The sequence below is a fragment of the Schistocerca gregaria genome, chromosome X (assembly GCF_023897955.1).
Source record: "Schistocerca gregaria isolate iqSchGreg1 chromosome X, iqSchGreg1.2, whole genome shotgun sequence".
In the NCBI taxonomy this organism is placed as follows: domain Eukaryota; kingdom Metazoa; phylum Arthropoda; class Insecta; order Orthoptera; family Acrididae; genus Schistocerca; species Schistocerca gregaria.
Genome location: NC_064931.1, coordinates 531,608,862 through 531,897,219, shown reverse-complemented (window position 1 = coordinate 531,897,219; position 288,358 = coordinate 531,608,862). Strand labels below are relative to the sequence as shown.

General features: G+C 41.5%; 1 protein-coding gene across 7 annotated transcripts; it reads right to left on the bottom strand.

Annotated features, from left to right (window-relative positions):
- Positions 1 to 47,237: 47,237 nt before the first annotated feature.
- Positions 47,238 to 269,791, bottom strand: LOC126298999 (uncharacterized). 7 transcript variants are annotated; one of them, XM_049990628.1, is made up of 13 exons: positions 269,560 to 269,791; positions 269,385 to 269,438; positions 215,169 to 215,357; positions 214,981 to 215,078; positions 214,274 to 214,891; positions 168,204 to 169,071; positions 167,793 to 168,091; positions 134,235 to 134,390; positions 126,166 to 126,402; positions 87,499 to 87,729; positions 77,288 to 78,060; positions 57,054 to 57,249; positions 47,239 to 47,689 (listed from the first exon to the last, which is right to left on the bottom strand). In XM_049990628.1, exons 3-13 carry the CDS (start codon positions 215,260 to 215,262, stop codon positions 47,558 to 47,560), a joined length of 3,702 nt encoding a protein of 1,233 aa, XP_049846585.1. In that variant the 5' UTR covers positions 215,263 to 215,357; positions 269,385 to 269,438; positions 269,560 to 269,791; the 3' UTR covers positions 47,239 to 47,557. The 7 variants fall into 7 exon arrangements, with proteins under 7 accessions (XP_049846586.1, XP_049846587.1, XP_049846588.1 ...); XM_049990627.1 differs by lacking the exon at positions 269,385 to 269,438 and adding an exon at positions 260,795 to 260,916 and having other exon boundaries at positions 269,560 to 269,732; XM_049990629.1 differs by lacking the exon at positions 269,385 to 269,438 and having other exon boundaries at positions 47,238 to 47,689; positions 87,499 to 87,726; positions 269,560 to 269,732.
- Between the last annotated feature and the right edge of the window lie 18,567 nt (positions 269,792 to 288,358).

Here is a 288,358-nt window from a genome sequence, read left to right as displayed (position 1 = left end):
GAATAATAGATACCTGCAACTGTCAGAAGAATTACAACAACACTTCACTTGCAGAAGACGTGTGTTCTTCAATTTATGGCGCTATCAGAACTTTAATACAAACCTCTGCAGACATCTATGCATCATGTTTCTCTTGTCGTTTACAAAGAAGAAGCATGCTATATAAGGAGGAGCTTTAAACATTCCATCAGTTGAGGTTCAGACGCAATGTCGTTTACGTTGACTTTAGAAGAACGATCATCTGTATTGTGTGCAAATTACTTCCCGCCAACTGATATGAGCATTGGTAAATAAAGTATTACATTGACTGGACTGGAGACGAACAACAGCGTCCGGAATATCACCGGGATTAACCATAAACTGCATCTGGATATTAATGATGAAAAAGATACTGTGGAAATAGAACTGGATGCATACGATGTCGACGATTTTAACGAAGCCTTAAAACAGTCTGGTATAGGTATTGAGCTACGTGGAAACATCAATACACTTAAATCTGAAATATGAACTGTGAATGCAACGATTGGCTTTAGCCAGGAAGATTCAATAGGGCGCCTACTGGGTTTCACAAAAGGGCAGGTTTTGAAGAAGGATCCTAGTAAATTTTACAATTCAGATCAGACTTCCAGCAGAATCTGAGTCGAGTGAACATTTCAAGTCCTATCTAACCGACAGTCTGATTGATACTCCTTAACGGATTCTTCCCCTCAGCTGCAACAGTACAAGATTGTTGAGACTCCTACCAATTCAATATACCCTCCAGTGACAGTTCAGACATTGGTCTATTTGGGGTTGCGTATTGTAAACCAATCAATTTGTTGACTATCGTGGTGGGACTATGGTATAAAACGAGCACAACCAATTCACAGCACATCACTTTGCTGCCGAACACCAAAGTGATAACACATGCACACTAAAAGTTTCTTAAATCGATTGGCTTGAAACCTCACAAAGACGTCCTCACTAAATATAACCAGTTCACTACAGTATGATGAGCAAATTATACATCAGCAATACTTCTCACATAAACCTTAAGCTTCAACCACATTTAACAAGAATGATGAAATTAGGATTGTCATCCAGCATGAAGACATGAAGACATGCTGATGCTTCCATACAAGAGTTTCATATATTTGGAGGGATCATTCAAGAAAACTGATGGCAGTGACAGTGGGATCCAAGCTTACACATAACGCTTTTGCATTCCTGTTTCAAGAGATACACTATGAACTCAGTGAGTTTGAGATTGACCATACATGCAATGGTGGCATAACAGCAACCTTTAGCATATACATCTCTGCCCATGGATACATCTTGGCCCATGGATCTGAATGGTTTAGAAAATGTAGGATGGTCCACAGACGATCTGATGGACAGATCAGTTGCAGAGTACTGCATACATACCTCTAAAAAATGCTTATGGGCTACTTTGAAGACATCAGGAAGATAATTGTGAACGCTAAACAGGAACTCATTCCAGTACAGAGTATGATGGATAATAATAACTCATACATTCAAGGAGCTCAAGAAGAGAATATGACCACAATCAGAAAGGTAATATCGAAAATGCCTCACATCAGTGTATCAGACAAGGAGCATTTGAAGCTTTAAAAGTCCTGAATTCCTGTAAATTTCAGTCACTACATTTTGCTCGTGGGAGCTTTTCGAGTACCCAATATTACTGACTGCGAACAGACAAACATGGGCTATTGAAACCTCGTCGCAGCTAAAGATGCCTAGTCATCATACGTGTGTTTCAGACTGATAGAAGAGGGAATATAGCAAATGATACCACTGTGTTGGACAACTGCAAGTTACTTAATGCCAAAGTCTACCTGAATTCAGAATTCTACCCATATGACAATTTACAGCTGCAGTGGAATGAAAATGTATACAGTCTAGAATATGACATGTATGCAAGGTTTCATGCTTCTTACTATGAAAGTGCTGAAGAAGGACGGTGTCTACTCAGTCCACATAAGTTGTAAGAGCTATCACCGATCATCATAATAGACTGCTCGAAAAAGAACTAGATAAGTCTGGACCTATAGATGTGCGATTTGAATTAGAATCTTCGACAGATTTCCCAGAACTCACTGTCGCGTATGCTCTAGTGCTACATGACTGTATGATCAACTTCTGCCCGCTCACCAGTGTTGTGCAACGAGCTGTATAAATGTACAGGTTCTGTGCCATACCTAGAACATTTCACAATGGCATCTCAGGATGTGAATATCATTGCAGACGATCAAGGTTTCTATAATGGTGAGCATAGTTCATATTTAAAAATATTGCATTTGTAGTGTACACAGAAATGCAGAAATAATAGATACCTTCTCAGCAAACATTGCATCACCGAGGTCTTCAAGGATGTGAAGTGTGCTAAGAAATGGAAGAGCGCAAAATGGTTAACACATTTCTAACATGGAATTCACTGGGATGATCCTGGCATACCCTATACAGACGTCGCTTCATTTATTCGACCATACAGAGACAGTCATCTGTGTAAAGGGGAAGGAGAAGATTTCATGGGCGCATGGGATCAAGTTTTTTTGCTATTGAAGACATGGATTTCTATGGGTCTCGTATTCTCCATCGACTGTGGAGCAAAAATGTGTGAGAAATAGTTTTGCTGTGTCTACTTACAAAAATGTAAAATTACTTTTAAGATGGATGAGAAATAAATGAACTTTTACCTCACAGCCTCTGTGTTCTTCTTTCTCAACACCATTCTCGCTGTGACAGTGTACAATCTTTTAACCACATACTATGTCTGTGCTTTTCTTCTAGCACAGGAGATATAATTTTAGACATATCTGCTATATATCTTTGGAAGTGGACATGGTCACGTGCCTCCTGCTCCCATAACCCAATTCATATTGCACAATATTCATAATTCCATGCAACCATTCTACATATTTTGTTGCCTTCAATCTTAAACTTGACCTCCTTAATAGCACTTATCTTCAGAGAAAACTAATGTCATTTGTGACTTGCACAGCCCACAAGGAATATTTTTTGTTGTAAACAATAACAAAGACGTTTGTTAACGAATTTTCGTTTATTCAGTTCACACAAATACATTTCACTGCTTGAGATTACAATTCAGTTGTTGAGTTGCAATATAATATTCTTGAGGTGCAAATTCACTATGCTATTCCAATGCAGAGAAACTTTTATCTTACACACTACAACAGCAACACCAGTCAAGAATACTTTTTTTGCAAATTTTTTCGGAGTAGCACTGGATTTTTTCCTATAAATCTATGCTAAAAACTAATGCAGAGAGAAGTTTCTTTACTACAACTAAATACGACAGTCGCAGTAGCATAGCTTTTACTATAATTCTGATGTATTTTGATAACACATGCATGCGCGCACACCGAAGGGAGAACTCGAAACTCTGACAGGGGTAGCCATGTGAACTGTGGCAAGATATAGTCACCAGCTCGGCAGTGAAAACCCTGCAGCCATTGGGTGCGGAATGCTGTTCAATATGTCCTCCATGGACATACGTGGAGTCAACATGAGCATCAGCCATCGAGCTGTCTGTATAAACCACTTTGTGGCCTCGGTACTTGTCAAGAATCAAGAGGAAGTGGCAGCGGACAGCTACAGGGTTAACTGAGTCCTTAGGGCCGTGTGAAAGGTCCAGGCGAAGCCGCGGCCTGGTGTACGTGAATGGACCTCAAGTATAGGTGGTAAAGGCAAGGATTCCAGTTCAGAACGAAGGGATCGGACACGAATTGCAATTGGAAGCCCTGACCCGGGCCACCAATGTGGGTGATGAACCGCCATGGGTGAGAAAAGGGGACGGTTATTTGGATGTGCAGGAGAACTATGAACATTGTGATGACCTCAATCCGCAGGAAAAATAATTATCAAAATCTGAACTGTGAAGTCATCCAAAATTCTAGTTTCAAAACCACACTCTTGTTATACTTCTCAATTGGTCACGATCCCACTTTGTTTATGAACTGAAAACTCTAATATTCACGAGAAACTGCTCTGAAATGAACCTGAACCGACAAAATTGTGTATATATTCTCTGAAACTTCAAAGGAATTAGAAAAATTGACAAAATTTCGTGAATCACACACAAAACTGTTAACAATCGCATGAACACTGGGGTGTTTCACCATACATCTACCCACTTCTGAGCATAACCAGTGTCTCTTAATAGTGCGACTCATAGCAATACAATTTCAAAAAACTTTTATTACGGGGTAAAGAGTCACTACGTGATTTGACAGCTGACACTTACAATTCCCGCTCACGTCAGGAAAAGCACCAATACGGGAATAGCAGCTTTTACATTATTGGTCAGAACGCGAGCAATTTGGCAGTCGCCGTAATTTTCGCGCGAAGCCATATTTCGCGACAAAATACTCTTATTAGTTACTGTCATATATCTAGTCTCATAACTATACATAAAACTACATAAAATAACTACAATAATTTTGACATGCAAGGAGAATTAGTCCTAATGAGAGGAAGAAGTTTATATTTACTGATGTTTCAACAATGACTACCAGACAACTTTTAATTCACTGATTGTAATTTTATTTTCGTTAGCAGAAAGCAAACAAACTAAACAAAGAATTTAATTAAACAGAGTCTTTAATTCTTATACTTTTAATAGAGAAAGAACGTTTCTAGGTCAGGGGATAGCCTTCAGTGAAATCCCTTAACTTTTTGTTGCATACGAAGCGTTGCGTTAGGCAGCACGATGTCGGCGGGTTACGATGATGAGAGCAGGATACAGACAGTTCCGCTGGTTAATCTTCCCCGTCGAAACGCAAATAAAGTTCCGGCACAGCTGTATCATTAACCCTGTGGTGATTACCAAACCACAAGACGCCAGTATACGAACGTTGTTGACATGTCCTCTCTTTCAAAGTACATGACGTAGACATCGCTCGTTTTTACACTTTATGCACTGTCCGTGACGCTATCGTCCATAATTACACGGTTCGTCACATTCATATAGCCTTACCCACAAATACACAGTTCATAGAATTGTTCATGTACGTGAAGCACACCGAATACAATGCCCACTCTGTTCTCGCATTTCAAACTTCGACGTCACTGAAAGCCATTTATATTACACAGTTAATTAGTCTTCATTTTCATGCCTTGATAGAATGTGATATACAACAGTTCCACCACCCAAAACCAATACCAGCAAAGTTCATTCGAATAAAGCCACAGTTCGTGTCGGCCACAGCAAAGTAATGTTAGCGGCACTTTCACAGTCCGGTTTATTTGCTCTTAAAGTTCGCTGGCGATGGCATTGCTTACCGCAGTGGTAAAGAGAATTAACAATCTGATAGTTCGGTATCACTGTCCATACAATTACGTATGCTTTTCATGGAACACAGTACTATTTTTCCCCCGCACGCTTCACAGACACGCCATCCACCATCCCCTCTACTATGCAACAACCTTTCAACTCTCGATATCACTATCGCTGTCCCCTGTCTATAGATGTTATATCGTTATCGTAAATTACATAAACCTTTATAAATGTTATTGACTGCATTTTTCACAATTAATAATATTCCAAAAGAGAACTTTAGGAACTTTACCACAGGTACAAAGCAAGAAACATATTTAACCATTGGCAAGCGAAGTAATTACAATTACATCTTTACATTTAAAAACCACAGTAGAATGTTACACAATCACAATTAGAAATGCCCATATAAACAAAAGAAAAAGAATAGAAATATAAAGAAAATCACGAAAAAAATTTTATTTGCGTAATTAGCAATGACTTCACAACATGTGTAACATAACTGGCCAGCAGTTGTGCACGCCTAACCTGCAGTGGAGGGACTCCGGCCTCCGCCAGGGCGCTGGTCACCAGACTCGTCCTAAAAGTTCCTGTCACAGTGGTGGACTGAGTCGAGTAAACACAAGGCTGAGGGCGCCGCCGAACCATAAACCACACTCCCAGTCAAGGCTGGATTGAACAAGGGCTCTAAAGAGCTGCAGCAGCGTAGACCGATCTGCAACCCTGTTGGTGTTGCTCAGGCAACGAAGGGCATTGAGGTGCTGCCAGCACTTCCACTTAAGTTGATGAAGGTGAGAAAGCCAAGTCAATCGGTCGTCGAAAACCAGGCCTAAGAAGTGACATGTCTCCACTACAGAGTTTGGATCGTCATTAAGGTAAAGTTCTGGTTCTGGATGAATGGTATGATGCTGGCAGAAGTGCATAACACACGACTTTGCGGCCGAAAACTGGAAAGTGTTGGCTAGAGCCCATGACTGCACCTTGTGGATGGCTCTCTGTAGGCGCCGCTCAGCATCACCAGTACTGGTGCAGCAGTACAAAATTCAGAAGTCGTCTGCATACAGAAAAGGCGAGATGGAGGGCCCTACAGCTGCTGCTAGACCATTAATGGCCGCTAAAAACACACACTCAATACAGGGCCCTGCAGGACCCCATTCTCCTGGAACTATGGGAGGTACCAACTTAGACATGGAAAGTACAAAGCAACAGGAAATTCTGGATAAGACAGGCCTCAGAGACCACACTGATATAATGTGGCAAGGATATGATGTCGCCAGATCACCATACACGCTTTTCGTAAATCCAAAAAGACGGCAACCAGGTGTTGGCGTCTGGAAAAGGCTGTTCAGACGGCAGACTCCAGGGACACCAGATTATCAATGGTAGAAGGTCCCTGACGGAAGTGGCCCTGACACAGAGCCAGTAGGCCATGTGACTCCAAGACCCAACCCAACCGCCGACACACCATACGTTCCAGCATCTTACAATGAACGTTGGTGAGGCTGATGGGCCAATAACTATCCACATCAGGCGGGTTTTTAGCGGGTTTGAGCACCGGAATGATGGTGCTCTCATGCCATTGCGATAGAAAGACGCCATCGCACAAGATCTGGTTGAAGATGATGAGATGTTGCTTGTAGTCAGATGAGAGATGTTTAATCAGCTGACTGTGGATCCGATCTGGCCCAGGAGCTGTGTTGGGGCAATGTGCAAGGGCACTGAGGAGCTCCTACTCTGTAAATGGGGCATTGTAGGACTCACTGTGGAATGTAGTGAATGAGAGGACTTTCCCTTCCAGCTGACATTTGACAGTGCGAATGACTGGGGGGGGGGGGAGGGGGGTAATTCTCTGACAGAGAGGCTCAAGCATAGTGCTCAGCAAAGTGCTTGGCAATCACGTTTCTTTTATGGTAACAGCTGTTGGAACTGGTACCCGAAAACATATTTAATATTTGCCCATGCTTGGTAGGGTGACATATGGCACCCAACGGTCAAGATATATGTTTTCCAACACTCCTGCTTCTGTCGTTTGATAAGTTGTCGAACACAGGCATGGAGCTGTTTAAAGGTTATGAGGTGTTCCAGTGACGGGTGCCACTTATGTAGCTGAAGAGCTCGCTGACGCTCCTTAATTACTTCAGCGACTTCCAGCAACCACCATGGGACTGCCTTTCACCAGGGGCACCCTAAAGAGCGAGGGATCGTGTTTTCTGCCACAGAAACGATTTTTATAATCACCTGCTCAACTATCACATTGATGTTCCCGTGTGGGGGATTCAACCATGATAGCAGAGGTGAAAGTTTCCCAGCCGACCTTGTTTAAAGTCCATCTGGGGAGGTGCCCGTAGGCATGACGCCGGGGCAATAACAGGATGATGAGGAAGTTGTCTCTAGCGCACAGGTCGTCATGTGCTATCCAGTGGATGGATGGTAGAAGTCTTGGGCTGCAAACTGATAAATTAATGGCCAAGTACATCTATATCCATACTCCGCAAGCCACCTGATGGTGTGTGGCGGAGGGTACCCTGAGTACCTCTATCGGCTACAAAGAGCCACACTGAAATGTGTGGCGGCCCCAGTATTTAAGAGGCAGAGGTCTAACTGAGACAGCAAAGTTTCGACATCTCTGCTTCGGCCAGTAAGCACAGTGCCATCCCACGAGGGGTTATGGGTGCTAAAATCTCCCAAAAGTAGCAAAGGTTCAGGGAATTTATCAGTCAGTGTAATTAATACATTCAGGGGTACTGCACCATCTGGAGGAAGATATACATTGCAGACAGTTATTTCCTACGCTGTCATTGTTCTGACAGCCACAGCTCCAAGAAGGGTTTGAAGGGGCACAATTTCACTACAGACTGAGCTTAGGACATGAACGCAAATTCCACCTGACAGTCGATTATAATCGTTACAGTCCCTGTAGTAACCCTTATAGCAGCGAAAGGCAGGGGTCTGCATAGCTGGTAACCACGTTTCTAGGAGGGCAATGCAAATACCTGCGTTTGCTCAGCCAGGTGGTGGGAAAAAACCGCCACAATTTCACTGGAGGATGAAGTCAACGTGAGACTGGGAAGGCATGGAACATTCAATGAGGCAGTTTACACGTCAGGGTGACCTGCTGCCACCGACCTTTTGCCTGAGCAATCTATATCTATTGTGTCTGAGGTTCCAGCGAGATCTAGGTCCTCAGCAGATGCCAGAATCTCCACCTCATCCACAGATGCAGAGCTTGTAGGCAGCAGTGGTGTGGGTGCCACCTCAATGCCTCTGATCTTGGGGACCTTCTTTTTCGATTTCTCTCGCTGCTCCTTGGGTTTGCCAAGCTGTGACGACTTCACTGATTTAGTCTCCAGGACTGAGGATGACCGTGAACCCCTATGACGAGCTGCTTTTGGGCTCTGCAGCCAATGGTGGGTGTCGTCTTTCCCACTAGCAGAAAACAGGGGAGGGAATGACCCAAGGGACCCTTTCCTTGCGAGAGGAGCCGAAGAACACTTACGCTTCTCCAGCTTAAAAGTGAGGACTGATATCCCCAATGGTTGGGCGGTGTTGCTCCTGAAGTAATAGACTTTGCCTTTGTAACTTCTAGTACCTGTTAGCTTCGGTACATAAACGGCTTCACACATACGTGCTCATCTGTACAAAAAGTTAAGTAATGTGTTGTATATGTTTATACACCAGTAAAGGTGCTTTAACTTTACTTGCAGTACTGAAGTACTTCACCTTTTCCTGCTCCTACTCGCGTCCTTCACTCTCGGCCTATTTTGTAGAAGCAGTCCACAGGAGCAGATCCACACGCCACCTATCCATGTGGGATACAAAAAACAGGGTACATGGCTACCCTACCACAATGGACTGGGTACCATGCTGGATATCAGCTGCCAAGAATTTCACAGTCATCATCGGCGCAGAAAACGACACTGCAAAGTGGGTGGAGGAAAAAGCACATAGGAAGGTATCCTCGCCCAAGAGAGGGAGGATGAGCAGAACTTCAATGCCACGACGAGAAAGTGGGCTAAACATCTCTATGCACGATGGACATGATGCACTATGTAAGGCGCTCTTACCCAGTTGGCTTGCTCCTTGGAAAAATTTTGAAAAATGGATGTCAAACCCTACAGGGGACCATCACATAAAGGTCGATAAGCATGACTCCTTTTAGTCACCTCTTACGACAGGCAGGAATACCTCGGGCCTAGTCTAACCCCTGGGCCCACAGGGGGCTCTGTTTGGATGTCCAGGTGAAGTTTTTGGTTGAATGCTTCAACTGACCCTCTGACTTCCATCTCGGAAAAGTGGCCCAGTAGAGCACACAAGATGGATTAACGAAACCACTCGGCGATTGAAGTGCTTCATGTTATCATGCCATTTCCCCCCCAAACATAATGAAGAGTTGTCTCTTCAACACCAGAACCAACTGTGGGGGGCTGCGACAGTTTGATGCAGAGCAACACACTGCATTTAATGGCAGGATACCATCGACCATTGACTATTTCGAGGAGTTCCATTTCAATGCCAGAAGGCACGGCTTTAGAAAACTAACATGGTCGCAGTAGCCTCCTGTCAGGTTCTCGATTCCCGTGAATGAGGTTCGCTCCTCAAAGGCTTCTGCAATTACCAAGTATTCTAACTGCAGTATGGTGTCGCTGACCTGAAGTCCTTCACTACAAGGACAGGAGAGTGAACTGCCACTAGCCACAGGATCTTCTCTGTTACTAATACTGTAACTAGAGCCAGTCCATAGAGTTGTAGAGGTGGACAGGTATATGTGCTGCACCTCGCGCCGCGCGGGTTTAGCCGAGCGGTCTCAGGCGCTGCAGTCATGGGCTGTGCGATTGGTCCCGGCGGAGATTCGAGTCCTCCCTCAGACATGGGTGTGTTCGTCCTTAGGATAATTTAGGTTAAATAGTGTGTAAGCTTAGGGACTGATGACCTTATTAGTTAAGTCCCATAAGATTTCACACACATACTGTTGCTGTACCTCACGTGATTGGTGAGGACATGGCGGCGGCGGCGGCGGCGGCGGAGGAGGAGGAGGAAGAGGCAGCACTGTGGATTTGGACCACTGCGTGCAGCCTGGCTGCTGCAACCCTGACCCGATAGTCTGAGGGAGGGAGGCCTGTGAATGCCAGAGCGGTGCTGTGATGGCTTGCTGCCAGGGAGATGGGGATGGGGGACAGCGACGGGATCAGCGGCGGCGACTAGTTGCGCTCTTGCCGGCGAAGCACACTACAGAGGACCTCATTTAGATGTTGTAGGCTTCACCACCCCTGGTACCCAGGTCATAGTGTATTGCAGGAATTGTTCCCCCGACACAGCTGCTGCAGAGTAATGAAAAAAGGTACAACATTCTACACATTTCCTGCTGTCGTTGCTGCTGCACATTCTCCTCCTTGCCCCCTTCTTCATCTGACGGGAAACCATCTGCAACAACGAAAAATATACACCATATTACATATACGATGAAATTTAATAATGTATACAGAGTACAATGGATATATATACGCAAAAAAATACGAATTTCTTAGTGAAATGAAAAAAGAAATAACGTTTATCCATTTTGATCCTCCAAAAGCATCTATAGCAACAACAACATATCACATAAACGATGAAAAATATATATACTACATATGATGATGTTGCTGTTGGACGTCTGCCTTCAGCTCTTTCGTGATTTGGTAGCTGTATGCTGAAACAACAAGAAAAAAAAAATATCTCCTGAATCTAAACCTGATACTGCAAAACTTTTTACGAAAATTTACACTGCAAAATCAGACCTATGAAATCAATTATACACTTACCTGGTACTTCCCACTGCCTCGGGCGTTTGCTGCCACTGATGCTACCAACGGTGCTTGATGCTGCTGTTGAATGTTTCATCATCATAAAAAAAAGAACAAACTTATTCGTACAGGCAAGAATACAGTCGAGCTGATCCCGCCACAGACGATAGCAAAATGAGAGCGACTGCACCATGACGAGGGTTTATATAACCTCTGACCCCTCCACTCACCGTGTCGTCCAGGGAGCTAATAAGAGTGCGACATTCTACGCCACGTGCATATGAATGCTGGTCCTAACTCACATGACGAGTTGGTGCTGGTCTGGTTGCTAGCGGTTTTGCGCGCTAGTGGATCTGGTTGGGAAAAAGCAGGATTGTCTTCAGACTTTCGAAGCTGTGTATTTTCGCTCATTTATTTTAGCGATGTTTTTTAGTGTATTTTACCGTAATATATTTCCGTTCCATGTGCACCTGGGAGGAGACAGCAGTGTTTTGTGTGCAAGTGTACTTGAAACAAATTGTTTAAAGCAACATTTGCAAATGTATTGAGGTGTTAAACACTTTACCTAATTTGTTTATGCACGCAAATACTCCGGAGTAGTGGAGGAAGACAGAGGTTTCACAAGTGTGTCGCAATCTTTTTCTTAGAGTCTGTAGCGGTATACATCGATCTTGAAAGTGCCTTTAGAGACATATTCAGTTGGATTTAATAACTCCTGAAGCAACTCATGCTCGAAGACGAGGGTATTACCCACAAAAGCGGGCCAAGTGTCTCTGGGACGGTTTCACTACTGTGTCGCCATCTTTTTCTGTTAGAGTTCGTGTTCGAGTGTGGAGATGGCGGTATTCCTAGGAATAAATGAAATGTTCTCGCGTCATCTGCAAAGCTCTCTCTCTCTCTCTCTCTCTCTCTCTCTCTCTCTCTCCCTCTCTCGCTCGCTCGCTCTCTCCCCCCCCCCCCCCCCTTCTCTGTCTGTCTGTGCAGTTAGTTGGCGTGATCCTTCAAGTCTTCAAGTTATGAATGTAACAATATTCTGTAACATCAGATGTAATAACTCCTGAAGCAGTTCGTGAAATAAAACACAAGAAAGTGCACCAGGAGGACTGGGGCAGTTTAACGTCCATGGCGGAATCGATTCTCAAACAGGCATTTATGGAAGGACAGAGTTCTTGTTTACGTCGGTATTCCGAATCAGGTTTAGAGGGTAAACGCTGTTTCGTTTGCACTTCAGTCCGACTGCGACCGAATGCGCGTGCATACCCAGCAGGACACTAGGAGAAACAGAGAAATAGCATGGGTTTCGACAGGAGTTTCTTACGGGTCAAGTATGAAAGGCATGCTGCCGCATGATGCTTTTGTTAAAGGATTAATGTCACATTCAGTCTGTCAGTCACAGCACCCGAACAGACACCTACGTGTGGCTCGGCAGCTAATGGCCGCATGGAGGGTTTACCAGAGGTGAAAGGGATAATTAACTGATCAATTTAATTAAGTAGTCAATCTAATTGATAAGAGTGCGAGGGGTGGTTTAGAGGTTTCATGAGGGGTTGGGAGGAGGAAGAGTGGGGGGGAGGGGGGGAATAGTAGGTTAAGAACCTGTCAATCAAAAGGAAGGACTATCCCCAGGGGTCTTAATCCTATGAGCACAACAATAGTTTAATGACCTGTCAATCATAAGACAACAGTAGGTTTGCCCCTGAGTGCATATTTGCCTCTGATGTTGGCAACCCACACTAACAAATTGTCTTCGTGCCAGCCTTGTCGCCATACTCCCACAATGCCTCAGCTTAGTGGTTCGGAATATGAACCACCACACTAGAGAAGATGCAAATATGAACTTTTGATTAATTCAAAAAAAATAATCTCTCCACATCCAGGGTACAGTCACAGTGCAACTGACATTGGTCATCAGATTATTTTCGACAGATGTCGACCGATATCGTCGGTCGATTGGGTGGTCACAGTGCTTCCGATCATATTGGTCTATTACATGGGTTTCTGTATGTTTACTTCGCATCCGTGAATGTGGTCTACAAAATGGACAACTCAACACTTTTTTGCAAGTTTTACACTAAAATACAGATTAATAAACGCAAGTTATTCTTACTGCAACAAAAAGCAGAAAATCGTGTGCACTATTTCAACTTCTCTAAAATTACAAACTGCTTTTGGGGATTTAAAAAGTTAATTTATTATTATTACTTATATCAAATTTTTTTACTTTCATTTCTTTTCTGGACTGCCCATTATGCCAGCATGTCTTGCGAATTCATTGTTCATCCAAACGTCTCACAAACAGCAGCCAACGATGTTGAAAAAATACATTTGTTTATATATATATATATATATATATATATATATATATATATATATATATATATCAAGGAGCAATAAAAAGTAAATCTGGATGTATAGAGAAAAAAGTTTTTATTTTCTAAATTAGTACAATACACCATTTTACATTCATTTAGTTCTGAAAATAATGTCCTCAAGATGGTGGCCGTTAGCATTAATACATTGTTGTAGATGATCCCTGAAGTTTCAGCAGATCTTGCACACATGCGACGGGGTATGGCATTCACTTTTAACTCTGGTAGGGTGTGAGGGCGGCTTTTGAAAACTTTTTCATTCAGATATCGCTAAAGAAAGTAGTCACAAATGCTAAAATCTGGTGACTGTCCAGACCACCCGACATCACCCATCAAAGTGAGCCGGCCAGAGTGGCTACAGTCTGGATCCGCACGATCGCAGGTTCGAATCCTGCCTCGGGCATGGATGTGTTTGATGTCCTTAGGTTAGTTAGGTTTAAGTAGTTCTAAGTTCTAGGGGACTGATTAGCTCAGAAGTTAAGTCCCATAGTGGTCAGAGCCATTTGAACCATCAAAGTGACCAGGCATCCTGGAAACATTTCTCTCAAAACAACAAGTGATATTCGAGCTGTGTGAGCAGTAACTCCATCCTGTTGGAACCACAAGTCCATGTTCTTCATCAATCTCGTCCATTCTGGGCTGCAGAAAATTTTGCAACATTGAAACATAACGTGTGGAGTTCACTGTCATAGTCACTCCTTCCTCAAAAACGTAAGGGCCTACTACGCCAAATTATGATATAGCACTCCACACTGTCACTTTAGGAGAATGTTGCTGTATTTCATGAATAATTCAGGGGTTATTTCCAGCCCAGAAAATAAAGTTTCGCTTATGCACGCACCCACTAAGGTGAAAATGTGCCTCGTCACTACTGAAGAAAGTGACATTCGGAGGGATGTGAGCATTGGCGTACTCTGCTGGCCGTAATTCTTGAGCAATCGTTATTTTGGAAGGATAGAACTTAGTGTCCTACCAGTTTCCTCCAACTGCCGAACTCAGGACCGAATTTTGTTTGCATTAGGAACGGCACTGTTGCATGGAATGAACTGTCGCTGCAAAGCTCGTTGTATAGCGATCACAGATCTGTTGTTTTCACAATAAGCGCGAACGTCAAAACCACGATGTGCACCGGTCCGAACCATGTTAGCTACTGAAATTGGGTCTATGACTGAACAAAGGCAGACCATGTGCAACTGCCAGCCCCCACCACGGCCCTAGCAGTAATCGATTGAAACTGCTTAGTCGGTTCTGCCGCACCCTGACCGATGTAACTGAATAAAAAATTGTAAGATCCGAGCACCTACTGTCTTTCACATGTAAGTTTGTAAAAATAAAGAAAACTGAACTTCATATTTTGGTTCTTCACTTACATAGAGCAGTAGAATACGCAACACAACACTCGTATTTGTCAAGTACAAGCCCTCTTCTAATCAATTAAATGCTCTTTGATTTAAAATTAAGTATTTTTCGTTATTTTGCTGGTGACTTCTCGTGTTAGACTTACAACTCTTCATTCCTAAAGAGAATAATGGCATAAGATCCTAACCTTCCAATACATAAATGCATGAAGAATATTTTGAGCAACCCGTACATAAAAATGCATTTATTTTTAGAAATTAAATAGAATATACTGCCTACTGACGTTCGCAGAACAGTGATTAACATATGTTGCAATAAAACGAAAATTGTGATTCCAAAGCGAGGTTCAAATCGTTGTTTCTTTAGTGTCAAGGTGAAGAGCAAGACATAAATATATCCGACCTTAAATTGAAAGACAACTAACTGAGAAAGTGTAAATATAAATGAGCAACAGTGGAGTTCTTGTGTGTCAGTGCGTGCCCCTCTGTGTGTGATATGACCAGTGAATATCTATTGGAACAACGAGCACTGGCTGCGCGAAAAGTCGTAGCGTTTAGAATACTGATCAGTGTACTTTCTGGTAGAGATTAGCCAGAGTCCATTTAGAGATTAGTTTCATTGAAAATAAAAAGTTAAGTCGGCCAAAGTACCTGCATAATTTAACGTTATCCCAGAGCGAGGAACGACCGCTGGCCATGCGAAAAATCGGATCAGTATAAATCCTAATATGTAGTTCTTTCTGTGATTTGTAGATATACTGGGCGCATTATAAATTACTTTAGGCATGATTCTTTAGTAGTAAATTATGCCATGTATGTCGTTGCTCCTATGAGATTTGTTTCTAAAAAATTCCAGAACGAAGACTCACACAGTCTTTCAAATATTGTTCCTTCTTTGCCATTGTTGTCGGCAACAAGCAAATATGAAACATAGTAAATCCTGTTGACACGCAATTATTCAATGAGTGAGATACTGAACACCATGTAAATAATTATTTTAATACTCAGAACGGATATAATAATTAACAAGTCAATCGCAGTTGCTACATGTCCACTGGGCACTGAAGTGTGCACACTGCAAATAGCGATTGTCGGCAACAGTGCCTAGAGCTACAGAACATTCTGGATTCTGCCGGCGAGCTTTGAGAAGAACTTGGGCAACTCAGGGCACCAGAAAACCTTTACAAGGTATACTGACACTTGTCCACTTGTCCCTAAAACGATAACATGAAGAACAGATATTTCAAAAAATAAATAACGCTTGAAGTACTGTTAAGAAGAAAATAACGTACTAAAAATTGTAGAAAAATGCATGTTTTTAGTGCTTTTCACAAACTTTATCTTATCTTTTGTCAGATAATCTAATTCACGTGCGAACTTGTATTTACTGGCGACAGCGCCTGACAAACGCAACGCAGTGTGCGCCAAGTATGTGAAAGCTTCGCGAGGGTTGGAGTTTAATTGTCGCGTGTCTACGAAGCATATACAGTTCTAACATTTACTTCAATTTCGGTGCTTGCTACTTTGGCATATTTTGGCCGAAGCTAACGCCAAATGTTCGGTCGAACACTACATACTGCTCATACGCAACTCAAATATACATGTTAATTGCGCAAATTATGTGTTTTGGGCCACTTAATGGCTCAAACGAATGTGAATATTTATGTCTTCATGCTCATCGGATGCAGTTTTTTTTATTATGAAATACTGTCTAGTCTTCATCCTAAAGCCTATGACACATTTTTCTGTTGCCAGATGTTTGTGTGTGCACTTATTTTGTTGATGTAAATGGCATATTTCCTTTGCAACTTAAGTTTCATTTTTTTCCTCTCGTTTATGTTTTGTTGCTGCAGTAGGGGGATACAGTAAAATTTTTTCTTAGAGTATCAGTTCCTACCAGTCAAAATTACAAAAATGTAACTGATAACTAGAACAATGAAAAATTTCTGGAATCCTAAAAAATACTTAAACATTCTCTTAATGCCATTTGTGCCATACTTTGCCATATATTTAATGAATCCCACCAACGAGGTATCATCCCAGACAGAACAACATATGCAGACATGAAACCACTAAACCACCTGATTTCCCTTTTAACAAGCTTCTCCAAAGTTCTTGAGAAACTTATACATAAGAGAATTATGGAGCATCTGAACGTCCACAAGGCTCTTAGCCATTGTCAATTCGGATTCTGAGCAGGCCTATCAACTGATGCTGCATTTTGATTTACCAATAATGTTTTAGAAGCACTGAACAATAGATTAGCTTCAGTTGGCGTATTTTGTGATTTAACAGCGGCCTTCGACTGTGTAAAGCATGAAAGGTGTTTTTATGGTTTAAGTGGCACAATGAGAATGTGGCTTCGATCATGCCTAACTGATAGATAGCACAGGGTATCGCTTAGTCATGGAGATAGCACAATAGTCTCATCTTGTCCGGGAACAGTAAGTACATGAGTGCCACAAGGTTCTGTGCTAGGCCCCTCGCTCTTTCCTATTTTGATTAATGACCTTCCATCCTGTACAAAAGCTACTACCAAATTTACTCTTTCTGCAGATGATACATCTCTTTTAGTTGAAAAGACCTGACTTGCATTCATTTCCATGCGACTCAAAGTGCAAGAGGACATAAATCTAAGCTGTAATGATCACGATATACATAAAGAATATTCTTTTAAACTTTTAGGCCTCCACATCAACAATAAAGTACCTGTCACTCAGAAAAGAACAATCTGAATCCTAAGCGGAGTGAGTAGAAATCATTCACGCAGAATCATTTTAAAATGCACAAAATATTAACAATGACCTCACAATATACCCCATCCTCTGCGTCCTTTTCAGTTAAGAACCTACCCATGCACTAAACCAAAAGTGACTAACATAACAATGACACAAGCTCAAAACATGACTTGCATGTGGATGGGAAAAACTTGAGTCTAATACAAAAAAGGTGTACACAACTCAAGTAAAAATGTGTTTAATGCACTTACTATGGACATAAAAAATCTTACTAGTGTAATACCTCAATTAAAAGTAAATTAAAAGAATATCTTGTGGAACAATTTTTTTACTATCTTCACGAGTTCTTTGACATAAAATATCGTAGTGTTTATGTCAGATATAGAATATTGACTCGTAATATTTGCTGTTACCACTTTGTAACTGAACATGATGACCTATTTCAGAATGACAATGTACTTAATTTCTAGAAAAGTTGTAACTTAATAACGGAATAATTGTAATTTATTATTGTGTTGTTTCATACCTCTGTTTTACTTTAGGGAAAGCCTAAGTTGGTATTTGTTAAGGTACACTATGTGACCAAAAGTATCCGGACACCTGACTGAAAATGACTTACAGATTTGTGGCGTCCTCCATTGGCAATGCTGGAATTCAATATGGTGTTGGCCCAACCTTAGCCTTGGTGACATCTTTCACTCTCGCAGGCATATATTCAATCGGGGAATGGCAGCCCATTCTTAACAGAGTGCTGCATTGAGGTGAGGTATCAATGTAGGTCGGTGAGGCTTGACACAAAGTCAGTGTTCCAAAACATCCCAAAGGTTTTCTACACGATTCAAGTCAGGACTCTGTGCAGGCCAGTCCATTACAGGGATGTTATTGTTGAGTAACCACTCCGCCACAGGCTGTGCATTATGAACAGGCGTTCGATCATGTTGAAAGATTCAATCGCCATCACTGGATTGTTCTTCAACAGTGGGAAGCAAGAAGGTGCTTAAAACATCAATGTAGGGCTGTGCTGTGATAGTGCCATGCAAAATAAGGGGTGCAAGCATCCTCCATGATAAACACAACCACACCGTAACAATACCACCTCCGAATTTTACTGTTGTCACTGTTCACCGAGCATTCGCCATACCCACACCCTGCCATCGGATAGCCACATTGTGTACCACGTTTCGTCACTCCACACAACATTTTTCCATTGTTCAATCGTCCAATGTTTACACTCCTTACACCAAGTGAGGCATCGTTTGGCAGTTACCGGCATGGTATGTGGCTTATGAGCAGCCGCTCAACCATGAAATCCAAGTTTCCCCACCTCCCGCCTAACTGATATAGTACTTGCAGTGAATCCTGATGTAATTTGGAATTCCTGTGAGATGGTCTGGATGGATGTCTGCCTATTACACATTACGACTCTCTTCAACTGTCAGCGGTCACTGTCAATCAAGAGACGAGGTCGGCCTGTACGCTTTTGTGCTGTACATGTCCCTTCACATTTCCACTTCACTATTACATCGGAAACAGTGGGCCTAGGGATGTTTAGGAGTGTGGATATCACGCGTACAGACATGTGACACAAGTGACGCCCAATCACCTGATCACGTTTGAAGTCCGTGGGTTCCACGGAACGCCCCATTCTGTTCTCTCGCAATGTCTAATGACTACTGAGGTCACTGATATGGTGTACCTGGCAGCACAATGCACCTAAAATTAAAAACGTATGTTTTTGGAGGTGTCCAGATACTTTTGATCACATAGTGTATTTTGTTCCTTTACACATATTGTAATTTGTATCTATTAGCATCTATAATTAGGGTACAGTTATCGTGTGTAATTATGACTTGTTCCATATCTATACAATTCTCTTGTACACTGGATCTACAGAACACAATGAATAAATGAAAACTGCAGCCAATGTAAACCTTGCCTCTTCTCAGAATAATGCCGATTTGGATGACTAAATATTCTTGTATTAAGAACACTAGCCAGTTGTGATACTAACCTTTTATGAAAGCCTCAAACTACCTGTATTACTTCTGGATTACACAATAAATTGTTAAAGACTTCTTTCACATAGGATAATTTTTTTGAAACGGGTCTCCTTGCACGTGAATACTTTGCACTCGCTGCACTGGTATATAGTGTTTCTTGCAGTCTTTCCTGTTTGCCTACAGCAAATAAAAAATAGTATTTCATGGTTCAGGAAATGAGGAAACAGCAGAAAACAATGTTTCACGAAATCAAAACGAGAAATACTCACTTGAAGCTCCACACAATTGTTCCTGCACAGTGAGGATCATCAAGCCATTCGTCAATATCATCATCCTCACTGTCATTCTCAACAAAATCTTGCTCCGATTCACAAAACCTTCGTTGACCATAAGAGACATGAAGCCGTGTCCTTTGTTTCTTTTCATATTGAACGAATAGCCGCCGCCCTCCAGCAGCTTAACTTTATAAAAACAAATGACTGTTTTGAAGCTGTAAGTCCCTCACAACACAGTGAAGACCGATCAAGCTCGTCAACATACATTGTTTCACATTTAAAGCAGGAGAAATTGTACACCGTCACTTGTAGGAATCAGCAGTCTTCCGAAACTTTCGCGTCCCATCAGTTGATGGGATTGGCAATGAAAATGTACATTTCAATGCATTATGCAATATGGGACATATCAAAAACATTTATTAAATGTCTTGAATGCCATTTTTGTTCTACTCATTCCATTGTATTACCAAAACCCAATTATAATTTCATATTGCTTGCTATAAATACGGTATGTACCGCATTTGAAGATGACCATCTCTATAAAGTGCACTCGCAACTCCATGTAACTTCCATTTGAAATTTAAACCATAAGAGCTAACTGGTACAAGACAGATACGATGATGAGTTGTCAGAACTGGAAGACAAACAGGAAAACATTCCTCCTCTCACAAACTCTGCTCCACATTGGCCGCGGTACTTACCCCTCTACTCCTGATGTAAACAGCTAACTTTACTTAGCTTACGGCCGAATACACCAAAGTTAGTTAAAATTAGCAAATCTTAAAATATTACGTTCTATGTAAGTATGTTTGATTGTTACTGACCAGAAAACAACACTCTTAAGAAGCTCTTAATGTTTGTTTAGTTCGGCTGTTAGTTGCTATATGCATATTATTAGAAAATACGGCTGTGAACCGCGGGCCTCATGAATACTCGATTTGCGCAGCACAGGGCCCACTGTGTGAAGTCCACTGATCTAATGACTTTATTGCATTCTCTTCGGGACATTCCAGCACTTATGCAACTTTGTGTCAACAACAATAACTGTAGACAAGATGGCAGACGAAAGTATTGTTGGTTTTCTGTACTGCTAACACTGAAGTGGAGAGGGTGTGAACTTCCTTTGATGGTCTGCTGAAGAACTGAAAACCAGCAGAACATGCAACTGTGAATACGAATCACACACGACCAAATTATGTTTTCACACGCATGGCTACCATTTACTCCGAAGAGAATTCTTGTTCGCTGTCAAATGTTTGCTTTGGTGTAAATGGGACTTAATGGATTTCACACAGTGCTACAAGAAAGTGCTGTGTTTGCCTGATGTATTGCAAGCAACACTCACAAGGGATCCTATACACATCACGTATTTACTCGCTGTTTGTTCTTTACCAAGCCAAGCATATCTTTTTTGTGGTGGCCAAAAGATGGCTTTGATAGTTTTTTTCTTTTTTTATTCCTTCAAGGATTTTCGCAATACCACTGCGCCAAATGATGGCAGCTCTTTGCATGTAGGATGCAGAATTGTGTGGCCCTTCTTTTAGTGCACTGCATGTCTTAACATACCGTCTGCTTTTCTTTTAATTAGAATGTCTGAAGGTGGAACACATCCATTGTGTTCTAGCTCCATTGTGAACTGCGTGTTTTTTGGATGCTGTTCAGGTGAGAAGCAGTTTTTTGTGCAATCTTCCTAAAGTACTCCATATAGAGATTGGAAATTCCAACGACAAATGGAAAGCCCATGGCTACTCCACCAACTTGTCCACGTAACTCCCCACCACATGTGAAGTAGGTTGCAGTAAGTACATGTTCAATGAATCTGGGGCTCAAAATGTTCTAAGAGCACCAAAGCATCAAGTTCTCCTGTGGACTAAATGACTGTCAAAGCTTGCAAGGCAGTCGCCTTACTGTAGGTGCATCCCTTTCAGTTTGGTCATAATTCGGCAACCTTCTGGGTTTGTGATGTGAGATACTTTGCCACTCCGTATATGGGTGCTTTAATGTTATTGACTATTGACCACAGAGGTGCACCTTCTTTGTGACTTTTAGGCAATCCAGACAAATGTATTGGTGCTGGAGCCTCTGGGGCGACCTAGGGTATTCCATATCTCCTTTCATCAGAGGTGACTCATGGAGCAGAGCTATTGTTTTTCTTGTAATCTTTGGTGCTGGATCCTAATTTAGATTCCTGTAGGATCTTTGGTGTTGGGTCCTCCTTTAGCTTCCTGTAGTACAGTGCTCATTTTCTAGTGGTAGTCATCAGTACACAATAAAACTATTGTGTCCTCATCTCTTCGCAGTTTTAGTGCCCTACATTCTGCTTTAGTCATATGTGGTTTCAGAAGTTAGTATTTTTCATGGAATCCGGCATGTTCTCCATCTAATTTCTTGCATCTTTTGCACTGGCAGTCCATACATATTGCTTCTTCAACACCACTAATACAGTGTACAGTCATATAAATGTGCCTACCATCTATGTTCAATGACAACGTAGTATAACCACTGACAGACAGCAAGTGGCAGCACTAGCAGTGTGTCAGGGAGATGTGGAAAGCAGTGCAGTCATTGTAATGCAGAAATGGAGCAATTGATCTGACATTTAGAAGAGCATGATCATTGACTTTTTGGCCAAGAGTGGAAGCGTTTCCAAAATGGCTAAGTCTGTGAACTGTTTGCATTCAACTATGGTTAAAGTTTACTGTGGATGACACAATGGTGCTATCAAACACCGGCAACAAGGTAACTGTGGCGCACTATGAACCATACATGAAAGAGGTGAATGGTGGCTGCCTACATGTGTACAGACGAATGGACATGTATCTAATGAGCACCCAAATTGACAAAGGGGGTATCAACAGTGTCTCCACAATAACTGTTCAATCAACATTGCTGTGTATGTGCCTCTGAAGTAGGCGGCTAGTTCATGCACCCATGCTGACTGCCGTTAATCGGTGATGAAAATTAGAATTTGCACACCAGTACCACAACTAGATGTCCACTACCAAGGTGGCCTTTTCAGATGAATCATGTTTTATACTTGATCGGACCTTGCAACAATGGAGGAGGGAGCCTTATAGCCTGGGTAACGTTTTCATGGCATTCCCTGTGTGATATCATTCTGGAGGGCACAGTGGATCAACGTAAGTTGCATCTATCCTTGGGAACCATGTCCACCACTACATGTACTTTGTTTTCTCTCATCACTGTGGCATCTACCAGAAGACCAGTGCAACATGTCACACAGCTCGCACTGTATATGTGTGGTTCAGAGAGCATTAGGATGAATTTACCATACGCCCCTGGCCATCAGATTTCCAGGTTTTAAACCGAACTGAGAATCTGTGGGACCATCTCGATCAGGCTATTTGTGCCATGGATTCTCAGCTGAGAAACCTAGCGTGGCTGGCCATGGTACTAAAGAGTGAGGTGGCACAGTGGTTAGCACACTGGACTCACATTCTGGACGACAGTTCAAACCCGCATCCGACCATCCTGATTTAGGTTTCCCGGGATTTCCCTACATCGCTTCAGGCAAATGCCAGGATGGTTCCTTTGACAAGGCATAGTCGATTTCCTTCCCCATCCTTCCCTAATCCGATGGAACTGATGACCTTGCTATTTGGTCCCATCCCCCAAATCAGCTAGCCATGGTAATGGAGTCGGAAAGGCTCCACATCTTTGTTGGTACCTTCCAGAACTTCATTGATGCACTTCCTGCACACATCACAGCAGTCCACACTGCAAAAGGTGGTTATTCAGGCATTTGACAGATGGTCACAGTAATGTGATGTACAGTGAATATCCTGTTTTGGTATTGTGTTTAGAACAGGAGAAAAAGTTCATCTCTCTGTAGGAGAGTGCTGATGGCATCATCTTCTTCATTCATCAAGTTCACAATATCGTCCTGGTATCATCGACACTCTGGATCTTCATCCGAGCTCCCACTAACCTCTTGTATTTTGCTGTTAACTTATGAACTGCTATCTGCCCATTCCCAGAAATTTAGTGTACCAGTGATTTGTACATGGCTTGTGAGTTGAGTCCATGCAATGGTGCCCAGTTCTCTTTGTGTGTAGCAAATGTGTTCCTCACTGTGGAATGGCTGACTCGTCACAGAATCTGTGTTACATTTGATTTTACTAGTTGCCATAGTTGCGCAAAGTGTAGTAGACTATCCTTGTCCCGACACCATTGGAAAAAGGCTCATATGATAAATAGCTCTGCCTGCCTGAAGCATTTTTTCTGTAACTATTTTAACCTGCAGTCACATGTAGGTAAGTTACAATTTTTCAACTGTAAATTTTGTGTACTTACACTTCTGGAAGGGCCAGTACAAAACAATCTGTATCTTAAAATAGAGGAATTACGACCATGAAAACTGGTACAGCTTCATTAAATTATGCAATATATGTGATAATGAAATTTCTGGCTTAGAAGTTTATCAACCCCTTTGGTTTCCCTGTAATCTTCCACTGTTTTTATATCACAAACACACATTTTACTTAATATCTTGAAAAATACTGAAAATAATTAAACATGATTTTCAGGATGATGATGCCTTACTCAAATACACATGTTAAAATTTCAGGATTGTAGCGTCTATATTTTGATGGAACTCAAAATTAAGAAAAAACTCATCATTTTGTAAATATTTTAGTCTTCAAACTTCAGAATACTTTACTTTGATATACATCCAAATATGCTACACTGTTTTATATATTTTGACAATTTGTATGGTTTATTGTGCAACTTAACACTAGCCTGAGCTACATTCACACACTGGCTACAGTGACAAGGAGGAGGGGATCGTCGATCTCTCTCAGCACGTAAGATGAATCTGCATGTCGCTAGTGTACGAGAAGCACTTGTTTCCCCACAAGTTACACTGTCAAAAGTGTGCATCACATAACTAAGTTAATCACAAATTAGGGTTATGTGCTCTGCTGTAATGATGCACATACATTACTTTTATGGTCCTGCCACCAGGATATTTTAGACAATTGCCCCCATAATAAAACTTGGTACCAGTAGTTGCCAAACAACTTTGTATGCTGTGGCTGTCAAGATATACAGGGCGGTCCATTCGTAGTGACTGGGCCAAATATCTCACGAAATAAGCACCAAACAAAAAAACTACAAAGAACGAAACCCGTCTAGCTTCAAGGGGGAAACCAGATGGCGCTATGGTTGGTCTGCTAGATGGCACTGCCATACGTCACATGAATATCAACTGCAATTTTTTAAATAGGAGCCCCCATTTTTATTACATTTTCGAGTAGTACCTAAAGAAATATGAATGTTTTAGTTGGACCACTTTTTTCGCTTTGTGATAGATGGCACTGTAATAGTCACAAACGTGGAAGTACGTGGTATCACGTAACATTCCGCCAGGGCAGACGGTATTTGCTTCGTGATACATTACCCGTGTTAAAATGGACTGTTTACCAATTGCGGAAAAGGTCGATATCGTGTTGATGTATGGCTATTGTGATCAAAATGCCCACCGGGTGTGTGCTATGTTGCTATGTATGCTACTCAGTATCCTGGATGACGTCATCCAAGTGTCCGCACCGTTTGCCGGATAGTTACATTATTTAAGGAAGCAGGAAATGTTCAGATACATGTGAAAGGTCAGATATGACCTGCAACAAATGATGATGCCCAAGTAGGTGTTTTAGCTGCTGTCGTGGCTAATCCGCACATCAGTAGCAGACAAATTGGGCGAGAGTCGGGAATGTCAAAAACGTCGGTGTTGAGAATGCTACATCATCATTGATTGCACCCGTACCATATTTCTATGGACCAGGAATTGCACGGTGTCGACTTAAAACGTTGTATACAGTTCTGCCACTGGGCACAAGAGAAATTGCAGGACAATGACAGATTTTTTGCATACGTTCTATTTAGTGATGAAGCGTCATTCATCAACAGCGGTAACGTGAACCGGCATAATATGCACTATTGGCCAACGAAAAATCCACGATGGCTGCGACAAGTGGAACATCAGCGACCTTGGCAGGTTAATGTATGGTGCGGCATTATGGGAGGAATGATAATTGTCCCCCATTTTATCGATGGCAATCTAAATGGTGCAATGTATGCTGATTTCCTACGTAATGTTCTATCGATGTACTACAAGACATTTCACTGCATGACAGGATAGCTATGTACTTCCAACATGATGGATGTCTGGCACATAGCTTGCACGCGGTTGAAGTGGTATTGAATAGCATATTTCATGACAGGTGGATTGGTCATCGAAGCATCATACCATGGCCCGCACGAATCTGACGTCTCCAGATTTCTTTCTGTGGGGAAAGTTGAAGGATATTTGCTATTGTGATTCACCGACAACGCCTGACAACATGCGCCAGCGCATTGTCAATGCATGTGCGAACATTACGGAAGGCGAACTACTCGCTGTTGAGAGGAATGTCGTTACACGTATTGCCAAATGCATTGAGGTTGATGGACATCATTTTGAGCATTTATTGCATTAATGCGGTATTTACAGGTAATCATGCTGTAACAGCATGCGTTCTCAGAAATGATAAGTTCACAAAGGTACATGTATCACATTGGAACAACCGAAATAAAATGTTCAAACGTACCTACATTCTGTATTTCAATTTAAAAAATCTACCTGCTACCAACTGTTCGTCTGAAATTGTGAGCCAGATGTTTGTGACTATTACAGTGCATCTATCGCAAAGCGAAAAAAAGCGTTCCAACAAAAACATTCATATTCCTTTACGAACTACACGAGTATGCAATAAAAAAATGTGGGATTAAAAAAAAAAAAAAAAACAAAACACACACAGTTGATATCCGTTTGATCTATGGCAGCGCCATCTAGCAGGACAACCATAGCGCTATCTGGTTTCCCCCTTCAAGCTAGACAAGTTTCGTTCTTTGTAGTTTTTTCATTTGACGCTTATTTTGTGAGATATTTGGCCTGTTCACGATCAATGGACCACTCTGTAGAACTATCTTCATAGATCCAAGGTGATTTAGGATCCACTAGAATGGCGATCACCAAATTATTGTATTACCAATGACACTTGAATTTGCTTGATAAAAATCTATGGAAGATGAGACGTTGTAATACAATTTATATATTATGCTTGGAATACTAGATCATCACAGTGCAGGGACCTCCTGGTTTGCTGTGTGTCTTAAATTTACTATGTTTGTTTTAAATTGATGTATATAGATTTTTTGTTTATTGTCATTTTACTTATTTTGAACTGTCCCAACATTTTAATTATGTTTATAATTCAGTGTCTCATGTATTGATGCTGTTCACTTCACCCTTTATTGTGGACGAAAAGTGGACATCAAGTGTCACGATTTCAAGGATGAATGGGGAGAAAGGTACATCTTTATGGAAATGAAGGGCCAGGAAACAATTTGCAAAATATGCAGTGGAAGTGTTCCCATTTCCCTCGATTCAATGCAGTGATACAAAACCAAATATTTTATAATACACTCCTGGAAATTGAAATAAGAACACCGTGAATTCATTGTCCCAGGAAGGGGAAACTTTATTGACACATTCCTGGGGGTCAGATACATCACATGATCACACTGAGAGAACCACAGGCACATAGACACAGGCAACAGAGCATGCACAATGTCGGCACTAGTACAGTGTATATCCACCTTTCGCAGCAATGCAGGCTGCTATTCTCCCATGGAGACGATCGTAGAGATGCTGGATGTAGTCCTGTGGAATGGCTTGCCATGCCATTTCCACCTGGCGCCTCAGTTGGACCAGCGTTCGTGCTGAACGTGCAGACCGCGTGAGACAACGCTTCATCCAGTCCCAAACATGCTCAATGGGGGACAGATCCGGAGATCTTGCTGGCCAGGGTAGTTGACTTACACCTTCTAGAGCACATTGGGTGGCTCAGGATACATGCAGACGTGCATTGTCCTGTTGGAACAGCAAGTTCCCTTGCCGGTCTAGGAATGGTAGAACGATGGGTTCAATGACAGTTTGGATGTACCGTGCACTATTCAGTGTCCCCTCGACGATCCCCAGAGGTGTACGGCCAGTGTAGGAGATAGCTCCCCACACCACGATGCCAGGTGTTGGCCCTGTGTGCCTCGGTCGTATGCAGTTCTGATTGTGGCGCTCACCTGCACGGCGCCAAACACGCATACGACCATCATTGGCACCAAGGCAGAAGCGACTCTCATCGCTGAAGATGACACGTCTCCATTCGTCCCTCCATTCATGCCTGTCGCGACACCACTGGAGGCGGGCTGCACGATGTTGGGGCGTGAGCGGAAGACGGCCTAACGGTGTGCGGGACCGTAGCCCAGCTTCATGGAGACAGTTGCGAATGGTCCTCGCCGATACCCCAGGAGCAACAGTGTCCCTAATTTGCTGGGAAGTGGCGGTGCGGTCCCCTACGGCACTGCTGCGTAGGATCATACGGTCTTGGCGTGCATCCGTGCGTCGCTGCGGTCCGGTCCCAGGTCGATGGGCACGTGCACCTTCCGCCGACCACTGGCGACAACATCGATGTACTGTGGAGACCTCACGCCCCACGTGTTGAGCAATTCGGCGGTACGTCCATCCGGCTTCCCACATGCCCACTATACGCCCTCGCTCAAAGTCCGTCAACTGCACACACGGTTCACGTCCACGCTGTTGCGTCATGCTACCAGTGTTAAAGACTGCGATGGAGCTCCGTATGCCACGGCAAACTGGCTGACACTGACGGCGGCGGTGCACAAATGCTGCGCAGCTAGCGCCATTCGACGGCCAACACCGCGGTTCCTGGTGTGTCCGCTGTGCTGTGCGTGTGATCATTGCTTGTACAGCCCTCTCGCAGGGTCCGGAGCAAGTATGGTGGGTCTGACACACCGGTGTCAATGTGTTCTTTTTTCCATTTCCAGGAGTGTATTTTGAAAGCCACATGTCAGGTTCACAAATCTCACTAACATTTTTGCTGCTTGTGATATTCCAGTATATGCACAAAAGGCCTGATGTAATCTGAATTATTGAAGTTTCTTTCACTCAGGCAACTACCACTGCCTGCTGACTTCTTTGGGAACATGATGGTGCATTAGTAGCATTCCCGCTGAAGCAATTAATTCTATTACTCACTGTACTATCTCATAATCCACAGTTCAAAAAAGTATTTGCTCTGACGTAATCGGCAGTGTTGAAGACTTGGTTGCTGATCTATTGTCTCACGATCTGTTGGAATGCTAACGGCAGGGAAGGTAGTAAGGTGTTAAGTGGTTGAATGTCTAAGTTATCATTTACTGCACCTGCACTAATTTTACAACATGCGCCATGCTGACTCTCATGCTGCTCTGTGATCTAGTGTCCTTCATGTCTGCCAAATGTGCTCTGCTGCATTTTTGTGGAGCAGACACAGTCACCAGACTTTTGATTTTACACAGATATGTTGCATATGAACCATTGCCACTCAGTTCATGTATCAGACTGCCCAACAAGTTTAACAACCTCATTCTTAGGAAAAAAAACACACACTGGATCCAGTAAATAACTTTATTGAGAAGATATGCAAATCATTGGATCAGAGGAGTAAAGTCGCAGGTATCTTCTGCGATCTATCAAAAGCATTTGACTCGGTGAACCACGTCTTGCTTATTTACAAATTAAACAAATAAGGGATTAAGGACAAAGCTCTGAAATGGCTCACATCATACATACACAAGAGAAAGCAAAGGGTAAGTGTCACATCAAATGCAGTGAATTATTATTCTAAATGGAGTACAGTATCTCAAGGTGTGCCTCAAGGCACCATTCTGGGGCCAATCCTGTTCCTATTCTATGTAAATGACTTGCCCATAAATATAAATTCCCCATCAGTTCTGTTTGCGGATGATACTTCTGTTTTAATTGAAGATGATGCAGAAAAAATTCAGAGCTCCATTGTGAGCACAATGGGTACTCTAAAAAAAACTGGTTCCAGTTAAATGGCTTGAAACTGAACACTGCAAAAACCAATTTAGTACATTTCAAAACCAAACATTTGAAATGTGTGGATCTTAAAATACATCATCACAATCATCCTATGGAAGAAGTTAATCCAGTCAAATTCCTAGGACTAAATGTGGACAACAACTTAAACTGGAGTACACATATTGGGTTCCTATCAAATAAACTAAGCAGATTTGCATTTGCAATGCAAAAACTAGCAAACTCTACTGACAGAAGTACACGAAAAATAGTATATCATAGTTATTTTGAATCTGTCATTAGGTATGGTATCATTTTCTGCGCAAATGCATGTAGTGCATCTCGAATACTGAAACTGCAAAAGAAAATTATAAGATACATGTGTTGTGCACAACAAACAGAATATTGTCCCCCATTATTTCAAAACCTGCAAATCCTAAGAGTTCCCTCCATATACATTTATGAAAATATAATCTTTGTACACAGTAGACAAAAATTATTTGAGGAAAATCATTTTAACCACACATATAACAAAAGAAATACAAATAATTTTACGTTACCCACACACCGTTTGAAATTAATGCACGAACTGCACAACATATGGGGATGACAATATATAACAAGCTAATGGGCAAAAATATATTTAATATGAAGCCAGAGTCTAAAAATAAGGCTACAACAGATTGTGTGGGGGAAATGCTACTATTCAGAAGAAGAATTCAGAGGATGACATGATAATTTGAGCAAGGGGCAATTAATTGTTAGTCTTTTATTGTATGTGTAACAAAATTGTATTATTATTATGATACCATTTGTTAAAATCAGTTGTTTTTAATTGTTAGTTTTTTATTGTATGTGTATTTTTATATTGTATTATTGTTATGGTACCATTTGTTAAAATCAGGTGTTGTATGTATATAGTAAAACTTTACCAAAATTTTGACACGTCTCCTGTACCTGAATCAAATGATTTAGATTACGTACATTATTAGACTAATAAACCACAATTCACAAATGCTAGGGAGACTACCTTACATTTTCCTGCCTTTGACAGAAGTTTCCCATTGATTTTGTTTTGGTATCGACAGGAATATTGGTGATCATATCTTCTTATTTCCTTTTATGTAAGATATACCTGAGGGAACAATTTGTAGGTTAGTTTTCATGACTTAATCATTCCACCTTTGTTCTCCATTATTCTTCTTTAAGTGTCATTTAACATGTATGTGTCGTGTGCTTCATACCTTCCATAACCAAGTGAAGTGGCATAGTGATACGACACTTCACTCTTATGTAGTAGGGCAACTGTTCAAATGCCTGCCTTGCCATCCAGGTTCAGGTTTAGGTTTTCCATTTCCAACAGGACATTAAAACCTGATCATCGTCCTTTACGATTTCCACAAGGCTTAGTCCAGGCAGGAGGTACTACTCTAGAAGGGTCTCTCATGTATTAATGCTCATTGTTCTGTGTGTGGTCTCTATCAACTATCTAGCTTCCAAATCTGCATTGTTATCCAGCGATATGGCTTCCTTGACAATGAAACACTTGTCATTTTTTTCCAGTTAGCCATATTAATGTTGTATTTGACTTCTGTGCCTGTTTATTTGTGGTTGCTATGTTTTCCTTCCCAATGATGAAACTGTGGATCACTTGCTGCCATTCCATTCTCAACTATTCAAACAGGTTGAAGTTCCTATGTTTGAAGTTGCTCCAACTTCCTCTTCGTTGGTTTACAAGGTGTATCCTTTACCTCTAGATTGAGTTCATAATTGTTCCTTATGGATGCCATTTGCAGTTGTCAATCAGGTGGCTATGCCACAACACAAATTTTGTGTTTGCACACAACAGAGGCTCTGTCCATCATAAATGATTAATATTCTGTAGCCTAAGAAATCATCAATAACATAGGTGAATTGCAAATACATGGAAATCAGGATGTAGCTCTCCTTTCTGGTTAATATTTCCACTCAACAGTGTCGATATTTTTGTAACTGGAACTGGCTTATTAGGTACTACTATTGCTGGCATAGATTTGCCCTTGAGTGAATAACTGAGCAATCACTGATATACTAGTGATAATTTTTGGCTTAAAATAAAGGTTCTTGGAGATATATTACAGCAAAAATCAGCTCTTCTGCTACTTTTCAGACCTTGTGCAATATGCATGCACTTTGGCTTGGTCATGTGTCATCACAAAGTACTTATATGAAGTGCCGTATACTGGGATGACTTTGTGCCACTGTTTCGGTAACATCTTCTGAACACATGCCTTATCCAACAGACACAGGTCTTATTTCCTGGAGTGCATCTTTGGACCAAAAACACGCATGAACATTTCTGTCAAAGTGGTCCATTGCTACACCAATTTGTACATAATGTATGGAGGTACTAGTGTCCCTTCTACACTGCCGACCATTACTAGTAATATCTAAACGTTTGATAAGTAGGAAAGTATTCCAGAATGCTTAGCATTATGGCTGGTGATGATAACTTCTCATTTCTTCATCTACCAGGTTCATTTCATTGTAGTTTCACACGTGTCATGGAGATATTCCTATCATCTTCCTTGACAAATGATCAAAGACTGCACTGAATGTATCTGCATCAGCAGCTGCTCCATTTCCTGTGATATTTTGGGCAAACCTGTTGCTAATCTGTCGACTGTATCAGGTCAGAAATGATTTAGGCTAATCTGTGTCTGGCAAATTATTTTTGAAGGCTGTACTCTGAATCCTATCAGTTAATATATAATTTTACAATAAACCACATATCCAGCAGTGAAACTGGGAAACTGAAGTCAGTATTTGCATCAGGATGTGCAGCAAACGTACACCCTCATCTTTTTACGTAAATGGTGTTTGTTTGCCCTGTGGTACATTTTCCCCAACATTTACTTCAGACTTTCTCCTCACTAATTTTTTTGTAACACTGCTACCATATCATCAGAATAGCTCATGTAGGGATGAGAACTTTTGACTTTTTTGTTTATCCGTGGCACCTTCTGAAACAATATTGTAATGTCAGAAACCACAACGGAGTCCAAATCTGAAGGCAGGATATCAATGAAGTACAACACTTGCAAGTGAAAGCACATTTATTATTGACACCAGTGTACAGTCATTTATAAAAACATTACATATTCCATACACAAACATATGATATTTGAAGAAGATTTCAGAAATAATTGGTGGTGGTCAGGTTTATAAGGTTGATGCTATATCAACAATGTACTCCTTTCTTATAGCCAAGTTCACCTTTCCTCTGGAGGGAGCATTGTCTTGCTGTATGTTAACAATGCCTCAGTGATAATGGTCACTTGCTGTTTAGGCTTGTACAAGATGGACTTCCACATGGAGTGACACATAGCCATGTCACAAACAAACAGTATTATTAATTTGCTAGAAAGTATAATGATGAGTTAAAAGTGTTAAGTCAGTTTGTATTGTGTTTGTGAATTAGCAATGTTTTTGGAGGAACATACTAGTAGTAGAACGTAAATGAAAAGGTTTCCATGATCAGTGATTACCTGTTTAATTAGTGAGGAAATGCAATGTAGCAATGGTTACTTTGGTGTGGATGTGAAACAAGTACTGGATAAGTTTAGGCACTGTTAGGGAAGTGTGTTACGTGCCAAAGGGACAATAAAACAAATTATTTTGACTTGAATTGTTATTGTTTGAAAGTGACATTTTCCATTTTTTTAGTGAATAACTTTTCAAATATTAAAGTATAAGAGAAAACTATTACACACATGGTCATGTTTATTTTGTAATGACTTGTGTTCTCTATGTAACACTCCCACACTAGAGTTCAAAAGAGAAAATGTTAATATAAAATAACCAAAGACTAGAGCTTTATGGATTTGAACCGGTGACTCGAAGCAAGCCAGCTAGCAACACTAACTACTACACGACACCAATGGCTCCAGAGGTCTGAAGAAATAGTGACCCTGCTGTTTCAGAAGTCCTCATAGGAGCTGAATACAGCACCATGGAGATAGAGCTTTTTCAATGGTCCTCTTATGGCAGTGCTGGCAGGTCCTTGTTTTCTGGCCATGTTGTTACATCCTCTTCACTATGACAAGCTTTGAAGTAGCCCCTCTTGTCAACGCTTCATGATCCTTGATTGAATATGCACGTTCCTTGAACCCCCCATTGCCAATCTAGGCCTTTAGGGACCAGTAAGGCTTCATATGGAAGACATGGATGGCGTCTTTGAAGAAAAGTCATAATCTTCTTTCAGAGACAATAGATACAATATGACTCAAAGTAGCACTTTAGAAACTTTTCACATAGTCCTACTTTCTGTACAGGCATAAAAATCCAAACCAAATCTCCTGGGCAGTAACCTTTGGTTGGTGCTTGGCATTATAGCACTCTTAGTCCATTTCCTGGATGTTCAGGGTTTATATGCACACGATCTGACTTGTTTCTTTGGTCCTTGTGACCAGGTGTTCTGCATAGTCATCCTGAGTATTGTACAGTTTTAACAGAAACAGTGTATCCATTGTCTGTAGTGTATTGCTTAATTGTGTTATATACAAATGTCTCTATGGGCAGCACTTTATCCAAATCTGTCAGTTCAGAATCAACATACATCGACTGCAAATCTGCCAGCATCTTATTACAGCGTTCCCAGAGGCCATTCATCTGTGGATGTAAGTGGTTGTCATCTTGCGCGTTTTGCAATGTGAAATAGCTCTGATACTACTATTGCCTGGTAAACTTTTCCACAGCCAGAGATCATTACATGGGGTGCTCCGCGCTGCAAAATAATGTCTTCTACAAGGAACTTTGCAATTTCTAGCACTTCAGCAGTTGGCACAGTTTTAGTAACAGCATAACAGTGGAGACTATTACCTATCAATTCCCATTTATCAACTTTGGCAACCTACCCAGAGATTGATTCCATTTCGGTGTAATGGCGTTGGAGCAGGCAACAAGGGGACCATCTATGCAGGAGGTAATTGCTGCACGTGCTTTCTGTGTTTGCATTAATTAGTGACTCTCATAGTTTGTAATGTGACCAGTACAGCCCTGGGCAGTGATAACTGTGTCCGATTCTGTCTAGTCTTAACAAATCTCAGGTGATCAGTTGCTGGAGACAACCAAATCTGCTCCATTGAATGATAGTTCCTCTTACACAACGGTTTGATAATCAATTGGTATTTTCTTTGTTTGGTTCCTCCTCCCTTTGAGGCTTTGTGATTTTCAGCAGTACTGCATCTTGCCTCTGTTCAGCAGCAGTGTTATTTAATACAGTGATGACTGAGATTTCAGCCACATTGTTGTTTTCAGCCAAATGATTTCTTGAAAGACAGTCACCATCTTCGTGTCTGTGTGCACTTTTGTATACCACTGTGAGATATTTCTGAAGTCTTGGTACCCATATCGTCAATCAACCCGATGGATCCTTCAGGCTGTTCAGAAAATGGTATTCATCAAAACAGTGAATAATTTGCCACATAAATAGGGTCAGAACCTGTTGATGGCCCAAAAAAGTAAAGGCACTCTTTCTCAGTTGTAGAGCATTTCACCTCAGCTGATGCTTCTTGAGTACCCTCTACCACCTTTTTCAGCACCTTCCTGAATTTATACTACAACTGCCCCTACTCCAAAATCTCTAGCATCGGCACAAAGTTCTGTTTCTGTGTTCTCGTCACACAATGCTAGAACTGGAGATGATGATATACCTCTGTGAGGGCAAGGAATGATCTTGCCCACTGATCTGAGAAAATTTGGCGTTTTTCCTGTCATAGTTCTTGCAAATGACATGCCTTGGTACAGAAGTCTTTCATGAATCACCAGTTGTATGAGCGCATTCTAAGGAAACTTCTCACAACGAGAATGTGCCAAGGATCTGTGAGGGCTTACATTTTCAGATCAGTATGGCCTCCATTGCTATTCACTAGTTGTCCCAAAATTTTTATTTTTCTGGCAGTGAAGAGGCAAATTTTTGGATTTGAGTGGAGGCCTGCAGTCTGAACACTCTTCAACATAGTTGTCAGGCAGCTCACATGTACTTCAAAGGTGTTAAAATAGTAGTGTCATCCAGATAACAAATACATGTCCATTTAAGGTATCAAAGGACATTGTCCATAATATGTTCAAGGGTGGCTGGAGCGTTACACAGTCCAACTGACATTTCTTTGAACTCAAATTGACATTTATTTGAACTCAGAGGCCTTCAGAAGCTACGAAGGAGTCTTCTCCCTAGTCAGACTCATCAGCATCAATTTGCCAGGAGCCTCAATGTCCACAGTTGTGAAATATTTTGCTCCTTCCAAGCAGTCTAGGATGTCATCAATGCAAGGCGATGGGTAGAATTTTGTTCAGGCGTTGGTAGTTAATGCAGAAATGCCATGTGCCATTCTTTACAAGTACTACAGGAGAGGTCGAATGTTCAATGATGTAATCTTGCAGTATCTTCTCCACTTCCTCTGGGACTATCCATCTTTCAGCTGACAACACACTGTACAAGTGCTGTCTAGTTGCTAGAAAATCTCTTGAGTTGATAGGTGTTTTACTATGGGCTGCAGTAACACAGAGTGTGTCCACAGTGGTGTGCTGTCCTCTGTGCTCCAAACATCTGTTCTACTCGACGTAGAAACTGATTGTGCCTGTAGCAGTTGTTTGATCGCTGTACCAATTAGTCCAAGTTGACAGTTCATTCTTCATGGTGCATTTGACTAGTGACGGAGATTGGAGCCAAAGGTTTATACATTTCTTTGACATTCGTACCTGCTGTCTCTTGTGTACTCACTCCATTTGACATTTATGGCTGCATTACACAGCTGTATATCTTCCCTTACCGTCTTGTGTGTAGAGGGAGGCAAGCTCATGATGCCCTTCTACACCTGCTATAGGGTCCACATGTGGCAGCCGATTATACCTCTTTTGTTAGACGCTTCTCGGTTGCATTTCCTCGATTCACTGGCAACACTTGAGAAATTACTCTGTCACTGTCATTCCCTTGACCAGAACTGGTACACGTCCCCTGCAATTCCTTTCATGAAGTGAGACATTTAGTTGGCTTGTAATATTCAGAATTACGATGTAGCATGGAGACAAAACATTCCGAACGTGCGATGTTGTTTCCCTATGATGTGGGACCCTGTCCTACATAATTCTATAAATGCATAGAAGTAAATATTTGAAGAAACACATTTTTAAAATGTCGTACTGAAATGCTAATTACATAAACTAGATAATTTAACATTTACACTGCTTTTGTAGCTATAAATGCAACTGTGTCTTCCTCTGTTCCAAACTTTTCATTGTTTCTATCAGAGTAGAGGGACAAAACTTTCAAAAGTCAATAAATGCATGGATGGAAGTTAAAATGATTTTAATATGCACATTCAAAGTCCTTTTTCTGTTTATATTTCATCTTTAACATTAAGTACAAAGAAAGCTTCTCTAATGTTTATTTTGCATAGAAACACATTGATGTTAAATTCATAAGCGAAATTACTAAATAGCAACAAGCAGTCCAACAATACTAAACAAGAAATCTGTTGAGCACTTTCAAAAACATCCTTACAAAAATCCTCTGCTCCTTCTGATACATTACACTGTCTTATAAGTTCTAAGACATCGTGTTCTTTTCTTTGCTGACCATGTTGTCTTTTCCAAGGGGCTGCTTTGCTCACTTACCGGATTTCCATACCTCAACTTCTACAGGACTTTCATTATAAGTGCCCAACATGTTGCCAAGGTTGTTTAAATTACACACTAAAAGTTTTGCTGGAAAGCCCTTGCACATCCTCCATGCAGTATGCTATCACTCCCCATACAATTTCCGTATTTTTGAAGCCCTGAAGAAAGGTATTCCTGGCTGTAGATTTACTTTGGACAAAGAGATGTGCACCTATATGCAATGATAATTCTGTACGCAACCAAAAACATTTTTCCAAGAAGGCATTGACTGTCTTGTCTCGCAATAGGATAAATGTATTAACAGTTATTGTGATTACTTTTGAAATAATGAACAGTTTGTTTACATTTTTCCATTTGACTGCCCCTTATATTTACACGATGACGAAAAGGTGCGATATCATCCGAATTCAGATCAACTGTTCCCTACGACTTTTGGGTTCACTGGTAGCCCATGTGAACAGGCATTTTCTTGTTGAATTTCTTGGATGCTTTCACTCTTTAACTGGATTTCCTTCCACCTGAGCACTCAGCTACATGTATACCAGTTTCTGAATCACTTGTATTAATTTCCATTTTATAGTTTGCCAGTCTACTCTCTTACTGTGAGCTTTTCCCTGAGTAATTATCAGGAGTTAATTTTGTTGTGGAAACCACTAACTCCTGCTGTTGGTTCTGGTGGCAAGTGCATGTCTATATTTCAGGAAACACTCTCACACTAACATTGACATTTACATTGTTATTCTCCCTTCAGGTCTCTTAGAAGTAGAGCACAGTTATGATTTATCAACTTTTTCTTTAACTGGCAAAGATCAGATAAAAGGTTTGCAAAAACTCTTTAGTTTGCAACTGCAAATATTAGATTTTGACAAACCATTTCATCAGGTCATGGAGGCTACCAAGCTTGATTTCATGATTTGAAACTGCAAAAATCTGGATTATGGAAAAAACATTCCTCCTGTGTTGTTCTGTTAAGAGGACTTGCTGCTGACTGTTGCCAAATGTTTTGTTCAGTTTGACCTGGAATTTGTCCCAGTTATCAAGCTTCTCTTTGTTGTTCTTGAACTATTGCTGGGTTTTTCCAAGTATACATGGGCCAAATGTGGCATCTTACCTGTTGTGACACCAATGTACAGTCAGAGAATAAATAACACCCTGAGTGGAGAGTGCTGCTATTCAGTGACCCGCAGCGCGCCAGCCAGTGACATTGACCATTACACTACACTGATGGCACCACAGCTCACACAAAAGCTATATCAATGAAAAATTAGTATTTTGAATACCAGTACAGGACAAATTTAATCAGTTTTTTGGTAATTTGCAACATTAATGCTATTTCGTCTTCATATTAGTAACCACAGTAATGACTTCCTCTTCATTGTTATTTAATGACAGCATAAGAGCATCATAAAATACACTGATGATATGGCAGAAGTAACCAAAGGAGGACGTGAATGATGAATACAGTTGTAGATAGCACCACTATCTGGCCAACTTTAACACCTTGACTGCCACACACTTAGCTATGGATGTTTCACCACCAGGCCAGGAATGGTGCACCCACACAACAGTAAAACATGTTAAGGCACTTCATTACTTGTGGTGGAAGTAATACAAACTGCCAGTAGATATTTGTTTAGAAGACACTGCAGATTCTGCAAAGCCACACAGTTTTATAGTATCCATGGAAGACATTTCTTCTGGCAAAAAGTTAATTAATTAATTTTGAAGTGTTTACCAGCTTATCTGCATCCACAGATAAGATATCTAAAAGCTATTAGAAGCAAATGCCATGCTAAAAATTGTTCAGGCTCTTTGACAATATTGTACAAGTTGCAAATAAAAATGAGTAGTTACACTGAACTGGTATATTTACAACAAACACAGGCAGATTCCATTTTCCACATTTATTCAATGACAGTTGTAAATTAGTCTCACTGCAGGTTGGTTTCATTGGTACTCATAAGAGAAACGGTACATAAAGTCTTAACCAGTTATATAGTCAAACTTCAGTTTATGCATTATTGTTGTCAATTAAACGAAGTTGAGAAATCTTAGCATCATCCTGGGGTAGTCTAAGTTTTCTATTCCATACCTGGTGAAGGCTGGCAATGGAGCTTTTGCAATTACCCTAACAATTGTTGTTGTGGTCTTCGGTCCTAAAACTGGTTAGATGCAGCATCTTTATCACATTTGCTTCTTTACTGCAACCCACACTGACTTCAATCCATTTCCTGTCATGAAACATTGATTTCTAAAATTTTTTGCCCCCGCCCCCTCCCTATCTTCTCTCTCAGCACGTACACAACTTTAATTTGAATACTCTTTTACATTAATTGATATTCATCTTAAAAATCTTTTGAGACTATTCATTCTGTTCAACTGCTCTTCTAAATTTTTGGTTGTCTGACAGAATTACAAGGGGCATTCAATAACTAATGCAACACATTTTCCCCCTACTCGGCCATTTTCTGTCGAAAAAATTCAGAATTTGATGTGGGACTTCGTGAAATATTCCCACTTCAGTTTCTATAGTTACATGTAGTTCCGATACATGGTGGCACAATACGTAGCCTTTAAAATGGCTTCTGTAACTGAGGAATGTTTTAAGCAGAGAGCTGTCACTGAGTTTCTTTTGGTGGAAAACCAAAGCATCATAGATATTCACGGGCACTTGCAGAAAGTCTACAGAGACCTGGCAGTGAACAAAAGCATGGTTAGTCATTGGGTGAGTCGTCTGTCATCATCACAACATTGTAGTGCAAACTTGTCCACTATGCTGGCCAGCCACACGCAGCTTTGACTCCTGCAATGTTGGAATGTGTGGACACATTCATTTGAGGTGATCTACAGATCACAATCAAACACCTTGCTGCACAACTGGATGTTTCTGTTGGTTGTGCTGACATGCTCATCCACCAGCTGCGGTACACAAAAGCTGCATGACTGCTGGGTTTCTCACTACCTAACTGAACACCATGAAGTGCGATGAAGGACCATCTGTGCAGAACTGCCTGTGCATTACGAGGCTGATCGTAAACGTCATCACCGGCAATGAAACGTGGGTTCATCACTTTGAACTGGAACGGAAACAGCAATCTATGGGGTAGCACAACATGAACTCTCCTCTGAAGTAGAAGTCCAAAGCCATGCCCTCAGCTGGTAAAGTCATGGGAATGGTCTTCTGGGGCTCTGAGGTTGTTATTCATCCACGAGAAGCTCACAAAACTTAATGGGATTGTTCTTTGCTCACTCACCTTACAGCCCAGATCTCCAGACTTACATCTGTTTGGCCCTATAAAGGATGGACTTCATGTAAAGGAGTATATGGAGTACATGGGTGATGGGGAGGTTTATTGACGCAACAAGACATTGGCTCCGACTTTGGCCAGTAGAGTAGAATAATGTGGGTATACAGACCCTCCCAGTAAGGTTGCACGAGAGACCATTGCCTTGAACAGAGATTAGGTTGAAAAATAAGACTGTGTAGCCAAAAGAGTGTGGAATATTGTGTATTGAAATCATGAAAAAAACCAATATGCTTTTAGAAAGAGTGTGTTGCATTAATTATTGAATGCCTCTAATACAATGTAATATGAAAACCTCAAAATTTTTATTTCTTCTTTTTGCACTTTACTGCTTGCTCATCAGGGATAGGATTCAACTCTGTCTCACTCCCTTCCATGCTCGTCAACCCTGATATGTACAGGCTAGTTTCTGTACCATTTGCTTCCTGTAATTTACCCCTGCTACTTCCAGAATCTAAAAGTGTGTATTCCAGGCAGCACTGCCAAATGATTTCTCTGAATCCCGAATGCTATATAGATATGTTTATCTTTTTTTTTTTACCTATTTCCTAAGATAAGTCATAGGGTCCATTGTGCCTTGCATCTACATCTACATCTACATATACACTCTGCTAGTCACCAAGAGAGGCAGAGGGTACAATTCGTGCCAAAGTCATATTCCCCCCCCCCCCCCCCCTCTGTTCTACTTGCGGATTGCACGAGGGGAAAACGACTGTCTGAATGCCTCAGTAAGAACTCTTTATTTCCCTTATCTTTGAATGATGATCATTATGAAAGTTGTGGTAATAATATATGCTCTACATCCTCGGTGAAAATTGGATTTCGGAATTTAGTGAGCAGCCCCTTCTGTTTAGCGTGTCGTCTATCTGCAAGTGTGTCCCACTTCAAACTTTCTATGAGATCTGTAACACTCTCATGATGGTAAATGTACCAGTCACAAATCTTGCCACTCTTCTTTGGACCTTCTCAATCTCTCGAATCAGACCCAACTGGTAAGGCTCCCATACAGACACACAATACTCTAAGACTGGACGAACTAACGTATTGTAAGCTATTTCCTTTGTTGAAGGACTGCATCGCTTCAGAATTCTACCAATAAACCGAAATCTAGAGGTAGCCTTACCCGTTACTTGTATAATCTGATCATTCCATTTGAGATCATTTCGAATAGTCACACCCAGATACTCGACTGATGTTACTGCTTCCAAAGACTGATCATTTATTTTGTACTCCTACATTAATGGGAATTTTTGCAGTAGGTTACACTTACTAATACTGAGAGATAACTGCCAGTCATTACACCACACATTTATTTTCTGCAAATCCTCATTAATTTGTTCACAACTTTCGTGTGATACTACTTTCCTGCAAACTACAGCATCATCGGCAAACAGTCTAATGCCACTGTCAATACCATCAACCAGGTCATTTATGTAAATCGTAAAACGCAGAGGACCTATTATGCTGCCCTGGGGCACACCTGAAGTTACTCTTGTTTCTGTTGAAGTTACCCCGTTCAGGACGACATACTGCTCCCTGTCTGTTAGAAAACTTTCTATCCAACTGCATGTCACTGGATAGACCGTAAGTGCGCACTTTTTGTAGCAAGTGACAGTGCGGAACTGAGTCGAACGCCTTTTGAAACTCGAGAAATATGGCATCAACCTGTTTTATATCATGCACAAAGAGGGCCAGCTGTGTCTCGCATGACCACTGTTTCCTAAAACCGTGCTGGTTTTTGTAGACGAGCTTCTCAGAGTCTAGAAAGGTCATTATGTCTGAAGACAAAATATGTTCCATGATTCTACAACAAATCGATGTCAGTGAAATTGGCCGGTAATTATGTGCATCTGATTTTCTACCCTTTATATAGATAGCTATGACCTGGGGATTCTTCCAGTCCCGTGGAACTTTCTGCCATTCCAATGATCTCTGATAGATGACGGATAAGAATGGTGCTATATTTGTAGCATAGTCAACATGAATCTTACGGGGATACCGTCTGGGCCAGATGCTTTTCTGGCATCTAAGGATCTTAACTGTTTTTCAATCCCAGATACACTAAACACTATGTCAGCCATCCTTTCGTTTGTCCGATAATTGAAAGGGGGGATGGTGCTGCAGTCCTCTATCCTAAACGAGTTTTTGAAAGCTAGGTTTAGAATTTTGGCCTTCTGTTTATCATCATCAGTTACATTACCGATACTGTCAGCAAGAAAAGGTATTGAATTATTTGTAGCATTCATGGATTTTACATACAACCAAAATTTTTTGGGGTTATTTTTAGAATCTGCAGATAAAGTATTGCTTTAAAATTCGTTAAAAGAGTCTCTCATTGTCCTTCTGACAGCGGCTTTCATTTCAAATTATTTCTGTTTGTCAGCAGGGCAGTGACTACATTTAAAATGGCTGTGCAAAATTCTCTGCTTTCTCAGCAACTTCCTAATATGTTTGCAGTACCAAGGTGGATCATTTCCCTCCCCTATACTTCTGCTAGGCACATACTTCTCTAGCACATGGTGGACAATACCCTTAAATTCCAACCAAAGATGCTCAATATCTTTGTGTCCCACGGTGAATGCTTGGAGCTGCTGACTATGAAGATATTCACTAATGACATTTTTATTTGCTTTCCCAAACAAGAAAATTCTACACTGTTATTTTTTTTTGCAACTTCCACTGACATAGAAGCCACAACGACTTTATGGTCACTAATACCTTCTTCTAGATTAACTTCCTCAAAAAGATCAGGTCTGTTTGCCGTCAAGATATCTAATATGTTCCCATCTCGAGTTGGTTTTCTAACCAATTGCTAAAGGTTGTATGTTGAGAGCGCTCCTAGAATAACTTCACACGAATCTTTGCTTCTGCTGCCTGTGATAAAAATGTAATTTTCCCAGTAAATGGATGATAGATTAAAGTTTCCACCTATAACTAATAGATAATTTGGACATTTACTTCCTATATACTCAAGACTTTCCGTGAAATGTTCTGCAACATTTGTTGTGGATGCTGGTGGTCTATAAAAACATCCTAATACAATGGTCAATCCTTGTCTGATTAACAGCTTTATCCAGACTATTTCACAGTCCCACATAATATCGATCTCAACTGCGTTTAAACAGCTTTTTACTGCAATGAAAACACCACCTTCCATGGCATCAGTCCTATCCTTCCTAAACATTGTCCAATCAAGAGTTCAAAATTACACTGCTTTTTATGTCTGGTTTCAACCAGCTTTCGGTACCTAATACAATATTGGCACTGCTACTGTTTATTTCGGAGATTAACTCAGGGATCTTGTTACAGACAATTCAACAATTTACTAACATGAGATTAAGCATATTTAAATCCTTTGGAATGACCTGTTTAGGTGAACTAACAATTTTTACAGTTGGCACACCCACATCAGTGCCATGAACTGGTAATTTTTCGGGCCAGCGGTTTGTTTCCCATGGGGAGGAACCTAATCCAAAAAACACCCATGTGCATGCCACAAGTACTGTGATACCCATGTAGCTGCTTCCTGTGTGTAGTGCACCCCTGATCTATCGAGGGGCATCCTACAACCTCCCACCCCATAGCATAGGTCGAGTAATCTACAACCATTTTCGTCACAGAGTCGATGTAGCCTCTGGTTTAGATTCTCCAGTCAACTCGAAACCAGAGGACCCTGGTATACCCTGGGTATGATGCTGCAGATCGTCAGCTTGGCTTCCACTTCGAGAGATGGAGGCTGCCTTCACTAATTTAGCAAGCCGCCGAAAGGACCCAAGGGTTTCCTCGGAACCCCGACGACAGGCATCGTTGATGCCGACATGTGCAGAAATCTGCAGCTGGCTGCACCCCGCACGCTTGATAGCTGCTGGAAGAACGTCTTCCACATCCTGGTCAAGGCCCCCCGGCACGCACACCAAATGAACGTTGGACTTCTTCCCTGCCCTAGCTGCTATGTTCCCGAGGGGCTCCATGACCTGCCTAACATTGGAGCTCCCAATAACTAACAAACCCCTACCCCCACGTGCCTGTCCAGACCTTGCTGGAGCAGCCACTATCCTGGCAGAGTGTGCAGTCTGATCCGGCTCAGTCTCTCTCCCCCCCCCCCCCCCCCCCCCTCCCCCAGCATCAGATAGCACACTGAATCTATTAACAAAGTGCATGGGATTTGGCAGGAGCCTACTTCCCCCATGCAGCCTTCGCCTTGAGGCTCAAGACCTCGTCACAGTCTGCCACCAACACTGAGGTGAGAGTGGGCCAGCCGGCTCAGCCACACCTGAGGTCGGATCAGTGACAGATAGCTGAGACATCCCCCCCTGCACATGTAGTACAGCAGAGGCTGCCCCAGGCATCCCATCCCCAACGCACCTCAAGATGGCACTCTGGAGCTTGTTGACTGTGGCCAACAAAGCTTCCAGCTGCGTTTGGACTTTGGCCAACTCCTCCTGCATCTGCACACAACAGACACAGTCCCTATCCATCTAGCTAATAACTGATTTATTATAAAAAAACTTAAGGAAACCTACTGTCACACAAGGTTAACAGCTATACTCTAGTTGGCAGAAAGGACACTCAATAATGAAAATAAAAATTTATGGTAGAAGTGAGATCTGGTGCTTATTTTCCTGTTAGGGGCTATTTAGTGAATACTAAAGAATAAGACAGTGACCTACAGTAAACTGCTATGGGCTATCTAGTGAATATTATAAACGAATTTAACAGTGGCTTATGGTAAGCTGCACCTACTGATTATCCCTTGTATTTGAAATTTAAGCAAGCGTTTATGTACACGCGAAAATGACCTAATAAAACTATAAAAACTGCTACCTTAAATGTACCGAGTATACATGACATTAATAAACATAAACACTGGGTATTGTACATTGACAGATGCAGGTACAAAACAAAACCTTTAGCTAACAATAAGAGTTCAGAATGTAAAGCACAAATACCAATTCTACTTTATAGGAACCGATGGGCTTACAGTACACAATCACTAAAGCCCACAACAAGCTAAGGAATTTAAGCAGACGGGGAGGTGAGTTAGCTTTCTGCTAACTAAACCATATGTAATAAGGCTCAGAAGTTGTATTGTAACACTGATTTACTCAGATATTGTAGTGCAATACTAATTTATCACGTATTGTACATTTGTTTAACTGTTGACGATCACAGGTTGCGCTAGTCAAACATATACAAGTATCACTATTCCTAATAAAAAGTATGAAAACTGCTACCTTCAAAGTATCGAGTCTAAATGATGCTAATAAACATGAATACGGAGTATTGTACACTAACTTAAACTGATTAACCCTCTTATTGACAATGTAAACAAACGTTTACGTTCATGCGAAAAATAATCTAATAAAGCGTATAAAAACGACTACCTTCAATGTATTGAGCCTAAATGACACTAATAATCGCAAATACTAAGTATTGTGCACTGAATTAATTGATAATCCCACATAATTATCGTCAGTTAAGAATGTAAACAAACATTTGCGTACACTCGGAACTGTCCTAAATAGAAACTTCACTTATCTTATTCAGATGCAAATAAAAACTGAAACCTTTAATTTATCACTTGTATCTGACACTAATGCACGTAAATACTATAGAATAGACAGCAAAAAAATTAATTACTAGGTAAATTACTTATCTTTTAACACAGCAAGTGAAAAGCGCATGTAGTCGGCGTCAGGGCTGGCATGTTCCTACATTTCATCAGAATCCAAACTGATATTAACTGAAGTCAGCTTCTACCAGTTTTTCTATTCATCTGTAAATAATCTTTGTCAGTATTTTGAAACCATGGCATTAAAATGATGATTCATACATCACACCTATCAGCACTTGCTTTCTTTGTAGTTGGAATTATTATATTCTTCCTGAAGTTCGACCTTTTGCATAAGAGGATGTAATTGTATTGGCACCTGAAGCATAATGTTACTGTTAGTACAGGGAAGCTACCTCATAATACGCAAGTTACTCCTATTGTCAAATACATTATTATGTGTCATATACATAATGACACTCTTGATATCGGCTGCTTGTCTCTTCAAGAGTAGTGAAGTATCATTGATGAACACTGCCATATTACACATGAACACGCAACCCTGAACAGGGGATCTTCGTGGTATCAATAGCTAGCTCAAGAGCTTTACGCCTGTTTTGTAATTCCTGAATTTTTTTGTCCAGCTTTAAAATATAAACATATGATATGCTCACTGTGTGTGTGTGTGTGTGTGTGTGTGTGTGTGTGTGTGTGTGGTGTAATACATGTACCAAATGTGTGTGAATTTTAAGTACAGTTTAGTACTGTTAACTTTCATTCTTCCCCAAATGGGTTTGTATAGTTAGTCTGACACTTAACTTTAACAGTATTTATACGAAGCGTGTGAGACACTCAGATGCAAGATGAAGAGTACTCACTTGCAACACAATTACAACTGCTGAGTCACAGTGATTGTTAGCCACCTACTGTCTTCAAGTTGACACCACCTGCACTTTAATTATCAATAAAATGTTCTCTTGGCAAAGACACTGTTATGGTAACATTCACTCAATGAAGTGTGTTTTCAAAGATCTTTCTCATGTGGCAATTTTTTAAAAACAAATCACTGGTTATAAAACAAATTTTTAATAAACTTTTTGGTTATCTAAGTAGTAATAATTCACTTATCTGTATGCCGTTGCATTTCACATTTTTTACCGCTTTTCCTCTTTTTGTCATATGCCTTGACCATAATTATATACAGATTTTTTTTACAGAAGTTACAAAGCAACTTTCCAGTAGTTATTGTAACATAAATAAATACCAGTGTCATTGACTTTATCTTACTGCAAGTCTGAATCCATTAAAAGTTTTCCATGTTTATCTTTTACCCGGATGCGGCCATTTGCATATTTTGTTTTCATACTACCATCAGGGAAAACATATTTGATTGTTCCATCTGGGTACTCCCGTCTCTAGAAATAAAAATCACCAAATTTAATTTATGGGAAAATTGTTGGCCATACTGTTTTACAACAAGAAAAATTGAAATATCAGTATCGTGTAGTTCATTCTTAGAACTGAAATAAAATGTACACAACTATAAACTATAAGGGTTTGATTCTTTCTTTCAGATCCTTTCACTGTAACAGGCAAACAACTAATTAGATATAGACATTTCCGATTATAAACATCTTATTTACACGAAGTAGCTATACTGAATATCACTAACTTATATGGGTCAGTTTCTATAGCAAAAACTAATAATTCAAATGATCACATACTGATAATTCTGAATTCTGATTACAGATAAAAAATGGTTGGAATGATAACTCTTATACATATTGTGTGCGCACACACTTATTACACAGAAAAATGTCACAAACACACTACTAAAGAAAATTCGAACATGCAATTTATGTAACATATTAATGTAATGTTACTACATTAAAAAATACTTAACACAGGTATTTCACTCTCTTGTTAAGTTGCTTGTCAGCCTGGCTGGTGTAAGGGAGTGGTGTGGGTCATGGGAGAAAGGAGGTGGGGAGTGGGAGGAAGGCTGACAGCTGAAAGCAGTGGTAGTCAATCTGGTCTCTATGCCCACTGGCGGTCATTCCACTTTCCATGGTGGATGGTAGATAGTAGAAATTTCAAAAATATTTTCATTAGGTTTTCATAAAATTTTAAAGAAGTATTTTGTAAGTAATTGTTATAATATGCTACAACTTGCTATACCTCGCTTTACAAGTTTTTTAGGGTAAAGCTACTCCCCTCCTTTATAAATCACAATTACAGTGGAAGCGATTTTACTACTACCAGAGATACAAACCTGGGTGGTAGGTAAAAAAAGGTGACTACCCCTGGTTTGGAGGAAGAAGGTGCATGGGATAGAAGTGTGACGAGGACACTGGCACCAGCACCAATGAGTTTGTGTACTGCATAACAACAGTTATATACAGGACGGATGAGTGAAGACTGGGTCATGGAGATGGGAGGCTAATGAAGATTGAGGCCAAGAGGACTACAGGAACAAAAAAGTATGTTGCAAGGACGATTCCCATTTACGAAGTTCAGAGAAGCTAGTGCTTGGGAAAGGATCCAGATGATGCTCAACAGAGCTGGTTGGTTGGTTGGCTGGTTGGTTTAAAGCCGGGAGAAGAGACCAAACCACGAAATCATCGGTTCCTTGTTCCTAATAAAACAATGCCATAAGTGTGAGAATAAAATGGACGAAACATATAACACAAAATGGAAAGTAAGGAAAAGCCACAAGAACGAAGGGAAGGCAACGAACACTAGGAGGAACAAAAGAGGACAAGAAAACAACAGAGAGATGCTAGAAACAGAAGAGAGCAAAACATGAAAGCAGATTACAGTGCTGGCCAACCACGAGAATAAAAAGGGCAAACCAGCCACTCTGCAACACATTAAAACCTCCGCCCTAAAAGCACTAGGCTGGAGGACACTGAGGAACAAAGGACATGCGCTAAAACCTACATGGAAGTATAAAACCCACTCTCACGGATAAAACGTAAAACTAAAGCTGCTGTCGAGCCATTGTTGCCACACACCGAAGGTTGGGTGTTGGTAAAGTTAAAAGACTGCCGCAGAGCGGCTAAAAGTGGGCAGTCCAGCAAGAGGTGGATGACTGTCATTTGGGAGCCACTGCAACACTGTGGTGTGTCCGCACAACAGAGCAGGTAACCACGCGTTAGCCACGTATGGCCAATGCGGAGCCAGCAGAGGAGAACTGATTCCCTGCGAGAGGCCTGCAGGGAAGACTCCCACACATTCACAGTCTCCTTAATGACACGCAGTTTGTTGTGTGTGCTGTTATGCCATTCCGTCTCCCAAAGCCAGAAAACACTGCGGTGTAAGATAGAACGCTGGTCAGCTTTGGAGCTGCCTATCTCCAAAAGCGGTTTCTGCGTCGCCTGTTTGGCCAGCCTATCAGCAAGTTTGTTGCCTAGGATTCCGACGTGTCCTGGGGTCCACACAAACACCCCGAAACGGCGGGCATAGATTGACTCCTGAATGAACGCTACCAGAAGGTGGCAAGGGTAGCACTGATCTATAGCTTGTAGGCTGCTAATTGAGTCAGTACACAGGAGAAATGACTCGACAGGGCATGAGCAGAAGAACTCAAGTGCACAAGATATGGCCGCAACCTCTGCAGTGAAAACACTGAGCCAACTGGCGAGGAGCCCTGCTCAATATGTCCTCCATGAACATATGCAAAGCCTACATGACCATCAGCCATTGAGCCGTCGGTGTAAACCTCTTCAGAGCCCCAGAACACGTCAAGAATCAAGACGAAGTGACAGGGGAGAGCACTGGGGTTAACAGTGTCCTTAGGGCCATGCTAAAGGTCCAGACGAAGCTGCGGCCGAGGCGTACACCATGGAAGCTGCGGCCGAGGTGCACACCATGGAGGCATACGTGAATGGACCACGAGTAGAGGTGGTAAAGGGAAGGACTCCAATTCGGAGAGAACGGACCGCACACGAACTGCAATCGTTAGCCCCTATCTGGGCAGCCAATGCGGGAGATGGACTACTGCGGGCGGGAAAAGGAGACGGTAATTCGGATGCTCAGGGGAACTATGAATGTGTGTTGTGTAATTGGCGAGCAGTTGTGCATGTCTGATCTGCAGTGGAGGGACACCAGCCTCCACTAGGATACTGGTCACCAGACTCGTCCTAAAAACTCCTGTCACTAATCTAACCCCACAGCTGTGCACAGGGTCGAGTCAACGCAATGCTGAAGGCACTGCCGAACCATAAACCGCACTCCCATAGTCAATTCAGGATTGGACAAGGCCTCTGCTGAGCTGCAGCACCGTACAGTGATCTGCACCAAATTGGTGTTGCTCAGGCAACGGAGAGCATTGAGGTGCTGCCAGCACTTCTGCTTAAGCTGACAAAGATGAGGGAGCCAAGTCAATCGAGTGTTGAAAAACAGTCCTAGGAACTGATATGTCTCCACTACAGTAAGTGGATTATCATTAAGGTAAAGTGCGGGTTTCGGATGAACTGTATGGCGCCGACAGAAGTGCATGACACATGACTTTGCAGCTGAAAACTGGAAGCTGTGGGCTAGGGCCCATGACTGCGGCTTGTGGATGGATCCCTGGAGGTGCCACTCAGCAACAACAGTACTGGAGCAGTAGCACGAAATGCAGATGTCGTCTGCATACAGAGAAGGTGGAGGAGGGCCCAACAGCTGCTGCTAGACCGTTAATGGCCACTAAAAATAGAGTCACACTCAATACAGAGTCCTGCAGGACAACATTCTCCTGGATATGGATGGAACTATGGGAGTCACCAACTTGGACACAGAAAGTATAGAGCGATAGGAAGTTTTGGATAAAAATTGGGAGTGGTCCCTGGAGACCCCACTCATACAATGTGGCAAGAATATAATGTCGCCAAGTCATGTCATATGCTTTACGTAAGTCAAAAAAGACAGCAATCAGGTGTTGGCATCTGGAAAAGGCTGTTCGGATGGCAGACTCGATGGACACAAGATTATCAGTAGTACAGCGACCCTGGCGGAAGCCGCTCTGACATGGAGCCAGCAAGCCACGTGACTCCAGGACCCAACCCAACAGCTGACATATCATACGTTGGTGAGGCTAATGGGCCAATAGCTATCCACATTAAGTGGGTTTTTACCGGATTTGAGCACCGGAATTATGGTGCTCTGCCACCATTGCGATGGGAAGATGCCATCGCATCACAGCCGGTTGAAGATGACGAGAAGATGTTGCTTTTAGTCAGATGAGAGATGTTTAATCATCTGGCTGTGGATGCGATCAGGCCCAGGAGCTGTGTTGGGGCAATGTGCAAGGGCACTGAGGAGCTCCCACTCAGTAAATGGGGCGTTGTAGGATTCACTGCAGCGTGTAGTGAATGAGAGGACATTCCCTTCCAGCTGCCGTTTTAGTGTGCGAAATGCTGGGGAGTAATTCTCCAATGCAGAGGCTCGAGCAAATGCTAGGCAATCGTGTTTGCGTCGATACATAACTCACCATTTATGGTAACAGCTGTTGGGACCTGGTACCTGAAAAGACATTTCATCTTTGCCCATACTTGGGAAGGTGACGTGTGGCACCCAATGGTGGAGACATATCTCTCCCAACACTCCTCCTTCTGTTGTTTGATAAGGTAGCGAAAACGGGCAGAGTGTCATGTAAATGCTATGAGGTGCTCCAGGAAAGCGTGCTGCTGTACAGCTCGCCAATGCTCCTTAATTACTTCAGTGACTTCCAACGACCACCAAGGGACTGCCGTACACCTCAGGCACCCTAAAGAGTGAGGGATCGCGTTTTCTGCCGCAGAAACAATTGTGCTAGTCACCTGCTTAACCATCAAAATCTATGTTACCATGTGGGGGAGATTCAGCAGTGACAGCAGAGGTGAAGGTCCCCTGTTCACCTTGTTCAAAGCCCATCTGGGCAGGTGTCCGTGTGCCTGACGCTGGGGCAGTGACAGGAAGATGGGGAAGGAGTCACTACCACACAGGTTGTCACGTGCTCTCCAGTGGATAGGTGAGAGAAGTCCTGGGCTGCAAATTGATAAATCAATGGCCGAGCAACTACCATGAGCCACACTGAAATGTGTGGTGGCCCCAGTATTTAAGAGGCAGAGGTTGAATTGTGACAGTAAATTTTCGACATCTCTGCCTCGGCCAGTAAGCATGGTACCACCCCACAAGGGGTTACACGCATTAAATACTCCAAGAAGTAGGAAATGTTTAGGGAGTTGATGAATCAGTGCAGCTAACACATTCAGGGGTATTGCACCATCTGGAGGAAGATATATATTGCAGTGTTATTTCCTGTGTTGTCCTCATTCTGGCAGCCACAGCTTCATGAGAGGTTTGAAGGGGCACATGTTCACTACAGACCGAGTTTAGGACATAAATGAAAACTCCACCTGACACTGGATTATAGTCGCTACAGTTCCTGTAATATCCATTATATACATGGAGGGCAGGGGTCCACATTGCTGGGAACCAGGTTTCCTTGAGTGCAATGCAGATAGCAGGTGTAAAGCACAACAGTTGCTGTAGCTCAGCCAGGTGGTGGAAAAAATCGTCCCAATTCCACTGGAGGATGACATCGTCAGACGGGGAAGGCATGGAACATTCAATGAGGCAGTTTACGCCTCGGAGTCACCTGCTGCCACCGATTTATTGCCTGAGCAGTGTATATCCATTCTGTCTGAGGGTCTGGCGAGATCTTGGTCCTCAGAGGACGCCAAAATCTCCATCCCATTCTCAGCCGCAGAGCTTGTAGATAGCGGTGGTGTGGGTGCCACCACAAATTTCTTAGGTGTTTTCTTTTTGGATTTCTCTCGCTGCTCCTTGGGTTCCCCTGGCTGGGAGGACTTCACTGGTTCAGTCTCCGGGACTGAGGATGAGCGTGAAGCCCTACGACCAGCTGATTTTTGGTCCTTCAGCCACTGGAAGCGTGAAGCCCTATGACCAGCTGCTTTTTGGTTCTTCAGCCACTGGAAGGGGTCGTCTTTCCCACTAGAATAAACCTGGGAAGGGAGTAATCCAAGGGACCCCTTCCTAGCGAGAGAAGCTGTAGAAGACTTACACTTCTCCGGCTTAGAAGAGGGGACGGACGTCCCCGATGGTTGGGTGGGGGTGTTGCTCCCAAAATAGGTGGTACAGGAGCAACAGGGAGAGAAATGCCCCCACCATCAAGGGGACAGGTGTAGTCTTCCAGCTCTAAGAGGTGACCTGGGTTGGCGGAGCTGATGGTGCCAGAACTGTTATAGCGGTGGCGTAAGAAGATGTCATATGCACAGGATGCAGACACTCAAATTTTCTCTTAGCCTCAGTGTAGGTCAGTCTGTCCAGGGTCTTGTACTCCATGATTTTCCTTTTTTTCTGGCGAGTCCTGCAATCAGGCAAGCAAGGCTAATGGTGCTCTCCGCATTTGACACAAATTGGGGAATATGGAGTATTGGGATGTGATGGGCGTCCGCAATCTCGGCATGTGACGCTGGAAGTACAGCGGGAAGACATATGGCTGAACTTCCTGCATCGCATTGGGGGAGGGATACAGGGCTTTACACCACACTGGTAGACCTTCACCTTGACCTTCTCAGGCAATGCATCACCCTCAAAGGCCAAGATGAAGGCACTGGTGGTGGCAACCTGATTATCCTTCAGACCCTGGTGGACACGCCGGACAAAATGTACACTTAGCTGCTCTACACTGGTGTGCAGCTCATCGTCGGACTGTAAAAGAAGGTCTCTGTGAAATACGATACCATGGACCATTTTTAAGATCTTATGGGGAGTGATGGTTACAGAAACATCCCACAGCTTGTCACAAAGAAACAACTCCTGTGACTGGGCAGAGAATGCTGTTTTGATCAAGACTGACCTAGATCTCGTTTTGGAAAAGCCCTCCACCTCTCCAAACTTGTCCTCTAAATGCTCAACAAAAAACTGAGGCTTCATCATCATGAAAGATTGCCCATCAGCTGTCGAACATACCAGGTACCAGGGTGAATAAGATCCACTGCCACCCTTAGCCTGACGTCCCTCCCATGGTGTGGCCAGAGAGGGGAACGATTTGGAGTTGTACTTCTGTGCGTTGAATTGAGCTTGTGATCACTTAGAGACTGCTGGTGTTTCACCACCAGCAAGAGATGATGAACTACACTTCATTGCAAGATGGCCATTGCTAGGAGTCCCGATGCCCCAGGGTAATGGGCATCTACCCCTGGGCATACATGGGGAGTTAACAGCACAGGCATCAGCAGAGCGATCCCTGTGTAGTCTGGGGTACATGGCGGCCCCACCACAATGGATTGGCTACTGTGCTGGATAGCAGGTGCAAAGAAGTCCATGGACATCAGCGATGCAGAAATCGACACTGCATAGTGCATGGTGGAAAATGCACCCAGGAAGGTGTCCTCGCACAACAGATGGAGAATGGGCAGGACTGCAATGCGTCGACAAGGAAGTGGGCTAAAGATCTCTATGCACAATGGACACGATGCACCTTTTAAGGTGCCCTTCCCCAACTGGCTATCTCTTCGATAAAATTTTGAAGAATGGAGATAAAACCCTTCCGGGGAGAATCACATAAAGGCCAAAATATGTGAAACTCCTTTTAGTCGCCTCATATGACAGGCAGGAATACCTCGGGCCTATTCTAACCCACGGACCAGCAGTGGGGCAACAGAGCTGGTATACAACATAGCTGTTTTCACAGATGTTCCTGCTTCTAATGGGATAGGATAAGGCTGTAATGGGTGTGGAGTTGGATGTGCTGTATGGATGTATCAGATAGGTCTTGCACCTGGTTCTGCCACATGGGTACGACCCATGTGGCAAGGGGCTGGGAGTGGATGTGGCATAATGATGGACACAGATAGTGTGTGGGTGGGTGGCAGAATACCAATTTAGGAGGGATGGGCAGGAATGTGGCTAGGATGTGCCTCATTTTCACGCACAATAATAAATCGTTGATGCCTCGGCAAAGAATGTGGTTCAGGCTCCAGGCCACGACGATGGTCTGTGGAATCGTTAATTCTGTAACTCTGAGGTGCGACTTAAGAAGATGAAAAATTACAGTTGGCCCAGATGTTTAGTGTGCTGCACTTAGCGTGCAGCTGACATAATATTACATAACTTGTGAGAAACAGGAATGTGCAGCAAAAGCAATGTTATGTCAAGTCAGTTACAATGGTTATTGCATGGTTTGGAACCAATTTTTACAGCTAACGGAATAATCTGTGAGGTCTGCAGGCTTCATAGAGGGCAGTAGCAGTATCACTTGAACAATTCATTGTTTTTGATACTTTTGTTATTGATTCTTAGGCATTAGGTGACATTCGAGTTCTCTCTGTTTCATGCATTTTGTGTGCTTTTATGTTGATTGTGTGTTCAAAATGTGCAGCGAAGAGGAGAAACGTTAGGAGAAAATTATTTACAAAGCCCTTTATAAATCTACAGATGATGAAAATGTATCTGCTGACGATTCAGAATACACATCATATGAAAATTTTAGTTATTCTAGAAGGTTTGAAGATGAGTTGCTGCAAACGTTTATCACATTATTGCCACAGATTATATTGCTATGAATGATTCTCCTTCAGGTACATCCGCAAATCAATGTGAGCATAAGAGTCCAGTGAATGTAATGTTTGATTGTGTATCTCTCCAGGCTTCAGTTTTCATCACACTATACTCCACTATTCATGCAATATTTTGCTTTTTCTTGTGTTTTGTGTATTTCTTTCAAGGTAAACTGGCTGTAAACAAAATATAAACAGAAAGCTCACATGTTTGCCTACAGATTTGAATACTACCATTTCTTTCCAACTTTTTTTCACTAATGATTACTATTAAATTGAAGTTTCACCTGTTAAGTCAAGATTTAATGCTAGCAGTTCCAAAATGTGTGTCTCTAATGTAGAAAGTTGAACAAACATAAATATGTTTTGAAATTCCAACTATGTATTTCTACACACAAATTATAACTTCGAAAAAACCAGATATTTTAGCCAGTTCATAGGTAATGGCAGCTATCCATGAGACCAGCATCATAAGTGTTAAAGTGGTTTACAACACTTTAATATCTGCAGATGGAACACATGTAGATACAGATAGGATCTCTCTTATCCCGCAGACCAGTGCTACTGATAATCTGTTTTAGTCCAACTATATAATGTGTAGACATGTATTCTGCATCAGTTAATCTTATATGCAACAAACAACAACTCCAGTTCATTTAACTTTTCTTTCAAAGATACATATATGTTAGTTCTGAAGGCTTCGCTGCTACCACATTTGGGATTTAACCAACTGTAGAAGTACTCAGTATTATAAGGGCCACATATTGTTTAAAAGCACTTCACACTGTGGCATTGTCTTATGAAATATCCACAGCTCATTACAAATGTGCCAATGTCCCATTTGTTGCAAACATTTTTATACTCTGAAAAAAGTACATCAGATTCCTCTACATCTACTCTTATTCAACAACTCGGAACAGCACATAAACATCTTCCTGTATACTCCTGTTTGTCACATACATTCCAGCTCCACTTTTGTCAGGAAAAATGAGCAAAATAGTATTACTAAAAGACATTTAGCCAGTTGATCTTTAGTACACAACGTTTAATCTCACATTTACAAACTGAAATGTTAAAACAAAAAAATTGCTTGCATATTGCAGAAAGATTTAGAAGCTTATACTGCTGTAGTCAATTTCTTACATTTAACTGTAACATCGCTAGTTAAAGATTTTTCCATTATCTTAAGAATGTAGCTGTAAAAGTTAATGCAAAGGTACTATTTCCTTACCTTGTGCTCTTTGGTGTGGATTTCCTTTTGTCCATTAGGGAAGTACCAGGTTTTTTCACCATTCTGATCAATTATACACTGTCTTCCATCATTCAGGACCCACTCTACATGACCATCGGGAAATACTGTTTGTGCTGCACCATTTATGTAATTTGTTTTTATTGTACCATCTGGCTTTTTTAGTTCTGTCTGTCCACTTGGAGAAAAAATTACAGAAATATTAAAAACAAAGAGACAACCTTTCACTGGTATAAAAAGCCAATACATTTTTAACTCAAGGAATCAAAGGGCACAAATTACATCAGAAATTTAAGTACGGTATTTCAAAGTGATCAAAGAAATAAGGGTGTCCCAGGAGGAATGGTCAATACTGAGCAATATGACAGGAATGTTCATTCATTTATAGTGATAAAGTCTAATAAACATGGGTTCTAAAATGCATACCAGAGCTACGAGCACTACTTCATCTTTAATAGTGTGAAACACCTCTCTTATACTGAACAAGCACAGTGTGACAGAAGAAGCAGAAGCAGAAGCAGCACAAAGCTAAAATGACCTGGTTTGGAAGATATGTATGAAATGAGACATATTTCTGTCTTAATAAGTAAGAGACTGGAGTGTAAGACTTCACCCTTTTTTTACTATTTATTAAACATGTAAGTGCATTAGATGAACATTATTTAGTGCAAAGCAGCTGATGACAAAGTGCCTAAAAAGAAGTCCCATAAAAATAAAATAGTAGTTAACACAATAAAAAATATACTTAATTAGGACCTACACATACTTTACAATGGTTTGCAGAATATGTATCTAGGCATCTAGGTAGATGCATTGTAAGTGCAAAGAACAGATTTTGGATACAAGTTTTCAAGTGCACCAAATTCTCTCATTTTAAATCCAATATTCTGATACCATAAGAAACATTCTTCCCATATATTCCAACACAGCCCCTCATGGCATTAGTAGGTGGAGCTTGTACAGGCTACCTGCCAGGTAGCTTAATAGGAGTAATAACAGGTGAACCACTTGGCCAACCCCGCCAGTGTGCACTTGGCTCTTCAGAAATGTTGCACAGGTTCCGGCCCAGATGCCTAACTGCCTGCACATCTGCGGGCACCCTGCTGTCCACAGGCGGACACGTGACCAGGAGCAGCTTGCACTATTCACAGTCACAGAATGAGTGTATATTTCTATATCTGCATATATACACTCTACATGTTACTGTACAGTGCACGATAGTTTATACTTGAACTGATAGCAGCAACTTTGTATCCTATTACAATCACATTACGAGTGTGGCGAAAATGAGTACTGTATTTTACGGACTATAAGACTCTTTTTTTTTTCTTCGAAAAATTGCCTGCAAAATTCAGGTGAGTCATACTGTAAATTCATATAAAAATGTTCAATATTTGATTTTAAATTCCCGCCAGTCTTAAAAATGGCCATATATTTGGTGCGACGAGAAAATTATCTCTATCTCACAACATTGGATTCAGCTGGTAGCAGAAGTGAATCGATATGCCGAACATGAATTGCAGGAATTCACAAGCTTGCTAGTACTGTCTCCCACCTGCCCCACCATTTTAAACCCAGAACACTGTCTAGCCTATGATGCGTCATTGCAGCCTACTGAGCCAGTGAACTTTAACTGATAGTGATTTGTGTTATCAGTAACAGTACAATATTTGAGTTAGTAGCTAGTTTCGTAATGGAAAAACTAAAAGGTTTTCATATGATGCAGGCTATAAACTGAAAGTAATAACTTACGCAGAAGAACATGGAAACTGAGCAGCATTTCAGCCCCCCACCGACAGAGAAAGTCATTCACAATCAGTGGGCAAGTAAAGAAGAACTGAAAAAAATTAGAAGGATTAAATGTGCAAATAGAGGACTGAATGTAAAATGGCCAAAACTAGGAGATGACATACTGAAATGGATTCCAGGACACCTTCAAAATTGCACTGGAATGAATACAAAACTGATTCAAATACACGGTCGTAAGCTAGTGCTATAGTGGAACTTAACAACAGACGTTAAGGGTGGAGTTGGTTGGTGGTACAGGGTTATGAAGCATCATGGACTTAGCATGCGAACCAAAACTAAAATACCTCAGGAAATGCCACATGAGAATGGAGAAAAAAAATATTATCTTTCCATTGTTTTATTATTCAATATCTAAAGAAAACCAGTGTGAAATTATGCCAAATAGTGGTCTATTTCATATACTTTGTAGTATTATTCCGAGACATTTTGAGAAAGTCACAGTCTCTAGAAATGTATCAATAATCTCTTAATTGGACAGCAGTGGGTTCCTGTTTTTGTTGCAGCTAGTGTTGCCTCTTCCGATACACTTGGGTAGCAAGATTGGTACTTTCAGACTATCCAACTTTCAATGTATACCAAAAAGCACTGCAAAGTAAAGACAGTGTGATGGTTGTAAAAATGCCTACATTGTGCTCATGAAAGTTTTTAGTGAATATAATTTGTCATTACCTCCTTATGACATATGTGTGTGATGTGCCTTAGGTTACGTGACATACTGGATGGTTATAATTAAAGTGCAGCTGTAATTAATGTATGGTGAAAACTTAGTAGATATACTAATGCCTTTATGTGGAACAAATTTATTCTGAAAAAAAAAGAAAAAATAGCTCCAACTGTGGTCCCAGGTGCAAATCTATCACTGCACACTGTTTGTATGATGGTATGACACCTACACTGTCAATTGACAAACCATAGCACGAGTGAACAGTGTGGCTGCTATCGAGAAGAGAGACCATACCCTAAGAGTGAAACTGATATGTGAACGGCAGCAGTTAAAGTGCTGCATTGAGAGAGTATTGCCAACTAAAACATCTCAGGAGAGGCAAAATGTCATTAAGTGATTTGAAGAAGAAGAAGAAGAAGGGGGGGGGGGGGGGGGGAAAGAGTGATCCTGGTATAGCACATGGAAGGAGGTTGCTGTTGCTGAAACTTACCATGCAGCACATGCCCCAGGTATAGCTAGTGCTTGTGCAGTGTCATGTGAATTGTCCATCCCATGGTCAACACTATTGAAAGTTTTGTGGTCTATTTTACACTGGTACCAGTACAAGATCCAGACGGTGCAGTGTCTAAAACCTAATGATGTACAGCAATGACCTGAATTTGCTCTTCGGTTTCTGGCATGGATTGAAGTTGATGACATGTGGCTGGGAAATATTCTATGGAGTGATGAGGCCCATTTTACACTACGGAGTGCAGTGAATACACAGAACTGCCAAATCTGAGGCACTCTTAAGCTGTGTGTAGTGCACAGAGAGCCACTGCATGAGCATTATGACTCTGTGGTGTGGATTCACAAACACCTTTATTCTCAGTCTGTTGTCCTTTGAAGATAACACATTCACAGAGCATGTCAGGTGTACCATGATGTCTGCACAAATGTGTGGAAACCGCAGTTTTCATGGACGATGGTGCAAGACCCATGTCGTTCACCCAATGAACGATCAACTTAATGCAACCTTCCATGAATGTGCTATCTCCAGAGGTCTCCCAGCTGTATGGCCTGCATGATCAGCTGATCAGAGTCCGTGTGAATTTGGCTCTGGTGATATCTAAAAACACATTTACCAGGGGCACATTCGGTCTCTACCTGATCTGAAAGCCACTATACAGGAACACGTTGCTCTGTTTCCACTGGAACTGCTGTGAACAACTGTTGATCACACCGTTTTATGGATGTGACATCTCATTGACATCAAATTAGTTATACAGCAGTTAACAGCAAGATAAACATTATGCCTTTCTCACTTGTTTGACCTTTTCTGCCCATGTCCCACCCCTAATCCATTACATATGGAAACATTTCTATATATCTTTCTTGTATTCACAGCATCATATCTGCACCTGGTGGACAAAATTGGAACTAATTTTTCCCCGCATAGATGTGTTTCACCTTAACGCATTAGCATATCTACCAATTTTTGCTGCCATATGATAATTACAGCCCGCACTGGACCTCTGTGAGTAGCTGCACTTTAATCACGCATGATATGGCACCACCCTCTCTTTCTGATGCAGGTTCCATATGTACTTCAGATACTCTTGAAGTAAATGGCAATTTCCTTTACTTATTACGAAAACAATTTTGAGTACCACAGATGAGGGAAGAAATTTTAATTATCACTGTTTAGCTCACAAGGACTGGTGGTTCCTGGTCAGTAGACTTTGCATCAATGTCTGGGTTGAAACTGAAAACACTAAGAGAGGCTTATTCACATAACTGAAATTGTGAGAATATATCGAGTCTTTTCTGTGTAGCTCAGTTGGTAATAGTATTCCCTGGGAAAGTCAAGTTTGGGTTTGAGTCCTAATCAGACACACAGTTTTCATTTGCCACGGAAGCTTCATTCCACAGTGTTACTTGAAGTGAAAGTATGTGATATCACAGATAGAGATGTGTCAACTGGATAAGGAAATAAATCTCAGTGACTCTTGATGACGTTTAGTAAGAGTGGACTATGTGCCAAGTTTCAGATAAGCATCCATGTTAGGAATAAAGCCACACTAAATTATTTGTAATTTTTTTACCTGTGAGCCATTTCTTCAGATTTGAAAACAAGAAGTTGTATAGAGCATGATCAGATGAAATTTGAGGAGGCTGGGGGAAACTGTAAATTATTCTTCACCCAATATTTTCTTACATTTCGTATTGAAGTAGACCAATATCTCTTTGTAGTCTTTTTCAGAGACCGTTTTTCACTTTCCTAAGTGATGTATGAGCATGACAACTTTTGCACTCCAATAAAAATTGTTGGCATAAATTGTCCGCCCAATAGAACCATCTTTGGAGCAGCTTTATGGCAAGCAATGAATTGACTTGGTGTTTGTTTTGCTTCTGGAGCATAATGATAAATTTATGTTTCACTGGCAGTAGCAACTTAAGGCAAAAATTCCCGCAGTCTCACTTACACTGCTCAAAATAATGTGTTGGAGTTGAAAGCAGCACCATCTTCAGCAATTTGGTACACACTGGGCTGAAAATTATTGCACTGCCAACTTATCATGTAAAAGAGCAACTGCCATTCCCGTTAATACCTCTATGGCCTGTGCTGCTGCATACACATTTGTTTGATGATGAATTATAATCATGTAGTGCACATTTTCAATGACATTTTGGGTTGTTGGGTGTTCTGCCAGATGTCAGTGTCATATTTGCATAATATGTCGCTAACATACCTCATAACCTTCATCAGGTGCAACCTGAGGCTGCTCCCCGAGTGGACCAGATCCAGTATTTATGTCTGTGGCCTTCCCCCTCCACTGGTAGTTGCAAGCATCCCCTCTGCAGTCTGTACCTGATCGCGGCGATCTTCTAGAATGCTGCCATTCTATTTTCGGTCTGCTATGGTTCTGAATGTTCCCTGTCCAGTCTGCGCCCATTGTTTTCCATCCGCTGCGGTTGTGGGTGTTCCCTCCGTGGTCTGCGCTCACCAGACACGCTCATGTATTTTATACAGACCATATACGTAGTCTACACGGCACTGGTGCTTTTGCCCGTAGTTGTCTCTTGATCTTGCCAGGCATCCCTGTTTCCTTCAGGAGAGCCCTGGTCGTCTTATTCACCTTGTCAGTGGGGTCACACCCCAAAGTTCTGTATGCAGGGTCCCTCAAAACTTAGCATTCTTTCTCATTATAATCCACCTGTTGCAAAATGAATGTAGAGTTCCCTTTTGTCTGCTGGCAGTACTACAATACTGTTGTTTTCCTGGAGCTTCTTGAAGGAACACCCAGAACCACAGCGGATGGGAAATGACGGGCACGGACCGCGGAGGGCATATCCAGAACCGCAGTAGTGAGAAATGGCAATGTTCCAGATGATCACAGCGATTGGGCACAGACCACAGAGGGAATGCCTGCAACTGCCGGTGGAGGGGGAAGGTCCACTCCAGTAGCAGTCTCAGGGCACACCTGATGATGCTTACAAGCTACAGTACCAAAATATCATGCAAAAACGATGCTGACATCTGCAGAATACCTAACAACCCAAGATGTCTTTAGGTTGCCGGGAAAGCCTGAAGAGTGACATTTTCAATGATTTATTCAGTCACCAGATCTACCCAGCATCCTGAGTTATCCTCATCAAAAACACATGTTGAACCCATTTCAGTTCACATAACTGTTGTCACTAATGGCACAGGATCATTATAAGCAACATCTAGTTCTAAATTTGTCTGGTCATGTGTTTTTCTATGCAAAAGCGAAAAAGGAAACTGCTGAAATGATACTGCAATTTTTCTATCTCTGTGAAAACACCTTGTTTTAGTACCATCTAACAAATTTGTTCATTATGGTAAGATCAACTTGCATTAGCCACAGCATCTGTCTTCAAACACGGATACATACTTAATTGCCGTTACCTGCGACAGTCACTTCTGTGTGCGCCTATCAACCACTATACCTTAATTATCCTTAACGAACTTCCTTGTTTCAGATAGTAACATATTTCCAAATATGAGTTTATTAGTATACTTTGGCATCATTCTAATTTCAGGACACCTGCCTCTTTCAACTTAGACATATTGCAGCGTGGGTAACAAATTATGGTTGCACCACAAATGGGTAGAAAAATTGTAAAAACAGCTCTTTTGTCTATGTGAAGCTTCCTTGCCCTACACATAATGCCCAAGTGAAAGGACTACCTGGCAAACTAGTCCCTGAGCATGCTGTACTCCTTCCATAAAATCCATGCATCTTCTGAAACTCATGGTAAATAATTCCTGCCCTCCCATGAAAATGAGACAATATTTAATGATTTAAGATTCAGAACAGATAAGTCGCTGTTTAGTTTTGATTTACTTCATTGTTGTTGGAACCAAAGTCATTATAACCCATCTGCACAATACTGTAGTAGAGACGGAATTCTGAAACCTTGGTAGCTGAGGCAATAAATTTCAGCAAAATTATCTGGTGTTGTCTACGATATCATCAGTGGTGTATAGACATACAGGGAGACATACAGTGTTTACCATAAATTACCTGTTGTATTCTTGTATTGCAACTGAGTTGGTGAAACAGTTTACCAAGAGCAGGAAAACTTGCCAATACCTGTTCTTGCTTTTCTGAATGTTAGTCAGACCTTTTTCTTGCCAACTATCCGGCATGATCTATGAACTTTATCTGTCAAACAAAAACATCCAATAATTATGATTACACAGAATCCCTCCCCCAAAACAAACAGAACATCAATGGAATGGGTGCACAGCCCATCACCACAATGAAAGAAGGCCAAGGTCCAACCTTCAGCAGGAAAGGTGACAGCATGAGTATTTTTTCAAATGGAGAGTGTGGTGCACGTTGAATTTATGCCAAAACGCATGACAATCAACTCTGCTTTGTACTGTCAAATGTTGCACCAATTGTGTGAGGCAATTAAAGAAAAGCGCTGAGGAATATTGAGTGCTGGTGTGATTTTGTTGCATGATAATCCAAGACTGCACTCTGCCCACCGAATGCCAGAACTGCTGCAGTGATTCAAGTGGGGATATGGCGACATCCTCCACACAGATCAGGTCTAGCGACATGTGATTATCATGTGCTTGGAAAGATGAAAGAGGACCTCAGTGGATGATGATTCTGAAATGATGAGACGGTGAAAAAATCTGTATCCACATGGTTACATATCACCGGAGGTTATTTATATGCATCCAGAATTGAAAAGTTGGTAACCATCTTCGAGAAATGTTTACAGTCTCTTCTTGAGGATCATGTGGAAAAGGGAACTTATGTGTGTGTTATCATAGCCATGTTGCATATGTGAATGCGGCCTAATAAATGACCATAACTTTGAAGTGTGCGTGTATTTTCTCAATTAAATAATTACTAGAAATACTGCGGTACATATGCAAAGTAGTTATTTTTTTATTAGCTGTCATGAAAATAGAGCACCCTCATTTGTTGGTGCCGAAAACAAGAGAAGTAGTGGACTCTCGTATATTTTTTACAAAAAAAAAACCCCTCATTAATTCAAACTTTGTCAAACTGAACTGGCTATTTTTGGGTCCTTTGAAATTTGCTTAAATGAGAGGCTAACGTAGTACACAGTCTGCAGTAGGTGCCGAATACTGAAGTCAGTTCTGTCTGTAAACCTGTCTTTCTACAGTAACTGCTTTCATAATACTCCATGACAAAATAAATATCAACAGATTGTAATTTTAACCTCGTCATCAAATTTGCAGCTCAAGATTTTAATAGCCTGTGTCCCTGCACTACTCCAATGTCACAGACTTTATAATATGGCATGCAAAATTAGTCAACAACAACCACCAACGTTTCAATACATTATGCCTGTTACTTTCACAGCCCATGGTACACCCAAACATACAATCCATACAACTGCAGAAACAGATTCGCCATCTGTATTCTGTCACCGGCCAACAGTCAACAAATCCATAACTGCCATTCTCCCATTATCACAAAAGCTCTACTACTTATTGTTATATACATAAGCTCTCACTTTCACAGATAATTATCACAATTAAATCTTGTTAAATGTTTTCAATTTAGACATTTAGAAATGATTTTAACATTAGTACAAATTATTAAATAAGAAACAGAAATTGTTCAGTCTCTGATAGTAATGGGAAACACACATTGTGATTTGTTACATTACATACAAATATTAGTACGCAAATTAAATTTTGGTTCACCAGACCTGGATGATAGCATCTTGTCAAGGTCCGTTGCCAAAGATACGGTGAAGACCTCAAGGGCAGTGAAGCTGGGCATGATGATTGCTATCAAACATGGGCATACTGAGAAGAATGCAAAATTGTAGCCATTAGTAAATGTACATGCACCTATTAACAGAACAATAGTGAGCATCTAGAACAAGTAGAAGAGTACTAGACTTTGCTGGAACACACACTAGAAAAAAGTCAGTCATGTAACAATACTTCTGGGAGACTTCAACATCGAGCTTGGACTGGAACACTAGAAGCAAGACATCACAGGCAACTTTCCACCACACCTTAGCACCAATAAGAATGGAGTGAGATTAGTAGAAATTACTGCAGAAATTACAAGCTGAAGTTCACATCCACAATTTTTTGTGAAGTATTAGAGATGTACATGGAAGGCATCTAACATTCTTCGAGCCAAATTCCAGATTGACCACACGGCCATGTCTACTAGGCATGATGGAAACATTCATGATGAATCAGTCAAATGTGGGCTCAATCTAGATACAAACCACTATCTAACCCTCATTATGATAAATCTGGTCAAAATCAAACACGTACCAAGAATCAATGTAAATTGTAAAATAATAAAACAAGCTGGAGGGACCTCCAATGAAAGCTGAAGCAGACAGCTCAAGAGAGTGTAACCAGCTCACACATGACGACACCAATGTTGGACAGCACAATGTGATGAAGCAATTGACTCCAAGGAGCTCACCAGAGGAAAGCATCTCTCACATCAGACAACTCAGACACTAGAAGTAGCATATATTACACCAAGGACACTTACAACAAAAACACTCACAGGACTCAGGTGTGACAATGATAAAAAAGCATTGGACAAAATAGGAGGAGGATTTCTCGCAGAATAATTCTAGAGAATTCAAAAAACTACCCAGACTCAACACCCAAAAATTCACTGGACAATGCTCGCATTTCCAACAGTTTGGAAGAAATGGCCATGGTCAAATCGGATAACTGCATGTTATTAGCACAGTATTTTACACACATTACTTAAGTGCTCAGAAAAACAAAGACTCCCCTTGTGCAGCTAATACCTGGCCAACCAAAACCACCATCACTCCCAAAGGCAGAAATTAAAGTAGCCATACCATTATTGACGAGTAACAAGGCTGTAGGTGATCAAACACACACACACACACACACACACACACACACACACACACACACACAAAATCCCAACCTTGTTCACTACGATGTGGCACACAGAGACTATCCCACAAGAAGGGAAAATTCCATTTATCCATCTACAGTATAAAAAGGGTGACAAGTCTGATGTTAATAATTACAGGGGGATCTCTCTCCTACCAGTAATCCATAAAATTCTCTCCAAGTCCTGTTAACAATTATACAAGACACAACAGGAAACACTACAGGTGAATTCCAAACAGGGTTCCACTAAGGACTGAAGCAGATCCCTAGTCAAACTTTCCCTCAAGCACAGACAAAATAGTGTATTTAGCTTTGTGGACTTCAAAAGCATAGGATTCAATCAATCATGTCATACTTTTTAACATGTATGAATCTGGTATTGATACTATGGCCAACCACCTCATCAAGTAAACACTCACTAGTATTTTCAGTCCAAAGTGAATTTCATGGCAGACTATTCAGATCCTTTCTATATCAAGACTGGTATGACAAGAGAAATGGCCAATCACCTATTACATTTAATCTGGTCTTAGAGAATGATGCACAGAGCTGGCCATGACAGACCAAAGCACTAAGTTACAAAAAGGCAAGAGGAAAGAAGTCAAGATTGACTGTTTGGCATTTGCTGATAACTTCGCCAGACTTTCCATAAACATTACATGGACACAGTGGAGATCCAGATTGAAACCCTGATGAAATTTGCAGAAAAAAATCAGGTTGCAGACCTGCTTCCAAAAGACAGAGTTCCCACTGGTGCTTTATGCTACACACACGCACGCGCACGCGCACGCGCACTCGCACACTAGATCGGAAAGGCTTACTCAACACATTTGAGCTAACAGAAAGCCGATTTATTAGAAAGATATAAGGACCTAAGAAGAATCATACAGTGAGTGGAAGCTCAGCAGCAATATGTGTATCAAGACACTGAACCCGAGTGATGGCATACACAGATGACACCTGAAATCCTATCACCAGAGAAAACACATTCACTCAAGCAGAGGGACAAAGAGGACACTGATGTACTATGGGAAATTCCGTGTGAACCATGCATATACCAAATATGAATATAAAATACAAGAAGATTTAACTTAATTTGGCAATACACAGGACCTTATGCAGGACAGGACCACAACAACATTGAGAAACAGCTGATAGAGGGAAAACACATGTGACAGAAAAGAAGAAGGCAGAAGGAATTATCTGAAGAACACAGGCAGTAGATAAGCCAATGCATGAAAAATTACTGGTAAAGGTGAAGGGAATGGAAGTCTGGTCCTAAGTAAGCCAAGTACTATAATAGTGTTATCTTCACACAGGGCAATAGTGCCTGATTTACTGATAACCTCTCTCACTGGCCTCCATTTTAAAGACCTCTCTTTCCGGTAGATTTATCCAGAGTGAGAAATGGCCACTGGAGTGGAGATGATCAGCATCTCCTGGGCTGGATCAGTGAGAGCAGGGAGTAGACCAAGGATAGTGACTGTATTATAGCCAATGTTTAGGATACACAACTCCACTCTGACTTGCTGCTGTGGCCACAGCTCTACATGGTAAGTAGTAATCATTCTATGTTGTATTCACATTTACGAGTTTGGTTCACAAATTACAATCTCTCATAGGGCCCAGTGATTTTAGTATGAGTATTTGCAGTCTGTTGTGCTCAAATTTTGAGACACAACAAGTGGCTGTCAGACTACAATTTAATAAGTCAGAAAGAAACGACGCAATCTTGCAAGACAGTGTAACTTTCCGTGTTCATGGTATAAGACTTGCCATGTAGAACCTTTCATTTGTGAAGTGGTTGTGCATCTAACGTCCAACGATGATGCTTGGGCTAGCACTCTGAGAGACTGATCCATTCAAAATTGACCAAGGTGTAGTAAAAGTGCATACTCAACAATATGTTCCCTAAGTTACTGACAGGACGAATTATTATTAGATTCCATGGCATTATTACATAATGGATGTGTAATTTTTAGGAATGTAATTAATAGTTCCTCCTCAACTTTGGATAAAACAATAGTGCAACTCTTATCCCATCTCAGTAAACAGCAGCACCAAAAAGCTCATAACACACTGAGGTGACAAAAATTACAGACGACATTTTGCCCCCTGTGGTGCACCAACTCAATGTGGCATTGACTCAACAAGTCGCTGGAAGTCCCCTGCAGGAATATTGAGCCTTGCTGCCTCTCTAGCCATCCACAATGGCGAAAATGTTGCCAGTGCAAGATTTTGTGCACGAACTGATCTCTCGATTATGTTCCTTATGTGTTTGATGGGATTCATGTCAGGCAAGCTTGGTAGGCAAACCATTTGCTTGAACTGTCCAGAATGTTCTTCAAACCAATTGCAAACAATTGTGGCCTGGTGAGATAGCACACTGACATCCATAAAAATTCCATTACTGTTTGGGAACATGAAGTCCATGAATGTCTGCAAATGATCTCCGAGTAGCTGAATATACCATTTTCAGTCAATGAACAGTTCAGTTGGATTAGAGGACACAGTCCATTCCATATAAACACAGCCATACCGTTATATAGCCACCACCAGCTTGCGCAGTGCCTTGTTGCCAAATTGGGTCCATGGCTTCATGGGGTATGTGCCATACGTCAAACCTACTATCAGATCAACTGAAATCTGGACTGATTTGACCTGGCCATGTTTTTTGAGTTTTATAGGGTCCAACAACCCAGACAAGGTGCTGCAGGCAATGTCATGTTGTTAGTAAAGGCACTCGCATCGGTAGTCCTTTAGCACCAAATTTTGCTGCACTATCCTAACGGATAATTTTATCGTATGTACCAAATTTATTCCTACAGTTATTTCAGTGTTGCTGATCTGTTAGTACTGACAACTCTCTGTAAACGCTGCTGCTCTCGGTCATTAAATGCAGGCTGTCTGCTACCAAGCTGTCCGAGGTGAGAGTAATACCTGAAATTTGCTATTCTCAGCACTCTCTTAGCACTACCATCCCTGTTGATTCCCATTGTGAAGCCACAATCACATCAGACCCATTTACACATGAACCACACAAGGGCAAATGACAGCTAGGCCAATGCCCGGCCCTCTTATACCTTCTGTAGGCGATACTACTCACACCTGTATACATGCATGTCACTGGCCCATGACTTTTGTCACTTCAGTGTATTGTATGTGAATAAAAATTCAAGTAGCGGAAGTTGTAATTCGCAAAATTAAATTAAAAAACAGAAATTGTGTCCCAGTTTGACTGCCCACACTACAATGCAAAGCCTTTCCTTTGGTGCTTGCAGCCTACAACAAATCTACCACTGGCTATCATCAGGATTGAGAAGAAGTTACACCCAAGTACTGGATGTTTGGTTGATTGGGATTAAAGGGCTTAGCAGGAAGATCAGTTCCATGATGCAGGGGTAGTTCATATGGTGTCCAAAATTAAAGCAACAAACGGAAATTTTGCAAAGTTGGGCTTATTTTTCCACGGAACAGTACAAACAGTTGATAGCCAGGTAGAAAAATGGTTCAAATGGCTCCAAGCAATATGGGACTTAACATCTGAGGCATCAGTGCCCCCGACTTAACCTAAGGACATCACACACATCCATGCCCGAGGCAGGATTCGAACCTGCGACCGTAGCGGTCAAGCGGTTTCAGATTGTAGCGCCTAGAACCGCACGGCCACACCGGCCGGCTAAGCCACAAATGGTGCTGAAAATGAACTGCCAATACCTATGATAAGTTCCATCCAAATACATGATAACTGCAGTATGTGTAAGCTGAAATTAGATTAAGGTTGTATGAAAATGCAATGTTTGTATCTTTTCAATCCATCTAGGAAACGGTATTTGCATCTCTGAGTAAAATGAAATTACATTGTTCACAAAAATCTTCAATGCCCCCAACAAGGACAACCATGCTCTTTACTTACATTTACATGTTTATCCTGCAAATATAATTCTTTTTGTTTATTGTGATAAATCAATAGGGGTACTCTTCTATGTTTGTGTCATATAATCCCCACATTCTGAAGAATATTAAAGGAAAATATTAAAAGTGTTTCACATAATGGAAATCTTACTTTCACATTAGTATACTAAATACCAAAGCCAATTGAGAGGAGAAGGGTGTAGTAGAGTGAATGGTGGCTGATATAGCTGGAAGATGCACGCACCACAGAATAGGAATCTGGTACTGGTGAGTTCACCTTCGGTCAAGTATTTGGCAAGTGATGAAGTAGAGGAATGAACTGAGAGAGGGAGACAGAACAGAGGAACTGGGGGACTGTGAAGAGGAGAGTAAGTATAGAGTAAGTGAAGTGGGAGACATGAAAAAAAGAAGCATGCAGATGGCAAAGGTTGTCAAGCAGCCGTTAAGTATGTTGCACTCAGAAGTATGTTTTTCCACTAAATGGTCATGCACACAAAGATGTCCACAAGTTACAGCAGCAGTGGTGTATCTTATGATTGCTTTCAAAGTGGTTCTGCTTCTGATATTATAAGGTATGTCAGTGATGTGACTGGAATAGGATGAACTGGGTGGGTGCATAGGATACGTTTCTGCAGGTGTCGTAGGTGTGGCGACAAGAATATTTCATAGATTGCTTGGCACAGGGGTGGGGTAGAATACCACTCTGGGAGGTTTGGTAAGGAGTGTGGGTTTCCAAGGATGATGATAGCTAGAGGAAGACCTGGCAAAGAATGTGATAAGCTGTTTCACCCCAGGATGATAATGGGTAACTGAGTGTTCCCGAGCATCTGCTTTCTGTGACCTGTACACATTCAGCACAGGAGATTAGTTTGCAGACTAGGTTCAGAGCGCAGTGCCTGTCTGTGAAAGTGTTAGTAAGGCTTTCAGCTTACTAACCAAGGGATTTCTCACCACTGCGTCAACAGGTTTGCATACAAGGGTGACAAGGGTGCCTTGTCTTCACAGTTGGTCAGGTGCATAAGGAATGAAGTGGTCAGTTTGGAATCAGTAGAATGTTGGGAGAGGTAAAGTTCAACAGCAGCAAGACCATGGGCATGGTATGTAGAGATATGGCAACAACAGTGATGAATAGGGATTTAAGTGATGATGGGTTGGGGATGGTTGGGAGGCAGTGAAGGATGTGGTTTGTGGTCTTGATAAGGGAAGCTTGGCTGTGGGCCGTGAGTTGAGGCATTTGTCAACATGAGACAAGATTCTTTCAATAGTCACACATTAACCAGCTACTATAGAGTATCCAGGGTGATTAATGGGGGACGTAGGCAAAACTGGTCAAAAATGAAAAAAAAAAAAAAAATTGCCATCAGATAGTTCTGTAGCATGTTAGAAATACTGTCTCCAATTTTCACAGATAAATTCAAACTACAAACGATTAAAAAACTGTCTTGTTTCAATCACTGCGCAGTGCCACGCCCACTTTTTTAGATGACACTCTTCTTGTTTCTGATGTTTTATTACTTCTTGCTGTCATAAAAGCATCAGAAGAGTATAGAATGCTGTGGATATGTTTCCGTCATATTATCATTGCCTTCCGCTATCTTTGGCAGCTGTTATTGCCTGTAGTGCAGAAATATAAACATTTCAGTTCTAGTGATAGTGTGAGAATTAGAACTGTGTTCAAGCTTTTTTTGTATGATTTACCATTTGAAATTACAAGATATAGTGGTAAAGTGTTTAAAAAAGTGGCTAAAGCTTGGCATTTGCATGCGAAAAAACAATTTCTACAAGTGAGTCAACATAATTAAGCAGAAGATAATTGATTGTGAAGCTAAGACAACGAGCAGTTCACAGAAGAAACTTGGAACTGGGGTAGAGTTTCAGTCTACAAAAGATGAAGTGAATAGTGGTTTTAGGATAACTGATTAGAAATTGTGTTCTATTTCTAAATTGGTGTGCATGAAGTAACTGAGGCAATAAATCTTTAAGATTAAATGACAGCAAAGACAGAGATGGTATTGTGTGTAATACACACTTGTTCTGTGACAGCTGTCAAACTGACATTCTATTCAAAACATCAACTGCTAAGAATTGGGTGTATGAAGCCAACTTAAGATGTGTGTTGGTGTTGGAAGCGAAGGTAGCAATTTATTTTGTGCAATAATAACTATGCCATCTCCATCTCCCTTGTACTCTACACTAAACAATCACCTTCGGAATGCCCGGGAAACATAATGCAATAGCAGTTTGTCAGCAGCAGTGAAAGAGCCAGTTTTATTTAACAAAGACATTCAGACAGAAGTAAATGACCCTTTGCGTTCTACAGACCTGTGTGTTTCATGTGATACCACATGGATGAAAAGGGGCCATACCTTCCTACATGGTGTTTCGTCAGTTCTAAGTGTTGGACACATGAAAAGTTTTGGATTTTCAGGTGATGTCCAAATATTGCCCTATTAGTGCACAGAGGAAGACATTAGACAATACGAAAGAAGAGAGACAATGGCATATAAAACACACAATGATTTGCAGCAAGCATTATGATTGTTCTAGTGGTGGCACGACGCCAGCAGGAATGAAATTAATATTTCATTGGAGTGAAATGAGGCATGGAGTTAGATATGTGAAAAATCTTGGTGATGGAGATTCTAGTGCTTTCAGATCTGTTGTAGAAAGTACGCCATATGGGAATAGATGCAACATTGAAAAGCTAGAGTGTGTGGGGTACATTCAGAAGAGGATGGGCGAGTGACTTCTGAAACTGAAACAAGAACAAATAGGTGCAAAATTCAAAGATGGAAAGCCACTGGGTGGGCCACAACGCCTCGCTGACAAAGAGATCCACAATTTGCAAATATATTATGGCAAAGCAATAAGGCAAAACACTGGAGATTTGAAGGCAATGCAGAAGGCAGTGTGGGCATCATTTTTTCACAAGTTGTCAACTGATGAGAAGCCACTACATGAATTGTTTGATGTATCCGTGTGCATATATAATCAAGTAAAAGCAGAAAACAAAACCTGTTCAGATAAACACAGTCTTCTTGAAGCAGTCTTAAACACCATAAAGCCAACATTCCAGTTTCTAGCTCATCCAGATTTGTTAAAGACATGTACCCACGGTGGAACCCAAAGCCCGAATGAGAACTTCAACAGTCTTATTTGGAAGAGATGCCCAGAAACAACATTTAGTGCATTTACTGTTGTTAAGATTGCCACATCTGATGCGGGTCCAAAGTTTAATGATGATAACATTGGAAGAATAAGGATCCTTACTGGACTACGATTTGTTGCAGGTTGTTTCACTGAGAAGCTATTGAAGAAGACAGATACTGCACATGTTGCTCGTTCTGAACTGTCTGTAAAGGATACAGCCAAAAGGGCATGCCACAAACATCAAATAAAAAGCAAAAAGGTACACAAAGAGCAAGAAGACCAAATGGATGGTTATGGTCAACATTAAGGCACTAGTTTATGGTGTAAATCCTTATAAAATCTTTTATATGCATTTCCTGGAACTTTAATTTTTCAGTGTGTAAGGAACATTTTCCCCGGAACCATAGGAGACACGAAAGTGAAATTTTCTGCAGAATTTGTTCATAGTATAACACAGCTCCCTGTGGTACAAATTTTTTCTAAGTGTATTTCTGTCAAAATTATTTACCTTTCTATGAAACTGAAATTGCTTTGTTTCAGATGCATAATTTTTTTAAATAAATTGTAAGAGTTCTAAAACTGGTATTAAAAAACTGTTCCACACGTTTGCTTATCTGGTTACTAAGAATTACCTGCCACAATATTAATGTTGCAAGTAACGTAATTTTTGTGGTTGGTTGGTTTGGGGAAGGAGACCAGACAGCATAGTCACCGGTCTCATCAAAGTAGGGAAGGATGGGGAAGGAAGTCGGCCGTGCCCTTTCAGGGGAACCATGCCGGCATTTGCCTGGAGTGATTTAGGGAAATCACGGAAAACCTAAATCAGGATGGCCGGACGCGGGATTGAACCGTTGTCCTCCCGAATGCGAGTCCAGTGTCTAACCACTGCGCCACCTCGCTCGGTGTAATTTTTGTGAAAATGTTCTTTGTGTGATAGCATGGGTTGCAAAAATTTCCAACAATGACATGATCAAATTTTTTGAGAGAAAAATTTGAAAAAAAGAATCCAGAATGTAGTCCATAACATAATTACCTCATGTGCAACATTTGGTTCTATTATCTTTCAAACACCAAAAACTGTGTTAGATTATGTAAACACATCCATTTTCTCCTACGTCCTCCCTTATGTTACGTATTTTTGGAAGTATTTAGAAGGTGAGTATGTGTGAGTGGATCTCTCTCTTCCTCTGTTGTAACTCCCATTGCAAAAGCAGCCCTCCACTTCTCATACCAAATACTACTCCCGGTGCCTGAGCAAGAGAGAGCTCACTGATGACACATTCCTATCCCACTCCACTGCTGCTTTCCCTTTCAGTCATCAGACACCCTTCCCTCAACCTCCCTTCTCTTCTTATGAACTCCACACAAGACACTCTCTCTCTCTCTCTCTCTCTCTCTCTCTCTCTCTCTCTCTCTGTCTGTGTGTGTGTGTGTGTGTGTGTGTGTGTGTGTGTGTGTGTGTGTGTGTGTGTGTGTGTTTGATGTCATCTTTCTGCTCAAATATTTAAAAAAAAGAAGAATAAGAAGAAAGAAAAATAGGAAACATGTCTCAGTGAAGAGAACAACAACTTAATTCCACATGGCAGAAAGGAAACCATCGCATAGCAAAATCACAGAATGTTATTATATGCACCGTTTCATGGCCTATGTGAGATGCTATTTTACAGTTAATGGGTTTGCTGTTGAGAAAAATGTTGACTAAAATGCCTTTGGAAAGTTATAAAGTGTCATAATATTTCTTCATGTAAACTTTGCCTGACAGAAAAAGGAAGCACAAAGAAGGGGAAATAAAATTCAACTTCACGTGTTGACAGGGCATTGAGGATATTTCAGCAGTTGCCAAATTGAGTCAAATTTATCAAGAACTTGACACTGAGAACCCACTTACCAGAATGGTGTTGCACCCCATTCACAGATTTGGTTGGGAAACTGTTGTAGCCTCTTCTGAAGTAAATCGGCCCACTACTGTTTGTAGCTGGTCTTTGTGCAGGTACCTGTATCCCCTATATCAAAGTTGATGCCTGAGCTCATACCTCACATATTCTACTGGGGAGGAATCTGGGCATCATGTTGGTCACAAGATTACCTGAACTTTCATACCAACAGTTCATAGATATATGAACCATATGTGAATGAGCATTGTCCTGATGAGAAACGACACCATGATACTGTTGCATGAGATTTGAACACAAAAGGATGCAGGGTGTCTGTAACATACCATTACGTCATCAGAATTCCATCAATCACTAACAGGCATGACGAAGTCACACCCAGTGACACCAGGAGATTGCTGTGCTCTACTAACACTGGGAAGAGTGGAACCTCTCCCCAAGTTGCTCCCATACTTGGCAATGATGGTCATTGGGGTACAACAGACCTGCAAAGTGTCACTGAACACAGTGTGACACATTCATCACGAGTCCACATTTCCCGGTCAAAGCACCACTCAAATGCAGTTATTTGTGTTGTGGTGCTGATGGTAGCTTACCCATGGGACAATAATTCCATAGTCTGGCTGCTGCTACTCCCAGACCAATGGTGCAGGATGACACACTGAGTCCATTACTCTATGATAGCAGACACAGATGTGAAGCAGTTATGATATGGTTGGGGCACAACATGGTAATCCCCCTTCGTGATGATCAGACGTGGTTAACAAGAACCTTGACTACAAGTGTACCTGCCCATGCGGTCCAACAGTGGGCCGTTCTTACATCCAAATGCCCCACAATTCTGGATACTGCACAATTCGATCCAGCAGCTAAATGGAGCCCCACAATGAAGCCGCTACCAAACTGTCAGGTACTGATAATGCTGTCTCACATGAGTATGCTGTAACTCCAAGTACGTGGCATCTCCATGTTCTTTGGAGTGATCACTCAACATTTGACACTGTTCATGCCCTTTATGTATTCTACCAGGCCTGGTAACAACACTAAACACAAACAACACTTGTGCACTCTGGTGACTACTCTGCCACAGATAACTGCAACCCTAATCATTTCCATAATTGCCGATAGTGTGTATCTGACCATGCATTCTGGGTGCTTCCCTCTTCTTTGTCAGGCAGTGTGTATAAGAATAATGTCTCTCTAAGGAACTCAACCACTTTCATCACCAAAATCCTTAATTACTGAAACAGTGAGGTTATTAAACATCAAGACACTGATTACAGTGATATATATATATATATTTTACACACACACACACACACACACACAATGTTTTCAAAGTCCACCATAATTTTAAGAAATAGCAGCATATTCTACTTACTTTGAAAATTCCACCAGTTGTGTTTTGTCTTCATATGTTGTGCACCATATTTTACTCTTACAAAAATAGTATTTTTCAGTTTGACTTTTCAGGCATCTCTCAAGCACATCACCATTATAGTATATTATTTTTTCACTCATTCCATCACTTGATATTTTGCACACACATCCATTGTTGTACCAAATTTCTTTCCTTCCATCTGGATGTGTTTTAATGTGAGTTACACGGTCATTAGAAATCATATCTGATTCACCATTCTGATCTGCACAGTGCAACTTGCTGGGAATAATTTTTCTGGTAATCAAATTGTTGTCATCTAAAATGTTTATACACTCATTGATTTCCCCAGTACTGTCATTGCTATCTTGTACTGCATAATGAACAAAATCATGTTTTGGAAGTGAATTAATACCAGCATCATCAAAATCAGTAATGTTCCCATTTTCAGGAGTTTTCCTTTTAACATCATCACTCTCCTGAATGTTATTACTCTGAATATGATTATTTTTTTCTGTATGTGTTTTGTTTAGTGAAGAATTAATTATGTTTCCATTAGCTGGAACTTTTAGTATCACATTTTGTGCACTTGGTATTTCAGCCTCGGGTGCATCCTTTACTGTCTTTGAAGGGCCAAAATGCTGTGGTGCAATGCTAAAGACATCCAAAGGCTGCTGCAGCTCTCCACTCTCACAATCCTTCATTTTACTGGGTACAGAATCAAACAATTTGGCACTACTGTTTTCAGCATTTATTAGACTGATGTGCACATCTACCTGCAAACAAAATATAATTCACTTAGCTCACTGTTTCAAAACAGATACAAGAAGTCACCACAATCACACGTGCAACACCACCTCACATCTACATCTACACTATGCAAGTCATCTTACGGTAAGTCGGGGGGGGGGGGGGGGGGGCTACTTTGTAATGTACTGTCACTTCCCCCCTTTCAAATTCCAGCAGTGAAGAGTGCACAGGAAGAACAACTGATGGCAAGTCTCCATATAAGATTGAATCTCTCTAATTATATCTTAATGATATAATTTCTAGATACATACAGAGGAAGCAATAACTCGGCTGACTCACCTACGGACTCAGAACAATGATTCACTGGTAACTGTGATTCAGTTCAATACTTGAACAAATTGTTGACACCAAGTGGTAGATGACAGATGTTTCACATGTTGCAGATAACAGTCAGATTATATATATGTGTGTGTGTGTGTGTGTGTGTGTGTGTGTGTGTGTGTGTGTGTGTGTGTGTGTGTGTGTGTGAGAGAGAGAGAGAGAGAGAGAGAGAGAGAGAGAGAGAGAGAGAGAGAGATCATGAGGTGCTGTGTATTCTGCCAGATATTAGCATCTGCCATGCACTGTGTTCCAACAATGTAACTTGTTTCAGGTAGCACCTGATGAAGATATCGAGTCAAGTAGTCGAAATATCATGCATGGATGACACGAATCTGTGGCAGAATAACAGACACCTAGATATGATGAGAGGTACTGATGTTTGTATTAATGTGCAGGACAAAAAATTATTGCTATAACTGGTTAGTCCCTGTTTTTACTCAGATAAGTGATAAGTGGGATTTTCAAAAGGTTTCTAATGGAAATAGTCTAGTGTCTTAATGTCCTCATCAAATAACAATTACTTCACAATCATATCTTACAAAGTAACAATTTTTAGTATGTGATATTTGAATGTTTCAAGGAATGTCACTGATAATCATCTCAGATTTCACTCCTCATTTTCTACTGGTATATCTTATCATACTTCCCACAGTTTTTCAGGACTGGTGCAGTGGTTCCATGCCCTACCTAAACAGGTGACAAAATGAGTTGCTCTTCTGTGCATCTATCATCGTTCTTTGAACTCATTATTATTACCAAGGGGAGGTCCCAGAGGGGGACTGACTTTTTGAAATAATCTATGTTGTGGTGTAGGATGAGGTATGGTGGGCGGGCTGGACGGTGGGGCGGGCTGGACGGTGGGGCGGGCTGGACGGTGGGGCGGGCTGGACGGTGGGGCGGGCTGGACGGTGGGGCAGAGGGGCAGGCTACAGGGGGAAAGGAAGCGGGGGCAGTGGAATCCACACCGTTGGCACTACGGAAGCAGTTCTTCCTTCAAATTGCTCACACTAATGACAGACCACTAGGGAGGACCAAAATACCAAAAAAGGGGAGAGAGAACAAGCAAGAGGAACGAAGGCACATGGAATGCAGCGAACCAGGTGGATAGGCAGGCCAACATAAATCACAACATTGAGGGAGGGGCAGGGGGGGCATCGGGGAAGAAGCGAGGATGGAGAGGGAGGGGCACGGTGAAGTAGCCCAGGCAGAAAAAAGGACTGCAATAGCTCAGGGCCTTGTGTGCACCACACACGAACTCGTGAAAGAACAATAAGCCCACTGGGGGGATTACTGAACTGTGTGGACTCATGTCAGATAGGACTAGTAGGGCATATTGATTGTATACAGAGAAAGTCTGCACAGATGGTCATAGGTTTGTTTAATCAGTGGGAGGGTGTTACAGGGATGCTGAAGAAACTGAACTGGCAGACACTTAATGATACCTGCAAACTATCCTGAGAAAACCTACTTACACAGTTTCAAGAATCAGCTTTAAATGATGGCTCTATATGGATATATTAAAACTCCTGACATTTTCCTCTAGTAGGGATTGTGAAGACAAGATCAAACGAGTTAAGAGCATGCAGAGACATTTAAGTAGTCATTCTTCCCACACTCCATACATTGCTGGAATGGCTAGAAACCCTAATAACTGGTACAATGGTAAGTATCCTCTGACATGCACTTCACAATTGTTTGCACAGTATGTAAGCAGATGTAGAGCATTATGCATTTCTTACGCACTATGCATATTGTAATACTGACTCACTATAGATGTTTGGTTATATGTAAGGGACAGGCAGTAGGCCCTATGTTGGCAGGAGAAATAAATGCATAAATAAATCAAGTAACATCTAATGAATGCATCAAAAAGAAAGCAATAGTAAGTATTTAAAAATGGAGAAATATGTTTGGTATTACAAGCAGAGACAGCAAAACAAATTAACAGATCAGAGAACAGACACCATAGAGGATGAAATTATAAGGTAGCAGGGTGTGTAAATAGGCTGTAGGCACAGGGCACATCAACCAAGAAAGTTCTTTGCTGGATTCCGAGAACTAAGAAAATACTTAGACTGTGACCTAATGGAAGAGGGATAAATGACATCATAAAACATGCAGGTATGATGTGGATACATATAGCTGAAAGCATTAATACATGAAAAAGTCTACAGGAAGTCTACACAGTGGAAGTCAATTGGCTGATTGTAATTATGATTATGAAAACGACCCCGACCCTGACGACGACGATCCCAACACTTAGCTGAGCTTGCAACATCTAGGTCTTTAGTATCCATACTTAAGTCTGGGAAGACAAATGTGGTTAAAACTAAGTGGAAGTACTAAGAAATCGTAAAATAAATGAATAAATTATTTTCTGAAGCTTCTCATACACAAAAATGTAGTATAAAAGATTATGTGTCAGTTTTAAAAACATGGATAAAAGGAAAAGAAGACCAAAACATAAAGCCTGACCGGCCGATCACTAAACAAAGAAGGATACACCAGCCACACTTAGGTTGTAGTCGAGACAATTCATACCATTTTGAAACCTGCACCACACACATGTAGACATCAGCTAAAATACAGGACACAGGCCCACATAAAATGTACTGTAGGCCTCCCATCAGAATATACACAGTTCAGTCACAGTAAAGTGACCATTGCTATCATTTGACATCAACAATGAATAACCAATCAACATATGGCAGGTGGCAGCACTAGCACATAAAGCGTGTCAGGGATGTGGAAAACAGAACAGCAATTTTTGTATTGTGGAAACGGAGCTATTTATCTGTCATCTAATGAGCACAATCATTGGCTTTCGAGTCAAGGGCGGAAGGATTTCGGAAACAGTCAAGTTTGTAAGCTCATCACTTGCAGCCGTGGTCAAAGTATACCATGGTAAAAGGGCCCTATCTAAAACCAGTGCCAAGGCAACTTTGATGCACCATGGGGTATAGATGACAGGTGTCAACAACACCTGTGGCAATCTGAATGGGCAAATAGACAGGTAACTGTTGAGCAACTTACTGCTCAGAGGAACCAATGTGCTACCAACAGTCTCTTCAATGACTGTTCAGTGAACGTTGCTGTGTATGGGCTTCCGAAGCAGGCACCTGGTTCATGCACCCAGGTCAACTGCTCTTCATCAGTGACAAAGGCTGAAATTTGCATGCCAATACCACAACTGGACATCCACTGAATGTAGACAAGTGGCCTTTTCAGATGAATCACACTTTATGCTACATCAGACTGATGGCTGATGGCATGTTCAGTGCGAAATATCTGAAATCAAGCACCCTCCAACAATTGTCAGAAAGGTCTTGGCTGGAGGATGGAGCATTAGGTGCGGGGATTGTTTTCATGTCATTCCCTAGGTGATCTCATCATTCTGGAAGGCAGAAAGGATCAACTCAAGTATGCATCTATCTTTGGGGACCATGCGCAACCCTACAGGTGATTTGTTTTTCCTTGATATAATGGCATCTACCAGGAGGAGAACACAACATGTCATACAGCTCACAGTGTATGTGTGTGGGTTGAAGGGCACCAGGATGCTCACCATACTCCCACGCCCACCTAATCTGAACCCAACTGAGACACTGTGGGACCATCTCAATCTGGCTGCTCACGTCATGGATCCTCAACTGAGAAACCTAGCACTGCTGGTAATGACAGTGGAGTTGGCATGGCTCCACATCCTTGTCGGTACCTTCCCGAACCTCAATGACACACTTTCTCCATGTCTTGCAACGGTCTGTGCTGTGCAAGGTGGTTGTTCAGGCTAATAGGTACAATAATCCCAGCCAGGTTAATTAACCTGAACTAAATGGGAGGGTTACAAGCGGAATTCAGTAATTTGACTTTCATCGTCAACCTTTTCCTCAGTGCCAATGTGATCGTATAGTGACTGTATAGACGACTGATACATCTACTGAATTATTTAAGGCCAAAAGTTCTAAGGATACTTTCTAACACAGCTACTGAAGCAAGACATGTCTTTTCCATCCCTCAAATCCTCACTTGACAATTAACTGATTAAAACATCATGTAAATGTACACCACTGAAATCCTCCATCGATATTTTATAATGCAGCCTAGAGATGAAAGTTTGATGTGGACTGCTCAGATAGTTCACATTTTTCCTTTGCCTTCAAAGTTCTTAATACAGCTGATCTTCTCCCTCCTCAAACTTAAAATGAAACCAATATAGACATGTGACATATATTCTGGTATCTACATACATAGCCAGTAAACTGACTTGTTCCACATCATTTTAATAAAAGAATCATTCAGGTAATCTATGGAACATTAACTAACAAACTAAAGGAATATGAGCACATGAGAAATTTCTTACAGTGATGACAGATTTTCTGTTGCATTGGATTGTGGTTCGCGTGTGGTTCTGTTCTACAGTGTACTCATTGGGAACACAAATCTTTAATCTTAAACATACTGACAGCTGCCCAGATAATGCAACATATTAAAGCATTTGTGACCATGACACAGGGAGACGCAATGGCCCCAGATCATATCCGCCTCATAGATTAATGACAGGGTTTGGTGCACCACGAGCCTGAATAAGGATTTTAGGTGGTTTTCCACATCCACCTAGGTAAATACTGGGCTGGTGTCCATGTCTCACCTTAGATATATGAGGCACAAAAACTTTGAAACACAATATTACATTTGACCATGAAGTGGAGAGAGGGAGGGAGGGGGTAGGGAAGGGGTGGGATGGGGAGAGGGAGGGGGATAGGATGGGGAAGGAGGGTGTGGTGGGGGGGAGGGAGGGTGTGGAGCTGTCAGTAGTTTTAAAATGTGTGTATGAGTAACAACCCCATCACAGTAATAGCCAGTATAATTTTATAGCTGTTTCTCTACGAAACTGTCAACTTCAACCTGGCATTGTCTGGATAAATGGCATTCAAAAGAGCACAGATGGTGTACTGAACTTGTGGAGTTTGTCTAAAATATAATGAAAGTGACTTATGAAGTTCATTACTCCTTACAGGCCCATTATAGTGGCAAAGCGGTTACCAGGTCTTGACATGGCGTAAAAATTTACGAGAGTCGCAATAAAGGCAAAAGACATTGCAGCACACAGGTGATTAGTGAAAAGTTGCTCCATCTGTGGGCTAACTATCATCTGGTATGCATGTGTGTGGGGTGCAGATAGCAGAAGCATGACATACAGCCTGATGTTAAACACAGGCAGGGAATAGGGCTGGTCCTAAATGCCATGTGGTGCCTGGCCTAATTCCATTGCAATGTATCACATCTAATATTTTTGAAGAATGATGATCTAGCTGTTACTAATCATTAAAAAAAAATTGAAAACCACTCACTCTTTCACTGATTATGCTCACAACAGTAAGCTTAAAATAAAATTTAAGGCCCAGGAAATTGCTGTTCATTTATAATTTACAACAGTGTCCACTATCTTCAATTCAGGGAAGCTAAAAACAGAATATGAACAGCTAGAAAGCCCATGAATAGTTATTACAATTGAGAATTCAAAATCTTTTTCTTCTCTGCTCATTCTCCGGTCCTTTAAACAGTTAGTTGTGACGGACAGGTTGTTTACTAATAAAAACACTGGACAGCTCTTAGAGTGGACACTATACTTAAAAGTGACAACAATGACTGTCATACTTAAGAGTGTTACTTGAATGAACTCGTTATCTTGTGCAAAGCAATCAGACAGTCCATCACTAACTTGACCTTTAACAAGAAAGACGACATAAAGATGGAAATATTTCCTCAGAAGCTATATTTGTGGAACTGTGTGAACATAATATGCCTTCTAGCAGCATTTGAGGTATTCTTGATGTTGTGGAAACGGGAAAGGAGGGTTATACATATTAGGTTGGTGCCGTGCAGGAATACAGGTACAGCTAACTCCAACAATGCCTCTTTATCAATGGTAAATATATCCTGCACCCACACTGAAAATAAGTATACAGTTTTCTGGATTTTAAGGTCCAGACAAGCAAACAAGGTGACAGTCTACCAATTGCTCCAAACTCTTATGCAAGCAGCTGGCGAAGGCAACATTACAATAACCAGAAGCAACTTTTTTCGAGAGGTTGCTCAAAATAGCTTCTTTTCACTAGTCGGGAAATTATCCCACATGGAGCTGGATTGCTTTACTTCATTCCAAGTGCTACAACAGGCTGTGAGCCTCTTTGTGAGCATATGATGAATCACATCACACACAGGCAATCATAAACCTATCTCCAGGAGAAGCACATTCATGCTCTCTCATAAATGAAAATGGAGTTCTAATGATCATTTTCAGCAAGCACTCAATGACACTAAGAAAACTGGATTATGAATGGTGGTGGCAGGAAGAACAGCAAAATTTTTCACTGTTATCTAGGCTTCCATTTCACTTTACAGCAGCAGCTGCTCCCTTCTTGTTTCTCCTTGGTAGCCCCATAATGTTCTACACAACTGAATTCTTAGTGGAACTATTAATGGTGTTCATGAATTGTTGCTACAACCTATTCTTGCTTTCTCTTACTGATTTGTTGGTATTTTAACCTAGTCTCCTGTAAAATTGCAAGGTCACGGTCAGAAATAGGCTCTTGAACCTGCATAGAGCTGACTGCCTGGTGTCGACTGTAGGCCCTCATTCAGCATTCCAAAAGCCCAAAAATGGGCAGGCTGCTTCATAGCTACCCTACAGACTGTAGGATGTATGGTTCAGTAGTGTGGTGGTTCATGGTGGTAATATGATCCACCCATCACCCATTCCTGCACACTGTTCATTGTTCAAACACAGCAAGTTGGTTACACAGTATGAAGTATTACTTGCTGCGCTTCCATCTTAGCAACTTTTGTTCAAATATTGGTCTGCCTGGTAGGTGAGTCCTGGTTAGAAACTGGTCACTGAAGCACAGATCATCTACCACTTCATTTTGAGCAGTGTGAGAAAGGACTGCAGAATTGATAGTGGTAAATGACGCTGTTGCACTGCTAAAGTATGTACATTGGCCAGCTTTCACTAGATATGCCTGTGATGATAAAAGGAGGCTTTTGATACCTTGTACTGCAGGGCAAGTGGCTACTCAGGCCCACAGTGAAAGACGTGCATTTACAAATTACCATATAGGAGGAATGATTATGAGAGCAGCCAGACGAGTTCATAGAGAAGAGAAGCCCATTTTATGCTTATGTATTATGATAATTTTGCAAACCAAAAATCTCTGTAGGCGTCAGCATGGAAAAAAATAAAAATAAGAAATGTATCCTGTGAAATAGCTTACTCCATTCTTGCACAAGCACCAGAAGCAAGTACACCGTGGTGCCCAGTTTGTAACTGTATTTACGATTTCCTAGCCTCTGGAACTCAGCACACTGTTTTAATGGGGAGAAGTAATCACACATGAAAATAGTTTCAGATGGGTCCCAAGTTAATATTACAGGACTGTTACTGTTCACAATATATATAAATGGAGACTACAGGAAGTTCCTGTATAAATCACCATCATTTGTGAACAACCTCATGGAAATCCCAATGCCAGAAAATTGTAGGAAATATAGGAACATCTGCAGATGAACAACACTTGATGCAAGGACTTTCATGGAGATGCTCATTAAATTTCAGTGCAAATGTTACAAGAGAGGCATTGTGCACCACTGTGTGGTCTATGTTAAAATACCAACAGCATACATGCAAAGAAAAGTCAAGGAATTTGTTACTTCTGTCTATATGACATACTTTGAAAAACGACCATGATAGTGAAACTGGAGAAATCTGAGCTCATATGGAGGCTATCTGACAGTTGTTCTTGCTGTATATCATCTGCAACTGGAGCAGGTAAAATGAGAGGGTGAAGGGTGGGGGGAGAGGGGGGGGGGGGGGAGGGTGATGAGCGATACACCGGGAGTTCTTTACCACACACAGTGTGGTTTTCTTAGCACATATGTAACTGAAGATGTAAAAGTCATATGATACTTTGGAAACAAAGTGTTGTACAAAGACAGCACCAGTGATATTCACAAACTTGTTTAATTTTCATACCTTTTCTCCCTGATGTCATGGGATAATATTTTGCTGCAACTTACTTCATGCAGAAAGTATATATTTGCAACATAGGGGAACAATTCTCATATATGGTTTAAATTCACAAAACTCATGTTGGATGCTAAAAAAAAATTTCAGGATTCTTGGACTTAGGTTAGAGTGCATCTACTCACTTCTGACATTTGTAACAGTATGAAATTACACAAAAAGAAACAGTAGCATCCAATAACTGTCAGTGGCTTTATGTTGTGACTAAATCTTTAGCTAGTGCACAAATAACTCAGCAGCACTCTATGACATGTATTTCCAACAACTTTGAGACGAGCTGAAGAGTATTAACGACTAATCACAAAGTTTTCAAATCCAAACTGAAGGCTCATCTATTGGCACGATAAATTCCTTACAGGAATTTTTATGGGGATGCAAGTCGATAAAGCAACTTAATTTAAGTAGTTTAAATCCACCTCAGTGTATTTCCAATTCAACTAAATTGCGCTTTGAAGTTTCAAAACTGTGTGTGTGAAGATGATACAGGTTTGTTTACCTCTCCAGGCATCACCATTTGGGTTTTTCTCAGTTTTCCAAATCATCCCAGGCAAATGTCAGGACGGTTTCCACTAATAGGAGACAAGCATCACCTTCTCTTAATCATCATTTATTGTTAATGTTTGTAAAACAAATCAAATATTTATGTTGTATGGTTATTATGTAAAAATTATATTATTATTATTAATAATGTTGTTTTTGTTATTGTTGTTGATTTAATGCCAAAATTTCTTACTCCAATGTTTATTATTTTGATATTTTTATCTTTAAGTAAGTTTTGGATATGTTATGACAGTTTGACCTCAAAAAATTGAAATGGAGGTATAACTGAATAAAAACTGGATAAAACAATATAAAAAACTTCCATGTGCATCATAACTCTTGCACAAACAATGCATTATTTGCAACAACAACAACAACAACAACAACAACAACATAATGATAATGAAAGAAATACTAAATTTAAGATATGGACAAGCAAAAAGTAATGAGAGTCAATTACATTGCCTTTTTCTGAAGTCAGCAGTGGCATACTTTCACAAAATTTCTGTGTGTTCTTGAATTCAGTTTCCTCTTCAACAGCTGAAGGGAGTGGTTTCCTTGGCACAACTTCATGAATTACTAAAGAATTACAACCACCCTCATTTTCAAGATCTCTCGTCTGATACGACACAGCACTAATAACTTTAGTTTTATTACTTCCATATTTCGCTGACTCAGGAAATAATTTCTTCTGGTAAAAAGAAAAACAGACATTCATCATGAAAAGGAAATTAAAAACACAGAAATGTAAGGAAAAGATAGATGCTACTCACCACAAAGAAGACAAGCTGAGTTGCAACAAGTACAACGAAATGACACTTGCACATTACCTTTCCGCCCAAGTATTATTCAGAAAAGGAAACACACACACACACACACACACACACACACAGCAGCAAGGTATGTGTGAGTTCAGCAGCATGTTGCTTCACAGGGTGGTCTAGTTTGAAGGACACACACACACACACACACACACACACACACACACACACACACACACACACACACACACATACCTTGCTGCCGTGTGTGTGTGTGTGTGTGTGTGTGTGTGTGTGTGAGAGAGTTCAGCAGCATGTTGCTTCACAGGGTGGTCTAGTTTGCTCTCTGCCACAGTTTGGCAGTGGGCACTCATCCTGGTGGACAGCTGGTTGACAGTCATACCAATATAAAAAGCTGTGCAATGTGTGCAGCAGAGGTGGTATATTATGTGGCTGCTTTTATAGGTGGCCCAGGATCTGATGGGTTATGATAAGCCTGTGACAGGAGGCCAGGCCATCTGTGAAAGCAGCCATGTCATATACCAGCTCTGCTGCACTCATTGCACAGCTTTTTATATTGGTATGAATGCCAACCACCAGTCCACCAGGGTGAACAGCCACTGCCAAAGTGTGGGCAAGAGCAAAGTAGAAAACCACCCTGTGCCACAACATAAAGCTGAACATAACACACAAGATTTCAATGGCTGCTTCACCACGAGCCATCTGTATCCTCCCCTCTACTACATGCTTTTCGGAACTGTGCATATGGGAGTTATTCTTACAACACATTTTCCACTTCTGAAATTATCCTGGCCTCAACCTATGGTAACCTGTTGTCCCCAAACTCTGCACCCAACAGCTTTCAAACACCCCCCCCCCCCCCCTCCTCCCATCTTATCACCACCTCCCTATTCTCATCTGCTCACCCTCTTTGTGTACAGCCCTCTGCCAGTGCAACCACCCATCTTTCCCCTTTCCCACTCTTCTCCTTTTTGCTCTCCCCATTCTCCTTCACCACCACCACCACCACCACCACCACCACCACCACCACCACCACCACCCTCCTCCCTGCCCAAATTCTCCCGACGCTGCATCTGTTGCCAGTGTAGTCCCTGTATACTCTGCCAGACAGCACTCTTCTCTTCTCCCAACCATACCTTGCTATCCTTTTCCATTCCCCCACCCCCTCCAGATTGCTACTCCTGTTCTATGTGACAGTTGCATTCTAGTCTGAGCTGCCGGTGATTGTGGTCACATGTGCGTGAGGTGTGCTTGCATTAGTGTGTGTGTGTGTGTGTGTGTGTGTGTGTGTGTGTGTGTGTGTGTGGCCAAAAGCTAATGTCTAAGTGTCTTTTCGCCGTGGCAGTCTGCAACTCAAGTGTCATCTTTATGGTGAGTAGCTATCTTTCTTTTCCTTATACTGCTAAGGATTGTTGGAAAATCATCCCTGATAATGTAAGTTTTTTACTGTTCCAGGATCCCATTACTCACTAAACATTTCTCTTTCAATATTAATATTTGATAGTAAGAGCTGACATTACGTTAAAACTGACTACTAGTTTCAGTTCTAAACAACCATCTTTGTGAAAACGTACCACTTGTGGTAAAGATCATGCCTACATACACTGCAGGCTAGAAAGCCATCGCCTGACAGTGTACTTCAGAACTATGTACTTCTGGCAATTTTTGATTGGCACTGTCAAGCACACACATCAGTTTGTGTTCTGATGACTTCAACTGGAGATAAACAAGCTTGACGGACTTTACATATTTCACGACTTTACATTTTTAATATTAACTAGTTGCAATTTGTAATGAAGATCTGTAATTTTTTTCTCAGGTACACATCTTACTTAGCATAGTATGTTTCCATATATTTCACATTTATCATGAGCAAATGTTTTTAAAGTAGTCTAGTGCCTTTATTTTTAATGAAAAAACATGTTTCTTTTGTCCCCGTCAGTTCAGAAGTGAACATTTTAACAAATTTCTTGGTATAACCAACGGTCCATTGAAATTTGTTTCAGTGAGCATAGCATGTTTTCATTATTTGCATTAACCTATTCCATAATGTCTTAAAATTTTTTATTGTTCGCACTGAGCTGATAGGTCTTCTCCATTTATTTACAGAGTTCTGTGATATACTACCAGATGATGGTGTTTCAGCCTACAGTGTTCACAGAAAAAACCATTGCCGTAAGTGCTATGGCTAACATTCATTACTTTCAAATAACATATGTTGGTTGAGATTGTTGAAGTCAGTTTAACCTCAAGCAATTTTTTTGTTTCTTGCTCCTTTTAAAGATCTGTATATGGTTGCTCAGCAAACAGTAACTAGTAATCCATTGTAATGTAGTCTTGAGATCAAGACAATTAAAAGATTTTATATTAGAAAAAAAAAAGATTTAGAAATAAACATTTGAGACTAGTTTCTCACTATTGAAGTAAAGGATGTTACAAAGGAAGATGAGAGTAATAATTCATAAACTTAAGTTGGTTGGTTTGTGGGATTGAAGGGTCCAGAGTAATAGAGCCATTGATCCCTTTTTCCATTGACGGGGGACACGACAGGGCGGGGGACACGACAGGGCGGGGGACACGACAGGGCGGGGGACACGACAGGGCGGGCAGTCCAACAAGATGTGGATCACTGTCAATGCTGACCCGCAGCAACATAATTGTGGGTTCTCGCAGCACAATAAATAGCTGTGTGTTATCCAGGTGGGGTCAATGTGCAACCGGCAGAGGGCAACAGAGTCCTTGTGAGAGACCCGCAAGGAGGAGTGCCATACATTGGTAGCCTCCTTTGTTGGGTGAAGGAAGGGTACGCCATTCTTCACCCCAGGTGTGAAGGACCTTCTGCTGCATAACTGACCTGAGGTCACTCTCTGAAAGGCCAAGGCTGGCGCACTGACAGCCTGTTTGGCCAGCGTGTCAACACATTCATTTCCCGGGATGCCGACACGACCTGGGGTCCACACAAAGACCACGGGATGGCGACAATGGCCAAGAGTATGGAGGGACTCCCGGATAGCCATCACCAATGAGAGCGAGGTGAACACTCGTCGACAGCTCGTCAACCGCTCAGGGAGTCACTACAGATAATGAAGGGCTAACCTGAGCAGGAACAGATACACTCTAGGGCGCAAGAGATGGTGACCAGCTCGGCAGTGAAAACACTGCAGCCATCCGGGAATGAGTGTTGTAGATAATGATCCCCTAGAGTAAGAGTATAACCGACACGATCGGCAACCATCGAACCGTCAGTATAGACGTCAGAGCCTTGAAACACGGCAAAGATTGAAAGAAAGCAGCAGCAGAGGGCCTCAGGAGGGACTGAGTCCTTTGGACCCTGTGCCAAATCGAGCCGAAGGCATGGGTGGGGCACACACCACGGGGGTATATGAAGAGGGGCCGGAAAACAGGTGGAAGAGGGAAAACCTCAAGCCCAGAGAGAAGTGCTCTGATGCGAAGCGCGATCATACAGCCTGACGGGGCCGCCGTTCCGGAAGATAGACAATCGACTGAGGGAACAGGAGACGATAATTGGGATGCCCGGTGGTGACAGAGTGAACCACCGCATCAATGGCGTCATTGGAAAGAGGTTCAATAGTGGCAATGGAGGTGAACAAGTCCCAGTCAGCCTTATTCATAGCCCATCTGCAGGGACGCCCAGAAGAGTGACACTGTAGCAGTGACAGAAAGAACCGAAAGTGGTCACTACCGCACAAGTCGTCATGCACACTTCATTGGACAGATGGTAATAGGCTAGGGCTGCAAATCAAAAGGTCGATGGCTGAGTACATGTCATGCGCCACACTGAAATGTGTGAAGGCGCCATTATTTAAATGAGAAAGGTCAAGCTGGGCCAATACTTGCTCAACGATGTTGCCTCGGCCTGTTGCCACTGATCCACTCCACAGATGGTTATGGGCATCGAAGTCGCCCAGTAACAGAAAAGGTGGCGGCAATTGGGCTATCAGTGCAGCCAGGACATGCTGTGGGACATCACCATCCGGTGAAAGATACAGACTGCAGACAGTCACAGCCTGTGGTGCCCACACCCGATCAGCGACAGCCTCTAAGGGTGTTTGTAGCGAGAGAAGGACATAGATCAAGACGCCACCAGAGACCCTTTCGTAAGCTTCCCGGTTTCTATAATAACCCCGATAGCCACGGAGGGTAGGGGTGCGCATTGCTGGAAACCAAGTTTCTTGAAGAGCAATGCAGAGGAAAGGATAAGAAGTTGTCGGAGCTCAGCAAGATGGTGGAAAAAAACGCTGCAGTTTCACTGGAGGATGGCGTTGTCCATGGTCGAGAAAGGTGTGAAGGGACCAAGGAGGCAGATTACACTGCTGGGTTACCTGCTACCACAGACCGGGTACCTGTGTGAGTGACATCCATTGTGTCTCAGAGTCCGGCGAGATCTAGGTCATCAGCAGACGCCAGAATCTCTACCTCGCCCTCAGATGCAGAGCTTGTAGGTTGTGGTGGGGTGGGTGCACGTTTTTCGTCTTTGAGGTCTTCTTCTTGGACTTTTATCGCTGCTCCTTGGATTTCACTGGCTTGGACGGCTTCACCGATTCAGTTTTCAGGACGGAGGAGGAGTGTGAAGCCTTACGAACAGCTGCTTGTGGGCACTCATGCCACTGCCAGGCGCCATCCTTCCCACTTGTGGACACCTGGGAAGGGAGGGACCCAAGGGACCCCTTCTGAGTGAGACAAGCCGAAGAAGTTGGATGCTTCTCCTGCTTAGAAGTAGGGAAGGACATCCCCGATGGATGGGTGGGGGTGGGGTTGCTCCTGAGGTAGGTGGTGCAGGAGCAACAGGGTGGGTAGTGCCCCCCATGGGCAAGGGGGAATGTGGAGTTGTACGGCTTGGTGAGCCGACAGGAACTTGCTGAAATGATGGGGCTATCATGGTTGTCATAGCGGCGGCACATGAGGAAGTCATACGCACAGGATGGAGTCGTTCATATTTCCTCTTAGCCTCGGTATAGGTCAGTTGCTCCAGGGTCTTATATTCCATGATTTTCTGCTCTTTCTGTAAGATACTGCAGTCTGGCGAGAAAGGTGAATGATGCTCTCCGCAGTTGACAAAGATCGGAGGTGGGGCACATGGAGTATTGGGATGTGATGGGTGTCCACAAACTCGACATGTGAGGCTGGAAGTACAGCGAGAAGACATATGGCTGAACTTCCAGCAGTTAAAGTAACACATTGGGGGAGGGATATAGAGCTTGATATCACACCGGTAGACCATCACCTTCACTTTCTCTGGTAATGTATCACCCTCGAAGGCCAAGATGAAGGCACTGGTAGCAATCTGATTATCCTTTGGACCCCGATGAACGTGCCGGATGAAATGAACACCTCAACGCTCTAAATTGGTGGGCAGCTCGTCATCAGACTGCAAAAGAAGGTCCCTATGGAAAATAATATCCTGGACCATATTTAAACTCTTATGGGGTGAGAAGGTAACTGAAACACACCCAACTTGTCACAAGCAAGTAACTTTCGTAACTGGGCAGAGGATGCCATTTTTATCAATACTGACCCAGAGCTCATTTTGGACAAGACCTCCACCTCCTCAAACTTGTCCACTAAATTCTCTATGAAGAATTGGTGCTTTGCCGACATGAAAGACTCCCCATCAGCTCTCGTACAAACTAGGAACCGGGGCGAATAAGTGTCACAGCCTTACGCTCCTCCCATGGTGTGGCCAGGGAGGGGGATGATTTGTGATCGTATTTCTGAGCATTGAATTGAGCCCGAGAATGCTTGGAGACTGCTGGCGGCCGGTCACCGGCAAGAGATGATCACATGTCATCCAGCCTGATGCCACTGAACCTCCCCACAGGTGCCACCCAACCGCAGCAAACAACACCTGGCAGGATGGCTATTACCGGGAGTCCCAATGCCCTTTGGCATACGTGGGAAGTTAATGGCGCAGTCATCCGCAGAGCGATCCCTGTGTTGTCAGGGGGCTACAACCAACAGGGTACATGGCGGCCCCACCACAACAGACTGGCTACCATGCTGGATATTATGTGCAAGGAAGTCCATGGTCACCGTCTCCGTAAAAAGCAACACTGCACAGTGCACGGTGGAAATCGCACTCAGGAAAGTATCCTCACCAAAGAGATGGAGAACGAGCGGGACAGCAATGCGAGAAAGCTGGCTAAAGGTCTCAATGCACGATGGACATAAGGCACCATGTAAGGCGTCCCTTCCCAACTGGCTTGCTCTTCGGAAGAATTTGGAGATATTGAGCTCAAACCCGAGAGGGCACCATCACATATAGGCCGAAATGTTTGAGACTCCTTTTAGTCGCCTCTTACATCAGGCAGGAATACCATGGGCCTATTCTAACCCCTGAACCCGCAGGGGGACGTAAATTTAAGGTCTTGATCATTAATATAAAAGCTTTACAAACATAAATGGGTAGAATTTATTAAATTTTCCTGCTATCTCAATTACCAGATATACATTTTAGCACAAATATGCACTGTAAAAGCCTTCACCCCCTCCTTTGATAATTTCTCCAGTAGCATATGATGTCTGACAGATAGCAAAGCAAATTTTAAATCTAATGTGTAATCATTTCTTCTAGACAACACCTCCTATTTTACAGAAAAATATTTAACTAAATACTGTTACCATGTATAGTATAGGAGAACATATATGCTTACAGTGTCCATAAATCTATGTTTTACTGGTAATGTAAGTAGTGACAGATTAATATATATAGATTTTTAATAAATTTATTATATTGTGACACGTAATATTCTGTAAATGAGCAGCATGGAGAGTTTCTCACAAATCATGTATACACAGCTTGTAAACTGGCTTGTTTCGCAGAATTTTGATAGAAATCATGCAAATGATTAATGGAACATTTAACTAATAAACCAACTACATTGATGGGAAAAAATTGTAAAACCAAAAAATTATTAATGCGGAGTGAAGAAATTACAGCAATGAATTTGTCTCTGTAACATATTTAAGTGATTAACATAGCAAGGTAACAGTTTTATGTAAGCACAAGATAAGTCACTTCAGATGTGAATGCTGGTACAGTGATAACTTGTTTAAGTGCCATAATGTTGAATGAAAGTGTACAAACATACACGCATTGCAATGTACAGGAACCAAATGTCAGTTTGTGGGATGGATTTCCACAGCAGTTGCACTTGGTCGGGTCAATACAGTTACAGTTAGTGCTGTTTGTGGATGACGCTGGAGTTGTCGCCTGATGGTGCCCCATATGTGATCAACTGGGGACAGCTCTTGTGATCGAGCATGCCAAGGCAGCATGTCAACACATTGTAGTATGTGGGCGAGTGTTAGCCTGTTAGAAATCACCCCCTGGAGTCATGTTCATGAATGGCAGCACAGTAGGTCAAAGCACCAGACTGATGTACAAATTTGCAGTCAGGGTGCACAGAATACCATGAAAGCGTTCCTGCTGTCATACGAAATCACACCCCAGACCCTAACTCCAGATTTAGGTCCAATGTGTCTAGTACATGAACAGACTGGTTGCAGGCCCACAGCTGCCTCACTTTAATTAACACACGACCATCACTTGCACCAAAGCAGAACCAGCTTTCATCAGAAAACACAACAGATCTCCACCCAGCCCTTCAATGAGTTCTCATTTGACACCGTTGAAGTCACTAACGGCAGTGGTTTGGAGTCAGTGGAATGCACGTTACAGGGCATCTGTCTCGGAGCTGTCCTTAAAGTAACCTTTTTGTAACAGTTTGTTGTGTCACTGTGGTGACAACTCCTGCTCAAATTGCTCCTGTAGATGCAGTATGAAGCACCAGAGCCATATGCTGAACACAATGGTCTTCCTTTGGTAGTGTCACATTGCGTCTGGAGCCCGGTCTTCTTGCGACCATACATTCGTGTGGACACTGCTGCCATCAATTGTGTTCAGTGGCTACATTTCTGCCAAGTGTTTCTGCACAATCGCTTAGGAACATCCAGCTTCTCGAAGCCCTACTACATTCAAACTCTGTGAGGTGTTGATAATGGTGTCTTTGTCATCTTAAGGCATTCTCGACTAACGTCCATTCACTACGTCCAATCCCAAATGTAACTTATGTTCACAACTGGTTCAGCATGTATTTAAAATAAATCTGATTTGACACACCACTCTAATGCGACTGATGTGAAATTTGAAAAGATTTCATCTTTTGGAAGTAGTAACATGCCTACCAACTTTTGTCTATATCCTACACCTCTTTCTCGGTGTTTCAATTTTTTTTTTTTTCTGTCAGTGTGCCTCCAATGTCAATTAGGCATCCTAAGAACTAATCCAGCTGAACTAATAGCATGCTATTGTTGATATTAAATGCAAGAAGCAGCAGTTAGGTAAAGAAATATTTGTCAGACATGCACACATGTGGGTAAGCCTAATACAACTGGAGTGTTAGGGTGCTGGAGAAGTCATATAATTACTATTTTCACTCCTCATCCATATCAATAATTTGTTTACCTTTATTTCACGGATTATTTATTCATGAACGGACATAAAAAAAGAGTAAGAATCCAGAAGGAGAAAAACAAATCAAATGAAACTTCACAGGTTGAGTGTGTAAGTGATGTTATTTCAGTGGTTACAATATTGAGTAAAATTTACACAGAACTTGGCAGTATGAGCCCACCTGCAGTATGAAGTTGCACCCTCTCTGGCCTACATGCATCTACGTCTACATACATACACTGCAAGCTACTTTATGATGTATGGGGTGCCCTGTACTACTACTACTACTACTACTACTACTACTAGTAGTAGTAGTAGTAGTAGTAGTAGTAATTTCCTTTTGTGCTCTACTCACAAACAGAGCAAGGGGGGAAACCACTGTCTATGTGCCTTCGTACGTGTCCTAATTTTTCTTATGTTATCTTTATGGTCCTTACGTGAAATGTACACTGGCGGCAGAGTCAAATGCTTGTTCTCCAACTTTTCTCAATAGCGTTCCTCAAAAAGAATGTCGCCTTCCCATTTGAGTTCCTGAAGCATCTCCTTAATACTTACATTTGTTCAGACCTACCAGTAACAAATCTAGCAACTTGCCTCTGAACTGCTTTGATGTCTTCCCTCAATACGACCTGGTGCAAATCACAAACACTTTAGCAGTACTCCAATACTGAAGAGTGGTTTGCACTGGTGTGCTCTATATGGTCCCCTTTACAGATAAACCACAGTTTCATAACATTCTCTGAAAACAATCTATACATGCTTGTTTCATTTTGTATCGCTTTGCAGCGTTACACCTAGATATTTAATCAAGCTGACATTGTCAAGTACCATACTACTAATGGTGTTTGCTTTTCCTACTCATCTGTATTAACTTAAATTTTTCTACATTTAGAGCTAGCTTCCATTCGTCACACTAACTAGGAATTTTGTCTAAGTCATCTTGTATCCTCCTGAAGTCACTGACGATAAAACCATCCTGTACACCACAGCATCATCAGCAAACAGCACCAGACTGTTGCTCACCCTGCCTGCCAGATCATTTATGTATGCAGAAAATAAAACCAGTTGGTTGGTTGGTAGGTTGGTTTGGGGGAGGGGACCAAACAGCGAGATCATCGGTTCCATCAGATAAAGGAAGGATGGGGAAGGAAGTCAGCTGTGCCCTTTCAAAGGAACCATCCTGGCATTTGCCTGAAGTGATTTACGGAAAGCAGAGAAAACTTAAGTCAGGATGGCCGGACAGGGGTTTGAGTCATTGTCCTCCTAAATGTGAGTCCAGTGTGCTAACTGCTGCGCCACCTTGGTTGGTGGGGAAATGCATTCAAAAGTACTTTGCAGGACTGGCTGACTGTACCTCCTGCTATGAATCCATAGACGGCCCACTCCATACCCCAACTGTACAATCTGTTTATTTCCACACTATTGACCATTCGACTTCCTCTGAAGTAAAAACATCCAGCAATTAACTTCATTTCATCTGGAACTGTTAAACCTGACAAGATAACTTCATCATCACATACAAATTTGACCTCAAGGTAGACAATATTTTTGTTGATTGGTTGGTTTAAAAGGGGTGGGGAGGGACCAAACTGCTAGGTCATCAGTCCCTCGTTCTGATTAAAATAACTGCACAAGGGTGGGAGTAAAATAACAGACATACAAAACCAGCTGGAATAAAGGAGTAAACCACGAGAATGACAGAAGGGCAACAAACACTAAAATGGAGAAAATCTGACAAGAAAACTACAGGGCCAGACAAGAAAAATGTAGAAGAGATCAAAACAAGAGAGCAGATTACCATGGCTGGCTGACCATGAGAATAAAAAGGAGAAGCCATCCACTCTGCAACACATTAAAACCTCCACCCTAAAAGTACTACAGTGGAGGACACAGAGGGACGAAGGACATGCACTAAAACTTAGATCAAATGATAAAACCCAACCTCACAAGTAAAACATAAAACTAACACTGCTGTTGAGGCATTGTCACCCAACACAAAAGGTAGGATGCTGGGAAAGTTAAAAGTCTGCCACAGAGCACCTAAAAGTGGGCAGTCCAGCAACACATGGAAGACCATCATTTGTGAGCCACAGCAACACCGAGATAGGTCTTCACAACAGAGGAGATAACCATGCATTATCCATGTGTGGCCAATAAGGAGCCGGCAGAGGACAAATGATTCCTTGTGAGAGGACCCTATGGAAGACTTCCACACATTCTTAGTCTCCTTAATGACACGCAGTTTGTTGTGCGTACTGTTATGCCATTCCGTCTCCCAAAGCCAAAAAACCCTGCAGCGTGAGACGGAACGCCGGTCAGTTTTGGAAATGCCCATCTCCAGAAGTGGTTTTCACATAGCTTGTTTCGCCAGCCTGTCGGAAAGATCATTGTCAGGGACTCTGATGTGTTCTGGGGTCCACACAAACACCACTGACTGTCTGGACCGTTGCAGGGCAGAGGTGGACTCCTGGATGTTCACTGCCAAAGGATGGCAAGGGTACCACTGGTCGATAGCTTGTAAGCTGCTCAGGGAGTCAAAACAGAGACGAAACGACTCACCAGAACAGGAACAAATGTACTGAAGTGCACGAGATATGGCCACAAGCTCTGCAGTGAATACACTGCAGCCAGCAGGCAAGGGATGCTATTCAATATGTCCTCCATGAACATATGCAAAACCTATGTGACCATCAGCCATTGAGCCATCAGTGTAAACCTCTTCATGGCCCAGGTACATGTTGAGAATCGAGAGGAAGTAACAGTAGAGAGCCACAGGGTTAACAGAGTCCTTAGGGATCGTGCAAAATGTCCAGAAGAATCTGCGGCTTAGGTGTACACCATGGAGGTGAACGTGAATGTACCTCACGAAGAGGTGGTAACGGGAAGGACTAGAATTCAGACATAAGGAAGCAGACGTGAACTGCAATCATAAACCCTGACCTGGGCCACCAATGCGCGAGATAAACCACCATGGGTGGGAAAATGAGACGGTAATTCGAATGCACAGGAGAACTACGAACATGTGTAACATAACTGGCGAGCAGTTGTGCATGCCTAACTTTCAATGGAGGGACCTTGGCCTCCACCAGGACACTGGTCACTGGACTCTGTCTAAAAACTCCTGTCACAAGGTGAACACCACAGTGGTCCACTGGGCAGAGTAAATGCAACGCTGAGGTCGCTGTTGAACCCTAAACCAGACTCCCACAGTTAAGGCGGGATTGAACAAGGGCTCTGTACAGCTGCAGCAGCATAGAGCAATCTGCACCACAGTTGGTGTTGCTCAGGCAGTGGAGGGCATTGAGCTGCTGCCAGCACTTACACTTAAGCTGATGAAGGTGAGGTAGCCAAGTCAATTGGGTGGCGAAAACCAGTCCTAAAAATTGATATGTCTCCACTACAGTGAGTGGATCATCATTAAGGCAAAGTTCTGGCTCTGGACGAACAGTGTGATGCCTACAGAAATAGATGACATATGACTTCCCAGCTGAAAACTGGAAGCAATGGGCTAGAGCCCATGACTGCGCCTTGTGAATGGCTCCTTGTAGGCACCACTCAGCAACACCAGTACTGGAGTAGTAGTATGAAATGCAGAAGTCATACGCATGCAGAGAAGGTCAGACCAGCGGCCCTACAGCTGTTGCTAAATTGTTGATAGCCACTAAAAATAGAAATATACTCAATATGAAGCCCTGCGGTATGCCATTCTCCTGAATATGGGGGGGAACTATGGGAGGCAATGACGTGGACACGGAAAGTACGGAGCGACAGGAAGTTTTGGATAAAAATCGGGAGCAGGTCCCAGAGACCACATTCACACAATGTGGCAAGGATATGATGTTGTCAGGTTCAGGTGGCAGACTCGAGGGACACAAGGTTATCAGTGGTAGAGTGACCCCAGTGGAAGCGGCACTGACAGGGAGCCAGTAGGCCATGTGACTTCAGGAACCAACCACCAACACACCATACATTTCAGCAGCTTGCAGAGAAAGTTGATGAGGCTGTCCACATCAAGCAGGTTTTGACCAGGTTTGAACACTGGAATGATGTTGCTCTCCTGCCACTGCGATGGGGAGACACCGTCGCACCAGATCTGGTTGCAGATGACAAGGAGATGTCTCTTGTAGTCAGACGAGACAATATTTTTGTCAACTGCAATGAACAGTCTCCATCTCATGGAAAATAATCTGTTTTTCCAGTATGCAGGATGGTCCTAAACAATAGGCCAAAAATATAAAGGCAGGTAGAGGGGACACAAACAGATTTCGTATGGGAATCTGTGTGTATGGTAATGATGGACTACAGCACTAACTTGTACAGCAGTATGAATCACAGGAAACTGAAAATACAGGTAAAAACAAAGGACATCAGAAATTTATTAATAGTTTACAAAACGTGCTCAGAAGAGTGGCCACCAACAGCAATACATGATTCACAGTGACAACGTACAGATTGGCATACATTAGAAAAGACATCAGGCATGTCTTATCACATGTCCAGTAACGACAGACATGTGGGCAATTAGATCATCTTCAGATGGAACAGGACTCTCATGCACCACGCTTTTCATATGACACCACAAGAAAAAAACTGATTCAGGTTAAACTGGGAGAATGTGAAGGCCAGGGAACTGGAGCACCCCATCCTATTCACTGCTGGTCGTAGACAGCATCCAGGTGATTCCTGACATTTTGACTTAAGTGAACTAGGGCTCCATCGTGCTGGAAACGCATTTGCCCACGGAAAGCTAGAGGAACATCACCCAGAAGTTCAGGTACGACATCCTGTAGGAAGATGACATATGTGTGGCCAGTTAAACAACTAAGTACAATGTATGGTCTGGCTAAGTTATTGTGCATAATGCCTGCCCAAACAATAATGGAAAATTTTTCTTGGTAAGCGTGTGTTATTGTGCCATGCAGGTTACCATGAGCTCACAGGTAAAAACATAGCCGTATCAGTAAATAAAACACCCTACAGTTCTCAAGCTTGTTGGAGGATTATTCTCTACTGTGTTTAGTATTCATTCTTCCACTGAAGGAGTTCTGTAATGTCTTCCAATGTCATACCCATGCCTGGAAGCATAAAACAATCCACTTGTGCATAACTCCCAATGAAGACACGCTAATGTTCGGCGATCCGGCTGATTCCTAGCAGGTAATCACTCCCTGTACATCCTTTGAGCAGCTAATCCATTCCTTGTGCAGCCCCAAACCTGAAATGTATGCGAACTAGATCCACACTGGTGAAACAATATGTGCTGCTAGAGATCTGTGCAGGAAATGATAAATTCAGCCAGTGAAGTGCTTTTATATGCCAAAGTCATCAGTGGTCTCTACCAGCTCAAGGCGGCATTACCGCACACACATTCCTAAATGATGTCTGCTTATTTTGGTTCCCTCTACTTGCTGTTACAATTTTGACGTGTACTTTAGGACCACCATGTATGTTCCATGACTCACTAAGTATCTCAGAGCTTTCTACTTCAGGTTTCAGATAGCTCTCTGTTTCAAGAATAATTTGGGTGCGAGAAATATCCTGGAGGGCAGTAAATTTGGGACCTTTGTTACAAATACTTCAACAATTTACTCCTAACATTTTGATAGTCGAAGTGTTTTAACTAGGAACATGCTCTTATTTCACTATCTACATGCCGTCTGGCACGTTTTCATCTGATTCATTTAGAAAGGGTGTCATAAAACCATTGTATCCACTCCTAAGACAAGCTGGGACACAACTGCTGTAACTGGTACCTGATAACCTGGATACGAAACTGACATCCGAGCTATCCCACATGTTCTACTGGGACCAGATTTGAGGATCTTGCAGGCCACAGGAATACCTCAAAAGTTGCACAGACAGATCGTACACACATATCCCATGGGTGAAGAAGCATTTTCCTATTGAAAAATGACACTACACAATAGGTAACAAAAGATGACATAAGATGTCTGTGACTGACCATTATACAGTCTGTTTCTGTCCACCACATCCGCTACGACCTAATAGTCATACCCAATGATTCCTCACACTATGATGCCAGGAGTAACATTGCTGTGCTTTTCCAAAACACTGAAAGAGTGGGACTTATCACCAGGTCACTGCCGTGCTCCCTGATGATTGTCACCCGAGGTAGTGCAGAACTGTGATACACACCTGATCACAATGTGATTCCATTCATCTACAGTCCATGCTTTCCAGTCATGGCACACTCCAAGTGCAACCATTTGTATTGTGGTGTTAACAGCAGCCTACACATGGGACAGTAATTCATTAGTCTGGCTGTTGTGAGTCTGCAACCAATGACGCAGGGAATCCATTACTTGTTCTGAGGTGGTCGCCACAGATGTGAACGGGTTATGATGTGCTTGGTGCACAATATAACAATCCTCCCTTCTGGCAGTCAAATGTGGCACAAGGTCATCAGTGCCCTTACACTTGTGAAAACAAATGAATGTGGAGATGAACTAAAAGTGTTATACGCGCATGCACTCAAAATGACCACACAGTAACTCTGTATCACACATTCACTCTCACATAAACTAAAACCAATTAGAAGGGAAGAGACCTAATCAAGAAATTAAAACACAGAAGAACTAAAAGAAAAGCACAGGGAAATGTGATTGGTTGACCACTTACAAAAAGCTAGGGTGAGAGAGCCACCCTTTGACACATTAATAACATCTCCCTAAAATGTTGTTAAAAACTCTGGACAACTGATAAACTTTAAAATCCTAACCACATTCGTTTGATCAAAACAGACAGCAGATCTGCCGGCAAATTCGCCCCAGTCCACTGGTCGGCAAATAAAATGCACTCCAATAAAACGTGGTTACCGTGATCTGCATGCCACAAGCCACACACATGAAGGGTACTCTCCCCGGATTAAGAATCCATGTCTCATATGGCTGTGGCCTATGTCAAAATGAGTAAGAAGGACCTCGTCCTGCTGATGTGGCTGGAAGTACTCCACAGCTGAGTTGTTGGCTTGATGACACAGAGCTTGTCATCGGTCACTGCCAGCCACTCATCTTCCCATCGACACATGACCTTGTACCTCAACAGTGAGGTGATAGCATGCAGGGAGATAGCACTCTGAAGTACCAGAGGATCATGACATGCCTCCACAGTGAATATTGCATTAAAAATCGAAGCAGGAGTGCTGTCTCTCCTGTACCGCACCAAATCTAAAATCACTCTGGGTCTCTCCTGTAACCAGGGCAGCAGAACGTTAAAACTCGGGATTTTTGGTCGTACTGGCTCCACACCAAGTGACTCCAGCTCACGCTGCATGTGGATCATAAATGACATCGTGGCTTGAGGACGGTTGGAAAAATGGTATTCCAGAGGTGGACGAGCAACACTATGGTGTGTGGGTGAAGTTGGAACTGCAAGGAACTTACATGCCTGACACACCAAGAGGAGATGGCGCCAGATGGTAAGTGGTGGTACCCCTACCTCAGCGCAGATGCTAGGTATGGGACCAGTCCAATACGCACCCGTGGCCAGCCAAATCCTCTCATGATGGACAGCATCAATGATCTGCAAGTAAAAAGGCTTCACTGACCTATATACAACCATAATCCAACTGTGAATGCACAAAATCACGATAAAACTGAAGGAGATGTACCCTGTCCACTCCCCATGACCTGTGGCTAAGGCACTTGACGATGTTCAGTGCCTTCAGGTTTCTAGCTTTCAGGTCGCACAGGTGTGGTAACCATGACAATTGGGAGTCAAAAATGAAGCTTAGAAACCGCACCATGATTCATATATGTAAGATGGTGTCCCCCATATTCAAGGAAAGCAAATTAAAAAGATGACGAGAATGCACACACACACACACACACACACACACACACACACACACACACACACACACACACACCCCTCTGTAGGAAACTGGAAACCCGTCTTTGCAGCCCACTCCTCCTAACCTCCGCACTCTAAGTTGCAAATGACTTTTCGCCATTGCAACACTGCAGGAGGAGCAGAAAACAGTAAAACTGTCTACAAATAAGGAGCACTTTGCAGGACTCCTTACCATAGATGTGATACTGTTGATGGCTATGGCAAAGGGGGTAACACTTAAAAAACTGCCCTGACGAATAACATTCTCCTGCTCAAATCGATCAGACTGCGTGTCACAAACTCATATCCTCGGAAACTGCTGAGACAGGAAAGACTGTGTGAAGATGGGGAGCTGGCCATGAAAGCCCTGTAGATTCAGTTGTGCAAGAATACAGTGTCTCCAAGTAGTCTCATATGCCTTACTTGTATCAAAGAATCTGCCGATACAGTGATGCTTTCGGAGGAAAGCCTGCTGAATAGCCACATCTAGGACGGTCAGATTGTCAACAGTGGACCGAAATCATCGGAATCCTCAGTGAAGGGAGCCAATGAGTTGCCTTGTCTCCAACAACCAGACCAGATGATGATTAACCATTCACTCCAGGGTCTTTCATACATAGCTCATTAAGGCAATACTCTGATAACTACTGGGACATGTGCAGTCCTTTCCTGGTTTGAGGACAGCGATCAGAATTGCTTCCCTCCATGAGTTGGGGAAGTGGCCTGTGTCATATTAGATTAAAACATTTGAGGAGGATTTCCTTTGATGATGCTGGCAAATGTCGAAGCATGCATTATCGGGTTTGGTTGTGACAGGGTGCAGTGATGCACATCTCCACCAGTGTCTATTTGAGCTCCCACATGGAGTTATAGTCGTCAGAACTGTTGGACCTGAAGTTGAACTTTTCCCTCTCTACCATCGCACGACAGCGACAAAATGCCAGATCCTGGGTTGCATTGGCAGTAGTTTGTGCAAAATGTTCAGCCAGTGGCTGAGTAATGTCTCTGGGTGTTGTTTGGAGGCACAACTGTTTCAGCACTGCAGCGATTGGCAAATGGCTGTGTTAACTGGAAATCCTCCGGATGGGTCCCCATACTTTTATAGCGGAAGTGGAACAATTGATGGAGTCTAGGAACGCTTGCCATGACCTCCTCTTACTCTCCCTAATGACGCGTTGAGTCTTGGCTGTCACAACTCGAAAGGCCCTAATGTTGTCTGCTGTCGGTTGGCATTTACACCGTCGAAGCACCACATGGGATGGAGAAGTCAGTGGCATGATGAATCACTCATGTGATGTGGTCCACCCATCCTTTGACACTGTCGCAGTGTTTGAACACAGCCAGCTGGCTGAAACGCGTCCACTTAGCCCTGCTGACCTTTCATTTTGGGGGCTTAATTTCAGGTGGTGAGCCATTTAGTAGCTGAAAGCAGATTCGGAAGTCGTCACTGGAATGAAGGTCACCAATGATCTCCCACTGAACAGAGTTAGTGAGTGCGGGAGAACAGAAAGAGAGGTCGATGGCTGAGAATGACCCAGAAGCAGTAGAGAAATGTGTGCGAGTACCCGGGTTGATGATGCTCAGCTCGTGAGACGTCATGAGGCCTTTCAAAATCCAACCCCAAGGACAAGGATTTGTTGAGCCCCACAGAACAGTATGGGCATTAAAGTCTCCTAGGAGGAGAAATGGTCACAGGAGTTGTGTGATGAAATCCGTGGGAGCCTCAGAGTCTAGTGGATCTTGCGGAGATAAATACAGTGAGCAAACAGTGATCCTTTGACACACATGAATTTGAACTGCAACTGCTTGCACATCAGTAGCCAAGGTGAGAGCAGAGGAGCGGTGCACGTTAGTGATAAACACTGCAACAACTCCCTTGGCACTTTCCCGCAACAAGTCATCCTTCCATTATAGCATATATCCGAGTAGCACAGGGCACCTGTATCTTTAAAATGCGTTTCTTGTAAACAAGAGCACAAGTCGCGTGCCTGTACTAGGTGTTTCAGTTCCTCCACATGAGTCCGAAACCCATTCATGTTCCAGTCCATTATGGAAGCCATGTCATCGGTGTGGTTGTAATTGATCCCTATCTTGGCACCATGGAGGTGAAGCACTTCAAGAGCAAGGGGGAGTGGAGAGGCTGCCTGGGCCCAAGGCATCTAACTCCACGATATCCTCCTATCACTCAGATGGAAAAGAATGACGTCTGACAGTGCTCAGGACAGCTTTTGACCCAGACGTCGTGAGCCTTTCCCTGCACCCTGTCCCTTCGAGGATGAGAGGGAAGGGGGCATTGAAATGCACTATGCTTTTCTTGTACCTTCTGGACACTCGCTGCGGAACTGTTGTTGGTCTTTCCTGGTGCAGCTGCCTGGATTGCTTTGTCCTTAATCTTTTTCCCTTGATGTGCATGTGCAAGCACAGGTGGATACAGGCACACTAGGAGTCATCTGTGTTGAAGCATCCACCTTGGGACTAGGTTTCTGCACCATGGAAGAATATGAGGTGGCAAAGACAGGGGTCTCCTCACCTGATATTCTTTTTTGGATTTGGAAGAAGGGATCTGCTTGGTCACTTTTATCTCCTGTATTTTGTGTTCCTCAGCAAAAACAGGGCAGTCTCGATTGCAAAATGGGTGGTTCCAAGAGCAGTTGATGCAGATTGCCGGAGATAAGCAGTGAGTCCCAGCACCATGAGCGTCTTTTCCGCAGTTCTTGCAGATCGCTTCCCCTCCACAGTTATTGCATGCTGGAATTTACAGCATCGCATAGGGTTTGGAATGTAAGGCTGAACATTAAGTCAAAGGAAATCTGCCACAAGTTGTTCAGGCAGTGTCAAAGAATTGAATGTGACAGTGGCAATCTTTTCAGTTGCTCCATTATTACTGCACGTTCGTCCGCAGCTCGTGGTCGTGCGCTAGCATTCTCACTTCCCGCGCCCGGGTTCGATTCCCGGCGGGGTCAGGGATTTTCTCTGCCTCGTGATGACTGGGTGTTGTGTGATGTCCTTAGGTTAGTTAGGTTTAAGTAGTTCTAAGTTCTAGGGGACTGATGACCATAGATGTTAAGTCCCATAGTGCTCAGAGCCATTTGAACTGCACGTTCGTTGCTCCACATCAATTATTCCCCGGGATGCCCATTCATGCTCCAGTTCTGCAATGTCCATGTCCACGATATCTCAGCATGTGACAATGCCCTTACAGGAGTTGACAGAAGTGTGCATCTCAACGATAACAAAGTCACCCAGTTTATGCAATTTCTTAAGAAGGTCTACCTGCTTTCGTTTTGACCAACAACAAGCCATTACACAATCATTTTATAGATATTAATGTTCCAACAAGGCCTTCCTGGATATGAAAAGGGGACCACCTCAGTCCCACGAGCAGCTAGGGAAATAAGGGTCCACTCAGACAGAGCCCCGCGTGCCTGAGTAATCCTTATACAACTGAGGTGTGGCAGGTTCCACAAAGATTACCCGTTAACGACTGTTCCACCACAACAGCCATGCATCCCATCAGCACGCAGCATACCTTGAGATCAATTTTTTTTTTATTTTTTTTTTAGATTGAGATTTTTCCTGTCCTCGCGATCTAGGTTGTCAAGCCAAGATCCCTGTTCCTGGAGACACACAACATTCCGCCGCCGCTCTGCATGGTGGTCGGTAAAGTGCGCCCAGAGCTTATGGTGATTAGGGATTGGCAGTGCTTACCAGTCCCCAGCTCTGGAACCTCGGGATTGCCAAGCCTGTACCTAGCAAATCAATGCTGAGCCCCTGAGGGCGCCTGCCCTCATGTTCCCACATGGTCCAACACTGGGTCACTGTCACATCCGAACATCCCACAAATTTGGATATGGCACAATTCTACCAGGTGACCAAATGGAGATGTGCAATAAGGCCACTTTCAAACTGACACGCACTGATAATGTGTTGGTAGCAGAGATGGCTAATAAATACAAATAGACATCTACAAAAAGATGACACATTAATAACACGTTAATAACAGCTACACTTAACAACTGAGATATACAAAATTTGAAGTGCTGTAGCTTCTTCTGTGGTGTCAAGTGTGTATACATTGAAAGTAATGTTCTTGATTGTAACTAATAATCTTGAATGCTGATACACTTATGTAAGTCCTGAATATTAGAAATATTCAGTAGCATGTTCTTTATATAGACTGACTTGGGCAAAACTCTGAACTGCACCTGCTTAAAAGGACACGTCGGCCAATCACAGTCACAAGTACGAGGTCACGCGAATTTAGTGTCCTCTGGCGACCTGTACGTGTGGTGCATCCCATCGGAGAACTCGAGCAATGGGAGAGTGAGCTAGGCCAGATGTGCACTGGCAGTAGATTTAGAACTGCTCTCTCTCATGTAGCTGTGAGTGGCACACCATGTGCCCAGTGTGGTTAAGAAGATGCCGTCAGTGCTGCATTTCTCACCTCCAAAGTCATGCACTGTTATCACGTGTTGATGGTTTGGGTGGCAACTTGGGGGAGATCTGTCCCTTGGGGCTGCTGATGAGATGCTGGCTGTGGTGCAATAGCAGAGGGTGCCAAACAATCTGCACTCTGACATTTGCCTTTGAACCACTGGGAACATCTGCTGAAAAATGATAGGATGTTACTCCAACGGCACAGGTGGATGCTGCATCGGTGCCGCTGACGCGGAAGGCTGTAGAGTTTGTATGGGCTCTATGTGCACAATTGCTGTCACTACGAACAGCGACAGGCACAGCAGTTGCAGAGGCAGCAGTAGATGCATAGACAGGCAGAGGTCAACTTTCATGGGTGAGTCGTCAGAAGACCCAGGTGCCTGGATATCAGGCATGGGCATATGGGCATGGGCTGCTCAGGGGTGAGGAGAGGGACAGACTAGGGAGCAGGCAAAAAATGAAATTTACAGCTGGATTACTATAATCATGGAAATAAAGTTGGATTTTGTGTTGTTGTTGGGTGCCCGATGTGCTGTGAATGGTGTAATGAGCACACAGGGACATCTGAATGATGTTGCTGGATTCCCAGTTGTGGGGCATGTTAATCACATAAGAGTCTGCTGGCTAAGTGTCGTGAGCAGGCATAATGTGACAGGTGCTCAGAAACAACAACAACAAAGTATTTTCTGCGAAGTGCACAGTGTGAAATTTGGACGTCTGAAACATGAAAATGAAAACAAAACATCTGGTTTCACTGTTTAGATATGTCTTAGTACAGTCTATTGGCAAAACTTTTGAAATTCTGAAAAAGAAAATTGTGGACCACCATCCAAAACAATTGACGGGGGGCAAACCAAAGCAAAACATGGAAGCGAATGCTTTGATATGGCAGTGTTCACAGTTGAATCCATGGGAGTGACAAACGGGTATTTGCTGTATTCACAGAGGATAATGATCCACTGTGTGTACCACAAAGGACCAGCAAAATCAGTATGGACCAACAGGGTGAGGCCAAATAAAAGACTATTGGTGTGACACTGCCTGGTTATCCATGCATGTGTGGTAATGGGCAGTCATATCTTCTATTTGTTTATCCAGCCCAGGCTGTGTATAATGTTGCCACGCTAGCTGCTTCAGTCCAATTAATCCCCCCTAATGTCCTCTATGCAACAGTTTCAAAACATGTTGCAAACATGTGGAAATCAGTCCTAGCGTAATAAAATTACCACATTCTGGAGAGAAAGGCTGTTGTGTTGTGCATTGTATTTTCAAACTACTGCATCTGAGATTTATTCTGGATTAAGTGGCCAAGACATCTGAATTTAGTGCTTGAGTGACTGTTCTAAATCTACATCTACAGCTACATCTACATGACTACTCTGCAATTCACATTTAAGTGCTTGGCAGAGGGTTCATCGAACCACAATCATACTATCTCTCTACTATTCCCCCCTAACAGCGCGGGAAAAACGAACACCTAAACCTTTCTGTTCGAGCTCTGATTTCTCTTATTTTATTTTGATGATCATTCCTACCTATGTAGGTTGGGGTCAACAAAATATTTTCGCATTCGGAAGAGAAAGTTGGTGACTGAAATTTCGTAAAAAGATCTCGCCGCGACGATAAACGTCTTTGCTGTAATGACTTCCATCCCAATTCGCGTATCATATCTGCCACACTCTCTCCCCTATTACGTGATAATACAAAACGAGCTGCCCTGTTTTGCACCCTTTCGATGTCCTCCGTCTTGTTCAGAGCCTGTGTGAACTTCTGAGAATCAATAGGGAAAGCTTGCAGTGCTTGCTAATCAGGATGGTCAATTTGAAGACAAACTTCTGATGCGTCCGAAATCCAGATCATTTCCCACAGGTAAGCAAGAAAGAGTGTTTGCATGGTGTGCTGTAGGCTAATAAACAATTTCACATTCACAACTGGTTTTTGTTTTGCTTTAGGGTGGAAAAACAACTAGAGTCATACGCGCCTTTGTCAGAACTGTAGAACGCTAAGGGGGTGAGGGGGTGGGGTGGGTGGGGGGAAGAAGAACAAGAGAGAGAGTTAAAAAAGATTACACATGAAGCCCAATTGATACAAGGAAAGAAAACTCGAAACAGGGACTTTGAGATAAGTCCTTAAGATACACCACTGAGAAATGGATGTCCTCCTCCATATTGTTATGATGGATAAAAAGTAAAATGCGATCGACAGCCAGCGTGTCATTTGCTAAAACGGTCAATAACTCAGACAGCAAACAATAAATGAGAACGTAAAAAAAAAAGGGCATTCTATCAGGAAACAGGAAACTGTCAGAGATTGAGGGCCATGTGCAAGGGGGAGTACCACTTAACAAATACCGATGGCTAAAAAGACAGTGCCCAATACGCAACCTAGCTAAAATGATCTCGTGGTGGTGAGAGAGCCAAGAGGAGGATGTCCAAGCTGATGGGGCAGGCCTAATTCCCTGGAGCTTGTTCCCATGAAAGGAGGACCAGTGGTGATGCCGAAGTGACACCACCTCCTGACAGACGGCAACACAGAGATCGGACAGAACGGAATAACTAGTATGCTGAGGTGCGAGAACTGCAGTCTTGGCAGCAGCATCAGTGGTCTCGTTTCCTGTCAGACCGATGTGACCAGGAACCCACATAAGCATCACAGTGGTTCCATCATGAGTAAACAAGCGACAGCTGTCGTGAACACGTTGCACTAGGGGATGAATGGTGTACAGCATACTAAGGATTTGAAGGGCACAGAGTGTCTGAGCAGATGACACTTGAAAAGCCTCTATCACCGGATGTACTCTGTGGCGTGATACAGGGCAAAGAGTTCTGCTGCAAATACTGAGCAGCAGTCTGGAAGCCAATACCTAACAACATTAGTGCCAATGACGAAGGCACACCCGACACCATAGTCAGTCAGAGAGCCATCAGTGTACACAAAGGTACATTGCGAAGTTCTGTGTGAAGGTCGTGAAACTTACAGCAATATAGTGAGGCTGGAGCAGTGTCTTTAGGAAATGAATGAAGGCCAAGGTGAACGCAGGCCGCTGCCCAATGCCTAGGTGGTGAAGGGATCATAGCCATTGGGAAAGTGGCAGGTAGCGTGAAGTTAAGCTGCTGGAGCAAGAGCCAAAAGTGATCTCCACGAAGTAATAGAAAAGAGGGATGAGTCCCATACTGGCAATGAAAGGAGTCATCGAAGGAGGAGGCGAAGAATGGGTCGCCAGGCATGCCAGACAAACGGCATGCATACCTGCCGAGCAGAAAGTCACGGCGTTAGGACAGCAGTAGTTTGGCTGCTTCTCAACCTAGGGACTGCAAAAGGCACCAGTAGCCAGACAGATGCCACAGTGGTGTATAGTATTGAGACAGCGTAAGCGGGACAGATGCACAGATGCATAATGAAACACCTATAGTCTAGTTTAGAATGGACACTGGACTGATCCAAACAGAGGAGGGTTGTCCGATTCGCTCCCCAGGAAGTACCACTGACGACACGTAAGACATTGACGAACCGCTTACAATGGGTCACCAGATAAGACCCGTGAGAGGACCAAGACAGTTTCCTATTGAGCATCAGACCCAGGAAATCCATGGTTTCAAAGAATAGAAGAACAACGGGCCCAAGATGTAAAGACAGTGGATGAAACCAATTTCGCTGCCGGAAATTCATACAAACAATATTGTCAGTGGAAAATCGACAGCCATTGTCAATGCTCCATGAGTAAAGGCAATCGAGACAATGCTGTAGATGTTGCTCAAGGAGATAAGTCCATGGGGAACTACAATAGATTGCAAAATCATCAACGAAAGGGGAGGCGGAGATGCCCGGTGGGAGACAGGCCATTATGAGGTTAATGGCAATAGCAAAGAGGATGATGCTCACGACAGAACCCTGACACACACTGTTTTCCTGGATAAAGGTTTCCTACAAGACAGAACTCACACATACCTTGAAAATTCTGTCTTTTAAAAATTTCTGAAGGACATGGCAAGTGGCCTCAGAAATCCCACGTGTAATAGTACAGAGGATACCAGTCTTATAGCAGGTGTCGTAGGCTTTCTATGCATCAAAGAATATGGCTGCAGGAAATATGACATGGGTTGAAAAGGTGATGAGATGGTCAACTGCAGTGTGGAGCACTCTAAATCCACAATGTGAAGTGGTTAGTAAATTGAAGGACTCTAGGCACCATACCAGCCGGGCATGAATCATACGTTCCATCACCTTGCAAAACAGCTGGTGAGAGAGATGGGGTGGTAACTAGAAAAAAGGTGTTTGTCCTTGCTGGGCTTCACTATGGGCATGATCGTGGCTTCATGCCAGCTTCGGAGGAACATGCCCTCTGCCCAGAAGTGATTGTGTGTGTGAAGGAGAAATTGCTGCCTGCAAGAGAAACGTTCTGCAACATCTGAACGTAAACATCGTCTGGCCCTGAGGCGGAGGATCAGGATGAACTGAGAGCATGATCAAGCTCCCTCATAGTTAAGGCGGCATTGTAGCACTCAAAATTCTGAGAAGAGAAGCGTATTGCCTGAGCTTCCTCCACTCGTTTCTGATGGAGGAAGGCAGGGTAATGGTGGGTTGAGTTCGAAATCTCCACAAAATAGCAGCCCAAGGTATTGGAGATAGCAATAGACAGCAGATGACATTATCTGCTACTGTCAGGTTAAAAATTGGGGAATGGACCTTGGTCCTAGACAGTCATCGGAGGTTGGCCCACACAACGGAAGAGTGAGCCTAACTGTTAAAAGAACTAGTAAAGGAAATCCAGCTACCTTTTCTGCTACCCCAAAGAATGCAATGGCACTGTGCACATAACTGTTTGTAACAAGTGCAGTTTGCCATTGCAGGATGACTGTTCAAAATGCAGAGAGTACATTTGCATGTGTGAATGGCATCACAGCATGTCTCAGTCCACAAAGGAACTGCGACACGGTGTCGGAGTGTGAGGAATGGAACATTCTGTGGTAGTAATGATAATGTTTATAAGATATTCTACCTTGTTATCACAACTAGGGAAATGTTGTTCGTTGAAGGTCACCAGGCCGGCCGGTGTGGCCAAACAGTTCTAGGCACTGCAGCCTGGAACTACGCGACCGCTACGGTAGCAGGTTCTAATCCTGCCTTGGCCTTGGATGTGTGTGATGTCCTTAGGTTAGTTAGGTTTAAGTAGTCCTAACTTCTAGGGGACTGATGACCTCTAATGTTAAGTCTCATAGTGCTCAGAGCCATTTGAAGGTCACCAGGGAGGAGTAAAGCCTACAGTCAGCCTTACAAAGCTGCCATCTGGGTGTGGACGTAGATGGAGTAGGAGTCAGCAGTTGGATGGCACACAGGAAATGGTCACTCGAGAACGTGTCAGAGAGAACGAACCACTCGAGATGATGGGCAAGCTGGGCAGTGCAGGAGGAGTGGTCTAAATGGGAATAGGTGTGTGTGGAGTGTGAAAGGAACATGGGTGCTCCCGTGTTAAGGCAGATGATGTTAAGTTGATTGGAAAGGTCAGCCAAGAGGGCGCCTCTCGGACAGGTTCTGGGAGAACCCCAAAGGGGATGGTATGCATTGAAGTAACCAAGTAGCAGAAAGGAGTGAGGGAGTTGTCCAATAAGCTGGAGGAAGTCTGTTCTGGTGACACCAAACAACAGAGAGATGTAAATGATACAAACGGAAGAGGTCAAGTGCGGACTGCAACAGCTTGGAGCCAGAGAGACAGGGAGATGGGTTGACTAGGAACATCATTCCTGATGAGCAGCAAAACTCCCCCACGAGATGGAATGCCCTCCTCATGGGGGAAGGTCAAAGTGGACCGGGAAGAAATGTGAGAGCTCAAAGTGGTCGTGAGGACGCAATTTTGTTTCCTAGAGACAGAGTACAAGTTCTTCCCGTGAACCATGCGCGACTGGAACAGAAAAGGGAGGTAATGACAGTGGCACGTAAAGTGCCCTCCGCCACACACCGTTGGGTGGCTTGTGGAGTATAAATGTAGATGTAGAAAATCTGTGATTCTAAGAGCAGCCGTAAGTCCTCTTTGTTGGATCAAAGGCCACGAACATTTCACTGGAGGAAAGTCATGACAAGGAAAACATGAAGGGGTGTCACAGCAGCTGCCGAGTGCCACCCATCCAAGACTCACTGCTACAGGGCACAGAGGCTGGAGGATCCTGCTCCACAAGGTCTACAGAGGCGTTAGCATTCTCCTTCTGTCAGTGTGCAGAGTCCAGGGCAGAAAAACGGTTGGTGGTGCATAACGGCAACATGGAGGGTGGCCTGGCGAGGGTATCATATGGTGACACTCTCAAAGAGGATTTCTGAGTCAGCGAAGGATTGGTTTGGTTTTGTTTTGCTTTGCTTTAGGGCGCAAAAAACAATTGGGGTCATATACACCCAAGCCAAAACTATAGAACACGAAGAAAGGGAGGAGTTAAAAAACGACTATACATCAGTCCCAATTGACATAATAGAAGAGAGCTAAAACAGATGTGGAAAAAGGATTAACGAGTCAGTGAAGGAGAAGGTCGTTTCCCTTTGTTTGCCTTCTTCTTTCTGGTGGCAGAGGAAAACTCAGATGTTTATTTGCTGAAGGGATGTAGGAAGTCTTCACGGGAGTATGACACTGTCCTTTCTGGCCTGCCGGTTGTGTAGCAGTGACTTTGCCCCATGAGGTGAAAGTTTGGTCGCTTGTTGCAAAGTTGGAGAAGGAGACTGGGATGGTAGCATGACACTGGGCGATTTCACAACTGTGATGCAAATCTGAGGTCTCATGTCTGCATGGCCATGTATTTCATGGAGAAAGATGTAACAAGAACAGTACTTTAAGTGCCAGAGGATAAAGTAAAGAAGAAAGAAAGAAAGAAAGAAAGAAGAACAAAAAGCAATGGAGAGACTGTTCTGATATCGACAACTAAATATGCTGAACACATTTCCAACAACATCCCAGACATGTTCCCCTAGGGAGGGGAAATAGAATTGCAAAATGATAGACATGCAGCATGGAAAGGAAAAGATGTTGCAAAGGCTGGGGCCCTGTGGCAGCCAAGCATGAACCCACCAAAGAGCATTGAGCCCCCTGGGGCCATTCATAATTGGACAGAAGTAGTGACCCACATTGCAGTTTCTGTGCTGTACCATCATTTACATCTTTGGCCAGATAAAGTGAGTAGACACAAGAAAATATGTTCGACCACCCAGATACTGATAAATTTTTTGGCTAAATATTACTTTTCCAGCTGACTGTAGTTGACTTTGGTCTTGTTCAACATTTTAGATGTGAATACTTAGTTCATGTGATGATGCATCAACTACAAGCACTCCTGGTTCTTGCAGAGCGAAATGCATAAGACACGGGCAACTAAGCAATGCATATTCAAATTTCTGAAGGGATTGTTGCCATTCTCTAGCCCATTTAAAAGGGGCATTTTTACACCAGAGGTTATGCAAAGGAGCGACTATTTGTGCTGTGTTCGATATGAATTTCATGTAGCATGCCAGTTTGCTGAGAACAACTTTAAGTTCTCATGAATTTGCAGGAGAAAGTAATCTCTCTTTAGCCTTTAAATGCTTAGTCGAGCGACAAGTGCTGTGGGTATCAACAACATATCCCAAATATTCAGTTTAACTGTTGAAAAATGAACTTTTCTGTAAATTACGCTTGTGTCCTAGGTCAGTTAAAACAGACACCAAATGTTTGGGATGTAATTATTCTGTCTGTCTGGATAGAATGATACCATGTATATAAACTGAAGATAAGGGGCCTTTTGACACCACTTGTTCAAGAACGCATTAAAATAACATGGGAGCAGAGGCAACTTCTGAAGAGAAGGCACTGGTATTGATAGGAGCTGACGTGCTTGTTAACCACAATAGATTTTGTAGTTTCCCCATTCTGGGGAAGTTGAAGACAAGCATCGGCTAAATCAATTTTTGGAAACAATCATCCACCTGATAGGTGACCTGGAAATGGGAAGGAATCAATTACTGTTTGAGCATTAACTGCAGCTTTAAAGTCAATTGAGTGGAAGGTTGCAGGAGATGCTGCATTGGCCACTGTCATTCTACGTTTCAGGCTACATTCACTATTGTGGTTGTGCTTCCATCAATCTGCCAATAGCTTTCTAGTAATTAGTCAATTTGTTGACCCTGAAACTGTGTAAGTGCAGTGTGCGATTGCTCTCCAGAAATAGCCATTGAGTACAGAAATTACAGATAATTGAAAGAGATCCGCAAAAAAATTATGGAAAGTTTTATGAGTTCCAACAACTGTCATGGTGAAACAAAATGCGTCACCAGTTGACATCTGCTGTGTCAGTTGAAGAGGTAGCTAATACAGACAATATGAAATCTAGATAACACATTAAGACATTTATCTACAATCGGAAAATTTAAGAACTGAGATACAGAAACTTTCAACTGCTGTAAGTTGTTCTGTTGTGCCGAGTTCTACACAATGAGAGTAATGTTCTTCATTGTGGGCAACTGTCTTGAATGCCGATGCACTATATAAGGCATTGAACATTAATTATGTTTACAAGCATAGTGCTACTTTGATAAATTGTACTCACTGCAGTTCTCCATACTGATGTTCACAAGTCTCTAGATGCACTGACTGGGGGCAAAGCTCTGAATAGTGGCTGCTTAATGAAACACACCGGCAAATCATAGTTGAAGCATGAAGTCATCTCAGTTTAGCATCCCCAATCACAGACTGTGAGCAACGGGAGAGTGACCTCACCCGAAGGTCTGCTGGCGAGAGATTTAAAATTGCTGTCTCTCATATAGCTGTGAGTGTCACTCCAAGAGAAGTCAACAACAATGACATCAGTACTGCATATAATGCTATCTCACATGAGTAAACAGCACCTCTGTGTCCTTCACAGTGATCACTCAATGTCTGACACGTTCACAACTCATATACGCTATCAGGCCTGTAACATCCTGTACACAAAACAACGCTACTACACTTTGGTGCCTGTTCTATGTTGCAGAAAATTGCAGCTTTTTGTCAGGCAGTATGTGTTTCTACCTCCCTTTGCTATCCACGAGTGGAAACTATGCCGACCACTGATAAATACATAATGATCTTGCAGTGTTGTGCTCAAAATAGTGTGTAATGCGTTCAAAGAAAACAGGATTCTTGGAATTAATGACCCCAGGTGTTACAAATCTGGATTTAATTAAAGCTGTTTGATCTCCCTGCAGTGCCCCTAATTTGACTTGGGTAACCTGAGTAACGCTACAGACATAAAAAGCATTAAAACAACTAGAAGTGGGCTGGAGTAGTTTGAAGACATTTCACATCACATATTTGATTTCTGCATGCAGAAGTAGTCAATGTCACCATACTTGATGACATTTTAACAACACACTATGCAGATGGAATCTTACCCATTTCAAACAAACATGTTAGAGAGAAAAATTTAACAATGATTAATGATTTGATTGACTTATTGATTAATTGAGAGCAGTTATGGGACCAAACGGCAAGGTCATCAGTCCCGCGATTCTGAAGTGAGTCACAGTAGAAAGAGGGTCTGCTGAAAGTGGACGGATCTAATCATATTCTAAAATAATGGTCATTAAACACACACAGTAAAGGCATAAAAGATGAGACCAAATTTAAAAACTGGAAAAAAGTTGGGTGGTCATGGGATAACAGACTGAGAAGACTGCAAAATAAGTCCCATCAACAACCAATCTGCCCCTACTCCAAGACTAAAGTAGAACCTTATATCTTGAAATAACAACCACTTCCACAGAGGAAACTGAGGACCAGTTCAACCATGGGTGGATTGCTTGCTAATATTAAATTTAAGGAATCGAGAAAATTACACTTAACATGAATGGCCGAAAGAAGGGGAGATTCCACCAATGTGTGAGATATCATCAGTCTGGCTCCACAACCACATTGTGAGGATGGGTTGTTACGTAGGAGGAAACAATGAATGAGCCAGGCACGACAAATGTGTAAACAGCACAAAATAGTGGACTCCTTTCAAGAGGAACAGAAGGAAGAGTGCCAAACTGCAGTAGGCTCCTTGATTGTGCGGAGTTTATTACTATGAGCAGTAGCACTCCACATGGCATTCCCCTTTTGGGCAAAGAGAGATTTGATGTAAATACACATATCCACAGCTGGAATCATGAAAGGAAATGGGTGTAAGGATCTGCTTCTCTAGCCAAACTGTCAGCCAGTTCATTCCCTGGGATGCCCACATGACTTGAGACCCAGAGAAACTGAACAGGCGGCACATTCAAGGGCAGAGAGAAGGTCATGGATAGCAGAGACCAAAGGGTGACGAGAGTAGCATCTGTCAATAGCCTGCAGTCTGCTCATTGAGTCTGAACAAATTAAAACACTGTAGAGGGAGGCCTGAGAAACAAAAAGGAGGGGCCTTGAGTGGCTAGAAGCTCTGCTATGAACACACTACATGATCCTGACAACAAATGATGTTCCAAGCCAGCAGGAAATGTGAGGTCGTATCCCACCTTATTGATGGTCTTAGAAGCATCAGTGTAAAAGATGGTGGTGCCTTGGAACTCTGCAAGGATGGCACATACAAGACACCAGTAAAACATAGGAGCAACAGAGACCTTAGGGCCCCGGAATAGATTGGTCATAATCTGTGAAAATACATAGGGTGCAGTCCAATGAGTGGAGATTGAGAACCCGACGGGGGGAAGTGACATGCATGCGAACTGGCAATCCCACCTGTGGGTGGGTGTTAGGGGGGGGAGGAGAGGCGGAGAGAGAGGGGGAGGGAGAGGGGGAGGGGGGGGGAGAGGGAGAGGGGGAGAGAGAGGGGAGAGAGAGAGAGAGAGAGAGAGAGAGAGAGAGAGAGAGAGAGAGACAGAGAGACAGAGAGAGAGAGATCCCTGATTGGCAAAGAGCACAGGGTACACAGGACGGTCAGGGAAATGGTGAACGGAGATTGCATAAGAAATAAGGAGTTGGCTCCATCGGACGTGTATAGGGGGAATGCTCGCTTCTGTCAGGAGACTATCAACAGGACTAGTGTGAAAGGCACCAATAGCCAGACACACTCCATAATAATGGACAGCGTCAAGGAGTTTCAAAGTGGAAAGAGCTGCTGACCCATAAACCCGACTACCATAATCTAGTCTGAACAAAACCAGAGCACAGTAAAGATGGTGAAGAGTGGAACGGTCTGCACCCCAAGATGTGTGGGCCAGGAGGCAGAGAGCATTAAGCTTCTGCATACATGTAGTCTTTAGGTGGCAAAGGGGCAGCCATGTCAACTTGTTATCTAAAATAAGGCTCAAGAAACGGGACTGTGATACAACATCGAAGAGCTTGCTGTCTAAATAAAGTTCTGGATTGGGGTGTACTCGGGTCAGTGACAAAAATGCATAACTCGCGTTTTGGAGGGAGAAAACAGGAAGCCATGGACGGTGGCCCAGGCAGAGGCCTGTCAGATGGCACCTTGAAGCTGGTGTTCAGCAGATGCTACCGAGTGGGAGCTGCACCAGATGCAAAAATCGTCGACTTACAATGCCGGGATAACCAGAGGCCCAACAGAGGTCACAAGCCCATTGGTGGCAATGAGGAAGAGTGTGACATTTAGCACAGAACCCTGTGGGATACCATTGTTAAAACTCGAACCCGGAAGAGCTGGTGTGAGAAAAACTCACAGATAAAAATCGGTAGGGGACCACAGTAGCCCCAGTTACGGAAGGTAACTAAAAAGTGATGGTGCCAAGCCATGTCATACGGTTTATGTAGATCAAAGAAGCCTGTCAGATGGCTAATTTGAATCAGAGTAAATATTCAGTTGATCGCCCAGACCAGAAGCCACACTGATACAGTGACAAAAGGCCCTGAGTATTGAGTACACAACATAATCTGAAGCTGACCATCCTTTCGAACAGTTTACATAGTACATTCATCAGGCTAATTGGGTGGTATGTGTCTAGAGACGTTGGGTTTTTCCCGGGATTAAGGACAGGGATAACTATACTGTCTCGCCATTGTGATAGAAAAGCACCTGTGAACCAAATGTGGTTGAAAGACCCTGAGGGACTGTTGCCTCTGGGAAACGTCCAAGTGTTGGATTATTTGGTTGTGGATGGAATCCATGCCTGGCACTTTGTAACGTGAAGAGTGAAGAGCCTGCACTGATTCCCATTCAGTGAAGGGTGCATTATAGGGCTCAACGTGGTGCGGGATGAAACAGAGGGGGTTCTGTTCAACTGTGTGTTTCTGCTGGAAATAGGTAGTAGGGTAGTAGGGTAGGAAGAAGACAACGATGCCGTCGCAAAGCGAGTCGTGAGGTGTTCTGCGAGGACCAATGGATCAGTGCACAGAGCACCTTGGAGGTTCAGACCTTGGACAGTTCACTGTTGCTGGCGGCCCAGAAGGCTACGGAGCTTGGACCAAACCTGCAATGAAGAGGCGTATGTCCCCAGGGAGGAAACCTAGCACTCCCAGCATTCCTTTTTACTCCGCTCAATAGCGTAATGAGCCTTAGCATGGAGATATTGAAAAGTGAGCAGCATGAAGAATAGTGGCAGAGATGCCTTGCATGACCACATCAATGGAATTCGAGAAGGAGGTGTCAAAGTGGGCAGCAGACATATATAAAGGCCAATTGGCCCTGCAGAAGCCCAATGTGAGGGCCTGTCTGCCTGGCAGCAGCAGGGTAACAACAGAATCACCAGAAAGTGGTCACTGTCACAAAGGTCATCATGGGATGACCAATGTAGGGAAGCCACGAAGGCAGGGGAGGAGATAAGTGAGTTCGATAGCAGAGAAGGTGCCATGAGCGGCACTGAAGTGGGTAGGGGAACCGTCATTGAGGGGACACAAACTGAGGTCTGTGATAAGTTGGTCAATTATGATACCATTACCCATTGAAGCCACACAGTGGATGGTGGGCACTGAAGTCCCCAACGAGGAGAAACAGAGGTGGGAGTTGCTGGATTAAGGCACACAGTGCAACATAAGGAAGTGGCCTACCTGGAGGGAGGTAGACATTGCAAATGGTGATTGCTGGAGTTGTTTGCACTCTAACCACTATCACTTCCAAGGTGGTATGCAGGGGATTCGGTCACTAATGACATCGGAATGATCCGGGGTCAGCATGGTTCTGACAGAATGCCTGATAACCATGAAATGTTGGAGAGTGGTTATCACGGAAATGCGTTTCTTGAAGAACAAGACAGAATGCAGAAGAGGAGGAGACAAGACATTGCATTTCTGGTAGGTGATTACAGTATCCATTGCAATTCCACTGGATGATCATGTGTCGAGAGCCCAAGGTAAACATGAAGCAGATGAGGAGGTGGTCAGGTCACTCTGTGAGCAGTCGTCACTGACAAGATGGGGTGACAGCCACAAATAAGATGTCAGACTCAGATTACGAGGGGGAGAGATGGCACCTCTGGGAGCACCGGGGGCACCTTGTCTTGGGATTTTTGTTTTGTCTTTTTTTTCCTCCTCCTCCTATTTCGGAGGAGGAAGGGGGCAGAACACAGGGGGAGTACAGGCTTCTGCAACATCTGGAACCGAGAGAGAGTGGGCGACCTTGGGGCACAAAGATGGTGCGCCTTGTGGCCGAGTGGTGGTAAGTCACCTGGCCTGAGAGATGTCAGGGAGAGGGTCCTGGGAGGGAGACAGATAACCAACAAATGCCAAAGAAGAGGGGTGAGAGATAACATGCGAAAATAGGTCATTTCATCACCACACCCACCTTTTTGGTGCCACACGATCTTACATCTCTACCAACAAACCTCTCCCCAACCCCCACACTTTCTCCATTCTACTGCTGTTCATACCCACTAAATACACCTCATCCAGTCACATCTGCTGTCTGCCTTCTTTACTCTCATCCGCCCTCAAACCTGCTACCCACAGAATATACATATATTTATTAATGATTAGTTATTCCCTACTTTGACCCTTGTGACTTCTCGCCAATTTTAGTAGAGTTTTTGCCTTCTACTATTGTCATCTTACTCAGATTTCATCTCGTTTTCCCCCTTGTGCATCCATTTTGTCCTTTTCGTATTTTTCACATGTATTTCTACTTTATTATATAATTTTTCGCATTTTTTGCACCACCATCTGTGTCAATACAGAAAAGTTCCCTTATCCCTTGATAGATCCCAGTCCCACATACTGTTCCTGCGTTGTTGATAGGCTCGTGAAATCCCCCACTAATGGCCTTACCATCAAATTACCCATCTGTGATTGCTACCCCTCCTTCAACAATGATCTCCACCTGTTCAGATTCCGCCAATCCTTAGCCCTCAGCAACGTAGTGCTACAAAACCATATCAACCAATCCCAATCCTCCTTGTAGTACCGTCTCTCCATCTGCAAAATTCTCCTGCTATGTAATCCAAAATTCCTGGAACCCATAACACACATTGAAACTCTTGCTCTGCAGGAACTTCAGCAACATGCACAATGCCACCTCGAAAAGCTCTCCATCCTGCTCATTTCCTATTCCCACCCTGGAGTACCACTGTCCACCACTTCAACAACAACCTCCAAACCTCCCTCACATCCCCTCACAGCAGAGAAACCCTGTCTCTCACACCTACTACACTTACCCCACCTTCCAAAACCCTTCCACCACCACACAGAACCCAGAACGTAAACAGACCTGCAACAGTGTTATCTACCTTAGTCCCACAGAAACATCAGTCCTTTCCAAAGGCCTCACCTTTTGCTCCACTCCCAAATTCAACCATGCAGGACTAGTTAAAGACCTTGTCTCCTCCTCCCAGTCCTTATAGTGGAAACACTTTTTCGCCACCAAACCGCCCAATCAGACTCAACCAAAGACCAATATTGAACTTTGCCTAACTCAGTTCATTCCTCTATCCAACTGTGATCCACCCCCACTCCCTCCAAACCATCCCTGTTAACTTTCCAGAATTTCTTAATCTTGAACCTTGCCTCACCATCATTCCCCAAATCCCTCAACATGCAAACTAACCTTACATCTGCAGAAAGAACCGCAGTCCACCATCTACAAACTGATCCAGACTTTATAATCCTACCTGAAGACAAAGGCTCCACCACCATTGTTTTGAACCACAAGGATTATGTGGCAGAAGGACTCTGTCAGATCTCAGATACTTCCACCTACAAACCATGCCACAGTGATAGCATTTCAGTAATCCAGCAGGATCTCCAGTCACTACTCAAATCCTTAGGCCCATCTTAGAACCTTTCCCCAGAGTCCATATCTCTACCACTCCCGGAACTCCCACCTTCTACATGTGCCTTGAAGTCCATTATCCCAACCACCCAGGACGCCCCATTGTGGCCGGTTACTGTGCCCCCACAGAGAATCTTTGCTCTCGTAGACCAGCACCTTCAACCTATTACCCGGAACCTATTCTCCTATATAAAAGATACCAACCATTTCCTAAACCAACTCTCCACAGTTACTGTCCTTTACCACACGGTGCCCTGCTCGTCACCATTGATGCCACATCACTGTACACTAACATTCCTAATGCCCATGGCCTTACTGCTATCGAACACTGCCTTTCCAGATGCCCTGTGGATTCCAAACCAACCACCACCTTCCTAGTCACCATGACCAACTATATCCTCGCCCACAGTTACTTCTCCTGTGAAGGCATTACCTACAAACAAATCCACGATATGGCTATGGGCACCCGCATGGCACCATCCTATGCTAACCTATTCATGGGCCATCTAGAGGAATCCTTCCTAAAAACCCAGAATCCTGAACCCCTCACCTGGTTCAAATTCACCGATGACATCTTTGCTATCTGCATTGAAGGTGAGGACACCTTATTCACATTCCTCCAGAACCTCAACAAATTCTCACCCATTTGCTTTACTCGGTCCTACTCAATCCGACAAGCCACATTTCTGGATGTTGACCTCCACCTCAGAGATGGCTACATCAGTACGTCCATCCATATCAAACCTACTAACCACCAGCAATACCTCCATTTCGACAGCTGCCACCCATTCCATACCACTGACTGTAATTAGCCTCCCATCCTTGTACAAAAACAAATGTCCAGTGCCTTATCTTTCCAGTCTCCCACCACCTCAAAGTTCCACAGTCCGGCCACAGAGGAGCATTCCCCTTATAACTCAGTACCATCCAGAACTGGAGCAACTGAATTACTTTCTCTCGTTGTGCCCTGAAATGAGAAATGTCATGCCCAGTATCCTTCCCACCCCTCCTACTGCGGTATTCCACCGTCCACCGAACCTACACAATATACTTGTCCATCCTTATACAACCCCTGCTCCCAATCCCTTACCTCATGGCTCATACTCCTGTAATAAAGATAGATGCAAGATCTGTTCCATACATCCTCCTACCCCCACCTACTCCAGTCCAGTCACTAACATCACCTATCTCATCAAATGCAGGGCTACCTGTGAAACCAGTCATGTGATTTACAAGCTAAGCTGCAACCACTGTGCTGCATTCTATGTAGGCATGACAACCAACAAGCTGTCTGTCCGCATGAATGACCAATGATAAACTGTGACCAAAAAACAAGTGGACCACCCTGTTGCTGAACATGTTGTCAAACAGGATATCCCTCATCTCAATGACTGCTTCACAGCCTTTGCCATATGGATCCTTCCCACCAACACCAGCTTTTCTGAATTGCACAGGTGGGAACTTTCCCTGCAATACATCCTATGTTCCCCTAACTCTCCTGGCCTCAACTTTTGTTAGTCACTGTCCTCATCCATCCAGCCGCCCCCCCCCCCCCCCCCCCTTCCCATTCCAGCACTACACAGCCATCATTTCACCGCCCCACTCAGTCTTTTAACTTCTTTTTATTTCTCTCCTTTCCGCTACTTATCCCCTCCCCCCTCCACGTCTTCTCTCCTGCCCTCCATCTGAACTGCAACACTTCACTGTCTGCCACTCCCACCATACTATCACTCCCCCTCCCAGCCCCAGCCACCTCCTTACCTCCATCCAGTTGCCACTCCCATCATGCACTGGTGCTGTGTGGTTTCAGGTCTCCGAGACTGAAAATGTGTGCACAAGTTGCGTTTGAGTTTGCGCGCGCGCGGGTGTGTGTGTGTGTGTGTGTGTGTGTGTGTGTGTGTGTGTGTGTGTGTGTGTGTGTGGACTTATTGGCTGAAAGCTATAATTGTGTGAATCTTTTTGTTGTGCCTATCGTGACTCAGCATCTCCGCTACATGGTGAGTAGCAACTTTCCTTCTCTGGCATTGTTACATCCCTACTTATTTTATATTCATGTCATAAAAAAATCACTTCATCCTTGACGTAAGTGGTGTCTGCTGTCTGAATCATCATTTACTACTAGCCACAGTTGAAAATGAGATCACTCTGACGATTTTGAATTACTCAATCTGCAGTGAACATACATAAACATTTTAACAGGTCAGAGAATAAAATAAACTAATGTAATATATAAATAACACTCCAGACAGTTTTAAAATCTGCAGTTATAAAATGAAAATGAGTTAACTTTCTACATTTCAGTTGTCACCTAGGGAAAAGCGAAATTAAAGAGTACAACATTTCTAATGCTACAAAAAATAAATATAAGCTGCAGATGGAAATCTAATTATGTAGTCATTTACATCTCCATTATATATGTCAACTGGTGACTCTTCTCTTTTCCCTTTTAATGTTTTTCTGAGATTGGCTTCAGCTGGATTCCCATGAGCAGCTAAAGGAATACACCGTTTTGGCACAATGTCACAAATCTGTAATGGAGTCTCCAAATCTTGCTTCTTCAGGTCATTCACTTGATTTGGTACAGCACAGACAAATTTCATTTTATCTCCACTTTTGGGCCGATTCACAGATAACCTCGACTGCAAATAAATTAAACAGTAGTGAAACCATTACCATGAAAGTGTGTACTAGCTCTATTAGTTAGTTACCAAACATAGCTTTTAGAAAGAGGTTACTTCAACAAGAAGAAAGTTAGTTTTCAACTAGGTAACACCATTATTTATTACAGAAATTACACTTCAGTCTGCTATTCACCATCCTGAAAACACACACAAGATGATTTGCAACATCTGAATTTTAGGCCAACAGGAGTAGAAAAGGCACTTTGTATGGCAAAATGGAACCAAGGACAGAACAACAGTAAGATAATGAGATGTTGGAGTGGCCAACATAAAATTTCAACATTTCAGTGGTTTAGTCCACAGACTGGAACATGGGTGTGTGATGCTTCATTTGACTTTAGTTTAGGTAAGTTTGATCTGTTAATGTGTTAATTTATTTGGACTGTAAAAAAAAGTACCATTTTAATAAAAATGTAATAATTGTTATTAAGGTATTTTGGGATTTCATTAGGGAAAAGTATGCCATTTCTTCACCACTTAATAACTAACCAAAGGCCTTAGAAGCTCCACAACCACCTTCACCATGCTAAGAAGCGAGTTCCTGAACATACAATAAACTTCACATTTCCTGCAATATACGCCAAAGGATGTTGCAAAGCTCATCTTGGATTACTGTGGGGAAGGTCAGGTAATATCATTTCCAGTTATATATTTTTCACTGGAGTGAGATCTGGAACAAAAGAAGGCAGTATAAAGTGAGTAACTTCATACTATTCTGTAACCACTCTTGTACTATTGTCATGGTGTGACTGGTTGCTAATGGAAACACACATCTCCCCCTTTAGATATAGTTGTTGTCCTAATGGGGTCATAACTATTTTCATGAGAATACTAAGAAACATCACCATGACCAGCTGTCATGTGAAGCATACAAAATTCACAAGATGACAATCAACACCATTCTGCCTCAGAAACATTACCCCTTCAAGATGCCTCAGGATTACATCTGAGGTAGAAACAAACTCTGTTGCCTGCCTTTTCATATCAAACCATTGTTAGCTGAGGAAACTACAGATTCATTAGAAAACATTAATTTTTCTAGTTATAACTGACACAGTCCTTGCAAAATGCTAGTCAGAGTAGTTAATCCCCACAAGAGTGGTTCTAGTTTACAGCTGTACATTTTCTCCATACAAACTTTCTAAAGCAGGCGGCAAATAGCATCCGCCGACATGAGAAATGAAGTAGCGCAGTTCATCTGCACAGAAAGGGAATAAAAAGGGAGCTGAGCCCTAGCTTCCAGAACTTGCTGTAGTCTCCCGCCTTTTTCCAACAGACATGGTATTACTGTCTTGCATCAACAATGCGAGTTGGTAGCAAGCATCGAAGCAATAGTGGGGCAGACTTGGGCAAGTTAATATCTACTGAAAATGTCTAGGGAAGGAAAACACAAAATTGAGGTAAAAAATTTTCAGTAGTGCACTCAGAGTAATATTTAATTGAATAGGAATGTTTAATTGTCCATGGCTTTTTCAGGGTGAATGATTTTTTGGAATCTGTCTCTTTCATCAAAGTGAATGAGTGTGACATGGTTAGGCATGTTTCTATTTTTTAGTGTTAAATAAATTACATTAAAGGACATAATCTTTTATTTTAGAAAAAATTTACTAGACCCTATGATATATTTTGTAAACAATAACAAAACATCAAGCCCAGTTAGGCTGCAGTTTAATTTTCTATGTAGACATGGGTGTTGTAAGTATCTCCCTCAAAGGGTTCAATTGAGAATTGTTAGGCATACAGTCAGTTCAGTTAAAATTACAGGGGAGTAGTGGAGAGTGTTTACATGTGGCCTACTGTGGCAACACAATTTTCAGGTTCAATAATCGTGGAAAGGAACTGTACTGAACTATGCACAACAACAGTAGGGAACAACGCACATAAACAGCAGCAGTTAGTGACACATGCCGGAGATGTGTCATATGTGTGAAACATTGAATACCATCATTAAGCAGAAGAGAAGAATGATTAAAGTGGTAGGAGACATCAACATCACAACATGCCACCAGCAATAGCATAGCGAGATAAGTTCTCAAACAGAAAAACATTTGAGTGTAGCAAAAGGCTTTACTGGTGTAGTGGATTGCATGTGGCAGTGATGCTATAGACATTGTTGAGTAAAAGTAGAAGTGTGTCACACGTGTTGGAAATGATGTAGCATAATATGTCAGAAAGTGACAATCAGTTTATTGGTGTAAAAGTAGCAGAAATTGTGGAGGAAAGTAGTGAGATGGGTGGTGAACAGGATTTTGAGTTATATAAGCTGGGAGCGGAAAAAAAAAGGTAGACACAGATTCAGGCACTACAGAAATGTCAGTAACTAGTGTAACAAACTCTTGTGTAATGGGCTAATTAGTAGGGGTGGATGACAGATAAAACGGGTACCTAGAAAGGCATTTACATCTGCAAATGCTCCTAGCAACACTAATGGGTCAGGCCAAGGAAACTACTTGAGTTCCATGGAGCACCCCATTCTGCTCTCTCACAATGTCTAATGACTACTGAGATTGCTGATATGGAGTACCTGCCAGTAGGTGGTAACACAATGCACCTAATGTGAAAAACTTATGCTTTTGGGGGTGCCCGGATACTTTTGATCACATAATGTATCATTAGACAAAGCAAGAACAGTTGCTGACCTTTGGCAGCTCTGTAGATGATGGAGCTTTGCCCACACCTGGGAGGGAGAGGCATATGTTCCCTAAGAATCGACTGAGCATTCCTAATATTCCTTCTTACTGTGCTTAATTAGCTTGCAAGCCTTCGTGCAGAGTCACTTAAAAGTGAACAGGACAGCCCATCAAGCATGCCACCTGAAGTGTTGCAGGCCCCTATGATGATCATTAACAGCTGTTGGAATGTGTTTGGTCTACCATGGGACTGCCCAGTTGTGAAGCGTGCCTGTAGAAGTAATAGAAGTTCCAACAGCATGGGTGACTTTGTCCAAGACAGCTTCCACAGCCTCGTCAAAGCAGTTTGAGAGAGTGGGGGTAAAGGTGACAGCAGAGGCATATAATTGGCTGGCAGTTGGCACTACGAAGAGCCGTGGTAATTGGTCTTTCAGGCAGTGACAAGGAAGTGACAGGATCACTGGGAGGTGGTCACTGATGCAAGGATCATCATGGAACCATCAACATAGTGAAGCCAAGAGACTGGGGGAAAAGCTTGTAAGGTCGATAGCCAAAAAGGTGCCATGAACTGCAGTGAAGTGGGTAGGCATAACATCAATGACGAGGCACAAATGAGTATCAGAAAGACGCTGGTCAATCACGAGGCCTCTACCAGATAAAGTGTTACGTCCCCACATGAGATGGTGCTCACTGAAATACCCTAGTGCGAGAAAAGGGGGAAAGAACTGTTGGATTAAGGCAGTCATCTTAAGGGAGGTAAATCAATGTTACAAATGGTGACAGCTGGGAAGTTTGCACTCGCACAGCTATTGCTTGCAGTGTGGTGCACAGGAAAATCCACTTGCTGATAATGTGTGTGTGAACCAAAGTACAGACCCCTCCAGTTGCCCTCCAGGGCCAGTGTGATTCTGACAGAAAGCATGGTAACCACAAATCGTTGGGGAATGGTTATCAGTGACATTAAATTCTTGGAGGATGATACAGACAGCAGAATAAGAAGAAATTAGCTATTGCAGTTTTAACAGGTGACTGAATTATATTCACTGCTGTTACAGTGGATCAGCACATTGAAGGAATCCTAGTTAGCTGTGGAGCAACCAGGAGTACCAGTTACATCCAGGAACACAGCCTGTCACCAGAGTGGGCCAGCTAACATATAACAACATTGGCTCAGAATCCGACGCTATGGGGAGATCTGGAGACTTTGGGATCATTGCAGTACCCTACTCCTCCTCCTCCTCCTCCTCCTCCTCTATTGCAGCTTTTGGTGTCATACTCTTGCAAGAGCTTATCCAAGAGATGAAGTGTGGGCAGCCCTGAGACACTCGTGCCACAGATCCTTCAGTCACTGACTTTTGGATTGTGAATTGTTTGTTTCTGAGAAGAGGCGTACCGAGAGGGAGCCCTGTCACCAGTAGATGCTGGAGGGACAAGCTCCTTCTCCGACCGGATATGATGATGATGATGATGATGATGATGATGATTGGTTTGTGGGGCACTCAACTGCACAGTCATCAGCACCCGTACGAAGTCCCATGTCTTACACAGTCCAATTTTTTCACAATCCAGTCCAGCCACGAATGATGACAACACAAATACCCAGGCACAGAAAATCCCCAACCTGGCAGGGAATCTAACCCACGACCCCGTGATCCAGCGGCAGCAACGCTAGCCACTAGACAACGAGCTGCAGACTCCGACCGGGTATGGGAAGTGGTTCCTGCAGATGGTGTCAATGGAGTGGAGTGTGGTTGTAGACCTGGTTTGGAAAATACTGAAGTAAGCAGTGTGATGGATGCAACTTTGGTGTAATGGGTCACCGTGTTAAAAAAGCATGCAGGCAATCATAATTTTTTTCTTGCCTCGATATATGACAAGTGGTCAACTGATTTATATTCTTGCATATTTTTTTTATTTTTGAAGACTGGGTAAACTAGTGAACATGGAGGATAATGTTCTGTACAACTGACACACAAATGCAGTTGTTCTCAGAGAGTCATTGCCTGCAGTTTCCACATTTTGTATCTGCCGTACAGAAAGATGACATACGACCAAACGTAAACATCAGATACACCTCATGTAGAGCAGGACATAAGGTTTTATGTCAGACATGCACATCGTAGTTTTAACTTTCTCTTAAAGTGCCTGTATCTGTATGGTTAACCTTAGGACCTATACGCACATGTCAGACAAAAAATGTATACCTTGACATTCATGATTAACACATAGCACCTTGCATTTCTGGAGTGTAAGGTCTCTGAATGATACATCTTTACACAATATTCAAAGTTTTATGTGGGCAACAGTAGGTCACCCAGTTGATCACATGTATGAAAAACGTGAGATTGTAACAGCACAGGTGATTGTAATAGTGATCCATAGTGCATTTTCCCCAATTAATCAACTTTCTCAGATTTATCTTCTATGTAGTCGGCTCAATGCCCCTCTCAATTGTGGTGGTGGTGGTGTGCAGCCAGACAAGAGAGATTTGCATGCATGTATTAGTCTGGAAAGCACCAGTGACCACTCAAATGCACAGTGATGGACAGGATCTAACAGACACAAAGTTGAAGGTGTCACCATGGCATTAACATGGCTAGGCAAATATGGAGAAGTGTTGCATGATCTAGACTCCAAGAGATGTGGGTAAAGGAGGAGAGATGTCAAGTTTCCGGATACAGAGAGTCTTTAGCTGACGAATATGGTGCAGCCAAGTCAGCTTCATATTGAAGACAGCCCAAAAATAATGGGACTTCATAACAACGTCCAAGGGCTGGGTACCCAAACAGAGTTTTGGTTCAGGATGGACTGTGGTACGGCAACAGAAATGCAATATCCACATTTTTGTAGGAGAGAACTGGAAACCATGGGTAAGGGTCCAATTAGGGGCCCTCTGGATGACACCTTGGGGCCGGCTTTTAGCTGAGGCTACAAAGTGGGAGCTGTACGAAATGCAAAAGCTGACAACACACAGTGCTTGGCTGAGCAATGGTCACTAGCCCACTGATCACAATATGGAAGAATGCATCCCACAGAGTCCTGTGGGATGCATTCTCTTGGAACCACACAGAGCTGAGTAAAGTACCATATCGAACCCTGAACAACCTGTGAGATAAAAACTGATGAATAAAAACCTGTTGAGAGCCTGAAAGTGACTAGGAAGGAAGTTGTTAGTTTGGGATCCATCAGGCGTTGGGAAAGGCATTGTTCAATAGTGGTCAGGCCATGGGCATTAGGAATGTTCGTGTAAAGGGAGGTGGCATCAATACTAGTGAGCGGGGCACCATATGATAAACAGACAGGAACTGTGGAGAGTCAGTGGAGGAAAGGGCTGGTACCTTTTATACAAGAGGGTAAGTTCCGGGTAATAATATCATTGACGCCATGAAAAACTTTACCCTCACCCACAATTACTTCTCCTTTGAACGCATTACCCACGAACAAATCCTGCATATAGCTGTAGGTACCTGCATGGCACCATACTATGCCAGCCTATTCATGAGCTGTATAAAGGAATCCTTCCTATAAACCCCGAATCTTAAACCCCTCATCTGGTTCAGATTCATTGTTGACATTTTTGCAATCTGGATCGAGGGTGAGGACACCCCAATCTACATTCTGCCAGAACCTCAACAACTTCTCCCCCATTTGCTTCACCTGGTCCTACTCAACCAAACAAGCCACCTTCATAGATGTTGACCTCCACCTCAAAGACGGCCACATCAGTACCTCCATCCATACCAAACCTACTAACCACCAGCAATACCTCCACTTCGACAGCTGTCACCCATTCCATACCAAGAATTCCCTTCCGTACAGCCTAGCACCTGTGGTCATCTCATCTGCAGTAACGAGCGATCCCTCTCAAAATACATCGGAGGTCCCACTGAAGCCTTCGCAGAACTTACTGATCCTCCCAACCTTGTACAAAAACAAATCTCCAGTACTTTATTTTTCCAGTCTTCCTCCACCTACTGAAGTCCCACTGTCCGGCCACAGAGGAGCATTCCCCCTCATAACTCAGTATGATACAGGACTGGAGCAACTGAATTACATTCTCCGCCAGAGTTTCGGCTACCCCTTATCGTGCCCTGAAATGAGAAATGTCCTGCGCACTATTCTTGCCACCTCTCCAACTGTGGTGTTCCACTGCCCACTGAACCTACACAATATATACTCATCCATCCTTACACAACCACTGCTTCCAACCTCTTACTTCATGGCTCATACCCCAGTACTAGACCTAGATGCAAGACCTGTCCCATACATCCTCCCACCACCACCTACTTCAGTACAGTCACAAACACCACCTATCCAATCAGAGGCAGGGCTATCTGTGAAAACAGTCCTTTGATCTACAAGCTGAGCTGTAACCACTGTGCTGCATTCTGTGTGGACATGACAACCAAGCTGTCTGTCTGCATGAATGGCCACCGACAAACTGTGGCCATAAAACAAGTGGACCACCCTGTTGCTGAGCACACTGCCAAACATGACATCCTTCATTTCAGTGAGTGCTTCACAGCCTGTGCCATACGGATCCTTCCCACCAACACGAAATTTTCTGAATTGCACAGGTGGGAACTTTCCCTGAAATACATCCTACATTCCCGTAACCCTCCTGGCCTCTGTCTTTGTTAGTCACTGTCCTCACCCATCCAGCCCCTTCCCTGTTCCCATTCCAGCACTACACAGCCATCATTCCACCATCACACTTAGTATTTTTGCTTCTCTCCTTTTCCGCTATCTCTCTCCCCCCCCCCCCCCCCCCCCCATCCCACTTCCCTGCCCACCATCTAATCTACAGCACTTCACTGTCTGCCACCCCTACACCTTTACTGAACTATCCCTCCACACCCCAACCCCCTACTTACCATCACCCAATTGCTACTCTTATCATGCACTGGTGTTACTGCTTGCAGTGTGGTTTCAGTTGCCTGAGACTGCAGTCGTGTGCACATGCATGTGCGTGTGTTGTTGAGGAAGGCCTTACAGGCCGAAAGCTTTATTTGTGACAGTCTTTTTGTTCTGCCTATCTGTGACTCAGTATCTCCAGTATATGATGCATAGCAACTTTCCTTTTCATAATATTGTTATATTCTAAATGAAAGATATTCAATACTTCTGCTGTCAAACTAAGCTCAAATATATAATACTCACTTTCTTAAATAAATTTCCATTATTCTTCAATTTACAAATTTCTTCTTTTAGTTCACTATTTTCTCTCTGCAGACGTTTAATAATGTACTGACTCCTCAGATGCTCTGACTGTATTTGATGCTCCCTCTCTTCCATAGTTTGGTGTAATTGTGCTACCTAAAAACAAAGCAATTACAAAATGCAATCACTCAATGAAACTAAGAAACAGTTTAAATCTGGTAATATTCCAGAATGTCAAGAAATACAGCCATATCCAACTAATGAGGAGGATTACTGTAACACATAAGTCTTGTGTGTGAGAAAAGCATGAGAGCTCAGAGTATGGAAGGAAGAGTAGAGTTTTGAGCATGCAAACCTCAAGCTACAGAGAATTCAATGCCACAATTTTCACATTAATTTTTTGTCCAGACCTAAATTTTGCACATACACAACTTCCTTGATTGTGAGGAGAATCTCTAGATTTGTGCTCTTACTATTTCCTCTAATAATGCTCCTATCTGGTGTATGTATTATAAATAACTTTCACATAACCATCTGGAAACCAGTCAAAGTCATTCTAGTAGTCTCCCACAAAAATTGCAGCATACTCTCCCACAGACACAGACATCACTTTGACCAATAGACTGAACATGATTCCATTTTTCGTAACACCCCCAATATCTGTAGGTCTCAAGATTTACAACTTATAAACACAGTCTACATCTGCATTTACATCTCCATCTACACTCTGCAAACCAGTGTTAAGTGCATGGCAGAGGGTACACCTCATTGTACCAGTTATTAGGGTTTTTTCCTGATCCATTCACATATGGAATGCAGGAAGTATGTTTAGTATGTTTAAATGCCTCTGTGTGTGCTGTAATTAATCTAATCTTGTTCACATGATCCCTATGTGAGCAATGTAAGAGTCATCATTTAAAGTCAGTTCTTGAAACTTTATATGTAGACTTTATTGGGATAGTTTTCATATTATTCAAGAGTCTGCCAGTTCAATTACTTCAGTGTCTCCGTGACACTCCCCTACAGGTGAAACAAACCTGTGACCATTCATGCTGCCCTTCTCTACACACATTCAATATCCCTTGTTAGTCCATGAACAATATTCTAGAGTGTGTCACACGAGTGATTTGTAAGCAGTCTCCTTTGTAATCTGATTGCATTTCTCCAGTATTCTACCAATAAACCAAAGTCTGTCATTTATTTTATTTTACACATGACTGAGCCTATGTATTCATTCCATTTCATATCCCCAGAAAGTGTTTCTCCCAGGTATTTGTCAGAGTTGGTCGATTCCTACTGCAAGTCACTGACATTACAGTGATAGAATACGAAGTTCTCTTTTTTTTCGAATTTTATATTTCTGAACATTTAAATCAAGCTACCAATCATTGCACCACTTTGAAATTTTCTCACGATCTGACTGAAAATATATGGACTGTAAACTGCTGGCTGCAAGGCTGGAGCTTGGGCATGATATTGTGACTTCCTGGGGCAAGACTGTCCTCTATTACCGACTGAGCTGTCCTGGGCAGGTGACTGGAGCTGCTGAGGCTCTGCTACAAGGGTGCTGTGCTCTGTACAGTGACCACAAACAGCACTAGAGGGAAAAGGCAGCTGCACTCCAGGGGGGCAGGCATGGGGCTTCCAGCTCGGCTGACAAATGCTGCCACTCGTCAGACTGCTGAGCAAGGAGAGGAGCCGTTATGTCCTCGAGCATGGAGTGCCCAGGTGCTGGGGCGGCTTAACCTGGTGTCGGCGTAGGTGCTGACACACGTACACACATTGCGCTGCCATCACCTGGATTATCAGAGACACTGAGTATTCTTCAATGGAATGAAGTCAATGCCAGACTCACCTATGTATTTCCACACAGCCCAGCATGATTCACCCCTCCCCCCAAGCCATGTCTCTGTCATCCTAGCACATTAAGACCCCTGAGATAGAGTTGTCTTCACAGTGTTTGTCCACGTCAAGCACTATGGTTGGGTGAGAGAGTTGGTTTTGGTGAATGGTGAGTGACATGGTAGCACTTTATGTGGATTTTGTGGCAACAGCTCAGCACAATGTGGTGCATTGAATCTAGTTTTATTTATATTATTTTTGGTGTTTGCTCTTGTTGTCAGAATAAACTGTGTGGGATAAGAGTACATAATGTTTAGAGCTACTTTTGTGAAGCCAGAGGAACCTGTGGACTTATTTGTGTTTAGAGATAATAGCGGACACGATACTTTAGTGTCAGAGGTAATTTGTAATACGCCTGGACACAATTTCCCATGTACCACAGTTGTAGCAGCTACTTGTCCTGTGTGCAGGCAAACTGGTCATGTGGCTAGCAGCTGTAATAAGTGCAGGTAGGTGATGATTCACCATAAGAATTAATTTGTGGTTAAATTTATGTGTGTAGGGTGATTAGAGGGGAGTCTGCATTTTTTTGTTCAATACCTGAATTAAGGAAGAACTAGAGTACATGGTAGAAATATATGCTACTAGTACCACCACCAAAATGACTGCTGCTTTAACTCAATGAGTGCATACGTTAACAAAGAAGCTGGAGCTCAAGAGGCAGAGAAATTTTTAATTTAACTGTGAGTTAGAAGCTGGGAAAGCGAGTTGGGTTCAGCTGCAAGAGGACTCTGAGGGCCTTCTGTCTCATATGACTCGGCAGTTGTCACATTAATTAAACACTACTCGGGCAAGACAAAGGAGGATGTGACAATTTTTATTCAGAATGTTAGGGATGCTGCAGAAGTGCATGGGCGGTCAGGAGAAATAACTCTGCATGTTGCTAACATGTAGCAGGTGATGCCAAAGCATATGTTGTGTACCACAAGACCTCGAGTAAGGCACAAACGTTTTCAGGAGTGGGCCGCTGGACTGTGCCAGCAGTGCCAGAAGAAAAATAGTGCGCAGTTTATTCAGGAGAGACCAAGTACTTTGTCAATGTGGCACAGCAAGTCTATGAAGTCATTCTCAGATAGAATCTGTAAACTGAATGCAAAGACATATGTTACAGACCCAAAATGCAGAAGCTAATAGGGTATTGTTGCAAGACACATACAACAAATGGTTCAAATGGCTCTAAGCACTATGGGACTTAATATCTGATTTCATCAGTCCCCTAGACTCAGAACTACTTAAACCTAACTAACCTAATGACATCACACACATCCCTGCCTGAGGCAGGATTCGAACCTGCGACCGTAGCTGCAGCACGGTTCCAGACTGAAGCGCCTAGAAGCATTCGGCCACAGTGGCTGGCAGACGTACAACAGTGCAGTGGACATTTTTCTGCATTGTGTACCCGCAGAGATGTCACAGTGGGTACTAATGGAAAATCCAGCATCACTTCTTAGGCTCTAAACACATATAGAGGATGTGGATATCGGCAACAAAGCAAAGAGTGGGTCACTGAGTGTTCACTTCTGAAATCAATTGTTACAAATGTGGTCGGGAGGGGCACAGGATGAAGTAATGTCAACAATCAGAGTGCTATGCGTGTAGTGTGTGGACCAGCGGGCATCTCTAGAAGTAGAAAAGCTGGGAAGCACCGGCAAGGGAAGCAGCCATTAGACACATACAGAAGCATCAGAAGGGAGTCCCAATAGACCATAACACTGCACAAGAGTGCACAAACTGAATGCTGTGGGCCTGATAAGTGGCAGCAAACAGAGACTTTTGGTAGTCACAGGGGAGCACACATCTTATCAGTCCAGACCTCATGAGAAAGACGACTCTGGGACCACCAAGGTATAGGTTACGGAAGTTGGCAATAATAGTGCGGAGTCATTGGGTATGGCAGAATTGGAGTTTTCAGTTGAGAAAACTAAGTTCGGAGAATGGCTGGAGGTACTGCCACGCATAGGCGAAGGTTATTCAAAGATGCTCAGGTTAGACTTTCTCAACAAACATCACGCTAAGGTAGATCTTTGGTAATCCACAGTATAACTAAGTGGAATTTTGTTTCCATTGGGGGAAACAGTTGCAACTGAAGCAATGGTGGAAGGCTCGCCTATAATGGAGTGAGACCAACTGAACTGAATTTGTTTTCAGTAAAGATGGATTAGCATGATAAAATAGCAGTAGTTACAGTGAAGATAGTGTGGGTTTCAGTGGATACTGATTTGTCGATAGAAACCTTATATATATACCACTGCTCAAGCAATGAAGAGTTGGATAGTTCTCATTGCTTTTTCCGCAGGAGTGCGGCACGAGTAAGTGGAATTAATGAGGAATGGATGATTCCAGTTAGCATGGATAACTTTGGCAGAGGAGAGGTGACTGTAAAAAGGTGCAGCAATAGCCACTCTGGAAGTCTTGGAAGATGAGGACTTAGATAAATCGAGTCTAGAGGAAAGATGCAAACAAACTGTTGACATGGAAGTGTTATGAGGGAAAGTGGATCGTTTGAAGGACAGTGACCGAAGGGCTATGGAAAAGTAGTTGTTGAGGTTTAGTGATTTATTTTGTACAGATGGAGGTTTACCAGCAACCTCGGTGACAGATCATCATAAATCGACAGGGGATAGCATACCAATTTATAGGAAGCCATACTGTACAGCAATACAACTACAAACATTGTAGAAGAGTCTATTAAGCAGCCACTATCAGATGGGATCGTAGAACTGGGTGATAGCCCCTGAAGAGCGAACATAGGGGTCGTGACGAAGAAATCAGTGGACCAAGGAAACACAGATTTTAGTTGACTACAGATGTCTAAATGCATGAACTATTTTGATTACTTATCCAATTCCAGACATCACAGAAACTTTGGATAATTTGAGTGCGTGTTGGTACCTGCTCCTGAGACCCATAGTTGTAAGGAATCATCAATTGGAAGTGGTGTCTGAGGACTAAAGAACACACTGGCGACTTCTCAGTGGTTGTTAGCTAGGACATTGAGAGGATTAAAACCAAACACTTGTGTGGTGTATCTGGAGGACATAATAGGCTATTCAAATGGTTTACTGGAGTATGTGAGGTGTTGGGAGGATGTCTTTAATACACTACAGTCAACAAGTTTGACGTTAAGTATAGACAAGTGCCATTTTGCGCGAACTCGGGGACCATACCTGGGACAAGTGATACGGACCAATCCTCATGTTACAAATGTGGTTCAAAATTATCCAACATCACAAACAACTAATCAGGTACAATCATTCATTTAACTTTGTATTTATTATAGGTGGTTCATGAGGGACTTCACAAAAATAGCCAAACCCTTGAACAAGCTATTGGAAAAGCGGGCAAAATTACATTGGTTGCACAAATGTCCAATGACATTTGAAAAATTAAAAGAAATATTAGTTTCAGATCCAGTATAGGTTTTTCTGGATTTTGACAAAGAGCTTATCCTTTTGATGCTTCAAATATTGTCTTGGAACAGATGGCAGATGATAGAGAACATCTGGTAGCTTACACTTCGAGGCAGTTAAACGAGGTGTAGTGCAACTACTCAACAACAGAAAAACATGTTGGTGGTCATATAGAATGTTACGTATTTTTGATGTTACCTGTATGGTAGGAAGTGTAAGGTCATAACGGACCATGCCTCATTGAAATTGTGGGCACTTAAGCTTTGTGAATTTGAGTACAAGATAATCCATATGCCAGGAAGATCACATGGAAAAGCAAACACATTAACTTGTAAGGTAGTGATGTCGAGCACCTTAGGGAAGCATGCAGAAGAGCAGCAGGGGGCAAAGGTGAAGGACAAGTACTGGCAGACACATAAGTCACTGCCACATTTCGTTATTCACAAAGGTTTGTTGTGTAGGACGACAAGGTGCAGACCACTGTGGTGGTTTCAGCAGTTTTTCAGCACGGTCATGACCATATCTTGTCACGTCATGTAGGGTGATGTGCGATGCGATAGACAGACATATAGCAGCGCAATTTTGGTGGAGGAACAGGAAGCACGACATGGAGCAGTATGATACAGTTTGCGTGCCATGCATGCAAAGGGCCAACACTGCACATCAGAAAGTGTTGTTGCGAGGATTACCACAGGTAATTGTAGATGCTGGAGTCCTCCAGCCATTTAACAGAACACCAGCAGGTAATAGGTATGTTCTCAAGATCAATGATTTTTCTTGACTTTTTGCAACAGTACTGATGCCAGACGTATGGGCTAGCACTGTTGCAGAAGCGTTAGTAAACAACTGGGTATTGAAGTTTGGGGTACATGATACCCTAGTTATAGGTCAGGATACGAACCTTGTCTCAAATTTAATGAAACAACTATCCCATGTGTTGCATATACGGAAGTTACAGACAAGCCTGTTTCATCTGCAGACTAACAGGGTAACTAAACATATGCACAAGACAATTGCAAAAACATAGTCATTATGTTAATTGCAGGCATAATATCCCTATGTCCTGTGCGCCAATAATTTGAAAATCCATATGGCAATGGTCTTGTTGTCATTTAGGGTGGTGTATAGTAGGAAGATGCTGTTTTCCTTTGATGTCTTGAATTTTAAATTATGGCCGATGGTGAGTCAGTAAGCAAGTTTGGAGGAATGTACAGAAGGCTAACACAAAGGTGTTAAAATGGTACGAACAGCCGAACAGAAGCATAGGCAAGCTGCCTCAGTACTGCATAGGACAATGGGCGATAGTCACAAATCCCTACATGCCAAAGGGGTAAAGAAAGGTAAGTACCAGGGACCTTATCAGGTCATGTGAATGATGTCACCAGTCAACATGAAGATTCAGTTCCCCACAAAAACTTCTATTACCCACGTTACTTGCTTAAAGCTGTTTAGAGGAATGGTAGAGAGGTACCACAATTACCAGAAAGCAACCAGCAGGAGAAAGTTACAAGGAGTAAAATGAAGGGACCTGGAACTGGTGAGCAATGTAAGGCGCACTATGTGCCACATAATTCTGATCTACAACCTTCCTTAAAATTCGTTAAGTCTAAAATAAATCTGGGCCTCTGGAGAAGCCAATGTGGAAATCTGCATCCACCACGATAAAAAACATGAAGACCGGCCACACCACTCTCTAGAAGACAATCCGATGCATGAATCCCAAAGGGCCTCATTGCTTGTTGCCGGTAATAAAAAAGCCTTTCCAGTAGAGGCTGAGCAATGATATGGTAGGTGGGTGTGTATGGTGTGGACAGTGTTTTATATACCTGGCGCACTGTAAGTAGCTGTCGCCTGATGTGGAGTGGCAGTTCACCAGCCTCTGTACAGAGCCTAGCCTAGGTATGGGGCTTGTTTTGAATGCCCCAGTGACCAACTGAATCCCTTCATGGTGCCCCACATCCAACATCTTCAAACAACAGGATTTCGCAGACCATGCACCCATAATTGAGCCGAGACTGCAAAAATGCCCTGTAAAACGGGAGCAGACAAATTCTGTCTGCTCCCCATGTGCTGTGGCCGAGACATTTTAAAATACTTACAGCCTTAAGTGACTGTACTTTCAGGTACTCAAGATGTAAGCTTAAAGTCAAATATGTGGCCCAGAAACCTCACTGTCTTTAAAACTAAGGACAGTGTCCCTCATCCTCAACTCGCTAAAGTTTAAAATGGAACGTGAATGGTTAAAAAGAACACACACGCAGACTTCTCAGAGGGAAACTTAAAACCACTCTTCTATACCCATTCATCAAAATGTTGAAGAGTTAGCTGCAACTGACGTGTTGTCATTGCAAAGCTTGAAGAGGAGAAAACACAGAGAAGTCATCCACAAACAAAGAACACAGGACAAGACTTTTCACTATGGATGTAATGCTATTAATAGCTATGACAAAGACAGTCACACTTAAAACGCTACCTTGAGGGACACCGTTTTCCTGCTCTAAACGATCAGGCAGGACATCACTGACTCGGTATCTAAAATACCATGGCAAGAGGAAGGACTGAATAAAAATGGGAAAACAACCATGAAAACCCCATTCGTGAAGCTGCTCCAGGATAAGATACCTCAAAGTAGTATCGTAAGACTTCTCAATGCCAAAAAATATACCTATAAGGTGATGCCAGCATAGGGAAGCCTGGTGTATAGCCGCCTCCAGGAGGAAAAGGTTATCAAAGGTGGAGCGATACCTCCTGAACCCACACTGAAACTGACTACAGAGTTACCTGGATTCTAAGATCCAGACAAGGCAGCGGGTTACCATCTGCTTCAAAGCGTTCCCCATGCAGCTAGGGAGGGAAACACTACAGTAACTACTTGGGCATGTATGGCCTTTCCCAGGTTTTAAAAGAGGAATTTAAATTACCTCACGTCACGAGTCGCGAAAGTGACCTGATGACCAAACGGCATTAAAAAGTGTGAGGAGGATATCTGTTGTGAGGTGCCGCAGCATATATTAATGGATCCTGTCGTGACTAGGGGATATGTCACAAGCTGCAGACAATACAGAATCCAGCTACCACATGGAAATGAGCAGTTGTAACCTTCATCGGAGGTGGGCCGGAAGTTCAAACTACTTTCAGCAATCACTCTATGGTGCTGCAAACATGGATCCTGAATGGCTGTTGCAGTAACTGTGGTAAAATACGCCGTCATAGTCTGGGCAATGTCTTGCGAATTGGTTTGGAGAGGGCCATTCCCCATTACAGCAGCCATGGAGCATCTGCTGCCTCTCCCAGAAACTTCTAATGGTCTCCCACACAACGGAACTTTTGGTGGAATCATTAAGGGTGTTCAGGAACTGTTGCCATTACCTCTTCTAGCTCTCTCAAATAATTTGGCGGCACTTTGCCCTCGCCACCCGAAAGGCTGCAAGATTCTGCACTCTACCAAGGGATAGGTTGCTTCTTCTGTTAACCTGTAGACTGTGGAATGGATTCTGCAGTGGTGTGGATGATCATTTTGGCAATTTGATCCACCCATGCCTCGACATTCACACCATGTTTGAACTGGGCCAACTGGCTATGAAGTGTCCAGTCGGTTCTATCGAGCACCCATTGCAGTGGTTTCCTTTCGAGTTCCACCCCATCTGAAGGTGAATCCAGATCAGGAAGTGATCTCTTCCATGCAAGTCATCGACCACTTCACATTGAGCAGTGTGATCAAGAGCTGGAGAGCAAAGTGAGAGATCAGTGGCAGAGAACGACCCAGTTTCTGTGCAGAAGTGACTGCTCTGTCCCGCATTTAGTAAGTACTCACATCATGACACAATAAGCCACTTAATTGCTCTACCCCCAGGGCAGGTAGTTGCAGAGCCCCAAAGCACATTTTGTGCATTAAAATCACCTCAGAGGTTGAAGGGACAGGGGAGCTGTGTAATGAGGTCGGTTAGGGCCTCTTCGTCAAGTGCAGCTCTTGGGGGAAGTAAAGGGAACATATTGTCAAAGGATGATGCACGAGCACTGATACAACAACTGGTTGTCAGGTAGTTTTAAGTGAGAGAGGCGAGGAGTGGTAGTTTGTACTGACGAAAATACCTACACTCCTCTAGCTCTTTCTCCACTCAGGTTGTCTTTTTTGTGGAGTACATAGCCTTTTAGCTCGGGGGTCTACAATTGCAGTGGTCTACCCTGCGATGTTGTTTGGTTGTTGGGGTCTTCAGTCCAGAGACTGGTTTGATGCAGCTCTCCATGCTACTCTATCCTGTGCAAGCTTCTTTATCTCCCAGTACCTACTGCAGGCTACATCCTTCTAAATCTGTTTAGTGTATTCATCTCTTGGTCTCCCTCTACGATTTTTACCCTCTACGCTTCCCATGAATACTAAATTGGTGATCCCTTGATGCCTCAGAACATGCCCTACCAACCGATCCCTTTTTCTAGTCAAGCTGTGCCACAAATTTCTTCTCTCTCCAATTCTATTCAATACCACGTCATTAGTTACGTGATCTACCCATCTAATCTTTAGCATTCTTCTGTAGCACCACATTTCGAAATCTTCTATTCTCTTCCTGTGTAAACTACTTACTGCCCATGTTTCACTTCCATACATGGCTACACTCCATACAAATACTTTCAGAAATGACTTCCTGACACATAAATCTATACTCGATGTAAACAAATTTATCTTCCTCAGAAACGCTTTCCTTGCCATTACCAGTCTACATTTTATATCCTCTCCACTTCGACCATCATAACTTATTTTGTTCCCCAAATAGCAAAACTCCTTTACTACTTTAAATGTCTCATTTCCTAATCTAATTCCCTCAGCATCACCCGATTTAATTTGACTACATTCCATTATCCTCGTTTTGCTTTTGTTGATGTTCATCTTATATCCTCCTTACAAGACACTGTCCATTCCATTCAGCTGCTCTTCCAGGTCCTTTGCTGTCTCTGACAGAATTACAATGTCATCGGCGAACCTCAAAGTTTTTATTTCTTCTCCCTCCATTTTAATACCTACTCCGAAGTTTTCTTTTGTTTCCTTTACTGCTTGCTCAATATACAGATTGAATAACATCAGGGAGAGGCTACAACCCTGCCTTACTCCCTCCCCAACCACTGCTTCCCTTTCACGTCCCTCGACTCTTATAACTGCCATCTGGTTTCTGTACAAATTGTAAATAGTCTTTCACTCCCTGTATTTTACCCCTGCCATCTTTAGAATTTGAAAGAGAGTATTCCAGCCAACATTGTCAAAAGCTTTCTCTAATTCTACAAATGGTAGAAACGTAGGTTTGCCTTTCCTTAATCTATTTTCTAACTTGTAGGGTCAGTATTGCCTCACGTGTTCCAACATTTCTACGGAATCCAAACTGATTTTCCCCGAGGTCGGCTTCTACCAGTTTTTCCATTTGTCTGTAAAGAATTCGTGTTAGTATTTTGCAGCTGTGGCTTATTAAACTGATAGTTCAGTAATTTTCACATCTGTCAACACCTGCTTTCTTTGGGACTGGAATTACTATATTCTTCTTGAAGTCTGAGGGTATTTCGCCAGTCTCATACATCTTGCTCAATAGATGGTACAGTTTTGTGAGGCCTGGCTCTCCCAAGGCTGCCAGTAGTTCTAATGGAATGTTGTCCACGTCCAGGGCCTTGTTTCGACTTAGGTCTTTCAGTGCTCTGTCAAACTCATCACACAGTATCATATCACCTATTTCATCTTCATCTACATTCTCTTCCATTTCCATAATATTGTCCTCTAGAACACCGTCCTTGTATAGACCCTTCATATACTCCTTCCACCTTTCTGCTTTCCCTTCTTTGCTTAGAACTGGGTTTCCAGCTGAGCTCTTGATATTCACGCAAGTGGTTCTCTTTTCTCCAAAGGTCTCTTTAATTTTCCTGTAGGCAGTATCTATCTTACCCATAGTGATATGCGCCTCTACATCCTTACATTTGTCCTGTAGCCATTTTGCACTTCCTGTCAATCTCATTTTTGAGATGTTTCTATTCCTTGTTGCCTGCTTCATTTTTGTATTTTCTCCTTTCATCAATTAAATTCTATATCTCTTCTGTTACCCAAGGATTTCTATTAGTTCTTGTCTTTTTACCTATTTGATCCTCTGCTACCTTCACTATTTCATCTCTCAAAGCTACCCATTCTTCTTCTACTGTATTTCTTTCCCCCGTTCTTGTCAATCGTTCCCTAATGCTCTCCCTGAAGCTCTAAACAACCTCTGGTTCTTTCAGTTTATGCAGGTCCCATCTCCTCAAATTGCCACCTTTTCGCAGTTTCTTCAGTTTTAATATACAGTTCATAACCAATAGATTGTGGTCAGACTCCACATTTGCCCCTGGAAACGTCTTACAATTTAAAACCTGGTTCCTGAATCTCTGTCTTACCATTATATAATCTATTTCTTAGGCCCAATCCATATTCACCTACTACGTTTCCTTCTCTTCCTTTCCCTACTATTGAGTTCCAGTCACCCATGACAATTACATTTTCGTCTCCCTTCACTATCTGAATAATTTCTTTTATCTCCTCATACATTTCATCAATCTTTTCATCATCTGCAGAGCTAGTTGGCATATAAACTTGTACTACTGTGGTAGTTGTGGGCTTCGTATGTATCTTGGCCACAATAATGCGTTCACTATGCTGTCTGTAGTAGCTAACCTGCACTCCTATTTTCCTATTCATTATTAGACCTACTCCTGCATTACCCCTATTTGATTTTGTATTTATAACCCTGTAGTCACCTGACCGGAAGTCTTGTTCCTCCTGCCACCAAACTTCACTAATTCCCACTATATCTAACTTTAACCTATCCATTTACATTTTTAAATTTTCTAACCCACCTGCGCAATTAAGGGATCTGACATTCCACACTCCAATCCGTAGAACACCAGTTTTCTTTCTCCTGATAACAATGTCCTCCTGAGTAGTCCCCACCCGGAGATCCGAATGGGGGACTATTTTACTTCCGGAATATTTTACCCAAGAGGATGCCATCATCATTTAACCATACAGTAAAGACGCATGCGCTCGGGAAAAATTATGGCTGTAGTTTCCCCTTGCTTTCAGCCGTTCGCAGTACCAGCACAGCAAGGCCGTTTTGGTTAGTGTTGCAAGGCGAGATCAGTCAATCATCCAAACTGTTGGCCCTGCAACTACTGAAAAGGCTGCTGCCCCTCTTCAGGAACCACACGTTTATCTGACCTCTCAACAGATACCCCTCCATTGTGGTTGCACCTATGGTACAGCTATCTGTATCGCTGAGGCACGCAAGCCTCCCCACCAATGGCAAGGTCAATGGTTCACGGGGGGGAGGATAAGAGATTAGAGACGGAATTCCTCCACATGCGTCCTGAACCCCTGCAAGTTCCACTCTAGGATGGGAGATATTTCATCGATGTGGTTTTAATTTATCCCTATGTTTGCACTGTGTACGTGAAGCACTTGTCGAGTGAGCGGGAGTGGAGGAGCAGTCTGGATCCACGGCATCTAACTCCGTGATGTCTACCTGATCAGTCAGAACTGAAAGAATGTTGTCTGACAGCACTCAGGACAGCTTTTGACCCAAACATCATTAACTTTCCCCTGCACTCTGTCCCTTAGATGAGGGGGAAAAGAGGCCGTTGAGAGCCACTCTGCTTGTCGTATGCCTTCTTGACACTCACTACAGAACTGTTGATGGTTTTTTCTGTGGCTGCTGCTTGCATTACTTTATCCTCAGTCATTTTGCCTTGGCATGTAAACATGCAAGTACAGGTGCTGCAAGTGGATGGTTGTATAGTGGCGAAGTCTGCGTAAAGATGGGAGAATTTGTCACCTTACATTCCTTTTTGGATTCAGTATAGGGGATCCACTTTGTGACTTTTAGTTCCTGAATTTTTCCATTCCACTGCAAAAACAGGGCAGTCAGCTGCAGACAGGGTGGCTCCCATAGCAGTTAACGCAGACTGCTGGAGATGGACAGTCAATCCCAGCTTCGTAGGCTGCCTTTCCATATTTCCCACACGTCACTTCACCCCTGCAACTCAGCATTGTGTGACCAAGATTCTCGACATTTGCAGCACCACTTAGGGTTAGGTACATAAGGCCTTAGGTTGGAGGAAACCTACCATGATGTGGTCAGGCAACAGTGGAGAGTTAAAGGTCACAATGAAGATGGCAGTCTTCTCAATTTCTCCATAATTCCTACACATACTTAGCTCTACATTCACTATCCCCTGTAATGCCCATTTCTGTTTAAGTTTGGCTATGTTGATATCCACAATGTCATGTCATGTGTCGACACACTTGCTAGAGTTAAGGGAGTTATGCAGCTGAACAATAACATCATATTCATCCAATTTTTTGGTCTTCAGAATTAGTTCAACCTGCTTTGTCCTGTTAGTCTCAACCAGTAGGTAACCATTCCACATCCACTTAATAGACTTCAGGCTTCCAGCAAGTCCTTCCAAGCCTTTGTGGATATAAAACGGGGACACTTTTTCAAACGTGCCCTCCTTCCTCTTAATGAACAAAAATATATTTTGATTTATGATTCTTTGAGCATTGTTACTATAATTCAACCGATGTAGATCATCAGGAGGGCTAATCTCCCTCATGCTCTTAGAGGATTGGATGGGAATACTCCCAGGCTGTACACCCTTCCCAATGAGAGGAGGAGGAGGAGGAGGAGGAGGAGGAGGAGGAGATGATTTCATGGGTTCCATCTCGGTCCCACGAGCAGCTAGGGAAACAAGGGTCCACTCAAGACAGAGTCCTACATGCCTGAGTAAGCCTTATACAACTGAGATGTGGCAAGCTCCCCAGATGCCTGCTAATGACTGTTCCACCTCAACAGCCAAGCATCTCATCCGAGCGCAGCACACCTTGAGATTGAGAGTGTCTTTTTCTTTTTCTTTTTAATAGATGTTTTTACCATCTTCGTGATCTGGGCAGTCAAGCCAAGATCCCCATTCCCTGCGACACACAATGTTCCGTTGTTTTGGTGCTTACCAGTCCCCAGCTCAGTAATCCCAGAGTCACCAAGCCCGTACTCAGCAAATGAATGCTGAGTCCCAGAGGGCAGCAGAGACATAGCGAAAGGAGTATAAATAATGGACCCCAGAGGCTAAAGTCAAGCAGTCGTGTTGTCATCCTGTCCAAGTTTGGAACCAGAGAGTATGACAACTGTTTAAGTTGCAGACCAACCACAACAACCATCTGGTGATGGAGTTCGGAAACCAATCGGCCCCGCTGAATCAACCACCAAGCTCCACTGTACAGGCGCATTGCATCCATGGTGGAGCGGGTCTGAAACTTGGGTTTTGCATGGGTGCAACCCGCATGGTGGGAAGGGGGGGGGGGACAGCCTACACTCTTGCAGTCTTCGGGGTTAAGGCTGTCCTAAATCACTGACTGAGCTGTCCTGAGCAGGTGCCTGGAGCTGCCGAAGCTCTGCTACCATGAGACAGCTGCTGGTTGTTTCCATTCGGTGCTTTGCATGGTGACTACAAGTAGCACTTGAGGGAACAGCCAGTTGCACTCTGGAGGGCAGGCATGGGGTTCCCGGCTTGGCTGACAAATGCTGAGGGTCACACTGCTCGGCGAGGACAGGAGCTGTTAAGTTTTCAAGGCTGGGTACCAGAGCGGCAGATTCCAGTGTCGTCACCTGACACACGGACACACTCCGTGCCGGCATTGACTGAATCAAATGAGGCACTGTGTATTCTTCGACAAAGTCAATGCCAAACTTGCCTGTGTATCTCTGCACATCCCAGCATGATTCATCCCTCTCTCCCAAACCACTTGTCTCAGTCATCCTGACGACCCTGCAGTTTGGGGGAGGGGGGGGGGGGGGTCTTATGATCTTACACTTTGCTTACACTTGTGAGTTTCCTACAGCTGTCGTTATCTGGACTAGATGGAGAGTCACCTAATCTAAAAAGCCGTAGTGATGACCCCACACAGAGTCAGCTACTTGGGTATCAGTCTCTGAACTGTAGTGCACACCTGACCCATAGTAGTAAAGGAAAGCACACTGCTCGAAAAAATAAGGATCGTTTCCATTTTGTAAAATGTAAGTCATAAGTAACCTCAATAATAAATTTTCAGATACAGTGTATTGCAGAATACAGAATTTTCCATTCCCACTTGACTACAGAGGAAACCATAGACATTATTGTGTGAAAACTGTTATCTACCCCTTGATCTCAGCTGATCACAATGCGATAAAAATTGACATAGCAAATTTGTGCTATCATGTAACTTACCAGATATAGATCCATCATTGCAACAAAAAGGTTTTTTGGTGTGACATGAATCGAAATGATGATACTTTCTGACACTATGTACTATACATGCAATAACAGAATGAATGAAGAAATATGTTATGGTTAACATTAGAAAAATGTGCGAGAAAAACATGGATAAATATCTGTAAACCATGGAACTTTGAATAAGGACTCTATCCAGCAGTGGATGTCAGATGACATGGTGGTAATGGTTGCTATTCATGCTGTTCGGGTGATTCAACCGCAATCAGAGAGAAATGTACATAGTGTGGAACATGTCCGAGCAGCACTGGCACTAAGTCTGTGAACAATTCATTATGTTATGGAGTTAGTTTAGAAGGTTGTATGCAGTAAATTATTCATGATTAGTCTTCTCTTTCACCTGAAAAAGCTTCAAAGTGTGCATTGTACAAAGTTTCAATTATCATATCAAAGAAATAAATTTACAGTAGACTCTCGATTAACAGTCACTTTTGGGACCAGGGGTGGTTGGAACATCAGGAAGGTCAGATATTCAGAGGAGAATGAAACAAGCCATTTACAGAGATCAAAATGGTGTAAGAAAAATACATTTTAATAAAGAGAAAGGAAAACAGGAAATTTTACACACCTAAAATTTATTTTAAAAAGTTTAAAATGTTTTTTTGTTATATTTCTTACATCTTGACTTCGCAGCTGTATTAGGCCACTTCTTCACTCATGATATGGCCACAGCTGTAGTAACTCACTGCTGTTCCAAATGCAAGGGTGTGCTGGAAAAGGATGCCTCTGAATTTTTTATGTGAAAACTCTTTTTAATCTATTTAAATAAAATAAATGATGTTAACATTCTACATCATTATTCTTCATATCTACAAATTTCTTTCTCAACAGTCACCTTGGCGACAAACGTATTTCTCCCCGTGAGAGACCAGTTTGTCGATACTGTCACTGTAGACTGTTTCACTCTGTTGAAGGAGGCACAAGCTCACCTCAGCTTGCACCACTTCATCACAATGAAAGTGAAGTGCTTGGCGGCATTCTTCAATGTTTGAGAACAGATGAAAATCGAATAGGGCGAAGTAAAGACTCTAAGGAAGATGACTGATAACTGAGAAACAGATGTGTTTGATTGTTGCTGATGTCACAGCACTCATATGTGGTCTGGCACTGCCATGCTGAAGAGAGGATGCTCTACATGTGGACAAACCCTTGGAATTCGAAACTCAATTGCAGCATTCTGCTTCTCATGCATTGACACAGTACACTACACACTGCTGTGTCATTGCCACAATTCAGAGCTCTCTAGTGGCAAAGAGTTGCAAATATGTAGATATGAAGAATGAAGATGTATAATGTTAGCAACATTTGCTTACTTGAAAAGCTTTAAGAATTTTCATATAAAAATTTTGGAGGCATTATTTTTCAGTATGCCCGTGCCTCTAATGCATCCTTTGCTGAAGAGTGGCTGATTTTTTTTGTCTTCTTCCTTATCAACATCATTTAACTCATCATGCTCAGACTATACTGTTGCAAAACTGGATCGATGATCTGATTATCAAGTTCTTCACTGGTAATAGCAGCAATGTCACCTTCTGCTAGCCACTCCTCTACATCTGTAGGCTGGGTAACATTCTGAAGACTTTGCAAGTTGGTGACTAAATCTGCAGAGAGTGACTCATTATTTAATTGGTTTAGGCTAGGACAAACTACCTTACATGATTTTTATACAGTGGGATGCTCAAGTCCTTCCCAAGCTTGAGAAACTGGGTAAATTGCATCTTTTATGCTGAGGTTTTTCATTGCTTCATAAAGATCACAACCCTCTTCCATTTTCTCTAGCAAAGTGCTCATGTATTCTCTCCTGTAACATCATTTTAACTACTCAGTAAATCCATGGTCCTTGTTTGAATTTCGGACTCAAGAGTGGTTTGGGCATTTTCCAACAATACATTTGAACAGAGGGGTAAGGTTTCAATTTCAAGTGTTTTTAACAGCTGGAACAATTTCATCAAAAAAACTATTTTTTAATAAATTAGCACTCATCCAAGCAATTATCTGAGCTTAGTAACACACATGATGTGTTGTCATGTTTACGTTCCTCAGGCTCTTAGTTTCTTACATTTACAACTACAAACAACAGCAATGTAGGGTCACCACTTGCGTTGCTGCATGTCGCCATGGTTTGCCTGTCATCTAGCAGTTTTCAGCCTGTGACTGTGATTCATAATAGCAACTTGTTGAACGCCATGATCATTTTTCCACCAGTAAAGTCCCACCTTCACTTACTTAAAATTCCTCATCTACAATCCCATCCATTCCCTCCCTCCCCCCCCCCCCCCCCCCCCCCTGCTGCCCACATTTTTGGTGCAACTGAATAGGTATGTGAAAGGGGCTGAAAGAGGAGACCCCTTACATCTTTCTTGACAAAACCAAATATACAGAGTCATGCATTGACACAGAGCACGTGTTTTGTTTTGTTTTGTTTTGTTTTCCACTCTTTTCTAATTTTATGGTATTTTCACCACCTGCAGCTAATAAAAAAGGTTAAAGATATATTCAGTTCTTTTTCCAGTCTTTAAGTATTGTCACTCCAACACCCATGTCAGAGGCTAATTTAGTAACTGACTCATTTTTGTAAAGTCTTGGCAGAACACTTAGTTTCTGTTGAATTGTGCACACAATGAATTCCCTTTCCTGCTTTGTATCCGCTTTTAGTCTTTTAGAATCCCTTACACTTCTGAATCATAACTTAATAACCTGCAACTTTAAAACTGAAAGAAATACAAAGGTGGTTTAATAAGTTTGGTAAAAAAGTCTCTAACTTTGCTACAAAATACTCGTCAACTGCAACTATCACTTCCTCATTTGGTGAAAATTTCTTCCCAGCAAACCATAGTTTCACATTAGGTAACAGGAAGACATCACTAGGGGCTAAGCCTGGGGAACAGGATAAATGAGGAACAAATTTAAAACACTTTCACCCTTGGTATCGCTGATGCGTAGGATGTGTATTATCCTAGGAAAGAGGACTTTTTTTGCGTGCCAACCTTTGTCTTTTTTCACTAAAAGAAGATTCGAACAGTGACGTAGAACATGCTCCAGTAATAGTTCTGCCTTTTTCTAAGTAATCTATGAGGATTATTCCTCGGGAATTCCAAAAAAACAGTGGCCATCACCTTACCAGCTGACATGTGCCTTCCTTCGTGTACTTTCACCAGGCTTTATCCATTGTTTTGACTGCCATTTTGCCTCTGGTGTGTAATAATGGACAATGTTTCATCAACAGTCACACACTAGCACAAAAAAGCTTGCCGATAGCAATTAAAAATCACTGGACATTGTGTTGGAATGTTGTCCTGGATGTGCATTTAGTTGACTTAGCAATCGTGGCACCAACCTCCACCTCACACATAGCATTTTCACAGACACTTCTTTGAGCAGGATATTATGCACTCGTTCAGTTGAGATGACTACAGTCTCAGCAATCTCTTGAATTTTTATTCAGTGTGTTGCGTTACCGCATCATTGATTGTCAATGGTTTCCTTTGTGCTGACTTCAATTTGACAGCCAGAACACACTTCGACTTCAGTTCTTGTCCAACCACATTGAAAGCTTTGAGTCCAAAAGTAAATGGTCTTAAATGATCATGCAGAATCCACGTGAAATTCACCCAGTTCTGTTTTGATTTGTGTGGTGGTCCAATGTTTCAAATAAAAATGTTAATAACAACATGAAACACTGTTTTCTCCATTTTCAATCACAGTCAACACACTGACCAAGTCAGACGGCTGTCAACAATGAACTGTACACTGTACATTGTTGAAATTCTTTACACAATCCTTGGAATAATCAAAGCAACCAACCACAATGGCACAACAAAAATGTTCCATTTTTTCACGAACATTTACCACTTATCTAACCTCCCTCATACAGTAATAACCATAAAAAGCATAAAGATAAAACAGCAGATTAAGGTGCACAGTAAAGCAAACAGTGTGGCAGTAAAACAGTCTGACAACTAAGCATGCATCATGGCCACGAGTCAGATGGACACCTGTTGTGATAGGAATGAAACTGATCGATGACGCTGGCATGCTGTTTGGCGTGAAGTGCAGACAGATGCTCGGACATATTGTCAGATAATCCAAGGAATCAGGTAACTGAAGTTCAGGTAATCGAGGTTCTACTGTGTGTAACTAATTTTTTTGTTTGTTTGCAGGTATACGTCTGCAGTTTGATGTATACTGAAATTTTCATGCCACAATATTTTAGATCACTACTAGAGGAGCCAGAACAAAATGATTGAGAACACTGACAAAGGGAAATATCATGCAGTAATTTGTTTTTAGCTTTTCAAGTGGAAAAACACTGCATTAATTCATGCTGAGATGATGGAAGTGTATAGCAACAATGCACCATCATGTGACAGCAGTTAGATGGCACTGATGCTTTCAGGGTGGTCAAACAGTTTTAATGGCTAACAACAATATGATACACCCTCTTTCTGTGAATGACTGGGAACTGCAAGAGAGGAGAAGGCACTAGAGCTCAAAGACCAGCATATCAGAAACGAGGCAAAAGAGTGAAAAGTGATGAACAGTCATAGATCAGTTTACTGTACATCTTGCACGACATTTTCATCCTCGAGCAGGCACACCAATTTCCATAACACAAGTGGACACACTGCGTACTTTGTACACATGTAAGGAATAGCTGTCTTCATGTTACCTAGGTGACACTTATCAGCAAAAGCACAGTTTAATCTTAGTTTCATTAAACACCAACCAAATAAACTTATATTATATGAGCTAAATCACTGTTTAATTAAACAATAATAAAATAAAATTTCATTGTATCACTATGCTGGTGCGTACATGTGTTATCCAACAATAACAACCCACATGGAGCATTAAACAGTGGAGCTCCATCAGATCCCAGCCAAAGGCTTATTCAATTACTAATTATCTCACAGAGAACTGCCTCATTGTGGGATTGTGGTGCACTTGGAATCTCGGTCATTCTCTTGTACGAGTCCTGAATTTATTCTTACCTACCTCACAATTAATTTTGTATTACTGCTCCTCACTTAGACGTATGACAACACAACTTATCACTGTGTTAGCCGAAGCAATAACAAGGGAATAGGTATGGCCCCGCAATTGTAAAACAAGGGAACTGTACAAGACAATGTTACTTGTGGCTGGCACACTTTATACATAGGTGCACCCACTCAAGGGTTAAATATGACAAGAGGGGATGTTTTGTTGTTCCCAATACCAACTCAGCTAATTCAGCACAGGATGCTGTTTCACATACTGTTTCTTTGCAATATCAAATTTTGCCTCATCCCAAGCCCTCTCAAATTCTCCTGGCTGCTTCATCTTTTTTCAAATTAAGAAGCCATTGTGGGACAGGTATATCCAGTACAACAACAAGGTGAATATTGAGGTGGAAAGTTTCCTTTGTTTTTATTATTATTTCTTTCCTTTCTAAGACATTATGTCTGGTTAAAAATGGAAAGTGACGCGGACCTTGATCAAGCGTGACTTCCTTTTAACTGTACGGTATATGTTCCATGGCATTTAGGAACTTTCGGGTGATTGAACATGTATCAATAAATACAGATTTCTTTAGTTGTATATATACATTTGTATGTAGCTGTATTGCGGTGATGTACTTGTGGATATTGTGTACTCCTGTAGTTGATAGTGTAATTGGTATGTCCTTGATTTCCTCAGCCAGTTGGATGAATTTTTCAATTTTTTCTCCTGTTTTCTTACGTATATATGTTATATTGGGTATGGATATTTCGATTAGTTGTGTTAATTTCTTCTTTTTATTGGTAAGTATAATTTGTATTCATCATTCTACAGTACATTTTGTGATGCACACTTGTATATGGGAACGTGTTGTTTTATTAGTTTATGTTGTATGGCAAGCTGTTGATGTATTATTTTTGCTACATTGTCATGTCTTCTGGGGTATTCTTTATTTGCTAGTATTGTACATCCGCTTGTGATGTGATCTACTGTTTCTATTTGTTGTTTGCAAAGTGTGCATTTATCTGTTGTGGTATTGGGATTTTTAATAATATGCTTGCTGTAATATCTGGTGTTTATTGTTTGATGCTGTATTGCAATCATGAATCCTTCCGTCTCACTGTATATATTGCCTTTTCTTAGCCATGTGTTGGATGCGTCTTCATCGATGTGTGGCTGTGTTAGATGATATGGGTGCTTGCCATGTAGTGTTTTCTTTTTCCAATTTACTTTCTTCGTATCTGTTGATGTTATGTGATCTAAAGGGTTGTAGAAGTGGTTATGAAATTGCAATGGTGTAGCCGATGTATTTATATGAGTGACTGCTTTGTGTATTTTGCTAGTTTCTGCTCGTTCTATAAAGAATTTTCTTAAATTGTCTACCTGTCCATAATGTAGATTTTTTATGTCGATAAATCCCCTTCCTTTCTGCTTAAAGTGAATCTTTCTGTTGCTGAATGTATGTGATGTATTCTATATTTGTGGCATTGTGATCGTGTAAGTGTATTGAGTGGTTCTAGGTCTGTGTTACTCCATTTCACTACTCCAAATGAGGAGGTCAATATTGATATAGCATTAGTATTTATAGCTTTTGTCTTGTTTCTTGCTGTCAGTTCTGTTTTCAGTATCTTTGTTAGTCTTTGTCTATATTTTTCTTTTAGTTCTTCTTTAATATTTATATTATCTATTCATATTTTTTGTCTGTATCCTAGATATTTAAGGGCACCTGTTTTTTTCCATCGCTTCTATGCAGTCACTGTGGTTATCCAATATGTAATCTTTTTGTTTAGTGTGTTTTCCCTTGACTATGCTATTCTTCTTACATTTGTCTGTCCCTCCGCCACACACCGTCAGGTGGCTTGCGGAGTACGGATGTAGATGTAGATGTAAAAGCCATATTTATGTCATTGCTGAATACTTCTGTTACCTTTAGTACTTGGTTGAGTTGTTGATTTGTTGCTGCCAGTAGTTTTAGATCATCCGTGTCTTGCAAATGTGTGATTTTGTGTTGGTATGTTCCAGTAATATTATATCCATAATTTCTATTATTTAGCATGTTGGATAGTGGGTTCAGAGCAAGGCAGAACCAGGAAGGACTTAATGAGTCTCGTTGGTATATTCCACACTTATTCTGTATTGGCTGTGATGTGATATTATTTGAATTTGTTTGGATATTAAGTGTGGTTTTCCAATTTTTCATTACTATGTTTAGGAACTGTATCAATTTAGGATCTACTTTGTATATTTCCCAATATTTGTAGTAACCATGAGTGGGGGTACACTATCAAAAGCTTTTTGGTAATCAATGTATGCGTAGTGTAGGGACCTTTGTTTAGTTTTAGCTTGATATATCACCTCTGCATCTATTATCAGTTGCTCTTTACATCCTCTTGCTCCTTTGCAGCAGCCTTTTTGTTCTCCATTTATAACTTTGTTCTGTGTTGTATGTGTCATTAATTTCTGTGTAATGACAGAAGTTAATATTTTGTACATTGTTTGTAGGCATGTTATGGGGTGATATTTTGTATATTGTTGGTAGGCATGTTATGGGGTGATATTTTGCTGGGTTTGCTGTGTGTGCTTGATAATAATAATTATAATAATAATTATTATTTTTGAACAGCCAAAATGCAGACTTCTACAACCGAAGTTTCCACCAAGGACTAGCACCATTACTAGGTTTCATGGTAACAGGTTGATTTTTTGATGTGATAATTAAAGCAATATTGTAATACTGGCTTTACTTCATTTCACACTTGCACAACATTGCACTTTTATTAACATACGTTAAGTTTTTTTTATCGTTTTTTTGTTTTCTTGGGACCACTTCAGAATTTGGTTTTCAAAGAGATTTTCACTGTTCTAGAAAATAAAAATTTTATATCTTTCATGACTTTACAATTACATTTACTGTACTTCATTCAAATACCCAAATAAATGCAAATAGTAATTCAAACAGGACTTGCCCAGCACTGCCTCTTACGAAGAACTATTTAATTAATGTTTTCTGAATTTACAGTCAGATACAACTATAACTGCTATTCTTTATATTATAATTTATTTTCAATTATTCAAAAAAGACAAAGAAAATGAATGCTCAACATTTAGGGGAAAGCATTTTTATTTGTATCAAAACATGGCCAAAAACTTTTCAAGGGTAGGAGAATACTCTATGGAAAAAACTTTTAGCGGCTGTGAAACAATGCTGGCACAGTGGGTTGGTTCAACTACCAAACATACTGATTGTTGTTAATTGTTTGCTACTCCAGTCTTGTCCACAGTCAATGCCTCTTCCTGATACTAAACACAAATATGATAGCAGCAAGTATATTTTAAAGAATAGCAGCCAGAGTCAAAGATCGGTATACAGCACTAACATGAATGAAAAGTAACATGCAATATTTCCAGCTTATGATGAGAACGTGCACAAAAGAAATTATTTCTCAAAATATTACACAAAAATAGTCTTATCTGTGCTCAGTTCTATTACAAGACAACATACAAGTTATTCTTGTGTGTTACTAATGAACCTGGCAATGCTTTGTAATTACTAAATATATATGGGAACTGGATATACGTCCTAATATCCTCCTCACTCATTTCTCTCCAAGCATTTCCTCCACCTCCACCCCCTCTCTGTTAATCTCCTCTTCCACCCCCTATGCCCCCCTCTCTATGTCCATCTTCTTCTCCTCTGCCCCCTCTCCCTCTATGTCTCCCCCCCCCCCCTTTCTGATTTTGAGACTTGTTCATTGTTAGTGCCAACAAAAAACATGACTGGGAACTGAAGACCCTTAAAACGAATGGGTATATCGACTGGGATCATACGTATATGGGGTATGAGAGACTTCTCCTGCTGATGGATCTGTGAGGATAGTTGCCTCAATGACAGTATTTCGCATGGTTTTAATGTGCAAATGAGTATGATTATACAGTTTTGCATTGTTCAGATTATGTATCAGTACTCTAATCTTAAGGTGCTAACACAATAACAACTTTGTTTTTGTAAAATTGATGGCAAGGAAGAGTCAAACAGCATATCTTTGTGAATACTATTTTTGTTTAAAACTATATATGATGAGAAAGAATGTATATGGGAGAAACAGTTTGTCTAATGGTTTACAAGCCCTGCTATTTTAGTTTAAACTGACAGCAGAAAAGAAAACAAATCCACCCCTTTTCACTGCACAGCATTTTCTTTCTTACAGTCAGTTTAACAGAAAACCTAAACATTGGTGCTTAAATAAATATATAGCCTACGTCCATCTCAGTGTTTATTAGAGTACCATGTAAAAATTTGAAGTAAATCGGCCAAGTACTCTGGCCTTTTTTTTTTTTTAACTACCTTACATGTCTACTTGTCTTTATATATTACTAGAAGATCAGTTAGAGATTCACTGCATAGATTCTTAACAGGGAAAATTTTGCTGGTTGTCACTACTGCCAAATGGTTAATCTACAGGTTTTCTACATAAAAGAGCAAAGCTTTGATTCAGTGTTAGGTTACAACAGTTTTTATCTGTTCCTTGGTTGCCATTAAGAGACGCACACTATATGGAAAGTAGCTATTCTGAAGGTGTGAGTTAATTTTTCACAGCAGGTACGACTTTTTAGGCTGGTGGCAAATATGATAAATGCATGTGAAACATTTGCTGTTATCCCAACCAGTGAGACAGCTCCGACAACTACTACTACCACGACCATGACCACCACCACCACCACCACCACCACCACCACCAACAACAACAATAAAGTAATACCATCACAGTGTAGCAGAACAGTGAAGGTGACTAAAAGCTGACAATTCAGTTGCTGCAGCAGCAGCAGGAAAAACTCAGGTTTTCTAATGATTATATTGTAGAACTCAAAGCATGGGGAGGCTATACCCAACAGCCCACAGATTTCCACGCACTTGAACATTGAAAAGTAAACCCTGGTAAAAGGGTTCAGGTCACTAAGCCTTAGTTTTCAAATTAGTAGAGAACTATAATTTGTACTGTACAAGCAACCACTTCTTTTGATTTGTCAATTCACTGAATGATGAATGTCACGAAAGAATTTAAATACATGAATCTTCTGCACCATACATATTGTATAATGAATCACTGGTAAATGCACAACTTTTCTAATAGTCACTAGAAAAGAAAATTCTGATTACATTCAAGAAAACACATGTGCGTGTACTTAGTTAATGGTAAGAGATTACCTGAAAAGTAATATGAAGCAATACGTGTTGTTGATGTCGTCTGTTACTGCATACTTTATTACTCTTACTCATTTTATTATATTACCCTGTAACTATTGCACATAGTAAAATTAATCTTCAGTTTTATTAAATCTCTTAATTATCCATGTGGACATAAAACATTTAAGCAAGGAAATTTGCACTAACAACATCCTATTTGGTAAGTAATTGCTCTAATCACTGTGCTGACTCTCCAGGTGAAAGTAGTAGAGCACTTTATCATAAAGACTCTCAAACTTTGATTTACTTGAAAATCAAGGCCTAGTGACCTAAAACCCATATCATATGCACACAATAACAGAGACTGGACTTACTTTTAGGATCACCTTACCCAAAGAGAAACGGCATTCATAGTAGTATTCTACTGCACTGAATGATACTCCTGCATGTCTTTCATGTAATCACTTTTTCAGTAATAGGAAATGACAGCAAACAATTCAGGGCCAGGTACTTTAACCACCTCGCTTTGAGTCCAGACATTTTCTTCATGAGCCATACCTCATTGTCAACTGGATATTCATTACCACATCACTGGTACTGTGGTGAAAGGGAATTTGATGGCATCTGAGTCTGAGGCATGGCATGGTGTCCCAGAGTGCATGAAGTAACAGTGGGTAAAATGATACAGTGATACTGGAAAATATATCAGGCATTTGAGAACTGGGTGTTTTACATGTAAACATATCACAGCAAAATCATATTTTAAATGCATTGCAATTTAAACATAATACTGCATTTCACATGTCAATTGACACAGTTCAACATAGGCTGTGGAATACTAGACTACAAGAACAGCTTGCAGCCATCAACGCCAAGTTCTGTGATAATCACTGACTAGCACTAACTGGTGAAAATATCTACTGGGACTGGTGGGATGTTACGTTTTCTGATGAAATGATGTTTTTTTTTCTGTTGAATCAGTATTTTCCACAGCTAATGATGGTTCGGTACGAATATATGGGCCAAATGATGTCCGTTTCAACCCCCCAATGCATCCGCTAGTGATCTTCCAGTGGCCTTGTGTCTATGGCAGTTTGGGTTGGATATGTTCCCATGGGCTTGGGGTACTTCATAGGATACAGGGCAGACCTGATATGTCCCGGGATATTCATATTATGGGTAATTCTAATCCGTTAGTGCAACAACTATATCCTGAAGGAAGGATCTGTTTTTGGCAGGATCAGTCTAAAATACAAATGTCAGTGGTGGTGCAGGAGTTATTTGCAAAACAGATCAACATTTCACGTGACTGGTTTCCTCCTGCACCAGACCACAGCCGCTTTGAAAATTTATGGGGCTTGGAGGGGGGGGGGGGACAGAACAGACAATGCATTTTTTTTGGGGGGGGGGGGGGGAGGAGGAGGAGGAGGAGGAAATTGACCTGACTAACCCCACACAAAGCAACCACAATAACCTGCTGGGAGGAGGTGCAAGAAAGAGAGACTTGTTATTCATCTGACAGACTCACTTCCAAGCAGGACAGAAATGGTCATTGAAGTGTATGGCCTTTGTATGTGACATTAAGTCATAAAGAAATCAAATACTGTACATACCTTCCTGAAATCTGAAAAACTCTTATTAACAACTGCCAACTGTTTGTTCCATTAATTTTAGGTTTTTTTATAGATTAATCTAATTATAATAGTAAAACAAAAAATAATTGCCAAAAGTAGGAGTCGATTCTATTCCTGCCATCTGTTAGTCATTTATCAGTCTGCTGACTATTCCACTGACCTACGATGTCACTACGCTAAAGGCTAGTACTCTCAGACACTTCCTACTTTTGTTCTTCCCTGGACTGCCACACTACTTTAAGTGCCTTTCTCACATCTGAAATGCTAGGACAGATTTTCTTGTGTGTTTTTGGAGAGTACATGGGCAAAGAGAGAGAGAGCTCTGTACATAAATTTCAATGCAATTCCTTCTTTACATATTTCACTCCACCAATAGCTTCATGATAATAACTTTCAAAATCTTTTACATATCTCTGAAAGGTGTCTATGAAAACTGCATAGTGATGTTGCATTTCTATGGAAGACTTTATTTACAGATGAAGTATAACTCACAAACCATGGGCAAGTCAATATTTGCAGTATGTAAATACACACCAGCTGAGAAAAGTTGATGAACAGCACCCTCGGGCTGTTCTTGTGTGGTGTGTACTTTTCAAGAATCACACCACTGGTACCTATTTTATTTATAGGACTCCAAATAGTTACAAGTATATTGTGTTCTCAATAGATATTCTTCAACAGTTATTGCATGATATCTCACTGGATACAACGCAATCCATGTGGTACCAACAAGGTAGATGTCATGCTCATTCCACACACTCTAAACAAAACACTTGGTGACTGGTGGTTCAGGTAACACAAAATGGTCTGCAAACTCACCAGACTAAACAGCTCTGGGCTTTTTTCTATGGGGAAAATTAAAAAACAAAGACACAAAAAACACTATATAGCATGCACCTGTGCATATGAAGTTTAATGTGCAGTACTGTCTGTCTAGAATCACATTGCACACTGTATCAATGCCCACAGTTAACACACCGAGTGCTTGATACGGGGGCCATGCAATAAAAAAATGGTTCAAATGGCTCTGAGCACTATGGGACTTAATAGCTGAGGTCATCAGTCCCCTAGAATTTAGAACTACTTAAACCTAACTAACCTAAGGACATCACACACATCCATGCCCGAGGCAGGATTCGAACCTGCGACCGTAGAGGTCACGCAGTTCTGGACTGAAGCGCCTAGAACCGCTCGGCCACTTCGGGCGGCCTCATGCAAATATACACACAAACTGTACCACAGTTGTGGTTGTTTATATTCATTTCGTAATTCAACAGTCATAAATGTTATAAATTACTTGTACATCAGAGAATTTGCTACACTATGTGCTATAATGTAGTAAAAACCTCACCTTGATATATGTATCCATTCTGCATATATTTTGGGTGGCGTGTCTTAGCTGTCCACTCTGTATTGTCTTAAAGTACTTACCACACAAACTCTATAAAATTTTATAATCTTGTAAACCAGTTTTGGGAAAAGATTCGTCAACTAAGTGCTTCTAGTGCTATAAACTCATTTTTGTAGGTGTTAAAGGCTTTTTTTTTGGCTGGTAAGTCTATTACCATTCCTGCAATTTTTCATTGTAGGGAACAGTAGATAATCTTGTGCATGGAGCCATTTCAGGACTAAAGGAAGGATTAGACACAAACATAACTTCAGTTGAAACGTCATTTACTTGAGTTTTTTGTAAGATGAGTGTGGTCATAGTTTTCTTTCCAACATTTAATAGACACTTCACTGTCACTGGTGGATGCTTAAAGACTATGATCTCTACAATTAAAAGAATCTTCTGGCTTCAACTGGTAAATCCCAGCTTCATCACCAGTGACAGTGTAACAATCACATATGGGATCACTTTCATGAGCTATCCAGCATTTCTTCACTCCTCTGATTTTGATGCTCTAAAACAACAAGCAGGATTTTGTATTCAATGGTGAAGCACTGTGTGGTGTATATTCAATGGCATTAAATTAGTGAATATCAAATCATCAGTTCATAAATTTGATGTTAACAAATTTAAGGAGCATCATGCAGGTTATCAAAGCTTCATGATCTGCTTACATAGTGTAAAAACATATTAACCAACACCCTTTAAAATTTTAGCTTTAGTCCTAATGATGAACTTTCATAACTTCTCTTGGGGTTTGGACTATATTCTGAGAGTTATGAACTGGTTTTGCTTAGGTGCAGGATATAGATTTGTATTTGTACATGTTTGTGTGTCAATCAGACAGTGACTTTCCTGTGAATGAACGCATTCTTTGACTGTGAGAATATTCAGAATTATGGTAATTCCCACTATTTAGTCATGATGCAACCACATCAAGATGTGTGACACTTGGCTTAGCATTTGTGTATTTTTTAGTATCCCTTAACTTTTGCACATTCTAATGACCTAATGGCTGCATGAGGAAGTATAAATTCCCAATATATTAACAAGTTGAGTTTGTAAAGAAAAGTACAAGTCTATGTTCCTTTTTGTACCAGCAACTGCAACCTCCATATGTTAGTTGCAATTATTACTTTTCAGTCTCGAGTTCCAAAGTCAATTTCAAGTTAAATTATTTTGGCAATATTGAGGCTAACGGTCAACCTTTATCCATTATAAGCACTACCCTCAAGATACTTTTTTAAGCACGACTTACGCTCATCACATAAAAGCACAACTGTGAAGAGAAATGCCCGAGATCTATGTTATTCATATGCTCATGCAGTGTGGTATTGAACATCACTGTATTTACCCAACCCCTGTATTTCTGCACTGCCAATGAAATTATGACTGTGTGCCTTGCTAGTAAAGACTGTTATCTTTATAATCTGGGCAGATTGATTTCAGGAGAATATCACTTCCTTCCCTAGCTACCTCTTTATTGTATTCTGAAAAGTGTAATTGCATCACATTTTAGTAGCAATGAAGTTGAGAGACTACCTTTGGATGCAACTGTTACAGTATATGCAAATCCCTTGGTACTCAAAATCAAAGTAAAAGAATACCTCATTAGAATACTTAGAATCATTGATGTAAATTCTGTATAGTTCTGTTTATATTAATCAACTCTTGTGTTTGCCAATATGTAGACAGCTGATATCACTGTTGTCTTCTCTAGTAAGATATTCCACAGCAACAATATTTTCCCGCAGCACTGTGAGCACTGGACACTACCTCCTCTCCGTGTCTCCAATGCATTTCTTCCTCCTCCCTCTTCCCAAACACAAAAACCACCGGAAAACAGTTTCACACATATTCTGAAAGCAGTCCACAAATGTTCAAGGCTTTTAAACTCAGTAAGTCAGCTTTTGAAACCATAAAAATGTCGCATGAAAGTAGTATTTTCCCAGTTAAATGTTTATGGCAACTGGTGCCACATGAATGACAACTGCAGCCCCTATGGCAACAATGAATTCTCCGAGTCTATTGACTTTAAACTTGCACAAGTGCTCACAAAAGAAGCCGCTGCTGTCTGTCTGCAGATGAAAACTGTAATACAGCCTGTCTAAAAATTACCCCAGTAACCTATCAAACTGCCTCCATTCTTCCACTATCGATTTAACAGGAAAAACTGTTCTTTGTCATCTGCTCCTTTGTATCATTGTTTTTTCAGATAACTTTTCAAAAGTGCTCACAGTTTTACCAACTTGCATCTCCTGTGAAACTATCAGTCCACAATAAATTCAGACTATTTAAAAAAAAAACTCATATATCCTCATTTCCTTTCTCTTTGTCCTGCAGTTAAAACATCTAACGTATTAAGCACGAATCTAACTGCCTTACTTTTCTGCGTTTTACACAACTTTATTTCAAAAATCTCAACTAAAGTTACTTAAATATTCACATTCTTTCATACATTCATAGTTTGTGTTCTATAAATCTCATGGCGATTCTGACTGGTGCTAACCTACTCACACATCACTATGGGCCTTACCTTAGTACTACTTTATGGATGTATTATTAGCAAAAAACAGCCTCTTTACTTTAAAAAAAGACCCTGATACTGCTCCTCTTGTATTACTAAGTTTTTTTTTTCTTTTCTTCCCACCATACTTCATACTTTAGACATGCCGCTATCAGCTGTCTACATATGGGCAAACACAAAAGTTGATTAATTCAAACAGAACTATACAGAATTTACGTCAATGATTTTAAACATTCTAATGAGGTATTCCTTTACTTTGATTCTGAGTACCTAGGGATTTGCATATACTGTAACAGTTGTATCCAAAGGTAGACTCACTGCTTCATTGCTACTAAAATGTGATGCAATTACACTTTTCAGAATACAATAAAGAGGTAGCTAGGGAAGGAAGTGATAGTCTCCTGAAATAAATCTGCCCAGATTATAAAGATAACAGTCTTTACTAGCAAGGCACACAGTCATCATTTCATTGGCAATGCAGAAATACAGGGGTTGGGTAAATACAGTGATGTTCAATACCACACTGCCTGAGCATATGAATTACATAGATCTCAGGCATTTCTCTTCACAGTCGTGCTTTTATGTGATGGCCGTAAGTCGTGCTTAAAAAAGTATCTTGAGGGTAGTGCTTATAATGGATAAAGGTTAACCATTAATTTAACTTGAAATTGACTTTGGAACTCAAGACTGAAAAGTAATAATTGCAACTAACATATGGGGGTTTCAGTTGCTGGTACAAAAAGGAACATGGACTTGTACTTTTCTTTACAAACTCAACTTGTTAATATATTGGGAATTTATACTTCCTCATGCAGCCATTAGGTCATTAGAATGTGCAAAAGTTAAGGGATACTAAAAAATACACAAATGCTAAGCCAAGTGTCACACATCTTGATGTGGTTGCATCATGACTAAATAGTGGGAATTACCATAATTCTGAATATTCTCACAGTCAAAGAATGCATTCATTCACAGGAAAGTCACTGTCTGATTGACACATAAACATGTACATATACAAATCTAAATCCTACACCTAAGCAAAACCAGTTCATAACACTCAGAATATAGTGCAAACCCCAAGAGAAGTTATGAAAGTTCATCGCTAGGACTAAAGCTAAAATTTTAAAGGGTGTTGGTGAATATGTTTTTAAACTATGTAAGCAGATCATAGAGTTTTGATAACCTGCATGATGTTCCTTCAATTTGTCAACATCAAATTTATAAACTGATGATTTGATATTCACTAATTTAGTGCCGTTGACCTAGTGAGGTCCCTTTAAGGCACTCCCTGCTTTATTCTGGAATGAAAGAAATGATAGTTAATGTGAAAGATTAATTAATTAAGTGCATTACTTTGTGAAATCATCAATACCCTTCCTAGCATCTCTCTCACTATGAAGTTCCAAATGCACCATGAGGATTCTAGAAAATTCGAGACAGATGTAATTTTCTAGCACAGCAGATACTCAAATTCCTTTTGGCCACATGTGCTTGCTGTGACATGTGCCTGCCACTCCATAGTGGCCTACCACCTTCTCTACATAATATCACATGACTTCCTCTGCACTATGCAACTCTCTCATTGAAAATCGAGAAAGATACTGGCAAACCAAGTTTCGTGAGTGACCCATGTAACCTTATGGGAGGCATAATACTTCCTGTTTTAATATTACGTGCAGCCTTTATGAGAGTTTTAACATGAAACTAATTTAATTAAAATTACTGGAGGGGAAAAAATTTATAAATGCTAGTGGCACATGTAGTTGATACGCTATAAGTTACAAACTTCACACAATATTTTTATTGAACATTTATGCAGAAAAAATTCTTTTACCTTAGCTTCAGTCCCCCAGATGATTCTGCCATAGGACTGTACTAACATGCGTCAAAATATGCAAAGTGTTGAGTGCAATCCTGTCTGCAGGCCAACACAATTAGAGATTTCTAAGTGCAAATCAGGCAGAACTTAGCTTTTTGGATAACTTATTCATGTGCTCATGCCACCTCAGTTTGACTGATTGATCTAAATGCCTAGCAACTTCATACATTGAGCCCCATCCAGCATATACCCATAGATTTAATTTAATGTATTAAAGACTGATAGACACAAACAAATTATTCAAACTTGTGTACGGTTTTTAACACCACAAATCAAATATATATTATATATATCTCTCTTTCTTATAAATCAATTTACATACCTGTTTTAAGCCTTCCAGAACTTGCTTCTCTTTCATTAATTCACTCTCGTACTGCTCAAGACGACATTTTTCCTCTGCAATTTCTTCTCTTTCTATGTTTATTGCAGCTCTTTCTTTATCTATGAGGCTTTTCAGCGTTTCTTTTTCACTGAGCAGCTCCTGAATAATTATTTCATATTCTTCTCTGAGTGCACACAATTTAAGTTTTTCTTCATTATAAATACTTATTTCTGCATCAAGCTCAGTGAGCCTTTTGTGAAGGAGATCGCTCTTCAAGAGATTAACATCATCTGAATTACCTAAAATGTCAAACTTATGGAGTAGTTCTAATACTTTTGGTTTTAACTGCTGACAGCTTAACAAGACATAATAAATGTACCATGTGTAAAATAAGCTAATTTTCAAACCTACCTGGCTGATGTGTGTATCTATCACTGGTATGTTGATAGTCTTTCCCAAACTGCGCTGATGAAGGTGCACAATCAGGTAAACGTGTCACTCGCTTGTTTGAACTAGCAACTGCTTCATAAGCCTCCTGTTTTACAGGACTATATTTGTTGTTTTCCCACTTGTCACTTTCAAAATTACTATGTGAGTTTTTCTGAGCACAAAACATAGTCTGCTCTCTCTCTGAATGTGTATATGGCTCTTCTGCAATGCTTACACACATTGTTTCACTAAGGATACTACATTCTTTATCTGAGTTATAGTGTTTCCTTTCCTTGAAATCATCTATTAGGACTTTTCTCATCTGTTCTTGCAGATCTCTATGAAGGATATTTGATGTTAAATAATTCTCTTCCCTAATAGATTCTTCATCAGTTTCAATCTCATTACAATCTTTTAACTCCACACATTTCTGGAGGTGAGAAATTCTTTGAATGAAATTGGCAACCTCAGCACAACTATTCTGCTCAACTGTTTTATCATCTGCAATATCCTTATGGTCATCACTGAATTTGAACATATCTTCCTGTAGGAGAGCAATCTTTCTGGCAACATCACTTATTTGTTGTTTAGTGCAATGCAGTGGGTCTTGTAATTCAGGGTATTGTTTAATAATACCTGCGTTCACTGCAGAAGATGTGTTTTGAACTGGATTCACTGGGATAAAATTTGCATGTGACTCCAGTTCCTCTGTACCATAACAATTCACATTGAAACTTGACTGAGTAGAAATCTGCAGAATACGGCCAACAAAGGAACAATTGGAAGAAAAGCTTGAGTTTGCTGCCTGCTGCTCTAACAGCTCAAATGTACGTAGTTCTTCAAATTCATCCTAGAAAGGAAGGAGACAGCAAATAGTGAGCACCAACTGTAAATAATTTCTTCATAAAAAGCATGTATACTATTTAATCAAAAAGGATCTTGGTTGCTAAACATATACTACAGCTAGAAGTTTTAAGGCATACATGATCATACATATTCTTTAAAGTCCTATTCCTTGTTTCCAAGACAAAAGGGAAGAAAAACTTTTTTATTTGCTAATCAAATAACTGCTTAATATACAACTCTCAGAAGATGAGGAGGAGGAGGAGGAGGAGGAGGAGGAGGAGGAGGAGGAGGAGGAGATGTTACATGGATAACATAGGGCATGCGGTACATACTGAGAATGACAAAACTGTGGCACAACAATGGAGTGCCACACATTATTCAACACTGCAACACACTTTTAAGTAGCTGTGTATGGCACATCATTAAGTCCCAACTCAAGAATATAAGCTAGATAATACATACCTGGTACTACGGGTCATGCCAAAAATTGTTCGACATTCCTTAAGCCATAAGGAGTACATACTATCTATGTCTACATCTACATCACTGCTCCGCAATCGAAAATTTAGTGCCTCGCAGACAATTCTTTGAACTACCTTCAGACTGCTTCTCTATCCAGAATGAGATTTTCACTCTGCAGTGGAGGGTGCGCTGATATGAAACTTCCTGGCAGATTAAAACTGTGTGTCCGACCGAGACTCGAACTCGGGACCTTTGCTTTTCGCAGCCAAGTGCTCTACCATCTGAGCTACTGAAGCATGACTCACGCCCAGTACTCACAGCTTTAGTTCTGCCAGTATCTCCTCTCCTACCTTCCAAAGTTACAGAAGCTCTCCTGCGAACCTTGCAGAACTAGCACTCCTGGGAGAAAGGATACTGCGGAGACATGGCTTAGCAATGAGTGCAGTTAAAAAAAGCAAGTAACTCAATACTGAATTAGGAGTGCCAGAACTGGAACAAGCGAGAAGAAGGCAGGAACAAGAAATGGAGGCACTAGAACAAGGAATGAAACTAGCTGCAGTTAATGGTTCCATTTCGACAACAAGACTAGCAGTGACCGAAGTGAACGATCATTCTTAAGAAGTCATTCCTTGGCCCTTCCATTAACTTTAGTGAACTGTTCCTTTAGACCTGTTCATTTGCAAATGCCCCATCTCTATCATATACTAGTTTAGTCTCTCATTTCCTAATCTAATTTGATGAGCATCATCTGATTAAATTTGACCACCCCCCATTACCCTCATTATCTTTTGTTGATGTTCATCTTGCAATCTCTTCTCAAGAGATTATCCAGTCCACTCAATTGCTCTTCCAAGTTCTTTGCTATCTCTGACAGAATTGTCTTCCCTCTGAACTTTAATTCCTTTCCCAAATACACCATCGTCTTCATGACTTGCTCAATGTCTACAACACTGAATAACATCCAGGACAGGCTATACACCTGTCTCACTTTTTACTCACCATTTGATATACAGAGAACAAAATGTGTACAAAATAAAGACACATCAACTGTCTAAATTGTAGCAGTGAACTGTTGAACTTTTGTAACAAAGTTCCTGAATTTACTGCCCTCCAGTGAAGTTTTTGCACTCAAATTATTCTCAAAACCAAGAGCTGATTGAAGTCTGAACAGGAAAGCTCCAAAATATTTAGTAAGGCTTTGAACGTATATAGAGAAAACAGATTAGACACAACAGGAGGAAGAGCATCAAGAAAAAAGGTTTGTCTATCAAGGTCAAAATTGGGTCTGACTGAAGTTGTCTGGATGCAAGATGCCTCAGCTAAGCTCATGGCAATTATCTGCCACATTTTAAGGCCACATTATTCATCTGTGTAGTTCTAGAATCATCAATGAAAGTCTACGCTCAGTAGCATACAAACACCCAGAACACGTAATTTTAGTTGGAGGTGACTTTAACCTACAGTGTATAGACTGGGACATCTGTGGATTCACTGCAGGTGGTACGAACAGTCAACCTCCTGAAGTATTTTTGAACTCCTTTCCAAAAACTGTCTTGAACGACTAGTTTGAAATTCCATGAGTAATTAAAATATTTTGGACCTTGTAGCTACGAACAGGTCTGACCTGATCATCATGGTGACTATGGTTACCAAAGATAATATATCTTACGGCAACTACAATTTCGAAAGTTAGTAAATCAATCAAGAGGGCTAGGAGGGTATTTCTGCTAGAAAGAGCAGATATGCAATTGTTAGCAGCCCACTTAGACAATAAATGGACATCGCTTAGTTCCAATATTAAGAATGCAGAGGAATTAGGGACAACATTTAAACTGATTGTTAATCACACTCTGGAGAAGTATGTGCTGAGTTGGTGGTTAAGGATGAAAAAGACCAGTGATGATTTAATAACAAAATTCAGAAGACTTTGAGGACAGACAGACTGTTGCACTCTCGGTTCAAAAGAAGAGTGGGCAAATGATTACAGGCAAAAGTTTGTAGGAATTTGTGTGTATATAAAAACACCGATGCACAAAGCTTACGACGACTTCCACATCACAAAAGGAATGATGAAGTTTGAAATTCAATAAATCATTCCTGCAGAAGGACCATACAAACATGCTGTCAGTTGATCGTCTCACAGACTCCCAAATGGATGCCATATGAATAGGCATCCTTGATGTAGCGAAGCCAACTGGAAGAGCTGAAAACAAATAGTCGCCAGGTCTGGATGGAATCCGAGTTTGATTTTACAGGGAGTACTCTATGGCATTGGCTCCTTACCTGGCTTGCATTTATCGTGAATCTCTCACCTAGCTCAAAGCACCATGCAGCTGGAAAAAACTGCATATCACTCCTGTACATAAGAAGAGCAAAGAAGAGACCTGCAAAATTGCAGACCAATATCCTGAACATTTGTTTGCTGCAGATTTCTAAAACAAGTTCCAGTTTTGAATATAATAAATTTCCTTGAAGTGAAAAAGCTATGGTCAACAAATCAGCAAAGATTTAGAAAGCATCACTCAAGTTAAATTCAGCTTGCCATTCTCTGACATGTTATCCTGCAAACCATTGATGAAGCACAACCGGCAATTTCATATTCCTAGAGTTCCAGAAAGCATTTGAAATGGTGCCTGTCAGCAGACTTAATGAAGGTCTGAGCATACAGATTAGGTCCCTAAATATGTGAGTGGCTCAAAGACTTGTATGTTGCCCTTGATGGCGAGTGTTCAGGTGTACCCCAGGGAAGTATTCTCTGTATACAGAAATGATCTGACAGACAGTGTAAGCAGCAATTTACAGCCATTTCCCAATGACACTGGTGTTTATAGGAAGATGCCATCGTTTAGTGACTGTAGGAGGATACAAGATGCCATGACAAAATCCAGTTGGTGTGATGAATGGCAGCTTGCTGTAGATGTATAATAATGTAATTTAATGCAGATGAGTCAGAAAAACAATCCTGTAATATTCAAATACAGTAGTGGTAGTGTGCTGCTTGACACAGTCATGTCACTCAAATATCTGTGTGTAGCTGTGCAAAGTGATATGAAATGGAATGAGCACATAAGAACAGTAGTAGGGAAGGTGAATGGTTGACTGATTTATCTGGAGAATTTTAGGAAAGTGTAGCTCATCTATAAAGAAGACAGCATACAGAAACTACTGTTTGAATGTTTATGATCACCACCATGTCAGATTAAAGGAAGGCATCAAAGCAATTCAGATGTAACCTGGTAGATTTGTTACCACTAGATGTCCTGTCAACATTTGAGTATTACAGAGATGGTTTATGAATGCAAATGGAAATCCCTGGAAGGAAGATGAAGCTCTTTCTGCGAAATACTATTCAGAAAATTGAGAGAACTGGTGTTTGAAGTTGGTTGCAGAACAATTCTACTGCTGCCAAGTAACAGGAAAGGAAATTACTAGCAATGGTACAGTGTACCCTCCTCCATGCATCTTATGATGGCTTGCAGAGTATGTATGTAGGTGGAGATTTACTGATTCCTTATCATGTCCTTTCATTCTTGTAACTGCAGTATGGTTTTGAAGCAAAGCAAGCACTGTATTGTGTGTGATATACAGAGGCACCGCGAATATGCTGGGACTTACCCCAGTTCACTGCTAGTAGCGCAACAGCACCTTAACGCATCTGCGTGTAGCGCACTAGTATTGCACCACAATTAAGTATAAAATTAAAAGCCAAAATTTACGTTTAAACCTTTGTTAAGAGACAATTTAGTATAATAATGTTTCTAATATCAAGTCTTTATGTACCTAGACTTGATAGTTTCCGCAAAAATGCAGTTCCAAGAGAAAAATATGAGGCGCTAAACAATACAGCTAAAAAGCCACAATCTGGTCAGAAGGTGCCTACAGAGCTCATAAATAAGTGGTGCAAGTATCAAAGATAAAGACCGATAAATACCACCAGAATCCATATTTTTATTGATAAAACTTACTAAATAACAGAGCTAAACCAAATTTGAGAGTTGTAGTATTAATAACAGCCAATACAATTTTAGTAAAAGTATGGTTCAGAGGTAATGATCTACCATTAGTTCCACTATAAAAATTCTAGAAGGCAAAGTTTTTATTCAAGTGAGCTGAAACTTTTCCTGTGCTTTTAAACAACTTACTTGAATACATGTAAAAATTAAGATTTTGAATTAATTCCTAACTATGTTATTAAAGATTATGTACCCAAGAAAGCAGTCATTCTGAGGCTGCTGCAGTACGCAGAAGGCAGATAACAGATGTTCCCTTGGCAGTCTGCTGCAACACCTATATAAATACAGCCCGCGAGGCAGTAGGAAGGTTCACTTCGCACTCAGCCACTCTAAGATCCATGTCTATTAAACGTCGGATCGTGCTCTGCCCAAGATGACGACAGAGACGGATAGTGAACTCACGAGGACTGTACACCATCCGTGATAACTCATAATTCGCCAAAGTAACTGTTAGAGTGCCATCCGTGAGAATTACAAATCCATGTGGTTGGTTGGTTAGTTCATTGGGGTTGAAGGGGCCAAACAGCAAGGTCATCTAAGTCCCTAGTTTCGAAGGTGGTCCATTCGGACGGATTTCCATCCCAGAAGAGTCATAACGATAAAAGGGAAAACGCTAAAAAATGTAAAAGTGCAATCATGTTGCCAATGGTGAAAACAAAAGGAGAGAAGTCAGTAAGTTGGCAATCCCAAGGCTATGTTAGAGGCAGGAAATATCCCACCTCTCATCATGCAGTACAGGCAAGACCACCTGCTACTCAAAAAGCGTTCAACCGCTAGAAAGTAAAAGTGTGTATTGTAAAAGGAGACTAACCAAATGTAAAAAGCAATAAAAACAGAGTAAAAGGGAGAGAAAAGAGGGTCTTGGCCAGGGATGGGAGTCAGGAATCTTCAGACACACCTTACAGTGGGAGACACCCCAACCCTCACCACCCTGCCCCTACTTCAGAGGGAGATTAAAAATCTTAGAACTTAAAATAAAAACCACTTTCACGGAGGAAACTGAGAACCAGTTCAACCATCCGGGAATCGTCTGCCAATATTAAAGGTAAAGGGGGGGGGGGGAGTCTGTACTTAGTACGCAGAGCCAAAAGAAGGGGGCGTTCCACCAAAATGTGGCTTACTGACTGGAAGGCTCCACGGCCACAAAGTGGGGGTGGCTCATTTCACAAAAGAAAACCATGGGTCAGCTTGGTATGGCCGATGTGGAGACGACACAGGATGGCCGAATCCTTTTGGGAGAGACGGAAGGAAGAACGTGGCGACAGGTGTCATCTTAATCGCACAAAGTTTATTAGACAGGGAAGTAGCCTCCCAAGAGCTGGCCCATGATTGTGTGAAGTGGGATTTGATATGAAGCAGTAAATCCACCACTGTAGGGGGTTACAGAGAAGGGGGAGGTAAGCGACTGCTCCCCCAGCCAAACGATCAGCAAGCTCATTACCTGGGATACCCACATGGCCAGGGACCCAAAGAACGTCAACGGAACAAGCAGCATGGTGAAGATCAGCGAGACGGTCATGAATGGTCGAAACCAAGGGCTGGTGGGAAAAACACCAATCAATATCCTGAAGGCCACTCATTAAGTCCGTACATAACAAAATGCGGTTCAGTTGGAACTGTTTAATAAAGGTAAGGGCCTGGGAAATTGTCATAAGTTCTGCAGTAAACACCCCACATGCAGTAACAAATCTGTGTGGCAAGTGGTGAATAGTATTTCCACTTATGTGGCAAGCATTAATTTTGAACATTCAATTGAGTATTATTAATCAGGGTGAAAGACAATCTGGTAGGAATGTGCCATAGAGATTGCCTCTGAACTGCTAGTTGTATTATTTATGATAGAAAGATTTACTGTCAATTAAAAACAGTGAATTTCAAAGTGCTGTATGTGAGAGACTTTACTCAATATATGTATTAACTAGAACTTTATACTTTCATTTAAAATCATTGTCCTAATCCCACTAAGTAGAAGGAGAATAGAAACATTTCTTTCCGTGGGCTGGACCAGGATGTGGCCGTGAAGACTGGAAACTAAGGTTAGTATGTTTCCCTTTGCTTTCTGGCTGACCACAAAATTAGTTGCCAGGCTCTCGTGAATAAGACGGTGAACTGTATTGTACATACAATACTAACATCAACTCAAAACTTTTATTACACCCACTGCCCCACACTTTCTGTACCAATTGTGAATAACCTTTTGCCACCTGTATTTGATTCCTCCTACCTACAGTATTTTGAAGACTGTATTCCAGTCTGTATTATCAAAAGCTCATTTTAAACCAATAAATGACAAAAACAGGTTGAAGATCGGGAAACATAAATTTATAAGTTAAGTCTTAAGGTCTGTATTGCCTTGCTTGTTCTGAAGTTTTGAAATGTAGGAAACTGGAACTGTTACCAACTGCTATGATTCAAAACCTGTCATCTAATTTTTTTGTCTTTATATTTCAGCTCTGTCTAACTAAACATACTTTGTACACACTACATACACTCAAAACTGCTGAAATGCTGTACATACAATATTCTCCATTAATCTGTAATTCAATGAGTACTTTTCAATTCACTTATCACAATGTTTTATTTAGTTTTTCTGGACACTATGTTACTGAAGAATAACTGGTAACAAATCATTACTACAGTATGTAATAATAAAAACAGGACGAGCTAATCAATAGATTTGAAAATACTGACACCACTCATTAGAAAGACAGCACTTCATTCTTTTCAGCAACCTAGTTCAGTTTTTTTTTTTAAAAAAAAAAAAACTAATGAACTTGAAAGCTACCCATTATTAAAGTTCGCAAATGCCAAAAATTACTTTTGCCATTTAAGCCAGTAGGCCTATTAAACCCCAAATTTTGACTTCATAGTTTTGTTGCTCTAACTTTTCTGAACTAGATGCCACCATTCATTATTCACAGTTAACCCCTTAATCAACAAATTGACTAAACTAACATAATTTGAAATGGGGCTACTTTACTCATAAATAGGTAATCCACTGCAGATGCATACAGTGTGCTAAGCAAAAGTAATGACAATTTTGATTAAACCAAATTATTTCTGGCACCAATAGATTACCTACATTATTAAATTTTCACCCTGCAATTTTACTAACTATAATGTGATTCTAAGGTCACAAAACATCATTATGCCCATTTACAAATAACCCTTCCAACCCAAAAATCTTCAGTCCACCCAAGGCAGCCAACTGGTAAACACCTTCCTGAATGAAACTTCCTGGCAGATTAAAACTGTGTGCCCGACCGAGACTCGAACTCGGGACCTTTGCCTTTCGCGGGCAAGTGCTCTACCAACTGAGCTACCGAAGCACGACTCACACCCGGTATTCACAGCTTCACTTCTGCCAGTATCCGTCTCCTACCTTCCAAACTTTACAGAAGCTCTTCTGCGAACCTTGCAGAACTAGCACTCCTGAAAGAAAGGATACTGCGGAGACATGGCTTAGCCACAGCCTGGGGGATGTTTCCAGAATGAGATTTTCACTCTGCAGCGGAGTGTGCGCTGATATGAAACTTCCTGGCAGACAATATTCTATACATCTCCATTTCACTTTTCATAAACTTTTGAAGCATATGAAAACATGAACTGATGAATTAGTCATATTAATAAGCACATATGGCATCCAATGACCGTATTGATTTATGAGGTGGAATGCTAATCAGGTATCATCTGCACTCTTGCTGTTATATTTATTTCCTCTGATGAAAATAGTTCTGTTTTGCTAAGTTTCTCGCAACAGCAATATTTTTATCAGTTACTGCACAGTATGCTCAAAACAGAGCACACACGTTAAGATTGGTGAGAACTTAAAACACTATGAACACTGAGGAAACAACAAAATTTACCAGACATCCTAGGCATGGTACCTCATGTAAATAATGAGATTTACACAGCAACAGTACATACAAAGACTGACTGGTGAACTACAAATGAAGATTTGAGTTCAATATACAATAGCTAGCTGCGAAGTAATCTCGTTTAAGCTACAAATAAAATACTGGAGTAATTAATGAAAATATATTATAAAATGTTAAATTTGCATCTTTTATTCCTTTTACACATAATAATCATTTTATGTAAGCAATTATTGTATATGTTAAGTACTTGAAAAATTCTTTCTGCATAATATTCTGCAAGAACGTGGCAGCATCTTGACTTTTTTTTTTTTTAATGGAGTGTTTGGAGCCAAGCCTCTTCCTCAAGTTCATGAAGAGTTGGAAATATGCTTGAGCCAGGTCTCAACTATAGTGTGGAAGTTTAAAAAACATCCAATTTGACAATCAAAATGCTACAATTTTTGTGTGTGGGTACTACCATGCAAAAGCTCAAAGTCAGTAGCAAAGTAACTGGCTCATTCCTTTTGCATCATCAGTCTTTGCATTCTTAATGTTTCAAAGTAAGCTTCAAAATAAATAATAATGTTCTGCCAAATAAAATTCTTTAGTGAAAAAAAAGAAAAAAATAAAAGAAAAGAAAAATTTATAAGAATTCCAACACCCATGTCACAATACAGAGAACAACAGCTCACCCCTACTGGTGTGGCAGTGAACTTCAAATACGGGGATATATGTCATGAAAATCCTTATTCTTGCTTTTCATTTATACTTTATGGGTACGTCTTAGACTAGTGGTAAAGTACACACCTGGAAACATTTTTATAAATCAAATACTAAGATTAACTACCCGTTACTGGGATTTACAGTCTTAAAAAAAATTTGTAAATGACACTGTGCTTGCTCTTTGACTCTAAAATTATTTATTTGTTGAACCTATACCTCAGTGATGACAGGGCGGCAATCGTCAAGAGCAAATAATTGTGCTTTAGCACACATCGCAACCTATACTTTGTGTTCCTGATTATGAATTCTCATGTATCGTACTCTTTGAGTTGCATTTTAAATGTGTTTCTCACATTCCACTTAAATTTCGTTTGCATTTGTAATATTGGATGAAGTAAATGATTTCAAATTTGTGTTTATTTCATATAAAGCTTTAGCTATTTTAGTCACATGGTGTTGTGTGGACTTGTGTATATTTGTACTACTTATGACTCCACATGTCAACTGCTGGATTTAAATGCATTGTAAGCATATTGTTCATACTCTATTTTATTTTTGCTCACATTCATTTTTCTTCTTCTTTCTTGCATTTAACACAGAACTCAGAAATCATCGTTGGAGTGGGAGGACAATTCCAGTGCATTTATTACTGCTAAAATATAAGGTCTGTAGTACCTGATAATAATGCTTAGACGCATTAGCTTAAATAGTGTTGTATCTTTAGAAAGGTTGCTCAACCATCTCAGAAAAATTTGATATTTGCTGGGTGAATTTTCTAATATTTGATGTGCAAAAAACTTTCTCAGAAAAATTTTATTTTTATAATTTAGAAACAGTGGCCATTTTTGTTTCACGTCGAAAGCGATTTTTTACATTTACAAGCATCTGCATTTTTGTTTTTTTAATTATTCGGTAATGGGTTTTCAAATAAGAAACATTTAGCTCAGCAAACACTGGACTATAAATTAAAACCACTTTCACCTAGCTTAATATATATTTAATCACTCATCTATCGCAAATTTACAAAAACAATTTCTGAACAGTATTTTTCCAGAGAAGGAGAAATTTCTCAGCCTTAATATTTTTTGTGTTATTACATTACACAGTATAGTTACTGTTTATATAGTCCCACAATGGTGAGAAACTTACACTTAAATAATACACTATTAGGAGAAAAAAAATTAAAAAAAGACTTTTTGATGTTTTCATTCTTTGGCCTGCAATATCTTTGTTAGGGGACCAATTAAAAATGGAAGACTTACACACTTCATAGATCTTAAACTTCAGTATAAATTTCAACTTTCAGATTCAACGGAGAGCTATGAAAAAATTAAAAATATGAGTCAAAAACACTTTTTTTTTTAATATCAGCAATATCTGGACTAATGGAATAAAGTATATCAATTATATAATTTAAACACACAAAATAAAAACACATGAAATTAAAGTAACAAATGATTATTTGTTGAAACAATTCTCTGCAGAAAGTTACAGCATGGCAGTAGACAGAGTCTGTAAGTCTGCACAGACTCACTGAGAAGCCTGTACAAGTCTGAACAGATGTTGACACACACACACACACACACACATACACACATTTAACAGTGAGCTCCTGGGGTTGGGTTGTTTTAGGGAAGGAGACCAGACAGCGAGGCCATCGGTCTCATCGGATTAGGGAAGGATGGGGGAAGGAAGTTGGCTGTGCGCTTTCAGAGGAACCATCCTGGCATTTGCCTGGAGTGATTTTATGGAAATCACGGAAAACCTAAATCAGGATGGCCGGACGCGGGATTGAACCGTTGTCCTCCCGAATAAGAGTCCAGAGTCTAACCACTGCGCCACCTCGCTCGGTCAATGAGCTCTTGAAGTGCACAGTTTAACAATGGGATCTCAGTGTCTATTGGTGTTCTTACTAATAAAGCTTGCCACAAAATTGGGTATGGAGTGTTCCCTAAGGGCATTACTTTAATTGAAGATTACAGCGAAGAAGAAAAGGTGTTGTTTTACTTATGAGTTGGCTCAGAGGTTAACTCAACTTGCAACTACCATGAATTAAATACTTACAAAATTTATCACATTTTTGGCCAGTCTTGCTTGGAATCTTTTAAGAAACATAAAAAGATTATAACAAATGGTTTGGGAGAAACAACATTTGATTATTACTCTAAAAATAAAAGCCCTTTTATCAACAAAATACCAAGGTGGTCATTGGATCCAACATGTTATTCTACGATATATTTGTCATCAACAAAGAAAGGGATGATGATTGTTCAGATAAAAAAAAAATTGCGACTCATCAGAAACAATTAAAAAAAAATGGATTTAGCTTGTGAAATCCTATGTGTATCACCGGCTAGTAAAATTAGAAAACTAAGTGACGAAAAAAGACCTTTTGCATTGACTGTAGCAAATGATAAAGTGGCAACTTCTACATCTACATCTACATCTAGAAAAAGAATGTGGAAGTTTGATTTCAAAAGAATAGTAGCATTAATCCAAATAGAAGTTCTAAAAATTCTCCGACTGAATATGATGATAAAAGCTAAATGTCTTATTTGAAACAAAGAGGATAATGTAAAGATCATCAATTTACTGCCAAGTTCTTGGAAGTGAGCAAAGTTTAGTGATGAATTTAACGTGTCAGAATCTTTGGTTAAATTAACAGGTCAGTTAGTAAAAGAGAAGAAAATTTACATGCATGGCAAAAGAAAAATGCATCTAATTTCATAGATGAAAACAATAAAAAATATTATTAGGTTGTTTGAAGATAATTTTGAAGATAATAACAACCGTTTGATGCCTGACAAGAAAGATTGTGTTTCTGTGAAATAAAATTATACTAATGTTCAAAGACAAAACAGGTTAAAATTGTGTGAATTAAATGAACTCTTCACTGGAATCCACAAGGAAAATCCTGACATTAAAATTTGAAGGTCAGAATTTTAAGAGCTGAAACCAAAATGAGTTATTGTTGCAGAGACATCTCGCACCCATAATGTTTTTGTTTATTTGTATCACCAGAATGTAAAGTTGATGATAGATGGGGCCAATCTTAGTGTTGCCAGTAGAGACCTTTTAGAAATTCTCATTAGCAATATTAACAGTTACAATTGTATGATCATGGGAAAATGTCAAGACCATCCAGCTAAACAAGCTTTACTTGACACATTCGAAGATTCGGATGAAGACAATTTGATGCCTGACAATATAGGATTAAACAAAAGATGACAAGACAGAATGGAAATGGTGACAATTACAAAACCATGGGAAGAGTTTTTTGATGTGTTGGTAGCTAACCTTGAAAACCTGAAAAAACATAATTTTAATGCCAAAGCTCACAGTAAATTTCTGAAAGACAAAGAGTAAACATTGGCACCTGATGAATGCTTAGTTCTTGCTGAGTTTTCTGAAAACTATTCCTTTGTTGTTCAAGAAGTACCAGGCCACCACTAGATAAACAAGCATGCCACAGCTCACCTATTTGTGTTCTATTACAAACAACAAAATAAACTGAAGAGTCACAGTTTTTGTGTCATTACCGTGAACACAACACTACAGCAGTGCATGCTTTTCAACTGCAATTAACGAACTACATAAAAGTGCACCTCCCTTCCATAAACAAACTGATCTACTTCTCTGATGGTGCTGCAACAACAACAACAACAACAACAACAACAACAACAACAACAATAATAATAATAATAATAATAATAATAATAATAATGAAGCCTCGGACGTCATGGTCGGGGACAACGCTTGAATCCTATGCCCGTCCACAATGGTAACGACACTGCTAGCCACACGGAAAATGATTTAAATCCAAATACAGGTGTTTAGCAGGATATGCTTCCTGCAACCACTCTAGAAGGAAAACAAAGACAGAGGATGAGATGGTCAGATGAAGTTAACTGACACCTCATGTTCTGTTATCACCAAGCAACAAACTCAGGAACCAACACAACTGGATACAGATCACAAGTATACACAACATTTATTACCAGATATCCTGAATTAAAATTTTTAACAGAACAGCAACTAGCTGATCAGATCCGTGTAATAATAAAAAATAACAGGATACCCCAGTCAGAATTAGGAAACATCAAACAACAAGTACAACAAATACTGGAACGGAAAATGATTTAAATCCAAATACAGGTGTTTAGCAGGATATGCTTCCTGCAACCACTCTAGAAGGAAAACAAAGACAGAGGATGAGATGGTCAGATGAAGTTAACCGACACCTCATGTTCTGTTATCACCAAGCAACAAACTCAGGAACCAACACAACTGGATACAGATCACAAGTATACACAACATTTATTACCAGATATCCTGAATTAAAATTTTTAACAGAACAGCGACTAGCTGATCAGATCCGTGTAATAATAAAAAATAACAGGATACCCCAGTCAGAATTAGGAAACATCAAACAACAAGTACAACAAATACTGGAACAAAAAAATGTGCAATCAGAAGTAGAAGAAGAAGATACAGTAATGGACTAACATCCCGGAGCAAACAAAGAACAACACGCATCAATTAAACAATCAGAGAAAAACGAAATCTTAAGACAGCCACCAGAACAAGCACAAATAGAATACGAAGTGACACACATGTTAGATATAGAAGAAAAATTTCAGCTGACATACATAGAATACAAGGACACAAATACAGACATTGAACCATTCTTGCATAGACCACCAAATAACCCAGAAGTCGGAACAACAATAACAACTATCAACACAATCATACACAACAAAATAAATGAAAATACAACTATGGAAGAGTTACAACACTGGTTCATATAGGAGCACTCACTACACTAAATATACACACTAGGCAGAGATCAGAACCAACCAACACACAGAAGAAACCCACAATACCAACATGGCAACACAGGCTACAGATCAGAATAGAAAAACTGAGAAGAGACATCGGACAGCTAACACAATTTATAAGAAATGAAATATCAGACAAAAACGAAAAAAAGTTAGGTAAAATCTCACAACAAGAAGCGATAGAGCAATTAAATGAAAAGAAGCAGAAATTACAAGCATTGGCCAAACGACTTAGAAGATACAAAAAAAGTGAAAATAGAAGGAAACAAAACCAAACATTCAACACAAACCAAAAGAAATTTTACCAGACAATAGATGACACACACATTAAAATAGACAATCCACCAAACATAACAGACATGGAACACTTCTGGAGCAACATATGGTCAAACCCGGTACAACATAACAGACATGCACGGTCGATACAAGCAGAAACAGACACATACAAGATGAAACCACAAATGCCTGAAGTGATAATTTTGTAACATGAAGTCACCCAAGCAACTAATTCTACGCAGAATTGGAATGCCCCTGGAAAAGATAAAATAGCAAATTTCTGGCTACAGAAGATCACCTCAACATATTCACATCTAACTAAATTATTTAACAGTTACATTGCAGACCCATACACAGTCTCTGATACACTTACAGAAGGAATAACTTATCTGAAACCTAAAGATCAAGCAGACACAGCAGACCCAGCAAAATATCGCCCATAACATGCCTACCAACAATATACAAAATATTAACTTCAGTCATTACACAGAAATTAATGACACATACAACACAGAACAAAGTTATAAATGGAGAACAAAAAGGCTGCTGCAAAGGAGCAAGAGGATGTAAAGAGCAACTGATAATAGATGCAGAGGTGATATATCAAGCTAAAACTAAACAAAGGTCGCTACACTACGCATACATTGATTACCAAAAAGCTTTTGATAGTGTACCCCCACTCATGGTTACTACAAATATTGGGAAATATACAAAGTAGATCCTAAATTGACACAGTTCCTAAACATAGTAATGAAAAATTGGAAAACCACACTTAATATCCAAACAAATTCAAATAATATCACATCACAGCCAATACAGAATAAGTGTGGAATATACCAACGAGACTCATTAAGTCCTTCCTGGTTCTGCCTTGCTCTGAACCCACTATCCAACATGCTAAATAATAGAAATTATGGATATAATATTACTGGAACATACCAACACAAAATCACACATTTGCAAGACACGGATGATCTAAAACTACTGGCAGCAACAAATCAACAACTCAACCAAGTACTAAAGGTAACAGAAGTATTCAGCAATGACATAAATATGGCTTTTGGAACAGACAAATGTAAGAAGAATAGCATAGTCAAGGGAAAACACACTAAACAAAAAGATTACATATTGGATAACCACAGTGACTGCATAGAAGCGATGGAAAAAAAACAGGTGCCCTTAAATATCTAGGATACAGACAAAAAATAGGAATAGATAATATAAATATTAAAGAAGAACTAAAAGAAAAATATAGACAAAGACTAACAAAGATACTGAAAACAGAACTGACAGCAAGAAACAAGACAAAAGCTATAAATACTAATGCTATATCAATATTGACCTCCTCATTTGGAGTAGTGAAATGGAGTAACACAGACCTAGAACCACTCAATACACTTACACGATCACAATGCCACAAATATAGAATACATCACATACATTCAGCAACAGAAAGATTCACTTTAAGCAGAAAGGAAGGGGATTTATCGACATAAAAAATCTACATTATGGACAGGTAGACAATTTAAGAAAATTCTTTATAGAACGAGCAGAAACTAGCAAAATACACAAAGCAGTCACTCATATAAATACATCGGCTACACCATTGCAATTTCATAACCACTTCTACAACCCTTTAGATCACATAACATCAACAGATACGAAGAAAGTAAATTGGAAAAAGAAAACACTACATGGCAAGCACCCATATCATCTAACACAGCCACACATCGATGAAGACGCATCCAACACATGGCTAAGAAAAGGCAATATATACAGTGAGACGGAAGGATTCATGATTGCAATACAGCATCAAACAATAAACACCAGATATTACAGCAAGCATATTATTAAAAATCCCAATACCACAACAGATAAATGCACACTTTGCAAACAACAAATAGAAACAGTAGATCACATCACAAGCGGATGTACAATACTAGCAAATAAAGAATACCCCAGAAGACATGACAATGTAGCAAAAATAATACATCAACAGCTTGCCATACAACATAAACTAATAAAACAACACGTTCCCATATACAAGTGTGCATCACAAAATGTACTGTAGAATGATGAATACAAATTATACTGGAACAGATCCATTATAACAGATAAAACAATACCACATAACAAACCTGACATCATACTCACCAATAAAAAGAAGAAATTTACACAACTAATCAAAATATCCATACCCAATACAACAAATATACATAAGAAAACAGGAGAAAAAATTGAAAAATTCATCCAACTGGCTGATGAAGTCAAGGACACGTAGCATCAGGATAAAGTTGACATTATACTAATTATACTATCAACTACAGGAGTCATACTACACAATATCCACCAGTACATCAACGCAATACAGCTACATCCAAACGTATATATACAACTACAGAAATCTGTAATTATTGACACATGTTCAATTACAGGAAAGTTCCTATATACCGTACAGGTAAAAGGAAGTCACACTTGATCAAGGTCCGCATCACTTTCCATTTTTAACCAGACATAACATCTGAGAAAGGAAAGAAGATATTATTATTATTTCTTTCTTATCTCAGACGTTATGTCTGGTCAGAAGTAGAAAGTGACACGGACCTTGATCAAGCATGACTTCCTTTTAACTGTACAGTATATGTTATATTGCATTTAGGAACTTTCGGGTAATTGAACATGTATCGGAACATGTGTCAATAATTATGGATTTCTGTAGTTGTATATATAAGTTTGGATGTAGCTGTATTGTGAGAAGAAGGCATGCAAAGATGTCAAGGGCATAACAAAGTGAGCCGACACAAAAGCTAGGCTGCAACGGACTTATGAGAGCCAGATCTTGACACCTGAAGAAATGTTTAAATTCTGTAAGGAACTGGTAAAAGGGATTACCACCAATTTTGCAAAATGTGAGAAGATACATGAACTCTACGCCAATGTTTTTGAAGAAAGCATCAACACTTCTCAGAATATTAAAGGCACCCAGTCTATTCATTGTTTTGTACCTATGTCAAAAAACTTGCTCAAGTGTAAGTTCGCATCAACATCCCCTGGTAGTGAACATCAGTGAGGAAAACTTACCACTAACACTTCAAAATAAGGACACAGTGGCTTGTGTTTATGGTGGATTTCTGAAGTTTATAATATCGATTGTCAAAATCAAGATGTGCACATCATATTTTACCATCCACCAGGACCAGGGACCTCACTTTTAAAAAAGTTGAAAAGGGTCAACTCTGGAAGCCCATTAAAATTGTACTGAAGAAGCTGTCTCCCCTTGAATTTATGACTGTGACTGGGCAAACTTTTAACCTAACACCCAAACTGAGTGAAGAAATTTCTCTGTTGTTCAGAGAAAAATGTACTAAAAACAAATAAGATGAGAACAAGATGATGTAGTTAGCTCGCTCATTTTTTTAAAGTGATCATAGACATTTTTAAATTATGTCAGTGATACAATTTTATGCCTTAGTCCAGATATTGCAGGTCTTAAGAAACTTATTTGGGACTCATTTTTTTTAACTTCCCATTGGCTCTCAAAGCTGAAATTTATACTGAAGTTTGATATCATGAAGATCTATTAAGTGCGTAATTTTCAGATTTTTATCTGGTCCCTAACAGAGATATTGCAGGCCAAAGAATGAAAAAATTAAAAAGTGTAAACTTCTCACCATTAATCTTCATAAATAGTAACTATACTGTGTAGTTTAACGGCACAAAAAATATTAAGGCTGAGAAATTACTGCTTTGGGAAAATACCATTGAAAAAACTCAATTTTTTTCATATGTGAGCAATAAATGTATTCCATAACAACTTTTAGTGGCTTGCATTTAACTACGTGATCATGGTTTTAATTTATAGTCCAGTGTGTGCTGAACTAAATGCTGCAATCAGGTCACTTCCTAGTAATTGAGGTAATCCGTCCACCATTCCTTTAAAAGGCTTTACTCTATTCATGTGGATTATAGATGTTTTTGTTGGCAGCTGCACTTTAACATTCACAGGCGAAGTCATCTCTACAATCTAGTATGGTCCATGGTACTTCGTCAAGAATTTTTTCTTCTTTCCCTTAGGTGTATATGGATTCGTAATCAGTACCCATTGACCTACCCTGTATTGTGGTAAAGGTTCCAACCGCTTATTCAGTTCTTTCTGCCTCTCTAACACTTTTGTATTGGCCTTCTGTACCCTCTTCCAGACTTCGCATATTGTTTGTGCAAATTCCCTCACTGTGTCCCCTTTAGCTCCAGATTTTGGACATAGAACATCAAATGGTGATGGCATCTTTCTTCCACAGACCACCTCAAACGGTGACATTCCAACCGTGAATATATTTTAGTGTTATAACTCAATACCAGGTATGGAAGATAAACTTCCCAGTTATCATGGTTTCAATTCACATTTTGAAATTGTGCTATGTACTCTCTCCGTTCTCCCATTCGTCTGCGGATGAAATGGACTGGTCTGTAATTTTTTAATTCTCAATAAACAACACAATTGTGACATTAATTTGGGCATGAAGTTCGTTCCCTGATCCATAATTAGGGTATCGGGCACCCCAACCTTCAATAACCAGTGACTCACTAAAGCTTGTGCTACTGTACTTGCCTGCTGGTCTGGTATTGCAACCATGGCTAGAAACCGCGAAAAGTGATCAATTATAGTTAAAACGTAACGATTCCCTGCTGGTGTTTTCTTGTATGGCCCTCAGATGTCTAGCCCGATAAACTAATGATTTCGAAGCCTCCGGTAACCGTTGCAATGGAATTCTTGCACGCGTCACATCTTCTCACTGTGCACACGACACACAATTTGCTACATATTGTTCCACATCCCTTCTCAGAGAGCGCCACCAACATTTTTCTGCAACTCATTTTCCCGTTGCTCAACGACCACCATGCCCCGAGAGCACATGATCATGGGCCTGCTTTAACACTTCCTCTCTGAAACGCTTTGGTACCATTACCTGTGGTCCGCACCTGGTAACTCTACACAACAGATTTCCCTCCACAATAAAATGTGGTTGAGTTCTAAAACTCTGTCATTCCTCATCCTCTGCTTGTGCCCTTTACCATTCCACGACACTCTTACCCATTACTTCTAATGCATCTAACTTGCAACTTAATGCATCTGGATTCCCGTGTTTCTTCCCTGGCTTATGAATCACTTCAGCATCAAACTCACTCAATTTTAGAGCCCACCATGTTAACCGACTAGAAGGATCCTTGAGTCCCAGTAACCATCTCAAATCTGGATGATCCGTCACAACCTTAAACTTCCTACCATAAAGGTAACAACAAAGATACGTCACCCCATATATTACATCCAACATCTCCTTTTCCATTGTGGAATAATTCTGCTCTGTCCTATTTAACTGTCTAGCTGTTGTATAAACTCCTCCTATCTGGCCACTACCAAAACACTTAATTTCCGCTGCCAGGACTCTATGCTCCACCCTTTGCTTCGTCGCAAATTCTACCTCCTTTAAGTATGTGGCAATCATTAGAGCCACGGCACAATCACTGAGATTCTCCACTCTCACCCGACGTGACATCTAATAACTTCAAGCTACGCTGCAGTTTCCTGCCTCGTTGTTGCACCACTCAAAACAAATCGTGCATGCAATGTCGCCGTCGCAGCTCCGTGCCCGAGAGTGCTATGTTGACCTTTTCTGGCCTGCTGGCTGTCTACTGTTCCCACACACTGCCAGCGGCCCCAGATTTCATTGCCCAACCACGCCTTCATTGAATTTTGATAAAATTTCTCTTTCCTTCAACTAGGACTGACACTACCGCTGCAGAAGTATGGAAAATGTTTGGTTGTTGGAGTTAAAGGGTCCAAACTGCGATGTCATCAGTCGCTTCATCCAGTATGTATCGAATCAGGATAACCCTCAGAAGGAGGATACAAAAGACAAATCCTAGGAAGCTCGAGTGTAAGCAAGATACAATAAGACAGAGATAAAACCAAGGAGAAGTAAGAGAGGAGTGAAACGGGGTAACGTCGGTGAGCTGCTCTGTCCAGTGCAGTTGGATGTCACCAGAGCATGGTATCTGGTGTGATACATACCCTCTGCAACCCACGAGCACCATCTCACAGTCCTTTTCGCCATAGGAACAAGCAACAGGGGCAGGACGGTGAAAGTTTAGAAAAGATAAAACATTAAAAATGGCAAACACAAAAGAACAATGAGAATAAAAATGTGGAAAGGGTAAAGGCCAGACGCTACCACCAAGGAAGGACCACCATGGGACCCCTGGGCGAGAGCAGGCAAGAGGTGTCCCTCCAAACCCTCAGGCAGTCAATGAAGCCAAAGTGCCTACCTAACAGAGATGAGAAGAAACCACCTTTTCAGATGAAATGTAAAACTAGATCAGCTGCTTTTACGTTATCTGTTAACACCAGAGGTAGCGTGTCAAGAAGTTTAAGATACTGCTGCAAAGCAGCCAAATTTGGACAGTTCAGTAGGATGTGGGCCACTATCAGGCAGACACCACATCAGCAGTAATGCAGGTCCCACATTGGAGAATGTGGCTGCTGATCAGCTAAATGTGGCCAATGCATAGCTAACAAAGGACAGTGGATTCCCTGCGAGAAGTGGGAAGGAAAGACTGCCACATGGTCATGTTCTAGTTTATTCCCCTCAGTTCAGCGAGTCCAGGGCAAACCATTACAAGTTCCTTAGATCCAACAAATGGTGGTGTATAGTTGACCATAGGTCGAGTTCCGAGACCCCCCCCCCCCCCCCATTTCCAAAATCAGCGTCCTTGTAATCAACTTTGCCAGGCAGTTGGCAGGTTCATTCCCTGAGATCGCAACATGTCCAAGGGTCCGAACAAAGACGACCGGCTGTCCAGTTTGATGGAGGTCAGAAAGAACATCATGGATAGTCGTGACTAATGAGTGATGAGCGTAGCATAAGGCTATAACAAAATGGCTGCTCAGGGAGGCTCTGCAAATTAGAAGCAACTTGCAGGTGCAACAACGAGCATCGCTAAGGGCTCAGTTGATGCTCACCAGTTCAACAGTGCAGACACCATAGCCATTCACAAGGAGTGTTTATCACTGCACCTTGCATGTGTGTATACAAAACCTGTTCGTCCATTGACTGTTAAACAGTCACTATATACCACTTCCAAAGCTAGAAATGCATTGAGGACAGCCAGGAAGATGTGGCGAAACACTATATTGTCAACTGAATTGTTTGGTTCAAAGGATAAATCAAGACAGATTCAAGATAGGGGTATATGTTATGGGAGTCCACATGATTGCTCCCCGACGTGAGGTGACAGTGGGGAAGTTTGAGTCTAGAGCAGGGTAGTTTGGGCACTTAGGGGAGCTGTGAACATGTATACCACAATTGAGTAGCTGTTGCTGGCACCTGATATGTAGTGGAAAGACCCCAGCCTATATGAGAAGGCTGTTTAAAGAACTAGTTCAAAAGGCTCCTGTTCCAAGTTGGACCCAACAGTGGTGTATCGGGTCTAGTGACCACAATGCTGTGGGCGATGTTTAATCATATGCCAGACTCTCATAATTTAGACAGGAAATAAGCAGGGCTTTGTACAACTGCAGGAGGGTAGTGAAGCCTGCACGCCAGCTAGTCTTGCTGAGGCAGTGAGGTATATTATAAAGTGTAGCCAGCACCTTCACTTGAGTTGCCAAAGAGGGGGAAGCTACATCAGCTGGACATTAAAGACTAGTCCAGAGAGCAAATAGTCTCATCCCCATTGAATAACTGTACGTTGAGATAAAGTTCTGGTTGTGGGTGAACAGTACACAGGGATGAAAGAGCATGATGGAAAACTGAAAACCATAGGTGAAGGCCCACGATTGTGCCTTTTGAATTGCATCCTGCAGTCAGCGCTCAGCAACACTCACACTCGAGTAGCAATAGTAGAAGCAGAAATCATCAGCATGCAAGGAGGGTGATACTGAAGAACCCACAGCTGCTGCTAGACCGTTGATCGCCACTAACAAGAGAGGGACACTTAACACAGGGCCCTGCAGGATCCCTTCTCTTGGGTATAGGGGTGCTGTGGGAAGCACCAACTCAAACGTGGAAAATACTGTGCGACAAGAGGTTCTGGACAAAAATCTGAAGCGGACCGCAGAGACCTCACTCATGTAAGGTAGTCAGGATGTGGTGTTGCCATGTGACGTCACAATCAGAAAACAGCAATAATGTGTTAATGACGGTCAAAGTTGTCTCCATGGCAGACTCCAGACAAACCAAATTAACAACAGTGGAATGGCCTTAGCAGAAACCACCTTGGGATGGAGCCAGAAGGCCCCGAGACTCAAGGAGCCAACACAGCAGCCGGCTCACCTGTGTTCAAGTAACTTGCAGGCTACGTAGATGAGGCTAATTGGGCGATAGCTGTCCATCTCTCTAGGGAATGCTTACCCAGTTTCACTACCACGATGATGATGCTTTCCCGCCATTGAGAAGGGAGCTCACCATTGCTCCAGATACAATAAAAGATGGTAAGATGATGACGTTGCCAATCCACTAATAGGTGTTGGAGCATTTGGTTGTGTATGTGGATGTGGTCTGGTCCTGGGGCTGTATAACACAAAGAGCTAGGGAACTGAAGAATTTCCACTCATTGAATGGGGCATTATCGAAACCCAGGTGGCATGTACTGAAAGAAAACTGCAGTGGCTCAATCTGCTGTTTAAGGATACAAAAGGCAGGTTGATAGTTCTCACATACATAATAGGCTCTAGCATAATGCAGACTAAAATGTTCAGCTACAACATCTGGGGCATTGAAAAAAAAGTGCCATTCAAGGAAATGCCAAGTATACCTTCAGAAGACTGGTATCCATCGAGGAATTGGATCTTCAATAAAATTAGAAGGAAGGTCAGCATTGGCCATAATTTTGATGATTTATTAACAGAAAAATCTATTTTCGATCACATAATGATCATCTTCAATGTTGAAAGTTAAAAATTTTTACACAGCGATCAGTGAATAAGAAACAAAAGACCACAAATACACCTGAGTATAAACCAACTATTTGTAAGAACACACATTTAGCGTACAAATTAAAGCTCATACGCACTGGTGTCTAGTTATTAGCACTAACAGAAGCTATGAAACGATCACAATAACTGAAGCGGCTTATGTGTGCCACCTGTAACGCAGGTTACATAGGACAAACTGGAAGGAAATTAGAAACGAGGTTCCATGAACACGTAGCACTTGAAAGGAAAGATACTGCGGAAAAATTGAATTTTGTGGCCCATCTGATAGCTACTGCACATACAACCCCAATCATATCCAATTGAAGTTGTTGCATAAGGGCGAAAATGGTCACTTTCCTGACCTTATGGAAGAGATGGAGATTTTTTGCCTTCAGTAATCTCCATATATTGTGTTACTTAACAAAAAAACGACTTCGAGAAGCATGCACTTTTGGGAATGCTTCCCTGTGTAAAAAATCTGTCAACTAATGGCCAGTTATCACAATTGGCAATCCGAAATCAATCGCTTGTAAATCCCTTGTATACAAGACTTTAGTCATAGTCGTCACAAGAACACCTACGTTAGCTTCTATTTTAGCTGTCTCGATGCCTAGACACACATGTTCTGGATTGTACCAATAAAATTTACTAATTTTAGTTTTTAAAAAGTATTCTCCCTTTTGTTCTTCCAATTTTGGAAGTTTTTGGAACATAGTTTTCACTGTAGTCAATATATCTTAGGTGCTGACACAAAGTGAATAGAAACTATTTTCACTTATGTGTAATTATTTTTCATGTACCTTTGCAATTCCTTTGCCGTTTGAATGAGTTTTCATTAACGTGTTGTAACCAGGGTTCCGATACAGCACATGTACGTATCTCATAACTGCATTACAATATTTTTATTATGTTAACAATGTTCTGGCCTGCTAGGTAATACAAGTGAATCAGATGGCTGAACTGCAAAAACCACACCTTTCACACCTTCATATTTTAATGTAGAGCAATTTTTTTAGGTTCTTTATTGAGATTGTTAATTGGCTTGTACTTTTAGCACCTTTGTCAACTGGTGGTCAGGTTACATAACTGACAGTCATAGTAGGCCTTTAACAAAATCCATGCACACTACACATTAAGTGTTCAGTAATGATAATTTATGTTTTCCCAATAGACAAGAAGTTTAAATCCTCGTTACTTTCATGTGATTATTTCATGTTGCTAGTTTGTCACTACATTTTAATTGATTTAGTAAGTAATTGCGGAAAAATGTGTGTAATCTGGTTCTAATTTGTCTACAGTACGGCGTATATTTTGAGAATAATTTGTACTGTTAACTTTCCTAAGTTATGACTTTTTTTCTGGATGTACGATGGATATACCTACTTATCCACATCTTGCATTTTAGACTAATTGTTATGGCCTACTTTGGATATATGGGTATTTTCAAAATCAGCTTTTATGTTACAAGAGGCCCCACTGCTCCTATAAGACATGTAATAAAATTACCATTTGCTTGACAGTTTTCCATTTTTGTTGTATCAACTGTAAATGTATGTATGATGGGTTCTGACCCAGAGCTTGTGCAAAAGTGTATAACCAGAGGGTGACGTATTTTTTTGGGACAAAGCTTTTATACTTTAAAGAGAACACTGTTTCCTTATACCCAAGTTCCGTTTGTATCATATGAGGAAATTTTTTCCATAAATAATAGGTGTGGTAGTGGAGGTTTCTACTAGGCTAGCATATTTCATACACTTGTGTCCCTAGCCAACATATCAGTAATTCTTTGCAATTTGTAACGTAAGTTCTTACTCATGAGTGCGCTGAATGATCTCCGCATTCACAATGTGCTTTTACATCATTCTGCTTTTCATAATGATGATTATTTGTTGTAATTAAGCCTCAGAAATAGTTTGTGTTAACATGTCCCAATGGCATGAATGAGGTGTGTATCATCATGTTGTTTAATACGATAAAAAATTGTTAGTCTGCATCCTAAGAAAATTTTATAAAGCATAATGTGTTTTCATGACGTTTTGACCTATTAAATTGTGACACATATTATAGAATCACCACTATTTATGTATTTGACTTCTTGGTTTCAACGTAATATTTTTACATAAATTAAGAACTTAGCACAGTGACCACCATCTGGGGTGGGAAGTCAGAGGTGCAATGTCATGTTATTTGTATATTTTTCTTTTTTGTTGGTTCTGTAATCTTGAAAATAACACGCCAGTGTATGTTAGCAAGATGTGCATTTCCCCGTTCCTTTTTGCTATGTGTTTTTAATGTACAATTTTAAATTTGAAATATTCAATTAATGATTTGCAAGTGCACATTTGTTATTTTGTGGTAATCTCTTGCCAAATAAAGTAATGTTAAGTCTTCATGTGACATGTCACATAGAGGGCATTCCCAGCCAGTCACACCGAGGTGTGTTGTATAGGTGAATGTAAACAGCAGCTTCAGTTATTGTGATTGTTGCATAGCTTCTGTTACTGCTAATAACTAGACACCAGTGCCTATGAGCTTTAATTTGTACGCTAAAGGTATTTTCTGACCAACAGCTGGTTAATACTCAAGTGTATTTGTGGTCTTTTGTTTCTTATTGACTAATCACTATGTGAAAATTTTTTAACTTCCAGCACTGAAGATGTTCATTATGTGATCGAAAATCAATTTTGCTGTTAATAAATCAAATTACGGCCAACACTGATCTTCCTTCTAATTTTATTTATCATATGGTCGTTGTGCATACAGCACTCTAGGATCTTTGTCCAAACTTGTGAAGGAGACATACGAATCCAATGGTTGAAACGTACTGCTCCCAGTATTCTTGCTTCCATTGTTTTATTTAGTGGTGGACCCATGCACATAACCATTTTACAGGCAATGAGGTGCTCTATCAATGGATGTCACTTATTGCATTGGAGAACATGCCTAAAATCTCTAATGGCCTCGGCAATTTCCGAGGTCCATCAAGTTACTACCTTCCAACTGGTGGATCCTGAATAATAGTTGATTGCCAAGTCAGCTGTGGACAGATTGGCTGCTGTTGCATTCTGGACAACCTCGTCAGTGCCTCCATTTTGCATGGAGCTCAGCATGACAGCGAAGGTGAAAGCATCCCAGTCCGTATTGTGGACAGCCCATGTAGGCAGGCACCCAGCAGAGTGACGCTGAGGGAGGGGCAAGAAGATTGAGAAGTAGTCATTACCACACAGGTCATTGCAGACACTACAGTGGATAGATGGGAGAAGATCATTTCTGCAAATAGAAAGATCAATGACCAAGTAAGTTCCATGTGCCACACTCGAGTATGTGGAAGTAGAGATTGCGTTCTGCCAGGAAGTTTTCAATGTCTTCACCAGGGCCAGTGACTGTGATTCCACCCCACGAAGGGTTATGGGCACTGAAGTTGCTCCAGATTGGGGAAGGTCGGGGGAGCTGAGAAACCAATGCAGTCAATACAGGCTGAGGCACTCTACCATCAGAAGGGATATAACAATTACAGATGGTAAAATCCTGAAATAAAATGCCCTTCCCGAACAGCCATAGTCCCAAAGTTGACTCAAGAGAGAAAAGTTTGCTATGTATATAGTTCAGAACATTTGTGCAAACTCCACCTGAAACCCTAACATAGGTGGCAGATCTGTGGTAGCCACAAAGGGCATTGTTGAAATCAGGAAAGGAGCTTGAAAAATGCTGCAGCTCAGCCAGGCAGTAGAAAAAACTGGTACCACTGTAAAATTGTGTTGTTGATATACTGAGAGGATGTGAAGGGGCAAAGGTGGCAGGTTATGTCCCGGGATCAAATGTGGCCACTGGTTGAGAGAAGATGTGAACACACATTACATCTGAGGAATGTTTGGTGGTGTGACCTGAAGCCTCAGGGGCCACCGTAGTCACTAAAGCAGAACATGTGGAATCTGGTGGCATGGGGGACACCAGAATTTCCTTTATCTTGGAAGAATTCTTTCTGTCTTTCTTCTGTTTCGTGGGTGTGGGTGACTTCCCTGAATTAGCTTCAGGAACGGAAGATGACCATGAAGCTCTATGACCAGTAGCCTGTGGCGGCTCAAGCCACTAGCTGGTATCCAGCTGCTGATCAGCAAAAACAGTGGAGAGGAGTGTCCGAAGGGACCCCTTTCTGATGTTTGAAGGTGGGATTGGGATCGGTGTCTCTGGTGGGTTGAGAGTCACTGCTTCCATCAGGACGGCAGGTGTGGTCAAGTGGCCCTGAGGGTATCTTTTAGGATGCACAATGGGGGAGAGTATTCTCTCTCTCTCTCTCTCTCTCTCTCTCTCTCTCTCTCTCTCTGTGTGTGTGTGTGTGTGTGTGTGTGTGTGTGTGTGTGTGTGTGTGTGTGTCATGTACCCTACCACATCAAAGGAGCTCTTCTTAAAGCTAGCAAAGTTTTTGCTCTCTTTTTGTATGTGCCTGTAGACAGCTGAACACTTCTGTCATTCAGTGAGTGGCCGCCTTTACTCCTGAATTACTAACTTTATTCACTATAAAAATATTCATCATCTTTGAGGAAAAAACCAAAATTCACATTTTATATTTTACAATAGTTCAGAACTGGAGTTTGGAATAATAGAGAAAACCACAGAAAACAGACACAGATTAAAGGAAAAGGTAGAAAAAGTAAAGGGATCTCCAAAAGGAAACACAAAAGAAGAGAGGAAGGACATGGCCATAAGCAAGATGAGAACAACAGAGAGCAAAAAAGAAGAGGTCTGGGGGGGGGGGAATTATCATGAGTCAGCTGTTCCACATGGCCCTGAGTTGTCCAAATAATAATAATAATAATAATAATAATAATAATAATAATAATAATAATAACACCACACACACACACACACACACACACACACACACACAGAGGCATCTCTCAGATCCACAGTGAAAAACTAAGAAACCTCTGCTTCTTCCGCCAACAGCAGTCTGCAATTTATCTTCAATGCCAATATTTTCAACATGTACCTTTTAGGGTCAACATGCAATAGCTGTTCAAGAATATGTGGTCTGTCTTCTTTGAAAGGCAGGTTCAAGAATAACTGTCTACCACACATTTCAAGGAAGTTCGAAAAGGATTATTATTGAAACTCCCTAGCAGATTAAAGCTGTTAAGACCAAAATTCGAACCTGGGTTCTTTCCTTTCATGGACAACTTCTCTGCCAGCTGAGCCTCCAAGAATGACTCATGACCTGCCCTCAAAGCTTTACTTCCATCAGTATCTCTCTCGTATCTTCCAAACTTCACAGAATTCCATCTACACCTACATCAGTACTCTGCAAATCACATTTAAGTTTCTCTAACCAGCTTCACAATTATTTCAATCTCTTATAACACACAGAAAGAACAAATGTATATATCTTTCCGTGCGAGCTCTGATTTCCCTTATTTTACCATGATGTTGTTTTTCCCTATGTAGTTCGGCGTCAACAAAATATTTTCACAATCGGAGGAGAAAGTTGGTGATTGGAATTTTGTGAGAAGATTCTGCCGCAATGAGAAACGCCTTTGTTGTAATGATGTCAACACAAATCCTGTATCATTTCAGTGACATGACACTCTCCCCTACTTCACGATAATGCAAAAGTGCTGCCCTCCTTTGAACTTTCTCGATGTACTCTGTCAGTCCTATCTGGTAAGGATTCCACACCACACAGCAGTACTCTAAAAGAGGATGGACAAGTGCAGTGTATGCAGTCTATTCAGTAGATCTGTTACATTTTCTATGTGTCCTGCCAATAAAACACAGTCTTTGGTTAGCCTTCCCCACAATATTTTCTGTGTGTTCCTTCCAATGTAAGTTGTTTGTAATTGTAATTCCTAGGTATTTAATTGAATTTACGGCCTTTAGATTTGACTGATTTATTATGTAACCATAGTTTACCGGATTCCTTTTACGACTCATGTGGATGACATCACACTTTTTGGTATTTAGGGTCAATTGCCTTTTTCACACCATTTTTTTAAAATCACTTTGCAATTTGTTTTAATCTTCTGATGACTTTACTAGTCGATAAATGACAGCGTCATTTGAAAACAACCTAAGACGGTTGCCCAGATTGTCTCCCAAATCATTTATGTAGATAAGGAACAGCAAAGGGTCTATAACACTACCTTGGGGAACACCAGTAATGACTTCTGTTTCACTCAATGACTTTCTGTCAATTACTACGAACTGTGACCTCTCTGACGAGAAATCACAAATCGAGTCACATAACTGAGATGATATTCCACAAGCACGCAATTTCACTACAAGCCGCTTGCTATTTATAGTGTCAAAAAGCCTTCTGAAAATCCAGAAATGTGGAATCCATTTAAAATACCTTGTCAATAACACTCAACACTTTGTGCGAGTAAAGAGCTAGTTGTGTTTCCAAAAGAACGAAGTTTTCTAAATCTGTGTTGACTGTGTGTCGATATACCAATTTCTTCCAAAATTCTGCTTGTGTGTTAATGCCATGGGTCTGTAATTTAGTGGATTACTCCTACTACCGTTCCTGAATATTTGTGTGATGTGTGCCACTTTCCTGTCTTTGGGAACGAATCTTTCGTCTAGTGAACGGTTGTATATGATTGTTAAGTATGAAGCTAATGCATCAGCATACTCCAAAAGGAATCTAATAGGTACACAGTCTGTACCAGAAGACTTGCTTTTATTAAGCGATTCAAGTAACTTCACTATCCTCAGGTTATCTGCTTCTATGTTATTCATGTTGGCAGCTGTTCTAAATTCCTATTCTGGAATATTTACTTCATCTTCTTTGGTAAAGGAATTTCAGAAGGTTGTGTTTCATAACTCTGCTTTGGCAGCACTGCCTTCAATAGTATCTCCATTGCTATCACGCAGAGAAGGCATTGATTGTCTCTTGCTGCTAGCATACTTCACATACGACCAGAATGTCTTTGGATTTTTTGCCAGGTTTTGAGACAAAGTTTTGTTGTGGAAACTATTATATGCATCTCACATTGAAGTCCGCACTAAATTTCGAGCTTCTGTAATACCTTGGTACACTCACTGACTACTGAGTTGGCAAAACATTAATACTGGCTTAACAGTCACTGCTCAAGTTTTATCAGCCTAAGATAGAGCAGAATCTGGCCTCACCACGATAAAGAATAATTACAAATTTATTTGTTGGGACTGATTTTTGTTTTAGTTGCCCTCCACCCTGTGCTACCATTTTCTCTGTACCGAGGGAAGACTACATTCTTCCCCACCTGTGGCAGTTATACCAACAGTTCCCCCACCTAAGAACATAGTAACATGCAATATTGGCACAGTTCTCAACATAGCACCATGGATAATTGTCACTGGAGATTTAAACACAGAACACCCTGACTGGAATTCACAAATACTTACTTCCAATAGCAAAAAACTACATGAAGATGCACTAGGCCGCAACTGCACTACAATAGGGCCATACGTCTTCATGTACATGCCCACTCAGGCCACACACAGGCCAGACACGTTAGACATAGCCCTTGTCAAGGCCATCACATGCACACTCAACCTTATGCTTGAAAACAATCTGGACTCTGACCACATGCCTGTAATACTTCACATGGAAGAAACCCTGTAGGCCATGGTACCACGCAGGATACTGAACTACAAGCAAGCAAATTGGACTCCATTCAAGGAAATGCTTGATTGTCGTATTACAGACACACACAAAAATTAACACAACAAATTGATGAGTCAGTGGACGTTCCACTACTGCTGTCCAAGATGCAATGGCTGACGCCATTCCACATACAACACTTCAACAATGCCCAAGGAGATGAGATGTACTAGCAAAATTGTAATCGCATGGGCTACCAAGCATTCCAATCTTAGGAAAGCTCCTGGTCCTGATGGCATTCAAAACCGTGTCCTCCAAGACTTCATGGATAGAGCCATAGATCACCCTACACACATAAATGCCACCTTATTACAATAGCTCTTTACTGACTTTTGGAATGTGGCCAAGGCCCTGATGTTCAGGAAGCCAGAAAAAGACCACTCCCTCCCACAAAATTACCAATGCATCTGTCTGCTGTGCTCACTCAGTAAGACTGCCAAGAAGGTAATACTAAAACACTTCACTAGATTCTGTATCGCCAATGACTCCCTGAAGCCAGAGCAGTTCTACTTTAGGAATCACGACTTAACACAACTCACTCCTCCACAGAGTTGAATATATAACACACTGCTAAAACATGGACAAAGCCAGAGGGGCTGTGTTCTTGGACATCAAAAACGCTTTTGACCATCTCTGGCGCAACGGCTTCATATACAAAGTAGGCATGCTGGTTTCCCCATCTTGTGCACTAATATCTCACCAACAGATGTTTCAACACTGATGTGCAGGGCAAACAGTTGACTCAACTTGGCAAGGCACAGCATTCAAGCTGGTGTACCCCAGGGAAGCATACTGGGGTCCCATCTTGTTCAATCTCTGCATTAATGATCTCCCAGCAATACAAAACATGACATTAGCCATCTGGATGGATAGCACAGCCATTCTTGCCCAACATTAGGAACCGTTGAACATAAATTCACGATTACAGACAGCACTCAGAAATGCCGAGCCTTGGTTTGAACAATTGTTAATTAAAGTAAATGTCAACAAGTGCAATGCAGTTCTGTTCACATGCATACAAAAACTACTGTGCAAACATCAACATTGTAGGCAGGTAACACTACATGCACATCCAATATGTTTTCAAAAGTTAGATACTTTGCTATCTGTTGTAATCTTACATTGTGAGGGGGGGGGGGGGGGGGGGAGAAACCCATAGAATACATTGTCAATGGAACGCATGTGAGTCTCAAACAAATTGACCCTATGCTCAATGCTGAAAATATACTAAATAGGATGGTATATAGGTCCACATACATGACACACATTAGACCTCTGATGACACAGACAACTCCTGTCTGGAGACTCGCAGCTACTACACATCTGCAGGTCATACAGAACAAAGTGCTACATATCATTAGCAACGCTCCACACTACACTCGCACTGCAGATCTTCACAATGAATACTGTCCTGAAACCCTCAAGAAACTATTCAAGAAAAGCAGCCACATGACTATACACGAACTCTAGACACTAAAAATCATTTCAGCCTTACCCTGGGAAGCTATGATCAGAACCACAGGTGGAAGCATAAGCGACCAAAGACACTGTTAGCTAGGGCTTAACCACCTATGGTGACCACACACACACACACACACACACACACAAGCAAGCAAGCAACAACATCGGCGAGCTCCTACACATCAGCAATACTGACTGGACGTGCCAGCTGCTATCACAGCCGACCAACAGGCAACAGCAGGGAAGCCGATAAACTTGCACTAATGCACAAACAGTCCACCAACACTACGCATCCAATATATGACCTATCGGACACTAAATAATGACTAACTCAACTGTTACAGGTATACTGATGCTGAAAAGACAATGCCGGAACCAGGCTGCAGCCGCTGAGTGACAATGCTTCGCAATTTCAGAGGTATTCCACTGCATGATGCCCCACACTAACTCAGCTAACCCTTGCATAATCTGTCACAGGAACAAGTTATCCGCTACTGCTCTTACTACCCAACCTGACTATTGCTGAAGTTTTTCCCCCTCGGCTCCTGCCTTGGCACTTTTTTCTCCTGCCCTTCAAACCGCCACACTTCACTCTGCTTTTGACCCACTATCTCCAGATGGGCACATATTAATGGTTAACCATAACCAGACATACACAAACATCGCAGAACCCACATCCTATGAAGACCTCATTTAGTGAACACTAACCACTATGCAGAGATGGCAATAGATCCTTGTGTTAGCCATGATGCCGGTGTAGGCAATCAACACTGTCAGGTGTCTGTAGATACCACCATCACAGTTCATCAGCAATCATAAACCTTGTTGACATCCAAAATTTTTAAGGAATTGATAGAGTATTTGAACACACCAAGGGATTCACAGTATGACAACTTCTTCATATCTTTGAGTATGTATCTTCTCTTCTTCATATGAAAACTGAATAACAAGTCATTTATAATTCTAATCTTGAAACACGAGCTAGTTCCATTGTACTCATCTCTGTTAAGAAGATGAAAATAATTGTGATGAGTTCCTTGTATTGAAACAAAGGAATACAATTGCAAGCGTGTATCAGAGAACTTGCTTGTTTCTTTACAAAAATGATTATTGTGCCAAATACTTGTCTTCCAGCAGACAGTGCATCAGTCAAAGAGGAAGTCCATGAACTGTTGCAGTCATGGTTCACTAAATTTGAGCAAAATAATATTTCTGATTCACTACTTAGGGCAGGGAGGGAGAGAGGGCAGAGCGGGGAGGGTGGGAGAGAGGGCGGGTGGGGAAGGTTTAGAAGATAAATAAAGTCGAAATATACAAACTGTAAGGAAATCTAAGATCACTAAATACTCCAGCTTTATGGTAATTGGGATTGATGATGATGATGATGTGCTTAAAGGGACTAAACAACTGGGTCATCAGTCCCTCCATTTCATGGGAGAAACATGTAAAAAGCAAAACAGCAAGAAAGTGGGGACCTGGCTGTTACTACTGCATAACCAAGTCAAAGAGTTTAAAAATGGGCATGGGAGTAGTTGTAAAATGATAGATAAGAGAAAATTGAGATAAACCAAACAGCATCGTGTACAAGAGGGTCTACAGGCACAACCAAGTGAAGAGAGAAGAAAGTAATCTGCAGTCTGATGGTATAGTATGTGACACAGGGGACGCTCTCTCCCCTTCCTTCCTTCCTTGACACCGGTGTCAATGTGTTCTTTTTTCCATTTCCAGGAGTGTAGTATATACCTTACGGCATAACCTCCAATTACTGTGATTAGTAATAATACAACTATGGCTAGAGGGAGAAAACACAAGACTACAGAAGGCTGTTGGAGGTCCTTCCGTAGAGTATCGAGTCGGATACCAATTGGTCTACCCAGTTTTGAGCGGTATGCAAACAATCTGAGGTGTTTGTTGTGGAATAGAATTCAGTGACCTGGGCAAGTAGCCCCCTGACAGATTGTACTGCCTAATTAACCACAAGCTGTCATCTAACCTGAAGTGGTGGGCCACCATTGCCAACCGAACACCAGTGTGGTGAACAGGATCCAGCAAGCCCAACATGCGCTGTGCTGCCAACCCATAAGCAACACGTCCATAGCCCAAGAGGATTAAAAATCAGCACTTTGTAACAGTATCTCAACACTCTGCAAGAACACTGTGAAACCCCCATTCGCTTAAAGGGACTTTGTATGATAGAGAGCTGTGTTTACAGAAGGATAATGGGCAGTGCTCGGTGAGATGTTTCTGGGTCAGGAAATGAGGATGGTAATTACTCCACATGGACACTTTGACAAAGTGAGCTGCGAAACATGTGGCAAGTACCACGGGATCAGTGCAGATGTTATCATTGACAAGGATGTCAGGAACCACCATGGATGGTGGACGCCCGCAAATGTGGTGGATGTTAGTTCATACTTGGGACGATGGAGTGTGGGACTGCGTCGGAGTCTTCTGAATGCTTTTAAATTATCCATATAGGGATGGCACTTGCACCACTGAAGTGCCCTGCAGTGCTCCCTAATAGCTGCAGCTGTATTCTCAGACCACCATGGTACCGGTAGTCATCAGAATGAGTCAGAAGAGCAGGGCAACATTTCTGCGGCTGCACGAATAATAATATCAATAGTATCCTGTACCATTTTGTCGATATCCTTCCCATGACTGGCTGCAGAAGTGACAGCAGAGGAGAAAGCCTATCAATCAGCTTTTTGAGGCTATCAACGTGGAACATGTTCCAGGTGTCAGCAGGTGGAGGGGAAGAGAATGATAGGAAAATGGTTGATGTCACAAAGATTGCCATGGACACACCACTGAATCAGGAGTAAGATAGATACTTGGTCTACAAACTGTAAGATCAATACTTTAGTACGTTCGTTGGCCGCACTGAAATGTGTTGCAGCTCCACTGTTGAGTAGGTAGATGTCCAATTGTGGAAGGTGTTCTAGCACTCGGCTTCTGCGAGACAGTGTCGCTGCCCCACAGATGATTATCGGCATTAAAGTCTCCCAGTAAGGGGAAGGGGGATGGGAGTTGTTCAACTAACTGTAACAGTTTGTGATACTGGAAAGTTCCGCCTGGGGGTTAACAAACAATATACAGATTGTCAACTGAACTGACAGGTAAACTAACGATCACGGCCTCTAGTTCAGTATTAAGGGACACCTGCTCACTGAAAATATCAGAGCACATTAGAGTACACTCTCCACTGGATGCTCTCACAACATTAACATGACTGGTACAGTGTGGCTTGTAGTTTTTCTGAGCAGGGAGACATGTTTCCACAAACCATGTTTACTGAAGTGCTATGTCGATTACATAATAAGCAGCCAATAAATGATGGTGTCCCGACAGTTGGCAATAGTACCTGCTACAGACACATTGAAGGAATATTGGAGTCAGGTCTGAGAAAATGGCGAACGGAAAAGATGGGAGTGATTACTTTGCTACCATGTCGCAGTCTGCCCGACTGTGTGAACCGCTGTCAAGATGCATAGGCTCGACCATTGCGGGAGTGGGGAAGAGGAACATCCAAAGCCTCAAAAAGTAGTTTATCTTTCTGTTTATCCTTCTTATCCTTTTGAGTCTGATTTCTGAGAAAATTTTCACATTTTACCTTCTGGAAGTGAAGAGACTGGCTGATGGTCCTTGTCTTGAGAGGGGGGGGGGGGGGGGCGCACTTTGACTGGTATCCTCATCCCTGATGATGCCAGAGGATGACTAGACATCTGACCATACCAATGGTGAGGGAACCACCGATGAGACAGGGGTAGGGGGGACGTGGAAGCTGATCTCCCCTCCCCCAACTGTGGACTACGACCAGGACCAGGAGGTGTCAGCTGAGACCTTGTCATCATGTAGGTATGGACTGTGACAGAAGATTTCCAGAATTTGAGAGAATCAGCCAGATGAAGTCTTTCAAACTTTTACTTTGCATCTTGATACGACAGATGGTCAAGATATTTATAGCTTTCAAGTTTCTTCTTCCTCCTAAACACTAAGCATTATGGTGAGCAACGAGGAAGTGGTCCTGGATAGTGGACATGCTCGACTAAAGGTGAGCATAATAATATTAAGCTTTCACTGCTCAAGATAAATTCCGAACTTTGACAATAACTAACGAGACAGGAAATTCTCATTTGTGAGTCTGCCTGATGTAATTATGCCAATTAGCACTGTCATAAGCCTCTTCACAGTCAAGGAGCAGTACTGGATGATGCCTGCATAGGACAGCCTGCTCTATTGCCAGTTTCCAGAATGTCATGTTATCAACAGCAGATTTCACAATTCCACCCTGGAAATGACTGATAAGTTTTAATTATACGATAAGATTTTGAGTAACTTGTTAAGTGCCACACTATACCGAAATGCACGTAGTCAGTTCCCACCTAGAGACGTTGTAGGTAGCTACTCCAGTAGCCCTTCCCACAATGTGGGTAAGAAATGCTCAGCCTTATTTGTTGTGAAAGTAGTACCAGAAAACGGACCACCACTAGTGGTGGTGGTGGTGGGTTTTGCACATGACAGCAAAGTATTTAGCAACTGTATTGATGTTTTATGAGATGAGTGTGGATAAATGTTGTAGAATGTAGAATGAAAAAATCCCAGAAACGACACAATTTCCAAATCATTACTACCCTTTTATCATCAACTAAAATAGAGGGGAGAGCCCTGACTTAAAACTGCTTCTGCCTTCTCATTGTAAGGTAAGTGCAATCACTTAGAATGTGGTGTAGTATAGTTATTTGCACTGCACTTTTATCTTAGATGGGGCTCGGAGTCCTTTTGCCAGGGTATGAAGTCGGGGAACACTGCCCCATATCAGAGGCAGATTGAGGTCACTTCATCTTGCCAGTGTGACCAGTATGAGGAATGCCACAGCCTGAGAGTTGGTTTCACCAACCACTCCTCATCACAGTTATGTGACTACTTGCTGACATCAGAAAAATAATAGTCTGTAGAGAAATGGCTCTTTGTGTCCTGTCTTGTTCCCTGCAGGCTCATTTGGCTGCTTTACATGTTTTGTTCATCTCCTCATATTCCAACATGTCCTGGTACCCTGCAGAATGATACATGCTTCCCTTGCTGCTAAAGAACGAGCAGATTGTCCTGAATTTTCTACCTATCTGGACAGGGTGCTGCAACAGTGTTCCACACAACGTGTTGACTTATTCAGTGTGGCACAGACTCTGATGCAGAATAACAGACTACAGAGAGTGTGTATGTATGTGTGTACATACATTACTGTTGTCAGCATCTTTTGTCAGCTTTGAAAAGAATAGAAAGAAAAGAAAGGTCAGTTCTTTAAAACACGGCATAATGCAGAAAACACTTTCTTGCCTCTCGTTTCTGTTCTTCATTTGAAAAGATAATTTCTGAAGAGCTGATATGGTGGTCCATTCAATGTTTCACCACAATAGAGAATGCTCTGTCAAGCAGAAGAGCTCAGCAACTCAATTGGAAAAGAGCGAGCTGCAAGAAATAACTCAATGCTCCTAAATCCAGAGTACCTCACACTGCACTTTTGGCTCACTCACTGATTCAGTTCTCAGCAGCCAATCGCCACTCTTCACTCCATTATCACTTGCTCCTCCTCCCCCCACCCCTTCTCTCTCTCTCTCTCTCTCTCTCTCTCTCTCTCTCTCTCTCTCACACACACACACACACACACACACACACACACACACACACACACACACACACACACACATATTAATGCATGACTTCGTTACAAAATACACTGTATGTACACCTGGCCTCATTTTAAGTTTTTACTGTTTGAAAAGTGCATCACACAACATATTTTTCAATACTGCACGACACAAATCAACCAAGAAGGCTTTACCTAGACTAGCTTCAAAAGATGTGTGCATAGTTTTACATACCAGGACAAAAAAAAAAAAAGGAAAATCTCGTTACTGTCAGGAGGTAACTTCCTGTCCCCCCCCCCCCCCCCTCGTTCATCAAACCTGAAGTGATGACTAAACTCCAAGCATCCAAAATTACCACCAGAAATGTGTGGATCAGGAAGCCAGCTGTTTGCTGATGATGCTGTGGTGTCGGTGTCGTTGTCGAGTGACTCTAGTAGGATCAGGATGATTCAGACAAAATTTCTAGTTGATGTGACAAATGGCAGACAGCTCTACATGTATAAAAATGTAAGTTAATACAGATAATTAGGGGGAAAAAAACATGATGTTCAAGTACAGTATTAGTAGCGTACAGCTAGACACCGTCATGTCAATTAAATATCTAAGTTTAATGACATAAAGCAGTATGAAATGGAATGGAATGAGCATGCAAGGACTACAATACGGAAGTCAAATGGTTGACTTTGTTTTATTGGGTGAATTTTATGAAAATGTGGTTCATCTATAATAGAGATTGCATATGGGACACTAATGCAACCCATTGTTAGTATGTTTCGAGTTTTTGGGACCTGCAACAGGTTGGATTGAAGGAAGACATCAAAGCAACTAAGAGGGGTGATTTCGTCTCAAATCATATGGGTCACATAACTCGTGGTCATGTATTTCTCTGGAAAAAATATAAGACTGCTGTATCATAAATGTTAAGAAATAAAGTATTTTTGTTTTATCTTAATTTTTGTAAATGGTACAGCTCTTTAAAAAAATGTTCATTTTGTAAATAACTCTTAAAACAGTAGATAACAAAACAAAAAATATAACTAATAAACCAAAAGTACTGGAGACCTGGCAAATGTTTTGCATTAAAACTCCCTCTTAGCGTGTTGAAATTTGGACGACACCCGCACATGGGCTTCCTTGAACTTACAAATTTAAGACTAAAATATGAAATTTAAGTTAATTTTTCCACTTAAAAATGTTTTGTTCTAATTTGGAAAGTCACAGAATGCTATCTTTTCTGTCATATTACCAGAAACTACTGATGCAATTATGAACAGTATCTTCTGTGCTCCAGCTATCAGCATTATGTAAATATTTATTACTACAAATGTGAAAGTTTTTACGAATTATTTACTTGAAAACCCCATTCGAAAACTTTTGAGAATTACACACACAACTGTTTGGTTAATATGTTAGTAGTCAGTGAAAACGCAGTGGGCAATATTTTTCTGTGTGAAGAGTTAAAAAATTTTCAACATTCTGCATATTTTACATCACTGTATTTCTAGCGTAAAATATGCATGAAGGTAACACTGTTTCCAGTGCTCCTCTGTTTATAATAAATGAGTGAGAACTTGCACATAAACCATTCTGCATCGAATTTTGTGTTTGGTTTGAACTTTTTGTTATATAATGTCAGTGAGGAAATACAGTAGTGACAGAGTGAAATGTGTGGACTATGAAAAAAGACACAAGAATGTGGTGTTTCAGAAAAGTGAAAAGCACTTCGCAGCTGTTGGAAACCTGTCAGAAGTTCTGCAGAAATATCTTTGTCCACAAGTAATGGTATCAGCATCACATCCATTGTACGGGAATTGCTACACTCACTACAAGCAGAAATTTAGTGATAACCCACCTGAACGATCATAGTCCCCAGAATGCCAAACTGACAAAGACAGTGCAGATGTTTATATTCACAGGTGTGAAGTTGTTGATGCGTTGAATGTGCAGCCCCTACTATATCCCCCCTTAAATGTCCAGGGAAGGTAAGAAGCACAAGAAGAAAACCGCATGTAAAAAGAAGAGTGGAAGACATGGAATCAAGTTTTACACACGCAACATCTTCAAAACTTTGTGAAGTGTATAATGTAGATGCACATGGTGCAGAATCTGAAGATACTGGTATGTGCATGAAATTTGATGTGTTGTTTCAAAACCTAAATATTGCTATCGCAGCAGCCACCTATACTGAGAAGGAGCAGTTACCAACACTGATACCAGGTAGCTACTCTAAGCAGAAGATACAGAAGTACATACTCACTTCCTCACATTATTTGATTTCAAAAACTCTTAAAATTTGGAATGAGAAAGGTACTTGGGCATGCCCATTTCTTACTGTGGACATCCTTTGCAAGATGAAATGCATGCTGTTGCTCTGGAATATTACCTATGTGATGACAGACTGTAGCAGGCAAAGTCATAACCAGGATGACGATATCTCTGTTAGTGAAAATGCTGAAAAAGTTGAAAAGATACATCAGATAAATAACAGAAGCTTATCTCCTAATGAAAAAGGAGAACCCAAATTTAAAAACTGGTCTCTCAAAATTCTACTCCTTATAACCAAAATGGGTAAAATGCCAGGAAGTGAAGGAAGTATGCACATGTATTTACTGCACTAATTTGAAACTTGTTTATTTCACCATAAGCAATAACACAGTGAAGAAACACACAGAGATGCTGCTTTTGTGTACGTGTCAAAAGCCACAAGATAAATGTTGGTTGTAGGAATATGCAATGTATCCTAGTGCTGAGTGATGACTGTTTAAGCATTACACCTTCAGTATATTGATAATGATGTAACAACCTATACATTGTGGGTGGGAGGAGGGTCGGTAAAGAAGACAGTAAGAGGCAGCGAATTTTGTTACAGAGGTTAGGCATTAGGTCATGAAAGGAATAGTTCACCATCATATCCAGAGGAGTCACAGACAGGCCACAGCAGAAGCAAAATCAGCCAAATCCCAGAATACTGGCACATTACTACTTCATTTTGACTTTGCTGAGAACTGGTCTTTTGCTTTACAGAACGAAGTTGAAAGTTACTACTGTCACACATCTCTAGTGACAATTTTCATAGGTGTTTCTGACTTACTTGGAACATCACACAGTTCTGCTACCATCAGTGATGATCTAATTCATGACAGTGCACATGCATGCTATGCAGTCAGCACGATAATTGATATAGCATCAAGAGGCAATGCAATTCGTAAGCATGTGCAGCATCTTGTTTTAAAAACCACTTTCACCTTTATGAACTTGTTCAACACTGTAATACTGGAATTAAGAAAAAATACATATTTTCAGCAACAGGTCATGAAAAAAGTGCATGTGAGGGAGTAGAAGGCCTCTGTAAAGATTTAATCTCCAGCATGAAGCTGCTGATGCTATGAGATACTACTGGATCTGTAAACACCATATCAACATTAGTATCAAACACGTAACTCTTAATTCTGAATGAAAGTACATTAACGGAATTCCATTTAAAAAAAGAGCAAGGAGTGGTCTGCTATGAAGCCTATGGTAGAAATTCAATCAAGTCACTACTCGGTTGCATCCCAGAGTGGCACATACACTGCAAGAACGGTTCTCCACAAAATGCATCCTGTTACTGTGTGTGAAATGCAGATACCACAGTACACATTAGAAGACTTTGCAGTGAGCCACTTCATTTTTTGTGTGTTGTATGACAATCAGTGGTGGGTGGGACAGACAATAAGAGTTTCTTGTGAACTGCAAGATATAACTGTCCTTTGTGACACCTCAGTGTCCTGCTAATGCTGTCAAATGACCATCATCAAAAAATCAGTTTGCAGCTCTCATTTCTCAAGTACTGCTCTTGTTAGATCATCCTTGTCCATATGTAAATTCGGCTCAGCTATATAAGTTCAATGATAAGCAGATGAAGGAGGAGGAGGAGGAGGAGGGGGGGGGGGGGGAGATTGAACAGTGCGGTGTTGATTGTTACATTGTAGGGAATTTTAATTCATGGAAAGTAATTACAGAAGACAGTAATAATTTGTGAACAATACCATAAAAAGAAAAATGGGTACAAATATTATGTATCTCATTTTTGTTATAAAATGTTTTTGAACAAAATTATGAATTGTTTTCCCACTCACTTATAACATTGTAAAGTAATTATTTTTATTCAGAAATACCAGTTGTGCATGACATTTACTTAAAATCAGTGAACAATTTAAATATTAAGTGTCCATGATTTTTTGATCTTGAGAGTACAGCTACATCTACGTAAAATTTTTCTCACATTTTGTACAGGAAAATTATGGCCCACTCTGATTGTACATTCCCTAAGTACAATGACCAACTAACGTACCATGAAATTTTTAGAACATTTAGGATGGTGCTTTTAAAGAAAATAATATCCAAACACCAAAAAAATTTCAGATGTTTCATCTTTTGTAAAATATTTTGATAGTTTAAGAATTACCTGCATTAATGTGATAGCTGACAGTTAGCAGTTCTTCCGCTTGATCATTTCTCAAGACTGTTAACATCCCGTGACTATCCATATTTTCAAAACAATTTTGAAATTTGCAAAAAGTTACGAATTTCCATAGGTTAAAAATGCTTAGAAGTATGCATGTATTAATCATGTCGCATAGTATTGGGAACAAAGTATTTATTGAACATAAATTCAGATCTATATCACTTTTGGTTTCTTTAATACAATTTTTCCATTTTCCCTTTATTACGCCATTTTCACAAATACTCTTATTTACAGAGGTCCATAGCATTTTAACAAATCATCAGAAAATCAAAATATTGTAGTTTTGGAGAGGTATCATGTGGAACTTCAACATATATTTTTTTCAGCTAACTTTGAAATAATGATGTGACACATTCACTCTTTACCTCTATGACTTGAGATGAAGTCCCCCAGAGGTGGGCTGCTAGATTTGTTAGTGCTAGTTTCGACCAACATGCAAGCATTAGGGGAGATGCTTTGGGAAGTCAGATGTGAATGACTGGAGATAAGAATGTTTCTTTTCGAAGATCACTATTGAGGAAATATAGACAATCTGCATTTGAGGCTGATTGCCAAAGGATTCTACTGCCACTAACATAAATTTCATAAAAGGCCCATAATGGTAAGATTAGAGAAATTAGGGCTCATACAGAATCACACAGTCAGTCAGTTTTCCCCTCTCTCTATTTGTGAGTGGAGCAGGAAAGGAAATGACTAGTAGTGGTACAGGGTACCCTCAACCATACACCATGTGGGGACTTGCACAGTATGTAAGTAGACATAGATGTAGATTTAGATTTAGATGTAGATACAGATATAGATGAATCACTACACTTTATTTAGCAAACTAGTATCAAGCATGGCCACTATTCAGTGGCATCTAATACACGACATTAGAAGAACACAAACATTATTTGGTTACAAAAAAACATCAACAAATCACCAATCACTGTACAACAAAGGGGATGAGTTGTGTAAGCATGAACATCTTCATCAGTGACATCCTGTCATCAGCTTTCTATGTATTAGGTATCACTGTCGATGGATCAAGCCCGTTAAAGTAAATTAATTAGAATACTATAGCTTAAGGTGCACCAACAAGATGTCTTTCGTTCACCATATGCAAACTGCAAAGCATTCAACAGACGAGATTCAAGTTTTTACAAGGTGACAAATCATATTCGCTACTGTTCTGATATCAAAGCACTGATAAACAGTATAGAGTCTCTTATGTTTATGAACTGTTTGTGTTTGTCCTAGAGGATGTTTCTGATGCTGCAGCAAATGATGTTAAGTCTCACTAATACCAAACACACATTATTATTTTAGCACTTACCAGAGCCTTTCACTTTCTTGTATTACTCATGTACACATACTAGCACAAATTTCTTGTTTCATGTTTTGTTTTTAAACAAGCACTTTGTGAATTACTTATGTATTGTTTCATACTATGACTAAATAGTTTTGGCACAAATGGTCCCACGAAACACAAGAGAATAAGTACATAAAATAAATACTCATTCTTGCATAAAGCAATAGAATTTTTTGAAAAAATCAATTTACTGATGTTATATAAACTAAAGAGCATGAGTTCAGTTGGGTCATTTTTATTTATGTGGTAAGCAGCGGCTACTCTTTTTACATTGTCACATAATAGGAAAAGAATTTTCATTTGTTTGGGGGACTGTAATTTTGAAGATTATCCAGATGTTTGTATTATGACATCATCTTCCAATAGTATATATCTGCTTCATCTGATGTCTTATCTCCCCAAATTCTCACTTGCCCTGGTAGCCAGCAGGGCACCCTTCCTCTGTAGGCAGAAAAGGGACTCTTGGATTGCTTACACTTGCTTGTCTGCAGTACTGAACAAACTGAAGGACATTTTGGGTGTCAGAACAGGTGAGGCATTTCACAATTTGTATATTTCTCATCTGCTCTAGTTCCCTCAAGATACATGTCATGAAGTGCAAATCCATTTTGTAACGAAATCTTTAAGACTGTTTCCAGGAAAACCATAAAGCACCCAATGGAGTTACCATCCCCATCTAAAATATTATAAAACTGTGACTCATTTCTGAACATTGAGAACCCCAAAACTTCTCTCTCTCTCTCTCTCTCTCTCTCTCTCTCTCTCTCTCTCTCTGGGTTCAAGTGAGTGAAATTGTCAACAGGTTGAATGCCTAGTGTATAATAAGGGGATGACACCACATAGTAAGTGGTACTTTGCAAGGCTCAGCACAGAGACTGGCAACAGGATTGGTCTTCAACAAGTGTCACTAACCTATCTCCACAGTGGCCACAATGATTTCGAAGTATGTTGGTCCTTCCCTATGACAAATCTTTCAGTTATAAAATCATTAACATCGAGCAGCTTTTAGTTCAAACAGGTACTACAGTCCTCTTAAGAACTCTTATCCCCTACTCTCCAGATTCAGACCATCTGTGAATTTTTTTCTACAATTAAATTAACTCTATAGCACAGTTTCAGGATCCTGGAGACTATTACAGGAAGTAATTATCTGGGCTGTTGTCAGGGGATGCAAAATTATAATTTAGAAGCATGGAAAAAATGAACGGAGAATTGCATTAAACTCACACAAGTGCAGCATTTAAATGTATTACTTGGTTCAATAAAACATTTTCCCAAGCCTAGTCTGAAGTTTATCATCATCTCTCACATGATACAAACAGAGTAAGATTAAGACTAATTTTCAGTCTCTCACAAACAACACACTAAATCATTTCTTTAGTGACTACTTCACATCACTATTATGGTGTTGCATGACATCATCATTACGAAATAAATAAAAAATAAATAAATTGTACCTGGATTTTATCCTCATGCATCAGAGTGAAAGATGGTCCATCATACTCCCTCTCAGTTCCTTCAGACGAATATCCATTAACAGCTTGATGGGTGTCTAACTGATGATCCGAGTGCTGTGTATCCTTATCTGTTGTGACCTGTCCCAATGTTTCAGGACAAATATTGTTAGAATTTGGATTCCAATTTGTGCGTTCACCACATTTTTTTTCTTCTAGGTTACTATTTTTTCTACTTCGGCACAAATTCTTTCTGCTGCCTGTAATAGGTTTCAAACGAAATCTTTTCAAACCAGAACCCTTACGTAAGAAGGTTTTTACAATTCGTTGTTCATGATCTCCTGTAACATTTTTTATCACATCATTTTTGTTCTTATTTTGTACATGACAATCAACTACTGAGCACTTTGGCACAGAACTGGGGCAAGACGATTGCTTTGGCCGAAATTTTGCCAACCCTTCGCCCTTCTTCAGGAAAGACTTCTTCGGTTTGCTAAGCTGTGCAGAAGCAGTATTTGCCGGTAACGTGTCAGATAATTTCTCTTCAAGAAGCTGACTAAAAGATTTATTTGTCACGGTGATGGGAGTTTCATCAAAGGATTTGACAGGGGCAATTCCTTCCTGTGGGAGAAAATATTTACATCCTTAAACAAAAATAACACAAACCCTTGGAGTAACTTTGTATAATTAATTTGCAGCTATCAACTTACTGGTAAACCTCTGTTGTCTGAAGATCTCTGCAATAAATGGAAGTTAAATCTTGCACCTTGAGTGTTTCCCACTCTCAGTCTATGTCCATTGTTTCCATCTGTAAAGACACGTGTTAATGGAAAGTAAAAAAGAAAGGGGGTGTTTTTACTAAATATCAACTGTTAACTTCAAATTACATGTTACTTGCCTGTATCCTGTGTATTTCTTAACATTTTGCTTTTCCTAGGCAAAGGTCTGGGCCCATTCTGTTGCACTAAATTGGAGATCTTAACTTGAGCCATTATTTACAAGACTAACTTCATACACAAAAATCTTAAAATTTCTTTTGCTTCTTCTCTACTGATTCACTTTTTTCCCCTCAACTTCCTACCTGCATCTGCAACAATGATTATTTTCAGGTCAAAGTCTTTTTTTCACATACAAAATATAGGGTGATTCTAATTAAAATTAAACTTTCAAAACGCTGTAGAAATAACACCACCGGTCAGAGTGATGCCAAATTGCAACAAAATATTATCGGTGAAGGGGAAAAACGTATGGCAGAAGAAAAAAAAAATAGTGTGAAAATTGATCAATAGATGCTGCTGTGTGTCAGAACATGTAAATGAAAACACCTGTCATGTGCATGACCCACTGAAGTTAGTATAAACATGCCAGTACATGACTTTTATTCCTTTCATGCCTGTGACGTTTGCCATGACTGTCTCAATGCAGGATCACGCTCTGCTTGTAAAGCTGTATTACAAGAATGATGACTGTGCACACATCGCTCTGCCGAAGTTCCGAACATTGAAGAGTTTGAAACAAGGCACTGGCCCGATGACTGCCGTGCGTTTGGAGAAAATGATTCGGAAATTTGAAAGATGGTTTCTTTTGGTGTGCAGCCTGGTAAGGGGAGAAAATTTGTGTTAACTTCCTATGAGACCAAACTGCTGAGGTCATCAGTCCCTAGGCTTACACACTACTTAATCTAATGTACGCCGAGGACAACACACACACCCATTCACGAGGGAGGACTCGAACCTCTGACGGGGGGAGCCGCGTGAACCGTGGCAAGATGCCTCAAACCTTGAGGCTACCCTGAGCAGCAGAGGGAGGAAACTAATCGATTCGACGTCAGTGGACACAGTGGTCATAGCAATGTAAGAGGAGAGGAGTGGTGGTGTGCAAATGTGTAGTGCATGGAGAATTGCCCAAACATTGAACATACCCGTGAGCACATCCTTCTTTGCTATTCATTCAAAATTACCCATGTGCACGAGTTGCTTCCTGTTGACCTGCCATCTTTCTTTGCTTTAGAGTTTTCTGCTTGCATGGAAGTGGACAACAATTGGCTGTGGAAGATTTTGTTGACAGACGAAGCCCACTTCCATTTGACAGCATGTCAGTAGACAGAATTGTCGAATATGCGCAATGGAAAATCCACAGGCAAATCAACCAGTATCACTTCATTCTGAAAAAGTCACTGTGTAGTGCAGGTTTACGGCATCATTTATCATAGGGTCTTATTTTTTCAAGGATACAGGTGCTTCCTGTCCTGTTACTGGTACTGTCACTGGTAAGGACTAGAAATGTTTTTTGTGCATCAATGTCATTTGAGCTCCCCAACAACGTGGATGTGTGGAGGGATCATTTTTATGCGAGATGACACACCTCCACACATTGAAAATCCAGTTAAGCAACTGCTAAAGTGCCATTTCGGAAATGCTAGAATTATCAGCTGCCATTTCCCTACAGCCTGGCCGACCCGATCTTAATCTGTATGACTCCTGGCTGTGGGGCTATCTAAAAGATGTTGTGTTCAGTGTTCCAATTGCAAACTTAGCTGCATTGAAGGCACACACTGCGCAACACATTCTGAATGTGACCCTGGAAACACTTCGTTCAGTTATGGAACATGCTGTTTCTCGATTTTAATTTGTTGCAGAAAATGGTGGACAGCATATTTAATGTGCTTTGGGCCAGTCACATGGAAATTAATAATCCAATTTGATTTTGATTGATGCTTTTTATGTGGTTTTTGGCCTCAGGGCAATTAAAAACCAATTTTTCCCATTCAATGTTATATGACCTTGCTGTGGTGGGTGGGCTTATATAACTTAACAGTATCACATCTGTACACCCATGCACACGGAGTAGTCCAGTTGTTTAACATCAGACTTACACCTTAGACATTGTTGTACGATTCATTTGTCATTTGTAGTCTACCACTATTACATTACGATGCTTACAGTGCCACCTAGTGCTACATTTTTTAGCTATTTATTTTTCTTCTGCCATACGTTTTTCCCCTTCTCTGATAATATTCCATTGCAATTTGACATCATTCTGACCAGTGGTGTTATTTCTACATTGGTTTGAAAGTTTAACTTTAATTATAATCACCTTGTATATGAGAGTGTCATACACTAGTAAAATGATAAATACTCTTGATATAACTAGGTCACTAACTAATTGTTTATTTGAACAACAGAGGAAACAATTAACAAAAAAGTGTTCATCTGTTCATTTATCCAACACACTACATAGATCCCATTATGAAGGAGACTCGTCAGGGGTGTGGAAGCAAGAGACTGCATTAATAATAAAATATTATTAAACTTCTGTACGCTATTTGTGGTTGAAGTTAAGTTCAACAAAGCAATATTACAGGAAAGCTGCTGCTTAAAGAAACATTGCTTTATTGGTTATGTCAAACACATGTTGTTGGCCTCCTACTGCTAGTTTAATATCTTCTAGCACACATTTATATTTTTCATAAAATATGCAGTTATACAGAGTGTATCAAAAAGAATCACCCGATTTTTAAAAAATTATAACTATTATGTTATCCGAGATACGTGTCTGAACAACATACTGTTGGAAAGAGTAATCTCTCAAGTTTTACAGGGTTCCCGCTAGGTAGCAGCAGTGTGCGTCCAGCTCAGCTCTAGAAAATGGTGTCAGGACACGTTCTGTGCCGTGCAGGTCAGTGATAACTTAAGCGTAACTTTCGTACTAGATATGGTGTGGATCCACCTACAGCACAGAGTATTAGATGACGGCATGAACAATTCCGAGAAACAGGTTGCTTGTGTAAAGGCAAATTGCTGGGCCATCCCAAACTGTGTGACACCAACATCGAATGCATCTGCCACAGTTTCACAAGGAGTCCGCAGAAATCCATTCACCATGCACCTCAACAGCTCAGCATGCCCCTGATGTCCATCTGGCACGTGATGCATCGACGTTTACACATGAAACCATGCAAAATTCAGCTGCTACAAGCTATTCATGAAGGTGACAAACAACAACATGTGGAGCTCCATAATTTCATCCTTGGAAAGGTGAAGGATGACAGTTTTCTTCCACGCTTAATGTTTAGTGGCAACACAACATTCCATTTAAACGGAAAGGTGAATTGTCATAATGTGAGACTATGGGGCATGAGTGGGACTCTCCAAAGTTTTGTGCCCATGGGAAATGGTGTGTGGTACACTTTTCTTTGCTGAGAACACTGTTACAGAACATATCTCAATATGCTTGAGTACTTTCTTTTCACACAATTGGAGCCTGACTCAAACATCTTCATTTACCAACAGGATGGGGTACCGCCACACTGGCAACTGGAAATGCAGGAATTTTTAAATCAGACGATTACTGAACAATGAACTGGTTGCACTGGACCAAATGATTCAAGCTCTACATTAATGGCCTCCAAGGTCACCGGACCTGACTGTATGTGATTATTTCTGGTGGGGGTTTCTAAAAGACTCTTGTTTATGTGCCTCCATTACCAACAACATTGAATGAATTAAGATCTGCAGGATCTGTAACTCAAGACACGCTCACTGCACTGTGAGAACAATTTGAATACCACATTGCATATGCCGGGAATCTCAAGGGGACATATTGAAGACCTATGAAAAAAAACTTTGATTTTCACGTTCATTACAAAATGAAATTTATTATATATGTTTATTAGTTTCAGAAATATAGATGTGCTAAACTGGATGATTCTTTTTGATACACCCCGTATCTGTTCTGGAAGTATAGGCATGTGTTTACAATGAAGACTGCTATTTATAGTGAAGCTAACAGAAGCATTCAGAACTTTAATTCAAACGATTAGACAATTTGTAGAGGTGGATAGTAAGATATGCATTTAATTTTACTTTGAATTTGTAAAGGTTTTCAGTTTGTTGTTTTATGTAAGATGAGAGCTCATTGAAGCCCACAGCATGAAAAAACAGGATCACACTCAGACTCCAAGAAAACCAGGTAACATCCACATGAAAATTACTTTTCTGTGTTGTCATGAACTTTTGAAAATCAAAGTTCAGTTATTATCACCAAATACCAATATGATTAAATGTACCTGGAAATGAACGTAAGAATTCCAAGACCTACAAAGAGACATCTACAGGTTATGTGACAATCATGATTTGATTTTAGTGCACCCAATGGCATGGTTATCAGTGCCCTCGCTGAATATGAATTTATGCATGTAGTGAGAGGAACAATGTCTTTCCTCTTGAGCAAAGGACATGCATTACAGACTTCACAGACTGAATGGCAACGACACCACAGACATCAGTTTCTTAACAATACATTAAAATGGGCGATACAGTCATGACATGAAATACTAAACAAAATTTGAATTAGCTGAAATGAGTGCTTCAGTTTTTTATCATCAGGTAGATATGGCTTGCTGACAATTAATAAAGAGCACAGAAAGAACTTGCCACTCAGTAAGTAGGAGCTGGTTGACTGTACCATACACTGAGGTGACGAAAGTCATGGGATACTGATACGCACATATACAGATGATGGTAGTATTAAGTACACAAAATATAAAAGGGCAGTGCATTACCAGAGCTGTAATTTGTACTCAGGTGATTCATGTGAAAAGGTTTCTGATGTGATTACGATCACACAATGGAAATTAATAGAGCATTAATATGGCATAGTAGTTGGAGCTAGACGCATGGGACATTCCATTTTGAAAATTGTTAGGGAATTTAATATCCAGAGATCAGCAGTATCAAGAGTGTGATGAAAATACCAAATTTCGGGTATTATCTCTCACCATGGACAACACAGTGTACAACAACCAAGAGCACTGGTGTTTACGTGCAATTGTCAGTGCTAACAGACAAGCAACAATGGATGAAATAACCCCAGAAATCAATGAGGGTGCATGACAAACATATATGTTTGGACAGTGTGGCAAAATTGGGCATTAATAGGCTACAGCAGCAGACAACCAATGTGAGTGCCTAGTTGGACACCAGAAGACTGGAAAACTGTGCCAGGTCAGATGAGTCACGATTTCAGCTGGTGAGAGCTAACTGTGGGGTTCGAGTGTGGTGCAGATCTCACAAACACATGGACCCAAGTTGTCAATGAGGCACTGTGCACACTGGTGGTAGCTCCATAATGACATGGGCCATGCTTACATAGAATGGATCGGGTACTCTGGTCAAACTGAACCGATCATTGATTGGAAATGGTTATGTTTGGTTATTCTTGGAGACCATCTGCAGCCATTCATTCATGGACCTCACATTCCCAAATGACAATGGAATTTGTATGGATGACAGTGAACCATGTGACTGGATTGAAGAACATTCTGGACAATTCGAGCAAATAATCTGGCCACCCAGACTGCCTGACATGCATCTCATAAAACGTTTATGGGACATAATCTAGACATCAATTTGTGTACAAAAGCCAGCACTGTCAACACTTCTTGTTCCAGAAGCAGCACGGCTCAATATTTCTGAAGAGGACTTCCAACATCTTGTTTAGTTCACGTCGTGTCGTGCTGCTGCACTATGCTGGGCAAAGGAGCTCTGGTGTGATATTAGATGTCTCATTACTTTCATCACCTCAGTGCATATGGTTGTTAAAATACATATATGCAAAGGGTTAAAAATACACACACTATAAGAGAAATGAGCACACAATCCAAATTGTAAAACTATGATTCAGGTAACTGTGGTTAGTTTGTGTGGCATATGGCTGGTGCCTTACAATCCAGTCACACAACACAGTGTTGTTGACTGCCACCTGGTCAAGAAACCTGTAAATTGACATAGCTCTGTTTGCCTGTGCCAACTGCTGCAGTACTGAGGGTGTCACATTCACCAGATACAACCATCACTAGCTCACACCACGAGCCGTGCAAAATGATTCTGTTGACTGGTATTACTATGCCAGGCAGCCATTAAAGGGCACCATCCAGCAGCTTGCCAGCCAGAGCGAATCACAGTCCCAACATCGACGTATCTACTCTGTGTCAGAAGTGCCACCAATCTACTCGTCAGAGTGCAGCACAACAGATGAACTCTGAGATATTGGCAGTGATGCATATACAGTCTCTGCCTACAGCAGTTATTATCAGTAGTAAGTGATAGTGTAGTTCACTAGTGTATTCAAGAACTTTTCTCATGTCTGGTACATCCTTCATTAGATCTGAATGATCTTTTGTGTTGGTTTACTTGGAAGCTGTTTCAGCTGTTAATATTGTTATCTACTTCCTCTGTAGTAATGAAGTTTACCATTTTTGGCTACCCGGACACCTTTTTCTTCTTGTGTGTGCAACACACACAATGGGATACTTTAGTTGATGATGAGGGTAAATTTTTCCGACTTTTTGTCTCCAAATCCTCATTCTCCCTGTCTTGTGGTAAACCAGGTAGCCCATCTCTCTGCACCTCCCAACAGAGTTTTCGTGCTTCTGCACTTATTTTTATGTTCCGCATTTCCACGTCTTGTTCTTGCTTTTTCCCTTGTCCCCATTTTGTACTAGCGCTGCTTCATTTGTTCTTTCTGATGCCTTTTCCTGTTTGCACCATTTTCCATGCTGTCCATTTCTCTTGTCAATATTGTCAATGCTGAATCCCCTTTTGTGTTGCTCTCAATGGTCTCAATTGTCCATTTACCAAGTATCCTTTCATGCTGGAACTTCCCCTTCTGCAACTTTTCCAGTTGGGGGTCAACAGCTGCTGTGTATGATCTAGGATACCGCTCACTCGACGCAGCACTGTTCAGTGGTGACGCCACCAAGTGCTACAGACAGGTCTGCACAGTTTCTCCTTCCCACTTTGAGCTTCCCGCACACCTCATAGCTTCTTCGTCAGTGCCTCTCCCATCCTGAAGCCTTCCCAGTGCAGAACTTAATGCTATTATCTCCAGTTTTAACAGAATTTGACAACGCCATAGATTCTTCATCCATCTTCCTTGTTGCTCTGAACTGCTCTTCCTGATGCATCTCTCCTGGCTGCCTCTGGCCTCTTTGCCTCTCACACTCGCTTCCTGCACTGCCTCTAGCCCCAGTGCCTCCACAGCTGGCCCAGTCGGTCTTCCTCACTATCAGTCATTCTAGTGCTCTTCGTACCCATCCACTCCATGAACTACACTTCTCCAACTGCTGGTGCCATCACTCATATCTTTCCCACTTCTGTTGGTCCTGGACTGTCACCTACCGACATGTTTTCCTTCATTCCACCCGTCACTGCATCTTCCCACCTGCCTTCAATACCCTCATTCTCTTCTCTGGCATCCCTTCTCAATGTGGATCACATTTGCCTAATGTTCTCACCTTCTCTGATGGGCACTTCAATGGCACGTGTTCTGCCTTTGCTGTAGCCCTGCTGGCACTGGCACTACCACTCATTTTCTCCCAAATGGCTCTGCTTTCTCTTCTGTGGGAAAGAAGAGTGGCTTCTCTTTCAATGTCATCCTCCCTGCAGCCACCACCTACGCAACAAGTTGGCTCCACCATCTCCTCCAGAAGATAGAGAAACGTGGCATACAGCTGGTGCCTTATAATCCAGCCACGCAACACAGTATTTTAGGTTGCCGCCCTGTCACAACACCTGCAAGTAGATGTAGCTTAGTTTGCCTTCGCCAGCTGCTGTAGCACTGAGGCACCAAATTCAGAGGATACAGCCATCACTAGCTCACACCCTGAGCCACATCTAAGACTTTCCTTGTATTCTTCCACCATGCAGGCCTTATAGGACACAGCCCAGAAGCTCACTAGCCTGTGCAAATTCCAGTCCTGACGTCAACATAACATCTGAAGTGTCACCAGTCTAATTGAAAGACCACTGCACTCTCCAGTAAACCAAGAGATATCAACAGTGCTGCGTATACAGACTGACTATGGCTGTAATGATTGATAGTGACCAACCATGTACTTTCTTATAGATTCAAGAACTGTTACTCTCAGTAGCAACTGACAGTGTACTCTGCATGTGTACTGAAGAACTGTTATCATGTCTGTTGCTTGACCTGGAAGCTGTACCAGTCTGTACATTTTCTCAGTAGTAATAAATTTCTGTTGTTCTTGGTTACCTGGGTACCTTCCTGTTCTTCAGCGTGCATCAGTCACAATAGGATACTTTAGTGTGATCATTGAGTAATTAAAAAAATGTTAAAAAGTAAAGAATCAGTCAGATCTAGACACATTAAAATGACCTACAGAGTAATTTCACAATAGTACAGACAATACACAAAATCTTAAAACCTTTTCTATACTTATCTCAATGTTATTTAAAGCAGTAGAGAAATAGTGATCTAAAAAAATTGATGCCTTCATATCAGTATACAGAATGTAATAAAGTAAAATGATATGCACAGTCAGCAGTACAACACAAGCACAACACACTGGTGGCTACTTAGACTGGATGTGGTGTGTGTCAGCCATTATTTCCATCTGTGTCACTGCAAGAGAGTTCACCACAGCAAAACTGTTGGCTTCGTCAGCCACCTTTTATCATTTTGTATTTCCAGTCACACATACTTCCACTGACACACATCTCTGAAGAGCAAGAATGGTTGACCAGTACTTACATGCAAGATGTGGAACTCAGTGATACTGGTAAGAAAGGAGTGTAATTTACTTGTAACTGTCTTATCTTCCTCAAACTACTACTCTTTCTTCCCTGAGTAAGAAACAAAGTTTCAAAAGCTATTATTAGTATTTTTACTTATAAATGTTCCTATCAGCAATACAGGGCTTTCACATCTTACAGGTATGAAATGGTCAGTCATTCTCTCTGTAATCTTGTTGTTTTCTATGAATTTTACTTTCGACTATTACTTCTCCTCCTCAACAACTGTGCAGTAGTACTCAAATGGATAACACAGGATATTACAATTGTACCACTTTATCTGCTGGGTACATTATCTGAAAGGTCTGTAGGGGCCCGAGGAAATCAGAGCAGACAAGAAAACTATTATGTTGATTGTACCTTCTCTGCTTTAGTGCCTTTAGGGTTCCACAGAGTTCTGCTCAAAAGACTGTAAATTAGTTCAGAAATTTAATCCTAACGATGCTGCCACAAGAAATTAATGACCAAACAGGCAGAAGCAACCACTGCTGGCTACTTGTGGAAAGTTGACTAACAACAAATTATAACTAGTAGACTGATAATTAGACCAGACTGATAATTATGGTAATTACTTCTACATCACTTTATTCATTCATGTTAGGAGAAAAACCATGTTAGGGTAAAAGCCACTGCACCCAACAGTATGGCCGTGCTCAGACTCATCAGTGTAAATACCGTTAAATTTCGGCATTAACCCAAAAATTTGTAAAATATTTGATTAAAACTGGACTCCAAAGTACAAGGTTTCTTGTACTTGGTCAAATCTAAAACAGCAAGAAGCTCGCTGTTAACCAACCCTTGCTTCAATTCTGTGTTAAAACATTTCTGCCACACTGAGCTCTGCAAGTTCCTCCTTAACTTTAATCGCAACAGTGTTATTGCTCTCCCGAAATTTACATACATGTGTTCTACTAACAACCAAACAAGTATATTAAAAGTTCAAGACTTTGGAAATGATTGGACCTTATATGCATGTCAGATCATAAGCAACTTTTGCTGGGTGATTAAAGGCTATTTACCAACAGCATAGAGGCTGGATGTAGAACTTGTCCAAAAAGGCTCCAGTCACCAATCAAATACCTGGACTACTAGGTCTTTAGATAGGATGGTCATACAGAAACGTATACAATACCACCAGGGTCACCGCCATCGTCCAGCATTGACCAAACAAAGGCTCCGCAAAATAACAACAGGAAGATATCGTGGAAGTGAGAAAGGAGATCGCGTACGCTCAAATAAAACTGGTTTTGGTGATAGCATTGGCTTATGGTTCCTTGTGGAGTTACTATACGTAGACTAGGAAATTTTTATGAGTGTGAGTGCACATATAATGGAAGGCTTGGTTGGTTGGTTGGTTGGTTGATTGGTTAGTCAGCTGCTGAGGCATCGTCCACTAACACCATGCATAGAGTATCAGGAAGCTATGTTAGGACAGTCCAGCAAAATGTGGACCACCATCAAATTGACACCACAAAGACAGTTGGGGCAGATCTTCACAACAGAAGAGATGACCATGAGTCAGCCAAGCATGGCTGATGTGGAGCCAGCAAGGGACTATGGAGTCCTTGCTAGAGGCCCACATGGAGGACCTATACAAATTTGTGATCTCATTTATCACTCATATTTGTTTGGCAGAGTCAGAGTGTGCCATGCCATATTCCAAATCCTTAGAACTTGACAGTGTAACACCAACCGAAGGTCTGATTATGGAATACCAATCTCAAGAGGCAGCTTGCCAGCAGTCAATTTGACCAGCCTGTCAGCCAGTTCATTGCCCAGGATCCCAATGTGACCGAGATCCAGAGAATGACCACTCAACATCCACGTTATTCAAAGGCAAAAAGGGGAATCCTAGATAACAGGACCAATGGATGGTGAGGTTATCACTGGTAAAGAGCTCATAAACTGATCAACGAGTACTACAAATGTGGAAGGACTCGCAGATGCAGAAAGGGCATGCTCAGGAGCATGAGAGATGGTTACCAACTCCGTAGTGAAAACACTGCAGCCATCTAGCAAGGAGCACAGTTCATTATGTCCTGCATGAATGTAAGCAAAGCCAGGGTACTTGGCAGCCAGCAAGCCATCAGTTTAGACTACTTCTGAACCTCTAAACACGCCAAGAATAAAGGAGAATTAGCCAGACCTTGTGATAGATCAAGACAGAGCTGTGGTTGGCTGGTTGGTTTGGGGTATGGTACCAAACAGCGATGTCATCAGTCCCATGATCTAGGATGACAGAAAGCAAGGGAAGAGCAACACAAACTGCACAGTCCAGTCAACACGCAAAGAAAGAAGGAGAAGGGACATCAGGGCAACAGGAAGGGAAAAGAACGAGGGGATGGGTGGAAATGAGGAGAGCAGAGTGTCCAGAAACACTGTGTGTGGTATGGCACCAGCACTGCCACCAACCTGCCCCAACATCCACACCATACCATTATCACGACATGACGGACAACTCCAGGGGATGAAAACAAGAAATGGAGAAACAAATCAGCACAACAGACCAGAGAAAAATGTGGGGTAAAGGCGAGAAGAACCTGGCCGGTGTGGAGGTTAGGTCAAGGCCTCCATAACCAACGCCTATACAAACTGAGGGACTAATTCCTGAGGATGATTCAAGGACTTATACCGGAGATACCTCAGAGTACAAACCACTTTCATGAACAAAACTGAGAACAGGCATAACTATGCAAGGGTCGTCTGCTGACACCCAAGACAAGGAAGGAGGGATGACATTTAGGGGGAAAGGCCAAAAGGGAGGGGCAGTCCACGAAGTATGAATCACCATGAGTGGAGTTCTGCAACTACAAAGTGGGGGAGGGGGTGTCTTATTGTGGAGTACAAAACCATGCGTCAAACTAGTATGGTTAATACGAAGACAGCAGAGGATGGCAGATACCCACCGGGGGAGCCAGAGGTAAGAACATCACATCGTGGGAGTCTCCTTGATGGCACAAAGTTTATTAGAGAAGGGGGTAGCCTCCCAGGAGTCAGCCCACAATTGAGCAAAAAGGGATTTGATGTACAGCCTTAAATCTACTTCCAGAGGGGTCACAGAGAATGGAAGGCAGGCAGTTACCCCAGCCAGATGCAAGTTCATTGCCTGGGATACCTATATGGCAAGAAACCCCTATGAAATCAACCAAAAAAGCAGGATCACCAACATCAGTGAGAAAGTCATGGATATCAGAGACCAAAGGGTGGTGGGAAAACCATCAAGCAATAGCCGGAAGGGCACTAATTGAGTCCATACGTAACACAATTCGGGTGAGGGAGGGCTGTTTAATAAAACAAAGGGCCTGATAGATGGCCATCAATTCCGCAGTAAACATCCCACACGTTGCGGCCAAGAGATGGTATTCTGTACCAACAGATGACGTGATGGCACATCCCACATGATCATCGGATTTACAGCCATCGGTGTAAGAAACAACGACATCCTGTAACTCCTGCAACAGCATTCAGAACAAACAGCATTAGCATGATTGAGGCTCATGTTCTCCAGAAAGATCCATCCTAATACATGGCCGAGGAACTAACCAAATAGGGGGGGGGGGGGGGGGGTGAAGAGTGGATACTGATGGCACAGGAGACCAGGAATTGGCAGGGGAGGGATCCCAAAGTTAGCCAGAAGACTATCAACAGGGCTAGCGCAGAAGGCACCAGTGGCTAAAACATATACCACAATGGTGAGCAACATGGAAAGGACAGCTGATCCACAAATTTGACAGCCATAGTCCAAACGGGACAGAACTAATGCCCGGTAAAAGTGGAGAAGGGTCACACACAATCCACAGCCCACAAGGTGTGGGCAAGAAAGCGAAGGACATTGAGTTTACGAAAGCAGCCAACTGTCAGATGACAAGTGTTGTCAAAAAGAAGACCCAAGAAACGAAATTGGCGGACCAAGGTCAAGCGTTTGGCATCGAGGTAGAACTCTGGATAAGGATGGGCTGTAGTACTGTGACAGAAATTCACCATCCTTGACTTAACGGGAGAGAACTTAAAACTGTATGAGAGTGTCCACATGGAAGTGCACCAGATGGCATCCTGGAGCTGTTGGTTGGTTGGTTGGTTGGTTTGTTTAAAAGAGGGGAGGAAGGGACCAAACTGCGAAGTCATCAGTCCCGTGTTCCCGGTAAAATAATTACACAATGGAAAGAAGAAGAGAAAGGAGACATACAGCACAATAACAGGAGAAAGGGCAACCAACACTACTATAGACAAAACAGGAAAGGAAAACCACATAGAGAAGCAAGAAACAGGTACAAGGGGTGAAAACAAGAGAGCAGATGACCGTGGCTGGCCGACCAAAAGAATAAAAAGGAAAAGCCAGCCGCTCTGCGACACATTAAAACATCCACCTTAAAAGCATTGGAGTGGAGAACACAAAAGGACAAAGGACATGTGTTAAAATTTATATAGAATGATGAAACCCAGAGTCATGTATAAAATATAAAACTAAATAAGCCGATGAGGCATTTTCAGCTAAAATTAATGGCAACAAGTCCGGTAAATGAAGAGTCCACTGCAGGACAGCCAAATAACAGCTCACCAAGATAAGATATGGGCCACTGTCAGCCAGGCGTCTAACTGACACTGGGGTGGGTCATCGTGGCGCAGGAGGTAGCCATGTGCCAATGTGGAGCCAGCAGAGAACCAGAGTCCCTGCCAGGGGCCCGCATGGAAGATTACCACACATTTGTAATCTCCTTAATGGCACACAGTTTGTTGTATGTGCTAAGGTTATGCCATTTCGTCTCTCAAAGCCGCAAAACCTTGCGGCATAGTATCCTGGAGCTCTCATTCTGCAGACGCCACCTAATGGGAGCTAGTCCAAATACAGAAATCATCCACATACAGAGCAGAGATGATCAATGGTTTGGCGAAGGCCACAAATCCATTAATAGCGATCAGAAAAAGAACACCACTTAATACTGAACCCTGTGGATGCTTTTCTCCTGGGTCCACAGTGAGCTGAGAACAGTGGCAACCCGGACTTTGAATGACCAGTGGGACAGGAAGTGGCGAATAAAAATCAGGAGGGGGGCCCAGCTGCACTGGGAAGGAGATAAAGGTCCCGAGATTCAAGGACCCGATGAGCTGATGAGTCACCACCCACTTGAAAAATTTACAGGGAACATTGGTCAGGCTATTGGGCCAGTAACTATCAAGGGGCAGCAGATCCTTACCAGGCTTAAGGACAAGAACCACAATACTGTCTCTCCAATGTGAGGGTAAAATGCCTTTGAGCCAAATATAGTTGAACACCTGGAGGAGATACTGGCATTGTGGAGGATTGAGGTGTTGAAGCAATTGGTTATGGACGGAGACAGGGCCAAAAGCTGAATCATGGGAGGGAGAGTGCCAGAAGCAGCTCCTATTCAGTAAAAGGTTCATTGTAGGATTCCACCTGAAAAGAGGTAAAACATAAGCAGGAAGCTTCAGCCTGTTGTTTCCGGAGGACGAAGGCAGCTGGATAGGAGGCTGATGCTGATACTGTCACAGAATGGGTTGTGAGGTATTCTGCAAGAACTAATGGCCTGTACAAAGGCCACCTGGAAGAGAAAGTCCTGGAATGCATGAATTTCGCTGACAACTTTGGAGGGAGCAGAGGTTGCCCACACCTGTGATTACTGGACAAAAGATAAGAGGAGACAAAAGCGTTTCCTACACACCCATTTACTTTGTTTGATTACGTAATTGGCTTTGGCACGAAGATATTTAAAGGTAATAAGACTGTCGGAGAATGGATGCCACTTAAGATGTTGCAAGGCATGACGACGATCATGGCTAGCTGTGGCAATAGCGGTGAGCCACCACAGAACTGGCCGGTGAACAGAGCCTGGCAAGCGGGGAACAGAAATGCCGGCAGCGTGGAGTACCTTAGCGGACAGATCACGGATGACTTCTTCAATGCAACCTGAAAAAGAAGGTGGAAACATGACCTGGAATATATACAGAAGCCAATCAGCATGATGGAAAGCCCAGTGGGGTACTCTGGTCATCAGGAAGTGCAAAGAGAAAGAGGATGATGATGATTATGATGATTTGGGTTCAGAGTGCACTCAACATCAGAGTCATCAGTGCCTTGACGAAAAGTTAACAGAGAAGGTAACGAGAGAACAAATGGGAAGGGGTCACTATCACAGAGATCGTCATGTGGAAACCAGTGTAAGGAAGGAAGAATGGGAGGGAAAGAGAGCAAAAGATCAATAGCAGAGAAAGTGCCATATGCAGCACTAAAATGAGTAGGGAACCATCATGAAGAAGGCACAGGTTGTGGTCCACAAGAAATTGGTCAATTAAGAGCCCCTGACAAGATAAGGAAGCACTGCTTCACAAAGGGTGATGAACATTAAAATCCCCGAGGAGGAGGAAGAGAGGGGGAAGGTGCTGAAGGACAGTTAGGGCTGCAGATGTAGATGGGCTGTCAGGAGGGGGAGACAGATTGGAAACTGTGATGGCAGAGTCCAAGCGGAACTGAATGGCAACCACTTCCAATGTGATAAGAAGTGGGATTTGTGTATTAACAATACCTATATGGACAAATGTGCAGACGCCACCAGAAGCCCTCGAAGGGCCGACCCAGTTGCAACAGAAAGCACAATACCCATGAAGAGACAGTGAGTGAGCACAATCAGTAACACGAGATTTCTGAAGAACATCACAAGCTGCTGAGTAAAAGGTAGTAAGGGATTGCAACTCTGGAAGGTGGCTGTAGTAGCCATTATAGTTCAACTGAATGATCACAGAGTGCATATCCACATGGGTAGCGAACAAGTTGCAGCCAATCACACCACTGGGTCACCACATGTTATCAGCAATGGCGGGGAGACATCCATAAATAAGACGACTGACCCAGATTGCGAGGGGAGATATGGCACCTCTGGGGCCACCAGGGGGCCTTGTCCTGGGACTTGTGTTTTGTTTTCTTCTCCTCCAGAGGTTGAGGAGAGCAGAGTACAGTAGGAGGGGGGCCACATCTTTGCCAAGGAGGGGGAGTGGCACCTGGAAGGGAGGGCATGGGAACTGCGGGGGAGTGTGAGAGGATAGGTTGATGAGACTGGACTAAGGAAGAGGTACAACAGGGAAAGAATGTAACAGTGGCTAAAGTAGAAGACATCAATGCTGGGTCGAGTCTCTCATATTTTTAACTAGCCTCAGTATAAGATAAAACTGATTTGGGACTTATAATCTTTTATCTCCTTTTCTTTCTTGTACGCTGGGCGATCTGGTGAGCACGGAGAGTGTAGGTCATGACAATTTACACACACAGGTGGCAGAACACAGACTTCCCCCATGGAGTGAGTACCCACAGTCACCACACAGAGGGTCCGCCGTACAGTGGGAAGACGTATGCCCAAAATGCAAGTGCCGAAAGCATTTCATGGGTGGCAGGATGTACAGCTTCACGTCACATTGGTAACACACAAACTTTACCTTCTCTGAGAGGGTATCTACCTTGAAAGCCAGAATAAAGGCGCCAGTATAAGTGCTTTTGTCATTATGACCCTTTTGCAGACGTTGAACAAATTGGATGCCACATCACTCCACATTAGCCTGGGGTTCCTGATCAGTTCGAAGGATGAGGTCCCAATGAAAATTCACTCGCTGGACCATATTCGGAGACTGGTGAGGGGTAATAGACACCGGTACATTGCCAAGACAATCACAAGCATGAAGAGCTGCAGAAGCAGCTTTGCTCAACAGGGAGACTGGCTGCATCTTGCTGAGAGACTCCACTTCACCAAACTTGCCAATAAAAAAAACACGGTTTGTGGCACCAAATGTGACCCCGTCAATCCTAATACAGACCTGGTAGCAGAGAAAGTGTTTCATCCCATGATGGCAAGCCTGGCCTCCTCTCAGGGTGTAGGCAGGGAAGGGAAGGCTACAGGGTCATACAGAGCAGCATTCAATTACCCGTTATCACTCTAATAGATGGCCATTTGAGAAGGCCAGATGTTTGCAGCATGATACGCTTCATGTACCAAGCATCTGCCCTGATACCATCCACTCCAATCAGGGGCTCTCCCCATGGGTGCCAGCCAGCCACAGCAAGGGCCATCTACCTTGGTGGCCATTGCCGGGAGTTCCAGTGCTCCAGGATGACAAGCAACCACTCCTTGGCATACACGGGGAGGAAACAGCTCAGTTATCAGTAGTGTGATCCTTGTGTTGTCAGGGGGCTCAGTCAGATGGGTAAGTAACAGCCCCACTACACATACTAGTGTCCTAGTGGGGCGGAGAGGCACTATGGCAGCGAAGGAAGAGGGGAAGGAAGGGGGGAGAGGAATCTATGCTGTACACACTTGGGAGGGAGTTCTTCCCCAAATGACTCACACTAAAGGCAGAAAATTTACAAATGGAGATCAAATCCCAAGGTGAGACCGAAAACATCAAACAAGATGAAAAATAACATGCAAGACTAACAAAACTGCAAGGAATACAGGGAACCAGATGGATAGCCAAGTGGGCATAAATAGGAAAACCGAGAGAGGGGAAGGAGAGAGCAGCAGAGAAGGAGCTAGGATGGAAAGGGAGGGGCACGGTTAAGGAAATGCAGCCCAGGAAGGAGGGAAGGGCTGCAATAGCTTGCAGCCCTGTGTGCGCCACACACAAACTCATGAAAGAACCATGAGCCCCCTGGGGAGAAGATAGCTGTAGATGGCAGACACACCATGGAAATATAAGTGAGCGGGCCAGAAGAAGAGGTGAAAGAGAGGAGAGTTAGAGTTCTGAGAAATGGGGCCAGATGGGGATGGCAATCCTAACCCCATACCTAGTCTGCCATTGGAGGAGCCAGATCTCTGTACCTGGAGAGTGGAGACAGTAGATTGGGAGCTTCGGGGAGCAGCTGATGTGTAACACATAAGTGATCAACTGCTGTTGGTGCAGAACCTGCAGTGGTAGAACCCCTGCCTCCACTAAATGGGATCATGGGGCTAGTCCAAAAGGCTCCAGATGTCAGTTGTACCCCACAATGGCGTATCAGGTCCAGCGTCTGTAAAGTTGAGGGTGATAGCGAGCCATATGCAAAACTCCCTTAATTGAAATGAGACTGGGCCAATGCTTTACACAGCTGTATTAGAGAAAAGTGATCTGCACCCCAACTGGTGTTGCTGAGGCATCAAAGAGCACTGAGATGTGACCCAAAAGTCCACTTTAGTTGATGAAGATGGGGAAGCCATGTCAACCAGGCATCAAAGGCCAGTCCCAAAAACTGATGAGTGTCCTCCACAATGAGGGACTGGCCATCAAGCTATAGATCTGGATTGGGGTGGACTTTATAGCGATGACAAATGCTGAATGCAGGTCTTGGCAGCCCAAAAAATGGAAGCCATGAGTGAAAGCTGAAGACTGCTTGAGGTTCAGCAGCATCCATTGTGGACAAATTAAAGTAAATGCAAAAATCATAAGCATACAAAGAAGGGGGCACTGTAGGTCCTGCAACCGCCTCCAGACCATTGATAGCAAAAAGAGGGACACTCAAAACAGAATCCTGTGGCACCTCATTGTCCTGCAGATGGGAGGCACTACAGGAGACTCCAACCTGTACCTGAAAAGTGTGAATGTTGCAGATAATAATCAGGAGCTGGCCAGGGAAGCCCACACATGTAAGGTTGAAAGGGTGTGGTGGTGCCATGTGGTATCACAAGCTTTATGCAAATCAAAGAAGTCTGCAACAATGTGCTAACGCTGGGAAAAAGTTGTTCAGATAGCAGATTCCAGATGGACTAAATTATCTGCAGCAGAGCAGCCTCAGTGAAAACCACCCTGGGTCCAAGTCAAGAGGTCCCAGAATTCAAGTATCCAACACAGCCTTCAACACATCATGCATTTGAGTTACTTGCAGAGGACATTGGTTAAACTGACTGGACGATAGCTGTCCACCTGAAGTGGTGGGTTACTCAATTTAAAAACTAGAATAATAACATTTTCTCGCCACTTGCAGACACAGTTAAACAGGGGCAAGTATATGATATTGGCTAGCCATCAGTAACTGCCGAAGCATTTGGCTGTACACTCAGTCCAGTACAGTCCAGGAGCCATGTCGGGGAAGAGAGAAAGTGCATTGGCGAATTCTCACTCACTAAATAAGGCGTTGTAAGGCTCCAGGTGGCAACAAACTGAAGATAAAGAGAATCATTTCAGACAGCTTTCAAGAACATGGTATGTGGCAAGATTGTGGACCAATGCTGTGGTCTCGGCGAAATGCCAAGCAAAATGCTCAGCATTAGAGCCTGGGCTGGCGATCTTTGCCCATACCTGCAAAGAGACAGTATGCAGCCCTATGGCAGCAACATATTGTTCCCAACAGATCTGTTTCTGGCGTTTATGAAGATAGTGGGCCTGCAAACAAAGCTGTTTACAAGCCAGGAGGTGGTTGAGAAACTGATGCTGTATGTAGTGTTGGAAGGCATGACAGTGGTCTTTAATAGCTGCAGTAGTATCAGGGGGGGACCACCAAGAGACAGTCTTCCGTCATGGAGAACACAAGGAAGATCAAATCACCAAAGCAGCTGCCGAAAGGATGATGTCATTCAAACTTTGTATGGACTCATTAATGCCATCATGTTGTTAGAATGACAGCTGAGGAAAAGGCATCCCAACCCACATTAGAAAGGCCCACCTGGGCGGGCATCCAGGCGAGTGATGCTGGAGAAAAGATAAGATAACTTTTATTTTTTCCGGAAGATTAACCTCCTCAAATGTTAGGATGAAAGTGCCAGTATCAACGTTATCGTCCACAGGTCCTCTCTGGACTTGCTGGACAAAATGAACACTGCACAATACCAGATTAGTCCCGAGTTCCTAATCAGATTGAAAGAGGGCCCTGTGGAAAGTAATGCCCTGAGTTATATTTAGGATTGGTGAGCAGTAACTTTCACTGGGTTGTCTCCTAAGTGCTCGCAAGCACAAAGGGAAGCCGATTGATTGGCAAAAGAGGTCTTCATTAGTGGGGAACCAGAAAGCATCTTACTAAGTGAGAACTTAAACAACTTATACATTCTAAAAAAAAGAGCGGCTTGTTAGTGACAAAATTCTCCCCATCTTTCTTGGAACAAACCAAGCAACAAGGAAAGGATTTTGCCCCCAAGCTGGTGGGCCTGGAGCTCCTCCCAGGAGGAGGCTAAGGATTCAAAAGTAGCAGCAGAGAGAGAACTGTTTCCGCCTGAAGAGATAGCTGTGGAAGAGTGGCCAGAAGTATTGAGCTTAGCATGCTGCATGTGCAGAGCATCTGCCCTGGCACCAACCACTCTGACCAGGGGCTCACCCTGTGGGCACCACCCAGCCATAACAAAGGTCACCTGGCACAGTGATCATTGCCGGGAGTTCTGATGCCCCAAAAAGATGAGCAACCACTCCTAGGCAGTGACAGTTCAGGTACCGAAAGTATGATCCCTGTGTTGTCAGGGGGCTCAGCCCCACCACAAGGACTAGCTAGACATGCCTCACCACACGAACTGGCTAGACATGTTTGTCACCTAGCAGGAGGGGGGGGGGGTGGGGGTGAGAGGGTCTGTGACAGGGAAGGTGAGGAGAGCGGGAGAAAGGAACCCATTCCGTAGATACTATGGAGTTCTTCCCCAAATGGCTCACACTACATTTATAATGGGAGGTCAGACCCCAAGGGGACTACAAATAGCCAAAACACAAGGTGGGTGGGGCATAAGAGAGAAAACATAGACCAAAAAGGAATAGGGGAACAGAGGGAATAGCCTGGTAATCAAAGTTAAATACTTAATAAGAAAAGGCAGGCAGGAGGGTGATGAGCTAGGATGGGAAGGAGTGGATACAGGGAAAGGAATGGAGAGAAGGGAGACTACAATAGCTTGGGGGCCCCATGCGTGCCACACACGTACTCACGAAACAGCTGTGAGCCCCCTGGGAGGAAATGGAAGGCTTGGATAGTGGTTACTAATTCTGCTGTAAAAACACTACATCCAGAGGATAGTGAGTGTTGTTCATGAGCCCCAGAATGTGTGAAGGCACAGCCTATGTGATTATTGAGCCATCAGTACAGATAAATGTTGCACCAGGAAATTCACCATGGAGTGAAAGGTATGAGAACATGCAGAGATGTCTATCATTTCCTCCGATCCAATGGAAAGGTCCAGCCAGATCTCTGGATGAGGTATGGACCATAGGGGGCTTCACGAAGGTAACCCGATGAGAGATCAATGGAAGAAGGCTGACGTCAGAGTGAAGATACTCCTGATGATAACTACTGCTGCAACACCACACATGGTTTATTCTGGGAGACAAATCCACTAGCCAGGGAAAAAGATATCATGATTTGGGTGTTAACAGTAATTGTAAACATGTACTGCATAATTTAGTAGTAATTGGTGACATCCGAGTCATTGAGGAAGAATTCCAGCTTATACTAGGAGACCATCCACTGGGCTCATACCAAAGGTGTCAGTCACGAGCCAGTTCCCACAGTGGTGGACCAGATCCAATGGCTTTAATGTTGAAGGGGCTGCTGAGCCATAAGCCACACACCAGTAATCCAGTCAGGACAGAACAAATGCTATAGCGTGGAGTGGTCCACACCACAGGAGGTAAGACTAAGGCAGTGGAGTGTGCTGAGAATCCACCGGCACACAGTAGAGTGATATGCATCCCAAGAGGTGTGGGCAAGGAAGCAGAGAGGGTTAAGCTTTCACATGCAACTAATCATTAGTTCAAAAATATGGGACAGCCAAGTCAACTTTCTGTCAAAGAGAAGCCCCAAAAATCAGGAATGGGAAACAATATCCAAATTCTGGATACCCAAGTTGAGTTCTGAGTCAGGATGGACCATGGTACAACAGAAATGCACAGTCCACTTTTTGCAGAAGTGAAATGGAAACCATGGGAAAGGCTTCAAGTGAAGACCTGTCACATTGGAGACATTCAACCAGGGCTACAGTGTGAGATCGTGGTCGGTAGGAAGCTGGTCAATTAAAAGGCCCCTGCCGTACGAAATGGGTGCTCCCCCACAGGGAGTGGTACGTATTGAAACCTTGAGTAGGAGAAAAAGGGGGAGGGGGGGGGGGTTGGATAAAGGTGGTCAGCTCAAGGTACAATATGTGAGTCGACTGCCTGGAAGTACATAAATCTTGCAAATGGTTATCACTGAGGTCATTCGCACTCCCAATGTTATTAATCCACTCACTGACCACATCTGTGCAAACCAGTGTACAGACCCCTCCAGATGGCCTCTCAGAGCAAGCACAGTTCCAACAGAATGCACGATAACCATGGAGTGTTGGGAAATGGTCATCAGTGAAGTGCGTTTCTTTTACAGCAACGCAAATTGTGGAAATTGGGGTTTTAGTTCCAGCAGGTGACAATATCTACTACAGTTCCACTGAATGATCACATTACTGGTGTCCAGGTTAGGTGTGAAGGGGCCAGGAGTAGAGGTCATAAATGAGATCCTTAAACTCTGTTTAAACTCGTCAGCGACTCCTATGACGTGATCTCCGATCTCGCCGTCTCTGTATGCCCGGAAAGGAGAGCGAGTGCGTGAGTATATCCAAGAAGTCGCCGCACTGCCGCTATACACACAATGATTGATTAGCTATGCATATTATAAATGGAGGTCCCCCGCCACTTCTTTTCTGTCTGTATGTGAGGGTGTGTGTTTCAATGAAACTTCGAAGGCAGCTGTTCATTTATTTTAATATATGCTCTATATTCAGATAAATACTAACGATTATGTTGACATATACGCAACTTGCGACAAGTTACCGAGTCTGTGACGTCAGAACAAGAAAACAGGACAAGAATTATGTTTATTCGCTAAATAATAATTAAATATTAAAATAAATCTACATCAGTCTTCAAAAAATTACAAAAATGAATGATCCGCTACACAATACGTTAGTGCCTATAAACGCAACCTACCATGACAAAAGAAATACACGAATCGCATTCTATACTGTGCAGTCATAGAAACTGCTTTAAAATGCCTGTCCCTAGTTGTGTTTGTTAAGAAACAACCTAGCGTCATTTAACGGAGCTGACGAGTAATGAGACTTTTGTTATCGTAGCTTAAAGAACATCCTGACAGACGATGGTCCGCCACCTAGGACTTTCAAGGTAATTGTTCAAAAGGATCATTAAATTTAACAACATTATATGATGGTATTACTTTAATTTCTGAACAGTATCAACATCAACTAACCTAAGCCTAAAGTATTTAACAGACCATTATTACTGTGAACTGAAAAAATGTCATCAACAACATACAATGTAAACGACTTATGCTCTTAGCTACACTTGCTACAGAAGGCACCGTCTTCCCATCTACCACGTTGTTTATATAGGTCGTGGTGTTCCACCATCCGAGAATATCAGTTTCCGCCTCCGCCTTCTCTTCAATAGCAGCACCTGAGAGATACAATACTTCACGATGTTTGTCCCCATGGTCCAGACGTCTGGCACACCTCTGGAATTTCAACAGATGCGGCAGTTTCTATGGGTCTACGTACTTCCGTGTGAACCACGAGTAATGAGAAAGAATTGAATCAAAATTTATAACAACATTCACTCACACTCATGTTTCAAGATCATAGAATAAAAGACAGTTGATCACTCGCTTTAAATGTTAACACACTTGCACAACTTATTTGAAAACAATGCCTCTGTCTTCAGAGCTCAGAATCAAAAGATCACGATATGGGAGCATAAAAAAGTAATGGTCTTGTGGTACAAGCGCAGTATAATGTTATCACTCTTTCGGTCTATGTAACTTCTGCATCTTAATTTAAATATTGCTAGGGCATCACTAGCCATTCATTAGGACTCAAGTTCAAGTGACCGTCCAAAAGTTTAAGGCAAGTACCAAATGGAGGGGTGGCTAGTTGTCACATTCTAGTTTACTACTAGCACGTTTGAATGGCTTGAGGAACGTGTTTCGGGTCTGCTCATTTATATTCTGAGGCCTGCTCAACTCTTCTGTGGGTACAACTACTTGGCCTCAATGTGAATATCTCATACTGAAATCAGCATGTCTAACAAAATATTACATTGTTCTTCAACCTCTTTGAGTGATTTTGTGAGTCTTCGTAAGACCAACACTCCTAAAATATGTAACTAGCACTTTACACGAGTTTGTCGTGTCCCCCACTCGAGTTAGCTCTGATAGGGATATTAACACAATGAGAGGCATAAGGAAGTCTAATGAAGTCTATCAAAGCTGTCAGTATATCTGAAGCTTGACCAGTTACGAAAGATAACAACTTCATTAAATCCTCAAAAATTTGCAAGAATTCAAGACGGCAAACAGCCTGCAATAAAACGCCAACTGTTGTTGTTTCCTCATCGGGAAATGGGGTGGTAAATAATACTCTGTTCTTCATATGCCATGTTTCAGTTATAGTGGCTACAGTCACTGTAGTGTAGATTATTTTACATGCATCATCCATCCACACATCAGTTTGAGAAGAACCTCTTATCGGTAATAGCAGCAGTAACTCGTGGAACCAGGAGCTTTTTAAGAGTTTACAGTGGATTTTACTCGATTCCTAACAGTAGTCCGACGATTTACAGTCTCCACATTAACTTTACAACCCACTTCAGCTCCTACATACAATGCTTCGGCAGCCTCTTTGAAAACTGAACCATTAATCATACAGAATGGTGTAAAATCTTTGCAGTACATAAGTGGCACGAGCTTTTCTTATGCAGTACTTTATTATCTACTGCAATATCCAAGCAAATACAGGTGTATTTTTCTGTAATATCCAGGAAAAAAACAGGTTCTTTTTAAATTGGGTCTGATCGATGGTGAAATGGAAACTGGAGTGGGTTTGCAACAAAAGTGAAGAAATTAGACATTTTTACACTGAGAATGATCTTTTTCGTATTCTCTGTTGCTTGTTTGATAAAACACTTAGGATTCAGTCACAACTGCAGTTTTATTAACAAGTTAATGAGACGAATCTTCGTAAAACTGTGCTGAGCTTTGGCAGAAGACGCAGACTTCAACACGGTTACTCAAAACTCACCACTGACGTCACGCTCCTGAACACTTTAGCATGGGAGCGAGTCTATGAGTGAGAAGCGACTACCAGTGCCACCGTTCCCAGACTCGTCATACTATAGAATGAAGAAGAGAGTGTTAGAACAGCACAGACGTAACAGCATCGCTTTTATTTGTATGGTAAGCATTTGCAACACTGGACTCGTACTCGCTACGTTTCTGATCCCTAACCAGGAGGAATTCTCACACCCCAGCCTCACAGTCTGTCAATGATGGTGGTGGAACCACATCAATGAACAATTCTGCTCCTGCTCCTGCTCCTGCTCCTGCTCCTGCTGCTCCTCCTCCTCCTCCTCCTCCTCCTCCTCCTCCTCCTCCTCCTCCTCCACAGCCTTTGGTGACTGGGATTCTCGCTAGGATAAGTGTGAGAACGAATGAGGAGTGAGGAGCCCTGGGACGCACAGGCCGCAGTTCCTTCAGCTATTGACTGGCATCGGGACTCTGATCAGCAGTTCCCGAGGAGAGAGGTCCTGAGTGGTAGCCCTGTCACAGGTAGATGTCTGAGGAGGAAGCTGCTGCTCCAGCAGAGTGTATGAAGTGGTACATGAAAATTGTGTCACGGCACCATACGAGAGCAGGGCAGAGGGAGAACAGTTTTTGAAAAAACTGAGGTACTGGGAGTGATGGCTGTGACTTTCACATAATTGGATGTCATTTCACCAGGATGTGGCATTCATATTTTTTACGTGTCTCAGTACATAACAGGCCGTCCGGCAGATCTATAGTACAATATTTTATTTTATTTCCTTTCTTTCTTTCTTTCTTGAAAGTTGGGCAAACCAGTGAACCTGTGCAACACAAAAAGGTGGTTTTTCACAAGGACTACTTTAATGGAATTATTGTCCAAAATTATAAAGTGCAAGCAACGAAAGCACCTCATTCGAAGTGAGGCTTGAGGTTTCATGTCACACCTGTAGACCATGACTAACTTTTTCTTGGAGGACATTCCCTTCAAAGCGCAAGATAAGGCATCTATATCTATTCTGTTATCCTTGGGACCTTTCTGGACACCTCGGATAAAATGTCTGCCTCGCCGCTTGAGATTAGCCCGTAGCTCCTGGCCTGTTTGGAGCATAATGTCTGTGTAAGATTATTCTTTGGACCATAATCGGAGTCTAGTGTGAGACAATGGTCACTGGCACATCACCCAGACATTCATATGCCTAAAGAGCTGTATTTTGTGCAGCAGCAGAGGCTTTAATCAATACTGATCCACTGTACATTTTTCATAATGACTGAAATGCTTCTAATTTATCTTCAATATGCTCCGTAAAAAATAATAGCTTTATCACCGTAACAGTAATCCTTTCAGTTCAAGTACATTCTTTTGCTCCCAGATGTCTGGTCTACCCCTCTTTCCATGGAGTAGCCCAGGCAAGGATAGCAGTAGCTTTATAACTGTCCACATTGAAGTTTTGATTCCTGCATTAGAGCAGCCACTGTTTTGGTGTAATGTAATATGTTTCCTGTGCAAAACTTCTACCCTGATGCCTCTTATTTCAATTGACGGCTCTCTCCAGAGGTGCCACCCATCCACAGCAACGATTGTCTGACACGGTGACCGTTGCTGGGAATCCTGATGCTCCAGGAAGATGGGCACCTATTCCTAGGCATGTTGGCTGAAATAGCAGCTCAAACATCAGCAGTGTGATCCCTGTGTTGTCAGGGTGCTCAACTTAAAGGGTACATAACTACACCATGTCAGATTGGGTACCAAGTTGGCTTTGAAATGCAAATACTTCTGTGAACAGAAGATCTTTAACATTACATGCTGTAGGCACTGTTTAAGATGGTGTTCCCCAGTCAGTCCACACTACAGAGAAAGGTCAAACCCAGAAGGGGAATGAAAGAACACTCCAAGAAAGGAAGGCAGAACCTAGGTAACAGCCGGGTCAACGTCAGAAGCTGCTACCACGAGAAAGAGGGTAAGAGAAGGAAGGATAGTCAGAAATCAGAGACTGTATGGCAGGAAAGGATAGACGTGCAGCAATAGCTAGGGGCCCACACTTGCCATGCATATACAAAAGAGTTGAGGCCCCCAGAGGGATTGTGTCAGGGCTACCACCAATTGATACCTGACGACACCTTCCCTCCTGCCCCCTTCCCACAATGACTGGCTACCAAACTGCGTACTGGGGTACGTTCACCCACACAGCAATGAGTAATGAGACTATACCAACTTTGCAACTACATCACGTGGTGTTTACCACTAGATCATGAGTAGATACAAGAGAAGAACTTGAGTGGAAGACAACACTTCATTCTGAAATTTCTCCATTCTCGAATGTTGCCAGTTCATGCACATGGCTGCACTTAGGAGTCTGAGAAGTAGCTAAGTTTATTGTTATCTTATGTTAACAATTTAAACTTAGTCCCTGCAGCTGCCAGTTTCTATTTTGAAGACTGTACATTTGCCCTGCTCATCTCTGCACCAATATCCACCATTTGTATTTGCAAAGTGCTGCTGATCTTCACTAAAGCTTTTCACAGAACAGTAGCAAAGAAGTTGAGAAAACAGGAGATTGCAAGCCCTTACATTCTTTTTTTGCGTCTGTATACTAAATTCTCATTGTCACTTTAATTCTTCCGTTTTCTTTTCTTGTGAAAACATCTGGAAATATCTGTTGCAAGTAGTGTGGTTACCTGATCAGTTTACACATCTTTGGCAGTTCTAGTGCATTGGCTTGGACACCTAAAGTCTTACTTTCAGCAGACTAAATCTGGCTTTGATCTTCTCTGGACTGGAGGGCTAACAAAATGCTAGGATGAAGCAGTAGTCTTCTGAAGCTCACTGCTCACTTGCTGTTACAGGAGCCAAAACAAAATGACACCCCACTGATGAAGTGGAGTTTTGTGTGGTAATTCATTTTTGCATTTGAAAGGGAACATACTAACAATTTATGCTGAGATGGTGATAAGGTTGGGGGGTTGGGTTGATTTGGGGCAGAGGACCAAACGGCGAGATCATCGGTTCTATCGTATTGGGGAAGGAAATCTGCTGTGCCCTTTCACAGGAACCTCCCCAGCATTTGCCTAAAGTGATTTAGGGAAATCACGGTGCACAGATGTGGGTTTGAACCGTTGTCCTCCTGAATGTGAGTCCTGTGTGCTAACTGCTGCACCACCTCACGTGGTGAGGTGACAAGGTATGGCAACAATGCACCTTTGTGACAACACAGTGGAAGCAGAAGAGAGACTTCCAGTGTAATCAAAGTAGTCTGAATAACAAAAATTGAAGCAGTAGACCATCTACCTGTGAAGAACAGGAACTTTAAGAGAAGTGGAGGCTCCAGTTCTCATAAACTGGACCGTCTCTATAGAGGTGATAATGGAAGAAGCGAAAAAACGGTCACATACCAATTTTCAACATCTTACATGGCAGTGTCAACATGATAGAATATTTCATTCTTGCAGTACAATTTGCCAATGTGATTATGTACTTTCTGTTGTGAAATAAACACTTCAGCCATGTAAAAATGATATCATTAATACCGTAAAACTTTAGCTTCAAACACAGAATTTTTCGAGCAACACAATGAAAGGTCTAGGTATGGTCACATAATACACCAACAGAGTAGCATAGCAGGTTTTGCTTTTTGGAACTAAATGCAAGTATTGTACAATATTTGTGGTAAACAGGTTTTAAATCTTTACAACAAACTGTTCTCTGAATTAGGCAAATCTTCCTCCTGTTTGCAACAGATAATTTTAGTGCCAGATGTCTACCTCTTCCCCACGCACACGCACACACACTTCTGTTCAATTTCAGCTCTAGTTGTTTTAAGATAAAACAAGATTCAATGTTCTGAGGAAGTATATTTAAGAAAGAATTAAATCTTTCATCATTACTGTCTGCTTTGTAAATCCGTTCTAGCATTCTATACATAAGTTTTCTCAAACTACTGTGACACATGATAATGATGATTATATGTTTAAAGGGACTAAACTACTGGATCGTCAATCCCTCCATTTCACGAGACAAACACATAAAAAGGTGAAAAGTGAAGAAGGGGGGACTTTGGGTTGGAGTTGTAATCTTAAGTATGTGCACCGTATTCCAACATCAGGACACTCTCCTGTAGTTGCGTCTTTCGCTGGAAGGTCGGCGAGTTCATTTCCTGGAATGCCTATGCGGCTTGGTGTCCAAATGAAGGTCACTGTCTTTCCAGAGCTGTAGAAATCAAACATTATGTCCCGGATGTCAGCAACCAAAAGATTAGTTTTTGAACAACACAGAGAATTGCTACAGATCAGAACATTCGTTGTCACCAGGGATTTGATGTACTAAAAAGACTGAGATATGGCAACCATAGCTACAGTGTATACATTGCAGGCACTCGGCAGAGAGTGCTTCTCATGTCCCCTTGAATGTGCAAAAGCGCAGAATAATCGTGGGGAATCAAATTAAACAGGTGTCAGAGAAGGGAGAAGGGTAGGATCAGCATCCTTCTTGGGGCCACAAAAGACATCCATCCGTATCACAGGACAGGGTACAAACCACAGATGGGTGGGGAGGGGGGGGGGGGGGGGAAGATAGCTAGAGAGAGGAACACAGACTACAGAAAGCTTTTGGAGGTCCTTCAATAGACGATCGAGTCAGATCCCAGCTGGTCTACCCAGTTTTGAGCGGTGCGCAAACAATCTGAGGTGTTCGTTGTGGAACAGAGTGTGACTGTGTAAATTGCCAGAAGCTGCAGTTGTCAAACCTGCAGTGGTGGAACACCAGCTTCTGCCATTCTGCCAGGAGGTTGTCAACAGGTCTCGTATGGAAGGCTCCCCATTGCCAACTGCACTCAAGTATGGTGAAGAGAGTCCAGGAAGATCAGTATGGACAGTGTTGCTGACCCATAAGCACCAAATCCGCAGTCCAAGTGGGATAAAATCAGCACTTTGTGCAATCTCAGAACTATGCATTCCACAATAAAGTTAGTAAACTGCTTATAGAAGCTGACTTCGAAATTATGGTATGTCAGAGCACCACTTAAATAATTTGACCATTCAGAGGTTTCCTTTAACAGGAGTTCCTTGCAGGGTGAGGGAGTGGCTGTGTACATAAAAACAGTATTCCATTTGAGTCCACAGATGTATCACAGCACTGCACTGAACAGATATTTCAATGTTGTGCAAGGGCAGGTGAATTTAGTGAAACTAGACCTGTAATTGTTGTTGTTTATAGATCCGCTAACTCTGACTTAAGAGAATTTCTGCTCAAGCTAGAGAGGGTTGTTGATTCACTTTGTAGGTAGTACCAGAAATTAGTTATATGTGGTGACTTCAATATAGATTTTGTATATAATGGTGGAAGGAAAACGAAATTTGGTAGATCTCCTACATTCATATGACCTGATGCAGACTGTGCTGTTTTTTTTTTTTTTTTTTTTTTTTCCCCTCTCCTTCAACTAGGGTGCAAGAAAACAGTATCATAGTTATAGGCAATATTTTTATTCATTCTTCATTACTAGATGGGCAGTCTGTTAGGGTGAATGGCCTTTCAGACCATTATGCACAAATTATAACACTAAAGGCTTTTTGTACTCAAACAAATGTAATATGTAATTATAAGCTATTTAGGAAAGTTGATCCAACACCAATAGAGAGTTTTTTAAACTCTGTCAAAGAATAAGAGTGACGGTATGTTTATAGTGCTGATAACATAGGGGACAAATATAATGCTTGCCTTAACACATTTCTTGTGTTCTATGAGAATTGCTTTCCATTAGAACGTTCTAAATGGGGTACTAGCAGTAATAGGCAGCCTGGGTGACTCACTAGTGGGATAAGGATATCATGTAGAACAAAGTGGGAATTACATCAAAATGTTAGAAGTACTCACAATCAAGCTACACTAGCCCATTACAAACAGTATTGTTAGGTGCTTAAAAATGTTATTAGGAAGACAGAGTACATGGTGCACAAATAGAATAGCTAATTCACAGGATAAAATTAAAACCATATGGTCAGTTGTGAAGGCAGTGTCTGGTCGGCAGCACGAGGTCGACAATATAAAATCACTTCATAGTAAAAATATTTCTGTTACTGAAAAATCAGATACATGTACAGAATTTAACAATCATTTCCTGAGCATTGCTGGTGAACTAAATAGAAATTTAGTTTCCACAGGGAATCATACATCTTTCTAGACAAATGCCTTTCCGATATTGATGACTGAAATATTCCTCTGTGATACAGACAAGGGGGAGACTAAGGATTCTCATGGATATGATGGAGTGCCTAGCAAAATATTAAAGTACTGTGGTGCACACGTTAGCCCTGTACTTTGCCATATTTATAATATTTCCTTTAGGAATCTTCAGTTTCCTGAACGATTTAAGTGCTCAGTAGTAAAGCCACTTTATAAAAAGGGAGGAAGGGATAATGTAGATAATTCTATGCCATCAGTGTTTGCTGAAGTTGGATGATTGATAATTTTAAATCACACGATTTGCTATCAAATGTACAGTTTGGCTTTAGATGTCGTATAACAACTGAAAATGCTATGTTCCGTTTTGTCTGTGAGGTACTGGATGGGTTAAACAAAAGGTTTCGAAGAGTAGGCATATGTTTTGATTTAACTAAGGTGTTTGTGTTGATCACAAAATATTGCCCCAGAAATTGGATCATTATGGAATACTGGGAGTAGCTCACAATTGGTTCACATCTTACTTTAGCAACAGACAGCAAACAGTCATTATTCACAATACTGAGATTGGCTGTGATGTGGGGTTTGAGTGGCGTACGGTCAAGTGAGGGGTGCCCCAGGGATCAGTGTTAAGGCCACTCCTTTTCCTTATTTATATGAATGATATGCCCTCTAGTATTATGAGTAACTCTAAAATATTTCTGTTTGCTGATGACACTAGCGTGGTAGTAAAGGATGTTTTGTGCAACATTGGCCCAGCTTCAAATAGTGCAGTTTGTTACATTAGTTCATGGCTTGCAGAAAATGAGCTAATGCTAATTCACAGTAAGACAGTTTTTACAGTTCCTAACACACGATTCAACAAAACCTGACATTTTAATTTAACAAAATGGGATATGATTAGTGAAACTGAACAGTTCAAAGTTCTAGGTATTCAGAGAGATAGTAAGTTATTGTGGGAAGCTCACGTTCAGGACCTTCTTCAAAGACAATACTGCCATGTTTACTATTCGAATGGTATCTGAAGCGAGTGATCTATTAGCTTATTCCCAAGAATAAGCAGCTTTCACTCAGTTAATACTTGTTAATACTTGACAGAAATCCAGTCTGCATTTGGATCAGATTTCCTTAAGTCTTGTGCAGAAAGGTGTACATTATTCCGTTACATCCATTTTCAATAAGCTACCACTCAAATTCAAAAATATTTGCTGTAGCCCAGGTGCTTTCAAATTGAAACTAAAGAGTTTGCTGAGGGGTCACTCCTCCTATTCTGTCGAGGAGTTCCTTGAAAAATTAAGCTTACTCTTGTTGTATTGTTGACTGCGTTTGCTTAAAATTATGGATTGACTTTTCTCGGGTTCATAAACATTTTATTTTTATCTGTTATTTATTTTATGTTGTAATTTGGTGTACTGATTTGTTCCATGACCTTGGAGATCTGCCCCTCAATTTGGTACTATGGAACTTTACATGTAAATAAATACCACCTTCTCCTAGCTGCCTTCTTGCCAACTGTTAACAGCAACTCCCTCACCCGCAAGGAACTCCTTGAAAAAACAGCCAGCTAATCTGTATCCTATTAAAGGAAACCTCTGAACTGTCAAATTATTTATGTGGTGCTCTGCGTACCAATAATTTCGAAGGCAGCTTCTATAAGCAGTTCACTAACTTTATCTCTAATACTTCTTATATCTTGATGAAATAGCCTAATTCCTTCTCTACTTGGAAACATGACGTCCTCTGACAATGGGCCTTAGTTAGAGGGACTTCCTTTAAGAAGGTATACCTATCAGCTGACTTCAATTTAAAAAAGGTGCAGTCCAACACCAACTACTACATGAATTTTTCCATGAGTGATCCCACCACCACCCACTTCACTGTCACCTATAAGCTTTGCCAAATGGTTCATATGGCTCTGAGCACGACGAGAATTAACTTCTGAGGTCATCAGTCCCCTAGAACTTAGGACATCACACACATCCATGCCTGAGGCAGGATTCGAACCTGCGTCCATAGCGGTCGCACAGTTCCAGACTGTAACGCCTAGAACCGTTCAGCCACCCCGGCCGGCAAGCTTTGCCAACCTCTCCTTCCCACACCTATTGAGGTGCAGGCCATGCCTAGTGAAACCCAATCTACTTATAGTCCCAACTGAAATTTGGTCAAATCTATTGCATATACGCAAAGTGTAACTGTCTGAATACCATCTCCTCCTAGCTGCCTTCTTGCCAACTGCCAGTTCCCATTCCCCACCACCTTTCACCATCCTCAACCTATCTAGTTCCTCCTTTGCACCTTGTAACTGCGCCTGAAGGGCACAAATCTCGCACTCCTGCTCCTCTATTAACTTATTTCTACTACAGATTCTGCTTTCGTAGGAGAGGATCTCGCTAGAATGCCCACTGGCTTCCCCACTGCATTCTTCCAATGAAAATACTTTGAACAAATCCCACACCGTAACCCACTACTCTCAAAACTACTACAGAGCGCACACTTCCCACTCATGATAAAATTTTACAGTTACTGAAAAAACTGTACGTCTACGTTACCTAAGTTCAGTTACACCAGTAGAACTAACAATAGTGGTCTTTAAATTCTTTGTCTACTAAGAAAGCAAGTACTTGTATTAATACCATTACACCACAGCTAATACAAAGACCAACAAAACTTCACAAAATTATTAGCTAAAACCAAAAATTCATGCAGCCACTGGAACACTTAACAAAGTTAATGAAAATTTTAGTGAACTATTTCACTTGAAGCAACAAGAAATGTCAGCTGAAAACTAAAGCACGAAATTTACTTAAACGACTTCAATGCACAGAAAACTCTATTTTGCGACAAACAGCATGAAACACTGCTGAAAACTATTAAATTTAATAATTGTATAACAGTGCACAAATAACTTTGTCAGTACTTAAATTTCCTGAAGACTGAAGCTCTTATGGATTTAGAATGCAACATTTGTGCGAAACTCAGCTTGTCCTTTTCTCCCATTATACCCAGTGAACCATGGATGAAGGGCAACTAGCAGATTCCATATTCCTAGATTTCAGGAAATTAATTGTTACCATGTCCCACTGCAGACTGTTGTTCAAGGTATGAGTATATGGAATACGTTTCCACGGCAAAAGGATCTCGTCACGTAATAGAAGTCAGTACATTGTGCTCGATAGCAAGTGTTCAGAGACAAGCCTATCATCAGGTGTGCCCCAGAGAAGTGTGATAGGCATAAATAGGCATAATGTTGCAAAGCAATATTAAACAGAATGAGCACGGAAGGTGAACGGTTGCCTTCAGTTTAATGTGATAGTTTTAGGAAAGTATTGTTCATCTGTAGTGAAGACTGTACATAGAACACTAGTGTGACACAGTCTTGGGTATTGCTCAAGTGTTTGGGATCCCCACCAGGTCAGATTAGAGGAAGACATCAAAGCAGTTTGGAGCCAGGCTGGTAGATTTGTTACTGGTAAGTTCGATCAACATGTGATTATTATGGATATGTTTCAGGAACTCAAATGGGAATTCCTAGAGGGAAGATGGTGTTCTTCTCATGAAAGACTATTGAGAAAATGTAGAGAACCAGCATCTGAAACTGACTGCAGAATAATTCTGTTGCTGCCAATGTACGTTTCACTTAATACCATAAAGATACAGAAATTAGAGCCCGTATGGAAGCATAAAGATAGTAATTTTTCCCTCACTATTTGCAAGAGAAACAGGAAAGGACATGACTAGTAGTTGTATAAGGTACCCTCTGCCATGCATCGTACGGTCACTTGTGGAGTATGTATGTGTATGTAGATGTAGATGTTAGACTTACTTCCCTCCACAAGCCAGAGCATTTCTTTGAATTCCACTGAAGGCATCAAAATGGAGCAGTCAGTGGATAGAATCTTATTTTTTCCAACAGATTGGATAGTACCTTATCTGGTCTAGACAAAGTACTGCGAGCCACTGACAGAACAGTTTCCTATTCCCATCACTATGTAACTTGATGTAAAATTGAACTAGTATCTCTCAAACAGTTCCACAATGTTAACAGAATGTTAATGTCTGGTTGGTAGAGTTGGTAACCCAAAAAATTCCCTGCCAGTCCTGGGCTATTGTTTTCTAGAATGACAGTTACGATGATGGATGGATTGATTTAAGAGACCAAACTCCTCTCATCCTGGGAGCATCAAATCAATCAAATTCTTGCAAGGTAAGGAACTATATGGACAGGCAAAACACCTATGTTTGTGTATCTGGGATGAGAATGGTAGAATGGAACAAAACAAAATGGGTAAAAGGGAGGGGGGGGGGGGGGGGGGATGTAAGAGTGCAGTTATCTCACAGACAACTGCCATAGGTCCTACAGGGCACATCCATGGTAAAATGTACATCTCATCTTCCACATCCAACTGGCAAACAATCATTACAGAAGACCAGGCCAAGAGTGAGGTCAATAAAATGGTGGAATAATTAAGAGAACACTCTTAGATTGAAACAATGAAGGATGCAGACGGATAAACAGATTAAAAGATAGGATCAAGCCTACCCACTAGAAAGAGATCATACAGAGCTGAGACTGCAATAGCAGGTGAAAAGCCACCCCATACCAGGAGCCTGCAGGATCATATTTTCTGACGTTCAACCAATATTACACATGCCGCACTGTCAAAGTGTAAAATTATGTTTGCTGCTTGGGCGTTGTCAGCTAAAGTTGAGGGTAATGAGACAACTAGCTTCAGTGTGTCTTCTCACAGTAAAAATAAGTCATTCTATTAAAATGTACATCACTGATTTTAAAATAAAATACAGACCAATTGCACTATAGTGGAAGTGCAATTTGAGAATGTATTCATGGGTCTGTTTAGTGTGGCCAATGCAGAGTCAGCAAAATATTTTAGATTCTACAAGTTGCTAGATCGTTGAGCAATCATTTTCCAGCGATAAGTTGAAGAGGCAGTGTAAAGTCTCATCTGGCACTTCTGCTTCAGATTGTGTATATGAAGCAGCCATGTTAGCTTAGCATAAAAAACTAGTCACAGTCATTTGGTTCTACCACATCATTATGCAAATAAAGATACAATGCAATTAAAAAGAAAAATAATATGAGATTTGAGCTTTCTTATTTTTTATTTTACGTATCTAGTTATGTAGAACTAAACTGAAGCGTACTGGTAGATCTTCATGGTCTTGGAACAAGCAAGTACATTAAATTAACATAGATAAAATAAACTGTAGATGAATTCTATGCAGATAAAAAGATGTGAGTATATATTACCATAATCAACTATATAACCCAAGAATTTGCTTAATTTTATTCTAGGAACTCCTTGATAGAATATGAATGATACAGATGGAAATTCTCCAAGTTAGATATTTGAGTGTGTAAGGATTATTACTAAGATTTTTTTTTTAATTTTTATGGTAGCTTACTGAAAATGGATGGAGCAGAATACTGCACAGCTTTCTGCACAAGACACAAGGAGATGTGATCCAAATGCAGCATTGATTTCTGCCTAGTATTAACTGAGTGGAAGCTGCTAATTCTCAGGAATAAGCTCATACTGTTAACAAATGACATTAATGAAATTATATATTGAGAGACCAATGTCAGAATTCCTAGACTCCTGAACACAGGTCGACAAGAGGTTCTCGAACTTACATCACATACTGCTCGAACTGCCAATTTCTAAACCAAAAATAATCTTTGTGAATGGAAGGAGTTACTCCAGAATATGTTGTATGTTATAAGTACATATAATAACCAAGGTAGACAAATTTTCCCATTGGACCCTCACTTATTGCAGACACTGTTCTAATGTTAAATATAGCAGCATTCAGTTCCTGAACAAGATCCTTAACATGGCCATGACAGTTTACTATCTATATGGACACCTAAAATTTTGATTGTTCAGACTCAATGATCACATGCCCATGTCAGTTTTAGTTAAATTGTGTGTTACAAATTGTAAAAACTGAGTCTTACTAGGATTTAACACCATTCTATTTTCTACATGCCATGAACTTGGGTGTTGAACTGTGGTATTTGATACGTCACCTATGTTGCATTCCAACATCCTTTACTACCAAGCTAGAGTCACCAGAAAACAAAGAAATCTAGAATCACCTACCCAAACTCTGCAGTAATATTTTGTGACTCACACAAACAAATACCTTAATTGAAGCAAATAAGATGCCCTGTGTTTGCAACTTTTTGTTTAATCCCTCCAATGCCTCACCAAAAAGGAGAATGAAGTGTTTTCAGTTGTTAAGTCTCTTCTGAGACAAAATTTTATGTTTGACAGCAAATTACGTGAACTGAAATTATCAATTACCCTTATATATACACAGCTTCTTCAATACATTTTGCAAACACCAATGGCAATAAAAACAAGTCCAAAATTATTTACATTATCCCTTTCTCCTTTTATTATTATTATTATTATTATTATTATTGTTATTATTATTATTATTATAAAGCAGTTTTGCTACTGAGCACTTTAATCATACAGGAAACTGACCATTGTTAAAGGAAAATTACAAATGCGGCTAAGTATTAGCCTAACACATGCAGCACAGTGCTTTAGTATCCTGCTAGATACCCTATAAAATCTGTGAGAGTCCTTATTCATCAGTGATTTAATTATGGGCTCAATCACTCCCTTGTCAGTATCATAGAGATGTATTTCAGACAGAAGTGTTGGAAAGCCATTTGTTAAGCGAGTTATACGAAACCCTGTGGAAGCTAAGTTCTTGCTTAATTCACCGGCTACATTCAGAAAGTGATTGTTAAACACTGCACATATATAGGGTAGAAATTATTGGACTATTTGGAATAAAATCATAACTTCTGAACAGTTTGCATAAGGACAGTCAAACTGCACAGTTGTCTGCGGGGCATGATGGGAATTAGTGCGCGCTGTATGGTTTGGTTTAGCAACAAAGCCCACTTTCATTTGGATGGGTTCATCAAAAAGCAAAACTGGAGCATTTGGGGGACTATGAATCCACATTTCATGATCTAGAAGTCTCTTCACTCTCAACTGGGGACTGTGCACTAACGGATTGGTGCGATATTCCTTGATGGCACGGTGACTACCAAACGGTACCTGAAGGTTTAGGAAGACGATTTCATCCCCATTACCAAAAGTGACCCCGATTTTGACAATGTCGTTTATGCAAGATGGGCTCAACCCCATTGAAGCAGGAGACTGATGTCCGGGAGAAGTACTTTGGGGCCATATTCTGGCTCTGGAGTACACAGAGGCCACTGGCGCGGGCCTCAATTGGCCGCCATATTCTCCAGATCTGAACACATTTGATTCCTTTTTGTGGGGCTATATTAAAGACAAGGTGTACAACAGTAACCCCAAAATCACTACTGAGCTGAAAACAGCCATTCAGGAAGTCGCCAACAGCATCGATGTTCCGACACTTTAGCGGGTCATGCAGAATTTCGCTATTCATTTGCACTACATTATCACCAATGATGGCAAGTATATTGAATACGTCATAACCTAAATCCAAATATTTGTAATGACGTTCCCACTTTGAACAAAGTATGTGTATGCCTTAGTTTGTAACTAATTTACATTTTTTTCCCATATAGTTCAATAATTGTCACCCCGTACGTCTGACTTATCAGTAAAAAAAATATTTTTATTACATACTGATTTCATATCCTCACCCTTGTGCTGTTGGCCAGACACTTCCTTCAATAATGACCATACGGTTCTAATTTTGTCCTGAGAATTAGCTACTCCATTTGTATACCATACACCTTCCTAGTGACATTTTTAAGTAACTTACAGTATTCCAGAATGAAATTGTCACTCTGCAGCAGAGAGTGTGCTGATGTGAAACTTCCTGGCAGATTAAAACTGTGTGCTGGACTGAGACTCAAACTTGGGACCTTTGCCTTTCATGGGCAAGTACTCTATCATCTGAGCTACCCAAGCACAACTCACGACCCATCCTCACAGCTTTAATTCCCCATCTCTTATCTTCCAAACTTCCTTTCTTAAAGGAGTGCTAATTCTGCAAGGTTCACAGGAGAGCTTCTGTGAAGTTTGGAAGGTAGGAGACGAGGTACTGGCAGAATAAAAGCTGTGAGGATAGGTCGTGAATCGTGCTTGGGTAGCTCAGATCGTAGAGCACTTGCACGAGAAAGGCAAAGGTCCCGAGTTCAACTCTAGGTCCAGCAAACAGTTTTAATCTGCCAGGAAGTTTCAACTTACAGTAATATCTGAAATAGACTACTGCAGCTTGATTGTTACTGTCCCTAACTTTTTGATATAATTCCCTCCTTGTTCTACATGATATCCTCATCCCATCAATCAACCATCCGGGTTGCCTGCTAGTGCCAGTATCCTGTTTTGAATGTTCTAATGGAAAGTAACTTTCAAAAAGCATGAGAAATGTGTTTAAGAAATCATATTTATCATCTCTATTGGAGGGAGGGGGGGTTCATTACTGTCTGAAAGTCCATATATCCTTTTACTAACAGAATGTCCCCCTACTAATAAATAATGAACAACGATTTTGTCTATAGTTGTGCTACTGTTCCCCTGCATTCTGATTGGAAAGAACACAGTATGCATCAGATACTATGAATTTAAGAGACCTTCCAACATTTTTTGCTTTGCACAGTCACTTTTAAAATTAATATTAAAGTCACCACACAACCACTAATTTTTGGTGCTTTCTATGAACTGAATGAAGAACTCTAACTTGTACAGAAACATCCTGAAATCAGAGTTAGTGGACCTATAGATAACTATTATTAAAAGTGTAATTTCACTAAATTCAACTGTTCCTGCCAAACATTCACTGACCTGGTCAGTGCAGCGCTTTGATACACAATAAACTCAAAAGCAATACCTTTTTTCATGTACATGGCCCCTCTCCCACTCTGCAAAGAGCCTACTGAAAAATAGTCAGCAATTCTGGATCCCAGTACAGGAAGCCTCTGAATTGACACATTGTCTAAGTGGTGTTCTGACATACCGATAATGCCCGACTCAGTATCAACAAGCAGACAAGAAGTCCATTAACTTTATCTCTAATGGCTCTTATATTTTGATGAACTGTGCTAATCCCTTCATTAATTAGATATCTGACTTTTTTTGAAGGTGGTTCCTGTGCTAGACTTCCTTTAAGCAGTGACACCTATCAGCTGACTTAAATCTAGGAACATCAATTAGTACAGAATTTTTTTCCATGAGTGAACCTATTCCCTCCTCCCCCACTACATTGTCACCTATAAGCTTTGTCAACCTCCTTTCCCATACCTACTGAGATACAGGCTATGCCTACTGAAGTCAGTTACATCGATAGACGCAGGTAGCACCACTGCAGTATGAGTCACACCTCCACCATCAGTGCCTCCTCAAGCACTACATTAAATATGCTTAACAGCTGTATTAAGACGAGCCCAATCGTGATACCGAAACTGCCTGATGAGGTGTAAATTTAGGGCACCAGTTTGAGCAGCTACACTATGTGATCAAAAGTATCCGAACACTCCCAAAAACATACATTTTTCATACTAGGTGCATTGTGCTGCCACCTACTGCCAGGTACTCCATATCAGCAACCCCAGTAGTTACTAGACATCGTGAGAGAGCAGAATGGGGCACTCCTCGGAACTCACGAACTTCGAACATGGTCAGGTTATTGGGTGTCGCTTATGAGATTTGCAGGGACACGTACAGCACAAAAGCGTATAGGCTGACCTCGTCTGTTGACTGACAGACTGGTGACAGTTGAAGAAGGTCGTAATGTGTAATAGGCAGAGTCTATCCAGACCATCACACAGGAATTCCAAACTGCGTCAGAATCCACTGCAAGTATTATGACAGGTGGGAGGTGAGAAAAATTGGATTCCATGGTTGAGTGGCTGCTCGTAAGCCACACATCATGCCAGTAAATGCCAAATGATGCCTCACTTGGTGTAACAAGTGTAAACATTGGCCAACTGAACAGTGGAATAATGTTGTGTGGAGTGAAGAATCGCGGTACAAAATGTGTCGATCCAATGTCAGTGTGCAGGTATAGTGAATGTGCACAAACGTCATCTGCCAGCATGTATAGTGCCAACAGTAAAATTCGGAGGCAGTGGTGTTATGGTGTGGTCGTGTTTTTCACGGAGGGGGCTAGTACTCCTTGTTGTTTTGCATGGCACTATCACAGCACAGGCCTACACTGATGTTTTAAGCACCTTCTTGCTTCCCACTGTCTAAGAGCAGTTCAAGGATGGCAATTGCATCTTTCAGCATGATCGTGCACCTTTTCATAATGCATGGCCTGTGGCAGAGTGGTTACACAACAATAACATCCCTGTAACAGACTGGCCTGCACAGATTCCTGACCTGAATCCTGTAGAACACCTTTGGGATGTTTTGGAATGCCGACTTTGTGCCAGGCCTCACTGACTGACATCGATATCTCTCCCCAGTGCAGCACTCTGTGAAGAATGGGCTGCCATTCCCCAAGAAACCTTTCAGCGCGTGACAATGTTTGCCTGCAAGAGTGGAAGCTGTCATCAAGGCTAAGGGTGGGCCAACACCATATTGAATTACAGCATTACCGATTGAGGGCACCACAAACGTTTCTGTCATTTTCACCTAGGTGTCCAGATACTTTCCATCACATTGTGTATCTTTTCTAGGTCACCACCTATGTCATACTTCATGTCCCTATCGAGACTTATTCCCAGCTCCACTCACAAGCACTATCTGATCCTCCTCCACAAAATTTCTACATAACTCCCCTATGTTATCAGTCACCTGAGACAACCCGGCACAAAGCTTACAATGGTGGTGACATGGTACTCACTCCAACACTTCCTTCAACAGGTAGCCCACACTTCTGCAATGACAACTACCTGAACAGCAACAGCACCTTCTTCTTTATATAGAAAGTTACAACTAACTTAGGCTTCTTAACTCTTGAGTCTGGTGCAGGTTTCCTACACCTACAGCTGCAAGAGACTCCTCTCAACTAAGCTCTGATAGTTGGTCAAATCTGCTGATTATACACCAAGTGAAATTGTTTGAATTACCCTTCTCTTAGCAGCCTTCTTACCATCTTAACAGTTCCCATTCCCCCACCTTCTCCCTCTTCTTCATCCTACCTAGAAGTAAATGATGTAGCATCTGCTTATGTATGGGATCACAGCCTAGATTCATACTATGGCAGTTTGCCAAGGCACAGAAATTTCCATTCATTTTTGGGTCACTGCACACTTCTGAGGAAAACTCCATTCTTGGGATCACAAGATGTGAAGTTTACTTTAGTGCCCCTGTACTATTGTGGAAGAAATGACAACATCACTTACAGGCATTTGCATTTTGCAACTGACACTGTTGGTCTTCCAAGTGAAGTACAACATAGCACACATCTGCCACGGTCTTTCTTCTTTTAAATATACTAACATTTCTCCAACCTTCTGTTCCTGAGTAAGAATTTTTACTAGCTGTTTGAAATGGACAGCACAAGACACTTTCATGATACAGCATCTGGAGAGGTCACATACTTGCGTTGACAGCAATGTTTCAGCAGCATCTTAAAATCAAGGAAATCAGTTGTATGTATTGGATATACATGAAATGGTGCATAGCGTTAGCTGGCAACAATCTTAACACTTGTGGAACCAAGGCCTTTCTTCATTTCTCCGTAAGTGCAAAATCTGTCACCGCTCACAAAGCTGTACCCACTCACCAAAAACTTGTGCATTATCTATTCAAACTATTCCTTGCAAAATGGAGAAGACCTTGACATATGGCACTTTAAACTCTATGGGGAATCACTGCTTGGCATAAAAACCCTGTTCAATTACTAATGAATGTTTGAAACACTTTCTCTGTGATTTGATGCAGTCAGTCTTGGGACATGCAATATTGTACCAAGAACATAACAGCACAACAGCAAAGGCACTTTGGACTTTTCCATTACCATTCTTCAAATGTAGTCAATCTCTATTTCCTGCCAAAACAAATCATTAGAATCAACAATTCTCATTGGCTAGCATACACTGCCACCCAACTGGCTACAACCAATATCAACACATAATGCAAGAGCTGCTAAAAGAAATAAGTGGACTTGAGCTGTAAACTAGTTTACTTCTGCATATTCCCATTCACTAATGACGTATGGAATAATTTCCTGGGAACATTCGAGTTAAACGGATAGTATACTCAGAATACAAACGTGTATTTACGAATTCTGGTGTTAATTCTGGAACATCCTGCAGTGACCTACTTTAAAAAAGGATATTTTACTACTTTGCAGTACATATATTCACAAATGTCCTTTGTTGTTACCAGTATTTTTCTTTTCACAGAAAATAGTGAGAAACAACAACACGACACTAGGACAAAAAACAACATCTACAAAGACTCAAGCCATAGGCATCTGCAAAGTGGAGACAAGAAGAGGCACTTGCCACTGACACCGCCCCTCCTGCTCTAATTTAACCATTCTTACATAAAGCTTTCCTCGTATGGCGAAAGGTAAATGCTTTGGTACAAGGAGGAACAGTCAGGTGCGAGAGAGAGAGAGAGAGAGAGAGAGAGAGAGAGAGAGAGAGAGAGAGAGAGAAAACCTGCATTCAAATGAAACTTACATTCTTCTACTAAGAAAACATATAGCTACGAGAAAAGAATTACTAAGCTCCACCAATGCATGACACTATGGTCTGTCATATAGTTACAGGTGAGACAAATTGATGTATGATTTACATAGAATATTAAATTGCGGTATGTACTGCAACTAAATGCATATTATTTGAACTAAACTACAGCATAGAAAAGCACAAACACTCACAATAAAATCAAACAGCCTTCTAAAAAATTTCTAGTCAAATGAGAACTGTTAATCAATGTTGGAACACACTACTTTTTCTTCACAACAGACCTGCCTTCAATAGACTCACCCTTCACTACAGGTGAAATCCAAAATTTGCCACTTTCTTCCATTTAAAGGAATGTTACACTTTTATTACCTACATACTCCACTTTCGCCATGTATGACTGAATCACAAGATATATTGTCCGCATCACTAGAAGAACAGCTTCAACAAAATCTGCAACAATGATGTTCAACTGACCACTTTATTGTTGTTTTAATCCTGGTGAAGTAACAACAGACTGGAACTCTGATTTTGCTGTTGCCTAAACTTCAAGCAGACCTTCTTTGACATAAGAAAACTCATGTAGTAACTGCGACTTGGGAACAGGACAGACTCCAGACAATCTTTGTTCCAGCATTTCAACATTTTCTGCAGTTCTTTCCTTGGGGACATAAGTCACTCTAGTTTATTTCATGCAGTGTCTATCACAATCAGCAAAGTTCTCTGCAGTTTGCACATTGAAACTCTTGGTTTTTACCCTGTTCTGGACAGCTCTCTTTACAGACACACTCACGCTATCAGCAGCACTGTTTCCATGTGCTGTGGCCAAAATCTCCATTCTACAGACCTGATCTCCAATGTATTTCTTAAAAATGTCATATTTGTAAATGTGAATTTATTTTTAAACTGCCCGGCACATCCATCAGAACACATGTGTAGCTCATTAATTTTTCAATGCTTCATTTTCCACATTTTTATAACTTATTATAAGAATGTCCAAATTGAGTGCTTGCCATGATTTAATTCAATTCACAACTACCATAGCTTCAGAGTCGTTCTCCAACCACATCATGGCTGGAAATATGTTAACTTGATCATGTGACTAATGTGCACTCTGCATGTTGTCTTAATTTTCTGAAAAATCAATTTGCAGAACTACTGCATTTGGTGTGACAGATGACTGATGTCTGGAAGTAGCACAATTGTGTTTGCTTCGCAAAACAGTCCAAGGTGAACACTGGTAACTTATGTGCAATTTGTTGGGGTACATCTTGTATACTACCAGTTTCAGTAACAACCGAATCCTGTACCTCTCTTTCTTTCCATTGCTTCTAACATACTTCTTCATACATTTCGCTGCCCCTTATAAGATTAATTGCTCTGGGAGCACTGGCTTGCAACTTACAATTACCACAATTTTGTGCCATACATTCTTCATTGCCTGTACTACAAACTAATTTATAAACCAGTGTTTTGATAGTATTTGAGACCTCTTGAAATTCATCACTTAAGCATTTTACAAGACGCTCCATATTTGCACGGTATTTACAAATGCAGACATTACGTGGCATTTTAGATGTTCGTAAAACATAAGTGGGTCTAAGATCCACAAGTTTACTTTATTTCACCACAGCTGTAAGTTGCGGAAAGTCAGATTTAAAAACTTCATATACTCCCATAACTTGTCAACATTATTCTCTTCTTCACAATTCACTTTTCTTTGGTAATCATGCCTCTAACAACCAAACACACTCAATTCCTGTAAGAGATCTTCAGATGTCATATGATGAGAAAAAAATTTGGACTTTTGAAATAAGTTCTTTAGTATAAGCTTTATTCCGATGCAGCAGTATTTCCATTCTGGAAGTAAACTAAGAAGCTTCAATTCGAGATATTCTGGTAACAACTACTTCATCACAGCTTTTTTTTTTTTAATGGGGCTCTGAGGCAATGCTTTCTTTGTTCTACTGCTGCCTTTCCTAGTGAACTTGCTGACTGTATATGGTTGAACCAGTGAGTTACAAGCCTGTTCTTTCTTCTTCAATCTTTAGAGTAGTTTTCATTCTCTTTCACTTTGTTTCTTTAACTTATGAAGTGCTGGATTGTCAGTCATTGTTTTTCTTACCATTTGCCTTCTTTTATCATGTTTTCTTTCATTTTCTAAATGGAGATGATACGCTTCCTCATTGTTCTTCAACTTCTCTCTAAACTTTTGGACTTTTGGCCATTCTTGCTACTTATTGTAATCTGAAATTTAATTAAAAATACCTTTTATTGTGCTATTTGACAAAATAATTACCCAAAACATTTACATTCTTTTTAAAACAATATTCCTCTTAACCTACTTTCTGACAGCTTCAGACACTGTAGAGAATGCAGTGTGTAATGTCCCACCCATAACACACAAATAGTGTAACAGCCGAGTCCTACATGTAAACTAGCTTACTTTCACAGTGTTCTCTTGTAGAATTACATAAAGTACTTTTAGTAAATAAAACTTAATGTTGTTTCAGTGTTACATGTGGGCCAATTTACACTGAAATAAAAACAATTAATTTTGAAACAATACTCACATCAGATAAACTTCTAAGGCTCAAATTTACTTGTTTCTGACTTGCTTTTTAAGAATTTAGTGACTTATGACCTCAAGAATGGTTGGTTGGTTGGTTTAAAAGGGGGGGGGGGGGGTCGGTCATCGGTCCCTCGTTGTGATTAAAATAATTCCCCAAGGATGGCAGTAAAATTATCCAGGCATACAAAACACAGCTGGAAGAAAGGAGAAAACCACAAGAATGACAGAAAGGCAAACAAACACTAAAATGAACCAAATCGGTCAAGAAAACCATAGAGAGATGCAAGAAACATGTAGAAGAGATCAAAAGAAGAGAGCAGATTACCATGGTTGGCTGACCATGAGAATAAAAAGGAGAAGCCAGCCACTCTTCTACACATTAAAATCTCCAACCTAAAAGCACTAGGGTGGAGGACATAGAGGGACAAAGGACACGCATTAAAACTTACATCAAATGGTAAGACCCACCCTCATGAATAAAACGTAAAACTAACACTGCTGTTGAGGCATTGTCGCCCAACACTGAAGGAAGGGCGATGGGAAAGTTAAAAGTCCACCACAGAGTGCCTTAAATTGGGCAGTCCAGCAAGAGGTGGACGACCGTCATTTGTGAGCCATGACGACACCGAGGTGGGTCCTCACAACGGAGGAAGTAACCATGTGAGAGCCACGTATGGCCAATGCAGAGCAACTGATTCCCTGTGAGAGGACTGCATGGAAGACTTCTACATATTCGTAGTCTCCTTAGTGACACACAGTTTGTCGTGAGTACAGTTATGCCGTTCCGTCTCCCAAAGCTCAAAAACCCTGTGGAGTAAGAGAGTATACAGGTCAGTTTTGGAGATGACTATCTCCAGATGCAGTTTCCACATAGCCTGTTTGGCCAGCTTGTCGGCAAGATTGTTGCCTGGGATTCTGACGTGTCCTGGGGTCCACAAAAACACCAAATCGTTCCAGGGCATAGATGGACTCCTCAATGGACGCTACCAAAAGATGGTGAGGGTCAATAGCTTGAAGGCTGCTCAAGGAGTCAGTACACAGGAGAAATGACTCGCCAGGTCATGAATGGACATGCGCAAGAGCACAAGATATGGTCGCCAGCTCTGCAGTGAAAACACTGCAGCCATGTGGCAAGGAGTGCTGTTCAATATGTCTTCTACGAACATACGCAAAGCCTGTGTGACAACCAGCGACCAAGCCATCGGTGCACAGAGTTAACGGAGTCCTTAGGGCCATGCGAAAAGTCCAGAAGAATCTGCGGCCTAGATGCACACTATGGAGGTGTACGTGAATGGACCTCAAGAAGAGGCGGTAACGGGAAGGACTCCAGTTCAGACAGAAGGGACCAGACGGGAACTGCCATCATAGTCCTGACCTGGGCCAATGCTGGACATGAACCCCCGTGGTTGGGAAAAGGAGATGGTAATTCGGATGCACAGGAGAATTATGAATGTGTGCAACTTAACTAGTGAGCAGTTGTGCACACCTAACCTTCAATGGAGGGACTCAGGCCTCCACCAGGACACTGGTCAGCAAACTCTTTCTAAAAGCTCCCGTCGCTAGGTGAACACCAAAGTGGTGCACTGTGTCAAGTAAACACAACACTGAGGGTACTGCTGAACCATAAATCAGACTCCCATAGTCAAGGTGCGACTGAACAAGGGCTCTGTAGATCTGCAGCAGCGTAGAGCAATCTGCACCCCAGTTGGTGTTGGTCAGGCAGCGGAGGGCACCGATGTGCTGCCAGCACTCCCACTTAAGCTGACGAATGTGAGGTAGCCAAGTCAAGTGGGCATTGAAAACCAGTCCTAAGAATCGATATATCTCCACTACAGTGAGTGGATCGTCATCAAGGTAAAGTTCTGGTTCTGGATGAATGGTTTAACGTCGACAGAAATGCACGACACAAGATTTCATGACTGAAAACTGGAAGCAGTGGGCCAGAGCCAATGACTGCGCCTTGTTAATGATTCCCTGTAGGCACTGCACAGCAACACCAGTACTGGAGGAGCAGTACAAAATGCAGAAGTCATCCGCATACAGACAAGGTGAGACCGACGGCCCTACAGCAACTGTCAGACCATTAATAGCCAGTAAAAATAGAGACACTCAATACCAAGGCCTGTGGAATGCCATTCTCCTGAATACAAGGAGGAACTATGGAGGGCACCAACTTTGACACGTAATGTACAGAGCGACAGGAAGTTTTGGATAAAAATTGGGAGCGGGCCCCAGAGAACCAACTCATAAAATGTGGCAAGGATATGATGTCACCAGGTCATGTCATATGGATGCTGGCATTTGGAAAAGACTATTCAGATGGCAGACTCCAGTGACACAAGATTATCAGTGGCAGAGCAACCCTGGTGGAAGCCACCCTGATGTGGAGCCAGTAGGCCACATGACAAGGACCCAACCCAACTGCCGACATTCCAGCAACTTGCAAAGAAAGTTGGTGAGGTTGATGGGCCGGTGGCTATCCACAACAAGCAAGTTTTGACCGAGTTTGAGCACTGGAATGATTGTGCTCTCCCGCCATTGCGATGGAAAGACACCATTGCATCAGACCCGGTTGAAGATGACTAGGAGAAGTCGCTTGTAGTCAGATGAGAGTTGTTTAATCATCTGACTGTGGATCCGATCCATCCCAGGAGCTGTGTCCGGGCAATGTGCAAGAGCACTGAGGAGCTCCTACTCTGTAAATGGAGTGTTACAGGGTTCACTGTCGCATTTAGTGAACGAGAGGACTTTCCTTTCCATACACCATTTGAGGATGCGAAAGGTTGGAGGGTAGTTTCCCAATGCAGAGGCTCAAGCATAGTGCTCGTCAATCATATTTGCATCGGCAGATAACATGCCATGTATGTTAACATCGGGAACACCTGTTGGGGCTTGGTACCCAGAAAGACATTTGATCTTCGTCCAGATTTGGGAAGGTGACAAATGACACCCAATGGTAAACACGCACCTCACCCAAAACTCCTGCTTTTGTCATTTTATAAGCTGGCGAATGCGGGCACGGAGCTGCTTAAAGGCTATTAGGTGCTCTAGGGAACGGTGCCACTTGTGTCCCTGTAGAGCTCATTGATGCTCTTTAATTGCCTCAGCAGATGGGGAAGTGGTCACTACCCCACAGATCGTCATGTGCTTCTCCATGGAACAGCAAACCGAGATATCAATGGCCGAATATGTGCCATGTGCAACACTGAAATGTGTGGCAGCACTTGTGTGTAAGAGGCAGAGGTCGAGTTGTTACAGTAAATTTTCGACCTCCCTACCTTGGCCAGTAAGCATGACATCACCCCACAAGGGGTTATGTGCATTAAAATCTCCCATAAGTAGGAAAGTTTGAAGGGGTTGATCAATCAGTGCAGCCAATACGTTCAGTGGTACTGCACCATATGGAGGAAGATACACATTGCAGACAGTTATTTCCTGCGTCATCCTTATCCTGAAAGAAACAGCTTCAAGAAGTGTTTGAAGGGGTGCAGGTTCACTACATACCGAGTTCAGGACATAGATGAAACCTTCACCTGACACGCTATTATAGTTGCAACAGTTCCTGTAATATCCCTTACAGCCGCAGAGGGCAGGGGTCCGCATTGCCGGGAACCAGGTTTCCCTGAGGGCAACATGGAAAGCAGATGTAAAGCTTACCAGTTGCTGTTGCCCAACCAGGTGGCGGAAAAAACCACTGAAGTTCCACTGGAGGATGACGTGATCGTGAGAATGGGAAGGCATGAAACACTTAATGAGGCAGTCTACGCCTCGGTCACCTGCTACCACCAGATGAGTACCTGTGCAATCGACATCCATTGTGTGTATGGGTCCTGCGAGGTCTAGATCTTCAGTAAGCAAGGTTCAGGTCCTCAGCGGATGCCAGAGTGTCCACCTCATCCTCAGACACAGAGCTTGTAGGTAGTGGTGGTGTGGGTGGCACTGCTGTGCCTTGGTTCTTGGGGGTCTTCTCCTTTTTAGGTTTCTCTCTCTGCTCCGTAAGTTTTTCCGGCTGGGAGGGCTTCACTGATTCAGTCTCAGGGACTGAGGAGGACCGTGAAGCCGTATGACCTGTGGTTCCTTCAGCCACTGGCGGGTTTCAGCTTTGCCAGTGGTAGGAACCTGGGAGGTGAGTAAGCCAAGGGATCCCTTCAAGGCGACAGGAGCTGAAGGAGACTTGCACTTCTCCAGCTGAGAATGATGACTGAGGGAGGGGGGGGGGGGGGGGGTTGCTCCTGAAGTAGGCTGTACAGGAGCAACAGGGATGGACGTGCTCCCTCCATCACGGGGCCGGTTTAGCCTTCCGCCTCAGAGCCACCTGCATGCGGCAGAATGGAAGCTGGTAGAACCATTGTCACAGAAGAGGTGTAGGTTGACATCATATGCACAGGATGTAGCCCCTCATATTTTCTCTTAGCCTCAGTGTAGATCAGTCTGTCCAGGGTCTTGTATTTCATTATTTTTCCATCCTTTCTGGAGAATCCTGCAGTCTGACGAGCAAGGTGAATGGTGTTTTCTGCAGTTGACACAGATGGGAGGCAGGGCACAGGGAGTATTGGGATGTGAAGGACGTCCACAATCCCGACAGGTGACACTTAAGTACAGCGTGAAGACATATGGCCGAACTTCCAGCACTTAAAGCACTGTGTCCGGGGAGGGATATATGGCTTTACATCACAGCGGTAGACCATCACCTTGACCTTCTCGGGTAATGTGTCACCCTCGAAGGCCAAGATGAAGGTATCGGTGGCAACCTGATTATCCCTCGGACCTTGATGGACGCACCAAATGAAACTGAAACTTTACATTGGCATGCAGCTCATCGTCAGACTGCAAAAGAAGGTCCCTGTGAAATTTGATACCCTGGACCATATTTAAGCTCCTATGGGGCGGAATGGAAACAGAAACATACCCCAGCTTGTCACAGGCAAGTAGTGCCCATGACTGGGCAGAGGATGCTGGTTTGAAGGTTTCATTGGCAAGAAAGATTCCCCCATCAACTCTCATACATACAAGCTACTGGGGTGAATAAGCTTTACTGCCATCCTTAGCCAGGCGTTCCTCCCATGGTGTAGCCAGAAGGGGGGGGGGGGGGGGGGGGACTTTTGGGGTCATATTTCTTGGCATTGAAGTTAGACCTTGAACACTTAGAGACTGCTCGTGTTTGACCACCAGCAAGAGATGACGTACTATGCTTCAAGGCGTGTCATCTGCCCTGATGCCACCCACCCCAACCAGGGGTCGTCCCAATGGGCGCCACCAAGTTGCAGCAAAGGCCACCTGGCAGGATGGTCATTGCCAGGTGTCCCAACGCCCCAGGGTGACGGTCATCTACTAGCTGGCATACGTGGAGAGTTAACGGCACACACATCAGCAGAGCGATAACTGTGTGGTCAGGGGGCTACAACTAACAGGGTACATGGTGGCCCCACCACAACGGACTGGCTACTGTGCTGGATATCAGGCGCAAACAAGCTACAAAGTCCATTATCGTCGACAGCATAGAAAGCGATACTGCACAGAGGATGGAGGAAAATGCACGCAGGAAGGTGGTCTCATCCAAGAGATGGAGAATGAGCGGGACTGAAATGCGGCGACGAGAAAGTGGACTAAAGATCTCTATGCACAACAGACACAATGAACCATTTAAGGTGCCCTTCCCCAATTGGCTCACTCTTTGGGAAACTTTTGAAGAATGGAGGTCAAACCCTACAGGGGACCATCAGATAGAGGCTGAAACATGAGAGACTCCTTTTAGTCGCCTCTTACTACTGGCATGAATACCCAAGGTCTATTCGAACCCCCAGAGCTGCAAGGGGGCCTCAAGAATGGCCCACTAGACTATAAACAAGGTTGCAATAATATACTGTTTCAATGTTTTGTTCAGTAGACAAAAGGCAATAATGGGTGGTAAAATTTACATGTTCTACAATGAAAGTTTTGTAAAATGATAATTACATAATAAAATATATACTTTTAGTTTTATTTTGCCCAATTTTGGGAACTATATGTCAATAATTGCATCTTCATTGCAATGTCCTTGTTTTCCTGGAATTGTCTGCAGTGTCTTACAGTGGAAATCAGATTAAATTTTTTCATGAATGATTTACAAGAGATTACACGGGGAGAAATATAAATGGTGAGTCACTGGTAGGAAATATATTTAATTATAATTTCTTAAATATAGTAGAAAATAAAGAGAGAACTCACAGCATTCTGTTGAAAAAGCAACTCTCATAAAATTCAATTATACGAATTTATCACCAACTTCTCCTTATGAAATTATACATTCACTCAAAAACAAAAGCACATCTGGGTTTGATGGGGTTTTCAATAGAGTGTTAAAGATTTTTTTTTCCATATAGTACGTCTTGTCTTATCTGAAATATGTATTACATCACTAACTTGGAGCTATTATCAAACCCCTCCAAGAAAGGTGACAGGAGTGAGGGATTTCAGAAGAGTTGCCCTACTGAGAATGTCATTAACAAGTTCACCCACCACACTTTACATTCACTAAATAAAATAGAAATGGCTGCTATTTTCTGCGACCTATATGAGGCATTTGACTAGGCCTATATGAATGACACAGTATTCTCCTAGTTAACTAAAGTTATGTGGGGTTGATGGTACAGCCAACTAATGTCATATTTAACCAAAAGTGTGCAGCGAGTTGTACTTGGTAACTGAACTAACACAATCTGGGGATGTAATTCTGACTGGGGAGAAATCAGGTATGCCGCCCCCCCCCCCCCCCCCCAATGCTCAATCTTAGGTCCACTATTGTTCCTCATGTGTAAATGACATCCCATTTACTATACAGCAATTGGAATAGTTCTGCACATCTAGAGATTCTACACCAATAATAAGTGAAACACATGGCGAGGAAAACATGAATACAGTGGAAAATTCAAAACTCTTAAGTTTCCACACTGATGAAAATTTGAACAGGAAAAAGCAAATTTTGGAACTCTTAACACAACTTAGGTCAGCCACTTTTGCACTTTGAATCACACTGCAAATCTTGCGCAGTGAGAAATCCGTACACTAACGTGTTTTACATACTTTCATGTCACACGAAAGTCTTCGCTAGTCAAAATGTGGAGTAAAAATAATGTGTGGTGCTCACCCATGATCATCCTGTAAACATCTGTTTAAGAAGTTGGGCATTTTGACTGCTGCTTCATGGTGTATTTATTCCCCCCTGAAGTTTCTAGTATATAGCCCACTGCAGTTCAAAAGGAACAGTGCCATACATAATTACAGTAACAGAACGAGAAATGACATTCATTATCCTACATTCAGGTAGTCTTTAGCACAAAAGAGGTGCACAATGCAACAACTAAAATGTTTTATTACTTAAGCCAGACAGACAGCAAAGTAAAGTTTGAAAACAAACTGAAAAGGTCTCTCCTTGACAGCTCCTTGTATTCCACAGAAGAATTTCTATTACTGTAATGTATAAAAGGCGGTCGGTAGGAATTACGCTTGCTAATTCTGATCTGTATATATAACAAAACAAATCTTACAAATGTTCAGCATATAGCCATATTTACAAAATAATATGCGATGTGAATGTAAGATGACCCATTCCATATCATTAAGATGTATCATATAAAATAAACCATGGAACACAAAACTAACCAACCATCTAACTATTCCAGTGGGATAACAACATTTCTGCCTTAGATGTGTCAAATGGATGTGAGATGATTTCCAACTGCTAACACAAAGGAGCATATCTTTTCAATATAACTTCAGTCACACTCTAGTTTGAGTATAAATGACTTTTAGGGATGGAATTAAATGTCATAGAAAAGGTAATGTCAAGAAGTTATTAAATGCGTCCTAGTTGCTCATGTATGGCTTCTGAGACACCCACAGATTACATTTGGTAAAAGTAGAGGTTTAAATAACATGCAACAACTTTCTGTTGGGCCACCCTACAAACACACATTCGTGGCCTGACATGGTGCTGTTTTCCCTCTCTTTTCGTGTATCATCAAGCACAAAGTTTTATAGGGTTCCATGTAATTAAGAAGTTGAATATTAATTTGATTTGTACTGTCCATGGTAAGTTTCAAAACAATGACAACGATGCAACGACACTCAAATATCTGATCTACATACTTTTACAATTAAGTACCATGTTACTTAGATGTTGCTCCCAAATGTGAAACTTCAAAACTGGTATGGGCATCTAAAAAAAACATGTGAACATCTCAAATTTAGAAATAACATCGCTCTTGGTTGGTCTTTTCATTACAGTAGGGAATATACTGCAAGCACGCACTCCCATACAAATGTGATAAACAACTTACATAATTACGGAAATAACACGTCTTCCCCTCAAACAAGAAGTCATGCAGACGAACAACTTACTATCACACCTCATTTAATAAAAACTTGTTACTTTTTACACTTGAAAACTAGAATCACAACATCACTTCGGATATGCCGCCTAAAGTGTTTTCGCGAACTGCTGCCAACTGTAGTCTACAATACGAACTTCATTTACTTCTCCTATTTAAATTCCGAAGCGTCTCATTATCTCTGTAAATGTAAATATTATTTCATATTATGGGGACGAACCGTGTACAATATGTGTACGAATATGGAAAAGCAGTATTCCCAAAGAATACGTCATAACACCTGTAACAGAAATCAATTTATAAACTATTTATTTTATTTTTGTTTTACGAAAATTTTGATAACTTGCTCTATCACATTTCATTATCGTATGTTTCGCACAAACAGAGACCAAAAGCATCCGTATTTAGGAACTATATTAGCTTTTAGTGATAGTCGGATGCGTCCTTGATGAAGGACTTATCCTGGCTTTTTCCTGAAGTGAATTAACAACCTAAAACTCAAGATGTCCAGAAAGACATGAGCATCAATTCTCCGAAATCTGAAGCCAGTGTTTCAACAAATTAACTACCTTACTAATTTACATCTAAGTTTTAACTGGAACAAGTCAGCTGTGTTATATGAAAAATAATTGCAACTGTTCACATTGTCCCTCAACGCTTTTCACTCAACACCATACACACTTGCAAATGTTTCTAGGACCACGACCATGCTAACAAGCCTCTGTGACCTGTTTGTCTACCCATCTCCCTGTGTGAGAAATTGAGTCAGGATCTCCTCATGATGAATGAGATGTTTAATTCAGAAAAATGGTTAGACATCCGGCATTATCAAATGGTTATGAGCACTATGGGACTTAACTCCTGAGGTCATCAGTCCTCTAGAACTTAGAACTACTTAAACCTAACTAACCTAAGGACATCACACACATCCATGCCCGTCCTAGGATTCGAACCTGCGACCGTAGCGGTCGCACGGTTCCAAACTGAGCCGGCCCGGCATTATCCACTAGCGATCTTGGGTGTGTGGTTTTCCAGCAAAAAGCATTACATTGTTACCATATACACTCCTGGAAATGGAAAAAAGAACACATTGACACCGGTGTGTCAGACCCACCATACTTGCTCCGGACACTGCGAGAGGGCTGTACAAGCAATGATCACACGCACGGCACAGCGGACACACCAGGAACCGCGGTGTTGGCCGTCGAATGGCGCTAGCTGCGCAGCATTTGTGCACCGCCGCCGTCAGTGTCAGCCAGTTTGCCGTGGCATACGGAGCTCCATCGCAGTCTTTAACACTGGTAGCATGCCGCGACAGCGTGGACGTGAACCGTATGTGCAGTTGACGGACTTTGAGCGAGGGCGTATAGTGGGCATGCGGGAGGCCGGGTGGACGTACCGCCGAATTGCTCAACACGTGGGGCGTGAGGTCTCCACAGTACATCGATGTTGTCGCCAGTGGTCGGCGGAAGGTGCACGTGCCCGTCGACCAGGGACCGGACCGCAGCGACGCACGGATGCACGCCAAGACCGTAGGATCCTACGTAGTGCCGTAGCGGACCGCACCGCCTCTTCCCAGCAAATTAGGGACACTGTTGCTCCTGGGGTATAGGCGAGGACCATTCGCAACCGTCTCCATGAAGCTGGGCTACGGTCCCGCACACCGTTAGGCCGTCTTCCGCTCACGCCCCAACATCGTGCAGCCCGCCTCCAGTGGTGTCGCGACAGGCGTGAATGGAGGGACGAATGGAGACGTGTCGTCTTCAGCGATGAGAGTCGCTTCTGCCTTGGTGCCAATGATGGTCGTATGCGTGTTTGGCGCCGTGCAGGTGAGCGCTACAATCAGGACTGCATACGACCGAGGCACACAGGGCCAACACCCGGCATCATGGTGTGGGGAGCGATCTCCTACACTGGCCGTACACCTCTGGTGATCGTCGAGGGGACACTGAATAGTGCACGGTACATCCAAACCGTCATCGGACCCATTGTTCTACCATTCCTAGACCGGCAAGGGAACTTGCTGTTCCAACAGGACAATGCACGTCCGCATGTATCCCGTGCCACCCAACGTGCTCTAGAAGGTGTAAGTCAACTACCCTGGCCAGCAAGATCTCCGGATCTGTCCCCCATTGAGCATGTTTGGGACTGGATGAAGCGTCGTCTCACGCGGTCTGCACGTCCAGCACGAACGCTGGTCCAACTGAGGCGCCAGGTGGAAATGGCATGGCAAGCCGTTCCACAGGACTACATCCAGCATCTCTACGATGGTCTCCATGGGAGAATAGCAGCCTGCATTGCTGCGAAAGGTGGATAGACACTGTACTAGTGCCGACATTGTGCATGCTCTGTTGCCTGTGTCTATGTGCCTGTGGTTCTGTCAGTGTGATCATGTGATGTATCTGACCCCAGGAATGTGTCAATAAAGTTTCCCCTTCCTGGGACAATGAATTCACGGTGTTCTTATTTCAATTTCCAGGAGTGTATAATACGATATATTATAACGTGGCAGAGGTTGTCACTTTTTTATTATTCTCTACTCTGAGTACTGCTATACTGAAAGAAGACTTTATCTGGAACTACACTTCATTTAATTGTCATGTTACATGCCGCACCAATAAGTGGGCTTATCATACATCCGGTATTTGCTCAGGAGTCCTGGTTTCTTAGTGCTGCTCGGGGTAACGTCCAGGAATGCAAAAATCTCCGGTGTTTGACAAATCTATGACTGCCGAGGATTTTTTTTTTTCAATCTTAGACCCATATGTTCTACCAGATGTAGCTGGACATTCTCTTAAAGCCGTGCCTCTCTCGGCAAATCTTTGAGCTGATGTCGATTTACGAACTGAAATTACCTGGTTTGACGAAGAAGAGAATGTACAAGCTCTTAATGAAATTATAAAATATTCCACAAATACTTATGTCCTATTCGATAAACATAAGTTGTTGTTCAAGTTCTGAAAAAGTACTAGATACTACTGAAAAGGAATAGAAAGCCATTTTTTAGGCGTTTCAAAAGACTGATGTTTCATGTTTCAATATTTATAAAGTAGCTGAGTTTGTAATGACTTTGCTTGGGACATTTGCTCCAGCTGAAAGATTTTTTTTCAATTATAGGGAACATTTGTTCTGAGAAAAGGCGCAGCTGCCAGTATATGCTGTTAAGGATCCCCTATATGTTAAAATTAATTCAAAATTGTCTTGTAGGGAATTTTGCGATCTAATTAAAACAAAAAAAAATTTCTGAAAGAACTTATGCCTAGCAAAAAAATATAAATGAACAAATAAATTTTGATATTCTGGCAAACCCTTAAGACTTTCAACTAACCAAATTTCAAAAATATGTTCTTGAGTTGGACTAAAAAATTATGGTAATATGTCCTGGGTGAGAACCAAAAGATATGATTAGCCTACCAGTGCAATATATTTAACAATGCGAAAGACTCGTCTGCTGATAGTTTACATATTAATTTAGACAAGCATAAGAATTGAGTTTAATAATAATAGAACATACCGCTACCAGATCAATTTTCTTCCACTACACAAACAGCAGGTTTCTAAATAACAAATTTTCCTCAGTAAAAGCTTCTGCAGACTCTTTCCAAATTCATTTTTGTTATTTGTCAAGCATTTGATGTCCTCAAATAAGGAACATATAACACATAACATGTTTTAAAGGTAACCTGCACGAATTTGTTGAAATAATATTGAACAAATTATTTCACTGGTTACAAATACACGATTTCTTTGAGTACGGTAACATGCTGTCCATTTCCAAGCTTAATTTAATTAGGATGAACGAGTTATTCTTTTATACAAGGTACTCATTTGACTAGCAATATAGTTAAAACAAGTTTTCTTTTCTTGCCATACAGGCTATTAATTTTAAATTAAATATTCGTGTATACAGGATGTTATCTACGAGAAAGGATCTTAGGCTAGATTTAAAATTAACTCTGCTGCTGCCATGCATATTGTTACAGTGCAACTGGTCAAAGACACCCGTGGCTGGCTATTGAACTCCTTTCTGAGCCACTGACAGCTTTAGTAACAAATAATTACGGTAATTTTTTCTTTTAATGTTGTAACTGTGATAGCAGTATGCTTCTCAAACTGTGATGGATTATTTATGACAAATACATTTACAAATATAAATACAGTGGAGAAATAGTTAAAATGCTTAACTGCTTGAAGTAAGGTTGTACAATGTGAATTAGGCTAAATGCCATATCTTATTGTCAATACTCGTTTTACTGCTGACAACAATTTATTTTTAAATGATGAATTACACCCAAAAAGTGTCCCATAAGAAATTAATGATTACAAGTAAGCAATATATGTTAGAGTATTACTTTTGTTTGCTTACAAAACTATCCATTTTGCAAAGAATATAAGTCACTGAATTTAATGTTTTGAGCAGATCACTGAAATGTTTCTTCCAGTTCCAATTTCATCAAACTGTACACTCAAAAATTCGGAATATTCCACTCCATTTACAGTCTACTGTTCATGTGCTGCATTAATTGTTCGAGATATTTTATCTGCTTACAGAACGGAATATTCTGTGTGGCCTTCTTTTTTAAGTAAAGCAGATTTCATTTTTACAGAATAATTTTGTTAACCTGTAGCTATCTCTCTAACAGAACTAATTATTCACATTTAGAAGCATGAGGAACAGAATTAAATCCAACACTGAACACAGTGGAACTCTTGTTGAGTCTTCACAGTCACCAAAGAACATTCGGCTTTTAGCAATGATGCATTTATCCGGACAACTCTTTGCCTTTTTTTGTGTTACGTCTGATTCAAACCAGTTGTTTTCAAAACCATCAGTTCCTTATAGTCTGTCGTTAAACTCAGGAGCAAGCTAGTGAGTCCCCACTCTGCCTACATTCTCCATAATACCATCAATACCAGGATGCTGCCAACATTTTTTACAAGTAATGTTCATTTCCACCCAAGTTTCATCAATATAAAAGAAGTTTCTGTCTCGTTCCCTTGATTTCCTCATGAGGATCATGTATGTACATCACCAGCCAATTATATCTGTTCTCTCTACCAGGATCTTTCGTATATTTACAGATCTTTTTCAGGTAAATCCCGTTTCACACAGTCTCTTGTGTAAAACATCTTCCTTCCAAGGAAAATGAATATTTTGTTTTATGACAGTAACACATTTGCGTAATGTGGGGTCTAGTTTTTGGTTGATGTTAAAGCCCTTCACCATTTGTTGAATGACCAATTTTGTGAAACTGTCTATAACATTGGGTTTCCTCCCAGAATTATTAGGTTGTCTTCGTGGCGAGTCCAGTAAACCACGTGGTTTACTTTCACATTCTTTTTTTTATGCATCCTATTGTTTGCATAAATTGCAGACCTATGATTGGGACTGATAATATTGCCAGCAGTTCTTTTTGTGTCACTTCTTTAACACACGCTGCAATAACATTAGAGACGATTGAACGCAAATACCTTCTCTTCTTCGTATTCTGTACATTTTTTTTGCAAGCTAGGGCAATTATCCATCTTTACCAGATACCGAAGTATATCAGTAAGCATACAAAGTAAACTGACTGATGCTGTGACTAATACCCCACGAACAAAATCGTCATATATCACTGCACGCCGATCTACACCACTAGACAGTTGATGGGCAACTGATTTTCGGTGGCCCTTTTGGCCAGTGGCAGGGTCCTTGTCCCACCAAAAGCGCTACTCGCTCTTGAGTTTACAGACTATACAACTTAAGCATTTCTGAGGTGGAACCACCAGCAACACAATCAAGTGTCAAAGTGATCAAAGATAATAGTAACAAAATTGTTCATTCCTTTCCCAGGTACAGTCATTTTTAATGAAGGGACTGGAATGTAATTTATTCTTAATTATTTTGTAGCTTCAGATATCCTTATTTCTTCTTTACGGTGTTCCTCTATTCATGACAAACATTTGTGATATCAGGTCACTTTTGATACATTCTTAATTCTAGAAACCTCTAATTTAGGAGAAATTAATCCTTATCAAACCACCTCCTGGGTATCTTTAAGAGTGTACATAACTGTACCTTAATTTTCTATTTTTTGTGGCAAACTGTTTATCATAATGACAGACGCCATTTTGACAAAGTAAATGGTTGTAAGTCTTGTAAGTGTTGGTTGTGAAAGGGGAGATATAATTACAGTAAATTAAAGTGAGCAATAAATATAATGAAAATCACTGATTGATTTTTCAATTATAATCTTTTGTTTGATGTTGGATTCACAGTGCAAATAAGTCATGATATTCAATTGTTGGTGAAGAAAGCTCTAATATGATTTGAGTGATTGATCCACAATATGATAACATATGACACTATGGAATGGAAGTAAGTGGAATAGTCAGCTTTTTTTATTTTTCTGTTACAGCATTCACACTGCAAATAATGGCTTATTTATGTTTCATAAGTTCTATGGTGTGCTCATTCATAGTGAATATATTATGAAATTATTATTACAAGACTTAAATTGTATTAGTCTTTTCCCATACTTTACGCATACTGCAGGTTGAAACTTCTTAAACTGCGTACATACCAGCTGCTCTCTGCTGCACAAACCTAAGAGAGGATGTTCTGTGCAATGTGGAATGGCCAATGCGGAGAGCAAACTGTGATGCTCTGCACAACAATGAACAAGTTCTGCAGTGTGTCAGTACATCAAAGCAAACAGTTCGTTTGTTCGCAAATCTGTTTGAATGACGTTTCTTGTTTTCCATTATTGTTGATGCACATGAATGTGCACACTGAAGCATTGTTGCACCCCTACGAACACTCTGCTCCTTTCTACCCTGTTCTGCGACCCTCTGCACTGCCCTACATCGCACATTCGTGCACAGCGCAGTGCTGCTCAGGCCAGTGCGTCTGGGTGGGATGCAGTTTTACAGTCCACGAACAGCATAAAGAAAGTCATGTCTAAGTTTAATGATGATGGTCATATGACAAAAAATTTATAAATATTCATGAAAATTTCATTAACACCCTTTACTAATACTATATTACATAATTTATAGCAACACTCAAATTGTCTACAATCAATAGAAATTTACCATCTGGCAAAACCACTGATAAAAGGTCTTCAATATAGTTAAGGATAAATGAATATAAATAAATGCGACATTTCTCCATATATTTCACTTTTTAGCTAATTATTTACTGCAAACCAATGGCATTTATGCATGGGAGTAGCCTCAATCCTCACATTGTGCATTATGGTGTTTTGGACACGGTGGATGGAAGTAGGAGATTGTGGGTGGCAAAAATTGTAATGCTAACTAATTAAGACTAGGTGCTAACAACAGAAATTGTGTGGGGTGAGCTCTGCCTAGACTTCTCAGTATATATTCACAGGAAAAAGATAACAAAGGAAAAACTGGTCATGAAAACTGTAATTCAGTATCTGTTCAACATCTAAAGGAGGAGTAATTAATATCTGTGTCTAATAATAAAGGGCGTGAAACTATATTGGAGGAAAATGCCCAAAGGTAAAAACAACTTTTCATGAGCTCGTGTAAGGTCGAAAAGACAAAAGTGGGCAGGAAACAATGAAACCAATAAAGAAAGAGAAGCATGCCTAGCAGCGTTATGACAAAATTTTTCAGTAAAGAAGAAATAAACTAACAGAATAGCAACGTGAAAATATTATTTGAGACAGGTCGGAGAAGAAAGCAGTTATATTGAAAAACAGGAAACAGATAGGATATCATTAAAAGTGATGAACAGAATATAGCAGCACAATTATTCAAGACATCTTCAAATCCCAATGCACAAGGAGGTAAGGATGTCACTGTCTTAAAAAAATGAGGCACTTCATTACAGTCCAACTATAAAATATAATGAATGTCCAATTATAGCAACTGGGGGAATCGATAAATTACGTAAATACTGTAAGGCAAAAAAAAATTAAAGGAGAAACACCAAGTACATGCTCAAATGATAAAATTACATAGCTGGCACTAATAGCTTCCACCTGAATTCTTTGAATATATGAAAGGCTAAACGCTGATATCGAAGGAGGAAAAAAGACACTATTACTCCCGCTTCCAAAACGTCATTTGGAGCAACAGCAAAACCGAGGGCGAAGGATTTAATCTGTTTTTCAGAATCGAACGACAAGTGCATCATAGAAGTGAGACGTTGTTAACATTTCCAAGCGTAACGCCAAGGCTTTTACAAGTTTACTTTATTGGAAATGAAGATGATGAAGCCGATCAGTGTTCTGTGAACATCACTGGATTGCATCGAGATGTAATTCAGGATCAACAACGTTTCCTACATAAAAATAATGAATTGGTGTGAATGTTTAAAGACCCAATCAAAAAATGGCAGCAGATAATTGCAAAATAGTAATTCTAGGTGATAAGAGACTAAGATTCGAGAATGGAAAATGGTTCAATGCACCTTAATCAAACGAACTGTCTGTAAAATTGTGGGCAGTGAATTTAGTTATTGTGATATTGTGACACAGCGAAACAGGAAGGAGCACTACAGTGCAGCATATCGACACCAAGTTTACCTGTAATCAGGTGGTCCAACAAGTAAAAAAGTCACTTCAGAAATGTTTTATGAATAGCATATAACGGACACACAAAAAGAATACATTGTTTCACCAGTTTATTGTCGATATGTATGCAAAAATAGAATCAGATAGGTTGCTCTACCTTCGTCAACAGAAAAGCTGCGATGAATGTATTCATTTATGGGATGGGCTAGCGAATGACGCAAATATTGAAAATCTAGGGGGATTAGTAAGTTTGCCTTCTATGTTCACCGACAGTCCCACACATATGCACGAGTATGCACAAGATGCTATGACTTTTGTCAGGAAACAAGGCCATCTCCGTTTGTTTATAACATTTACGAGTAATTCATCGTGGAAGGAGGTGAAAGATGAGTTACAACATAGGCAAACACTATCTGGCCGACACGAAATAACTGAGCAGTGTTCAGGCAAAAGTAAGCCAAATTCATCGATAAAATTAAAAGAGTCAGCACTATATTGCGTTTTCATGTCTTGGACAAGCAGAAAGTATATATATTTGTAGGCGCCACACAACCAGATATCAAATGTAGCGTATAAGAATGTAATTTAAACTAAAACTTCATATGTAAGATATTTGTATAAATAAAAAAGGAAAGAAAAAGTCTTTCACTGTAGTTTCTTGTCCATAATTAGATTTGTGAAACTACTGACAGAACCTACCTCCATGAACCATGGACCTTGCCATTGGTGGGTAGGCTTGCGTGCCTCAACGATACAGATGGCCGTACCCTAGGTGCAACCACAACGGAGGGGTATCTGTTGAGAGGCCAGACAAACGTGTGGTTCTTGAAGAGGATCAGCAGCCTTTTCAGTAGTTGCAGGGGCAACAGTCTGGATGATTGACGTATCTGGCCTTGTAACAATAACCAAAACGGCCTTGCTGTGCTGGTACTGCGAACGGCTGAAAGTAAGGGGAAACTACAGCCGTAATTTTTCCCAAGGGCATGTAGCTTTACTGTATGATTAAATGATGATGGCGTCCTCTTGGGTAAAATATTCCAGAGGTAAAATAGTCCCCCATTCGGATCTCCGGGCAGGGACTACTCAAGAGGATGTCATTATCAGGAGAAAGAAAACTGGCGTTCTACAGATCGAAGTGTGGAATGTCAGATCCCATACCGGATAGGTAGGTTAGAAAATTTAAAAAGGGAAATGGATAGGTTAAAGTTAGATATAGTGGGAATTAGTGAAGTTCGGTGGCAGGAGGAACAAGACTTTTGGTCAGGTGAATACAGGGTTATAAATACAAAATCAAATAGGGGTAGTGCAGGAGTAGGTTTAATAATGAATAAAAAAATAGGAGTGCGGGTAAGCTACTACAAACAGCATAGTGAACGCATTATTGTGGCAAAGATAGACACGAAGCCCATGCCTACTACGGTAGTTCAAGTTTATATGCCAACTGACTCTGCAGATGATGACGAAATTGATGAAATGTATGATGAGATAAAAGAAATTATTTAGGTAGTGAAGGGAGACGAAAATTTAATAGTCATGGGTGACTGGAATTCGAGAGTAGGAAAAGGGAGAGAAGGAAACATAGTGGGTGAATATGGATTGGGGAAGAGAAATGAAAGAGGAAACCGTCTGGTAGAATTTTGCACAGTGCATAACTTAATCATAGGTAACACTTGGTTCAAGAATCATAAAAGGAGGTTGTATACATGGAAGAATCCTGGAGATACTAGAAGGTATCAGATAGATTATATAATGGTAAGACAGAGATTTAGGAACCAGGTTTTAAATTGTAAGACATTTCCTGGGGCAGATGTGGACTCTGACCACAATCTATTGGTTATGAACTGTAGATTAAAACTGAAGAAACTGCAAAAACGTGGGAATTTAAGGAGATGGGACCTGGATAAACTGAAAGAACCAGAGGTTGTAGAGAGTTTCAGGGAGAGCATAAGGAAACAATTGACAGGAATGGGGGAAAGAAATACAGTATAAGAAGAATGGATAGCTTTGAGGGATGAAGTAGTGAAGGCAGCAGAAGATCAAGTAGGTAAAAAGACAAGTACTAGTAGAAATCCTTGGGTAACAGAAGAAATATTGAATTTAATTGATGAAAGGAGAAAACATAAAAACGCAGTAAATGAAGCAGGCAAAAAGGAATACAAACATCTCAAAAATGAGATCGACAGGAAGTGCAAAATGGCTTAGCAGGGCTGGCTAGAGGACAAATGTAAGAATTTAGAGGCTTATCTCACTAGGGGTAAGATAGATGCTGCCTACAGGAAAATTAAAGAGACCTTTGGAGAAAAGAGAACCACTTGTATGAATATCAAGAGCTCAGATGGGAACCCAGTTCTAAGCAAAGAAGGGAAAGCAGAAAGGTGGAAGGAGTATATAGAGGGTCTATACAAGGGCGATGTACTTGAGGACAATATTATCGAAATGTAAGAGGATGTAGATGAAGATGAAATGGGAGATATGATACTGCGTGAAGAGTTTGACAGAGCACTGAAAGACCTGAGTCGAAACAAGGCCCCGGGAGTAGACAACATTCCATTAGAACTACTGACGGCATTGGGAGAGCCAGTCTTGACAAAACTTTACCATCTGGTGAGCAAGATGTATGAGACAGGTGAAATACCCTCAGACTTCAAGAAGAAAGAAAGGAAACAAAAGAAAAGTTTGGAGTAGGTATTAAAATCCATGGAGAAGAAATAAAAATGTTGAGGTTCGCCAATGACATTGTAATTCTGTCAGAGACAGCAAAGGACTTGGAAGAGCAGTTGAACGGAATGGGCAGTGTCTTGAAAGGAAGATATAAGATGAACATCAACAAAAGCAAAACAAGGATAATGGAATGTAGTCGAATTAAGTCGAGTGATGCTGAGGGAATTAGGTTAGGAAATGAGACACTTAAAGTAGTAAAGGAGTTTTGCTATTTGGGGAGCAAAATAACTGATGATGGTCAAAGTAGAGAGGATATAAAATGTAGACTGGCAATGGCAAGGAAAGCGTTTCTGAAGAAGAGAAATTTGTTAACAACGAGTATAGATTTAAGTGTCAGGAAGTCGTTTCTGAAAGTATTTGTATGGAGTGTAGCCATGTACGGAAGTGAAACATGGACGATAAATAGTTTGGACAAAAAGAGAATAGAAGCTTTTGAAATGTGGTGCTACAGAAGAATGCTGATGATTAGATGGGTAGATCACATAACTAATGAGGAAGTTTTGAATAGAATTGGGAAGAAGAGGACTTTGTGGGACAACTTGACCAGAAGAAGGGACCGGTTGGTAGCACATGTTCTGAGGCATGAAGGGATCACAAATTTAGTATTGGAGGGCAGTGTGGAGGGTAAAAATCGTAGAGGGAGACCAAGAGATGAATACACTAAGCAGATTCAGAAGGATGTAGGTTGCAGTAAGAACTGGGAGATGAAGAAACTTGCACAGGATAGAGTAGCATGGAGAGCTGCATCAATCCAGTCTCAGGACTGAAGACAGCAACAACAACACTGACAGAAAACAAAACCCCAGTGACGTGTGTTATTATCAGCTAGTAAGGAACTGAAAGTAATATTAGCAGCATTATGCACAATTATTTTCCAACCACATTGTGAATGATCCGCTTAATTTATGACTTATACTAGATAGGATAAATCAGCAAAAATAAAAAATACAGATTTTGTTGGTTTCAGTTTATTGAGTCAAAGATGCATCAACTAAACTAGCGTACCATCATTGCCTTGCTGCTTGTAGAGATTGGACTAAAAAAATGGCTCTGAGCACTATGGGACTTAGCTGCTGATGTCATCAGTCCCCTAGAACTTGGAACTACTTAAACCTAACTAACCTAAGTACATCATACACATCCATGCTCGAGGCAGGATTCGAACCTGCGACTGTAGTGTTCGCGCAGTTCCAGACAGTAGCGCCTAGAACCACTCGGCCATCCTACATATTTTAATTAAGTATTTTAATATAAAAAAAGATTTACTGAATACAGTATGTGTAAATGGAATGTAACAAATGTACCAGACGCCACCTGTCGGTAATAGTGTTATAATTAATATAAATGACGTGCACTCTGCCAACCAATTTTATGTGATGTAACATGTGAAAATTGCTGGATTTGGACAGGTTACTCCTGTAAGTGAAATATCAGGTACGTCCTGGTACATTTGATGTTGATTAGATAGGGTTAAAAAGATTTGCTTACGTGAAATAGTATATTAGAATCATTATTTTTACAGAGCTGAAGATGGTTATGAATGAACCGAAACTGGTCATATGAATAAAAAAATTTGCAATCAAGACGGATTTTAAGTAACATTATAAATTGGTTGACTTTTTTATGAATGTACATTCTTAGTATTTTAACAGTAAACCACCCCTTGATGCAGACTCTCTTGCTGTTTGTTCCGGCCGTTCTTTGGATCTTCTCTATTTCCTGTAGCAGTCCATCCTGGCACAGATCCCAGACTGACAAACAGTATTTAAGTACTGGTCAAACGAAACTTTTGTAAGTTATTTGCTTTGTGGGTGGGCTACATATTTTGAGGATTTTTCCAATAAATCTCTCTCTGGAGTCTGACTTACTTGCGATTAGTTTTATGTAAGTGTTCTACTTTAAATCGACCTGTACACATGTGCCTGGTTGTTTTATGGATATGAATACTTCCAGTCATTGTTCTGCGTTGATGAAATCATACAATAATATATGTGGTGTCTGTCCTTTCAGACTTGCCCTAAAAAACAGACACGATTTCGATTCTGCAACCATTGTCAATCAAGACACGAAGGTATTATGACATATAGCTGCTAGTGAGCATTGATTTACACCAATGGGGAAAGTTGAAAATTTGCGTCAGACCAGGATTGGAAGCTGGCTACTGCACAGAATACTCAAGCACGCCTCCTGTCACACCCAGATTCTGAACTTATCTGCACAATACTGAAGTTGTGCCCCTGCCCATTATCCTCATTACTCCCAGCGTCTCGCTAATTCCGATAAGAGTTCGAGTATGGAGTGTATTTGCATTGAACGGACCACTGGCCTGTCTTTTACGGGAATCAGCTAAGCGCCACAGGTAGTGAGAATAATGGGCAGGGGCACTACATCAGCAATGTGCAGGTAAGTTGACACTTTATTTATCATTTTTATACGATCTAAAAAACATAGGGCAATTTATACATCTATGGTGCTGGTGTGAACTTGTTTTCCTCTACGGTCTGCTTCCGTGGTTCCCGCCATTTCGGTGTTGTGCCGCGGTCCGCTCAGTCGTCTGATGTCCATCGCCACGGGCCAGAGGGCCGCACAAGAGGGCCCCGACAACGACGCCAGGCACTGCACGCGTCTTCCGGCTTCTCCACCGCGCACCATCTCTCATTCCTCGGCCTGGATCTCCACACGCAACAGTTGTCATCTTAGTAGGTGGTCATAAATGCTAAAATAGGCGTTATGATTGAATCCGCTTTGCTCGTTGAGGATTAAATCCGGATCTTTAAGAAACCGTCGCTTATGAGCTATATGCAGGATGTCTAAATTGTGCTCAATGTTCGTGACTGTGTGCTTTGTCACAGCCATATGCGCCCCAAAAGCTGTTTTGTTTTGGGAGTAAATGTGCTCCCTGAATCTGGTTTCAAAGTTCCTACGAGTCTGCCCTATACATTATTTACAGCAGTCATTACATTTGATCTTATATACACATGAATCCTGAAATTTATTCGTACTATTACATATTCTATGCCGGAGCTTCAATTTTAACGTGTTACTTGTTTGGAAACCTATTTTAACGTCGGATTTACGAAAGCATCTTTCAATTTTATCCGCAATTCTTCCATTGTAAGTGAGAGCTACATATTTTTTCTTGTTGTTCCTCTTAACTGCTACTTGACTTCCTTCTATTTGTTCCATTTGCCTCTTCTTTATCTTCCTATACATATTCATCACCTGCTTACACGTATATCCGTTCCCTACGGCCATTTGTTTTAAAATACTTAACTCCTTTTCTACTTCCTGTTGGCTTAGTGGCAATCTTAGTAGCCTGCATACCATCGAAGTAAAATATGCCCATTTTTATAGCGGTGGGTGACAAGAGCGCTCATCGATAACTAAATCTGTAAACGTAGGTTTTCTGAATATGCTAAATTCATGCTTCCCATCTTTCTTTATTAGTGTTAAATATAAATAATCTATACGGTTGTTTTCTTCAAATTCCATGGTGAGCTCTCAACACCCGAAAATTCGTGTAAGCAATGTCAGTGTGGGTCAGTTGCTATATAGGTTCTTCTTTATTCCCCACCAGGCTGTGTTAATGCAAACACCGTTACACCCACATATCGATTAAATGCTGGTAGGGAACTTAGCAATTTCTTCTGAGTGAATAACATTACTTATTTCTGTTACAGAAGAACCATGATTTACAAAACGGCCTCCTTTGACTCCTAAAGTTTTAGCACACGAAACAGTTCCACGTCTGGGGCTATCATCAATAATGACAATATATCTGTTATGACCCAGTCACTCTTTTTAGTTTAGTCGAGCAGTTAGTTCACGAACCTACGCGAATTGTAAATGGTTGCGAAAACACACTTGACCTCTTAGCCACAAACAATCCAGAGCTAATAGAGAGCATTATGACTGATAAAGGGATTAGTGATCACAAGGTCGTTGTAGCTAGGGTCAATACCGTTTCTTCCAAATCCACCAGAAACAAACGCAAAATAATTTTATTTAAAAAAGCGGATAAAGTGTCACTAGAAGCCTTTCTAAGAGACAATCTCCATTCCTTCCGAACTGACTATGCAAATGTAGACAGGATGTGGCTCAAATTCAAAGAAATAGTAGCAACAGCAATTGAGAGATTCATATCTCATAAACTGGTAAGAGATGGAACTGAACCCCCATGGTACACAAAACAGGTCCGAACGCTGTTGCACAGGCAACGGAAAAAGCATGCGAAGTTCAGAAGAATGGGAAATCTCGAAGATTGGCTAAAATTTACAGACGTGCGAAATTTGGCACGGACTTCAATGCGAGATGCCTTTAATAGGTTCCACAACGAAACATTGTCTCGAAATTTGGTAGAAAATCCAAAGAAATTCTGATTGTATGTAAAGTACACGAGCGGCAAGACGCAGTCAATACCTTCGCAGCGCAGTGCCGATGGCACTGTTACCGACGACTGTGCCGCTAAAGCGGAGTTATTGAACGCAGTTTTCCGAAATTCCTTCACCAGGGAAGACGAATGGAATATTCCAGAATTTGAAACACGAACAGCTGCTAGCATGAGTTTCTTAGAAGTAGATACCTTAGGGGTTGAGAAGCAACTCAAATCGCTTAATACGGGCAAGTCTTCAGGTCCAGATTGTATAATGATTAGGTTCCTTTCAGATTACTCTGATACAATAGCTCCCTACTTAGCAATCATATACAACCTCTCGCTCACCCATAGATCTGTACCTACATATTGGAAAATTGTGCAGGTCGCACCAGTGTTTAAGAAGGGTAGTAGGAGTAATCCATGGAACTACAGACGTCAGTTTTCAGTAGGGTTTTGGAGCATATACTGTATTCAAACATTATGAATCACCTCGAAGGGAACGATCTATTGTTACGTAATCAGCATGGATTCAGAGAACATCGTTCTTGTGCAACGCAGCTAGCTCTTTATTCGCACGAAGTAATGGCCAATTTCGACAGGGGATCTCAAGTTGATTCCGTATTTCTAGATTTCCGGAAACCTTTTGACACCGTTCCTCACAAGCGACTTCTAATCAAGCCGCAGGCCTATGGGGTATCGTCTCAGTTGTGTGACTGGATTCCTGATTTCCTGTCAGGAAGGTCGCAGTTCGTAGTAATAGACGGCAAATCATCGAGTAAAACTGAAGTGATATCAGGTGTTTCCCAGGGAAGCGTCCTAGGACCTCTGCTGTTCCTGATCTATATAAATGACCTGGGTGACAACCTGAGCAGTTCTCTTAGGTTGTTTGCAGATGATGCTGTAATTTACTATCTAGTAAGGTCATCCAAAGACCAGTATCAGTTGCAAAGCGATTTAGAAAGGATCGCTGTATGGTGTGGTAGGTGGCAGTTGACGCAAAATAACGAAAAGTGTGAGGTGATCCACATGAGTTCCAAAAGAAATACGTTGGAATTTGATTACTCGATGAATAGTACAATTCTCAAGGCTGTCAATTCAACTAAGTACCTGGGTGTTAAAATTACGAACAACTTCGGTTGGAAGGACCACATAGATAATATTGTGGGGAAGGCGATCCAAAGGTTGCGTTTCATTGGCAGGACACTTAGAAGATGCAACAAGTCCAGTAGAGAGACAGCTTACACTACACTCGTTCGTCCTCTGTTAGAATATTGCTGCGCGGTGTGGGATCCTTACCAGGTGGGATTGACGGAGGAAATCGAAAGGGTGCAAAAAAGGACAGCTCGTTTTGTATTATCACGTAATAGGGGAGAGAGTGTAGCAGATATGATACGCGAGTTGAGATGCAAGTCATTAAAGCAAAGACGTTTTTCGTCTCGGCGAGATCTATTTACGAAATTTCAGTCACCAACTTTCTCTTCCGAATTGGAAAATATTTTGTTGAGCCCAACCTACATAGGTAGGAATGATCATAAAAATAAAATAAGAGAAACAGAAAGGTTTAGGTGTTCGTTTTTCCCGCGCGCTGTTCGGGAGTGGAATGGTAGAGAGATAGTATGATTGTGGTTCAATGAACCCTCTGCCAAGCACTTAAGTGTGAAATGCAGGGAAGTCATGTAGATGTAGATGTAGATTTCGCTTGTGGATATTTTGTTGCAGCAGTAACACTTCAACAGAGACAGACTCGGAACCTGGACTACGAAGATATGGATAGGTGTCTCTGTGCTCACGACGTTCTGAATCAAAACAGCGGTAGTTATTAACGTACCCTTTGTTAGAGACATGCTATGTATTGCACTCTAAGAAAAATATTTTGATTATTGGCTAACGTTTATGACATCATGGTAATAGCAGTGGGGCCAACGAAATACAGAGTGCTTCAGAATAATGTTCAAATATTTGGGGACAGATTCCTTACACCAAAACAAAAAGAAATGTCCAGTCAACATGGGCTCTAAAACTCATATCTGAAGAGGCATGAGCACTGTTTCATCCTCTATACCGTGAAAAACATCTCTTCTACTGCAAGGCCAATGGCCTTCTCACATTTTTAACACCGGTTCCTGGTTGATCACCAAAGTTGAGTAACAGTGTGGTTACCAAGTACTCGAGTGGGTGATCATCGTCTGGGAAAACTGGGTGCTGTTGGCGTTGAGGACATGCAAGTCGTTGAAATGGCGCCAACGATGTTTTTGTATTGCAAGCTCTTTGCTTTCCATATTTTGGGACGTGGTAGTATGGACCAAAACAAGGAAAAATGTTCAGTAAACATGGGCTGTGAATTTCATACGGTACCTTAGGAGCTATGAGCACTTGCTCACTGGAAGAGATTTATTTCGCAGTAGGAAACATTAACAAGTGCATATAGTTTTTTAAGGTAGGCACTTTAGAGCTCATGATCACAGGACTCTTTTCTTGTTTTGGTTCCTACTACTTCCTCCCAAGACATGGGCAGCAAAGAGCTTGCAGCAGAAGAAACGTGTTTCACAGTACTGACAATATATCTGTTACGACCCAGTCATTCTTTGTAGTTTATGTCGCTTGTGGATATTTTGTTGCAGCAGTAACACTTTAACAGTGACAGACTCTTAAGGTAGGCATTTTAGAGCCCATGTTTAAGTGCATTTTTTCTTGTTTTTGTGTAAGGAACCTGTCCAAAATTTTTGAAACATCATTCCGAAGTACCCTGTATATTACCTGGAAGTCCTGAAAGGCAGCTGAGTAGGCTGCTTGGACTAGTGAACAAACCAACAGATGTCTCTGTGTTCTTCACAGCAGCACACAGTATTGTGTCCCTTCGTAGCTACAATCTTAAAAAATCGATATCGTAGCTAACTGGGAAAAGTGTCTTGCAAGTTTTCAAACGCATGCGTCATGTATTAAGTGGATCGACGAGATTTGTCATTACCACTAGAACATCGTTTGTGGTAAAAGCTACCATGATGTATTTTAGTTGAAACATCATGCTTATTTGGTGTCCATAGCTTGTGGTCTAGTGGCTAGCATTGCTCCCTCTGGATCACGGGGCCCCAGGTTAAATTCCGGCAGGGTTGGGGATTTT

Coding starts and splice junctions, on each gene's coding strand:
- LOC126298999 (XM_049990628.1), bottom strand. CDS start 215,262: ATGGCTCAAGTTAAGATCTCCAATTTAGTGCAACAGAATGGGCCCAGA. Junction 168,092..168,203: donor TAGATACACACATCAGCCAG/GTAGGTTTGAAA, acceptor TTGACATTTTAG/GTAATTCAGATGATGTTAAT. Junction 87,730..126,165: donor TTGACATATATAATGGAGAT/GTAAATGACTAC, acceptor TCTTTTTACCAG/AAGAAATTATTTCCTGAGTC.